The sequence below is a fragment of the Conger conger genome, chromosome 3, assembly GCF_963514075.1.
Source record: "Conger conger chromosome 3, fConCon1.1, whole genome shotgun sequence".
In the NCBI taxonomy this organism is placed as follows: domain Eukaryota; kingdom Metazoa; phylum Chordata; class Actinopteri; order Anguilliformes; family Congridae; genus Conger; species Conger conger.
The window spans coordinates 63,082,869-63,371,226 of record NC_083762.1 but is presented as its reverse complement, the minus strand read 5'-3'; the positions used below and the strand labels follow the sequence as shown (position 1 = coordinate 63,371,226).

Below are 288,358 nucleotides of genomic sequence, written 5' to 3'. Positions count from 1 at the left end.
AGGTCCAGACTGGTCAAAGCTGTGTGAGGAAGGTGATAGTAATGTGAATAACCACACATCACAACAGATATGGTATGCAGAAGAGCATCTCTGAACACACAGCGCATCAAAACTCTAAGTGGATAGGCTAGAGCAGCAGAAGACTTAATAAGTCTAATAAATATCTAATAAAGTGCTCACTGAGTCTATTTGATGTGTGAATGTGCCTAGATCTAAACAAAGCGAGAACCTACAATAAGGGAAACATTCCTGTGTGATGTGGTGGGGCTTCTGAACACATGTTTTTACTGCTGCAAGAGAACTGTAGCTTACAGAAGCAGGGCCAATGTTTCCAGAAGCTGCCACTGCACTGACGTACATAATTTTTCCTTCTGCAGGTTTTAACAGCACCATCTCCATGTTCACCGCGCCAAACCCGACAGCTGTTTCCGACGGCTCTGGCAACCCCGCTGTCACTCGTTCTGACTGCAGACCATCCCCACCTGGCCTGCCAGGTGAGCCGCTGGGTGTGAGCCCCCCAGGGGGCCCCGTCCCCTTCCTGTTCCTGATGATAGTGGCGGAAATGACAGCAAAAACTGCAGCAAACTGAAAAACAGTGTAGAGAGGCTCCTCCTCCCACTTACTGGAAGTAACACACCCAGTGTCGCACAGTGGGTGTGTGGATGTGTGTGTGTATGTGTGTGCCTGCACGTGTCTGCGTGCATGTGAGTGTCTGTGTGTGTTATTGTCCTTTGACAATAATTATTCACCAGTGGATTGCATTAGGTGCTTCCTGACCCTAAAATTGATGTTGTTGGGGGTTTGGAGGTAACACAGACCAGCGTGAATGACGCACACCCCAAACTCTAGAAAGGACAGGGGTCTGTTCAAGTGCTCTCAGGGGGCTAGGCTCTGGTGAGACCAGGGAGGAGCGAGAGAGAGAGAGTCTGGGGCCCCACCTTCCACCGACCCTTCCCTCACACCGAAAAACAAAAACAACATTTTTGAGGGGGGTTACGCAACAGTGGTGTGGTTTGCCGTGTGAGGCATCCTGAGGGGGGAGAGAGAGAGAGAGAGAGAGAGAGAGAGAGAGAGAGAGAGAGAGAGAGAGAGAGAGAGAGAGAGAGAGAGAGATGTAGGAAGCAAAGAGAAACAGATAAAGAGATAAAGTGAGAATGAGAGACAGATAGAAAGAGAAACAGATAAAGAGAGACAGGCCTTTCCTGAGGCGAAACAGTTACAGTCATATGAAATGTGAAAAAGTCAAATCATGTTTGCATGTTTAGATCAACCCAGCATTAAAAACAGATTCTTCATATTCACTTTTCATTTAATGAGATATGATTGCTGTGAATCAGAATTTCATAATTATTTTATTCAATGTTCAAATACTTTACTTTACTACACCACACCTTCTGGTCCTCCTGGTTGGCTCATTTGCACCAGGCAAGATCAATTGAGTACAGAAAACTATTTGGATTCAAAACAATTACGTATTTGGCCCAGGTCTGCAGACATATTTATCTCTTTAATCAGGGACAGAGGTTCTCAGCCCTGATCCCAGACAGCTGGAGGGTGTACCAGCTTTCGATTATGCTAGTTTTTGTTTCAGACCCAAGAAACTAGGCGGGGTGAGCTAGCAGTTCGCTCGACTTTTTTGCACTTACCAAAAAGTTCAACTAGCAGGCCAGGTCCAAGAAGAACCGAAATGAAGGACCACTGGTCAGCAGTGTGGTCCTGATAAAAGACAGGGTTCTCCACAACAATGGGAAGTGGGAAGACTGTAAGGCAGGTGCAGTGCGTCCGAAGGTGAAGTGTAGGGCTGTGAGATAGGGGGGTGGGGTTGGGGCCTCCCAAGGCTTTGCTCATATGAGCACCAAACATCCATCACTTTGGAATTAGTCTTCACATTGCTTTTATGCAAAGGGTGGGGGGCGGGGGGGGGGGGGGCAACCTTTGTCCCATCACCAAATTCATCACCCCAGTTGGAGAGGTGGGTTCAAACAGGGAACTCTGCCCCCTTCCCCAACCCCAACCACCCCAGGGGAGCTGGGGAAGACCATTTGCCCCCCGCGCTCCCTAAGTGCCCGCTCTTGAGGGTGGTGAGTGCCGATGAGGCGTGTCAACCGCAGACTGCCCCCCCCCCCCCCCCCCCAAAACCCAACCCTCCCCCACACATGGCCCAGGGGGAGCCCGGCCCCGCTGCCATGGCGATGACGGATCCCAGAAGAGGAACCGGCGACGGCGCCCATGTGTGACGGGCCACACGCACATCCCGCGGGGGGTGGGGGGGGGGGGTCTTCTTTCCCTTTGCCCCTAATGCCTTCCACCCCCTCCCCCCCTCCAGAAATGGCACACCTGCTGATGTAATGCAATAGCCCTAGCCGTGCTCACAGCCGCTACCACCCTGACCCCCCCCCCCCTCAAATTCCCGGAAACATCCCATTTCCTCCGGTACTTTTAGGGATCTCACTCTGTGAAAGCCTTACCCCCCCCAGGGGAACGGGTTACATTTCTTAAATAAAGAACCCATCTAAATTTACACTCCCCTGTGGTCTGGATGGATGTGTTTCTTTGTCCACTGCGCAGTGCTACTTGGCCCATCCTTCATGTTGATAGGCCGGTTCTTCCCTTACAGTGTCCAGGCCCCACCCCATCCAACTGATTGTTTTGTCAAGTGGCTGACAACCCATCCCGGTCTTGACAAACAGTCAGTTATTTCTTCTTAATTGTGCTGTGCACAAAAAAAACTGAAAGGCTGAATGGTGACCTTATGCACTTATGCGCAGAGTTTAAAATTTAGATCTGGTTTTAAAACTGCTGCTGTTAACCAAGGACCACTGCAGTCCAGTGTTCAGAAGTGGTGTATCTTTAATACGAGATCAACGCCCTATCGACCACTGTCCCATCATCCATTGCTGTCAGTCCACAGTGGCATAATGTCAGTGTCACAGCTGTGTTTGTGAGGGCTCGCATTACACCTCCACTGCTCTGTGCCCAAAATAGACAGGCAGGATGTGGGGTGTGTGTGTGTCTGTGTGAGGGGTAAGGGGTGGGGGGGTCTGGAGCATGTCTTCTGGGTCTTCAAACTCATTCCGAACCTTTTATTTATTTAATTGGATCAATTATCAGGCCTAATTAGCCCAAATGAGCTGTGTGCAGGAGGTACCGGTGTGATTGATGGAGATGTTCCGGGGGAAGGGCCTGGAGGAGACGCCTTTACCCCTCCGCAGTGGCGCGGGAGACGGATACGGAGGTTCGCTCATGGGGCAGGAGGCCTGTCGAAGGGCATCCAGGCCATCTGGTGCTCTGAGCTGGGATCCTTTTCCTCTCTGCGGTCACTCGCTCTTAGGGTTATCTTGCGCCGATCTGCTTAAGCTCAGCAGACGAGAGCCGACCCTTCCATCTGGGGTATTCCTGGAACATGGCAAAAACCATATACCCCCCACCCCTACCCCCGCCCTAAGTCCCGTCCCCCACCTCCGTAGGCAAAATGCATGAAGGGTTGATGAACCAGAAAGAACATCAGTGGGATGTGGAACCGTGCTGTGGTAGGTCCCTTTTCAACGTTCACACACTCTCCCGGGTCTGTTATATTGAAGGGGCTCAGCCCTGCCCAGTGTAGGACCACGCCCCAGCTATTTTATGGACTACGAAGCAAACACGCCAGTCGGCGCTTTCCGATTCTCGGCTTCCGCAGAAAATTGAAATATTTGTACGAGCTCGTTTTTTCTCCCTCCCTCCCCCACCCCAGAACCACCAGAGTTTCCATTTTCTTCACTTATCAGACTTAATTACCATTTTAATTAGTGCGCGAGAGAGAACGTGTAATCCACCAACATATGGCTGAGGACCGAAAATAACAATCCCATTAGCCTATCATTTATTCTTCTGTCGTTGGGTCTGTCGAAGAGCTCTTCTAATTATCTGCGAGAGGCGGCAAACAATGGTGTCGCGTTGTTCAGCGCAACCTCCATTTCAAACAATCCTCTTTCGAAAAGAGGAGTTTGCTGAGGAAACGGAAAACGTAGGGGATTCCAGTAGCATTAAAAAAAACTACAAAAAGCCGTTCTCGTTTCAGTCTCACAAATTGCTTTCGGCTCTCAGTTTCTGTAAAGGACGCTCTCACCCAATCTAGCATCTGAGACAAAAAGACCAACTGCTCCCAATCGCTTTACAGAAGAGGAAAACACAGTTTGTTGTTTTAAATAACATTTTTTATTGCATGTGGCTATCCATAATCAATACAGACTAAAGCAATATTTAACTACACTCATTTAAATTATTGTTTTTGTAGCATCACAATTAACAGTATATGAAGTATGTACAATGGAAGACACAGCAAGATCAATCAGACCTCTTAATATTTAACCTTTTGATATCAAGAAACCAGATACATACTCAAGATGAAAACACATGAAATTACTGTTAGGTTCCAATAGCAAAAACAGAAGAAAAAAATGTACAAACAGCAAAATTTAATTTCGTTTTAAGGTTTTTAACAAACATATTAACACAATATTTATACATTTGGTTTCATTCTGTAAACTAAGTCGTTTTTTAATGTAAATATTGCATATGCCATTTGTGAATTGTACCTATGTAGCAAGATTAAATCTAATGTCAGGTATGACTTTTTTTCATCTTTTTTTAAATATTATAGCATTGTTATAAAATATTTTCTTAGTGGCATTCCATCAGAAAGAGTATAGACGGTAAAAGCCTATGCTAAAATTTCAAACGTTCAGATTCGGCACAGACCATTATTAGTGCTATCTGTTTGGGGGCTCCATTCGAACACATATGTACAACAAACAACATTATTCATTTCAAAATCAAAATTGTTATAGTTATAGGTATTCTCTGAGTTTGTACACTATTTACAGCATTAGGCAATGTTGTGGAGAAGGACAGGCCTGTGAGTCAGCCATACTTGTTTCATTTTTTCATTTTCATTTTTTATCACCATTTATTTTATTCTTGTCGTACATCTGCAGAGATCACAGAATCCTCTACATTCAAATGTGTCTTGTGTTACAATCGAGGTGGTTGTAAGTGCAAGACTTTGCGTTGGTTAGGAGTTTTGTCCCCCACCGCCACCCGACCTCCTGGCCAGAAAAGCCCGGTGATGAAGCAGCAGTGTGGGTTTCAAAAGTCTGTCGCGAAGCTCTCCCTACCCAACCGTGCGCCCCTTGAGCCAATCATATACAGCCCAGAAGCTTGTCGGCGAGGCGACGGCCAATGGGAAGGGAGACTTCCTGTGACACCAGCAGCGACTGCGGGAGAGATGGGGATGGGGCACGAAGGGGTCAAAGTTTAAAGTGTATAAAGGTGCGGGGGGTGGGGGAGGGGTGTGACCGGCGGTGCTCTTACATTACAGTGACATCACACTGTTCTCAACACCTGAGTGCTCACAGCTTGGCGTTGCCTGTCCAATCCTGCCTCCCGTTCTCAGTTTGGCTTTCCCATTCACTTGCCATTTCTTCACTATTTACTCCGTATAAGTACTTTGTAATATGATAAAAAAAAAAAATTATCTTGCGAACATTTAATTAATAATATATTAAAATAAATTAAATATTTAAGAAAAAAATAATAATACAAGAATTCTTTGAGTCTTTGATTTCAGAAGTTGAGCTCGAGCATTCAATACATAATGCCAGCAGCATCTGTTCATGCCTCTTTTGAAAACATTCAGGTTTCATGGATAATGCTATGTCCTTGATTTTCTGTGTGTATAGTAGGTCCAAACTCCTAAATTCTTCAGTAGAAATACTCTATGACAAAGTCAGTAAGGCTTTTGACTGGTAGTATGAAACATTCAGTATTTGAAAATAAATTAATTATTTTATACTCTTTTAGCATGCAAGCAAAAAAAAAAATCTGGCTTTTTTTCTGAGGTAGGGCTTTCAGAAATTTCTAGAATATATTGTTGGATCAATGACAATTTCACCTCTGTGCTGAACGTGTTGCATAAACACACACATACACACACTGGTATATGCCGTATATAAATAAATAAGTGTGTGATGCGTATCCGTGTGTCTGCGTCCGTTTGAAGTGCGTTTGATGTGTTGTGGATCTCCAGGTTTGGTTCACAGGTTCTTGGAGCGAGGTTCACTGGCATCTCACGATCCGGAGATCAAACAAAAACCAGTGAGAATCTAAGGTAACCTCCGTGAAGAAGAAAACAAATCATATATACATACATTTGTCTACCGTAAAAGTTTCTGTGACTCTACTAATCTAAAGAGCAGCAACGTGATGGTTCCTGATAAGAGGAGTCCAGGATCGGGGGGGGGGGCGGGGGGGTACAGTCATGGCAACCCTCCGAGGCTTGGAGGGAGGGGTTTTGGGGGTCGGGGTTCAGGAGGTCGTTTACAGCAGCACATGATCCATCCACTCGCCTGGCCACGCCTTTCTCAGCGTCTGCCCGTTCGCTCGCAGGAGAGAGAGAGAGGGAGCGGCACCCTGGTTAATCTGGAGAAACAAACAGAGAGAGAGAGAGAGAGAGAACCCAATTAGTCTGCTGTTGAGTTTTCACTGTAACAGAATATAAGGCACAGAATATCATTACATTTGTTTAGAGGTTAGGCAGGAGGGACTGGAGGTGTGTGTGTGTGTGTGTGTGTGTGTGTTTGGTTTGTGCATGTGTTTACCACTGTGATTTATGTGCTTGGAATGGGACCACTGAAGGAAGGAGAAGGTTAAAGGGTGCTTTCCCCTGCTATTACCAAGTAAGGAATGCAGGCTCATTTGCTATGGGCAACTGAAGTGGCAGGTGCCTTCTCCGGGAGGAAAAAAAACAGACTGGCATTTAGCACCGAGCAGAAAGGGTCTCCAATATCTCCAGAGAAAACAGACACACACACTCACAAAACACACACGAATCAGACACACCGTTTATTCCCCTTGAAAACGATTCTTCCATGTTTTCGGTGCAAAAGGACTGAAAACCTTCACTTGTGTCTGGAACTGAACAATAAAAGTAGCCTCGAGAGATAAACAGCAGAGCACACACAGCTCCAGAATCTGGGGTGCGTTTGTGTTTTTTTCCTCTTTATTCCCCTGTGGAGATGGTACGTCTGACCTTTACTCTTTTGTACTTGTTTGTGAGGCTGGATTTGCATAAGAGGGGGGGGACTGGGTTTGGGGAGCGGAAGTCTGGGCAGAGGGGCCCGCCTCCCCTCGTCCCCCCCCACCCCGGGTCTGACGCTGTCGGTGATCTTTTTATTCCCCCCCCCTCCTAAACTGAACAAGAGGCGTTTTCACAGAGCTCAAAGCTGAGCCCAGACGCCACACTTTACAGAAGCCTCCATTCAGGGCCCGGGGCCTTGCACAATGTCGACATTGTCGCTCTTTCTCGCCTGGGCTCGTACGCCAACGCAGTCGTTTCGGAGAAAGCGTCTCGGCGTGGCGTGGGACGATTTGTCCGCCGGAGGAGCGCACCTGCCGAATCCTGGGGGGGGGGGGGTCGGCAATGATGTCGCCGGGTTTCGTTCACCGGGCCAATCTCGCATTAGCACGTTAGCATTAGCACGTGACGCAATTAGCATTAGCAACGATGATATTGAGCTTGGAGAGAGAGGGAGGGAGGGATTGCCGTTAGCCTTGACGTCTACATGGACAGTGCTACCCCTGCTCTGACACTGACTGCCATAGAGAGGGTAATCCCTTTCCAATCCTATTTGCTTTAAGTTTTTAATTCCCCCAATATATGGTGGGAGAGCACTAGCAAGGCTTGTGCCTGGGAAGCCCTGCCATCTGGGCTTCCGGCAGATCAGGGGTCCGGAGGCAAGACCACCTGGTCGAACACCACAGGCTCCAGTACAATACTGTAAATGTGTCCACAGTCCAAAAAAAGTTAAACGCAATTCCTGTCACCAGTTTCCCGATCAGGGTGGTAAAGCCACGTTCTGTCAAATGATTTCTCACGGAGTCAGGACTGACTGATCGGAAAATGACATCCGTGGCAAGGGCAGTCTCACGGCATTAAAAGAAAGCACTGCTTCTTTACTTAATATCACGAAAAATGAATGAGTGCTCCCAGCGGATATAGATTCTGCATGGAAGCTTGGCCTGCAACCTGCTCTTCCCAACCTCTGGAAAACTGCAGGGGGCTGGGAGATGAAGCGCGCTGTCTGCGGTGGCGGGCACTTGGAAAACCGGAATACAGAGGAGGAGAGGGAGAAGAGGCAGGAGGCAACATGGTCGCCCTGGAACTTCCTCGCACATCTTATCTCCCCTTCTGCCATCCTTCCTCTTTCACGCTCCCTCACTCCCTCCTTCTCTACCTCTCCTCCCTCTCACTCTCTCACTGCTTCTCTCTCCCCCTCACTGCCTCTCTCACTCCTCTTTCTCTCCCTCTCTCTCACCCTCACTGCTTCTCTCTCTCCTCTTTCTCTCCCTCTCTCTCCCTCTCTCACTCTCTCCCTCACTGCCTCTCTCACTCCTCTTTCTCTCCCTCTCTCTCTCCCTCACTGCTTCTCTCACCTCTTTCTCTCCCTCTCTTTCCCTCTCTCTCCCTATCTCTCACTCTCTCCCTCACTGCTTCACTACCTCCCCTCTCTCTGCCTCTCACTCCGTCTCTCCCCTTCTCCCTCTCCACCTGACGAGGCATCATTCTCTCCTGTCACTCTTCCATTACTGCGAGTGACTGATCTGTTTGCTCATGCTCTCCACCCGTCCACCAGCCACGGAGATGTGGCAACCCCCCCCCCCCCCCCCCCACGCACCGCTGCCCAAAACAAGCTCACCAATCAAGCACCTGCAGGGAACCCCCCCCTAAACCACTCGCTCGCCCCCCCCCTACCACTCCACCTCCCGTCCCAATGCGATCGTTTGACCTACACAGCGGCTCACCACCTCAATTAACCCCTGTACTGACATTAAGGAGGGGTGCCCCAGTTTTGGGGGCACATGCCAGTCGGGCGCCCCCTCCATCTCTCGCTCCTCGGTCCGGGGCGATCCGTTGCGAGGGCTGGCGGGTAACCGTGGTAACAGGGTTGAGCTTCAGCACCCTCCGTGCAATTGGCGACGGCGGCACCGTTTGGGCAGGTCCGCACACCTTTGCCAACGGCATGCGGACATTTGCGCTCATGTGGTGGAGGTTCATGCCAACACAAATTTCACATTTCGCAGGGTTTTAAGGGAGAGCAGGAAGCCCTCAGCTCTGCATGCGTTTAGGGGAGAGGAGAAAGGACGGGGGGTGCAATGAGGTCACAGAACCGGTCCCAGCCGGTCTGAGGTGTCACGAGTACAGGACGCTGGGAAACTCTGAAATATTTAAATAAACCCAGTGAGGCTGCCTAGTGTAGTGTAGGAGTTTGGGTGTGGGTCACGCAGGCAGATGGGGCTGTTTGCAGCCACGCAGATAAGTCGTGTTTTTCTCAAAATGCTGATGAAGATGGACACCTGATAAACCACAGAGGAAGTCGGGAGAGCAGAAGGACACACACGCACACACACACACACACACACTTTTCCAGGAACACAATGCATAAAATCAATGCAGCAGTGTGTTTGCATATTCTGAAGCCGTATTCTGAGACTGCTACTGTTGAAGTTTAACCCCTCGTCCCCCACCACTCCCCCCCCTCTCCACCAGTACCCCCATCCCTGCACGTACACACTTCTCTTCATTATGTATCCCTTTCTCACAGGCTATATTTAGCCCTGGCACTGGGGCCACGATACTGCCAGGAACGCACATGCTTGCGCACACACACACGGGCAACGCACACACCCACACGCACACACAGCATCAGAGAGGCCTGCTGAAGCACTTAGCAGCCACTGTAAACATGTGCTAGTCTTACACTCTCCATTTCCAACGAGAGCTCTGCGTCAGTCGCTCTCTCTCTCCCTCCCTCTCTCGCTCAGTTCAATTTCAATTCAATAGTGTTCTACTGGCAGGACAACCGGAGGAGTGCTGCCAAAGCATATACAAACTATGTGAAGTATGACATAAATAGGGCGCAGTTAACTAGTTTACAACTATGCTAAGTGACATAAAGACATGTCTAACTACAACAACAACAATAACAATAATAATAAAACACTCTCGCTTTCTTGCTCTCTTGTTCACTGTCAATCCTTCACTCTTCACCTTCTCTCACCCAGCCTCTCTCTCTCTGTCTCTCCCTCTCTCTCTCAGTTACAGTACCACTTCACTGTCCCCATGGCCCACACTGGACAGCACCAGCGGCAGCCATTCACCAGCACTGGGACTACAAGAGCCTCATTGACCTGTTTCTTCTTCTCTGTTTTTTTCCTCTGCATCTCACTTCCTCCTCCCCCCTCTGGGCCAGCAGTAGCCAGGCATCAATGAAGGATTGTTGTCGACCTTGAAGGGCTCAGAAACAGCTCCCAACGCTCAGGCATGTGGGTGTTTGTTTTTTTTTTGGGTGGAGGTGGGGGGTGGGGGTTTACACGTTCAATGTTCATTGCTCACTAGAGTGGAGAAACCCCGAAAAACATGACCCCTCTGTGCAATTCCCCAGGTCCGTGTGCTTGTGTTGCGAACAAATATTTAAAAATGAAAAAAACTCAAAGCACTAAATGGAATACCAAAGCAGCCATTAACCTTAAACGCCCATACTCTAAGCTTTCGATCAAACGAGGACCTGCCTGCCTAGCAGCACACAAGACAGTCTTTACGTGCCTAATTACCCATCCTAAGACTCCGAACGTAAACACTAGCCCCATGTGAAAAGCCAAGACAACGTAATTACAGGCAGGAGGTTACCACTGTAAGCCTGTGTGGTGGAGTTGGCCCCGTACCCGTCAGCAGGAGACTAGCGGGGAAGAACGGGGGATCTTCCCAACTCTTTGAGCCGAGGTGCGGCTAACCGCTGGCCGTGCCGCCTTTTCCCGTTCCCGCAACAAACCCGATGCTGGGATGCAGGGCAGCCTGTAGCGTAGTGGTTAAGGTACATGACTGGGACCCTCAAGGTCGGTGGTTCGATCCCCGGTGTAGCCACAATAAGATCCGCACAGCCGTTGGGCCCTTAACCCTGCATTGCTTCAGGGAGGATTGTCTCCTGCTTCGTCTAATCAACTGTACGTCGCTCTGGATATGAGCGTCTGCCAAATGGAATGAATGTAATGTAATGTCATGTAGCTTTGTCAGGAAAGGGCAAGAACATTGCTCATGCCGAATGGTAGCATGCGACCCAGCGCGGGCCGATGCTAATGACCCCTATTAATGTACACACATCCCATATCATCCACTCCACTGAGGCCTACAAAACAATCTTAAAAATAAACGTACACTCACCAAAATAACAATGAGGAACTATAAAAGTATCGGTAGTAATTTGGGCAGTAAACCATTATTCAATACACTCTTCAACCCCCCCCCCCCCAAAATAATCCAATGCATTCCTCTGCTAGAAAACAGATGTAGTCATTGAACCTCCTGTCACACGGGGCAATCATTTGCCACAAGCCCCTACAGAAATCCAAAGGCATCTTTTTAATGGTGAGTATTCATATTTTCAGTTGGAATTGCAAGTTCATCACACATTCGCGGCGCATACCACTCGACTCCCCCCACCACCCCCTGCACAGATTAAATCTCATTTCTCAAGACGGGCCTGCAAGTGGCCGTTTTAATCCGACATCGCAGCAACGTAGCGCCGCTCTCCTTCCTCTACTGCGAGGAAACCGCCATGGGACCCCCCCTTCCTCCCGTCCGCACGGAAGGGCCCAGGAGAGGAGAGAGGAGTGGGATGGGCGTTCTGCAGGCGGTCCCGGCGTCCTAGCGCACTTTCACAGAGGCACAGACTCGAAAGTTATGCGCCCTTACATAACCGCCCCGTTTTTGCGAGCACAGTTCAGCCCTTAAGATCCACCTCGGGCAGAGGGTTAAGGAGCCTCCAAAGAAATGCGGAGGAGGACAAAAAGTTTCAAAACAAAATACAACCGCACAAGGCTATTTCTTCAGGGACACACCCGTAAAAGAACACTTCATAATATTACTACTATGCCTGCTCACTTCACAAAATCACCGCTATGCCTGTTTGCCAGCTTGTAACTTTTTTTTTTACATGCACGGTTTACAACGGCTATTCATAAGCCTGGGCCTGCCCCACTGCGGCACACGACTGTGATAAGAGATCACCTTTGGGGCTGCATGCTGGCTGCTTGGAAGCTGGCGCTCTGTCATGCACTTAGGAGTGGGAACACCAGCTACGCCTAAAGCTCTCCTGGGAAGCGGGAAAGGGTTGGAAGATGAGGCAGACGGAGCAGAGACCTCTGTGGGTACAGAGGGGGGTCCGGGTGCCGACTGAGCTCAGGTTTGGGGACGGGGGTTTGGGGAAGGGGGTTTGGGACGGCGTGGGGGGGAACCAATGGCCACCCTCAAGCACTTCCCTCCTGACTCCAAACAAAACAAGCTGCTCATACAATGCCTAATCCCCCACCCCGCAGAAGGTAATCCTCCTTAACTCTCGGCTAAATGTGGGCAACGTTCTCTGTGTTTTTATCTGCGCCTGGAACATCCCGGCCTACTTCGATACCCCAAGTGTGTGGGGGACCGACGTGGAAACTTTGGCGGGGGGGGGGGGGGGTCAGGGGCTACCTCTCTCGGCCCTTTCAGGGAGCGTGGCCGTGCCGGGGTTAATGATGACGGGGGCAGGAGACGTGTACACAAGGGCTGCTTTTCAAAGGGGCCCAATATAACCCCCACTGCCAGAGGACAATGCACGCTCTGAAACTTCCTGGCTTCTGTACCTTATAATTAAGGTATTATTTCAAAAGAGCTGGGGGTCCCGGGGGGTGGGGCTAGAGACACGGCATGACTGAAAAACCGAATCCAGCCGCTGCTGAGAAATTGTATGTGTGTGTGCTTGAGTGTATGTGTGTGCGCCGATGTGTGTGTACATGGGTGGGTGTGCGTGTGTGTTGTGGATGTCTCAAATATAAGCTGAGGCCATGTGGTACTATAGTAAGGCTCTTTCCCTCTCTCCCTCTCTCTCCTTCTCTCTCTAGCTCTCCCCCACTCTCTCCTCCTTTCCCTCTCCCTCCTTCCCTCTTTTTCTCTCTCTCTCCCTGGCTGGGGAACAGACACTGGCCCCTTTCTACTGTGGAGCAGATGGTCAGCAGCCATTACTGCATTGTCAGTGCCACTGATGGGCCTGATAACAAGTGAGCATTGCTTGGAATGGCAGGTGCACAACCCCGGCAAAACCATCTGCCACTGCACAGCGGCCCGAGACACCAAAATACGCCAAGAAACTGTGTTTACTACTCCTCCTGCCCTCGTCCGGCCTCTGTCACCTGACACATGAAGGAGAGGACAGGAGAGCCGTCTTTAAAGAGACAGTGAGAGAGATCTCTCCTTTGCATTTGGATTCTCTGGCACATTAGTAATCTTTTGAGCCCTTCATATGCCTCAGGATGGGGTAAAAGGTCACCCATTTGATTTACATCACTGTGTTTGGGGGGGTGGGGGGGTGGGTGGGCGGGCTTGGCAGGAGAGGGCGTCTCTGAGTCTTTATTAGCGTTTCCCTGAGAAAAGGGGGCTGCCTCGAACCCAAAATCTCTAACATACGCAAAATGCAACCAGTCAATGCTGTTCGCCATCGGCGTGATTTCTGCCACATATCCTTTTTTTTTTTTTTTTGGCTATTTGTATTGGAGAGCAAATCCCAGAGAACCTAAAGACAGGCCAGAGCCCGGGACACACCAAGTACTTCAAATTCTGAAAGCTACAGCACTTATTAATGAGCTGATCCTAAATGCCAGGGAGAGAAGGCTGCCGGGCCTCTGAAGTCGCTGAAATGGGGGAACCTGCCAGTGCCACGGTTACACTGCAGTAAACTCTTGGCCACACATAACCCGTTTCCTTTTCAGCCATTTTGTCACATTTCCCAAAGCAGGCACAGGGACTCCTTCCCACTATAGCTGTACCAGGGGAGCGCCGTAAACACCGCGGTGTTGTTTTTCCAACCCCGCAGACCTTTTGTTGTGAGGAATGCTGTAAACAACCAATCAGGGTTCGCTGTCGGGGACCTTTCCCAGAACGCACCTGGTTACCTTGTTTTTTTCTTTCTTTCTTTTTTTTTTAAAAAGCTTGAGTGCCCCTCCCAACTGCGCCTGGGGACGTGGTCTTTCAGAAACAGCAGGCCAGAGAGGGAGGGAGCGTCAAAAACTGAGCAGCCGTGTTTCCGAGAGGCACAGACCCGACCTGGCACGTCCCCCTAGCACCCTCTGATGAGTTGAAGTGGGCTGCAATCAAATCCAAGGGCTGTCTGTTATTATCCCGGCTTGCCTGAATGTGGAGTCGTTTGTGAAGTGCTGTTTATCATAGCTCTGTGAGAAACTTCCTTGGGCCGAGTCAGGCAGACTCATGATAGCAATCGCACTTTTTTAGTTTTTTGGATTGCTCATCATCGCAACCGTGCAACTGCAGCGTCCCGCCATTCGAAGTTCTCCACGTTCTTGTGCGAGGTGTCACCGAGATGCCACCAAGGGATATGTCACATCCACATGAACATCTCCGCTCATAGCGCATTCTGAGGACGCGCATGGGCATAGCACAGCACGGACAGTACATGCTATTTAAGTTTAAAATAACGTGTTTTTGTGGGTTTTATTATTTTAAGTTTGTTAGAACTTGTTTTCAATAATTGGCAGTCTTGGGGGTCCACGTTGTGCACTGGTGGTGTATTGCTTTGCCAAAAAAATGAAAGATTACAGTTGTTGAATATCACAGTATGTGTGTGTGTGTGTGTGTGTGTGTGTGTGTGTGTGTGTACGTGTGTGTTACTGCTTTACAGGAAACGTAAGCCCAATGAAAAGTCAGCAGCAGCAGGTTACAAAAACAAGGGAGCGTTCACCTCTCCCAGCAACCTTTGCACACGGTCTGCATTCCAATCGTGAAACGGAGTACCTGACGACTGATAAACAACCGACTCACTTGTTTTTCTCAAGGAGAGACTACGATTGCGGCGAACAGCAAAGGCAGCCTCGCGGCGTCTTGACACACGGGCGCACATGTACGATCAGGGGATCTGACGAGTTACAACACAGCAGACTCACTGACCCAGCAGAGCGAGTGTTATCGTGGCTTTACGTCACCCTCTTTTGCTGCCCGCATCAGTAGCTATGATACACGGCAGCCTGCGGCCGTCATGTGTGTGGAATAACATAATAACTTATAATACATAATAGCGAAATTAAATACCACAATCACTCGTATGTTGTGTAACCAAACAACGTTCCCAAGTGATCTGTTGGGCTATATATGCGTTAACCCGGTGTATATCAGTATTATTGGTGATATTTTTATTTTATTTTCTTCCAAGACATCTATGAGGAACTAGCCAAAGGGACCCTATGAAATCAGCTCCACATAGAAGGGTTGCTTATTGAGATTTAAAATGCCAATATATTACGTACAAGGATATTTGCTTATTCCCGCGAAAAATATTCATGAAAATGCTTCCATTCAATTGACAGTTGATTTAGTGCTCGTTACAAGCGCTTAATACATGGAGTGACCCGCCTCCTCCGACGCAATGTATTAATGTTAGTGTATACAGTCTGGGCTAATACAGAGCTGAGTGAGGATGATTATATTAAGCGCTTAATATGCGCCAAAATGTAGCGCAAGCGCTGTCAAATTATGATTTGACTGAAAATAAACTACATAGGCTATTCTAAGACAAGCATTAGCAGATTGTGGTTCACGGTAATGACCATGTAACCCGTATAGTAGGCCTATCTGCTCCAATAAAGGTGGCAAAATTAAAATGCAAAAGTTCCAAAGTAAATGCGTTCGTCAAATCATCTGTGTGCGTGTCTGTGTTCGAGAGAGAGAGAGAGAGAGAGAGAGAGAGAGAGAGAGAGAGAGAGAGAGAGAGAGAGAGAGAGAGAGAGAGAGCGTGCGTGCGTAATTAGAGAGTCTAGATAATTTCATCCCCTGTCAGCATTGAGTCGCACTTTCCAAATTGTTCCTGTCCACAGTGTGTATGGTATGGCAAGTTCTTGGACATACCTAATTTTATGCGTGATGTTAGTTATTTACAATCCACCGGGACCAGTTAATGTAAACTATTATATATTTAAAGCATTCACACTGCATAATGGAGCCGAAACGTTTAATATCAGTAACTCCAATCAATAACCAACAAGCCGTGGGTTATAGCATCAACTGATCTTGTCCAAAACAACTGCGTCACTAAACCTGCTCCGGTTGCAAGCATCACTCTCCAACGGCACACGAACCTTCTAGTAGCCTATTCTAGAACCAGCTTTGCACCACCCCGTCTGTCCTTCACTAGATTTTCTATATATTGATATATTTTTGTTGCATTCCAGTTGGCTTTTCAATACGATTAAAACATTTGTATTTCCAAAGTAACGCTTCAAAAGGCGCCTTGAACGATGCATTAACTTACATTGCAGTACTCTCTTCGCATCAGTTTGTCTAATGCAGACAGTCTGATATTCTAAGCTGATGGTAACATTTGCAATGTATGGGATCAGGTAAACCTGCCAAACCATCAACCCGCAAAAAATAAACATGCGTGTCTGACGCGCTTTCATTTTGATCTACTGTTTACGATTTGCCGCCGCCCACAGAAATACTGTACCTGAAAACACATAGGCTAAGCTAAACCGCGAATCGTATTCCAAACACTTACAGCCGTTTACAAGACAGTGTTGACACCCTAAAAATGAAAAGTCAATAGTCACGATCATAATGGCTGCAGCATTACATAACGTTATCCAGATTTTGTTGGTTTTTCACTGTCAAAGTATGCTGACTCAAAATACGAGGCTGTATGAACATAAGCTGAAATGTCAAACGCATTACATTTTTTATACCAGAGGGCCACTGCATGATATATTTCTTTCTGCTTCAGTTGACAGTTAGAGCACTATTGCTATATCTGTAGGTACCACAAACGAATGTCACCCCAAATAACTCTCAACTTGAAACCTGACAACAAACCGAAAAAAGAAAAACCGAAAAGCCCACCAGTAATGCGGGAACTACTGCACCAGTTTCTTTTTAAGTGGGATGCAACTTGTACTCGCAGGTGCACAACTCCAGAGGAAAACACATTTTGCAAATAGATCAAGACATTTTAAATGTATTTTTACCTGGGACAAGCCCAAACTATTTCACTGCAAGCAGGTCGTAAATACATATACTGTGCCTCCAGTATTTAAGAGTAACACACACTCAGCAGGTGGTGGACAGCAAAACCTAAACACTTGCCTGGTGCTGCGGCAGATGCATTTCCATGACATTTCTAGAACTTTAGAGGTACAGCACTTTAGATAAATAGCTTCCAGCAGACGAATGAATGAACATGCACACACACACTCACCTTTAACTGTGGTGGCTGTCTCACTGAATCCCAGGCTGACGTAAGGGGTGGTATGAATACCGTTGATGCCCCCTTTGCAGTAGCTGGCAGCTTTCAGCCTGGCTATATTCTCGCAGGTCCCCAGATTTCCGTCCATCAGGTTTAAGGCAATGTAGTTGAGTCCGTTTTGAAATCCTGCCGAGGTCTTGCGACACATGGGGCTCCCGTACTCCTCGTCCGATCCCTCGCTGTTTCGGACCGACACGTTCTCCACCGAGGCTGAGCTGTGCCTCTTGGGATCGTGGGCGAAGGAGGGATAGACGGGCGTGACGGTGGTGGTGGAGGAGAAGGTTTCGGAGCTGTGGCGTCTGCGTCCCTGGGGGTCGGCCCGGATCACTTTGGCCCCCCGGTCCGGATCCACGGTGGAGCAGGACACTAGGAACGCCTCCAACACCGGAGCCCCCTGGTCACTGAGGGTCAGACCCTTCACCCCGCTGGTGGGGCTGGTGGTTTGGGCGCCATCGGCGGTCTGCGAAATCGGCTGGAGGGGGGTTCCGGCGTTGCCAAACGCCATCTCCGTGTAGTCGTCTTTCGCAGAGCCGGGGAGGCAGACTGAACCGATCTTCGCCTTGAGGTACTCCTCCTCCGGTTGGCAGGGGCGTGAAGACAGTTTCGACTCAGAGGGACCTGCGGGGGCGTCCCCCGGTTTTGGTGACTGTGCATTGCTCAGATCAATGTTCATGTAATCGGAGAGGGGGGACCTCCTCTGACCGATGGAGCCTAGAGAGGACAGCGGGCTCTCGGCGGACAAGGAAGGCGGAGAGCAGCGGGGGACTTCTCTGAAATCTATCTTAATGTACTCCCCGGGGCTTTTTGGCTCAGTGGGTAAAGGGTGCTCGTTCATACTTGGCAAAGTCATCAACGTGTCCAAGATCAACCTGGAGGGTCTGCTGGCTCTCCCCCGCTGCATCAACATCTCGCTCCTGCCGCTCTGTCTGGCGGACGCAGGTGCCACGTGCATGGCGGTCACCGTAGATCCGGCAGAAATCGCGCAGTAGTTTGACTCCTCCACCGCCTTCTGACCCTGCGGGTTCATCATCACATACTGGTCGGTGTCTCCATTTTGTGCTTTGCAGCCGCGGGGCAGCAGGGTGATAATGTTGGCGGTTCTCGGGTGCTCGCCCGCAAGAGAGCTGAGGAGGTAGTCCGTGGGCGTCAGCGAAACGCAGGGGTCGACGGGCGACATGTTCATGTACTCCCCATTGGTCAGCTTCCCGTCAGAGCTCTCCATCGACAGCTTGGAGCCGCACCACATCCTCATGTAACCGCTGTCGTCCAGAGAGCCACAGCCGCTGGGAGAGTCAGTCCGCAACCCGTTCACAACAGTCTGGGGATGAGACCTGGGGTTTATGATCTGTTTGGGGGCAGACACGCACATGGGGCTCATGGGCATGTAGCTCTCGTTTTTCCCGCCTTGTGACGCCACCCCGGGCGTCATTGGCATGTAGCCATTGTGACCGAGGTTGCTCGTCAAGCTCTTGAGAGATCCAATTTCAATGTCACCGTAGTCTTCTGGGTAGGTGACTTTTGGTGAGGTGGTGTGCAAACTGCGTCCCGAGTGGCCGTTGCCGTGCGTAGCCCTCATCAACGTGTACTCATCCAGCGATGTGGACGACACCTGTGCTGGCGCCCTCTGCTGGGACGGGGTGGTGAGGGAGTACGTCCTCTTCCTGTAGGCTTTGTCCAAGTCCAGTAACTCTTCTGTGGGCGTCCGCCTGTAGATGTGCCCGAAAATGCTACTGGACGGCCGCTCCATCGCCATGTAGCCGTACACATCACTGCCCTCGCGGGAGGGGGGTGTGTCAGCTATAGATTCGGGCGTGTTGCTCCGGTTAGCCGACTGGTGCCTGACGTCCCCTGGGCTGGAGCCGTAATCGTCACATGACATGAATCCAGCATCGCTGGGGGACCCTGAAACAGAGGCGCTGCCGCTGGACGGCCGCTGGATGGTCTCGGAGGCAGAGCCGTTGCCACTGCTGGAGGACAGGCTGACGGGACTGGCAGCAGAAGGCGGGGAGTGGGACACAGGCATGCACATAGATTTGCTGTGCTGGAGTGAGGAGGATTCAAACATCCGGCAGGGCCGGGCGTTGACTGTGTTGGACCGGCTCAGGTGTGTCCGGTTAGTGCTAGGACTGATGGGACTGCTGTTCACTGACATGGGTCTGATCATGGTGCCGTCCCCTTCACTGGCGGTCCGTATCCGACAGGAAGTGAACTTGCTGACAGGCGACGTCGCTGCCATGCTGTCAGTCCTCGACCGCCTGAGAAGCCCGGTCTGACTCGGAGGCAGGTTGTTCAAGTGCCGCCTGGTGGGCACTGAAATAGGGTTTGTGCCGGAAGACTGGCTTTTGCTACGCGGTCTGAACTCCGAAAGCTCCTTCATCGCTTTCATAGCCTCCAAAATGGTTTCGTGAATGTTCTGCGCCACCACGGAGTCGTCAGCCTGCATCCACAGTTCGCCGGGTCCTGTGGAGGCAGACCTGCCCACCTCGATGAAGAAAAAACTGTCAGAGTGGCCGCATCTCCGTATATTCATGAGCTGCAAGCTGACAGACGCAACCTCCGAGTTCAGTTTTACAAAGCTAATTGTCCGGCTGGATAGGCACAGCCTGTACACCCCCGTTAAATTCTTACTCTGACCCAGTCCTTTGGATTTTAAATTTACTTGCCATACCTCCTTATAAGCGGCATTCACCGGCGTAATCATACCGTAGTTCGCCTCCTCGAATCCCACCAAAGAAGATGCAGAATTAGACGCCGAAGCGTCATACACTTTCCCCTCATTCATTAAATCTGTTAAGACTCTGTACCAGTTGTCTTGTTCCTGCTCGTTGTCAGCCGCCACTGCAAAGTATTCGTCCTTGGTGTAAAGAGCGATCAGGTGTTTGTGTTTAGCGTCCGCTCGCTTGTTGATGTTCAGGCAGGAGTCCAGAGGTATAACCCTCTTAGCAGCCGACTTGTTTTTCCATTTCTTTTCGTTCTCGTAGTACTCCAGTCTGGCAGGGAAGCCCTCGCTCTGCTCCTTCAGCACGAAAAACCGCTTGTGTCCGTGCTTCTGCTTCTTCAGGTACCCGCATTTCTTAATATTGTTATTATTAATATTCACATTAGAAAATAAGTGTCCTGCTGTCGTCGGCGGACTCGCCATTCTGATATCCTTAACTCTCACTTTCTTTAACTTGTTGTATGTTCCGTGCTAAAAGCGCAAATAAAAAACCTCGTCTGTATCTCCGCGCGCTATTTCAGTGCCGGCGCCGAGCTCTCCATTCGGTATCTGTAACAGTTTAACAGTAAATAACACATATCACTGAGTGACTGAACTGAACAGAAAAACAACATGTGACGTTCTACACATCCAACGTTAGTTACAAAAAAAGAAAGAAAAAAATACACACACTCATACGGAGGCGGTGCAACCTTGAAGGGGCGTACCTACGAAGCCGCCTATTTGATCGTCTCATTCGACTCATTGGTCGAACTGACAGATTGATAGAAACGCAAGCCCGTCAAACGAAAATAAACCCTCCCATTATAAAGTCTTCGCTCCGCCTCTCCTAGGGCAGTTTAAGGTACAGTAAACGTAGGTCAGTTATCAATTAATTTGCGTTGTGCTCTCTTCCTCAAAACAGTTTCCCTAGTAAATTTTTTATGTAAAATAAAGTATTGCTTTTCGTGTAATAATAAATATATATTTTTTGAATCTGGAAATGGGGGAGGCATTAATATCACCGAACATAATGGTAAAGTACGAGCTGCTGAAAGCCAATGCGGGCATTTCTCTAGAAAACTGTAAAGTGTGTGTATTCAGAAAAATCATAGCCAAGATATTGTCGTTTTCAAAGGTAGGCGAAATAACGTTGTATTTTGGAATGACGATGCACATTTCATCTGAAAAGTAGTAGCCTACAACTGCGAAATGTGTGCGTTATCATGAGTCATAAAACATGAACATCCTTCCAAATCAAGTGCGCCAGCGATATTGCGAGTTCGTGGTGATATGTCCCACGCACCGGGGAGTTGTTTTCGTAAAACTTGTTTTCGAGATCACGTTGATAGCACGTTGGTGTTTATTCCGTAGGTAAAATGAAAACACTATAGTGAAATATGTAGCCGATAGCCTACCAATCTAGATAAATGCAGCCAATATGTTTACGCCGAGTGGAATGGGGCGCCGTAAAATAATGATAATTACAGTAGTAAACACCAAAATAATATGTTGATTCGCTTGTCAGAAACAGGGGCAAAAAGTTAAGAGAATGTGTTAGCTACAGGAAATAAATCGCCTATGTTTTTTTTGGGACGATAATTGTATTTGTGTTGAAATAAAGGAAACTTGTAACTGTAACAAAGTTTGTACACGTAATGTAATCAACATCACCAATGGCAGCAGTGGGTGCTGCATTTTTCAACAGTGAGGCTTCAGTTGTAAACAAGTATTACTGTGGCCACTGCGGTACACTGTCCCAGAAAAAATAAACGCTGCAGCATTACAGAATTTGAATTATCCATGAGTATGTTTATACCTATAACTCATGTATGTTTAATCATTAACAGTCACAACTGATATGTTAGTGTGTTTGGATCTGGTGGGATTACTGAGATGTAACATTGTAAACAACCGAGAAGTTATGCAGCTTCTTACGTATTACATAACGCGCCTGGTGGTCCATTTTAAGCTCTTGAGTTTAGCTACACACCACGGCATATACTGCCTCTAGCGTTTCCGACAGCTGCATTTGCATTTTTGCTGTTATTTTCATTCAGAAGATGCTTTCGGCAACGGACTGACTCATAGCAATACGTTCTATTAAATTTATTAAATTTTGATTAAATCTATTAGGTGTACAAGTATTTATTTTAGAATTGTTTTGGTAGAGTGGAAATACTAATGCTATTTTTGTTTTGACTTATTCATGGATAACCCAACAATTATCACGGATAAGACAAAATTATATGCAACCTTTCTCCAGGCATCTGATCAGTCATTTGATACCACAATGCGTAAAAGAAAGCGGTCTGTTCTGGTCTTGAGGGGTTGTTTTGTTACTGCGTATTAGATGCGTATGTGGTACAGAAGCCAAGAATTCCGCCACCCTCCGGTTGCCTTTTAATCTGTTATGCACGCACAGGCAACTCATCCCGCGGAGAGGTACCTCCTTTCCCGGGAAAACACTGCTCATATGCGTGATGACGTAAGACCGCACCAAACCGCCCTCTGCAGGATCACGCTCCGTTCCGGTGCTCGTTACGCAGTTGTTTTGGAATAGCAAGTGCCTGCCGCTTTTTAGAACCCGCGTCATTTATGCCTTGGAAGCCTAGAGATAGATGATGCTCAGCAGTACGTTTCAGATGTACCCGATATCTTTAACCCTTTATAGCAAATAGCAAATACGTGGCTTTTTTCATCAGTGAATAAAACTGAATGTGTATCTGCAATTACATATAGATGGGATGGGATGGGATGGACAGTTAAGGGAAAATCAAATAAAAAGGATACATAGCTGCTAAACTACAGCTGTATAAGATCATTGTACAATAACATTGTCCAGAAACCCAGGGCTGTTTCGTAAGCAATCGTGTAATATCCAGCAATGTATTAGCTCAATCGCTTACTCAGCACTTGGTGTCCTCAACTGCAAGGTCAATTATATAGTGCAGAACAGGGGTCAATTACACCAGCAAAGCACTGATTGGACAGATTTGGTTACAGGATTGGATCATTTTATGGGCTGACATTTCCTAATGGACTCCATGTTTCTCATGAATAACATAATTAAACCAAACCGATGTAGTTGTTGTCTCAGCCCTGCCTCTGTGGTATACAGAGGGAAATTTAACAGGCAGTGCGCCTTCATGTGTGTAATGTATGTCAAGATGTGTCAAATTTAGTTGTATTTCCAAACACCTTTATTCAATCAACATGTGTGCTTATCCTCACAGTTAAACATGTGTTATTTATGAACACAGTTTGGCAAGTCCAGCAATCTCCAAGCAGTTCTGCAAAGATACTTTCCATTTTCTGAGTTAAACTTAACAAAAAAATAAATCCTAGGCCAAAGTGGCCTTTGATCAGAACTCATACAAAGCCTTGACCCACCAAATAGAGCTGACTGCTTTTCAAGTTGTAGTTACTGTCCACCATTGCTGCTAGGCGTGTGAGCAGTTTCTCACAGGAATCAGAGGTTTTATTAGTGGTGAGACATGTGGTGCAGTCTGTAGAATGACTGACTCGTAAACCATATACTATGATTCCCTCTGCACAGTTGTGGAATTGATCCCTTCGAATGGCACCTTCTGAGCTCTTGTTACTTTTACATCTATTACCCTTTCTACCTGTCTGAATAAAATAAAAAAATATGAAAGAAGGGCAAGCTGTCTGCTATTTTTTTTATGTATGAAATGGTTCACACAATTTACTGAGCAAAAAACATTTGTTGAAACAATTTGTTGTTTTAAAATGATTTTAACAGGGGTGTACAATTCTCTGATTTATGGCACAGTACATTTAAGTACAACATTTACTACCCAGTTATATTTGCAACTTAGTGTTGTACTTAAAAGATAAAGTCATTTCAGGCAAGGGCGTAATTTTACATGGCACGTATTGACAGTTGGCATTTGAAAGTGAAAAAATTGTTGGATCAGCATTGTTGGTGCTTTCCTGGATTATACTGTCGTGCATTTATGTAAAACAAACACACAATGAAAAAAACTGGAAGAACCACATGACCACATATTTTGTTCTTCTGTAAATGCTGCTTTGCTCAAAAATGATTGAGCATAGCAGCTCTCTCTCTCTCTCTCTCTCTCTCTCTCTCTCTCTCTCTCTCTCTCTCTCTCTCTCGTTATTATTGTATTAGCTCCATTTCTTGAAGTAATGTAAAATGTAATGATACAGTCAACAGCCCCTGTACCTACACACCAGGCAGCACCTTTTGCAAAAATTGCAGGCAGGCACTCATTATGGAGATTGGGCAGGTGTGTGTGTGTATGTGAATGGGGGGGGGGGGGTCCTAGCGTTTAACTCATAAACTGCCCTTGTGTAAAATGTAAATCAGAAGTCCATAAAAAGGCAGTAGGGTGCTTAATTCCTCTCGCCGTGAAATGTAAACTGTAAAGCATGCATCATCAGGCTAATATTGCCCTCCATCTGCCTCCTGGCGTCATTGCATATGCCTAATTAGACCATGCATATGCATCAGCCTTTTGATTTACATGCGATGGAACACAAATTTACAAGTTCGTTAAATGTGCATTAAACCCCCTTATTTACGAGGCTTTACAAAAAGAAACTGCAATTAATTCCAGATGCATCGGTTAAAATTCCTTAGTATCAAAGTGTGTTTTTTTTGTGTATGTGACTTAAAAAAAAAAAATAATAATTTGTTGTGTTTCTGTTTGGTGGGTGTTAGTTACATTCATGTGCTGTGAGTTTCTATGGAGGTGTTTTATTGAACAACAATGATGGTGTGTGTTGTGTGTGTGTATATACTTTTGTGTCTGTGTCTCTGTGTGTTTGGTTGAGGTGTGGGCTGATGGAGGCATCAAACAGATTGACTGCTGTTGATGTTGCCTTCAGCCATAAAATCTATAAGCACGGTCTCAAAAGTGTGCACTGCCTTTTTCTTGCAGGTCACTGTGACGTCCCCACAGATCATCAGTCAGACACCCGTACCCACCCACCCCACGTCAGTTAAACTTCCCTGCGTAGCAGAAAGGAACCCTGATTGTTTTCATAATCTTTCATAAAGAAGATTAAGTTATTCAATCTGATGAGCTAAGCTTTGGGGAGGGGGGTCAGCTTTACCCCTCTCACCAAAAAACACAGGCCCCAAGCCCCCTCCTAAATGAACAGCTGTCTATTGTGATACTAATACCGCCGCAATCAGATTTAAAAACCTCAGTTACGGTGTCAGACCCGCATCGGGCCCGTAGCTTGTTGTTGTTTTTCAAAGTTGTTTGTGATCTCCCCTGCTGTGTCCTTTTGTGCGCGTGTTTTGTTCAAGTGTCACGATAAGTGCTAAGCTGGTGACAACATGTGTTCTTGGCATTAAAAGCCGGTAATCCTGGCACAATGGCACATGTGGCTGTCTGCTTTGTTTCAATATGGCCACTCAGTCAAAGCGGCCACCTCGCTCACCCCCGTCACCAGCGTCTCCAGGGCAGTCCTTGGTCGGAATAGCGAGCGTTTATTAGCGAAACAGATGCCGTAGACCGGTGTGACTTTGTCCTGGCGTAACCCCGTTTCTTCTTATTAATATGTATTGTATATTGTTTATTTGGTTGGCAGATGCTCTTAATGACAGAGATTCCATGCATCCATTGGTCTCATTATCTGTTTGTACAGCTGGATATTCATTACGGAACTGCAGGTTAAGCACCTCCTTCAAGAGTCCAGTCTCAAAACAAATGTAATGGTTGTGCTATAATGTTGAATTGAACTTGCACACTCCTATGTTTGCCATATATACAGCGTTATTGCCACATTGATCCATGTTACTGCATATCGATTGTGCCTTAATTATTCAGATCTGTTTGATGTTCTCACACCTTAATGGAATAATGTCCTCCATTTTGTATCTGAATGGGTCTAATTTGTCTGCTATGCCAGAAAATATCAGTGTAGTTGTTCTTTTGTCTGTGAAAGTTTACTCTGTTCTGAAGGTTGATGCAGTAAGCCTTTGTGTCTAAAAGTCAACTTCAGTCAGTTACTCTGGCCCAGAAACATCAGTATGGTGAGCTTTTGTATGTATGAAAGTAAGGTCTGTCAGTTACTGTGTAAAGGGAGTGGTGAGTTTTTCTGTGTCAGTATAAGTCATCTCTGTCAGTTACTCTCATCTGAAACGGTGGTGTCATGGGCACAGTTTAATCTCAGGTAGGTTATTAGTAAGCCTGGCAGATAAATCAATGCTTAAAGCATTCCCTTTGATTGAGTGAGTCAGAGACTGGTGGAGTGGGGTGGAGGGGGGGCCGGCTCGATTTGTCATCTCTGCGCTGATCCAATAGGGAGCTGTGTGAAGAAGTACCAGTGAGTAAGTGGAACAAGTCTGACGTCTGACACATCCGTTCAGCCTGGCACAGTAACCCTTCTCTTGCTGTCTGCCCACTCAGATATGCCCTTTCACGTACTTGTTGCAGACCTCTGTACCATGTGAAGTAGTATCAGACCAGGGGCTTGGTGGGTGACTCACCCCGTTAAGACACTATTTAGTGTATTGATGGACCCGACCTGTGCCAGGCTCGACAGTGGCTGGTCGGTCTGCCTGGATGACAGTATAACGGGCACCCGCAGGCTATGTGGAACACACCTGTAGTGAGCAAGCTTCAAAACTAGCTAGAATGATCTAGAACTGGTGTGTGGGGTTGCCCTTATATGCAGTTGAAATTGTACTTCCTTCTAGGGTCTTTCAGCGAACTTATCCCTGGTTATGGGTATGCACTTTGTTGTACATCGCTCTGGATAAGAGCATCTGCCAAATGCCAATAATGTAATGTAATGTAATGTAATTGGACAGGTGAGGACAGAGGTTGTGAGGGACTGGATGCCATCCGAAAATGGCCGCAGGCACAGGAGATGTGCATGGCAGGCTACGGAGGCCATATTTGTCCAGAGGAAAATGAGATTAAACGGAGATGGACAGGCCACTAATGGGGTGTCACCACAAGGTGATGTTTGTTGCGAGACAGGCATTAATATGACCCTTCAGCGGTATCGTAAACGGCGTTTCTGCATAACAACATGCGAGGGAGCATGGGCCTGCTGGGGGAATTCACTGCTATGCATCTTGGGAATGAGCAAAGGTGTGAAAATTGTCTATAAAGATACAAACGCTTGTCACAGAGGTGGTACCCTATAGCTACATAAATTTGTACCCCCTGGCCAGCACTGCTTAATTAATTTGTACCTTTTTTGCTTGTTAAAGGTGCTTATTAATACCCAAATATTACTTTATATTACTTTAAGCAACATTTGGGAAATGTATCCTTTAAAGAAGAAAAAAATTTACCTTCACTGTACGTTTATTTCTGAATGTGTGTGTGTGTTGTGGGCACTGGAAACCACAGTGGAATAGTCTTCAGTCTGATCAGCAGGGATTATCACAGCAGCGGGTTATTAATAATCTTCCTGGCGTGTTGTTGTGTTTGCCTTTTCTTTAAGAGTGATTACCTGGAATCATTATTAACTGTAGGGAGTTGTTTTTGCTATAGGTCATGGTATTGCAAATTAAATTTGAGCATGACCTTGGTCATGCGGTGGTTTTCATTTTTGAATTAATGGATTAACACTGAATACATTTGGTCCTGTTTGTAATGTGTCTTTACGCCTATAATTCTCATGTTGACTTTTCAGTGATAAATAATTGGATTTTATTTTTTAAATAGCAAATTGTATTGAATGGTAATGCCTCCAAATTTAAGACCCATTGCTTTTTATTTTCATTGAAAAGCACACATTTTTATATCCACATGGATTACATTGATCTTACCTATCTTACCCTGTCTCTGGGATAAGATTTAACCAGCTGTGTTTTATTTAGCCTACATATAAACATGTATGTTTGTTCATTACTGTAAAGCCATGCAGTCATATGCCAGTATTCAATGTGTATTTAAAGTAATTGTCCTTCTGGTTTGAGCTGATACTTTTGACTTGAGTCATTTTACATTGGCATGTTTACATTTCAAAACCAAAAGTTCATATAAAGGAATATTTGGAATGACAAGGAAGGTGTTAAAGAGTTTTTTGCAGTTAAAACTAAGTGTTGTTATTGTTTGAAACAGACAGGTGTGAACATGGAGTGAAGGAGGGTGGATTGATGTATCCCGCAGTGTTAGGTACGGACTGGGAACACTATGTCCCAGATAGGCCCTTGCTCACCTCCACTGACAGCTGAGCTGAGAGATGTATATTTAGATTCTTCACAATATTCCCTAGCCATATGCCACTTGCCATAAATCAGAGGGCAGCAGACAGTGGAAAACATCGTAAAACGGGGTCTCATTGTCATCCCGGGGTTCTGGGCATGGCTGAGATTATATAGTCATTGTCTGAGTCACTCCCGTTTCTGCAAGTCAAGCAAAATGGAAAAAAGTGCACAACACAACGAATCCCCCAGCATGCAATGCTCAGGCAAAGAGATTGGCTGCTTGAATGTCCGTGCAACCCTCTTTTGCACACAAAGTGGCGTTTTTTTTATTTTTTTTATGACATGTCAGAGGTCAGGGGACCACGACACAATTGAAGGGGTGGGGGGAGGGGGGGTCCTGTGCCCCTCTGCCTGTATGTGCCCCACATGAACGCATGTACACACTGACCTGCTGCTTTTCCACACTCTTTACTACTCCCCCCCCCCCCCCCCCATCTTTTTTGTAGTGAAAACCAGACCCGACCGGCTAGAAATGAGACAGACAGGTGAGTGAGTGGCTATTCAAAGACCATAAATAAGACCCTTCAGACTGCTAAAAATGGCTTGGCCGCTTGCATAATGCACTCCAAATGATGACAGACAGAACAGAGATATGTTATAGTTTACATTAGTTCTGTTTATCCCACAAAATTGCACTTTCTTTAGGATAGTATGGCAGCCATCTTACTGCTGAGACACCCCACAGTGGTTGAGGAAACAGGAGGCACCGTGTCAATGTTAGACTCACAGAGTATTGCTGTTTTGACAGTAAGAATTAGATATGATGACCCAGCATTCCCTCTCATTTTATTTTTGTTTAGCTTTTGTTCTGCATGCTGCATAATGAATATTGATGAGTTCACTGACCACATTATACAAACCAAGACCAAGGCACTTTGCTTTGATCATAATTTAGAGAGTATAATCAGACCATTCATGATGGCTGTTATGTACACGTTACATAACTGGTAATGTGAGTTGTCACATAAAATAACTAAAAACAAAAAGAAAACAAACAATAAAAACAGAAAAAACGGTTAAAAATAAAGCCGAGATAGACAGGTAGGTTTTCAAGAGTCCGTTTATATATACCCACATTCCAGCGGTCAAAGCTATGGGTTGGAGCATGCAGCTTACAGTTAGGCTGTGTCCAAAACTGTCTCCTAACTACTGTGTGCTCAAAATATGCACTGACTGCTAAACATACATACCGACTGTTCAGTGCTTATATTTAATACGCAATGAGCAGTATGCAAAAAATGTCCTCCATATAATTTTGCACTGCAGAAGTGTCGTAAGATGTCCCACCCTTGTAGTAAATAGGTCCTACCTCTTCCACCCTGATTTATGCAACCCAGATATGTCTCTTCCTCTTCCTCTCTGTGGAACCTTCTGGCAAATACGGTTCTCTTCCTGAAAAGTGTGCTCCCAAATACATTCAGCGAAACCCTGGAAATATGTATATCATCCCAGGATTTTAAATACACTACATTTAGAGAAATGTTTGCTTGCTTTACAACTTTCTCATCCAGTTTGATGAGAAGGATGATACATTTAGTGTAATTGTAGTATATTTAAAATGCATGGATGACATACACATTCACCGAATGTATTTGGGAGCAAACACTTTTTTAGGATGTCCCACCAAGAGGCTTTGCCATCATTCAAGAAGTCCAAGTCCAAGCAATCCAAGAGATCAGAGAGGAACAGGCAGGGGCTTTTTATTACAAGGGTGGTCGTCTTATGACACTTCTGCAGCACCGAGGACACAGGCAAGGCTGCTGGCACAGTACTCTTCACTTTCTCATCCAGGGTCCTCAATTTATATACTCAATAGTAGGCAAGTAAGCTGTGTCGGACACGGCCAATGTGCACACAACTCATTGAGAGGAGCTCAGGTGAGGACACTGGGCAGAGTCAGCTCTTCTGTGTGCCTAGTGGACAGGGGTACTGAATACACATTTTTCAGAAATGGGCATGTAAGGCAACCGAGGGCAGCCTCCATTTTTCATGACCTAGAAATTCGATTAAATAGGCTAAACTACCACCATAGTTTAGAATTTAAGGAGGAGAGATATTAAGTCAAATGGGTCCATACTGGTTTGTCCAAATTCTATTTACCGGCACAGAAAATGGCCCCAGTTCACCTTGTTTTAAATGGACGGTTTGGAAGCATTATTTCTGTATTGGAGGTGACAGTGTGATGTTGTGGATAAACTGGGTTTGAAATCAGAGGGAGAAGACTTTGCTGTTGCCCACTCAGGTAAAATACTTTATCATACAGCAAACCTTATAAGCATAGAGTTTCAGATCAGTTAGTCATTGTCAACAAGGATATGTGCTTGGAAAATAAATTCTTATTATATTATTATTATATATTAAAATAATAGTGTGCCAAAATAAATGTTACACGTGTATGATAAATGGCAATTACCAAAACTGTTGCATTGTACTGGGTGCAGCCATAAGAAATATCAAGTTAGAATGTGAGCCTGCCAGTTTTTGCTTTCCATTTTTTTCCCAAATGGAAATTACAATGAGAGCATTCATCGTCACTGCAGATATTGATTAAAACCCCTATATCTTCAGAAGCGTGTTGTGTGCGCAGGGAGTTTCAAGCATGTTTTGCCAAAGAGCAGGAAAATTTAATCAAGTTCAATTTCCATAACCATAAATTAAATATTTCACTTGACAATCACCATGACTGACAAGGCAATATGCTCTCCTTGCAATGAACCCAATATTTGTTCCCCCTCTAGGTTGATTGTTTCTGTTGTTGGAGTCCAATTTCCCTGCATGAGTACCCATGTACCTTCGCTGCAGTAATGACTTATATTGCGCGCTGAATGTTTTACCTTTTTTCCCTGGTAATTTTAAATTATGGCTGTCTTTGGGAATCTCTCCCCAGAGAAACTGCCGCATATTCCCCATGAGATCCTTTTGTCTTCCTAGTCAAGCATGGAAATAAGCTGTATTTCATGAATTCCATCTGAAGGGCTCTTGTTTTGTTTTATTTAATTTATTTGCCTGAAGTCTAATCAGAGCTAGACAGCAGGATGTGAAGCCCTGTTAAGTTATATTTGTAAGTTAGCAGTGTTGTGGACGCGGTAGATAAACTGCATACAGAATTGCAATCATGCGTCTCCCCCCCCCCCCCCCCTTATCTTGGCTACAGAGATGAACGTTACCAACATACAATTGTCCTCTTTCTCAGGTGCCCCTTGAAGCCTCACTGTTTAAGTCCTAGGGAGCATTGCAGGATTGTTCTTTGAATATTGACTCAGTTTTTGTTATTTCAGTTGCCATTTTCAAACTGGCATTTTAATATTTACACTTTATTACATTTAGGAATGTGACATCCATCTAATGTTTTTTCTGTAACACAAAAAAAAAAAAAAAAAAAGCCTTTTCAGATTAGGTGTGGATGGATACCCATTTTAAGGCTCTCACATCCAAACCATGGTCTAAGAGGAGGTGTTGAATCTGCTACCTGCCACCCGCATTCCCTGCATTTACGACCGCCGGCTTTGTTTGTTTGTTTGGTTAATTTGTTTAATTTACAGAGCTGTCCAGACCAGGAACCAATCCGCTGCTTTATTAAGGAATCAGATGCCTTCCTAATCCCAGGAGCTCTGTAAATTTGCAGTGCGTTAGGCACTAATAACCGAGAGCACTAAAATCCCACTCAAGTTCTCCTCCCAAACACCTCCCTCTGGTCTTCATGACCCCCCTCTGCTAATAGTACCTTAAGAGAGGCCAACAACTGTTCACAGCCAGTGAAGCTCCCAGATAACCGTTCTTTCACGCAGTAGCTTTTACATTTAGGGATGTTCTGAATGTGTCGGTAAATGTCCATAGCAAGCTATCGTTATTTTATCCATATGCAGGTGGTTTAAGCTCCCTCTACATGAAGAGCCTAATGTCTACTATTGTGTGTATGTGTGTGTGTGTGTGTTTGTTTGTTTGTGCTAGCATATGTAGCTGCGACACAGGAGAATTGAGAGAAAGCCACCAATATCTAATTTAGCTCTGTCAGTGTTTCCATGTTCCTCTCCAGAGCATGCTGTTACTGATTTAAATATGTGGTGTGATTAAAATGTATCTTTCAAGCCAATTATTTCATTGCATTGTTATCACAACTTGTTCTGGCAGAGCTGGTCACTGACTTTGCACTAATGTGCAAATCAGCATATCATTTGTGAACAAAGCACAAACATCTGAATTTTGGGACTGAAGTGTTTTGCAAGTGGCTGAACAATTGCACATTAAAAACAAACCTGTGTATGTACTATATTCTGTTTCATGTGTTTTGTTCATAATTTGAGAATCTGTATATATCAAGATAATGAGTCTGTTCAATCGAATTGAATCTTCTCCGCACCTAACAGCTGTTAAGCTATATCATAAAAACACTGAAAGAAAAGCTTATTATGCAGGGAATTAATACCTTTAAAACTGCTACATATTGAGACATGTTTTAGTGAATCAATATACTCTCAAGACATGAAGTTGAGAGGTCGCAATGTTATGATCTTACAACCCACTTAATAAGAACATGCATTCTCTGAAATAAAGCCCTTATTACATTACATTACATTATTGGCATTTGGCAGACGCTCTTATCCAGAGCGATGTACAGTTGATTAGACTAAGCAGGAGACAATCCTCCCCTGGAGCAATGCAGGGTTAAGGGCCTTGATCAAGGGCCCAATGTGTGGATCTTATTGTGGCTATATCGGGATTAGAACCACCGACCTTGTGTGTCCCAGTCATTTACCTTAACCACTACGCTACAGGCCACCCCTTATTAAAGTGTACCCTGATCTGCCTGTTAAAAATCTGTCTATCTGTCCAATGTTGTCTTCCATAAAGGAATAGACCCTGGAAACACACGTCATGTGCAGTCCCTTCAAATTTAAATCTAACGGAGAACGGAAAATCACAATTCAAGAGGGGAGGATCGAGGTCTAATTCCTAGTTTTAGGCCTAAACCCAAAGAACGTTTTGGTAAGGAGAATGAGACACGGTTCTCTTTCTTTTTTATTATTTTTTTTTAAGTGGTCAGATGATGCATTCAAATCAAAGTTACTACTTAAAAGTGGCGGGTGGCAGACAAGGGGGGGGCGTATGTGTGCGCAAGACGTACGCGGTCGTGGTGACATACCGGGCCATCAACATGCCATAAAATCCAGCAGTCATTACCACCCCCTGGGCGAAGCCGGCATCTCGTATTTCACGCATTGACTCGGCTTTGACAGCTGCCCGCGTGGCTTCTCATAAAAATTAATAGTTTGCGTCTTTTAGCGGTATTGACATAATTACTGCGGCTCGCGGATGCGTGGCTGTGCTCCGAGAGCAGCTTGCGTGGTTATAGTGTCATTCATGAGTGCTCCTGCCATTTTGCGGATATCTCTTTGAGTGTGTATTCCAGGCCAGGTGTAGACAGAATGCAGTACATAGGACATGAGCTTCTGGATGTCTTTGAAATGTACTGTTTTTGGAGTAAAAACCTAACCCAAGCAGAAGGGATTGTCTCATGTAATTTGACTGTACACTCAAAACAATGTAAATCTAGTGTCTAGTGTGAGTGCCAATTGAAATTGTTTTCCAAAAAAAGTAGTTATTAGTTATTTCTAAATTCAATATCAAGCTTTACTGGTTTGATTGAAAAATAGCTTGAAATTGCTATGGAAATTCATGTGCAAAGGCTTAGACGGTAATGTATATAAAATCATCAGAGCTTTTTTTAGTAGCGACTGAACACTGTGTGATATTTGTGTGAAAAGGCTTGGAAGCCGTCTGGAACATCACGGACCATTTGTACAGCGAGTACTGCACGTTCCATCTTTAAATTGATGGGGCTGTGCTGGGAAATGTGCCGTGAATCAACATTGGGTGCAGTGAGGAAGGCAGCCCAGGATGCAGTGGAATAAGCGTGGCCCTGTAGCGTAGTGGTTAAGGTATGCGACTGGGACACGCAAGGTCGGTGGTTCGATCCCTGGTGTAGCCACAATAAGATCCGCACAGCCGTTGGGCCTTTAACCCTGCATTGCTCCAGGGGAGGATTGTCTAAGTCTAAAATCGACTGTCGGTCGCTCTGGATAAGAGTGTCTGCCAAATGCCTGTCATGTAAGAACATTTGCATGAAGGCACAAGCAGGTCGGGTGACAGGTAGCCCATACTACGTACTTCTGGAATGCATCCCATGGAATACAGGGGTGCCAACTTCTGGTCTTACTTTATTTTACCAGGAAATTGTCCCATTGAGATTTATAACTCTTTTACAAGGGAGTCCTGGCTAAAATGGCCATAATTATTGATTATTTATTTATTGAATTGACTCAAACATATCTTATCTGACATGTGTATGACTACTGGCTACAGCTGCAGACAGAAACCAGTATGCTGACCTGCCCTCCAGGACCAGAGTTGTGCACCCCTGATTTAAGTGCTGTTCTCATGATCTTGTGTGGCACTTGTGCATATACTATACAGTATATGCATTATTTGGATGCTATTGATGGTCTTATTAAACTGCTAGTAACCCTTATATAACCCTCAGCCATACACTTTACATTGACAACCCGGAGAAGCAAAATGGGTTGGGACTGCAAAGGGATGTGTAGCCAGTCAATTCGTTTGTTAATTAGGCACCTGCACTGGTGGATCCAAAGGAGGTGAGGGTTCATGACAAGGATTCACAAGGGTTTCCTCCATGATCCCCCTCCAACCCCCAAAAAACATCCCAGATACTGTATTGAGGGGGCAGATTAGTACAGGCAGATCAAAAAGCTAATTTTGTCAAATTGTTACAGAACACCTTACTGGTGAATCCTGTTTTTTTCTGGAGGTGTGATCATGAGCACATGGTCTCATAGGAACCAGCCTCTTATCCGCAATGCATTGCCACAGGATGCCTTCCTGTCTCCAAAAAAAAATACTATTTAGAAAATTTAGAAAACCTCTTCAGGTAACGCCAGAGGGGGTGGAAGGCAGGAAATCCGCATGCCATTTCTGGAATCCGAGGTGAAACTATGGTCTCAGAGTAGATGCCGATTTCTAGCTACGTGACATTTGACCCATATCCTACTGACATTTTCCATTCACAAAGCAGTACAGGCGGAGAGAGTGCCTGAACTCACATACGCCGGAAAAACACAATGAGCCTGTGCACTGTTTGTCATCCATCGCAACAGAAGTCCCTTTATCTGGGCTTCTCTTCGCAGCTTGGCACGTGCCGCAAACAAGCGTGACCTCCTCCCCCTACGGAAATGCCACGATTGAATTATCAGGGCAAAAATTCATACTGCGTTTGACCTTTTGTTGTTGCGGGGGGGGGATTGTACCGGCTCGTGATAATTGCTTCAGATCTGGGTCAGGGGAACAGCAGGTGTATTGATCCGGGTGAGCGTGGAACTCCCATGGCACAATGGGGTCACCCCAGGAGAGAGCTCCCACCGTGGGGGCCGGGTGCAACGGGAGGGGGCTTTGCCTGGACCCCAACATTCCAGTCATGTATTCTACTTCAGCCCAATTACATGGCAGTAAAAAAAAGGCCATTTGGTAGAAGCAAAATGCAATGTAACAGATTTCGAACACAGAGAATGGAATGGAATGTTCTTGGATCTAAATTGAAACAAGACGTTCTAGTTCTGTAAGAGAGGAGATAATGATCCAAGTAACGTGGAAATCTAGCCATTGTCAAATGGTGTGAACAAAATCGAGCAGATGCTGTGGCATCTTCCAATCCCCTGTTTTTGTGTAACTAGTTGAGTTGTATGTCCGCTGGGAACCTCTGTCATTTCCCTGCATACGGTGTGATGCTTGTTCCAATAATTTTACTGCACATGAAATATAAAATGACATTCTATATATTCTCCATGTGTTTTTGTTTGATGCGTTTTATGTGTTTCTATGTCCATATCAACGTTACATTTCATATACATGCTTTTTCATTTGACATTAGTTTTCTAACCATTTTTATTCCTTGCTTCGTCATTTCACTTCTCTCTCAAATTGGAATGTCCAATCATGATTATAGAAATGACAGATTTTTCAGCCCACACAGAGGTGGCATTCTACACTCAGTGAGGACTTTATGTAGCCTGTGCTGCTGAAGCCTATCCACTTAAGAGGTTTGATGCATTGTGTGTTCAGAGATGCTCTTCTGCATACCACTGTTGTAATGTGTGGTTATTTGCCTTACTGTCACCTTCCTGTCAGCTCTGACCAGTCTGGCCCTTCTTCACTCACCAGTCTGGCCCTTCTCCACTGACCTCTCGCACTAATAAGGCGTTTTTGCCCACATAACTGCTGCTCACTGGATGTTTTTTGTCTTTCGCTCCATTCTCTGCAAACTCTAGACACTGTTGTGCATGAAAATCCCAGGAGTTCAGCCGTTCGGCAAAGATATTCATACCACCCTGTCTGTCACCAACAATCATTCCATGGTCAAAGTCACTTAGATTACATTTCTTCCCCATTCTGATATTTGGTCTGAAAAACAGTTGAACCTCTTAACCATGTCTGCATACTTTTATGCATGTAGTTGCTGCCACATCATTGGGTGATTAAATATTTGCATTAACAAGCTGGTGTACAGGTCTACCTAATAAAGTGCTCAGTGAGTGCATTTAGGTTTGAATAATTGAAAGGCACTGTGTTCAGTCTCTCTAGGAATATTAATGTGCAAACAGAACAGCTGTTCAAGACACGACAACAATACTATTTTTATTCATATTTATCCTGATTGGTGGGAGAGAGGGTACAGGAGAGCTTAGCTTGTTATTGTTTTATTTTTTAGTTTATTTACCGTCATGTTTTCCTCAAGGTTTCCAGCTGCATTTTCAATTTGCATTACAAGTTATTTTATGCATTCCTTTTCACAGGCTGGTTGTTTGGTTTGGTATGGAGATCTTGTGCACCCCCCCCACCCCCCTCCCAATTCCCCTATGTGTGTTTTTTCTTTTGGCTGCTACGTGCTTCTTGCACATGCTGCACTTTTAAATATAGGCAAATAATGCAAACAGCCTGTCAGCTTTGCTTGAGACAGGAGACGCTAACTAATGGCGCAAATGCCATCGGAGCCAACCTTTGATCTCCGTCAAAGGCTGTGTGACATGTGTCAGGGCCGGACAAGGTCCAATCAATATGTAATAAGAAAATAAGGGAATAATTTGCATGTTCAGCTAAGGGAACCCCCCCCTTCCCCCCTCATCCACCTTTGAGTCCCCCGGTATGTGTGGAGAAAATTGAGTTTTTTTAAATGGGCTGGTAAGTCCATTGATTGCTAATGTCATGCCTGTTTTGTGTGTCACTGGGTCTCGGGTGTAGAAGCGATAACAAAACACAGGACCTGTAGTTTGATGAGCTGCTTCCACGCCTTTAAAACAACACCCGATAAAAATGTAATTGAGTCAGAAGTAAAATCAATCAGATCTGATTACACTCGATTTGATAATACATTGTTTTATGTTTTGTAGAAATGTGCTCTGAATCTCAAAGCTCTTTCATATCAGCGAAGCAAATGTGAGAACCTTAAGAAACACGTATTACATGCGACTCATACCTTTGAACATTGCTGCTCAGAACTGTTAATTATTCCTTAGTATGAATCGTACCATATCTCATTTCATATCAAACCAAAATCAAACGTGAGATCTTATTTTCATATATAAGTGAATTAAACAAATCACGTGTCTGAGATAGAGTCTATTTAGAAAAACACTTGCCATACTGACAGAACCAAATTTCTGTTTGTGAACAATGTATCGCAGACTAGCTACCTGTTCACTGGTGCAGCGATAAGCATCTCATTAGCTCCTAAAGCCCCTGAAAACCAAGAGGATTTTCTCTGAATTGATCAAAGTTAGCGAATCATTTGCGCAATTAAGAAACCGACCCGTCAGAGGAAGAATACGGAAAGCGTGACCAGTGCGGCTGCTCATGCATCTCACCTGGCTTGACCTTGTCAAGGTTTGTGGCGTGCCGTCCAGAAGGGGTCATTTCCGTAAGCGAGAGCCTGTGCCAGCGCCTCTGTGGAGTTTGCATGAAGGGATCACTGCGCCACCCAAAGCTTTCCTGCTTTCTATTACTGCCCGGGAAGTGGAGAATTATTATAAGTGGACATTTAGTGGACAGAATACAAATGCGGTGACATCTGCGGTTAATTATGTAGTTTTGGGTGAGTTGACTGCATTGGTTTAGAGAACTTGTTCATTCAAAAAAGGCAACTTTACAGGAGTCCAAATTAGCATGCATATTGTTAAGTGGTGCATACACCTTGCTTATCCATTACTTGTTGTTTAGGGGTTTTTTACGTACATTTTCTACTTCTCTACTGTACTGTCAGAGTTTCCTTAATAAATCATTCATAATATTTGGTCAGAACCCAAAATAATGAAACCATAATGCTCATGAGTTAATGGAAAATAATTCCCATTCTTGATAATTCCATTTTTTGTGGATTCAAGGTTCATGAACAAAGCTGACAATATGCAGTGGCCTGGATTAACATTTGTCCTTGACCCTTTTTTCAAAAAACTCATTTTTGGCAAGTTCAGCAATCATCAAAATGAACTCGCCATTTTTGGGAGTCAAGTTGAAGGGCCAGCATTGATTGAATCCAGGTCAGTGCAATATTTACCCCTCTATGGTTGACCCCTGCCTGTATCCCAGCCACAGCCAAGAGTGTCTGTACCAATACATTATAGCTAAGAGATAGCAATTTAAAGGACATGGCACTGTCCTGCCAGGCGAAGCCAAAAACTAGTCAGGCTGGAGGTAAAGCAATCAGCTTAAAATGATGATGCTTACCATCGCCTAACAGTGCAGGGAGTTACCTGTCTGATGTAGTTTGTCTCCATTTTTTGACTGGTTTGTGTTTTCTGAGGATGAGCCTATACGAAGGCTCCCGAATGTTCATGCAGTGCAAGCCAAGCACTTGTATACACTGATCTTCATCCACAGTAATTTCACTTTTCTCTTAGCAATGCTAACACAGCAACACCACACAGATTTACCAGGGTGATTGTGCAGGCTTGCTGCTGAGGGTGAACGCTGTATGCATGTACTGGGGTATCTGTATATCATCATGCTCCCCACACACTCCCATGTCACTGTGGTGTACTGTCACTGCCGTTCTCTCCATAATCGTTCATCATTAAAGTCATCCTATTGTCAGTGTAATGGTGCAATGAAGAAGCCAAGAGGGGAGAGGAAGAGAGAATTGAGGAGTAGGGGGAGATAGAGAGAGAGAAAGAGATAGAATTGGATAGGGAGGTACCATGAATCAAGAATCAAGATGACGGAGCTATTATGAATGATATAGGTTTTTGAGGTGGAGTGTTCGGTCAGAAAGCTGTGCGTTTTCTTCAAATATTTCCGACAAAGTAAAGAGGGGGCGAGGAAAGAGGGAAATTTAACAGGCTCCGTTTCATGTAGGACAAGCAGAGGGGCTGCCACTACGTCTGGTCTCCCGTGAAACAACGCTCCTCGTTTAATTTATCGGCCAATTTCTCAAATAGGGCATTAGCTAATTAAAATGGAGAGGGATGGTCTGCACTTTGCCAGAGGGTTGATTTATTTATTTATTTATTTGTTTATAGCAGTTCTGTAAACGCAGAACGGCAAGAATTATTATTTCGCATTTTGAACCAGAGTTAAATAGACCAACTGCGGGCTGGAAGAATATTTTCTGTGATTATACTGTAGCATAGAATTGTTCAACACATTTATCTGCTCAACAGTGGAGTGTTTACTTTGTTGATCAAGTGAATTATTACAGTCTTTGATTCGGAATCTACGAGCGGTCTCTGGAGATGCTTTGCACATTATTCTGCCGAGGTGTGGAACTCATAAAATGTGTTTATAAATAGCTTCCAGAAAATGGCTGAGTATATCATACAATCATTTGCTATATTATAGACTTTCCCTATAACCGTAAATATCTACTGCAAATATGTAGATTCAATGTCCTTTTTATTACCAAACATTTATTGAGTCTAGAAATTATATATCAGATATGAAATGACGGTGGCTCTTCATGAGAAATATTACAAGTTATTTATTTATTTGTATTTTTATTTTTTTATTTTTTTATGAGCCACGCACATTTCTGTTTTGTGCCCTACAATCTTGTGGTCCTTTTAATCTCGGGCTTCTTGATGTGCGCTGAGCTGCGTATTTTATTGGTGTAGATGACGAAAACACTGATCTTACTCCTATAATTATAATGCACTTTGTGAGGTGATGTACTGCTGTGGCTGTGGTAATGAATTGGAACGTCTACGCTTCTTAACGAAGAGAAAAATGTGTCTGATGCCAGGAGGTAGGACCAGACGATTGGCTTAATTGAAGAATCAGTCAAAACACTGCTAAGGCAGCTAGGCGGCCATTAATATTGCATGGCACCTCCCATTCCAGTGAATCATTTTGAAGAATTAACATATTCGCCGGCTTGTATTATTAGTATTATTAATTTTAGCTCTCCAGGTGGTTCGAACTTGTTTCTGCCAATTAAAACAGGCTTTTGTGTGATCTGCCTTGGCAGCCATTTCAAGTGTATGGCTTCCCCATTAAGGCAGACCAATTAGTCATTAATACATTATGTATACCAGCACCAAGTGAGATGGACGGGTCTCTGACCTCCTCCACACTTTCTAAAATATTAATGTCCGACATATGCTGTTTCTCTCTTTCCCAATATACGTATTATCCTTACTGGGGCCGGGCAATGCATGAGCGACCATGCATAAGCCGAAGTGCAGGTCAGTTATTCAGTAACAGAACCCGCAAAGTACATCATTGATGTTTCAAAGCCTCAGCCCAAAATAAAATAAATTGTATATTTAAAAGGGGCTTTAAAACAGAACGCATTAACTGCTCCACAAAGCTAGATCCGAACACAATGCACAACGTCTTAAAAATAAATAAATCATATTATCATACCTTTAGGTGCATTTCAAGTTGAAAAAAAAACAGGGTCGTGTCAGAGAGGTGTAATGTTTTGGTGGGGTTATCCTCCAGAAATGTGGTATTTTCATTGTTTGCTCTGATCTGGCTTGCACTGCGGCTCCCACTCTAGGCATGGCTCAGTGTGTTCAGAGATAGCGCTGAACGCTATTGGCGCGCTCCCTTAGAGACCCGACAGAGGCATATCCTTTTCGCTCTCGGTGCTGTATCTCGGAGAACCATCGGTGAAAAAGGAGGGAAGTGGGAAATCACACCCCTGGCTCTGCTCAGGGGGGACGGGGTAGCAGAGGGTAGGTTCGAGGGGGTCAAAGTCGAGCGGAACCGGGGGGACCCCACGCTTTCCTTGCCTGTGTCCTGTGGCGATGTAGATGTGTGCCGGGCCCCTGGAGAAGGTCTCAGAGGTTTCTATGAATTGGGTATTGTTGTAACTGTGTGTGGAAAAACGCCCCCACACTCCCTGGTCCCCCACAGCAGCTGGCTTTTCACTGGCCCTGGGAGCTGATTCTGAAAGGCTGTTGCAGTCAGGGCCCACCTAAGAGTATACAGTATTAAATAAATATATGGGGGCAGCCTGTAGCCTAGTGGCTAAGGTACATGACTGGGACCGGGAGGTTGGTGGTTCAAGCCCTGGTGTAGCCATGATCTTGATCAAGGCATTGTCCCCCCTCTAATCAACTGTAAGCTGCTTTGTAAAAGCATCAGCTAAATAACTGTAATGTAATATATGTATGAGCAAAATCTTTTGGATATTACAATAATTTTGGATATTGCATTGCGCTGCTGTATAATACATTCATCATATCTTTTATAAAAAAGGTCCAAAAGGTGCAGCAGAGAATCAGAGTGGCTGACTTCTGACATAAAATGGTAAATGGTTGGCATTTATATAGTGCCTTTATCCAAAGCACTGTACAATTAATGCTTCTCATTCATCCATTCATACACACTCACACACCAACAGCAATTTGCTGCCATGCAAGGCACCAACCAGCTCTTCAGGAGCATTTATGGTTAGGTGTCTTTCTCAGGGACACTTCAACTCACCCAGGGTGAGATCGAGCCGGCAACCCTCCGACTGCCATACGACTGCTCTTAACACCCGAACCAATGTCGCGAGTGATTCCAGACAATGCATCAGTTGGCTCCAGGCTCTGACATTTTACAGGAAAATACAATGTGCCACTTTCAAGGAATTGATATGTCATCCTTTAACAGCTGTGTGAAATGAATCGGCTGCCTCATTTGGTGCTTTACTTATTGCTTGATTTCATTGCAAGACTGCTCAGTTAGCCCTCACTCCTGTTCCCACAGGCTATATTTTACAATATATTGAGGCAATGGGCTATGATGTATATCATTCCTTCTTTGCAATATATCTATGGAGGGAGTTATTTTTAAATACGTTATAATATCACTGAGACAGGAATTGGTTAGGCTGTGGGAGTGAAGGGTTGTGTGCAGTATACCAAGATTCCTGGGGAAGTGGGGGTTCTAGGGAAATTTGGGAATGAGGTGAGGTGAGGGTTCTATGGGAATTTGGCAATGAGAGGAGCATAGCATGGACAGCAGTCTGGAAGTGGCTAGAGGGCTGAGAGTAAAAGACAACCTCTCTTTCTCTCTCTCTCTCTCTCTCACCATGCCACGTCAAAGTTTATGCATCAATTTTACACTGATCTCCTCTCCAGCCTCTGTGTCCAACCACAACCACACCAGAGAAGCGGGAAGTGGGGAGCTCTGAGCGTGGAATGGCTCTATAACCATGGCGATAACCGTGCCAGAGAGAGCGGCCGACTCACAATGCTGGTCTGACATTCCCACCCCGCCCTCCTGACCCCAGGCGACCTTCGTCTGCACATATTCATCGCAAAACCTCTGCTCTTGTATTTTAAGAGAGGGTGCAGAGAGTTGAGTGTCAGAGAACTTTGTCCTGACCTGAACACGGGCATTGGCTTCCAGAGGAATATTTTAAAAGAGCCAACAGTGGAAAAGTCAGCAAGCATCAATACCCCAGCTGTCAGTACCAGTGTAGCTCAAGACTGTTGTTTTTTATGTAATCTTCAAAGCATCAGTCACTCAGTTGCCCAGCAATATGTAGCAATATTTTTGCTTTATTTGATGTTATTTTATGTTGTATCTTTGTAGAAGAAGATGTCAGAATCATTAAATGACAGTATTGAATTGGTATCTGTCTAATTAAAATCTGTCCGTGCATTCATGTTTTTTTTATATAAGCAATCAATATAAATATTCCATGGAATGCAAAATCCAAATGAGCAGATACACCAAATGTTCTTTTTGAAAGATAATTGTAAGTGTTGATTTAATTTAATTTTAAACAGCCCAAGGGCAAAACATGTTCTTTCCAAGCTTACCTGTCACAGCAGCACTGCATTTTAAAGGAATTTTTCATCATAAATTTGATTTGTACACCACAGAATCCTTTCATCTTTTACCCTCTATGACTTTCAAATTTAACCAGTCCATGGGGGAGGAATCACTGGCAGACAGGTGCACGTGAAAACTCCCATGGCATGCTTTCACTGTGTGTGCGTGTGTATATGATTGATTCAGAACACGGTAAAACCTCGAGTGAGACTGCCCTTCACACAAACGACCCGGTATCATGACTTCCTTGTCAGTGCGGTGACAATGACTAGGTGTCAACACAATGGCGGAGTGTCGACACAATGACCAGGTGTCAAGTTGTCAACTGCTGTCTTTTTTTTTTTTCAACGGCTTGCCCTAGAATCGTCCCGCCTCCCGCCCGCCCCTGAGAGCACGAGAGACCTCAAGACTGCCAAGTTGAGAGGACAGCGGTGTGGTGTCTCCAGCTGTGTGCGTGCGCTTGGAGCGGAGTCGGGGGGATGGAGACGTGACAGTTAGACGTGTTTCCCTCGCCCGCACGGGTCCTGTGTCAGAAACGTCAGAACGAGCCGCGGTGGCGCGCTAAAGTAACAGCCCTTGATGCAGTCCGATGCAGTTGCACTCTGAGGACCGGGGTTCAATTCCCGGTCCTGCCAGAACTGAGTTTGGCCAGCTCCTGTGGCGCGGCATAATTGGCTAGCCGTTCCGAGGGAGGGGTTAGCCTTGGAATTACAGTCACGGGTTCGAAGAAGGCGTGTCGTTCTCAGGGTCGCTAGACCCCTATGGGACAGGGTCTTAGGTGGTATATCCCCAGCTAATGCGAATAATTGGATTAGATAAGGTACAATTGGCTACCAAATTGGGGGTAAAAGGGAAAAATCAGAAACAAAACAAAACAATGTCAGAACGCCAATGTTTTCCTGTGAACGGCATGCTCAGGGTGGCGAGAGAAAAGGAAATGGAAGCAAAGGCGGGGCGTGTTCGCTCTCTTCGCGGGGCTCTCTCTCTCGCTCACCCGCGCGCTCCACCCGTCGATGCACTGGCCCTCTCTGCATTTATGAATGCCGCCTAACCGTAGTCCTTTTGATTAGAGTGTTGGGAACCCTCGAAAAGGGAGAACATCAGTCCCGGTCCCTCATCAATCTCTGCCAGCGCTCTGGATTAGGCCATAAAGCAAGGAATGAGAGTGTGAGAGGTCTACTCCCGCACCGTATCCCACCACATTAATATTCAGCGCCTCCGCATACGCGCTCTCGGCTCCGGCCGCGGCCTGCTGGGATGGCCGCCGCGTGACTCGGAGGTCAGACGGTCACAGGAAATGGAGGCCTTTAAAGGCACGCCTGTCATGTCTTTGACTTGCAAAGGAAATTATTTCTTTGGAGATTAAGGCTCTTTTGATATGTTTTATATATATATAAACTGTTTCGAGTTTGCTGTTATCTTATCATCCAAGGGTTACGACTATATACAGCATTACACAGTAGGCACAGTGTAGGACTGAATGACAAATTCAGTTACATTCAATCAGAATGACTGGAGATGTTTCCAGAAACACAAATATGTAAAGAATATCCCTTAAATATTTTCATGAAAATGCCTTTATTTTGTACAGCTCTTTGTTCAGAGACACTGTCATAAAGACACTGCCTGAACAAGAAGCACTTATGAGGGAAAAAAATGCATTTTGGAGGTGCTAAGGGGTGAAAGCCTTTTAATTCAGTCCTGTTGCATTTCAGCAGACATCTTGCATTAAGTGGGTTCTGAGGATATTGCACAATCCGATCTATTTCTAAAACATCAAACAATAACAAATATATTTAATCTGGGGGAAACGGGGGGGGGGGGGGGGGGGGGGGCAGAAGGCCACAGCAAATTAGATTATTTTTAAATTATTAATCTGTACGATGCTTTGACAGAATATAGTATCCCCTGTCAATCACATTATCCTAACCATAGATCCAGGCCTACATCTCATTTAAATTAATCTGTGCCAACCCACTTATTTCATATTTCACATAATCAGTCAATTCATCTGTGTCATCGATATAGTCATCATTTCACTTCATGTATGACAAAAGGAATCATATTAAAATGCTGAAATGGTTCATGTGACAGATTGTGTGGCGCCTCTCTGAATTCAGCTGAGAAAAAACAAAATGGCGTTTTTTTCAATGGCTTTAAAGGTGTAACTGATAGACAAGGTCCTACAGCACAGCAAAGAAGATGGATAGTTCCTCTGAAAAGGAGTCAATCTTGGCTCAGTTATAGATAATGTGATCTCGCTTTCTAATGAGCTCGTATTTTAGCACGTTTCCGGTTGTGCTGGAGAAGACCCATTTATCTCTTTTGGTCCTGTCAGCGAGCTCGTTCTTGGAAGCAGATTGATAGAGTCGGCCTTGTCGAATCCTACACATTGAGCATGGTGCTTGTGTGGTCATGTAGTCGTAGGTTTTCTGTCGATGCAATGGTTTTCCTGGTTAAAAAATGTGACTCGCAAGACAGACACCGGGGAGCCGTCTGCTATTTTGGAAGTAGGGTTACCGAACTTAATGAACGCGTTCAGAGGCAAAACACGAGCTCAGAGGGTCTCTGGAGGGGAGAAGGGGGGCGGCACATTAATGACAGACACAGGTGCCATTTACGGACCCTTCTCTCTGGGGAGGTCACACCCTCCAGTGCCCCTCCCATTCCAGCCGCTCTGCATGCATGATGATTCTCCATGGGGGGGTAGGGAATCTGTGGCTTCTGCTCTGTGCATGTGCATGCACGAGCTGGGCTGATCCTACAAACATGGAAGGAATATATCGCATTTGACCATCTGTCTGGGTGAGCGTGATCTGCAACCCGACCATTCAGCTGTTGGGCTGAATGCCTGGTTCTCATCATTATGTTATGTTATGTTATGTTATGACATACACTTAGTGAGCACATTATTCGGTAATTATTTGACTTATTTTTTAGACTTATTTAGCTCTTTGTGTAGCCTGTGCTGCTGTAGCCTATCCACTTATAGGTTTGCCACGTTGTGTGTTCAGAGATGCTCTTCTGCCTACCACTGTTGTAATGTGTGGTTATTTGCATTACTGTCACCTTCCTTTCAGCTTCAACCAGTCTCCATCAACCTCTCTCAGTAACAAGGCATTTTTGCCAGCAGAACTGCTGCTCACTGGATTTGTTTTGTCTTTTGCACTCTTCTCTGCAAACTCTAGAGACTGTTGTGAATGCAAATCCCAGGAGATCAAACCACCCTGTCTGGTACCAACAATCATTCCACAGTCAAAGTTACTTAGATCACATTTCTTCCCCATTCTGGCCTTTGCTCTGAAAAATAGCTGAACCTATTGACCATATCTGCATTTTGTTATGCATTTAGTTACTGCCACATGATTGGCTGATTAAAAATGTACATTAACAAGCAGATATACAGGTCTACCTAATAAAGTGCTCACTGAGTGTGTATTATGTTATTTTGGGGAGATCAAATGATCAGAGTTCTATCAGAAAAATAATAATAATAATAATAATAATAATAATAATAATAATAATAATTAATAATAATAATAATAATAATTATTATTATTATTATTATAATTGTTGTTGTTGTTGTTGTTGCTGTTGTTGTTGTTATTCTTATTATTGTCAAATATTTATACAAAATATCTTTATTTTTATTTAGATAGAGATAAGACAAAATAATTGTAATTTAGTAAATCCAAGGTTGTCATTTCAAGCCTATGCCCTTTGTGGGTAGAAAACCCTTCATTCCAGACAGCTGTTTGATGAAACACTTTTTAAAATTTATTTATTTATTTAAATGTAACCTTTATTTAACTTGGAAATGCCAGTGAGATATCGAATCTCTTTTATACGAGAGACCTGGCCAAGATGGTAGCATAATGAATAAGCACAAATTTATACATGAGACATTTTAACAGACATCAATAATAGTCTTCCTCAGCAAGTCAGTCCTTGCTCTTGCTAGCTTGGTCAAATTTGACAAATGAAAAGAATACTAAAAATGTGCTTCAAATAAAATTTCACTTAAAAAAAAAAAAAATATATATATATATATATATTTGGGAATTCAATTGGTTAGAAGGTGTAACACAACATTGGGTGATAATCTATACTTTATGGTTGCTTCAGGAAATGGACTGCCCCGATTTAGAACGGGAACAGAAAAGACAGAAACATTACGAACAAGGGTTAAGTGAGGATTGAGAGTGCAGATAGTCAATGTAAAAACTATAACCTAAAGGTTTTAAGGTACAAATATATTCTGGTAATGGGAATCAGCCCCTTGTCTTGTTTTGTGGGGAAGGGAGACTGTGGCTGTCGTCTACACGCATTTCCATTCGAGTATTTCTTCCAATTTTCCATCAAATAAGATTCTGAAGCAATATGACTTCAAATAAGGGCCTTGAAATGCCGCGAAAATGCATTTGTATGGATCTGAAAGGGGCCGTATACGTTCCAATAAACAGATTTACGCAAAACATTACAGAATTAAAACCGAGATTAATCATCATCAGGCTATGACATCTTTATCCCCGGGGATGATTTCTGTGCCGAGAAACAGCCGTAAAAACGGAGGGAAACGTATTCAATATGCATCAGCGCCCCTGCACATAAAATAAATCACATTTCATTGGGCCGCCGCGGCGCTGAAGGGGTTAACCGTGGCATGTGACTCTACGGCTGCTCACCGGAGCGACAGATCCACGGTTACGCACCGTCCTCACCTCTGGCTGTTGCTTTCAATCATCCCATTCAAATCGTTTTGAATATGCCGTTATTTACTCAAACGGGATTGTGTTTTGAATTTGACCCCCCTGCCCACACCCCCCGCCGGCAGAAACGCTTTCCCACATGTGGCGTCTGATTGATGAACGCGTATGAATAATTGCGCCCCACTTTCACATAGTGCGGGTCCGCACGCGTGTTCTGCGGAGGGTGCATACATACATGCGTAATGGCGTGGACTTGAACTTGACTTATGGAAATGAGTCCAGCGAGCGAATCGGTGGAGCCGGCGAGCCGCCTGCAAATAAATGTAAATCTTATTTTACAATATGTTTGTTTTGTGGCCTTATGATTTACTGCGGCAGACTGCCCCTGGAGCCACAGGACGGGCCCAAATGTGCCGTGAAAACGGTCACAATCGCTTGTGATCTCCGCTGCCTGGAGGAAATAGTGCAGCAACGACCAGATGCCTCCATAGAATAGTCTAGAACAGCCTCTATCCCAATCCCCTCCCCCAGACGAGACAACAAATGAGATAACAAGGGAGGCTTGACTGTCAGGACATCATAAAGTCTGATGCGGTTTACCGGTTAGCCAGAAGAGAGTTAAAATGCAAATACAAATGTTCCGCATCAATGAATCAATGGAAACATCACAATTAGTCAAAGGGCAGGATAATCTCCTAAACATCTCCTAAGTAACATGAACAGTATAAAAGCCTTAAAATACAGCACATGTGCTGCTCTAAGCCAATATGGCCAAATGTATTTTTTTGAAGTAAAGGTAAAATGTTGAGAAAATACAAGTCATGCATACACTGTATCTCAGAGTAGATGACAGAAGTAACAATTGTCAAATAATAATTTTGATGCTGAAACTATAGCACTGATACCACATCACAAGTAGTGTTTGTATTTAAGTGTTCCAGTATACCTGTACACTCCCTCAGACAAATGTTTAAAAAGTGCCTTTCAAGAGAAACATCTGAAACCAGCATGATGAATCCAGCCAAACTATCTTACAATAGATTTTTTAAATGCAGTCAATGGTGTGTAAACATTAAATGCACAATGCAGGTTTCCATTAGGATAGTTGCACACGTGTGATCCACCATTTTAATGTCAGTCAGTCACATTACATTTCTACACAGTGCTCTTTTTCAGAGTAACGAACACACATTACTCCTTTAACATGCAGCCATTTATACAGCAGGATATTTTCTTGAAGGAGCTCAGGTTAAGTACCTTTCTCAAGGGTACAACAGCATTCCCCCAGTGAGGAATTGAACCCACAACCTTTGAGTTACACGTTCCCTACTGCATCCATTATACCACACCGCCACTCCTAAACAATTCCCTGAACATTATACGACTTTTTCTTCCAATTCTAAAACATTTTCCATTACTTCCATTCAATCGCATAGCTAACATGGAAAACCTATCATCGACTCACCTATACTTGGCCGTCTCCTACAGAAAAAACTTAGAAATATGATTCTTTTTTTCTTTAAACACCTGCAGGGGAACATTTCAGCATTTGTATTACACTATATTTCTCTTACAATGAGGGAACCCCAATGTCAAAGATCAACAGATCTTAACAGAATAAACCTATTTTTCTCAGCTTGAATGTAAAAATGTCCTGGAGGGTGGGATGGGGGTGTATGAAATACACTTGTCTTTGTGTACCTGCCTTTAATCTTACTTTGTTCCTTTGTTATAGTTGTAGATTCTCTTTCCAGCATTGAGCTTTGGAAGACCTTTCGGCACATTCCCTGCCCCGAGAAGTCTTTGGCAGTTCAGAAAGCCCCCCGCTTCCATTTGGAGTGTGGTTCCATAGTCATAGTGTCATAGGACCCTATTGATTCCCTCAAACTCGATGAAGACAAAAACATCAGCACACTGGAGACAGTGCAGAGGATTAAGAGGCCACTTCTCTCCATAATCATCTTGTTTTCTTGGGGGTTTTTTTTAGGCCTGCAGGATTCCTGCTTTGATCTCAGGCTCCCTGTTATTGGTTGATCCCATGGGAGAATCTACACTGCTTCATCTTCTGAAATAATCTGTCTTTTTAATGTCTCTCCTGACCTCACTTTAGGAGAGAGAGAGAGTAGGGTGCTTGACTGTTCAAAAACTCTCGGGCAAAGCAACGCAAGAGTCTCAACCGTGTCGAGAATCTGTCCAAACTCATGAATAAATTAGTCACGGTAGAATAATCGAGCTAAAGTTTCTTTAGCTCGATTATTCTAACTAACTTGACATTCATATTTCATAAGGAGGTGCTAGCAGAAGCATAAACGTATCTTAATGTTGTTAATGTTGTTATATCTTAACAATGCGATGGTACAGCAAACATGAGTACAACGATGAGATTTTCCTGATATTTCCGCAACAGAAGTAGAGAAATGCAAATCGCTATTTTATCTTATTTATTATATAATTGTTTTAATAAATGTATAAATCTCAGTTCTCCCACGTGGATAGGGGTTCAATCCCCTGCAATGGCACCATCTGTTACTCTCTCTGCCTTCTACCTGTCTGAATGAAGCAAAAATTAATGAATGGAGAGTGGCTTATATAATTTGTAATATGAATTATATAATTCTCTGGGGGAAATAAAGGAGTAAAGGCAATGATTTTGATGGAACAGCCAAGGCCGCAGAGTGAACATGGGAGAAGGTCTTTCTGTGCAGAGAAACAAGCCATGCCCTTGATAAGTCCATGTTCACATTTGCAATTGAGATGGTGACTATTAAAGCCCAAAAGATTTGCTGTTCTTTAACAGTGGGAAGTTCTTTTTCATCCCAAACACAGTACAGTAGATCTCTTTCCCCCTCTCTCTTTCCCCATGCTCCTCCACCCAGCCCATTTGTGTGTGTGGTCACATCTTCCTGCGGATGGTAGGAGTTCTGACACTGCTGGTATGAAAACATTTTCTCACCCGGTCTTGTGATGTTGGAGGAATCCGGGCCTCGCTGACGCACGACGAGTGGGTACAGATATGTGGCAATTCAACCCACCCGCTACAAGGCTCTCCCTCTCTCCCTCTCTCTCTCTCTCACTCTCTCTCTGCTTAGGGCTTTCCTGTTCCCTGTGCTGTTGTGTAACTGTTAGTGTAGGGTCTCGCCTTTATCTATGTGCTGGAAACAGCAGCTGGGTGTGAGAATGCTCTCTCTCTCTCATCCCCAATGAGAGGTATTATGTTCCCCTTTGACTCTTCATCCAATCGTCAGAGACGATTCCTCCTAGAATGTGAGAAATATTCGGAAATCAGAAGAACATATTTGAACAAATTTTCTCAATTTTAAAAACATTTCCTTCCCTGACAAAAATGAAAAAGTTGAAAATCATTCTAGGAGAAGGGTCAACAGCAGAATATGTTTCAGCCCATCACAACCTGAGGGACAGTGAGAAATCACTCAGATAAAAGGTACAATGTGTTACCTGTTCAACCTGTAAATACCATTATATTTAATTTAACAAAATCCTCTGAATAATACATTTCCTGTTTTTATGGGTAGTTGTGTGTGGTTTTTTATATGTAATGCTTTGGCAATATTTACTATTTCATGCCAATAAAGCATATTGAATTGAATTGAATTGAATTGAATTGAATTGAATAGGCTCAAGGAGCATATCAGAAGCAATGGGACTATTTTACAATCCGGAAGGGGTGATAAAGGTCAGTACCTTACTTCTGCTTAGTTATTAATGGAAAAATGGCTGGGTTCAGAACACCAAACCGTAATTCAGAAGCAGAAAAAAAGCTTTCAGTGTTCTTCGCTGCTCCATCTCCAAGGGGAAACAACCTCTGTTTGTCATTTTATTCATTCCTTGCGGACAGACACCAGCAAAAGTTGTGGATAAGGGCTATTAGAAGGAAAGTGGATGTTTCTAGTGAAGAAAGGCAGCACTGTCCTGCAATAGTGCAGGCAAGCAGCCATGCATCTATCAACATCAAAGGTCTACCAGTAAGCTGTGTACAATACCTGTATATACAATATGTATAAACTCTTAACAGGCAAATAATTGATTTTAAAGGAAATGTATTTAATCATAATGAAACTGAAATGTTGGATTCATCTGTTTGTTTGGGCAAAAGAAAACAGGCAGGTAACCAGGACAGGAAACAGAGGCTAGAACTCAGGTAGGCTAAAAAGGCACACTGCAGACTCACGAAAAACAACAAGGAACAGGTGAGACAATTGTCAGGAAGGAAATACATATATGGTGTGGAAGGCGGAGACACGGAATGAGGAGAAAGGGAAAAGAAGGACCAGAGCATGAACACAGGAAACACATAAAAAATGGGGAAACAATGAAAAAGTGCACGGAACGTGACAGTTGGTTGGTTGACCAGCTCATGCCCAGCAACAACACTTTATGACAAACTTAATGTTCAAGCAGGTGAAGCTGGCATAGCTGGATTTTGCCTCTTGAGAGTGATCTGAAGGACTAGGACAGCACATGATCCCTGCTTTTCAATGTGTTGAAATACTGTACAGGAGTCCCCAGCAACGGAAGAAAGTTATCACCCCTTCTCGATTAGGTCCAGGCTATCTTCTGAAATAATCCTATATGGTCAGGGTAGATCCTTCAGGATATTATCCAATCAATGACAAGACAGTCATCATGTGACCCTTATTGTATATTAACAGACCTAACTGTTCCACTGTGTGAGTACAGTCAAATCACTAACCTGTGGACACTTTGTTTCTGATTTGCCTGTGCATTGCACCCAAGAAAATGGTAGTCTAGTCTTATAAATGTAAATATCTACTGATACATTTATCTGATATTCATTATAGAGATATTTCAGGAGCTTAAATGTGTTTTCTTTTCGTGCCTCTTAGCAGAGGCATCTTAAATCCAACAATTCTTTAGAGGGTATCTAGCAGATGGAACATAAATACTAGAAATCAGTGTTAATCAGTGTTATTGCTTATTATTAGGAAGGAGGAGTATTTTCACTGTGAAGCTCAGGCTTTCTGTTTAGGTCAGTGAGAGACAGTTTCTTTGTTTCTATGCTCAGGGTCATAATTACGTGCCCTGCGAGAAACCATAAAAAGATGGCAAGCTGCCATGACAGACAAGTCATGAACTCTGTTTACAAGCACCACGTGTTTATTTCAAAATCATTAGCACTGCACTCCGGACACCAATAAAACAAAGCAACAGCTTGCCCCTCTCTTATCAAGAGTCATTAGTCCGAATCTATAAATTTCTGGGAAACAATTAATGGAGCTTTAAATTCTAATGTGACATATTGTGGCCCGAACTCACGGGTGTTGTAACCTTCCTTGCTAACCTTCCCCTAGCTAATGTTAAATCAATGGCAAAGACATATCGCCCCAACCAAGAAACTGGATCTTCACTGGGCAAAGTGACATCAGGCAATATATAGTACTTTTGGGAAGGCAGGTGTGGTGTCAGGGTTTTACATGCCTTTGGCAAAAACAGTAAATCTGTGAACTCAGTGAATCCTGGTATGGATTTATCCAAGAGTTTCGTGGGGTTTGGAAGAGTTGCACAGGTCCATATGAGGTCAAATGATTTCTTCATTTCTTATGCTCTCAAAACACTTTTTTCCTACTTATGTTAGATTGTTTTGTTCTTTTCAGGAATGTTCCATAAAATTTTGCTCTCATCGTGTGATGGCAGCATTTCGTTTCAGTTTTAGGTAGATGTACTGAGCCAAACCTTTTGTGGCCCATACAATTTAACCCCACTTAAATCTGGCATACCCCTGATGAATAGTATTTACGTATTTACCGACGTGACTAATGTAGCTACCATGCAACATATCCCAGGGCAACACATGTTTCATCTATGAGGCTGTGGTCCAGCTCACATCGCTCTTCTGTCACATGACCCTGACAGAAGCGCAAGGTTCTGGCCCCCCTTCAAGGTTCTGCAATGTTTAGGCAGTGAGGGAAAGGCCTTATCTGATCGAGCGTTGTACAGGGACAAAGACAACTTTTTTCTTCTAAAAAAAGGTAAGACAAAACTAGGGAAAACGGTTACTCAACACCGAGACCACAAAATGCGACAAATCCTGCAATAAAATTGCTCTATAGCATAAACTGGGTCAGTGTATGAAATAAATCGGACCACCTACAGCGTACAGAAAGAAACAGTCACCAGAAGGCAGGTTTTAAAATTGAGATTTACACAGCGGTGCTTTATTCTCCTCCTGTTTGTGCCCCCAGCTCAATGATTGTGCAGAACAGCCTCACCCTACTGACCTGAAAAGACAAAAGCCACCCCAGTTCTACACAGATAAATGCTCACTTACTAACACAAACACACGCTCTAATTTACACACAGCACATTTTTATATGCACACACATGCACATACACACCCAGACTCACATACACAAACACACACATACAAGTACAGTATGCACATTGACGCACCCTTCTCAGTTCCACAATAGCCCAGCTAGAATATTTTGCTTTTGCTTGCTTTTGCAAACACCGGAGAGGGGAGCTCTTGACTGGATTTGTCATCGGGAGAAGCCACAATCTGGCTGTGAATTAGGATGAGTTTCCTCCAGATCTGTCAGAAGAGCATTCAGTCATCTCCAGCCTTCTGCCTGAGATCAGTGCAAACTGTGTCCGGCAAAAGAAAGGAGCCCACTTCCTGGCTAGTACAGTAAGGCCGATGAAATTAGTAATTTCCTAGATGTCAGTTCCTGAATTGGATGTATTCCTAAATGAGAAACGTTTTGTACAGGCATTAGGAAGTGTGAAATTTTGAATGCGCTGCACTGGACGCTAATTCAAGATGCTGAAGAGCGGGTAAAGGCGAGCTGGTGCTGGTGCTACTGCAGCACATACATGTCCTGTGCGGCACGCTTACAGACAGGGCTTCTCCGTTTAACTCTCTCCTGAGGCCCTGAAGGACACACACACCAGCAGGGAATTCTGTCAAGCCAGCATCTGTAGCGTAAGCAACTTTCTGCTGTCAGCTTCCCCTCTCCCTCCCCTCCCCCCTCGCCTTCACCCGAAAGCATCCCGAGCACGCCGGACAGTGGCGTGGCAGGGGCGTGGTGTCCCCATGAGGGAGAGAGAGAAAGAGAGAGAGAGAGAGAGAGAGAGAGAGAGAGAGACGTGGTGTGCATCCATCACTCTGAGCCAGGAGGAGGGAGAAAACACGACGCGCTCATTCATCCTTCTGAAAGGTTGCGTCCCCTTACCCATCCGGGGGATGAGGGGGACAGCCATGCTGACACAGGCGTGGCTCCTGTCTTTCACCAAACAGAAGGGGGGGGAGGCTGAGGGATGAACACAGATATCTCTGAAATGGCTGCTGTCGCCACTTAAATTATTCAGCATCCGCAGAGCCTGCATGTGCATTAAGCCCGCACTAGCCCAAGCAAGACTCTGACCTGCAGTCAAAGGTCTGTGAAGGCGGACCTCCTTCCGGTTCTCTCAGCTCAAGTCATGCTGGCCTTCACATATTATATGATTTGCCAGCTGTGTAATTAAAGGGGCAGTTCCGCTGAGATGTGACACATTTTTGAGATTGGATGGCTTTTTGGATACAGTTTGTTGTGATAAAATGTACATTCAATACACTCAGCAACTAGGTGTATATATAATGCCACAGTTATGAGTAAACATCAACCAAGATCAAAAATGCTACTGTGGGAACTCCACGTAAGCTGAAGTTTCCCCCAAAGGCACAGTTTCCTCAGTAGAAGAAATAGTTCTCAATTAAAATGTGCATCTTTGAGCTCCGTTGATATTTGTTAGTATCTGTGGCATCTTGGCAAAACTATCTGGATAGTTTTATTTCATCTTTGGACGATATGCTCCTTTCAGGAGCTCCGGCCTAGTCAGAAAAGCAGTCGCTAGGATCGCCCGTCACCAAGCTCCTTATCCTGCAACTCATGTAGTCGTGTACTGTCTACTGATGGCCAGGAACAAATACGGTTTTGACCACAATATTCATTCAACAAGAACGATAAAATTCTAACAGAATGGCTATACCATTGTGTCAAGTAAGGGAAAATAGTTCCGTTGATGCACTGATACGTTAATCTTCTGAAAGAAACACATCTGGGAAGAGGAAATTAAGTTCTATTTCTGTGCTCCTTCTCATGAACTCTTGGGTGCAGTGGGTCATTTTATGAGGAACAAAGGGTCATAGATTCAGGCTATGGTGGCGTCTTGATCCTAAGCATGTTAACTGCGGTCATTGTGAATGATCACCGAACGTTCGCTACGGTTCCCTGTCTGCGACTCGTTCCTTATTGAATTTGTCACTGAATTCCCAGCGTAATTCAGATTGAGGGCTTCATTCATTCGGCCTTCAAATTAGAAATAACAGCAGCTCTTCGCTCATAAATCGTATTCGAGCAGTCGTAAACCCACCAGTGGGGTGAGTGGCCTTGTTTACTTTGACTTCGACAGAAATGGTTCACATTTTTCATAGGATTTAGTCGCGACAATGCTTAGGCCCCCAAGTTAATATTTTCAATTCCGTAACTGTTTGTCATGGGGTCGAAGTTCAAGTTGGGTTAGGAAATAGCATATTGTCATTTCTCTCTCACGGCGACAGTGATGGAGGTCAAGATAAATAAAATAGGGCTGAAGCCTTAGCAGCAATGAGTTCCAAATATATTCTATTCATAAAATAACATTCAACATTTTTAAAGCCCAGGTCTCCTGCGCTACTAGCTGAACTGTGCCTCAAAACCAATTAATTCCCACTACAGCACTGATAGCAATCACACTGACTCTTTCTCCTTGATGAAATGCATTTGGGGCTCTTTTGCCTTGCACCCCTGTGATTCCATGAATAATTCTGACAGGGTGTTCACCCCAAGCAGAAAGATTGAGTGACAAATCTTCTGAAAATACAGATGTATTTTTTTGGGGTTTTTTTTTTTTGCTGATTCTTCCATAAAACTGAAGAAGTAAAAGTTATATTGGTTTGATAGTTAGATACTGTGCAACATCCTTCAGAAGAAGAAGCACAAAAAAGATTTGTCGAAAGTGTTACATCAGTTCAACAATTAAACTTCTTGGTTTTTTTGGTTTTTTTAAAGGAAAAATGTTTTGTAGTTCAGCATCTGTGTGACCACCACCTGTCACACCCCTCTGGAAACATTGAGATACCGCCAGAATTGCAAATAAAGCAACTAAAGTAACTGTAAACTCACCACCCGCAATACAGGGGAGACACAGTTGATATTGTGCGTATTATGTGTGTATTATAGACTTGCCTTATGGCAAATGGCCTTCAAAGCTGTCACACAGGATACACTGTGATTGCCACTGTGCTGCTTGTTAAACATTTAATTGGTGGTGTGTGTGTGTGTGTGTGTGTGCGAGAGTGTGTGTGTGTGTGTGTGTGTGTGTGTGTGTGCATGCTTGCAAGTGTGTGTGTGGGGAGGAGGGGTTGATTGCTGGGAGCACCAGGGAGAAATAATTCAAGACAGAATAAACATCAATAAAAGGGGATCTCCTCTGTAAATCCTAATTAAGCCAGGGGCAAGGATGATTTATTAATTTAGTTTTTTTTTTTTTTTTTTTTTTGCCAGCATAGCATTCAGGTTTTCTTTATCTTATTTTTCTTTTCTTTTAATTTGATTTATTTAATCATTTATTATTTTATTTCATTTCATTCCTCTAGCTGGAAGAAAGGCTGGCTGCCCCAGCTTGAGTCCCCCCCCGACTCCCTCCCGTTTCCAAAAGCTAATTAAAAACCTGACACATACCACAACGGCGGTAAGGGAACCCCATGGTCATATGCGCTGTTAATGGGCAGATTTACATTTCTGACATTTGGGATCCCCTGTAATGTGGGTTTCTTTCTGAATATTTAAGGGCCACGGTTCCCATAGTCTCCCTTCATTGTCACGCTATGGTAACATCAACACAGAGAAGAAAGGCTTGAATGAAAGAGCAGATATCCGCGTGGAACGGGAATGCGGAGAAGAATTATGAAATATTCAGGGTACATCTCCAAATTCCCACACATAGCTCCTGAGCCACTTCAGGATGAACAAAAGGGGAATGAACAAAGATGATTTCATGTCTTTGTCCCAAGATGTCCTGCTGACAGTAGAAAATCTTCTTGTAGGTATATACGTAAGTGTGGGTTATGCTTGTTGATGACATAGGTGCGTAAACCCAGGAACACAAATTGATATGATATCTTTTTTTAAGTGCATACACTTTTGCCCTCGGTGTGTAAACAGAGTGAGTCCATGATTAGTGGAGAAAACGTGACAGCAGGGTTTGTAGTATATCTTGTAGTAAATTGGCTCCTCTTCAGGTAGGTGAAAGGCTTGTGAGGGTTGTTTGGGGGGAGGGGGGGTGAATGTGGAAGATATAGCATATTGCATATTGCTTTGACGACTACAATATGTCTTTGACTAAAAATATTTTAAATTTATTTTCAACACTGTTCAGAAATGTAAATAAAACACCTGCATAGACATATCTAATTGTACAGTAATTATGCTAACAAGGGCAACCTTTAGCTGTTTCTTTGTTCAATCTTTGTTCAGCTCTGGCTGATAATAAGGAATAAGGCCATTTTACATCATTGACTTGAGGAGGACAGTTAGATTTTAGCCTTATTTTAAATTTTTGTGAATGCTGACTTGGATGGAATATAAGCGTTCCAATTCCACACTGAGTTTGGGATTTCTGTTTCACGACATTCAAGTTGAAGGACCAACAGATTTGCCTTTTGCTCCTGTTATTTTTGTGAACTCAAGGCCCAATCCATAAAACAGGTTTTACAGCCATGGGGCTGGGGTGGCTAGTGTTTACCTCTTTGTCTGGGTCAAAGGGCAATGTCGCCCTGTCAAGATATAGCCATCAGTCCTCTGATCTGCCGCTCCAACCCCAAAAACCCTACAACCCCCCCACCCCCCACCCCCTTCGCCTCCTATTTTTCAACATCAGATACATCACTTCCAGGAATTGGCTGCCTCGGTACTGATCAAAGACACCGTCCCTTCTATCTCTGCTCATGTCAACAGCCGCAGTCTGGCCTTTTCTCACAGGGCACCCCAGTCCTCGTCCCTGGGCCCCCGCACCCTGTCCCTGGTTCCCCGCACCCTGTCCCTGGCCCCCTGCTCCCCGTCCTTCCTCCCCATCCCTGGACCCCCACACCCCCAGCCCTGATCCTCACCCTGGGTGGTTTTCAGTGGAAGACACCGGCTCAGACATACGTCTGAATTTGCCTTATCGTATCTACCCTTTTTGGGCTGTGGTCCAGATGTATTACAACAAGAGCTGTCTTGTTTTTGGGGTTTTTTGTAAAGATTCACCCCATTACAGTAGCTATGGCTAATTGCCCTGCAATATAGCCACTCACTCAGTGCTTTTCATGCAGGCAGCAGACCACACGGTCACACGTGAATCACACACTTTGTAGGCCTAAATTGTTTCTCTCAGTGTATTACTGTATGTGCATAAGCAGCATGGTGGCGCAGTGGGTAGCACTGTTGCCTCACAACAAGAAGGGTTCGAAACCCTGTGTCTGCGTGGGTTTAACTCTGGCACAGTTACATTGATGTGGAAACTGAAAATGTTGATTAATGTGCACTGTCCCTGATGAATAAAAAAGTAATAATTTGGGGGGGGGCGGCCTGTAGCATAGTGGTTAAGGTAAATGACTGGGACACGCAAGGTTCGTGGTTCTAATCCCGGTGTAGCCACAATAAGATCCGCACAGCCGTTGGGCCCTTGAGCAAGGCCCTTAACCCTGCATTGCTCCAGGGGATTGTCCCCTGCTTAGTCTAATCAACTGTACGTCGCTCTGGATAAGAGTGTCTGCCAAATGCCAATAATTTAATGTAATGTAATAATAATGTGATGTGATTTGCAGCACACAATGTGGAGCCGTCTGCAGTATGTAGTGTGATGCCTAGGGTGATCCAGTTTGTAGTGTGATGTCTGGTATGATGTACTTTGCAGTGAAGTTGAAACAGTGATCAATGAATTGTGGAGACGTGACATGGAGGCATGTCCAGGTCTCACTGCTGACCTTTGTCCCTGGCACTCGATGACCCTTCAGGGGTCTAGTTTGACAAGCTAACACCCTGTTTGCTTAACTATCGCTTCAACATTCTAAAGTGATTTTATTGCAGCTAGAACTTCAGATTGAGTTGTGTCATATATAGCCCAAATACCATGTTTACTGCTTTCATTTGGCTTGGCTCTGCCTCAGTTTCTCACAAAAATACCTCATTATCAATTGAGTATAGTACATATTGTGTATTCTGAATGAAGCTGTCCCTGTTGCCTTAACTGTGACCCACTGTTATTGTTTGCCATCCAGTGTATGTGTTTAAAAAGTACCAAAGTGCCTTCTTGTAGTTGCAGTTCAATTGTGGTTGTGTCCCTGGGGGGTATATTTCCATTGTGAACTCACCTCACCTTAAGCTCAGTATGTTCATGCAGTAGTTGTTTAATTTGAACACAGTGATATACTTCTCTCTTTATTTCACTCTCTCCCTTTCTCACTCACTCTCTGTCCCTCTCTGAAGTATTCAAGGTCTCAAGTGTTCAAACATGTCTTATTAGCATGACTGTTTTAGAAAAATATAATATAATCCCCTTAATTAAGAAATAACCCCCCCCCCCCCCCCCCCCCCGCCAACTCCCTGTCTCTCCCACTCTCAGTAAAGTCAAACAGTTTGAGTCTATTTACCCTGATTTGTCTTTACCACAGCCTGCTCAGAATTAGTACTAAGACAGGCTCAACGTCTGTGACTGTCCTCCCAAAAGAGGAGCAGCATATCCAAGTCTCAGACATGGAGGGATTAAGTCAAATGCGCCTTTGTGATTAAATAATCAATCATAATGAAACAATATTGGGCTGCAGAGTTGCTCTTCCACTTAATTTCAGTGTAGGTGTACCCCACAGTCTGCCATCATCCAGGTACAAATTGCAGTTGGCTATATCAGGAGAGGGCAAAGAGGCTCCAGTCTGTTTCAGATTTGTTGTCATCTTTTGCTCTGTATTACTATATACAGTAATTAGTCCAATCTTTGGAGAATAGCAGAAGCTAAATGAAAATTCTGGTGCTAATCTTTAATGTTGAAGAACATTTCCGTCATGTTTCTTGATAAGCTTGTGAGTGCTAGATGCGGGCCTCTTGTGCGACCCATCTGGTCATTTAGGCGCATACGACCTTACGTCTGCGCAAGCTGCGTGCTACGTCCGCTACTCCGACACCGCGTCTGTGCGGCTCAGCTTGCGGACAGTGGGGCGCGGAGAACGGGAGGCTGGCAGCACGGACTCCCCAAACTGACGGCGGACGTCTGAGCGATGAGGTGGTCATAGGAATACAAATCTAAAATCAGCCCTGCCAAATTGAGCGAGCAAGAAGAAAAAACGGGGGTGTACAAAAAAGACAGCTCCTGTGATGGAAGGTAAAACAGTGATTTGGAACGGTCAAAATTAGATATTGATGAACCTGTACTCGCTGTGAGAGAAGGGAGGGGCTTATATGCCTGGGAGAGAGGAACTTACAGCAATTCTACGTCTAACTTCTCAACCTTAAGGAAACGGCACCCTTTTGGATAATGGCTTCCGCAATGCGGGGGGTTGTGAGGGAGGGAGGGGGAGATCGACACTGCCTATCGGGACCACAGACAGCGTGGCAGCCGGGGGAGGGGGAGGCACTCGGCGTTGGCATGCTACCCGGAGGACGCCCACGTACACCTCCGCCCGCTGTGCCTTCCCTCACTCCATTCATCTCCTCCGCGTGGTGCGTGAGCGTTCTGTTCCGCCACTCACGACATTTCACTTGTGCGGGGGCCGGGCTTATGGACGCCAACGAGAAGGCGTCCTCTCCGCTCGTCGTCTGTTTCCGCTTGCGTTTAAAGGAACAGCGTGTGTATGTGTGCGGTTCTGTTTCAGGGGGGGACTGTCCAAATCAGTTCTTTGTTTCGGATGCCAGCACAAAGCAAAAATGATATCGTAGTATTTTTTTAAGCCTCTCCAGAATTGGACGCTACATACGTAAATATAAAAATGCATGTTCATGACTGCACAAGACAAATGGTACCTCTTGACCGGTAAACTCGATAAAACAATGTATAACATTATCCATGGTTTCCCAAGCAACTGGGAATCTGTACAGGCGCATAAGTAAATATTGCCTTACAGTATATATCGTCATTAATGTGAACAGCCAGGATATCTATTTTATCTTTGTTTTTGTGTAAAAACATGTATGTTGCTTGATTGATTTGAGTGAGACACAGGGGAGCCATCGTTGTGAATTTGTATAATGCCACTTTACTGTGGTGTGATAAAATAGCAACCCCTGACCTATGGTTATCCCAGAGTTAGGCTGAGGTGCAGGGCCAAGGGACTGGGGAAGGGGGTGGGAGGTCATGAAGTAGTATAGCCAGGATCTTCAGCAGTTTTTGTAGGTTCTAACCTGAGCAATCCCCCCGTTACATTGTCAAGGTGAGGGTTCAGGACGAGGGGGAATGCGTAATGGCCCACGGCGGTCCTGTGGTTTGGCCATTATCACATTGTGATAATAGGGAACAGGAGAATCATAAAGCGGCTCGAGTAAATGAGCGTAATAGGAAATAGGTCCTTGAAGGCAGCTCAGAGAGGCGCGCTCTTATGAAAGGCCCACCCGCCGTGGATTAAACCATGAACATATTTATGGCTCTCGGCTCACTGGCAGCAATTAACAGCCCATCACAGCCTGATATCCCCCCCACCCACCCCCCGCTTTGCAGGCTCTCTCTTCTGTCTGTAACATGGACATACTCTCCAAGACTCTGTCTGCATCCAAATAATACCCAATATTACATCTTGCGTAAGGTTACATAAGTGCCGTGCCGGCTGCCCTTGTTCAGGGGGAGGCTGTCAGCCATCGGGTCCGAGCACCTTCGCCACAGCCATGTTGGCTGAATGCTTGAAAGAGTACTGAAGCTGCAACAGCCATGTATTTTCCACTCTCTAGCCTTTATTCGAAACCCCCAACCCTTCCATACAGACACACAGCCCCCCCCCCCCCCCCCCCCACTCCCGAACACCTGTTCACACTGCTCTCGTGACTCTCGGTCTCAATTTTAGTTTGAAATTTGACAAGCTTTATCGGCCCGGCGTTACGTGCCTTTGCCGAAGAGAAGGTGACAAATAACAACAACGAAAAGTACCCTCTCTTCTCCCTTAAGCCCTTCCTGGGAACACGTAAACCACACGGCCTCGACGGTTGTCACGCGGATGATCCAGGCCTCTGTCGTGTTTGTGTGTTCCCTCTCCTGTGGGTCTTAGCGAGTACAGTGTGTATCGGCCGGCTGTTTGTTTTGTCTGGCCTCCAGAAGACCCCCACTCGTGTCCTATCCCTGTTCTGTGCTGGTGTGTGGGTGAATGGGACAGGGCCTCTTTCCGCATATACACCCATGAATCCCCATGAAGGCAATGTTGTTCCACACATGGCGGGTTGGGGCGGGGGAGAGTTTGGGGAGGTAATATTTGCCAAGATTTTTGCCTGCAATCCTCAGGACTGGTGATATTACCCACAATGCACAACATGCATCTGGAAGGTAGTGCCCATCCAGACACTCACCTCTGTACTCATCTCCTAATGTTGAACATGCTGTTTCCCTACAATTGCAGCCAGTGTGTTTGTGTTGTAAGCTGCTCTGAATAAGAGAGTCTGCCAAATGGCAGTAACCCAGGTAAAAACATTTCTGGAATCCTGAGGAATGTTGGCAGATTTGTTTAACATTGTTAACATTCCTGATAACATTTACATGAATAGCCATCCACAATTAAAATGAATTTTTAACATCAATAACATTTATAACATGAATAGTGAAACCAGAGCAACTGTTGCTGGAGATATATCCATAGAAGCAGAAACAATGGATGACAGTGAAACGCCATTCAGTTGTGCTAGGCAGCATAGCTTTTTGCCATGTCTGTTGCACAAGTAAACTCTTTTGGACATGGCCTCAGATAAAATGAGGTGCTGTATGTTGTGGTCTTCTGTTGTAAAATGTTTCAGCGACAAAAGCGGAACATGTCAAATACGCTTTTGTAGCTGGGTAAATATTACTTGTCACACCTCATTACTCACCATACATTGAGTGAAGTTTTTTACATATAAAGAAGGAAAAATGGGGAAAAGGATTCATAATTGTTGTTTAAGCTCGGGTTAAGTAGCACCCTTAAGGTAGTTCCCAATTGACATCCATTTAAACATTTTCACCCAATAAGTATACTCCTTTGTAGAAAAATTACTTATAACCTATAGGGCAACCATTTGCAATGAATGGAATATTTTCTAACTGTTGCTACCATTCATTTATATGAGTGTTATAGCTAGCACATGATGTATCCCTAATTTTCAGAGGACATCTGGGAAACTTCTGGGAGACTTTAACTGCCCTAATGTTCTAGAAATATTAAAAATATTCTCAGAACCAAAAAATTTTAGCTGGGAATGTAATGTAAAACTTAAAACATTCAAATTCCATGCAAATTTCTGAATACTAATTAATATTCAGTTCTGTGGGTATCCTTGGTGCTGGAAACTTAGCAACCATCTTCTGTTATCAAGAGAGGGCAGAATAAAAATGTGAATAAAAAAATGTACTGTCTGGTTTGTCCATAAAAGCTGTGGTAGTTGCTCATCCTCCTGTGGAAATTTTTTTACCTATGTGCATGTGACAGTATGTGTCATCAACAGTGCAGGAGGTCCGACCTCTGATTTCCAGCTTGGGTTCACATGCGGTTAAACCTTTCAGAATAATGTATGTGCACTGATTCAGGGACATGCATATTTGGACTGTGTGTACTTTGGAAGAGCTTGGCTTGAGGAGATTCTGCATTAAGCCTCAAAACAAACAAACAAACAAAAAACAATGAGTCTGCAGTCAGTTCACAGGTTGACCTTGCTCCACACATTCACAGGTAGCTTTTTACAGCTTCCCTTTTTTGTTATTTGCTTGTTTTCTTCTATTTGTTTTCATGCCACATGACCTAGACAACAGAAAAAGGAGGGAAAGAAAAAAGAGAGAAAGGGGAACGTGTAATAGGGACACGGTAAAAAAAAAAGGACAGCGTGTGTATTAGCAATGAGCATGTGAAAGAGAGACAGGCTCCTTTCTGCTTGTTTGGCAGCCTCTGAGCAAAGTTCAAGCCACGCTGAGGTCAGGCTCAGGTCTGCACTGCACATTGGACCTGATTGGCTGAGCCAGAGACAAACATGTAACGTTTATACAGTCATCTGGCTTGTTTGTGGTGGGGACTTAAACATTGTTTTGACTGGTTTTTGTGTCTCCCACTGGCTTACAGAAGCCACACGAAGAACTGGGACCTTTCATAAATGAAGATTAAAAAAAAACTTTATTTACTTCAGTATTCATTATCCAGACTCTTTTATAGGTAATGTAGGCTTTTAATGCAAAGTAAAGCTCTTTGCCTTATCCACGCAACCTAGCCTTATTTTTGCTTTTAAAAAGACTGCTAGGTTGATGGCTCTTTTTGAAATGAACAATGCTTTTCCATCCTGTTGGGAATACTCTTTGGCTCTGTATTCTTAAAATGCTTGTGATTCTAATGATGAAACCTGTGGCTACAAAGAGCACTGCTTTTTTATTCAACTTCAAAGAACATTTTGCCATTGTTGTGATGGAAGTGCTAAATGATTATGTAACCAACAAAGTCTATCTCTCTTCAGCTGTTAGAGCCTTGGTAAGTGGATACCCCTTGCCCACTACACCCCCTGCCCCCACCCCCACTTCTACCTCTACCTCTGTCCTGGCCATGAGGTCCTCGCTGATCTCAGACCTGCCTGAATGGACAGGTGTGTCAGGGTCACACAGGATCCACGAAACCCGATCCTCCTTCCTGTTCGCCCCTCCCTGCCGTGGGTAAATAAACAGGACAGTAATAGAACCCCCTGGGTGTTATTTTTTCACACAGCTCACGTTGAGAAAGTTCATTTATGTCTCTCCTTCAGGCCTTTCCAGCTCACCTGGATTTTGTGTTGGACTAATAGCACTGAGTCACAATGCTGATGACCCTAAAATATGGTATTGAGCTCTTCTTTTTTTATTATTAAACGGCAGGTGCAGGATTTACCTGAATGCAGAGGCATTGTTTGTGTTGTTCTGTTGTGTGTGCATTGTGACCAGCTGGGCCAGTGGTTCTTTTTGTCCTAAAATGACAGTGCCTTACAGAAATTAGATCTGAAAGTACAAAAAAAATACAAAAAAAAAACCCAGCTGCGGCTTCAATTGTGGAGCGTAGAAAGGATGAGAACATGTGCGCTGGTTGAAAATACACAGGCCCTGGTGTTTTTAGCATCCACACCACCCTGCTTTTCTACCATCACCCATACACACACACAAGCCCACCCTCCCCACACACACACATATACAGCACCCCATGCCCCTGCTCCAGCCCCTGTTTTCCTGCTCTGTTTACTCTCAGAGAGATGTGTCGGTGTCGGGGTCAGCCATTGTCAGGGCGTCAGGCGGCGAAGATGGAGATCGCGCTGACAGGCCGCAGAAAGGGCCGGCGTTCCGACCGGCTTTCCGACCGGCGTTCCGGCCCAGCTCTCCACTCAGGGCTCTGTGCACAATGCGGCAGCGGAATGCCGTGTGCGTGGTTGAGCAATCGCTTACACGCAGAAACGCTCGTACGCGCTCGCCGAGGGGATAATCTCCAGGGCTCGGGAAATAATCACCTGACACAGAGGTTCACCGCAAAGACCTGGACTCTCTCTTTCTTTTTCTCTTTTATTTTTCTTTGCGGCTGGAGGTTGTTGCTGTTTTTTTCCAGTATTTTGGTCTCTGACCAGTGCCTACGTCCGTTCTGGGAGTTGTTTTGCGGATGGTGTGGGTGGGGTCATGGTGACGTGGAATTTGGTCGTGAGCAGAGGTGAGTGAGAGTGAGAGGTGATGGGTGGTGTGTTGTGTTTGCAGTGTGAGGTGGGGTTTTGGCATTTATGGTGGGGACGGTTGTTGGAGTGGAGCAGAGAAGTCTCCAACCCTAATAGTTCTGCAATTTGTACCTATTAACATAGTCGACATTGGGAATAAAAATCACTGAATAAGTTGCAGCTGAATCAATAAAGTTAGTCAGACCTGGGACACGCCAATAGATGAATTAGCTGTGGTCAGGGAGAGAACCAGAAATAGGTGATCTCCAAGCAAACAATCAAGCCAAATCCACTTTTACATCCACAGCAAAAAAGCGGCTTTACTGAAGACCGAAAGAGTAGATGCAATGGGGGGGGGGGTCTTGGGGTCAAACCAAAGACCAATGTACCCCCAAAATTCCCCCCAGGACTGTCTTACCTCTCCCTAATTGTATCTTGTTGGTGTCGAGTCTTTGTTTTTGATGATGTGGCCTGCTGCAGAAGTTGCAGGATCCAGGACAGGAAGTCCCATGATCCCAAGCCATTCCCAAGCCCAGATAAGTGAGGAAGCTGTAGCAGTGGGTTGAGGCCAACGGAAGAGTTAACAGTTGGGATAAGTGACCGCCAAGCACAACCACAGGTGGGAAACACCCGTAAGTGCAGGGCTGCATCCCTCGAGTGTTTGAAGGCCACCAGAGGACAGAGGGACTGCCAGCGAATGGCAGCTGAATGACAATTGCTCTATTTTTTGCAGGGAGCTGAGGGTCAGCGGACCTGACTCTGCAGCCAGACTTCCGACCTGTCAAGGGTCCGCAAGTTTGATCCAGGCATTAGCCAGACTAGCGTGCCTGTAAGCAGTATTTGCGAGGAGCAGTTGGTCAACAGTTTCGCTTAATCTGACCTGAGCTGAGCAGAGAGCAGCAGGGTGCTCTCCTCCTGGCTGTGATCCCTCTGAGCCGGTCAGAGAAGGTTCAGGAGGCCCCAACCTTTCCGGCTCATCCCGGGATATTCCGGGAGCTGGTGAGAATGTCGTCTGGTATGTGGGGTACCCAGAGGAGGATGTGTTTTCACACGCAAGCGCACTCACAAACAAATCCTCACGCACATAGATCTGTATGCAGGCACGCATTCGGAGACAGAGACTCTCCCACCGGCACAACCACACACACACACACACGCACGCACACACACACACATGCACGCACACACACACACACACACACACACACGTACACACGCACACACGCACGCACGCACGCACACACACACCACACACACACACACACACACATTTGAAGAACAGACAGTCAGCCAAAGCCTGAAATGAAATGAAGAGCACAGAGAAGAACTTGAGGGTTTCAGTACAGATTAATATCTGAAAACACAGAAAACAATTTTGGTTTGTTTCAGCCCTTACACCAATCACTGTCAACTTTTGGTAAAAAAATGTGCACAAAACTGTTTATGTTTAATAATTTCCCCCACTGACCTTCTCCCCCCATCCAATGGTGACTCATAAATGCGCCGAAGAAAAAATGTTTTGTCTGTCTATTCACATAGCAACCGATAAAAACAATGGAACCTGATCATTCATTAGAAACCTCACCTGCTTGTTTTGTTTTATGAAGTACTGAAAGGGAAGGTAAAGAAATATATTGTTTTCCTGCACCACCCATTTGCAACCACCATCTATCCAAGTCTATCCTTTGGAATGGAAAGCGTTCTCCTTGAGGACGGATTCTTTCAACGTCTTTTCTTTCTCTCTGAAAGCATAATATAAAAAGGTATATGAATAATATGAATAAGCAGCATAGTCCTTTGTGTAATTTATTTATTAATTTATTAATAATTATTTATTTATTAATTATTTATATGTTTATCTATTTATATAAATGGTTATGTATTCATTTCTGTTGAACAGGGGAAGCAGTGCATTGTGGGTTAATCTGACGAGAGGACGGAACGTTGTTCCTGTTCCTAGGCGGCAGTGAGGTTTGCCATCGAATAGCTGCTGTCTGCTCTGACCAAGGGGCAGTAAGCCAAGGTTACTGCGTGCTGCGAGTATCTTGCCTTTTCACCTGGAACCAGCCAATCCCACGCCTGGGACACGTGCAGCATGCATGAGACAGAAACAACATACCATGGGGTGATGACGGTAACAAGCCAGCCTTGACCAAATTACATCTCAATATTTTCACCTTTCACAAAACCTGACGTTTTCAAGTAAGCAGAAATTGTTCCATTTATCACACTATATTCCTGGGATGTCAAGTCCCTGTCCCGAAGGGCTGCAGTGACAGCAGGTTTTATTGGTTTCCTTCCAATAAGCGGCTCATTTAGACCCTGGACGCAAGGTGTTTGAAACTCTTTAGCCAATCAGCGACTTAAATTAAGCACTTAAGTGCTGAAACACACCTGCGGACACTGCAGCCCTCCAGACCTGCTGTATGAGAACTTGGGCACTATGAGTACGCGCACTTGGAGTGTGGAGAAACTGAAATTTCAGATTTCTAGAACCTGGATGGCAATAGTGAATCTAATGCGGTGCAACTCATTAACCTCCTTGTGTACTATACTGGAGAATGAATTAAGATTCCATTTTAGAAGGACACACTGAGCATATGGGCATATGGACTTTTATCATTCCATACAGAATATCATTTTGACATGTTTTGACATGAATACTGTTTTGCAGTATTCAGGAATGTATATAAATTATCAAATGAGTGAATAAGCAAGCTGAGCACATTACAGTGCAGACTTAAGTGATACCAGATTCCAGCGTGAATTCCCCTTACCTTTCATAATTTTTGTATTTCTTTCTGAAATGCACTATATACAGTCCGTATATGTAAACCAACAGTTGAGAGTAATGATTTATGTTTGCCACAAACATATGACTAATCCACAGAAGTGGGTGAGGTGCGACTGGCTACGCTTGCCAGGAACCCGCGTGCATTTGCCTCCAAACGCCTGTCCTCCTTCCGCCACCGCGCCACAGCCTGTGTGTGTTTTCGCCCACGTTTCCACCATTTATTGGCTGGTCTTTCTGGCCCACACCGGAAAGAAACCAAATAGTAGTTTTCACAACTTACCGGCTGTTAGCCTCGTGACAGCTTTTACCCAACTCCAAAGCTGTTCGGGCTAAGATGATGCTGCTGCCGGCTTTTAGCGCTCGTCTCTGAAAAGTAGCAACGGCAGCTCTTGTTACTATGTCAGTTTAGCTGCTAACACACTGCCTGTCCTTATCACCCAATGTTCTCCTCAACCCTTCAATCTTGTATTCTCTGACAGTAGGTGTGTAATCCAGCTACAATGGTTAATTATATTAGTTTAGCTGATCTTATTGATAGCGGCTGAGTCATTACAGAACATGCGGCTAAATGAATGCTTATCACAACATCCTAATAATAATTAATGTCCTAAATGTAACCTGTATCATGTTCTATCATGTTGACCAACAGCAAGCCTCTCTTCTGAAACCCAAGCTTGAGAACTGTATAATTATAAAACATCAGTGTCGGCGTTTGTTTCAGATATGACAATGGAAAATCAAGCTGGGCATTTTCAGTCACACTCAGCGGGCATGTTAGGACAGGCCAGGTTGGGTATACTCGGATGTGCAGAGGATTAAGTACCACTCAGATGAATGGAGGTTGCTTTAGGTGAGTTTGGGTGAGGTGACTTTAGGTGACTTCAGGAGATTTGGAGTTTGACAACAGGGCACAGAGAGAAAATGGTGCCCAAAATCCCTGACACAGGACACATGACCACCACTCACTGTATCCCAGAACTCCAACCTCATCACTGCTCTATGTGTGAGCTGTTATAATGTAGTGTTTCATCCTGCTCCTCAACACAGGCACCTCAACCTGGGCTGGATGGAGAGTTCAAGCAGAGAGACAGAAAAGTAAAGAAAGGAAGCCTTCTAACAATCGCATTATTGTTGTTGTTAATGTTTTTTCTTTACCTTAGTATATGACATGATATGAGTCTTGGCCAAGTTCCTGGAAAAGGACCTAATCTTTGGGGAAAATAACCAAATATTGGAATTATTTGGGAATCTGAGAATCACCTGTGCTCCTCTGAAAGCACAATGAACACTCTCCGGAGTCCCTATGAGCCCTGAGACAATGTGTGCCCTTGACTGACCTTCAGAGGACGGGAGTCTGAGGTCAATGCTCTTCTCTTTCAACAGGTACAGTACGAACCTGACCGGCTACTGGAGGCATGTTTAAGCCAAATAGGCACAAACATGCAGACATATACGGGCACACATCGTGCTTTCCTATGTTTGTTTTTTCTAATGTTTCTGTTTTTCTATGTAGTGGGGCGAACTGGGTTTCTAGGCCATGCCAGGTAATGTACTTCAGTGAGTGTATTTTTTTGCGCAATTGATTGAGTCGGTCCAGTCCTTCTTGTTCTCACACATCTGTTCAATTTCCACTGACAAACCTGAGGAAATAGGAGACATTTTATGGGAGTCTGTCCACCACCTGCTCCAACTGCAAAACTCAACCTCCCACCCAGCCTGCAGCTCTGGTTCTCTGTACCCCCTCTACAGAGCACCAGAGAGGGGAGCAGAGCGGGGATGAGGGGTGGGTGGATAGACGGATGATGTAAACAAACGGGAAAGAGAGATTATTCCTAACTTGCTCTTCCTCTAGCGGGGGGTTAAATCGCCTCTCTCTCCCTTAAGTGGTTCCCATATTTCAGGCTTCTAAATGAAATCTTGGAGGGTGGTGCAGGGGTGGGGTGGCGGGGGGGTGGTTGTTACCGTGGGGACGGTCTCTCCGCAGCCTTGCCGTGTGGCGTCGCTGCCAGGCTGAGTGATCGGCGGGCCCACAATCAATCTCGCCGCCACGCCAGCGCGAACGCACCCATGCCCCCCGGGGGACAGTCCGGCAGGATTGATGGCATCCGTGAGGTCCAGGTGATGGGGGGGGGGGGGGGGGGGGGCGACATGTTCCAGTCCCCTCCCCCTATAGATCATCCAACCGTCAATTAAACGTAGGCACTCACCGAGACATCCCTCATCCGCGGAGCGCCATGATCCTGCTCGTCTACCACAGGAAAACAAGCGGGTTATTAAACAGCCCTCCTCCTGCCTCCCTTTCTCTCTCTCTGTCTCTTTCTTTCTCTCTCTTTCTCCCTCTCAATCTCTTTCTCCCTCTCTCTTTCTCTCAGACTGGTGGTTCGATCTGAGCAGATACAGCAACATAATTCAACATGGCTTTTAAAGATGAGATGTAGAGTGGAGTAATCGTTTCTTCTGCATCTGCCCCTCGTTGCTCTTCTTGGGAACTGGAGGGGGGTGGCATGTCATGTGTGTCTAGCATGCCGGTTGACACCGTCTGGAAGGGGACGCCACGGAGGACGGGGAGATCAGGGACACGAGGCGGATCAATAAGACCGCCGTCGGAGGGGAAGCCTTTTCCAGCCACGGAAAGCGGCTTTTTTCTGTTTTTTCTTTTTTTTTATTATTTTCCTGATCAGCAGAAAGATCTTAAACACCGACTCGCCTGGAGGAACTCCTTCCTTGGTGACCTTGAACCCTGAACATCGCTTGTTTATCCAATCTGCAAAGCTCCCTGTCGCTGCCTTCCACATGTGACCCACCCCCCACCCCAAACACCCACCCCTCCAAGGGCGGCGCAGCTGATTGGCTGCTCGGGCTTGTGTTTGTGCACTCGTTTAGCCCTCCTACCCTTGAAAGGCAGCCTTCGCTCGCACGCCGCGGCCAGGCTGCGTCTTAGGTAAAGACGCGGCTCTTTGAAGCTCGCTGCTTGTTCAACGGGCCTCCCGCAGCTCCCCCGTCCTCGCGAGATGGCCACCGTCCACTGACGGCTCATCCTCGGTTTCCTGTTTCCATTCGCTTTCGAACACTAAGCTGGCGAAACACTCCCACGTTTCTCTGGATGTGTGACAGCTTCATCAGAAATGATGATGACAAGTAGAAAGAAATATACTGAGTCCTCAGTAGGCCTCACACAGGCTGTACCCCTTCTTAAATCCTCTCCTCACTCCACTGGAAGATTGCTTCTAAGACCCTATCACAGAGAAGCACCCTCCAAGAGTACCTCTTACACTTCACTCGCAAACAACACCATATATGGCCAAATATCAAAACCTTTCACCCAGAAACACCTCCATAAGTCAACCTGTTACACCTTCCCACCCAGAAACACCCCCTTAGGGGCCTTCTGCAGTGAATTTGTAGTGTATTTTTTACTCTTCATTTCACAGAACAGTAGCTGGTGTCCAGCTTGTCTTGGTCCTTTGTCTCCTTTTATTGAATAAATGAGGTTTACAGAGTTCACTGTCTGCTTCCCCCTCCCTCCTGGGATCCTGTGGGTTTGGTAAACTAGCTGATAAAAGTGCATTACATTGAGCCCATGCACACACACACACACACACACACACACACACACTCACACATACACAAACATACACACACAAGCACATACATGCACACACAAGTACACGCTGTGTGCCCACACACATACACACACACAGATACACATACGTGCACGCAAGCATACACACATGCAAGTACACACGCATTCAAATGCACATCCCACACATGCACACACACACACACACAACACAGAGGCATCTACCACACACATACATCACACATAAACATTGTTCAATACTCCCCATAATAAATTGTTTTTACAATGATTCAACCAGGTAGGTCATGTTTTTAGGTCAGGTTAAAACATGAATGTGACACGAATAAAGAGACGTCATCCAATGGCGTCACAGCCAGACACAGGATATTTTTCCTTTTCATGATTCATTCCTAGCCAGGCACTGGTGCTGAATTTTGAATGTGGATATTACATAGCCCGGTATGATGTGATACCATCCCCTCCATCTCACCGCAATGCAACTCTGTTCCCAACAGGAAATACACCACAGAACTGCCTGTTCTTTTACAGAGTTTACCAACACAAAAGTGCAATGTTCTGTATTCAGAGTCAGACAGGAACAGGGTCAGTTTACTGGAATAAAATATGGATTCCTGATTCCGTGTGTGTGTGTGTGCTTGCGTATGTGTGGTAGTGTGTTTGTATTTGTCGTGTGTGTGTTTGAGAGAAAGAGTGAGGTTATTAAGGTAAATTGTACTTTGTACTCTCAGAATGGATTCCGGTGAAAAACAGTTGTAATGTATCAGTGATTAAGGTAATAATATGCACTGGTATGATGACTCATACCTGAAGGGTGTTTTGTGTTTATTCTTTGTATCTCAGTTCAAGTTTGAAGTTGGAAAGGCATGTAGACAAAAACCCATCCTCCAAAATATTACTTTCCCTCCAGAAAGGGGATGGCTTGGGGGGGCATATTTCCCAAAATTTCCACACACACACACACAGACGCTTATTTTTGGGAATGAGAAATCTCGGTTCAAAGGCCCCGTTTGCTCACTCTGAAGGAGTGACAGGAAACCAGGCATGCAGTTCCCGCAAGAAGCAGCCGGGAATGATGGTGTCTGGTCTGGGTCATCGATCCTTGCGCGGGTGTGTTCTGAGGGTGAACAAGTTCACTGGAAAACAGCCCAAAAGCCCCAGCACCAGAGTCTCAAACCTCCCTCTGTGCCAAAATTACCTTTGCAAATGGGTGGGTGTTTGTTGCCCTTTGAAACATCGCCCCCTTGTGGCTCAGCCGGGAAGCTCAAGGGTCGGTTCAAACAGCCTGTCCTTTTGGAGTACCTGCTCAATCTCTCTGAGTGGTTCTGTGCGTGGTATCATATTTAACAGGCAGCCAATTCCTTCTCCTCACATAAGGGCCTGTGTTATAATGAACGCGGTGTTTGTGTTTTTGAGAGAGGAGTGCTGTTTTAATTTGTCTTCTTTCCGACAGCTGCATTCTCAGTTTTCTAGAGCTTCCCAGTCTGTTCCCTCCACAGTCTGCAGCTTCTTCCCCACAGATGATAGAAATAAAGCAGCTATGACAATCCAAAGCACTCATTTAAGGCTGAGAAAGCCAGTTATGCAAATTTTTTTGGTTGTATTTGTTGTTGTTATATGAAAGCAGTCGGGCTGCTTTTGTGTAGAAGGTGGGAAATGCTAGAAACGCAGGTCGTATTCGTGGCCCAGAGCACAGTGGTTTCGTGTAACAGAATCCCGATTGTTGTCAGGTAAGCAGCAGCGCTTAAACAAACATGTTCTACTCACCTGAAACCTCAGAAGTTTTTTGGGGTTTTTTTTTGCTGTGGCCACAATGACATAATAAAATACTTTCTGGAGCCTGGGAAATTTGAGGGAAGCATAAACACATGTACGGGCACGCTTGCACATACACACAGACACACACGCGCGCACACAAAAACACATTCACACACACAAACAAACAAACATATCTGTGCCTGCACACACATGCACATGCTTACGTGACATGCATACACACACACACACACACACATACATGCACACACACACACACTCCCTGCTGCAGTGTGGGTTCTGCAATCTGTACATGTGACAGTCTCTGAGATCCTGCTGTAGTGTTTGTATGTACTGTATATGATATGAAGTCTCAGATGGTGTTCACAGGCTGAGGAAAAGGCTTCTGTTTGCCTACGCAGGCTCTGGGTTGCTAGTTTGGATGCTTGCTCTCCAATGGGTCTTCAATCTGGTGGTATCAGAGTGGAGGTTGGGGTGGGAGGGGGGGCTTAAAGGCTTTTCTTGGGCCAGAGGGCATCCCCCTCTGTGAGTGATGCCCAGAGCAAGGACAGATGACGCGGGTCTGACTGACAGAAGGTTCCGGAAAGGGGAGGGATGAGCCTGCTGCTCTCTCAGTCTGTTTGTAGAGATGTCAGTCCTTTTTTTTTTTTCTCCCCATTTTCTCCCCCAATTTGGTTGCCAGTTGTACCCTATCTATTCTAATTATCCATATTAACTACTTACACGGATAATTAGATACACCGTCAACGTCCTCATCTGGTGAGATCTAGTGATCCATAGAACGACGCACCTTCTCCAAGCCGCATTGTTCCATCCCGTGACCGTGATTCAGAGTCAGGGCACAGCTATATATACACCGATTCTAATAACCCTGCTGAGTCCCTTCCCCCGGCCCTCAGAGCGGCGGGCCAATTATGCCACTTCCACGTGAGCGGGCCAAACTCGGCTTTGGCAGGACCGGGATTCAAACCCCGGTCTTTGTTGTGCAACTGCATCGGACTGAAGCCTGTCAGTCATTTTGGAGTAATACTGTAAAATGTGCGTGTGTGTGCACTCAGATACTATATATGTGTGCTTGTTTTTTTCTCCCAAGCAACTGACTGGTTGGGTGCGTCCCAATATTCAAAAATAATATACTTTCCTTCAATTGTCCCCTCTACCTATACAGAGGGGAGGAGATGAGAGGAGGAAAGGAGGATGTATTTTTCAAGTATTGGGACGCACCCCTTGTTTTTTCCTCATCTGGTGGGTGCTGATCCATCTGGTGCCTCAGGGGGGCGCAGTTTCCACCTGAAATACAAATGCTTTAAACAAGCATGCCCTTTCCCATAAACACTGAGCTGAGTCACACAAAAGATGTCCAGAGCTTAGTCATCGGCCCTCCACCTGGCACTGAGAGAGGCCGTCAGGGAAGGACAGGGCCCATACCAGAGCTGTGGATCAAGGCCCTTCGCCCCACAAAAACAGCATGATCTCTGACTCACTCATAAGCCACGTCGTGCCCGGACACAGCTTCCAGGGGGCTCCGGATAGGCATTCAGTGAGAGGGAGGCTCAGGCCGATCATATTTTGGAAAAAGAGGAGAGGAGGATGAGGACAGAAGAAGGTAGGGGGAGCGAGGGCAGAGAGAGGTTAAAAAGTTGCCCACTGTGCTTCCTGCTAAAACGTTGTGCTGTGTAAAGGCTGAATAATACATACTAAATACTATGTATGTATACTATCATTCAGTGTACGTTAGTATGCTAGCAAAAAGTTAGATGGACATATAACGCTGTCTTAAAAAAGTGTGACTTGTGAGTGAGATGATGGCAGCGAGTTGAGTGACTTTATATGAAGAAAATAAAAAGAAATAATTTATAGCCATTGATTTGAAATACTTTCTTCTAAGCATAGTGAAAGGTAATGCAGGTCTTGAATGCTACAATATTTCACCAAATGTAGGAAGACATCCAGGTATTTTTTGCATACTATATGGTTTCAGACATACTGAAATTGTTCACATACTGTTTTAACATACTAAATAGTATGATTTCAAGAGAAGAACCAAAGAGGAGAAGGACGGGAAAAGAAGACATCACATTTTGATTCCATTTTTATTCTGCATATTTTCCATTCTTCTTCTTTTTTTGATGAATTATCATATGGAAATGGATCAAACTTAAACAGGAATGCCTTGATTTGTCACTACAGCAGGGTATGCTCCCCTGGCTAGTTTCTTTAAAGATGAGAATTTGTAGGTGTAGCCTGCCACCTAGTGGCTACTTTCTACATAGAGGGGCTTTCATTTTGACACACTTGTTACTAAATAGCACTGAACACTCCAGAGATACACACAAACTAAGCAGGTGACATTTTATACAAATTAATTTATTGTATGAATTGCACAGTATGGATTCTGCAGGAGAAGAAATGTGACAACAAGACCCATTTTTGTTAATGTGAGTCCAAAGGCTGCACCACAAATACAAATTTCTAAAATTTCACCAAATAACTGCATTTATCTCTTGGTATTTGGAGTACTTGTTCTTACATATATTGACAGAGACATACAGACACATACAGACAGACAGACATGGCTGATGATGGAAACTGCCCTCAATACTGAATGATGACAATCACAGCAAGACACAGCAAAACCTGAATGAAGTTGGTGATACAACTATTGGGTATTAACGGAAATATAATCTGTCTGCTGCTTCTTGGAAATCCTTGTTACAATTATCTGAAGTATAATATATTTTGCAAGAAACAGCTCATGGAATTTCTTTGGATTTAATAGATGCCATTTTCTCCACTTTATTTGGCAATAAAGTTTGGGCATGCAAAGGGTTCCTTTTCAAAAGTCAACTTACTGTATTCTGCTACTAAATTAGTGTGGAATGTCTACACTACTGAGCACTGGGCCACTGGCCTGGACAACAAATGTCAAATTCATGAATTCACGAAAATTGACAACTTATAATTTTGCATGAGACATACTGTAGGCAAAACGTATATATCTCTGTCTGATATTAGACATATGAATAATCTATCTAACTAAAAACGCTGTAGATATCCACAAAAGCAAAATATGAAAGCAGTATATAAATAATTGTATAAATTAATAATAAACTAGCAAGACTTTGATTACTGGAAATTAGTTTGCATAATTGAGGAATCAAGTGAAACATCATATATTTCTGTTTATTTTATCACATCTATATTCTTGCCAACAAAATATTGAAGACAAAAACTACCGGTATATTAGTCCTTATGAATTAAGGGATGCAGGGATTGAAAGTTGAGGTTGTTTTGTAAGAGAAGAACTGTAGCAGAATCCTTGTCCGATGTGAACAAGACCATTTCACACGGATCAGGGCGAGTTTAATCCAAATCGCTGGCTTTTGGTGTGTGGCTGTTTGTCACCATGGTGATAGTTTAAAGACCTTGTCTCTTCCCTCCATAGCCAGTAACTGTCTCACTAACAGGGCAATCCTCATTACTGGGGAACTCTATGGTTTTATATTGGAAGGGTCTACATTTTCCACAGGATGCCATGACGAGGGTGGTGGTGTGCTTACAGTAGCAGGGGTATGGACACAGAGGGAGAGTTCCCCAAGGCATACATTGCTTTCAATTACAAAACAACATTGGCCCCAAACCTTAATGTGAAATTACATAAATTGTTACTACTTCATCCCGCCAATCACATGATCGCACTCTGCATTGAGAAAAAAAGGATATCCAGGACTCTCTCTCCAGGTGTGCAACATGCAGTGCTTTTTACACAATAAATATGTGCCTGTGTACATGTAGTGTTGCTACTGAGAATGTTACTACTGAGAATGTTTACCATTTTACTGTAGATTGACAGACTGCGATTAACTTTGGCTTTTCACGTGCACTGACATATCTTCCTACATACAGTATCTTCTCCCTCATAAGTTAAAAAGAAAAAATGTTGCACACAAATGAATGTAATTGCCTGACATGACATCTTACGTGGCTGGGTATTGCGCACTTTGGAAGCAACATATTTACAATGAAGCTGAGGCTATTTGCGGTACCACCAGAGAGTGATGTGGTACTGTAACCTATGTATATCCCACAAACAAATTTCAGTGACTATCACCTGTAACTCTGTCGTTTTCAAATACAAAACAAACAAAACTATTTATATCTTTACACTGATGCAGATTTAAGTGGTATCTGTAAAACGTTAAGTAATTGATTGAATGAATGACATGTATCAAAAAGGTAGATATGGCAGACATCACCGTATTCACAAACACACAGCTTTAAAATGGACACCTGCTTACAGAGGGATATAGTCAGTGCAGTAAGAAACAAAGTGCCATTCAGCAAAGAAACGTCGCGGTAATGTTTGTAAAGGGAGCAAAGTGCTGAAAGTTCAGGCTCCTGGCTCGTAATCCTGTAGTTCGACACTGCATTCGCTCGGCTTGTAACACGAACACAGTGTCTATTATTTGGAATAAAGTGGGTTGTTGCTTTTTTTGGAATGAAGCTGTCTTTATCCTCACCAAATAGCACCATCATTTGTCACAAAAAAAAACCTGAAACTGTAAAATAATAATAAAGACAGGCCAAAGCGATTTCTACATTATGTTCTCTTCATGCACACCTGGCATCTGCTGATGTGAGTTCGAAGATTGCCAGCTTTCAAGGTGGTTGGGATGGGTTTTCTGCAAAAAACATCAGAATTTTCTTGTTAGGTCACAACTGTTACAATACCCTGTTCAAGACAATTAGTTATCAATACTGCCCCCTACAAGAAGGAGGGAGGGCTGTACTGAAACAGCAAATTACATTCACAGATTTATATTCACTAATTTATATTAACTATCATTTTCACTAATTTTATTTTTATTTTATCGACCATATGCTGGGAGTAATACATTTGTCAACACAGGCAAGGGGGCGGGGTGTTGAAACAACTCATTGTAAGGTGGCAGAAAGAGAAGGAAATAAACATTTCTAACAAACAGTTGAATAATTTCTGATATACTTACCCTTTTCCTTCAACTTAGTTTCTATCACATGATGAATTATTAGACAATGTGATATTCAGTTGTGCCTTCTGCCATATGAATAAGCTTTGGCAATACAAAGGTATGTTTTTCATGATAATTAAATGACCAGATATAGGGGCAGAGAGAGAGAGAGTAAAAGGGGGAGCTTAACAGACAGGAGGAGAGAAGGCCCGAGCTCACATGAACATCTCCTCGTCCTCGATGGTGGCCAGCCAGAAGCTGTAGGAGTTGGCGTAGTAGTTGCAGGTGCCGCGCCCATGGCACTCGATGAAGGGGGCGGACCGGAACTCCTCCAGGCAGGAGCCGGGGGACGCCAGGGCCTGACCGGAACCTTCTGCGCCAGCGCTGGTGTGCTGCAGAGCGGGAGAGAGGGAGGGAGTGAGAAAACGGGGGGTGATGGAGGGGGAGAGAGAGAGAAAAGGGGGAGAAAGGGAGTGAGGGGGGGAGGAGTGAGAAATGGGGTGATGGAGGGAGGGAGTGGGAGAAAAGGGGGATGGGAAATGGAGGGAGAAGGAAGAGAGGTGATAGTGGAGTGGAGTAGATTGGGTAAAGGGATTAGGAGAGGGGGAGAGGGAAAAACAGAAGGAGAGATGTATGTGTGTGAAAGAAAAAAACAGAAAGATGGCTATGTTTCAGTATGTTTCAGTATGCTGAACATAAAACTACAATAACTATTACCACAATGCCTAAAATCAAGTCCTCCTCTAATTTAGTCAATCTCAACAGACAATAACCATGTGACATTGTAGTTTTTGATTCTGTGGTGACTGCTGGAGCCAGATTCTCACCATGACAAAGGAGTATCCAATCCACAGGGAGTCCCATCCATTCGGACACGCAGGGATCATTATGGTCTGGCTGTGGACTGCCATCACCATGGCAGGGGCCTCACACACAGAACACCTACATCACACGCACACACACAGGAACACACACACACACAGACATGCACACCCACACATACGTACACACAAAACATAGGTCGTGAGACATGGGAGGCTGTACAGCCTAGTGGCCAAGGTACATGACTGGAACCCAGAAGGTTGGCGGTTCAAGCCCCAGTGTAGCCGTGATAAGATTTGCACCGCTGTTGGGCCTTAACCCCATATTGCTCCAGGTAGGATTGTTCCCCAGCTTTGTCTAATCAATTGTAAGTCACTTTTGCGAAAAGCGTCAGCTAACAGCCGTCCTATGCAGGTGCTGAATCGGCCACATCATAAACGCCATTTTGCCTTCAGAGTGCCAGCCCCCGTCCCTCTGAGACCCGCCCCTCACCTGCTGATAAAGGGCTTGATGCTCTGACCAGTTACAGGCGCCATGCTCATGGGCATGGGCTCGGGAGAGGTCAGCCAATAGGAGTAGTCGTTCCTGGAGGCGAAGTTACAGACATTGTTGATGTTGCAGAAGAGGAAGGGCATGGGGCTGAACTTCTTCAAGCAGCTCCCCGCAGTCCCTGTAGGGGGCAGAGCGGAGCAGCGATTAAGACGCAGGACACACGTCTTTCTCATGGAATCTACATTTTCTGTTGAGCTCCAACATCTGCTCGGTTACCGAAGGCAGCAAACTTAACAAGCTTGTCAGTTATTTGGAAAGCAGTCCCGAAGCCTTTTCTCATTTGCCTCTAACACACTGGCACTCTCTACACATACACAATGTACACGATAATGCCAATTTATAATGTAATTATCACGTAATAAAAATATTATTTATCTATCTGTAATCAATCTCCAGAATTGGCTTCATCTACTGATGTGGGTTGTTCAGCCGAAAAAAAAAGGAAAAAAGTTGAGGTGATGGCAACATTTCAGCTGCCTTTGACAACATTTCAGATTCCACCTGTCCTGACTCTAGGGGTTGCTGTCACTTTTCTGCAGTCCTACACAAACGATCACTCACCAAGGTCCTGTCCGTGTGACCTCTCGTTGCCCTGGACATAAAGGAGGGAGTAGCCATCGTAGATAAGTCTGGTGCCCAGAGGGCAGATAGGAACCTCCACCGACTGGCTGTGCCGTGTCACCAGGAAGCCGTGGTCCATGGAGGAGGGACCGGGTGGCCCCACCTGACCGGGCACTCCGTCAGGCCCGGGGGGGCCAGGGTACCCTCTGGGTCCTGTTGGGAGAGAAGGAGCATGATCAAACTTGTTTACCGAGAAGGTGAATCAGTGGGGTGTGTCAAAAGGACATGTGAGCTGGGGACGGTGAATGGGTTAGACCTGGGTCAAATACTTTTGGATTCAAATCCTTTTCTATGCTTTACTGAGCTTGTCTGGTGTATTGGGACCTATGAAATACCACAGAAAAGTTTTTGAATCCAAAACAATGACATATTTGACACAGGTCTGGTCCCAGAACGTGGTTCCTTCTCAATTCAATTCAATTCAATTCAAAGAGCTTTATGGGCATGAACGTAATGAAACAATGCTGCCAAAACGTAAAGCTGACATACATGAATAAATAAAAAAATTAAAATAATGAGATGTATGGATAGGTTATTTACAGTTACCCACCTGTAGGTCCGACAGGACCGGGCTCCCCCTTGCTGCCAGAGCGACCATGGTACCCAGGCTGCCCGTCCTCTCCCTTGGGACCTTGCCGTCCGGTCACGCCTGCGGAGGGGGAGGGAGGATGGTTGACAGAGGTCTCAAGAGAAAGATGAGCCACTAGATTTGGCTATGTTTAATAATGTGTCCCCTTTCCATCCTAAAATATCTCAGTAGCTATAACAGCATTATAAAATACCACACTATTAACATAAGATACTATAACATAAGATATAATCTGTTGTCCTACAGGGCAATATGTTGTAGGCATTTATCTGTAGCTGTACACATAGAACTTGAAAAATAATAATAAAACAGGTTAAAACTAATTATGAAAAAGTCACAGCACAACACAACGTCTAAGACTAAAAAGAACCAGATTAAAAACCAGTGGAGAAGCGCTGGAACTGGAAAGGTCACCTTGCAACCCTTTAGCTCCAGGAAACCCTGGTGACCCTCTGTGGCCCTCCTGTCCAGCAGGCCCAGGAAGGCCGATTTCTCCTTTGATGAAGGTGTGGGGGCCCTGGGGCCCTGGAGGCCCAACATTTCCTACAGAGAGATAGATGGAGGTCACAGCTCAGAAAATGGGCAAGATATTAGAATGTGGATTACATAGATAATTCCATGATGAAACAATATACAGTTGTTTACTTTGTGCGGTAACATTGAGTCGGCCTGTTATATTACAGCATGTTGTCTCCAAACAGATGTTATGAATACCAGCAATGTTAAGGCCACGTTAAGGTTCACGGTTACCATCCAAAACTGCCAAAAAATCTCGGAAAACCCTAAAAACTGAGGAAATCGCGGAAATGGTCAAACAATGGGGAAAGTCACAAAACTGCCAAAAATGGCACGGTTTGCAGAATCTGTGACAAACACCGAGCCTTAATCATTGTCACAGACCGCGTTCATTAGTAAGAACCTTTCCTTCTCTCCTACCTTTCACTCCAGGGAAGCCTCTATCTCCCAACTCTCCTTTCGGTCCAGCAGATCCAGCATCTCCTTTCATCCCTGAGGGAAAAGACGACTGAGTTTCACTTCCTCGTTCACTCTATCCTTCCACCAACCCCCTTCCTCTCTGTCTCACATCAAACAGACAATTTTTCCTAATAGGGGTGATCAGACTTATTGTAGTATGAGGTAAGCCAGTACAAAACAGGAGGGCATGTTTTGAACAGACACACACACCACACATACACACATTCACATGCCCTCACACAGGAGAATTGTGGGCCGGATCACTCATGCTAATGCTTACTGTGGTGCACATTAGTACAATGATGGGACAGACCTCACTAACAGGCTGAAAATTTCAGCCTGTGATCCAGTGGAGCCATTTGACAGGAAACACACTCACTCTTGCTGTAGTGTAAATCACAGCAGTGGTTTATGTACTCCAACAAATGTGTGTGACAGTATACACATTTATTTGAGTACCTTTATGGGACATACATGATCAGTTTTTTAATGTCACAATGTGCACCCACCTTCGAATCCATGGAAGCCCTGTTGCCCAATTTCTCCCTTTGGTCCATTAAATCCTGGCAGCCCAGTTTGTCCCTGTAACACACACACACACACAGACACACACATATATATTCACAATTGAGTTACCTCTTCATGCCATGGTAATGTCACTTGCTGTAACAATGTTGACATAGCACACCAAATGCCTATTTGCAGTTATTAACATAATTACTTACGTAGTGCTTATGAATGTGCTATGTAGTGCTTATGAATGTGTAATATAGATCTTATGTAGGAGCCTTCAAATAAAGTTTTTTTTAATTAAATCATTTTTAGTTCCATTTCTTTTCCACAATTTTTATCTCCAGTATCGAGGAGCTTTCTACAGTGTTTTTTAAGCACCTTGGTCTGAGTTACATATATATTCATTGTCATATATTATTTATTATTATTTATTAATATAAGTCCTTATCATGATCTTAAGGATTGAGTATGTTCCTTTTCTCCAAAGTAGTAGTGAAATGACAATGCAGAAGGGCATAAGTCCCGCTTTCTGAGGACTAATGGTGTGAATCGCGAATGCTAAGTCCAACTCACAGGAGCACCGGGTGGTCCTCTGTCGCCCTTGGATCCGTCTTGTCCTGGAGGCCCGTGGTAGCCCTGATCTCCTTTGTCCCCCTTTGACCCAGCCCGTCCCGGAACTCCGGCGGGCCCCGGGGACCCAGGTGTGCCTGTCAGGGAAGAAGGACAGGAGTATGATTTCTGTTTCTACAGAAAAATCAAGAGTTTACAAATATAGGGTGCTATCTGCAGGTATTAGAACTGTTCACATTTTGAACATAAAGACCTGGGTTCCGTTATTGTCTTCCCAAACAATCTTAATTTGTTACAAAACTTGTGCACAAGCATCACTGTATGCACCTAATGGCCACCTTGCCTCCCTCACACAGGCCGCACACATGTTTAGACTCACCTCTCTCTCCAGGATCCCCTGCTACTCCTCTGTCTCCTTTGGGCCCCTCCATGGATGTCCCAGGGGGGCCCTGCTCCCCTTGTCGGCCCAGCTGCCCTTGGGTCCCTGGGAAACCCTTATCCCCCTTCGAACCCGGGATACCGGGGCTGCCTGGAATTCCCGGAACCCCGGCATTGCCTTTGTCACCTATGGGGAAGGAGGCGGGGTTACAGCACTGGGAGGGAGGGAAACAGACTGAGGGATGAGCCATGATTAGGGGCGGTAAAGTCCTGCATTACATTTCTGTAACCCAGTTACAGACATGGCTCAATGACCTCATTGTTTTGGATTTAAATTATTTTCTGTGCTCGACTAAGTTTGCCTAATGCAATTGAGCCAACCAAGAGGATGAACAGACAGGGCTTGTACTTTTTCAGATTCTCTTATATCCATTATCACAGCCTGATTCAATGTCTTATATCCATTATCACAGCCTGATTCCATGTCTTATAGCCAATATCACAGCCTGATTCCATGTCTTATATGCATTATCACAGCCTGTTTCCATGTCTTATATCCATTATCATAGCCTGACTCCATGTCTTATATCCATTATCACAGCCTGTTTCCACGTCTTATATCCATTATCATAGCCTGACTCCATGTCTTATAGCCAATGTCACAGCCTGACTCCATGTCTTATAGTCAATATCACAGCCTGACTCCATGTCTTATAGTCAATATCACAGCCTGACTCCATGTCTTATAGTCAATATCACTATGGTTTAAGCCGAGTGTTGAATGATGAATGTGAGGAATAGGACAGTCCTGTGTGACTCACCTTTACTGCCAAACGGACCAGGGGTTCCAGGATAGCCTCTGCCAGGCGTTCCTAAAAGAGGGAGAAGGAAGGTAAAGCAGCATGGCAGAAACTCAGAATGGGGGGGGGGGGAGTATTTCATTCCTGCAACTTGAACCAAGTACATGACTGTACCATGACTTCAGACACATGGATCTGTTATTACATTACTTGACTTTACCTTACATTAACTGACATTGCCATCCATTAACTGGTGTTACGTTACATTCTTAGGTATTACTGATAGCTATCTTCCTTTCTAAACCACAGGAGGCAGAGGTATGGCACTTTTTCCAAAAACTCACCTGGCTCGCCCCTCTCTCCTGAGGACCCTGGGATACCGTCTACGCCAGGCTCTCCTTTTTCCCCGTGAGGACCCGGGGCGCCCTGCAGACCTGGTTCCCCTGAAAATGAGACACAAAGCGTTAATTGACGCAACTGTGTAAGGCACCGTTCTGTGGACCGTGCCTTCACTCTGCAGACTACTGTATAACCCAAAATAGTACAGACTCATCACATGCACCCTCCATGCAAATGCTATCCAAACTGTGGGCTAGGAGAAGGGCTTGGGCAGGTAAACACATTTTAGCCATTGCTGAGTAGCTGAACCTGGTGAAACTCAACTTCCAATTGCTGTAATTGTGAGCGGGCAGCCATTCAACCATGCAGTCTGTTCCTGTAGAATGGCTGAAGCTAAGCAGGTGTAGGGTGCAATCTTCCCTCTGCTCAAATAAACCCCAATGCCCTGTTGGAGACGCCGTCTTTGGGATGCGACATTAAACCGAGGCTCTGACTCAGGGTGGTCATTAAAGATCGTATGACAGTCTTCACAAAGAGTAGGGGGTTCCCCGGTGTCCTGGCTAAATTCCCAACCTGGCTCTTTCAGCCTGCCACTCATCCCCTGACTTCATTGGCTAATAAACTGTTCTCTGCCTCTCCAGCTAAGCTGATGTGTGTTGCACATTCTGGCACAAAATGGCTGCCATTGCACCACCCAGGTGGGTGGTAGTTGAGGCGAGTTTCCCTCTCAACACTCTAAAGCTCTTTGAGTGTGAGAAAAGCGCTATATAAATGCAACTATCTATCTATCTAAAATTGTAACATGTATCCTGCTGGTCTAGTCTCTTTTGGGAAGAGAGTGACAGACAAACAGTTACACACTGAACCTTTTGCTGAGGTTACTGCGAGTGGTCCTCACCTGGTCGTCCCTGCAGACCCGGTTCACCTGCTGACCCAGGTAATCCGGGGACTCCTTTCTCACCTGGCCAGCCAGGGCTACCTGCAGTAAGGACACACCCCTTTGCTTAGCATTCACTGTGAAAATTCACATTGTACTAATTCTGCCTAGCGACAGGCATTTGGGTGTGGAATACGATTTGATGGTGGGACACATGCCTTGTTGACCATTCAGCCCAAGGTCTCCCTTCTGTCCTGGTTTTCCTGGCATTCCCAGTGTTCCCATCCCACCCTTATGCCCCTTTTCTCCCGGGAATCCTTGGGATCCTGTTTCACCAGGTTGCCCCTGGGGGCCGAGACATACAGAGCAACTTAAGTCAATTAGATATGCTTTACAAAGCACAGGCACACACATACACCAGACCTACATCAAATACGTAATTGTTTTGGACTCAAATCTTTTTATGTCTGGTGTATTGGAATTTTTGAAATACTCTCAGAAAACGCAAACCCTGCCTTCTGGTCCTCTTGGTTGGCTCAATTGCACCAGGTAAGGTCAATCGAGCACAGAAAAGTATTTTAATCTAAAATATTATGTATTATGTATTTTCAAATCATGATAAGGTCTGGTGCGCGCACACACATATACACACACACACGCAGTCACTTGTGCCCATACATAGACACCCATGCACACACACTATTACCTTTTCACCTGGGGCTCCGGGGACACCGATTCCTGGCAGACCTACATCCCCCTTCTCTCCTTTGGTCCCGGTCGAACCTGGGAATCCTGGATGCCCCGGGGTCCCATTCGTTCCTTTATTGCCTTTGGGTCCGGCAGAACCTGAGGAACGCCATACAAACACAAATAAACACATGCCCTTCTGTGTTGTTCCACTGTGAAGGAAGATCACACACAGGAACCAGGAATGACCATGCTATGACTCTTACCTGGCAGCCCCATCTCTCCAATATGGCCCTTCAGTCCAGGGGTACCCACAGCTCCTGGCACACCCGGTTCTCCTTGGTCACCTTTCTCACCTGCACAAGAGCAGTCAGGGCACTGTTGATTCCAATCACAAATACTATGACATAAATTGTGCATTGACTACATTTTAATAATTCAAATAAAAACCCATCTTTGTGACAAAAACCAAAAAAAGTAAAATGTAGTAACATTACCATGAATTAAAAACATTTGAGTTGTGCAGCCAGAACAAAGGCAGCCAGCTGTGACTGGTTGTTGCACAGCAGCCAGATAAGACAGTTAATTTACTTCTGTTTTGAAACACTACAGGAACGTGCTTGTATGTTCTAATCTTTTCTGTAATAACCGACTGTGTAATAATAACAAGAACTATAATGTTGTGAAAAAATGTTTCACTTCAGTTGTCAGTTGTTACCTAAAACTACTTCGGTTTTCGTAGACTAAAACTAACAATGTGGAAATGATTAAAGTGGTACTAAAAGCAAAATTTAATTTTACCCGAAGACAATGTCCCAAGAAAAATTTGGTCTCAAAATGAATATTAGTCAGGGGGCTTTGGTTGGAAGAAGATTCAACACATTCATAGTGTTTTGTTTGAGTGATACAGCTGGAACACAAATGATTTACCTTGGTGTCCAGGTGTTCCTGGATCTCCATTTTTCCCTGGCATTCCTGGTACTCCGGGCTGGCCTGGGTATCCTTTTTGACCTGTCACTCCGTTGTTACCTACAAGGAAGTTTGTGAGACATTCGGTCAGACTTCACACTTTTCTGCATGTACGTGGTTTCACATTCTGTAGAGATGCTCCCTTCTTTGATCATTATTATATTAAGAGTTCAGGACTAACTTCCTGGACTAAATCCAAGATGCTTTCAGAGCCAGAAGAAGAGAAGCAGAGTTCATTGGCAGGGAAGCTTCAGAATATGCCATCTTGAACACCTGCCTGATTGAAGTCCAGGCTCAGTTTTTAACTAGTTATGCCCAGGACCAACCTTACCCCTAACCAAATAACTACCCTGATGTAAAATGCAGCGATGACCAGCTTGAAACGACCAGCTACCAGCTGTTTCCAAACATAGATTGAGCTGGTCAAAATAGTATTTATTTCCAACTTTTTTTATACAGGAATTGGATGACCGAGCATGCATGCACTTTTGCAGCATTAATGCAGCATCTTAATGCACCCCAAGTTGCTTAACCTGCATGTCTTTGTATTGTGGGATGAAACCGGAGTACCTGGAGGAAACCCACACAGACACAGGGAGAACATGCAATCTCCACTCCGAAAGACCATGGCCGAGATTTGACCCCAGGAAGTTTGTGCTGTGAGGCAATAGTGCTATCTACTGCACCACCTTGTCGCCAGTATGCAGCTGGTCTGAACTGGTCAACCAGCTACCCGCTGTTGATTTGAGCTGTTCTTTTGCAGCTATCTCTCAATCATTCTCCAGTCCCCCCCATACCTCTGTCCCCGTGGTCCCCCTTCTCTCCCTTCATGTGCTCCATGTCCACTTCGCTCATGTTCCCTGCAGGCCCCTGTAGACCGCGCTCTCCTCTGTCTCCCTTCTGTCCAATGTCACCAACACCACCCCTCGGCCCGATGAAACCGGGGTCACCTGGCAAAGAGAGACCATACCTGGACTCACACCACAGAAGCACACTGATACCACATTGATACCCCAGGGTGACATCATGAAGTGAGAGTGATGCCATAGGACAATCAGAAAGACTGACAACAAAAGGGTCAGACTGATACTGTAGCAAGAGCCTAATTTGAGCAAGACAGGGGCTGTATCTCTAATGGTCCAATAGTTCACGATATAAGGGTAAGCCATTTGCTAGAAAATGGCTGCCATAGTTTGTCCACTGTATAGGGAACTAGTGGATAATTTGTCTGATATCACAAATCTCAAAAACAGGCAACAGGGGGTCAAACTGACGCCATAGTATCAGACTACAGACTAAACAGACTAAAAATAAATGGCTAGACTAACACACCAGCAACAAACCGACACTGTAGAGCCGGGCTGATTTCACTCACCTGGAAGAGTTTTAAACCTCAGCGTGACATTTTAGCAGAAATAAATGCTCAATCAATGTGGACCCAGGCTTCTGGGGGAATGGACTGACTCACCTCTTGGTCCAGGGGAACCAGGCTGTCCAGGGGAACCAGGATTTCCGGGAGATCCTGGGGTTCCAATCACCCCCATCTCTCCCTTAAGACCTGGGAGTGAGGTCAGTCATATTTACACAAATATTTCTAAACTAAACAGTATTTCAATGCAGGTAAGGGAGTGTAAGTTAAGGTATAAGCTGCTTATAGTCCCTTCTGTGTTGCTCTTTGCTATGGAAAGCTATGGAAACAGCAGATAAGGTCACTGCAGTCAAGGGGTTTTACCATTTTTCCTTTGTTTTATGAACACAGTTATAGGGGTGTGTTGTTTTTTTTGTTTGTGTGTGTGTGTGCACATGCACTCACCTTTCTGGCCTATGAAACCATCTCTTCCTTGAGGGCCTGTTCGCCCAGGCAAGCCCTTAGATCCTGGGAGCCCCTGATATCCTGGGTTACCCTTCTCTCCCTGAGGCCCGGGCATGTCCAAACCCGAGGGACCGGGGTACCCTTTATCTCCCTTCACTCCACCGCGCCCTGTCGAAACATACCTCCATGAAGCGGTCAGAATCTCACCCAAGCCCACAGCATGTAACTCAGAGCTGCTTATGTGAAACCAAACAGACAGAAGGGGGTACAAGAATAGTGTAAAAAAAACTTTAATGGCAAAATTAAAGGAGAGGAGAGATAGACGTCTCAATAATGGTGCCAGTACGTGTAGGGTATGCTCACCGAGGGGGCCAGGCAAGCCTGGAGGACCGATAGGTCCAGGTAACCCCGGCTCACCCAGTCCTGGGGGACCAGCAGGCCCCTGCAACCCCTGTCTTCCAGGAGGTCCGGTGTCACCTGAGAGCACAAGGGAAATAAATCGAAAATGTGCCGTCGCCTAGCTGGCAGGGCACCATGTTTCTGCTGGCTAGGAGATGCCAGGGCAACAGGAGTAATGTACCTTTGATTCCCTGAGCTCCGGGAAGTCCTGTAAGTCCTTCTCTTCCCGGGATCCCAGGAAGCCCTAAGCCCCCCTTCTCTCCTTGGAAACCGACAGTCCCCGGGGGCCCCATGGAGCCTTTGGGCCCTGGCAAGCCTCGTCCTGGTTCACCCTGGACCACATTCAACACATGAATCATGAATCACTGAGCACTCGTGAATCACTGACACACATGAATCATGAATCACTGAGCACTAGTCACTGAGTCATGCTCAAAGGCTAACTTCACACAAACAAATCACAGTGTCATGGTTGTCCCAGGCTTCCATAGTCTAGATGCAATTTCAAAGCAGACTAGATCTCATTTTTAGAGATCTACTTGCTTCTCTCAAGTTATTCCATTTGGGAAAACAATTAGGGGTTGGATATGAAAATGTATCCAAGTAGCTGCATCTGTTTTATTTACAATCGTATGGCATGATACACCTAGAAATAGAAAAGAGGACATATAAATGGAAGCATTTGTTGGTGTATTTGTCATTAATTTCCAGACAAGTTACCCACACTTCCAAATACATACCTTCTGTCCAGATTTTCCTGGGCGTCCATCAAACCCATTCTGCCCAGGACGCCCTGGCTCTCCAGGCAGTCCTGGACCGCCTTGTTTGCCCATGTACCCTGAAGTTTGAGAATAAGTAAAACACAGTGTACCTTCATTATCCTGGATCCTTTGATAATCGCAAAAGTGTTCATTTAAAAAGGGATACAAGTACTTAGCAGTGTATGGTTAATCGAGGGAATATAGTATTCACATAAGCTTTTAAATATGTCATATGTTTATCTAGCTATCTTTACATATAGACCTAATATCATAGACCTAATATCAATAGTAGCACCAATACTGCTGTATTGAAAAATATGTTGTTTATCTAGCTAGGACTGAGGTCTGATCACAATGGACTTGTGCCTTCATCTTCAATAGATTTCTTTGTGCAGTTGCATATGGCACATTCTATGTGTGGGTGGTGTGTGTTCAATGTGTGTGTGGTGGGTGGTGTGTGTTTTGTGCACCTTTGGGTCCAGGTATGCCGGGGAGTCCGATTCCTGGGGGGCCTGTGTCACCTTTCTGTCCGGGGTTGCCTTGTGCCCCGGGATCACCCTGGGGACCGTGGTCGCCTGGAGAAGGATGACCAGCATAACTGAGCTTTGCCCTTTAATACTGACTCACTGCTCAAAGAGCAAATTACTATATTCCCTTCTGTAAAATCCATCTATTAATCCATCTGTAAAATCTATGCCACCTTGACCAACTTGTAAATTCAGATGGTCAAGCTGCTCATAAGCTGATCTAGCTGGATATGAGCTGGTCAACCAGCTAGTGATGCAAGCTTGTCTGGGCTATTAGTTGGTCAACCAGCTACCAGCTGTTTCAAATCCATATCAAGTTGGAAGCTGGTCTGAACTGGTCAACCAGCTAAATCATGTCGAGCTGGGAGCTGGTCTGAATCAGTCGACGGGCTACCAGCTGTTTCAAAACCTAGCTTGAGCAGTTTTAAGCAGGGTTGGTTTGCCATGCTCGCATGCTATATGATATACACTTGTGGTCATCCAGCCAATGTTTTTTCCAGAAATTTTGGCTGTGCAAATCAAAACCTCACCAAATTCACCAATATGTTGCAACTGCAACTCCTTAACCCTTGTGTTCTTAAGGGACAAAATTACCCGCCACTATGTTTAACAGCAGAGAAAACCCCCATAATGATCTTTTTTCAACTTGAAATTTGATGACAAAATTTGTGATGAGTGACGCAAAATTGTTGGTTGTTTCTTCATGCAAAATTGATTTGTGGTTTAACATTCAATTAAGCGGCTTTACTTTACGGGTTTAGTGAAGGCTGGTCATTTGTTACCTGTAGGACAAGGGGAGTATACAGAATGTTAAGACTACACAAGGGTTAAAATGAAAGTTGTGTAAATAGGAATCACTAAGAAATCCTCACCTGCGGGGCCCGTTCTCCCCGTCTCTCCCCGAGGTCCAGGAGCTCCCTGTGGACCAGGTGTGCTCACGCCTTTCCCTGGCTCACCTTTGGGTCCTGAGAACCAGAGGGAGAGGTGTCACTCTGTGCACAGTTTCCCAAAGTTACCCAGAGCTGTGCATCTCGAGAGACAAGAGCTTACTCAACAAAATGTTCTCACCATGATACTGGAATGTTTTGTCAATATTATAACAATGTAACTACAAGGGAACAACATCGTGAGAATGTTTTGTGTTAGCTGGGTAGGTGCATTCTTGGAGTTGCTCTGTGACCCACTGCAAAGGTGGATTGCAAATGTAGACATTGGGCAAACATTCCTTGATTTTGTTAGCGTAAAGGTATCAATTACAGATCTGATCATCTCCCTGACCAGGAGGTACTCCCCTCCAAAAAAGTGTTTGCTCTCAGTCATCATTATTTTCACCCTAATGCTGAGCAGTGCCTTCCGTATGCTAGCAGAGTACACTTCATGCACAGATGAAGCAGAGAGACTGCAAGGGCCTGAGGAGTCAGAATGTCTTTACATGCGCAACGATATTCTGATTTGGACCTGAATATTCATATTTTCTATCTCCACGATCAGTCATGTTAACACCTTATTCCAATAACATAACTGGAATAAACTTGCATGCCAGTTTCTCATAAAACAACATCTAGGATATTTCAAACAGGCACACACTTTATTCTGGTAGCATAATATGGCTGCATGGTTATTTTTTATTTTTTTACAGAATCATGGTTTATTACTCACTCACTAGCTTGTTGCCGTGGCCAGCTTACATTCTAGGAGTAATCCGACACCTGTTTTAACGAGGGGACTGGATCCTGGATGGATATTGGAAATTGGGCTTTCAACATACCTACTGTCCCAGGAGCTCCAGGACGTCCTGGTGACCCTTGACTGCCCTTCTCCCCAGACTCTCCCTGGCGCCCGTAACCAGGGATACCTGGAGGACCCCGTTCTCCTGGGGGGCCGCTGAAACCCGGTTCCCCATCCAGACCCCGTTCTCCTTTGCTACCCACAGTTGCCTGAAAGACACAGATAATACATGGTGAATTAATTGAACAAACTTTGAATTCTCTCAGCCACAGGTAGCCGTTCTAGGAGGGAAGCCTTAAAATATGGGACAACAAGATTTAGACAACCCCATGTTTCACTATCTAAGTGACAGACAGCTACAGTGCAAAAAAACTGTTACTACAGCCATCTTGTTTCCCACACTGAATTACGTGAAAGGGCCCACGTTCAGTATGAATGGCATATCATTTAAGATTCTTCTGTCCTGGTAGGGGTGGTGACAATAGTGGCAAATGCCATTCATTGACAGCTGCTGGCTTCTCTGAATGGAGCACACTCGCGATCGTTTTTTATTCTTATCAAGAAATGTTCATTTGCAGTCGCAATAGCGACTCTTCCTTTATAGCTCTAGTGGGGTTTTATACTGTAGACGACACTTACAGACTGTTGTTGCTATAGTAGCTTGCTCTGGTTCTGGGCATATCAAAGAAGTTTCCACCCTGACTGCGATTTCTTGGTTCCAACAGATACTCACTGGCTCTCCTTTGGGTCCAGGCTGGCCCTGTAGCCCGTCTCTGCCAGGGAGCCCGTCCAGACCCGGCAGCCCGTTTTGGCCGTGGGTGCCAGGCAAACCTTTCTCCCCCTTCAATCCCGGAGCCACATAAATGTCCCCTGGCTCGCCGTGGGCCCCGGGGGACCCCATCAGGCCTGGGTTGCCGGGCTTACCCTGGGGGAGGACAAAGAGGCAGGCTCCATGAGCGGGGACACTCCAACACTCATCTCCGCCAAACCTTTTCACCCTTAAGACACCTGTAAAATGAGTTCTCAGACTGAGGCTGTTCAGAGGAAACCAGTTTTACGTATGATTCTATGTTTTCGTCAGTAGCAAGTTTCATGGAGAATTTTCAGGCATCTCAAATAAAATTTTACCATCATCGAAAAATATTGAAAAGTATTTCAAAGTCATTCAAAGACATAATTGGATCTGAAAGCCTGGTTCTGAACATGGTTCTAGTCGTATCTGCTCACCGGGTCCCCAGCAGCACCGGCAAGTCCAGGCGAGCCTTTCTCTCCCTTTCGACCGGCAGGTCCGGGGAAACCTGACATGAAGAGACACATGAGACCGCAGGAGAACCAGCCATTAAAGTCATTCTCCATAAAATAACTCACCCAGCATGAGAAAAAAAATAGAAATTAAGATTGCCTTTCCCCCAAGATTGCCTTTCCCCCAAATCCATCCCCCCTCCTTGATTTGTTTTGATTGAATATAGTTTGATAAGTATGATATGTTATTGTATGAATGTGGTTCTGAACCCGAATCACAAACAGGAGAAGCTGACTGGCTAACCACAACGCTAGTAAAGCCATTATCTGGAGGAAACAAGCCTCTTCTCACATCAGTTAAAGTCTAACCCTCTCTTTAGCACCCCCAGTGGACATTTGTTTTAGAAACTGTAGCCAAGGGTACCGTTGAGAAAGTAATACTTTTCCTGAATAAGACCAAATAAGACCTAAGAGGTATATATATCCCACGAGACTGGGTAGACTATTTAATTTGGAGTCATACAAAGGCAGCTTGCCTTTCTGCACTGTGGGTTGTATCAATATGGACATAGATATGGAGGGAGAGCTTTCCCAATGCTCAGCCAACCTGGCGACACACAGATAAAATAGCTGCCATCTGCAGCACAATCATCAGTCCTTCATGTCATATGGACTGTGCAAGGATTGCTGACCAGAGTGGTCACTAAAGCAGCCCAGCACGACAACATAAAGCTGATGTTTACTGCACAGAGCTAAAAAGTGCTCTGGCTGTGTTCCCCCCACCCGAGACCAAACAGGGTTGTTCCACCTCCACCTCCCTCCTCACCTTGTTTCCCAGAGGGCCCCTGGGGGCCCGGCTCTCCTGGGGGGCCAGAGGCCTCACAGTGCACGCAGGTGTCCCCTTTCTCACCTGTTATAAATAGCACACCAGTAAAGAGTGAGACACGGAGATGACACGAGAGATGATTCACAAAACAAGCACCATCTCATTAATTTTGCGTCCTATGATGCAAGGGAGCTCTGTTCGTCGACTGGGCTGTCACATACCCTTTTGTCCCTGTTCCCCACTGAGCCCAGGGGGCCCGGGGTATCCAGGGAACCCTCGCTCCATGGTGCAATCTCCGTCTCCTGCCGGCAAGACAGGCAGACACAGGTCAGTGTAGCAGAGGCAGGCATATATATATATATATATATATATATTTATTTATTTTTACCTATATTTAACCAGAAAAGACTTAAAAATATCTTTTTCATGAGGGTCCTGGGCAATACAGGCAGAAGCTCATGTAACATGGTTACAGACAGATAACATAAAACAAATTACAAAGCAAATTACAGAGGACAAAGTAAATATATGTACAAAAAAAAATACATAAAGAAAACCAGGACCAAAGCAATCAGAGTCGTAAAAATGTACCACAGGGTCTACTAAACATGGGTGATTCACTTGAGGGGCCGTGGCAGGTGTGTTATAGCAGTGGAGTCACTGTGGAACCCAGGAGTGACTCCCACACTGTGGGTCAGTAAGGGTTCAGTTGGACTGTGAAATTCACAAGAAAATACAATGCACTGCCCATTAGGGCCTTTCCACTGAGATTGACACCTTTCGTGTTAAATGCTACCAGCTTCGTGCACTGAAATGCTATTTCTGCTGCAAACAGAGATGCTTTATGTGAGTTAGTCTGAGTTGGCATTCAAATTTTGAGATCAGTCATCTGGCAGTCGGAGGGTTGCTGGTTCCATCCCACCCTGGGTGTGTCGAAGTGTCCCTGAGCAAAACATCTAACTCCCGATTGCTCCCAACAAGCTGGTTGATGCCTTGCATGGCAGCCAATCGTCATTGGTGTGTGAGTGTGTGTGAATGGGTGAATGAGAAGCATCAATTGTAGAGTGCTTTGGCTAAATGCGCTATATAAATGCCAACATTAACTATTCACCAAGACTGAAGTAAACTCTTACAGAAGAAGACCATGGGCACTAATGGATGAACGCTAAGGGTGGGGCAGGGACGCTGCTTAAGTCCATGTAGGCAGAATGCACCTGCAGGTCCAGGGGATCCGGGTGGTCCAGGGAGTCCGTCTTTGCCGTCTTGGCCAGGAAGAGACAGACCAGGAGGCCCCCTCTCTCCCTTCTGTCCGGACTCTCCTGGGAAGCCTCTTTCTCCTTCGGGACCCTCCACATTCCTGCCTGGAAAACCACCAGAAACAGGGTTACAGGTGAATGATGTGTCACTGTGATACCATGGTTACAGATGAATGATGTATCATTGTGATCCCATGGTTACAGGTGAATGATGTGTCATTCTGCTACCATGGTTACAGGTGAATAATGTGTCATTCTGATACCACGGCTACAATTAAGTGTCATTCCAATACAATGGTTATGGACCAAAGGGTGGGTCAATAAATGGGCTATCTTGTGCTCTGCCTGGTTTTAGCCATCAGGGCTTGTAGCCAGTGACTGGTTTGAAAGCTGCCGCACATTAATAGAGCAGCTACATTTACAAATACAATAAGGCCATCGACTGTTATTTTGAGTAAGGATTGATGATTTTCCTACAAAGACAAGCTGAACAGAAATGCTAACTACAAAGAAAGGACTAGAAAATTCTGAGAATGGAAGCATTGCATTCTGCCACTTGCAAGCATGAAGTTACACACATATTATCTTGAAAGGCCCTGAATAAAATAGATGATCACACTAGCATGTGCACCTTTAGCCTGTGCTAATGGATTAACGACTGAGATGACTCAGGTGCTGCAGTGTTATGAACACAACAAAGATTCATGAGAAGCTTGAATTGGCCATTCAAATCTCAGTCGCTAAGAGGTGGGTATCTGAGAATAAAGCAGGCTGTAGATGTCAGCTCTACTAACACTCACCTGGAAGACCTGGGTCTCCTTGACTACCGTGATAACCTAAGAAACAAAGATATGTTCTTACAAGTTGTGTACATGACTAACAAAATTCACTGAACCAAGGGTGACACTTGACAGAAATGGTCCGCCACTATTCCTTGTTTAGGTATTGTTTTTATGTGGAAAATGGAACATTGTTGTAAAAGCAAAGCAAACTTTTGGGATCAGAAAATCTGCATTGCTACTGATATGCACACAGCAATTAAATTAATTAATGACTAATGAACAATTAATTGACATTTACCAAATAAAATATTCATTCATTCATTCATTCATTCATTATCCTAACCCGCTTATCCTGAACAGGGTCGCAGGGGGGCTGGAGCCTATCCCAGCATACATCGGGCGAAAGGCAGGAATACACCCTGGACAGGTCACCAGTCCATCACAGGGCACACACACCATTCACTCACACATTCATACCTATGGGCAATTTAGACTCTCCAATCAGCCTAACCTGCATGTCTTTGGACTGTGGGAGGAAACCGGAGTACCCAGAGGAAACTCACGCAGACACGGGGAGAACATGCAAACTCCACACAGAGAGGCCCCGGCCAACGGGGATTCGAACCCAGGAAATCCTTGCTGTGAGGCGGCTGACTAAAATATGTTAAAGGGATTGAAGCTGACCTATTGAAGGGTTCATTAGAAATTAGTAAAAAAAAAAACACAATGGCAGGGATACTCCATGCCCGAAGCCTGACTGTCGCTGACAGTGACATCGTGGATGGTAGGGACGGAGAGTCAGTGCGTACCTCGTTCTCCTTTTATGCCGGGACTACCAGGAGATCCAGGAGGTCCGGGGGGGCCACCAGCCTATTAAAGTTAGCCTCAGTGTTATAGGTCGTTCAAAATGGTGATGAGTATCAGATGTGTCTTCACTAAATAAAAGATAATGCATAGACTATTGCATAGAAATAACAGCAGAAACCAGGTCTGTGTAGTCAAGCTCATTCACCCACTCACTCATGTTTTTGAGCTACAGAAGCATGTATGTTTTGCAACCAGATTGCAGTGTGCTGACTCCTTTGTAAGGCTTACAGTAGATATTCAAGAACCCAACAGTGGGTCACATAATTTTCAGGTCACCAATCGAACGCCAAGTGCAGGCCACTGTGATTACACATAGCCCTCTTATTGGACAAGTGTCACAGTCTAGTACCACGTCCATCACAGTTGAAAAATAACTAATGACACCAGCTTTCTGATTTAGAGTGGAGTGAGGAAAGGCAATGCCATTCAACCACTGTATCGCCCAAAGTCATTATGATACATGGATATGAACCTCATTCATTAATTGTTTCCATATAGAGAAAAATATCAGTGGGTACGTACTATTCAGACCAGTTTTTATTGGTCATTTTTGTAAAGGGGTTTAGTGACATCTGCTGGATAGGATAAGAACTGCAATGGGATTTACTGTACATGCGAGTTCATTTAAAAAAATGATGCAGAGAGTTTAAAAAGAGAAAATAATGGATGCATTGGAGATTCAGAAGCTTACTTACATTTCCAGGAGGCCCCCTGTCACCTTTTTCACCCTAAAGATAAGAGAACAATTTAAGCTCTGTTTTCACCCACAGAGAAGCAGACCCTATATTCTGGCTGTTCCAAGAAGCTAATTGCTGGAATGTTGAAGTTTGCTAAGTTTGAGCAATGACTTGGTCATGTACAGCATTCTAGCTTTGGCCATGAGAGAGAAAAGATGGTTTGAGCAGGTAAGCAAAGGAAAGGGTTTGAAGTAAGTTACCGGTCGTCCAGTGTATCCAAGTGTGCCATCATAACCTCTCTCCCCCTGAAACACAGATGTTAGTCAGGGCGTGAAATGCTACACAGTCTTAAAAATTTGTATGAAGACAGTATTATAACAAGTTATTAAATGAAAATGTACAGGTCCCTTCATTTTGGTCCCCCAGTTCATTTCGAAAACTTGACCAAGTGGAGTTTGAAAAAAGAACTTACTTTGCTGCCATATTCGCCATCCTTGCCTGATTTGCCCTGAAAACAGAGGAAAACACAATTCAGTCCCTGTCATCGAAGCATTACAACCTACAGCTACTTAGAAAGTACCCAATATTTCATATACAAAAGCTCATTCATTCTCAATTAACTCTTCATAAGATTATAACAAGGAATATATCTGTGGCGGCTGGGCTGGTCGCCTTAACAGTCACTCGGTTTAAATTTTTTTGCCTTTTTTATTTTAGTTTATTGTGTTAGTCTGTTATTTTTGCCTGGAACCCATAAGAGGGATGGGTAAAGACTTTTTATTATTTATTTTGTGTTGGTGTGAGCACTCTCTCTCTCTCCATGTGGCAAACAATGTCGAGAAACCCAAAAGTGTTGCTTCTCCCTCCCAGGGGAGCGGCATGGCGTGTGACAATGCCATGTTCTACATTGTGTAAACTGAATGAAGAGAGAGCTGAACACTCACCCTGGGACCGGGAGGACCCGGTTCACCTTTGATCCCATGGTGATGTGGCAGACAGTAGCCCTGTGAAAGAATATGCAGGACACCGGTCAGATGTAATCATACTGTTTAAAGTTCTATATAATTTTCTCTGTAGGTTTTTCACATGAGGAAAACTTTACTTTTTCTCCTCTGTCTCCACGTGCACCCTTTTCTCCCTGCAGAAAAGGAGGGAGTTCTCTGTCAGGAAGTTGACATGCAGTATGGAAATACAATGCAATACAATGTCCTCCTAAGACACGCCAATTCATTTGTATCCCCTGTAAGGGATATGAGTCAGATTAAGATCAGATGATCTTAATCTCAAGAACCATGAATTTAACTGTGCTGGTACCTACACTAGAAGGCACATTCATTGCAAATGTAAGAAATTACATTCTTCAAAATATTTTCAATGCGCAATGTCTTTGTCATCCAAGATACCTAACTTTGTTTCTGTTGGGCCTCAGGAGGATATAATACAGAATCGTTTTATCTTTTAAAACAACGACATACCCGCGGTCCTTGTTCGATATGAGAAAGAGGGGGGGACTCGGATTCATGAGAAGGGCGTCCTGGGGGACCCGGGGGGCCCCTTATGCCTGGACTTCCCTGTAAAGACAAAGAACATAAACATACACGACAAGCAAACACTCAGCAGAGGCTGTGCATCAGAAAGCCAGTGCAGTCATCAGAACTGGAGCAATAATCATCTATCAGGTTTGAAGGCTTTACCTTTTCTCCTTTTTCACCCAGGAAAGTCAGCCTGTCACCCTGAAATGAAAAGAAAACATTGACAGTAATGCCTAAATATCAAGAAAAACTGTTTTATTGAACTCTGTGGAGCATTCTGAGGCATTCAGCCTGCTGAACCTAAAACTAAATATACGTACATATTACAGCAATTATAATAACAATAGGAAGATTATTATTCGTATTATCATTAATAAACTGAGTATTATGTTGCTGGAAATAGATCCTGTATTTAGCCTACCTTCGGTCCAGGTGGCCCAGGAGGACCTGGATAACCCTGGGGTAAAATAAAACAGATAATTAAAGCACAGGAAATATGATCATATCCACTCAAATGCTTGCATCTGAACTAACAGCCTAAATGCAGACACTATGGAATGTAGGCTGCGTACTTTCTGAATGACGCCGATCGTAATTGAATGATATCATGTCATTAAATGTTATCATATTAATTATTTCCAGCTGCGCCCTTTTGTGTGGATCTTTAGCGCAGGACAGAGGGGCCTAGTCCTGACTGATCATCACTCACTCTGGCTCCCTGAGTGCCAACGGGTCCAATTGGCCCTGGGACCCCCGCAGGTCCTGCAGGCCCCTACAGGGAGAAAGATGGAGGCACTCTGATTACCTGGCCATTTAGCTTAAATTAAGCACGTAAAAACCTGTAATTCAGTACTATGAATATCTAATATTTGACACACACACACAGCAGTGGTATTTTATATTAATAAGTGCATATGCGATGGGACACACTGTTACATAGCATTAAACATGCTTGTACATACTGTACCGCCTTTTAGTGAATATGTGCCAGTGTTCTGAGCTGCTGGACCCACCTGTGAACCTGAGTACCCAGGAAATCCTTTTTCACCTTTCTCTGGGATAAAACCATCAAGGACACCACCTGCCTCACCCTGAGGGAGGGGGAGAGAGAGAGAGAGAGAGAGAGAGAGAGAGAGAGAGAGGGAGGGAGGGGGAGAGGGAGATTAAGAGACAAAGAGAGAGAGAGGGAGCGAGAGGGAGAGACTGCATTAAAAGAGCAGCGACAAGTAATTATGGGGAAATTTATATGACTTGCATATCCTATCACAGGGCTGTGATATCTCATATCATCTTTAGAAGATCAAAATGAAATATGATGGATTGACTAATAATCTCATTACCTTCATTCCTGGCACACCATGGGCACCCTGGGGAGGGCAGGAGAACAGAAGGTTAAATACTCTCCTCTCCAGACTGCAGTAAATCAGGTGACTGAACACACAGGGGTGGGTATGCAGGTACTTACAGGTGGGCCTGGCAGACCTGATACGCCCGGGAGTCCGTCTAAGCCTCGCTCTCCCTGCGATACAGGAGGAAGCATGAGTTAGCATCTCGTCTCGATGATACGAGTTCAAATCCTAAATGAGGTGGAACCTTTCTCCTGATCCCCTGATAAACACACGTTATCACCTCAAAAAACAAGGTTATTTGGCCTGATTCCATAGAGGAACCCTTTATGGAATCCTGTATCATAGGTGTGTAGTGTAGTAGTTCCCAGACAAATAACTATTTAACTAGATAGGATTATTCTATGGAATCACAGGATTTTTTCCCATTTTTTTCAGAGCGTATAATCTAGACAAGAATCGCGGGCAAAATACACATGTTAAGATGTAACTTAACTTTGTGACTAAGCTTCTGAGGCAGCGGGAATGGACACATAAGTGTAGGAAAATCACTCAGGATGAATATTGCTTGTATTTTTGTATTTTTTTAGATGTATTGTAAGATTCTACCTTTGTCCCATTGCATCCTGGGATTCCTGCTCCACCGGGAGGGCCATCCTGTCCTGGGATTCCCTGGAGATGGAAAAAAAAAAATAGAGTCCATTATTAAAATAATGGGTGTGAGAGGACCTGTAGTGGAAGGCAGTAAAAGCTTAATGTAGCTGATGTTCATACAGTAAACTAGCTTATTTTTGTAAAGTAGTTGAGCACAAATGAAGAAATACTTACCTCTAGTCTAACTGTGCTTCATGTGGTTTTCATTAAGTGTAATACAGATGATGCAAATGCATTCCAACACATATTAAATGTTTGTGTAGTACAAACTCTTACCATTATTTACAGTATGACAATCCTTTTTCATGACACGCATACGTAGCTATTTCTGACATAATGTAGCCTTAAGAATGCAACAAAATGTGTCTAATTACCAGTTTGTTCCAATATATACAATTATGGCTGGATTAGAAATTTGCATATGAAGGGGAATCTGAGTCCTTGCCTTATCACTGTTTTGTTTATCAAATGGACATTGTGCTGAAAAGATCATGTAAGGAGGATTATTTTACCGGAAGACCTGGATTTCCTGGGAATCCTGGTAACCCAGGAGGGCCCTGAAAAACAGAGATATCAGAGTCACATCATCATTTTCATTACCTTCATCTTCATCACTATCCACATCATCGTCACTTCTGTCATCGTTATCTTTATCATCATCCTCTTCACTATGATGATCATCTTCATCATCATAAGTATCACCATCACGATCATCATCATCATTATCCTTATCATTGCCACCACCACCATCTTCACACTCATTATGACTTTCCATCACGAAACAATCTATACCATCAGACCAGAACGTCTTCTGGTGGGCTGACACACAATGTAAAGGTGGGTGTGTTTGAAGTACTCACTCGTATTCCTTTCATTCCAGGAGCTCCATATTCACCATGATCGCCCTGCAAAGACAGTCACCACACTCAGACACCGCACTGAACAGGGACCCAGATCATCATCATTGTTAGAGAACTGGGCTAAGAACTCCAAGACTACAGTTCCCATGAGCACTGTTCCCAGGTTGAGCACTGCTGTTGTGCCACTTCAGCAAATGTCCTGCTGTGTAAATTAATTGAATTGTTTGTGTGCTGCTTCAAGGTCAGGGTGTGAGCACTCCATTGACCAGCAGAGGCCGCTGTTGAGAGATACAATAGTCATCCCAGTCATATGGTTTAGCCATAAATTGTAGCCCTAAGTGCACTCCTGTATCTAGTTGTGTCTCAAAACAACTCTACAGCTCTGAACAATGAAACACTAACAGAGAAAAAAAGAAAGTGACGATCTCAAGACAAGATCTCATAGCTCTCTCCATTGTTTCACTGTTTACACTATATTCTCCCGGATGAAACATTGACCTTTGAAGAGGTGGGAAAATTCTGACCTTTCAAATATTATGTCCATTATGTCCTTTCCTCCCCTAACCTAACCCACCAGAGCTGGAAGTGACTGACTTATTGTTTAGACAATCAATCAACAGATCACTACTCTCCCTGGTGGGCAATCTGATTTCAGACAAATTAGAACAGCCATATACAAGATACAACAAAAAAGAAGTAGTCTGTGATAAAATGGCACTTAGTAATTTAGATGCCATTTGTAATTGTACAGTAGTTAAAATGTCCAGGCACAGGGAGAGGCTATAGGGGAATGGAAAGTGCCGTGGACAGGGCAAACATTGGGTGGCAGTTTGCGACCCCAACGCCCTTTACATGTGAATAATGTTGCATGTCTTCCTCCACTTCCTCTCTGTAGTGAAGACTTCCTGTGTGCGAGCGCAGACCTGTTTTTCTGACTGCGGTGATGTTGTCTGAGGGTCTGCGGGGTCTGAGGGGTACCCCGCGGACAATGCCAGACCTGGGCCTTTTCACAGTACTGAATCTGCCCTCCTTAAAGTGTAAAATGACCTGCTGTTGACAGCTGACTCCGGAGATTGCTCTATCTTAGTTTTGTTGGACCTTAGTGCTCCTTTTAACATGGTCAACCATGATATCCTAATTGACTGGATTAAGCATATGCTTGGCATTCAAGGCACTGCCATTTGCCTCTTATCTAAAGAATAGAACCTTCTCAGTCAAATTCAAGAGCTTCTCATCAACCTTAGCTCCTATTCCATGTGGAGTCCCCCAGGGTTCAATTTTAGGGCTTATTCTTTTCTGCCTATACATGCACCCCCTCGGTTCTATTGTGGAGAAATACAATATTTAGTTCCACTGTTATGCATATGATATTTAGCTATGCCGCCCGGAAAAAATAACGCGTTCACTTAAACCCATTCCGCACTACTGTTTCTGGTCTCTGGTGGCTGTCGATAGCGGATTGGTCAGGCTCTTGGGTGGCCCAACACAGGAGGTCAGGGGCCTCACTCACCTTGGGCCCCATCGGCCCCACTGGGCCCTCGTGTCCTTGCATGCCAGGAAACCCCATGTTGCCCTGCAGTCCAGGAAATCCCCTCTCACCCTTGGAGACACAGAAGAAGGGGACCGTTACATTGTATCGTGGCTCAAGCTGACAGATTGCCATGGGCCACTGAACATGTAGGTGTGGCCACACGCAGTGTGTACACACAGGCTTCATGGGAAATCACTTGCTCACCTGCTTAAGATTCTCACAAAACGATTTTTTTAACTTTACATTTACAATTTAAACCACAGCAGTGCAATCTTCAGTTCTATGTCAGCTGTACGTATAGCAGAACAGTGATTTTAGGAAGGAAGTGCTAAATTAATTAATTAATTAATTCCCATAATATTAATCCTGTTATCAGTTGGTCAACAAACTGAACTGGGCAAATGGACTTTCCTGTTCAGTACTCAGTGCAGCTAGCAAACACTAGGTGGTAGTGTTGCTCACACTATATGGCCTGACCCAGTGAACTACTTTCTCCCACAGTTCTCTCTCCACATTTTTCTTAGGAGTTCCACTTCCAAGAATGCATGTCTGTGAGTGTGTGTGTGTGTTCATGTGTGTGGGTGTATGTGAAACTGATGCCGTGACATTCATGTGGTTGCACTCCCATTAATAGGCATTTCCTGCATTAGACTAAATCTATTTCTAACTAGAAGACACGGTTGGGATAATAGTTACAGTTAACAGCATATTTCTTTCTGCATTCCCATCTATCAGTTGTTCATTCCACACATTTCTTTTGGTCGTAAACATGACTTATAAAAAGAACAGTCCCACTTTCTTCCCATGGCCTCCTTTTTCAGAGAATAGGCATGAAAATGACATTTTCACATTTCTTCCCAAGTGCATTAGAATTTTAATGAATTTTCAGTAATGACCAGTCATCACTGTCAACCAACTATTTGAAAACCCTTACAAATAACCAAAGGTTTGTTGTCCAGGGACTGTGAGAATGTGCCAGGTTTTTAAACCGTAGGCCTCTGTAGGCTTGTGCTTGGGGTTAGGCTTTCTGAGATGACCTCCTGGTCGCACTGTTTGGCTTTCTTAGGGGCAAGTCTCCTGAGTTTGCCTTGGGATATTTTATTTGGCAGTGCGGTAGCTGGAAGCTGTACCTAGAGGGCTTCTGTTCACCATGTTCCCCCATACTGCCATCAAAGCTCTCACATTGGTACACTGCAGACTAAAAAGGAATGATTCCCATGCCAGGAAAATCTAGACTGGATCGGATCATGGGAACCGGGCCTCCTGCCAGCGGGAACAGAACGGTTTGCCGTGAGGGACGAGAGGGGGAAGTGACATCATCAGAGCAAGGGAAGAATTCCATCTTAGGGAAAAAAAGAGGTGATTCAGTGGAAAGAGCATGTGCAGGGCATTACCAGCTTCAACAGCTCGGGACAGGTCAGTGAGTCAGCGAAAAGCACGAGCCACACAGATAAGGGCCGGTTTTATTAACGCCGGCAGGCAAGTGCTGATTTGGTGATGCTGTGTGGAGCGACAGAGCTGGACTGCTGCAGAGGGTAATCATGATCGCCAATCTGCTCTTCCTAGGCCAGTGTCATGAAGCTCATCTTATTTTGCCCTGGGTTGGTCTGCAAGGCAACAGAACTGATAACACAGAGGCACAGCCAATCTGGGGTGATCAGATTACAAACCCGGGTGTCATAACAAAGGGATAAAAGAAAGTAATGCAGCTACCTCTAACTAAAGCTTTAACTCACAGCACATGGAGACAGAGCTTCCAGTTAAACCGCAGCTCTAATTCATAGCACATCTGAATATGACATAATACACCTCATCTACACCTGAAAGGTACCCTCATTCTACAGGGAAATTCAACACCGCTGTGACATTCTGTTCCAAGAGCACTACTTTATGATATCAATTTATTTGTTTATTTGATTGCTTTATTTCAGTAGCCCTGATGCTACACTTGTTCACCGATCTGACTGTTTACATGAGGCTGCCTGGGAGAATGCGTGGGCTGTCATTGGCTAAAAGTGAGGAATCACTTGTACCAGTGCCTGTTTTTATATTTACACAAGTCTCGTGGTTTCATTTTAGACACACAGTAGAGTACATACACTGCCACCTCTGATGTTTTACTGCCGCTCTCTCTCTCTTTCTCTCTCTCTCTCTCTCTCCCTGATTAAGTTGTTCTCATTATTTCCTACTGATGTGTTGCTGTGACTTTTGCTGTCATCAAAAGGCACCGGCCCCCCCCAGCCCCCAACTGCCCCACCAGCCTCACACACAGGAGCAGACGCAGTCTAGCTGTTCTGTGGCTCCGCTGACAGGCTGCCATGTCCCTACGCAGCAGGGGATTAAGGCGGACGTATCACAGGTTAGGCCTTAACAGCGAGATTCAGCACCACTCACCTTTTCACCTTTCACACCGCTGCAGTCACACTTTCCACATCCTGACCCCGAGCAGCCCTGCAGAGAGAACACACACACCTGCTCAGTGTACAGGTACAAGAAACAAACCTCTTCTGTCACATATGTGACAACCTTAAAGGTACAATAGGTCAAGAGAGGGAAAGCATCAACAAACACCTTCAAACCACAACACCGTTTATCCCTCCCTCTTCTCTGTAAACCCACTGACGTTGAAACGCCATTGGCTGTGGCAATTAGAACCAATTTTCAACCAATGAGCTTGAATTATTGTACTGTTTTGGTACAGAGTGTCGGGCCGTCAACTGTATATTTTGAAACCCGAATTTAAGGACTATAAACACAGGCAGAGGAAGATGATAGGAAGGGATTTTACAATGGTTTTGTAACAATGTTTTAACACAAAAATCTTACCTTTTGTACCTTCAAAGGAAACCGTCCACCAATGTAGTGTCACACTAACTGCCACCAGATGGTAGCAAACTAAAAAAAAGTTACATTTTCACCTTGCACTGGAGAATGCACTCCACCGCTATCAAATTAAGTCACCACAGTAGTGGTCATGTCATTCCTTAACTCGCTAGAAGTAGATACAAATAGTAACAAACAGAAGATGGTCTAGTTTTTAGAGTGACTGACTGGAGAGGAAATCTCCAAAGATTCTGCTTTGACACGCATGAAGAGTTGTGCTCCATGCTGTGAGAGTACATGTCACCGTATCGTTTATGTATGGTTTAGCATTCTAGTTCCTGAGATTGCTATCCCTCAGTGTAACCGCAACACGCTGATCTGACAGGAGATCAAAGCGTTAGGTACCTCTTCATATTTTTGCTGTTTACAACTTCAAAAACCCAAACATGACATCAAACAAACATGATCTGAGGACAAAAACTGTCTGACAAAATAGGCACTAAATCTAGATTCCATATGAAACTGGCCTCAGCCCAGTGTAGTGCTTTTTAATGACATGAGAACAAGCTTAGAAGATGCCATCGTGGGAATGTGAGGCTGGTGTTCCTATGGGAGATCTCAGGGAAACAGAACAGAAAATGTTCTTTGGTCCGGCTCAATGGGCTCCACAGAACTGAAACACTGAACACACCCAAAAATAAAAAAGAACAAAGCTGGTCAGAGGGAGAGAGAGAGAGAGAGAGAGAGAGAGAGAGAGAGAGAGAGAGAGAGAGAGAGAGAGAGAGAGAGAGAGAGAGAGAGAGAGAGAGAGAGAGAGAGAGAGAGAGAGGGGGGCAGTGATGTGTGAACCTGGCTTCATGAAACAAGAAATTAGCTACTGTATAATATCAGCAACTCGCTGATTTAAACCATGTTCATTATAATAACCCAAAGACTAGCCCTAACCCATTTGAGGTATAATGTGTTCCATTACATTCCCAAAAACCACAATGCCAAGTGCTGGAGTTTTACTGCAGAGTGTCCTATGGCTCAGTTGGTTGTGGGTTCAAAACTCAGGGGAGACACTGAAACAATGTATGCATTCATAATCCTGTATGTCACTTTGGATCGAAGTGTCTTATAAGAATCCGGTTTATGCTTCGAAATCCCCTGGCATTGTCCGGATTCAAAAGTCAGTCAGAGCCAAAGTCACTCATCCAGCTTGCATCTGCATGGTCCATCTGTGACAGACGTCAGGAGACACCATCAGGCACGCTTTGGCTGACCCCACAGGACCCATGGCCTCTAGTCTGAGGGAAAGCTCCACCCCGCCCCCCCAAGCTCCACCCGGCCCCGCCCAAAACCTTGTGATTCTCGTCAAAGACTAAAAAAAAACAGACTGCAGTAAACACTTACCGTCCAAGTGGCTACCAAATTGAATCAATGTCCCTGACCACCAGGGTACAGACGGGGAGAAGAAAGGGTCTAGTGTAAATAGTGTAACCCTTGCACACTGTGCCCCTCCTGCACTGTTACTACAGTAACAGAAGTCCGCCCGCCCACCCCATCCACCCATAACACAGGCGAGTGATTTTTCTGTTGAAGTGCTATTGTCTGAACATGAACCAATACTGAATCATCAAAGCCAGAACAGATGGAAAGTATGAAATATGAAATTTTTATGGCCTGCTATCAACAGTGTACTTACCTACCTCTCATGTTGCATTATTGTGGTTGACTGTATATTTTTAGTCTACCAACAGGGGGCGCAAACCAGGCCCTTCCTGCTCACCAATGCTCTAAACTAAAAAGCAGCACCCAGAGTATTGTGAGTGTACAGCAGACATGACTCTGTGTGCACACATGACCCCCAAATGTGATTCCAGGTGTGTGAATATGTGCATGTGTGTGTGTGTGTGCCTTAGCATGTGTGCATGCTCGACACACACGTTTGACGCACTATAATTTGTTTCTGATCCCAGGCGCGATTACTCTCCTTCTGAACCAGACCGTATTTGTTCAGGGGAGTCTGGTTCATCTCCGCGGTGTTTGTTAGCACCGATGACGGCAGCCCACGACCCGTGGAACAACCGCGACCGGCGTTTCATCCTCCCACCCGCGAACACTTTCCAGAAACCACCGTCATCCACGTGCCTGCACAGTGACCTCATTCCCCCGAGTCACATGCGGATGATGCGTTCGTTAGGCGGCGGTTTACTTTGTTTGAGTGCTGTTTAAAAGTGTGACATTTGTTTTGGCAAGGTGTCCTGTGCCATGGATAACAAGTACATCTGCTTTGCCTACCAGAGAAGTGCGGGGTTAAAATGAATCAATTCCAAATCAAGTGCCTGTACCGTTCTCAAGAGTCAACAAAGAGCTAACTGCACCAAAGGTACATATATGGGATTGAGCTTTGCACAAGTTTGAGACCAAACACCCAACACATTATTAGCACATTGAGTGCTAATAATAATCATGAATAATGACCTCAAAGCACTCTGATTCTCATCAACACTTTTGCATTACTACAATTTGAAGCGATACTATCACTGAAAAATGAATAGAACTGTAGAGTTCCTCGAACCCATATGGAGCTCTAATATACATAGATATCATATATGTCAGTCTTGTTTTTATATTGGGACATACATGTCTATATATTAGATTCCTGTATGGCAACACTGGGGTCAAGTGGGACAAAGTGATCCTTTCACGAGAGGATACATTACTGTTGTTTCCCACTAAACTAAACCAACACTGTTTCCTAGTCAGGGTGTTTGTATGTGGCTCATTTAAGCCTTCTCAGATAATTGCTTGGGAGAGGAAGTCTAGTCGATCCTTCTCCTTCCTTCCCGACAGGATTCTCCTGAAGGAAGCATCCACATCTTTTGTTTACGTGCATTTTTATGTTTCTCTGAATGGACAAATGTTTTCTCCTTCCCCTCCTTATGCTGTTCACCTTTCCTTTTGGAATGTGTGTGTGTGTGTGTGTGTGTGTGTGTGCTTGTGTGTCCATTTAGGTGTGAAGGCTATGCATGCACTCTACTGCACACTCATTGGGTGTTTGCCTATGCCTGGCGGGGGGGCATGCAGGCAGAGGTCAGGATGCAGAAATTCTAGCTGGGTGGGGCTGGCATCTCTCTCTCTTTCTCTCTCTCTCCCTCTCTCTCTCTTCTCTCTCTCAAGCCTGCTTCCTGGACTCTACACCAGACCCCCAACTATTTGTGTATGTGTGGAAGCAAGATGTACTGTGATAAAGACCTGTGTGACTTTGACTGATATTTTTGTTTGTTTCCTTTTCAAAGACAAAGAGCCACATCCAGGCCCAGGATGTTAACCCCGTTCAAAAAAGGGGGCTGTTTATCAGCTATAAGAATGAGCTTATATGAGATCATGGATGACCAATAACCTAAAATAAGTATATTAGAGGATTGCAGATGAGCTCAATAAAATAAAAATTCTTATAATAAGAAAACCATACAAAAGATATTTCTCAGTACAAGTAACTGGTCCAGTCCCCTGTAAGTCAAGGTTGAGAACACATGTTGATGGAACCCAACCCCCTATTTCAGAAGACCTGCATGGGTGTTTACATGTTCCAACAGCAGTGATAAAAGCTCCATGAAGAAACAGGCCGAATCCTGCTTACAGGAGCACTCCACAATCCAAACGTACATCAATCCATACAAACTCATACAAGCCAAATCTCCAAATCTGGCAAGGAGATATTCCAATCCTGAACCTTCATATATACAGGTCCGGACACTCATTCTCGTATAATGTGATTATTGATTTGCAAAATATGCCTAGATACACACTGACAGCACACTCTCACTCTCAAGAGAAACATATTCAAGCTAAAACAAATTTAATCTACCTTCAGGTATAAATCATGGACATAAGATGTGTAACTTAAACATATCCCCGGCACAACCCTAAAAGTAAACCTTTCAGTAAATTAAAACATAACTCCAACTGTTTACATCACCGTATATACTGTCGGCACCTATGAGGCCCAAAAATATTTCCCTATAATACTCGGTCCATATTCCTTCTCAGAAAAGAAGAGTTCAGACAGAGGTCCTGGCTGAGGAGTGGGTGGAGGTACATCTGTGGTGGATCCGTTCTGCATTGCAAAATCTGACGGCATCTGACAGGTCTAGAAGCTCTCGCTCCACTTGACTTCCAGCTGATGTTGGCTCATCCGTACAGACACGCTATATGTTGTAAATATCCTGACTATTTGAAGATGTAATGCTAGATTTAGTTCACTGCAGTACAATGTCTGAAAGAGGTCAAATTTTGTGCATCTATCCATATTTTTTTGTAAGCTTTGTAATATCTTGGTCATTTAATTTCATTTAAATATCAGTTCAGTATATTCCATTTCAATGAAGGTAGTCTCATGCTTTAGAACTGTGTCACATAGTCGGTCAATGAGTTAATCAGTCATGTCTGTAACTTTGAAGGAGCACCTGAGTCCAATCACACATTCAGTCTGAGTGAAGTGGTTGATGTGTTCTGCTGAGTAATCCTTATCCTAGAAGCCTTAATGATATATACAGTACATTGTACAGTCTAGTTAACAAAGAGCATGTGTATTTATACCAATTCACAGGAGCACCAATAGTAATGTGAAGTTGAAATATATTTAGTATTTTCTTAGTTTTTTGGCCCCAGCCCTCCAGTAGCCAGACTGAATACTTCTGCATGGCCCATACCATGTCAAATACATACATGTTTTGGATTCAATTACTTTTCTATTCAAATACTTTTCTTTACTGAGATTGTCTGATGTATTGGAACCAATGAAATACTCTCAAAAAGCGCAAACCCCGCCTTCGGATCCTCTTGGTTGGTCCGAAACAATGACGAATTTCACACAGGTCTGGCATGGTTCCTGCAGTGTGGTTGCTGCACAAGTCATGACCACACCGCAAGAACTCGGAATGCCAGAACCCACAACCGAGTCAAAAATGTAGCCACATCTGTTTGTTGTGAGCGGGCAGACTTTCTCCGGCCGCGACGCGTTGCCGGTTTCTTGCTCTCTGTGGCTCTCTGCCCCCCTGACTTACTGGGAAGAGCTGCAGCTGGTTTAGAGTGCCACTGGTGGGCTGCCTCCCTGTGATGGCACGTGTTTTGGCGGTAATGAACCACAGAGTTTAGGAGAGGAATGACCGCCCGCATTGGCCCGTTCCATGCAGTGTCACGTTCTGAAGGTGACCCTGTCTGGTCACAGTCGCTGCTTCGGTGCATCACGGTTGCAGCGGATGTTTCCACCCCCCGCCCCTCACAATAGCAGGATTAAGCAGAGGTCACACTGGGTTTGCGGTGTGTTTGCAAATTTAAAAAGGGGGTGTTGGCGAAAGTTAAAAATGTCCTTCATCACAGTCACAACATCTCAAATAAGCAACATTTAAATTTCACCACTCCACCTGCCCCTCGGACACTTTTTTGTGGTAGCTGGTGCGCAACTACTTCAGCAGGGGAAACATGTAATTACAACCTGCTGGGGAAATCACTGCTGCTACAGAACATAATAAAGCGTACAAGGGGAAACCATGCCTGAGGGGACGTCACAGTGAACACCTAAATTAACTCAAACCAGAGCTTTGGATACACATGAGCAATATTAACAGTGTGGTTAGGGAAATAATAAAGGAGGTCATTTTCTTTAAAATCAGAAATCTGTGCTGAAAAACAGATCCCCTTCAGACAGAAGGAGGTGGAAGGGCTTGGGACTCTAACATGTGGGAGACAGACAGCAGCAAGCAGCAATAGGAGAGGACAACAGACCCTACATGAAGGCTATTGGGCTGTACCTCAGCCAGGGGCCATATAAAAAATTAATGCATAAATGCTACCGTACTGTTTAAGCACCAAATTAAACCACAACCGTGTGCTCCTGGGCACTGAAAAGGGAGGCTTATGGTTCTCACATTGTCAACCCACGTTTGACATCTGACTGGGGAAATTAAATTAGTAAGACCTCTCCTTTCTCAGAGGATAAAATAAATCAAAATGGCGCAAGTGGCATCAATTTAACATTCAATTCGTAACACGTTCCAAACCAGCTGAGAGCCCTCCCAAAAATAACTAAGCATCCCTCTGCGAGGATTAAAGTGGCATTTCACCTTCTGGGGGTTTTTGGTACTACTTCTGTTTTAATGCATGCATTTGACTGGCCTTTGATTTTGCCTTGGAAGGATATTTACAACATTTACAAGTTTCTTGATCTATGGGCTTTACAATAGCTGTTATTGGATGCACTCAGAACTGAAAATACACTGATATAACCTTTTTTTACAACAATTGCTTTAAAGTTGCAAAAGTGGGCTCACAGCAACCAATAAATATTTGCTATGAAGTGTGGGGGGGGTCTGGGGTGGTGTGAGATCAGAGAAATGTGCCTGAAGGGGGTGTTACTTTCATCATTTTCATGAAGTTTATTACTTGTCTGTCAACGGCTGAGAAATTCCCACAATTGAACAGCAGATGATCCGCAGTTACTATGTAGAAGTAAAACCCAGAATGTTTTAACAGAGTCTGTTGTAGTGTGAACTCCTTCTTTGTGGGTCACCATGTTAGCCGAGTACTGGCATTTTAAACAGTGTGTTAGCCACACAGCTAGCAATCACATCCTGAAGAGACGATGACCCACATGGCAACATACAGTACAGTACATAGGCCGCCTCCCGCCACCACTGATCCTCATCTACTAATAACATTACAGTACATACTGCCCCTCACCCACATAAACCCTGCTGAAAAAACAGCTCAAGCTAGGTTTTGAAACAGCTGGTAGCTGGTTGACCAGTTAGACCAGCTCCATACTGAGCAAGGTTTGATTAGCCCAAGCTATGTTTTGACACAGCTGGTTGCTGGTATTCCAAGCTGGTCATAGTTGGAGTTTACACCAGGGGTATTACAATCTCTTTCTTTCTCACTCTCTCTCACTCACTCGCTCTCTCTCTCCCTCTCTCTTCCCCCTCTCTCTCTCTCTCTCTTTCTCCAGAAAGAGACTGAGGGGTTATCTGGATTTGTTTTTTGTTGTTGGTTGTTAAGCTATGATTTCTGTTTTTGAAATATTCCCCCTCTGTTTTTCTATCTCTTTCTCTCTTCTTTGAAGTGAGAGATGCATTGTTCCATTTTATTTTTTTATTTTTTGCTTTTTTTGTGATACGCATTGCAGATAACTAAACCCAGTGCTGGTGGCTGATCCTATCACCAATCCCTGGAGCCAGAGCCAAAATTCAGTGTAGCTCCTCCCTCCGAAGACCAACACTGAGCAGCCAGTTATGTTCCAGATCTTTCCTGTCCAAGGATTCAAAACAGGAGGGAAAATAAGTGACAAAAGCAGGCATCACTGTTTATCTGTCTGACAGGCATACTAACCTGCTCTAGGTACAGTATCAAGCTCTAACCTGGAGCTTGATTATGTGAGCCGTTGGCTGGATAAAGTGACCAGCACACTATACTGGGCTTTCCCCATGGTTGCCATATTCTGGATGTTTCTCATGATACATTCCCAAGTCTCTACAGTCTTTTAAATTCTTCCTGGATTTGGAAAGCATTCCAGGATGGTGAGGATTATATTATAGATGGCTGTGAATTTTTCAGCATTGCAGCTTCAAATGATTAAAGACAACATTCCTGATCCACCAAATACCCACACACATATCTCACACACACAAACACATGCACACACAGTTCACACACACGCCCACCCACACACACACAATCACACACAGCATGCATGCACCCACACACACACAACGTGAACACAAGAATCTTGTGGCTATGAATAATTACAGATAAGTCTCGTGACAAGGCCTGGAGAGCCAGGCATCACCAATCACCTGCCTGTACCAGAGTGACAGGCATCACCAATCAATCAGAGGAATTTGAGAGGCTTACTGTACTGAATAAATAGTATTGCATTTAGTGGATTTTCTCCACTAAACCAAGCTCATGCCTGAGCTGCGTTGTGAATAATTCTGAGGCACGCGTGACCTGTAAAACTGCAGGTCCATTCAAGCACAGTTAATAGAAACATCGCCTGCTTCAGACATGCTTTATCTAAATCTGAGGCTAATTTAATTACACTTCCAGTTTAAACATAAACACATAAATCAAACAAGGATTCAGTTGCTCTCTGGTTCACTTTTTGCAGGAGATTCTTCCATTTAAGGCATGTAATCTTTAGTCTTTTCATTGCGTGTGCGTAGATAATCTTCCAGCTTCTTCATAATAAGAGCCCACTGCTAGCTTTTGTTGATTGTTAACATTGTTCTGCTATGTCTAGACCAATGACTGATGCTATTTTAAAGATGTCCCTCTTCAGAGTGAAAGGCTACTTTCAAGGTTCTGACTAGATGGCTTCAGTATGCCTATGGGGGGCGCACTTGTCTGCCAGCACGACTCTTTCCTTAACGTTTACTTAACTTGTGCCAAGAATTCCCAAATCCAACAAATTCTGCGAATCATGTGGTCGGCGGGCTGACTCAGTTCAAACCCTAAGCATTTGAGGTTAAAATATCAAAGGTGAACAAGAAAATCATGTTTTGTAGAACCATAGCCCTTGGGGACTGTTGGAGAGGGGACTGAAAATTCCTTCCAATTAAGTGGTTAAAGAGCAGCGCTATGTTCAGTACGGTAGCGGAGAGGATGTGAAAAACAGCTCCGCCGTACAGAGCCCAGGGGGTTTCCAGCTACGCAGTTCTGGCTTCCGAAACGCAAAACGGTCCTGATGAAAACCAGGCCGCCGATGGGACGGTGGCTTTTAAAATAGAACGAGGGAACGAGGGAATTTTCAAGACCCCTGCGCTTTCTCCTGAACAAATAGGGAATGGAGTGAAGGAGAACAGGGCTCTGCTATCTCCACTGGAATGCTTACTCTCCGCAGGGAGAGTTTAAGAGAGCTCTCTCCGCAATGGCTGAACTTAACCTCATAAGAGGCGGCAATTCATTTATGTCCACTGTTGGGGACATGAGTCTCTGGTCTTTATCTCAAGAACCATGTGCTACTATGCTGAAACCTGTACTTCAAGTTACATTCAATAAGAATAAAACAAATCAACTTTTTTTAAAGATATTTTTTCAGCCTTATTGGACAGTATAGTATAGAGAGACAGGACGAATGGGAGCGAGACAGGGAAAGACATGCGACAAACGTTAGACGGTCGGATTCGAACCGCTGACGTCACGGCTCGCAATGAGCATGCGGTCAGTGGTCTACAGGCTGTGCCACCGAGACACCCCCAAACAAATCAACTTTTGAATATATTTTCACTTCAACGTGTTTTTGATAACTAAAAAGAAGCAATTGCAATGGTACCAGTTGTACCTGGGCGTCTTGCATTGGCATCATGGTAACCTGGGCAGCAACTTTGCTGAAGTCACTGAATGTCATATAAAAGAATGAAGAAGAATGAAATGTGGAAGATGAAAAAAAATGTAAACCTCTTTTTCTGCCATGTCTCACAAGGATTCTACATTAGAAATCCACTATAAGGCTGGTTTAGATGAAGCAGATTTCAGAAATCTTAACCAGATGTCTTGCGTCCTACCCTGTTGTCATTCTTAAGAAAGGTCTTAGAAGATTTTCATGCATGTGCAAATATGCCTAGTTTGTTGTTCACAGGTTATACTAAGAGGCAATATAAACATTACAAGGTGAATGGCAAAATATTTGTACAGTTTGTTAATTTCAGTTTCAATATAAAACAAAAGTAAACAAAAAAGGCAGTTCTTTCTCCTTCTGCCTCCTCTGAGAGACAGTCAGCTTTTCCTTTGCTTTCATGGTCATGGCGGTAAGGAAGGGACAGGGCTAACTTCACCGCCATTCTGGCTCAAGAGGCTCAGATTTTACAGTTTCCATAGGCAGCAGATACTCTGCTTTGCGTTCTTAGCATTGAAAAGTCTCAGTGAGGACATAGTGAAAATGGAAGCAGGGTATTTGGTGAGTACAGAATACAGCGCTGGAGTTGGCATGTGGTTGTCTCAGGTGTGTGAGGATGATCAGTATCAACATGGAAATCATCATCTGAACCTCTTCTGGACTTCCCCACCTCTCACCCATACACACACACACACACATTCACACCATCAAAGGGACAGCCTTTACTTTGCTCGATATTTAAAGGTTGCAGTGTTCCTTCAGGAGTTGCGCACTTTACTTTTGATTTGTCAGCGCAGCTCCACTCCAGTCAGGAACCTCGCCCCGTGCAAGCTAAAAATAGGCGGAGATAGTTTTTTATCGACAGGAAGTTTCCTCCTTTATCTCCTTAGCGGGACAGGAAGGCACTTCAGGTCACCGTGTCGGGCAGTGACGTAAACCGTCTCTCTAAATTTTGCTTTGTACATTCCTGATGCGGCCTTTGGCCAGCCTTTTGTTTGTCTTGGGAGAAAAAGAATGTCTCTACTTTCAAATTAGCGGTGTGATCCTGCCGTGTTTGGGCAAGATTCTGTAAATGTCAGAATTGACTCATTTGGTCAAGTGCTAACCTAGCCAGAAAATATCCAAGTGGCTAGACCCTAACCATTTGAGCCATGAAATTAGCCAAGCAATGTTATGCGCTGCAGTGTACAGCATGCATTTGGTATGGTTTCAAACATTATTTGAAACTTATATCAAATAATGTTATTAGACTTATTAATCTGAATAGTGTTGGGTAGTTATTAGAGGTTAGGCCATTTTTATTTTTAAAGGAGACTGGACATCCTCTTTATGTACTTTTAACTTTAATTCCCAGTGGAGCATCAGTGGGGATTACATCCTGGGAAGGGGTTCACAGTACACTGAACCCTCCACCCACACAGGGGATTCATAGGGGTTGAAAGCCAGCCACTGTACGGGCCCTATGAACTGTGCCTTACCGCCGCCCTTAGGTCTGTCCTTTCTAATGCATGTTACTCTGCCAGTTGCATTGTTTGCCATGACTTGTCAGAGCATTTAAAGGAATTGTGACTGAATCTGAGACTAGGGTAACGGCTTATCTTTTCCAAATGTTCATACAGTATTCTTCCCCTAAAAAAAAATCTTCATTTTGTTCTACTGGGTGGAGGGGTAGATCCTTAAATGAGTACCTTTTCCGGAGTGGTCGCAGGCCTATAATTAACTTAACCTTTCAGATACTGTATTTAGGGAGAGTTGATATACCTTAACCTGCGCCATTGTTAGGCTCATGCTAGAGCGGGCACAAAAAATAAATGCCTGCCAGTTACAAGCCCATAAAAAAAACCAAATCAAAACAGTGTCTGGGGGAACATTGCACCAGCCAATGATTTTGATACTGCACTTGTCAGCATGGCAGCCTATGTCAGCAGTGTAATGGGAAAAACTGGGTTCTGTTCTCCAGTGTGAAGACATGGAATGTGGAATTCAGTCAGTAAGTGTTGTGTGGTGGAGGGGTTGACACAGGCCTTAAAATTGATAAAATAAACAAAACAACATTTTTCTTTGGGAATTAATGTTAGTCTAAGCTCCAAATATGGGCAACCATCTGGACTGTAATGAGGAAGGCAGAGAGTCAGGGGAAAGGGAAATAAAAACACGAAATTGTTCGGGTTTTTTGGGGGTGGGAATGCAGCCGCCCACCTGCCCATGTCTGCAGTAGGCCAGGGAGGGGGGGGAGGGGTTTCTAAAACTGCATGAAATGTGTCATTTTCAATCCACACCCACAGCGGCCACCATAACAGGGGCAACGTTTATCCCCATCCCACGCTCCCAGAGAGAGAGAGAGAGAGAGAGAAAGAGAGAGAGAAAGAGGGAGTCCCAAAGGCCCAGCCACTCTCCTATCTGATTACAGACTGTCAGACAGTGATGGACTCTGAGATAAAGCAGGAAAAAGTTAATCATGCCTGTGGAACAAACAGCTCAATTATGAATTTTGTCCAGTTTCAACTTACTTCAACAACTTCAATTTACCTCCAGAACATTAAAGCTGAGAGGGATCTTTAAGCTTCGAACTTCTCTTTTGTCTGGAGAAAAACGTCTACCACAATGCCTCATCTCCCCCACCCCCCACATGAGTGCTCAGAAGAAAATTATACTCGCAATTATACACATACTGATTAGCTTTGGGCATCGGTGCTCGATTTTTATCAATGGGACGGAACGCGGACTTCTTTCCCATGCATGTCTGCGTTGGTTTATCTGCTAATACCCCCACCACACGCCCCTGCAATACAGACATGCTGTTGAGAGGACCTGTACTTCCATGCCAGAGATGTGAGAGAAGATACAGGCCACTATTTGGTCCTGACGTATGTGGACCAGTACTCCTGTACAGACTAAACAAGGCCCAGCGGATCGTATATTCATCTCACAATAACCCTACATGAGCGGCGCATGGAATTGTGCTGTGTAAAAATGTTTCACAATTGCTTCTTCTTGTTTATCCTAGCTCCTAATTCCTGGTAGTACGCATACAGCAATCGCTCTGAACAGTGGCAGAACAGTGCATGTCACCGTGCAATAAGATAATCCAACAGCCTCTTCTCCTAAAGTAAGATATCCATGTCAGCTGGAATCAGCTTGGACGGTTGAACAGACATCATGTAGGAAGCATTTCATATTTCTAACAAAATTTTGTCTATCTTCCTTTGGAATCTTGCCTTATTTGTTTGTTATTTGTGTTTATCTAGGTGTGTAACCGCAGGTTGACACCAAGTTTTTCGGAAATACAGTAGCATCAAGATAAACGCATAAAAATAAACACAGAGTGCAGTCCATGCTGCTGACCCTTTTGGTACATACCATACCACACCGTACTAACTCTATTCCTACTCATCAAACTGTTTTCTTAACACGTTTTGATAAACTAACCTCCCCATACTCTGACGACATGACATGACATTTTCACAAGCTATCGTATGAGCAGTTTTTGGGTGGTAAGGTCTGATTTACAATTGCTTGTCCATTTATGTTTTTTGTATTGAAACAAGCCAGCTGGGAAACCTCAAGTAATTCAATTTGATTTGAAATGGGTCTTTAATACTCAAATGATCCGCAATCTGTAAAAACAGCCTGAGGATTTCTGCCTAAAAGAAGAAAAATAACTTAATGATTCAGATATATGAGATTGGGAAAAATATCACAATTCCACACATACACAAAGCCTTTCATGCCCATTAACTATTTTAAAGTCATTCTGACAGTGCGTTAACAAGTGGGCAGTCTTCTGAACAGTAGCCTTCTCCATTCCTTCTCTGGGGATCCTACCAGATCTCAAACCAACTGGCTCTTAGTCTGAACCTGTGAGCTCATCCTCTCCACAGTGGACCGGCCCACCCCACCCCTCTCCACCACACCCACCCTGCTCTTTGACCGATTCCCGTTCCCATGCCACACCCGTTCCACTTTCCCCCCAATCCCCCCCGCATCCGAGTGGAGGTGTGCGAGTAAGCATGGGTAGTCTTGCTGTCAATGGGTCGCGTTTTAACGATCCGGATCAGCCGGGCATTATTTACTACACGTTCCTCAGCACTAGCACAGCTGCGAAAACACAACTCCCAGCATGCCACTGCCTGAACAGATCTGTCAGCTCAGGAATCGGGCACATAAAATCCTATAACAAAAATAACAATGGGGGTGCTCCCCCTAGTGGGGTAATCAACAAGTATTTTTGCAAATGGGGAGCTGGTCATTTGAATATTTGGCTGGTATTCAAGGGACTGCCTCTTGCTCAGTGGTACAGTGCAGCAGCAGTGCCCCACTGGGTGTGTGTATCTCACACAATATTGCCACCCCAGGGTGCCAGCATGTATGGCTCAACACTGCTCAGACATACAAAAAGGACATAGTTTGATTCAGTTGTATATTTGAAACTGGAAAAAAGTACAAATGTTGTTTATGTTAGTGCATGATTTAAGTATAATAATGAAAGGATAACTGGTTATATATATTTTTTTTTAAATATCATAAATAAGTTCTGAGTCATCTTCAGACCAAGAGTGCAGCTGGCAACCATTGCTATGTTTTGTTTGAGTTATGCTCAACCATAGATCTCTATGAAATAAAACATAGCAAGATTTAAAAAGATCAGGAACATTTTTGTATAAATCTTCCACAGGGTACAGGTTGTGCCCAGCTGTTTATTTTGTAATATAATCTGGCACAAGATGTCTCCCGTAAAGTTTCACAACACGTGATCTTTCACTGGATTACAGAAGTTAGCCATTACAGTGTCAACCCAGCAGAATGCTCTTTTTCACATTGAGAATTTTAAAGTCTGTTCATTAAAAATCCAATGGACAATATAAATAATTATTCAGCCCGCCTCACAGCAAGGAGGTCCTGGGTTCGAATCCCCGTCGGCCGGGGCCTCTCTGTGCGGAGTTTGCATGTTCTCCCCGTGTCTGCGTGGGTTTCCTCCAGGTACTCCGGTTTCCTCCCACAGTCCAAAGACATGCAGGTTAGGCTGATTGGAGAGTCTAAATTGCCCATAGGTATGAGTGTGTGAGTGAATGGTGTGTGTGCCCTGTGATGGACTGGTGACCTGTCCAGGGTGTATTCCTGCCTTTCGCCAAATGTATGCTGGGAGTGGCTCCAGCCCCCCTGCGACCCAGTTCAGGATAAGCGGGTTAAGATAATGGATGGATGGATGGATGGAACATTCAGCCAAGAAAAATAACAAAAGAAGGGGTTTAAAAATTTACTAGAAGGAAAACGTTTTTGTAAAATGAAAGACTGCAGCACAAAGGAATTGGCACCTTGTATCTTCACAGTTATGCCAGTATAAGATGCACTGAGTGAAAATATAAATTTCACATAGAGAAAGTATAAAGTAGCACTTCATGAAATAATTTGATCAGGGTATCCACAGGCGGTAAAACCCAAAAGTCTGCAGAACTCCCCAGAGGAAACACATTAGAAATGTAGTCAAATTTCACATGGTTTTATACTTTTAAATGAAAGGCCATTGTTAGTGGATGGTTTTTCTTTTCACCCTTTAGAGTAAAAGGGCCTCACAGGAAGTCTAGTGTTCTATCATCCCCATGGCAACATATGACAACATTTCAAGCTGTTTTAGTAAAAGGTTCCAAAATGGAACTGAGCTAAACATCCGCTGTCTAGTACATAGAAAGTCAGTGTAATAACAAAAACCCCACCCACCCCTGACACACACCCTGCTGTGTGGGGGAAAAGAGCATCCTTTCTGATAAGTGAGTGAAAGGATCATCCAGGCTGCCCTGTGATCAGTGCTAATGTTGAACTGTGTTTACAACTGAGGGTGTGAGCTGTGAGCAGCTGATTTATGAGGCCGCAGTTGGGAGCATACACCGGAGTAGGCCGATTAAGACCGATTAATCGGTAACGCATATCACCCTGGCACCAGCGTCCATTGAGACACAAGGGAAACTGGAGTTAGGAGGTGTTAAAGGTACAATAGGTAACTAATGGTCAAAGAGTGGAATTTCAGCAACAAATACGCTCAAGCCACAACACTGTTTATACCATCCCTTCTCTATGAATGCACTGACATTGAAACGCCATTGGCTGTGGCGTTTAGAACCAATTTTCAACCAATGAGCTGGAATTATTGCACAGCAATACAATGTTTTGGTACAGTGCTGGCCCGTCAACTGCATATTTTGAAACCCAAATTTAAGGACTATAAACACAGGCAGAGGGTGAGTCAACATGTCAGTGAGGCTTTTTCAATGATAGGAAGAGATACACAGTCGTCTTGTAATGATGTTTTAACACAAAAATCTTACCTATTGTACCTTTAACGGCGGCTAATATTCTATCCCACAGAAATCTTTAACCTGCCTAAAGGAGCATAACTACCCTCTCATGAACGCAGCCCCACTATCCACACACACAACACTCACTCCTCAGGTGAATTAAGCTTGTAGTGTCATACTGTGTGTGGGCAGACAAGGGCACTATGAATCACGTTTATGCTGGATTAACTCCCTCTTCCCTTTCCCCCTCTGGGTCAAGCTGGTGAACCCTACCCAGTTGAGTTGCTGATGCTGTCCCTGACCATAGACCTGTCATCAAGTGGTCCTGAGGAACCCCCGACCCAACCATCCAGGGCACTGTATCAATTGAAGACAGAATCTGATACAGCTTGTTGGTGGAGGTCATGGTTTGGGGGCAAGGGAAAGGGTGGAACGTGACACCCCCACCCCTTCCCCACAGTTAACAGGGTGCAAAGGGCACGTTGGGGGGGAATGATGCCAATTCAGATGTCTAAATGTCTAGAGACAGCATTCCACAGAACCTTCCCAGGATGGCGTGGTCCAATTCCAACAGTTTTGACGGAGTAGGACTGGAGCTGGGAGGCACATCCTGCGCTTTCTGCTTTCGGTAAACAGTCAGGATGTTGTAAGGTCCCGTCTCCCACCAGCGATCCCGGCTTGAGCGAGGGAATCTAATTTAGTCCAAAAACTAGGTCAAACTGAACTTCGGAGGAGTATGGCAACCAAGAAGAGGAAGTGAGTGACGTGGGGTGCAAAGCTGATCTTAGAGAAGCACTGTAAGGCACATGAAAATTCTGGTTGGCTCATCCTGTTAACAAAGATACTGTTCAAGTGCAAGAATAGGCCTCATGATCTGGTATCAATGCTACTGCTGACTGACTACATTTTTAATCACAAGAAGGAAAATAAATTCAAGTCAAGGAAATTGTTAAAGAGCATTTGGAAAAGCACACGAGAGATACATGCTTTGAGTAATTAATAATGAGAATAATAAACACATTAATAGTCTCATGACTACCGATATTACTTGAGGTTACCCAGCTGGCATTTTTCAATTAAAAAAAGAACATTAATGCGCAATCAATTTTAAATATGATGACAGAAATCTTTACGACCCTTCATTTTTCAGTCTGGATTTGTTTGAAATTTGAACCAGGAATTTTTGGGCTCTAGAATGTGACCCCAGACATAGAGGCTGAAAGAGGGGCTGGATGGATGAATACCGTAACGGGTGGCAACCCTATCTACCCTACCACCGGGGGGCCCTGGGGCAGAAATTATCTGTGATATGAGATCAAACCGGACAGCGGAGGAATCCTGACAGGCCAGTGATACTATCGCTGAGGACATCACAGACAGGGCTTTAGGTCTGCAGCGGTCAGGAACTATGAGGAGGCACACAAAGTGCACAAAGTTACCCCAGAGAAAAGTCAAGGAGAGGCCAATGGTGACATATATATTTTTTTCATCGAGTGAACAAACCTTGAGAATACTGTAACAGGTAATACAGGTAACTCAGTTCAAACCACAATGGGTAGACATCCTTGGATACAGCAAGAATGGGAGCTTTGTAGGTTAAAATAATTACACCCTCCCATTTGCAATTCCATTAATTATGGATACTACCTACCAATCCCATGACGAAAGTGGAATTTTAAGAGTGGTTAATGAGAGAAACCAAAACAAATCACACACGTTTATTTGACTGGTAAGAAAAAGCCAATGTTTCTGCATAGCAGATGTCCATCTCAGGTTTCAGAAGTTTAGTGCCTGATAGCAAGGCATTTGCAGCTGTGCTGGTGAGGTCATCCGCCTCGCTTGACTTTACCTGCCAGGGTCATGTTTGTTTTCTCTTTCATTGCCACGTGAGTGAGGCCTTTCAGAGATACAGTTGTTTTCTGGCTACTGTGTTACATGCCTGACAGATGTTCCGAATGATTTGAAAACACAGCCACTAATTACATCAGGGTAAAGTGGAAGTCCTCTGCAGTGATATCACAGTCTTTACCTTTTGTCTCTTTGGCAACAAATTTGCCAATCAACTGCTGGAATACTACACACACTGTTATCTGAGAATTCAGTCCCCTGATGCATTTGATTGCTTCAGGTTTACCTCATCCCCATACTTAAGTCAGATTACTGGCCGAATCTGAGTTTGTCATCGTTGGCCACCTGCCCTATACTGCATCCATACAGATTAATAACAGCATGTTTTTTACATTTACAAATTTCCTGCTGAATGTTGTTGCAGAACTACAATGTATGCAAAAAATATTTATGTTATAGGTTATGTAGGTAATTTCACTGGACTGTATTAGGAGGTGAATAAAACCTAAACTCGGGCACTGAAAATTTGGTAGGGAGGAGAAAGTCCTGACGATGGTTGAGGAGGTCAAAACCTTACTCGTGATGCAAAATAGAGTGAAGTTGTTGTGTTCATGCAATAACAACTTCAAGTTATTCCAGTCTCTGTCGGTTGTTTCGCTGGGCTTTCATAGTGGATTTGCACGGTTCATGTTTGCCTTTGTCTTCAGTTACTATTTTTGGAGGGAAAAGAACTCAGTGTGATCCAGTCAGGTGTCAAACAGCGCTAACATCTGTTGCTGAAATTTAAGTTCCCTCCGAGACTCCTCAGACTGATAAATCATAGAGCACGAGAGTTCCTATTTTCATATGTGCCCTGAGGTCTATATCTAAGAAAAACTTCACAACAAGCATGCCTCATGTACCAATTATGACATGAGAAATGTGCCACAATCTAACATCTAAATCTTCCACGAAACACAAATGATCCAGTAAAGTAAGCAAGAAATAGGCCAACAACACTCAGCACATTCATATATGAACACACATGAAGCAGAAGGGTTTCTGTGAGACTGAATCAGAAGCACAGGTACCATACAGGCTTTCAGCTTCAACTCCTCTGGAGCAGCAATCGCAGAATGGTGGCCGATATTCAGAGGGAAGCAGAGAGAACACCTTAGTTCCTGGTGTACAGAGGTTTAGATGCCTGCTCGATCTGACACCACTATGCTCAAGAACTGATGGCACAAATGTTAAGAGCTTAATCATCATTTCTGCCCCACGAATGAACTTGGCACCACCGGTACTCCCTTCCAGGATCATTGCTAAAACCATCAAAGGGCTGCTACCCTCAATCCATGATCCATGACACCAAGCACCATGGAGGGAGGTCATGAAAACAGTGCTTCTTAACAGGTGCTTGAACCCACAACCTCCAGGTGCTGACTGGGACAGGGACTCTGACCACAAAACCATAAAAAAATAGTTACATTTACTTACATAGTATACTTAAAATACTTCTATTTAAGAAGAATGACATTTTAATTGCAATACAATGGCACTCCTCTGTTCTCCTGAAGGCCGCTGTATCGGTTGCCACACCCTGTGAGAACGCAATTCCCCTCATTTGTGTACAATGTTAAATATCTGGCCATCCAGCTTTGTGGCATGCTTCTAACTGCGGAGGGATGGTGGAGGATTGCTGGAGGACTGTGGGTGCGGGATGGGGGTGGGGGCAGGTAGCTTAGTAGGAGAATGTCAGTTGTCATCCAGCAAAGAAAAAGGTTTCCTGGCATAACAGACAAATTACCCGGCCAAAGACATTCTGCTGAAGCCTTGAGCCATAGAATCTAATCTGTCTCATCAGGGAACATAATTGTCTGTGTTTGTGACTGTTATGATTTCTCCCCAGGGGGCAGCAGTGCAGGCCTCCCATTGATCATCATAGCCACTCTCAAAGAAGTGGAACTCGTAATCACAATTCAAGAAAGGATCTGGGATTCAGGAAGTGAAAGGAGAATTTGGTATCTTTATTCGGGGATGAAAGTCCCAAACATTCCAGGGGTTGTTCTACAGGGGGAGGGAATTATGTATCCCTGCTTTGTTTTAAGGACATGCAGCATATGGATAATAAACGGCCTGTTATACTAGTGGGGTTGTAGACAGATACACAACACAGATTCCCATAGGACAGAACCCCTACACCTCACTTTTAATTGTGGTGGCCAGTGGCAGGGGTTGCAGAGGAAGCTCCAGCAGGTGCACAGGTTTACTAACACCACGCCGATTCCAGAACAGTAGGAAAAGACCCGACTTGATTGCTACGCCAATCCAAGATTGATGGCAATCTCAGAAACATTTCACAGCTGACCATGGGTCATATTGAAATCTGCTGAAGATATTTCTTGCTTTCTGCTGGCGCCTGTCTGCACATTCAATGACAATAGCTGATCAACTCCAGGATATCCCCCAATAATACCTTTAACATGACTCTCACAGAGTACTGCTAAATAACCATTGTTGTAACCACTGTTACTTCTCTTACCAAGCACATTCCACACATGTGATACATTTTCTTATAGTTATATCATATTTATGTAATATTTTTTTGTGAGACAAACTTCTTGAGAAGTGGACAATGAAGTCTAATCTAATTGAATGTCAACTAAGACACAGCAACACTCACTGAATGCTTCCCCTCCTAGCTCACAAGAAAGAGATTAACGGTTGTTACTGTAATTAATTAGTTGATTTAAGATAAGTGGTATAGCAATAGATTTAGTTTGGTTAAAGTAGCCTAATCGATTTCCAACCTTTAAAAGGACTTCCCAAATGTATAAATATAGTTTACCTTTAAAAAGGTTAAACTTATTTTTACCTATATCTAATATTTTAACTTATTCTGTGCCATGAGTTGGTCACTGAATTACCATCCCAGCAGTCAAACATTGTCAACCCCCGAGGAAAGCTTGGGAACAATAACTTTGTATAAATTTGTATGTGCACATCTCTTAGGTTTAAATATAGGTCAAAGCAACAAATTCTGCCGCAACAGCCGGGGACATTTTATTTTACTAAATGAAATCCTGTAGTCTACACGTGTTGCATGTAACTACATTCCTCAATCAATTCTCAGTTTTTCATAAATATGTGCCTTCCACAAAATAACTTCGTGTGAATATAACAAAAACGCAAAACAAATATGTTATCAAAAGAAGAGCAAATACTGAAAGAGGTACTCACATCAGCCCTTGTCCACTCCACACTAGAGTAGATGATGGCTAGAAACAAGGCGCAGCTCTTCAACAGCATCGTGCTGGAGCTCGGTGAAAACTATTTAGGAGTGCGCGTATGTCCAGCAAGGACACTGTTGACCGCTTCTTCTCTTCTGAACTATCAATATATTTGTTTGCTCAGAGCTTGTAACCTGCGTTTGACTGCATCTTTGCTTTCTCTGCAGCGTTGTGTGATTCTGCCCAAAGTAACTTCTTCTTGTGGTTTCCACCACACCCCCTGTTAGCACGCATTATCCATGACCACCCTCATTCTGTATACGGACACAAACCCTATCTAACAAAAAGGCACTTGCAATTCTTGTGTGTTGCTGGACAACTTCTTCCTCGCCTTTGAGCTTGTTTTGTCGTAAATGTTGTGATTTTTCAGTGGAGACTTCAATTCGGGTTGGAGAACTACCTTGAATCTGATCAAACAGCGCGTAAAAGATCAGTCGAAACGGTAGCAATTCACCTGAAATCAAGATAGCAGAGAGCGTGCATGTGATGTAAGTGTTTCTTGTTTTAGTTCATTGATCTAAGCTTAAAACATATGCATCATACGCGAACCACAAAACTTTAAAAACTTTTTATTAGGCACCTTACTGGAACATAATAGGTTACGCATAAGGAATAAGTAAGATGCTTAAGTTGAATCAATTCAGACATCATGCAGCTTTTCATGAACAGCACTGTGGATTTAAAATGTATATTTTGTCATTATGTTTAATTTCACTGAATCTTAGGGGTTTACTTCGCTATTGGCTTGTTGTACATAAGAGTGTTTTTAACAGTACGTATGAAATGTCTTATATAGGTAAGTATGTATTAGCAACGAGACCGCGCTGGATGAACAAGCAGATACGGGAATGAAATCTGAAGTACGAATGGACGGGGCCATGCAGGTTCGACGCAGGATAGAACTTCAACGTTTAAGGTAAATTAGTTAGCAGACTTTTGTGTGATTGTGCGAATCTGTACAATTCATTCTTTCAGAGCAAGTATTAAAAACTACTGTTCTTTTTAAGGTTTTCGCTTAACACGCTGACAACTCTGTGTCTAATAATCTTCGTTCTTCTGACGTCCGAAGTACAAGCCGTAAGTTACTTTATCCATTTTTAACTAGATTTTTACCTGATTGTTTTCAGCATCATGTTTCGTTTTACTGAGATCATGACATGTTGCCAAATTACCGGCGCTCACATATATTAAGGAGTCAGTATAAGATGTGAAAGTTATTTTAGTGCATACATATAACAATTGTTTTATATGTAAACCTCTGTCTGGCTGCAAAGTTTACTTTGAAAAGTGGGCGTGGCATGTGTAACGCAGTAGTGCCAGAGTGTATGGTAGCGTGGCTCAGTAGCAATTGGACTAACTGGGCACCAAATAAAATTCCTAGGGATTTTATTTATTTAATTATTTATTTATTTATTTGTTTGTTTATTTGTTTGATTACAGATATTTCCCTTTAATTTGTTCAATTGGTTTAATAGGATAGACAAGTACCATTTTTTTGTAGGCTATATTGGATTCAAATACATATTACATATACATATTACAGTCTGGTATTGTTGTACAGTATATGATTTGTTATACTGTATGTAGAAATGTTTGGGGTTGTAAAACACTTTTTAAGTGTGGCCTTTTTTTGGCTTTGTTTAAGTTTACTGGTATCAGATGGCGTGTAGAAAAGCTGTTGAAGAATAGTAAGAATAGCGGTAGTGGGTTTTGTCTTTTTCATTAACTCATAACAGAGTTCAGTCTTCCTTCTTTGGGATCAGCTTGAGTGTTCAGTGGCAAAGGAAGGGAATATGAAAAGCATTCCTCAGCATTGGATGCACTGAGGTGGTACAGAGTTGATATTTTGTGTGTCATGTTTTTTCAGACAGAGCATGATGGGGCTAACTCAATTCCCCAGGCCATCATTAAAGTCGTTAAAGGAAGTGCACAATGATTTTAAAGTAAAAAGTTAATTTGGGCAAGATTGGCTCAAGATCGGTTCTTCTTCTCTGTACCGAGTGTACGCCACGTTCTTCGTTTGGAATCTGGATGATAGTTGGAAAGTAGTCAAAGACTGATATTCTTCGGCGTTATCTTGCTTTCCATGGAAATCTCAGATTCAGTTTCTTATTCCGGACGGTTTTAGAGTTCCACAGATCACAGCCAGATAGTGTAGGGATTCCACAGACAACAGTTGGTACACTTCTTCAGAAATATGTTTTTGTAAATGCTGAACACGTTGTGCCCAGAGTGTTGAGGTCCACTGAAAAGAGATAACTAACACCTACAGTAAAGACAAAGGTTATTATTCTGTATATCGGGCCAGATTTTATCAAGATGTAAACTTATCTATTGAAAATAAAGAACAGATCCAAAGCCAATAATTTCCAGTAGTGATGGATTTCTAACACTAGCCTTCTACTTTATGATTGGTTCTTTGATTATTACTGGTGATTAGGCAAATCACTAAAAAGTTCAAATGACGCCCACTAGAGTTCAGAGCAAAGGTACAGCAATGTTTTTTCTCAGTGCTGTGAACTATGCCCACCTTCTATAATAGTGATGGAACATTCACTCGCAGTTATCTTCCTCTTTCCTACAGTAACAGGAAACTATGTTTTCTATTCTGTGGATGGAAATAGGAAACTCATTATGGGCAACCTGAATGAACTCTAGAATCAAAGCAATAGGAGGGGAAATGTCTAGAAAAAAATTGACAAATCCAACAAAAACTCAAACAGATTAACTTAAATACAATTAAAATTCATTACAATGAGGCACTTTTAATTTTTTACATTTTTATTTACAATTTGCATATCACTTTAATGCATTCTTATGCTTACATTTCTTTTTAGAAATAAACATTAAAAAGTGTTATTACAAATATTGCAGGATGATTTGCCTGGAGTGAGAATGTGAGAGTTTTTGAAACTGCCACATTTAAATACTGTAGTTCTTTCAGACTTGATCGGTTCTAAAAACAGTATATGAATATGCTGTGTGCAAGTGAGCAGAAACCCAGTTTGTGAGGGGGAAAAGGGTTCTTTGTTTGGTTTTTTATCAGATTTTTTCAAGGCCCTGATGAAAAGCTTGTGACATTACTGAAGTCCTCTGTGTATTGTGCTTACGCAGACCTCTAAACCACCAGGTCCAAAAGACCACTACAAGTAGAAACAAAAATGTTCAATGCAACTTTAATGCCACTTTGTCTATTACACTGAGTGTTTGGTTTAACCCTTTCGGTCCCAAGAGTCACTCCCAAGAGGCACTCATCCATAACTACTGAAACATCTCAAGAGTAACATATGGCACTCTCGACCGTATTCCTTTTCAACCTTATCAAAACAACTGCTATACTGTTTTGAGCCCCTATTAAAACCATCCTAAATTTTCACAACTGTCTTAATTTTCTCAACCAAAGCCAAAACCCTTTGGGATTTGTGCAGAGCCACTTCATACTGGTCTCGGGACTGGAAAGGTTAAGCAATATGTTTTATGCTTCTAGTACCTTAAACCTTGGAGTCCCAAGTCAATTTTGAGATCACTGAAATTATCAAAAGGGTTCTGTAAGAATGTCAACCTGTACTGTTAGATTTACAGTACTGTGCAGAAGTCTTAGGCACCCTAGACTTTGTTATATATATGTTTATTTTTGTGTGTGTGTTAGTATAAAAGAACACATTTGAGATTTCCAAATATTTATTTTCCAAAATAGTAAATTTTACAGTGACATTTTTGTATAGAATTTTTTTTTAAAGTAACATATTACTGTAAGCAATTGACTACTTTTTACATAAAAACTTGATCAAGGCTGTCTGAGATCAGAAGCAAGAAGCCAACAAAAGTCTGCAGAAGAACTGTGACAAGTTCTCCAACATGCTTGGAACAACCTCCCTGCTGTTGTCTTATAGAACTGCAGGATATACAGGTGCCTAAAACTTCTGCACAGTACTGTACATAACATTCTCTTATTGTTACTGAAATTGACATATTTTTGGATGTCTGGATCCTGCTAAGACATTAGATGAAAATTTGTGGATGGACCCCATTCTTTGTCTGGTATCCAATTCCAACTATGGCAGAAGCCACTGTGACTGAAAGCCCTGGAGTCAGGACTCAGCTGGGTCATCCAGGGAGAAATTTTAGTAAGTGCAATTACCTTTGTGTTATTAGGCCATCATGCCTTTGGTGATTGGGTGTCTGCAGTCTACCTGTCCCAGCTGCACTTTGAATGTACTCCTCAGAAGTAGAAGTAGAAGTTCAGATGAAGCACAGATTGAATCAGGCAAAGAGGGGGGCAGTAGTAAGTAGTAACATTCAAGGATGATCCTCTGGATACAACTATCCAATCCAAATTCAGATAATTTTTTAAAAGGTTGTCGAGAAGCAAGACCTTCCTCAGAACAACCTGGTCTCTTAACTCATCCTAAATTGATGCCTAGGCAGAAACCCTTGCCATCACTATATGTCACAGAAGTAGTTCTTTGGCACCATTGTATCTTCCATAGACTTCAATAGAAACAAAGGGTTTAATGTCTTTTTAGTTTTTGTAATTGTGGTTATGTTAAGATCTTGCATGATAGACTGTTCCCATTTACTCTTTATATCGATATACCCTTGGCTTCTAGATGAGGATTTCTATTGTAGTCTATTGTAGGGCATCCAAAAGTGACACCAAATCATTCCTTCTGCATTGTATAGTGACACCAAGGGCTTCTGCCAAAGTGTCAATATGACAAATGAGAATGAAACCACGTTTTCCTTGGAAGGACCTGAGCAGGCCCTTATCCTGTCAAAGTTAGGCTATTTCAAACAGCAACTGAATCCTTCTCCAAAGCCATGACTCCAGCCACATTATCTTTCAGAATTTATTTCTGCACCATCATTTCAAAGAACAGGGTCTTCTAACCTGTTTCGTTGACATTAATTAATTATTTATTATGTTCAACTTTCACACTGATATAAGGATGTAATTGAATCAGACACCCTTGGGGTGTTCATGCATAGTGCTAGATACTCTAGACAAAAAAGGCTAAATGCCCTGGGTGACCTGAATGGATGTTCTTCACCATAAAAGGTTTGTATGTCCTTCAGAAGTCCCTGGAGTTCTAAATGCAAGAATTCCAAATTTTCCATTATTCCTATGTTTTCTTGTTTGATTCCATGATTCAATGGAGTCATCGTTCATCCGTATAATTTCCTAACAGTGCCTGCTTTCAGCACGCACAGTTGAATTTAGCCACCGTTATAATGCACAGACACGGCAAGTAATACTCTGCAGGACTTCGTCCTGTGCCTGCCGTTGCATTGGAACACAGCGCTTGAGAATGGCGTGCGATGCGGTGGCGTGCGCTAATGTTGTTTCAGCACGTTAATGGGCTGTGCAAACCACTCGAGTTTCGCTCTTGGTGTTTGCCGTCACTCATAGTTTTGTAATTGATTCCACATACTAGCTGAAGACATGGATTCCATAGACAATGGAAGAGGTCCACTACTTACTCAGGACTTTGAGGAATGGGGTATGGACCGGGGGAATAGTGTACGTTAGAGGAACTGGATAGGGAAAATAGGGTATGGATAGAGGGAATGGAGTATGGATAAGGGGCAGGTGGGGGTAGAGTGAATGGGGTATGGCTTGAGGGAGTTTTATGTCGACAGGACACAAATGCCTTCTGGGGTCCTGTTTTGGGAATATGTTACAAAAAGCGTTTTGTCACAAAAAGGCATACATAAACAAATGTGGCCTTCAATCTATTGGGGTATGTGGGCGTTGCAGAGTGTTTACAGAAGTATAGCTTTAACCAAACAAAGCGCAACTGTACAGAGCTCTGATATATGCTTTTACCATTCTTTCCCCTGAAGGCATTAGGCATTCATTATGCTTAAATCAAAGGGAATTAAAAAAGGAAGAGAAATGCAAGTCAGAGATCATGAAAGAGAGAACACTCATGAGAAAGGGCCCTTGATGTTTATCTACTGAAAAAGCATACCAGAAAAGCTTTATTTAAAAAAAACCTCCAATAAAAAAAAGTGTGTTTATGGGCGGAAATGGCCTGCTGAGATTCTGTGGGCCATGAGTATGAAGGGTGTAACAGTGGTTCACCATGATTTTAGGAGGGCAAAGGTGTGTGCCTGGCAACAGTCCTGCACGTGAGAGCACCCCTTAACTCCCCCCCCACCCCACCCCCTCCATGCACCCTCCCCACCTTGAGAGTTGGTGGCTGAGTAAAGATGTCTGCCGGTGATAAGGTCCCCTCCCCCGGCAGCAGGAAACAGCCGCTTCATCCTTGCCAAACCTCTGGCAAGAAAGGCACAACAATTGGGGGAAGGCCCTATTGTGCTCACTGATTTCGGAGATGGGAAATGGAATAGAGATCAGATGAAGAATCCATGTGTGGAGGCTTTCTGAATTAGTGAGGCATTTTCTCACATGGGAAGTCAGTTCTGTTACCATGCAGAAATGGGCCATCCCATTTGGGGTAGATTATTTTTGCCCAAAGGGGCGAAGTTCCGAGGTCCATACGAATAATTAGGTGATAAATGTGATTTCAAAGGTTGAGAAAGTTCAAAATGTGGACCATGCAGTACTATGTAAGTACCATGCACTAGTACCATGTTTTAACTTAGAACTTAAGGGCCATGTCATACAAGGAAAGATCTCCAGTAGCATCTAGTTTTTAGTTAGAACTTCATGGACACCTCTAGTACCCTACTGTGCTAAGTAACATTTCTGGGGCTATGCTATAGCAAATAAGTTTGCCCGTACGTACGTATGTAGTGCTAATTTAAGGTTTCCAAGGCCGTGCAAATGTCCCCCATGCTCCAAGTGAGAGGCCTAATGTGGAAAACAGCAGCCTGCACACCCCAAACTCACACATTCACACGTCTCCACTTGAAGCAGGAAGCCAGCCCAATGGAAACAACGCCTGCCCCGTTTAGTTTAGCATTGTTGTCCTGTGGTACTTTCCATAAAATGAAGTCTTCTGGAAAGGCCTGGTTTTTTAGTTTCGCCTTATTATTTCCTCAGTGACAGTTCAGAAAGTTCAGTGACCAAAAAAAAAAAAGAATAGGAACGTCAGGAACATGAATTTCAATTTGAACTGATTGTGGTTTTATGCATTCAGGGCTACTCTGGACTGTACCTGGTCAATCCTCACTGCCATACTGTAGGACTGAAATAAATTGGTAGCTATGTGTATTTAATTGCTTGCTTTTAGCAGTCAATAATTTATCATAAATAATATCAGACCATCCAAAAATCTGAAAACATAATATAGAAAAACACTGATAAGGCTTCATTTTTTCGGAAGTAATATATGAATCCTTGCAGAACAAGGGATCTATCTCTCATCCCCAATCCTCTTGAATGGTGAGACAATCTACCCGGTCTCAAGACGTAGAAGTAAGGAAACTTTCTGTAGTGTGACCCCACTCCCACCTCCATGCCCCCCCCCCCCTTCTCCATGAGGGTGGGTGCAGTAAATCGGGTCAAGGTCCACAGGGAATGTTGTCGCTTGTGAGAAACAGCCGGAGGAGTTTGTGCAAATCGCAGTAATCTGCAAAAATGTCATTATAAGTCGAGCGCAAAAAAAGCCCCTTGGGGGTGCTGGGAATAGCCAGGCTCCGGGTCATTTCCCTAGGATCATGCTACTTCAGCGGACCTTAGAGCAGGAGCCTGTCTGTCAACCCTGTGTCGTGGAGGGGGGGATGAGAAACAGGTGAAACTTAAAGAGTGTGTCATGGACTGGTATCATAAGGAAGATTAATATCAGTATATACAAAGATTTATATCTCTATTTTTCCCCACCCATCTCTCTCTCTCTTTCTTTTCAGCCAGAGGATTTAAACATCTGTCTGTCAGACAAACATCCCCGTGAAACAATGCTGAATACTTTAATCAGTGCTCTTTGTGCGAAAATAGGCCAGGAGGTGGAGACTAGCCAAATTTGGTGTAGAGTCATTTCATGACTCCCACCCAACCCCCCCCACCCCACCACTTCCTTCTCCCCTTATGGCTACAGTTTTATTTTCAGCCCTTGGCCACGTTAATGTGTAAAAATGTTGAAATTGTTTTTTCTGTGTTAGAAAAGGCCAGAGATCACAACGGAAAGAATGGAGGATCAGTGGCCTTATTCTTTGACCTGTCAAAAACATGGTAGAAGCATTTATAATGTAGCATTTGTCAATTTTTTTGGTAAGTTAGACATGCATACTCAGGTGAAACCCCTTTTCCATTTCCTGACTTAAATAATAACTGCAGCAACGATGTCAGGGTATATTTCCAATGCTTGTACATAACATTACATTACATTAATGGCATTTGGCAGATGCTCTTATCCAGAGCGACGTACAACAAAGTCCAAAGTGCATACCTATAACCAAGGAATTGTAGGATGATTTCTGGAGGCCCCCTACTGAACAGCCGTTCTGTTCCTGCATTAGCTAGTTTAGTTTCCAATCTGGGGCGGCCTGTAGCGTAGTGGTTAAGGTAAATGACCGGGAGACGCAAGGTCGGTGGTTCTAATCCCAATGTAGCCACAATAAGATCCGCACAGCCGTTGGGCCCTTGAGCAAGGCCCTTAACCCTGCATTGCTCCAGGGGAGGATTGTCTCCTGCTTAGTCTAATCAACTGTACGTCGCTCTGGATAAGAGCGTCTGTCAAAATGCCAATAATGTAATGTAATGTAATGTAATCTCCCCACAGGGTTCTCAGAAGCTGGCTTCTATTGAAAACTTCCCACGCACGTTTGTTGGGATTGGCAACAGGACGGGGATGGTCCAATCAGATTCGCAGCACCTCAGTGTGGCAGATAGATGTAATTTACATGGGCTGGCCTTTGATTTTGTTTATGCCCTTGGTCATGGGCCTGTCTGAGTGGACCATGGTACAGAGTTAGTCTGAGCTTGGTACTGCCTGGCTCTCCTGAGCTCTCTTCTGCTCTGGGTCCAAATAATGAATCTCCCACTGTCCTCTGTTGAATCTCATTTAGAGTCTCTGCTTCACAATGTTGATGATGATAATGGTTGGCTGTATTCTGAGGCCTCAGAACCACAGGGGAGCTAGAAGCTAAAAATGAAACTTTATGGTTGAAGCTTGGAGGTGGTGCAGTTCTTTAGAGTTGGGAGTGTGGTGTGTGGAGCTTCGTTATTTCAGAGATAATGGCTGTTTTCATGCCTCATTGTCATCCAAAGTGATGACAACATTGCACCTAGATGAGATGTTATCAGCCCCCATACCACAGCCTGGAAGAAAAGGCATTTGAGGTCTCACTGAAGACTGCCACCTCTTACTCCTCAAAATCAGAGGGGCAGCTTGCTATGGATAATTGTCAACCCAGCTGCATTCTGGAAACAAGAAAAGGAAGGCTTAGGTCAGTGTGACTCTGTTCATATACAAGCACAATATGCCTTTCCCCCATTGCCTTTGCCTATTGTATTCCTGTATGCGTTACAGTGGAGTTTGTTTCCCTCTTTCCTTCTCCCAGCTGCATAGCAAGTTTAGCCACTGAGCTCTTTGTTCACCAAGGCAATTTCCCTTTTAATAATATTTTAGCGGATATGTTTTTTTTTCTCAATAGAAAGTCACAAGTATATTAATTTGCAATGGGAGTGAACTGAATGAACTTTGTTTTTAGAAGGAAAGGAATGTATATAACGATTTAGTTTTTTTTTCCTGCACAAAATATAATGTAGTCAGTTATGAACTTACCCCAGTTTAAAAAGTGTCTGGAATGATTGAGTAATGGCCTGGTTATGGTGTCTCCGCATTTTTTCTCTCTCTACCCACTCTACCACTCTGTTTCCCTCTTCCTTTTATAGTCTGAATTCGGTGGCAAGCAGTGTGGCCAGCTTTTATGTTGAAGGAGAGCTGCCTCTTGGCAGGCAGGAATGGAGAGAGAGCACAGTGCTTACATGTAGCTTTGGGTTTATTGAGAACAGGAGACTGCATTTTGATTGCACTTAGGACCGGGTGTGTGAGCCAGCGGTGTACACTCGCAGTGTTAGCTCACAGAGTTAGCTTGCCGACATTCGTCTCATCCTCGCGGTATCCAAACTAACTCCAGTGAGAATCTTTCTTATTCGTAGCCATGGGTTTAAAGAGCCACCTTGGCCTCTGTTCGATCTACTTTCTCTGTACCTGCAGGTGCTCAGAGTCCTTTGATCTTTCAAAATATTTTCCATGTGGAAGTGGATTACTGACCATTAGAATAGCCGGGAGATGACCTACATGTCCAACAGAGGAAAACTGTACATTTAGCAGAAATACCTATCTCATTTTTACATTATTATGCATTCTTAACAGAAAGCCATATCCAGAGTGACTTGCTAAGGGATTGACATATTATCAATAGACAGCTGGATGTACAGTATGACATGTTTTGTAATGTTATTGTTGATGACGAGGGTGCATGTTTTTCCCTCCACATTTCTGGCGGCGGGGCTCATAAGATTGACGCATCCCTCAGTCATGCAGCCCCCACCCCCCCTAACGGCATGGACCAAAAACCTGTGCCACACGGTTTTCCAAGCACGTTTTATTTTGAGGTTGACTTATTCCTCTGCGTGTTGATGTGAAACCGTTCCCACGGCCCCCTCTGCGGGGAATATGCAGGGCCGGTCCAACAGTTTATGCTTACAGCACGAGCACCGTGTAGCACTTCATATTGAGCGGCAGCACATCCATCAAACCTCACAGAAATGGTTCATAAGAACTTCCACCACAAGTTTGGTCTAGTTTTTGTCTGGTTTTTTTTGCCATTGGTTTTAGATTCGATGTTCAGTCACCTACACTGCGAATACTGTAAATGTGTCAACACGATAAGATTGAGGTTAAGCAGTCTGGTTCCTCGGCTCTTAATGATGTAGTTGGGAGTGGGACAAATTTAGAGTGGGAGAATTCAAGGAATTTCTTTTCTCCTCCTGTTTACATCTTCATCGGCCAGGAAGATAACTCCGCCCGCCTGGGCTCTCCACAGTCTTCCCTGTGCTCAGAAGACCGTTTCCTGGAATAGAAGCTTAAACCTCTTTAGGGGTAAAGTGCACAGGGCAAAATCCCTATCTCATCCCAGGACACTGCGGTCTGTTTTTTGACATCTGGCCTTGTGCAAGGGGCTTGTGTGTGCAGTTTGAGCATCCGCCATACCAGCAGTGTGCTGGAGGATCATGGGACTGTGTTCTGAGTCATCCAGTCATAAAGCACATGCCCAATCCTACGTTTGACTGACTGTGACTTTTTACTTTCAGCAGGCTTCACCAAAGATATGCACCTAGAAATGAGCACTTCTGTCCTTCAATTTCGTAGCTGAACACTTTAATGAAGTGTCATTAAGGTGCATAAGAAACAATATACACTCAGTGAGCAATTTATTAAGGTGACCTGCACACCAGCTTGTTAATACTAATATTTAATCAGCCAATCATGTGACAGAAACTAAATGCATAAAAGCATGCAGACATGGTCAAGAGGTTCATCTGTTGTTCAGACCAAATGTCAGAATGGGGAATAAATGTGATCTAAGAGACATTGACCATTGAATGATTGTTTGTTCCAGTCAGGTTGGTTTGAGTAGCTCAGAAACTGCTGATCTCCTGTGATTTTCACACGCATAAGTCTCTAGAGTTGCTGAGAATGTTGTGAAAAACAAAAACCATCCAGTGAGCGACAGTTCTGCAGGCAAAAATGTGTTATTAATGAGAAAGGTTAGAGGAGAAGGGCCAAACTGGTCAAAGCTGACAGGAAGGTGACAGTAACACAAATAACTACTCATTACAATTGGTATGCAGAAGGGCACCAAACACGTCAAACCTCTAAGCGAATAGGCTACAGCAGCAGAAGACCAATAAGTCTAAAAAATAAGTCTAATAAATCCCTAATAAAGTGCTCACTGAGAGTACATTCCAATACTAATATTAATAACAACACTGCAAAGTTCTAGTGTAAATAGAAAAATGGTATGGTATGTCAAATGGCTCAAACACATACTCTTGTAAGCAGCAGGCTATGCAGCGTGGATTTATATTAATCCTTGGATAGGAGCTGCTAAATTACTGTGAAGCAATGCAATATGGTATGACCATAACATAACTTGTGGCCGATTTGCAAAGCAGCAGATCAAGTTCTTAAATGTATCCCCCATCCACAGCACTGAATTATTTGCCTTTTATTTTGACTATGTGTGTATACACGTCTAGTATACAAGGGAGACCAAGAAGCAGCGATACAATGTAATGCAACTACGAGCAAGTAGCATCCAGATACACTGCTTAAATAAGAGGGTCATTTGTGTGTTTTCATCAAGATAACATTACAACTCATCTCAGTCATCGCCTCCAAACAGTTCCAGCTGTCTGGTGTTGGGGAGTCGTTGTAGGCAGGTCCAAAGAGAACCAGGTGTCCGGTTCAGGGAAGGTGCTATCGGTGGGTTGATTGGGTTGCCGATCCGGCCGAGGCCCTGGAGCGTAAATCTGTGCACTCTCTGTGCCCCTGTCATGTGATGCGCTCCATCACCTCACCCTCTAGCACATGTGGGTCTGGTCTGTCTTGGAAGCACTGTGAAAATTCCTTTACTTGCATGCTTGGAATAGCTATAGAGAAGAGGAAGATGGGTGAGAGTGATGTGTCCTGCAAAACAAATACGCCTGTGATGAGCAGGGATTATCGACCGGATTCGATCCAGAGACCTCCAGCCAGGCTCAAAGGCATCCTGGGGACCCCTATCATAAGCTAAAAAGGGTTTTATTAAAAAAAAGTTTTATGGCGCGGGTGGGGTGAATGATTGCACTTACAGACTGGGAGAGGAGAGTGTGATTGAAAAAAACCCAGGCTGTAGAGGAATGGTTTAACTGCACAATAAGCATGTATAGCCTCAATCTTAGATATAAACATGGGGTGCATCCACAAACTGTGCAAGCATTTGTGATTTCTCTTTTTAATTATTCTATCATTTATGCTAAATCATCCTTTTCACTTATGCATGACAATATCTTTATTGCTAAATGTTGAGCTGAATGCCTGTTCTAATGCCCTTATCTTCTTAGTATAGCTGCTTTTACACAGATGCTGTAGCTACAGCACTGCTCTGTTCTGGTTCTGGATAAGTGTGCCTGCTAAATGAACACAATTAGCTGCATTCATCTAAGCATGCGTTGCATTGATGCACAGTACATGCGTGGCTTGTCCAAGCTCACAGTATAGTCTAAGGCGGTGGTCTCCAACCCTGGTCCTGGAGAGCTACTGGGTCTTCTGGTTTTTGTTTTCACCTTAAAATCAGCTCCCCGCTGAGTCCCAGGTAACAAGGTGAGGTGAATTAACTGTGTAATCAACTGCTGTAATTAAGTGCTGAGTAACAGCGAAAGCCAGCAGACCCAGTAGCTCTCCAGGACCAGGGTTGGAGACCACTGGTCTAAGGAATGTGTGCCATAGCCTCACAATCATGCACGCCGTGCACATTGCTTTGTCTATTAAGCAACGTGCACAGTCCTGCTCACCCACACGTATAGAGTGATACCCTGCCCTGATACTCCTGCACACGCACACTTTTCACAGTCCTCCCTCATTCCACCTCGTCATAAACTCCTTCATTAGACAGGTGGTCCTCTGCCCTCCTACACCCCCTATCTCCCCATGGGATTCTATAGCTCATTTGAAATCATCTTGGTGTGACTCCTCCTGGGCTGGGGCCCCGTTTGCATTCATCCCAAAAGTTTTGCAGTTTGGCCCCAAAACTGATCATGTCTATGGCATAGGGTCCCAAACCATAACCTTTACCCTCATCTTAGGTTTTACCCAAATGTTTACCCTAATCTTACCCTACCCTTATCACAATCTTTTAGTCAGTACGTTTTTTGGGGTCCAGAAGCATCCGTGGTAAAGTAACTGAGGTCTTAGTGACTGGCAACAAGTGACAGTGTGCAAAGTATCTGAAGAAGTAGTTGCATGAGAAACTCTTCAGTTTAATGTTTCAGTTTTGATATTTATCATAAGAAGGCCTTATCTCAAACAGGGTTGAAGCATGAAGACACTTTATACTAGCATGGGTCAGGCATTGATATCAGATCACAAAGCATGTCCCTACACTGACATCCAGCCCAGCTGGACTGTCCACTCACTGCGAAGTAGAAATAACCAGAAAATACCAGCAATGCAAAGCTTCATGGCTTCATGACTCAGTTCTTTATTTAAAAAATGTAATTGTTTGTACCAAGAGGGAAAAGTAGTATTCTACATATTGGGTATGGCTGCTTGCGGGCAGTAGGCTACGCTCCATGCCTGATCAAAGAGGAAAATGTCGGATGAAAGAGTTTTAATGCATGCCAGGGACTATAACCAATATGTGTGCAAATGGCAGTATTCAGTATTGCATGCTGAAATTTAAAGAAAAGCAGAGCAAATTAAAAATGGTTTGATTGCTCACAAGCTTCCAGGCCACAACAAGTGCACAACAAGATCGTTTGAAGAGTCATTTCATGCATTGAAATGCAAGAGCATTTTTAGTTTTTCATTAACTTAAAGATATGCATATACTGTAACTGAGTTAGTGAGGCACTGAGAGAGGTATGCCATAAGAAGTCATGGAACTTGCATGGTATTAATTCTCCCTGAAGAATTTAGGGGAAGAAAATTATGCCATAAAGCTAATCCGTAACCCTAGAGCACAGGTGTTAAACTCCAGTCCTGGAGGGCCGTAGTGTCTGCTGGTTTTTGGGGTGTTCTGGGTTCATTCAAGTTATTGATTGGTTAAAGTATCCACACGCCTTGTTCTCAAGGCCTTAATTGGCCTTAATTGACAGCTGATTGAAAGGAAACCACAAAAACCCGCAGACACTGCGGCCCCCTGGGGATTCAGTTCGACACCCCTGCCCTAGAGGCAGACCTGGGTCAAATAGTACATAATTGTTCTGTACTTTTCTATGTTTTACTGAGTTTTTCTGGTGTATTGGAAGCTATGAAATACTTACAAAAAAGTGTGAATCCCACCTTCTGGTTCTCTTGATTGGTTCAATTGCACCAGGCAAGGTCAGTCGATCACAGAAAAGTATTTGAATCCAAAACAAGTACATATTTGACAGGTCTGATAACATATAACTTTGGCAGATGTACAGCTGCATGGTTTTAGCTCTACATTATAGTTTGTTATCGTTCATTATAGCCCCACTCCAAAAGACGACCATCTTGTGAAGGAAGGTGCATGAAGTCTGGGCTCAGACAGCATTATGAAATCCCCTGGTATGGTAGGGGTCAAAGGTCACAGCCTGAAGAGAAAGGAAACAACTATTGACAAATTTCAGCGCAGTCTAGGGAGAAGACACCATAACTGGGATTTTACCAGCTATCCGTGGGTGGTACTGGGGATTTAGTTAAACTTTGTGCCTGATCTTTGGAAATTCAAACAATGAGTTTCAAGCAAATACCTGTGTTTTGTTTATTAATGTAATTTTCCCTTGAAAAGCTTTCATGTGGAGCAACTGGCATGTCGCTTCAGGAACAATCGAGACATCAAACAATATTCTGAACACTCTGAACCAAGGAGCCTGTGTGAAAGTAATGCTGAGGGTTAACTATGCTGTGTAAGAGTACATACAAATCTATAATGTTCAAGTCTCTGAAGTTTGGTTAGCTGTAAATAGATGACAGATACCCTTTCTACTCTGAAAGATATTTTTGAGACTGAAAATGATTGCTTGTCACGTTGTTCAGTTGATGCAGTCAGAGGGCAGACTCTCCAGATGTTAATAATCATGTTTGACTGCTCTGCTAAAGTGCAAATCGCTTTGTAATTTGAATTATATAAGCTATATATGATAAAGAAAACATATAACAAAGATAACAAGGTTTATTTGAATGTTTCCTGTCCATGAATTTCTAAAAACAAAAATGTGCAAGTGAGAAGATAAAGGTAGAGTTATGATGTGAGGGATTGTAAATGTCAGGAGTGAATTGTGAGGGGGGTCCCGGTTCATAAGTACACAGCTGTGCAGGGGAGTGACAGTCAGTCAAGATGTGAGGTGAGGGGGGTTTTTCTTTCTTACATGTCATGATGTTTGGCTTTTATGTTCCCATCTGGTATTTTCTTTTTTGTTTGTGTTATTGTTTTTTTCACTGTAGATTTTCCCTTTCCCTTCACTCCAGTTGTATTTTCGGGCCGTATTTCTGCATGGTCCTCCCCCGTCAGGTCGGGAGAGTACAGACAGGCGTGGGGTGCGCTCGGAAGCTGCTGCAGTCAGCTGCCGCTTCCTTTCTCTCCCCGGTGTGCGGTTGCGGCCCGGCTGCACTGCCATCGCCTGGTGCGGGCTGGTGTAGCCAGCAACAATAGGCAGCCAGTCCACGAGAGCGCTTTCCCTTGTGTGATTAGGCAGGGACAACCCTGGGGTAATCAAATAGTGTCAGGACATATAAGCCCCACTAATCTCAGACTATGTTGGTATCAGAACAGATAGATAGTAGTATGAGTTCCCAGAGGTGTTCACCAGTCGTTTTATGTTCTAGGTCTTTTAGCAAACACTCTTATCCAGAGCAACTTACACAGTGTATATTATTTTCATTCAGTTAATTTATACAGCTGGATATTTGCTGAAGTAATTCCATTTAAGTAACTTTGATTAAGGAAATCAAACCTGTAATTATACAGTAAAGTAACCATTATGCAACACTGCAATTGCCGCCTAGTTAGTGTTGGGGTACTCTGTTTGTTCTAGATAACATTTGGTTAAGCTTCTCCCTGGTTTGTGAATGAAAAATGAAAAATCATGGAGATAATTCTGGCACATTTACATTGATATGGAAACTGAAAATATTGATTAATATGAATTAAAAAAATAATAATAATAATTAAGCATTGCCAGACTGGGGCCAGTCACTACACTAAAATTATTTGCTTTAATGGAATACACCAGTTAGCTACTTTGTTTGTCCTGCGTAAAATACTTCCAGGACTTGTCTCTAACAGCGTGATGCCATATATTAGAATCAAAGGGAAGGGCTGGCATTCACATGATGCTTTTTAAGTCAACATTTTCTGCATCAAGGCAGTTGTCCATCTAAAAATATAAAGAATGTGAACAGCAACCAAGATTGAATTGGAGCCATGTTTAGCGCAAGTGTTTTATTTAGAAAATTAGATTGTTATTTCCCAGAAAGTAGCATTTAGCATGCTGTCATGGCTGGGTAATAGGTTATGGGGTCTATGACAAGATGTTGTCATCCGTCCCCAGCCCAGGTCCGACAGATGAGGCAAACATGAGGCGAGGCTGAGCTGTTTCGCGCACGTCTTGGGCTATGGCCAATAAGCGTGCAAATTGGCGGAGATGTCGAGAGCTTTGCACGAAAGAAAAACATAAATAGAAAAATAAAAATAGTTCACACGCTAGATTTCCAGGTCAAGGTGCACAACAAGATAATTTTGATAATGTAATCATGCATCATAACATGCATGTTTGTGTGACCCATAACAGCCATATCGCCGAGACTTGAAGTTGCGTTGGGGTGGAATTGGAAGGGAATTGGAAGTATGCAAGGCCTCCAGGCAGTACAGCTTGGTGTTAAGAGTGCTGAATTTTGAATCAATTTCTGAGATTTTCCCCTTTTTTCTGGACCATCGGGGCACTGCTTTCCCTAGTGTGATGATGAATGAAGAAGTTAACGGCAATGGAGGTGATGAACGGCTTTTAAATTCTGCCCTTCATGGATTTCATCCCCACCGTGGCCAATGCTTTACACCTTGACTTATGCGTAGCACCCTGAACCAATTTCATTTTGACAATTACATTGAGGGATGAATAAAACGGACAAATTGAAAAGGCCTGGCTGTGAATTTAGTGGGGAATCCCCTTACGGGTGGATATGAGGGGGTGCACAGACACTGGTGTGCTCAGTGAGGTTGGAGGGTTAGGTTTGGGTTAGTTTTAGTATCAGTAGGGAGGCCGACAGTTGCCAAGTTAACACAGGGAGGCTATAGTCAGCTGATTTTCTTAATCAGTGGGGACATAAATTCTACCCTGCAGTTCTGCATTGCCAATACAGAGACACCACCACCAGCACACCCCACTGATGCCCCCTCTCTGCTCACAGATATGAGACGAACACACACGCATACTGCACACATGCACGCACACACACACACACACACACACACACACACACACACACAAATACAAACACAGACACACACATCCATAGATACACTTATAATTTGAGACCCACACAGTCACACAACTCATACACAAAAACACACACAGATTCATAGACATGCATACAGATTCATGAACATGCACACACACACAAACACAGACACACATGCACACAGACCCAGTAGTACACACACAAATTGAGACACACACACAGGCTCATAGACACACTCACTACTCTTCTCTAATTACAGCTTAGACAGAGAAAGACAGTATTGTACTGTATAGCAGGTGTGCTCCATTAGATTATTACTGTACTTTGCTTATTGGTTTAGCAGGCTGCCCCTCGTTGACTCAGACAGAAGCAAGCTGCTTAAAATCAGCACGAAAATCATAACATCGAACCAATGCAGATTTTCATGTGTACTTTGGAAGCCATCCAGATCAAACCGAACAGAACACACAACCATCTGAAGCCCACTTACAGAGGCATCCATGTCTTGTGCCGTGAAATGATCCTGTCAGACCAGCATATCAGTTTGCTTATTATAGAGGGGGGTGCATATGTTATTGCAGTGTGCTCTCACGTGCTTTGACAGCATATTCTGGAGGCTAGGCGAGACCCTGTGTGTAGCATATGGCTCCTTGATTCTAGAAGAATTCCACAGAGCTCAAGGGTTCTTCGCTATGGGTTTCTTTGTACGTTAATAACAGGGAAACATGATTTCTCCTTTTGTAGTCTGACAGAGTTTGCACTGACTTGCTCGAGACAATTAGGCTTGTGAGAAGAAGGACGTCAAAGCTCGTCGGATGTTTGCCTTGGTTTAGGTTTAACGGATTTCCTGGAGTGGATCCCCCCCTCTGGACCAGACACGCTGTACCACAGTGTCTGGTTTGTAAATCACGCAAAGCCAAAAAGGAACACTTTAGCACAGTGTTTGGGGGGTGGGGGACAGAAGGGGTCTCCGTGTTTTGGTTCACCCATGGCCTCATGGGATATATGTTCAGCCCTAAACTGTTGTTTTGAAAAATGAGTATTAATTACAAGCAAAAGCAGCCAATAAAATGCAGTCTATCTGCTGGGCGCTTCCTTGTTGCAGCTACACTATTGTTTTGGATGTTGCTGCATCTAGGTGATCTTTGTGGTCGAAGTGTCTAGAATATTCTGGGAGTGGCAAGCTTGACCCTCCTTTTCAGACACTGCCCCGGGCTACACAGACGACCCACCTACTTTTCATGGCAAAATCATTAAGCATGTGCACCACAGACCCCACATGTATCTGGTTCTGACTTCTAGCCTCACACACTCACAGAACAGATGTTGAGGTATCCTATATTGGGGTGACCCTGCACTAGCTACTGCAGACACAATTTCATAGTATAGTGTAATGGATACGGAACTGGGCATATAACAGGTTTGACCCATGGTAAAGGTTTTTCACCTGAAGTACATATCCAGTTGTATAATTGAGAAAATGAAAATGAAATACTATATGTAAGTCTCTGTGGCAGTGGCATAGCCAGTAATTCAGTCAAAATTCTGAAACACAATGAGAACCTTCAAGTAATTGACAATTGCAAATTCCCCTATTGTAACCATTGTAAAGCCTTCTTCTAGATCTAAAATATTCACCGTCATACCCCAAAACTGTCTGTCCAATCAAAAACACACATGGTAATATTCTTGAAAACCTTCGAAAGTGAACCATCCATTTAATTATATGTACTGTATATTTAGTGAGAAGGGCTGTAGTGTATATGTGGTGATTTAGGGATTCTAAGCCGGTTTAAGCCTTGTTTTTGATACTTCTAGCGGGTCATAGCTGGTCTGTTGCTGGTCATAGCTGATTTGTTGCTGGTCATAGCCTGCCTGTTGCTGTTCAAAGCTGGTTCAAGCCGGTTAATCTCGTAGAGTAAGCTGGTTGCCTAACTAGTTGACAAGCTGACTTGCATGGTTGGCTGATGAACCAGCTTTAACCAGCTAAAACCAGCTAGAAGCATCAAAAACACAGTTTAAACCAGTTTGATCATTTTAAAGCCAGATTAATTAGGAGGTATCCAAAACCCAGCATTTTTGACAGCCAAATTCACCTAAATTAATTTCACACTGTCTAATCTTGCCCTAAACTGTTTAACTGACCATTTTATCCAGTTATTCACAATGCAGGAAACCCCCATGGAGTTTTGGGTTAGTTTCCTGCAATTTGTGAGCCAACAGCTTCAAAACTGTGTTAAAATGTTTTTCTTAAAATAGTGTAAGCAATGAACTATCACTCAAATTTAAAGCCAAAAAAGAAATGTAATTTTAGTAACCATATTATTTCATTGTTTCACGCCATGTTATTATGTGTAGTTTGTCTTTGGACATTACATATGTTTATGTTTTTGTGGAATGTCCACTGGTGGTTCCAAGCATAAAACAATTACCTGGCAAAGACAAATAAGACGCTGCTGATGGTGGCAAGGTTTTATTTTTGTCTGTTGTGATGGAACATTAATGTACCATAAAAAACACAAGCCCACAAAGAGCACAGCTCAAAACAACCCCCCCCCCCCCCCCCATCCTCTTGCCAAAGGAACACAGATGGGTAAGTGAATCCACATCTCAGAAGTTAGATACTTCAGAATATCTGATGAGATCAATTTGAAGAGTAGTACCAGCACTTATCATGGCTTGTCATATCAGAAAAAGGCATACATAGCAGTATACTTGAATAAAAGAAATAGTTGATGCGTAAGCTTTGGTTCAGTAACTGGTGGTGGAGTCTTGAACTTGAAGTCTTTCGTTTACTCACCATTTAGAAAAGAGTCGTGTTTTTGTCCGTCCTTTCGGGGGGAAAAAATAGAACACACAGGTCAGGATTTGAGGGTAAGTTATTTATTAAACTTTGCCCATGTCAGAATGAGAAGAGACCTCCTAAAATAGCAGCCCCCCCCCCCCCCCCCCCCCCAAGTCCCCTGTTGGTTTCACTTAATGAGGAACCATTTACCATAGGGTCGTTTGGTTAATATAGCAACCATGGGAAAATAGAAGCAGTGGGCATGTGGGTGTTGGTGTATGTGTGTGCGCGCTCGTGCATGTGGCGGGCGTGCATGTGGCGGGCGTGCACATGCGCGTGCGTGCGCGTGTGAATTAAATTGTGTTTAAATTGTAGGGACGGCTTCATTCCGAGAAGTTGTTAACATTCTAATTAGGAATGTAATTCCTGAACTAAATTTGTGTAAACACATTTGACAGAAGTTAATTACTGCTGCTCAACCAAACATTCAGTGCCTGATCAATGCTCTGTCTGTGTGTCTCAGAGAGCATGGCGTGCCAGTCTCATGTCAGGGCAGTAACAGTTCTGCTTTCTGTTCTGCCGTTTATCTGCTCTGTGTGCATGAACTGGCCGATCTGTAATCAGTTTTACGCACGGATATGCATGAGCTTCCAGTTGTTAGCATTAACGAGGCGTGTACATGACCAATAGATAGATAGATAGATCATTACATTTATATAGCGCTTTTCTAGACACTCAAAGTGCTTTACAGTGATGATTTTGAGGAGCTTGCAGCTGTCTACTTATCTTCAGATTTGAGCTTATTACCCAGCTGTAAAATCAAGCTATGCGATCTTAGCTATGCGATCTTAACTAGTTTGAAAATTGAGCTGGTAAAGCTGGTCATAAGCTTGTCTAGCAGGGTATGAGCTGTAAACCTTGTGGACCTAATTGAAAAGGGTGACTACAGTAAAACCCTGCCTGTGACTATGATGCCCAAGGTCTTTTGACAGGTTTTCACACCTTGAATTGAATTTATGAGGATTATCGTTCTCCATTAATCGTGAAACAGCATCCGATGGCTACGCAGACAGGCTGACTGGAGGTGTCTGACCTGAAAGCGTGCATTCCCGTGGAAGTCAGGCACAGATTTTGATTAGTTTGTTTTTATTGGTCTTCGGGATTTCTGTTTGTCTTTTCTCTCTCTTGTACAACACAGATGCCTCCATTTTTCTATCTGTTCCTCTCCTTCGCTAGGCCTCCCCCAGAAAGAGATACCTGCACAAGTATGGAGCCTCATGTCAGAGCGCTGTATGTAAACGTGTTAATAATGCCCTGGGAGATTCGGCGTGTCTTACGGGATGTTAATGGATAACGCAGAAAGGAGGCTCGGGCTCATGTGACACTTTCCAGGCTCCTCCGTGCATTTCATTTTGCCCGTTATGCGTTTAATAAGTCAGCCGGACAGGCAGTGAAAGGTCGTGAACAGAAGGCTACATTGTTCAAGGGCATTTCTCACGGACACGAAGGAGGGCGGCCTGAACACACGCGTGATTTATTGAACGAAATAATGGTGTTTTCTTTTTTATTTAATGAGCATTGCTGTGTGTAAATGTTGATGGTGTCATTTTAAAATGCGATTACATTTTCGTGTTTTCGAAAGTCATTTAGAGTTTCGGGATGTATGGTTTTTGACATAGGCGTGACAAGGACAGCTACTGATGATCTCATCAGATTTGCATTTTTTTCTTAATACGTCTGGTCGGTCATTGTTGTATTATGATGAATGGGACGACATGAGTAAAAGTCACAGCTGTGGGGTGACAGGCCTTTCTGGGAGTGCAATGGGAAGAACATTTTGATGTTACTGACCTCTGCAGAACATCAAAATAATCGAGAAGAAGCACTAGGAAAGCAGGGTACCTGCCATTTTTCCCCTTCTATTGTATTTACACACTCACATGTCTTTGAAATACAAAGTAATATAAAACATGTTTTGTCATTTGTTAGGAGCTGGGTAGTGTACATTTGATTCAAATTAAAAGGGGAGTGAAATGAATGAACTGGCGGTTAGGATTAAAACAACCACAGATGTTTATCACATTGCAACCCCACAGACTTCTTACAGCAAGAAAGAGAATGTGGTGACATGGTCTGTGTCGACAGACTAGCACAACACTGCAAGCCACTGTGCCCTGGATGCGTGTCTAACAGCTGAGAGTCGTAACTTCAGAACCGCAACCTTTGCTGGTGGCTTTTTGAAATGACATTACATTATTACATTACATTATTTGCATTTGGCAGACGCCCTTATCCAGAGTGACGTACAACAAAGCGCAAAGTGCATACCCATAACCAGGGACAAGTGCGCTGAAAGACCCCAGAGGAAGGTACAGTTTCAATTGCTAAGAGTACAACAAAGATAAGGACATGGGCCTTTTTGATTAATCTGACAATGGATCATATCTAAAACCATTTTTATACAGCACAAGGCAATAGAATGATTTACTGTACACTTCACCAGGCAGGGGAAATATCTTCAGTCGACATGTTCTGTGAGGTTTCTGAGCACTGCTGCTCAGTACAGCGCTTGGAGACTGGGTGAGGTGTCCTTTTAAACGCGTGACCTCCTGTCTTTTCTCGTCCTTCAGGGAGGAAAGAAGCATGACCAGCCGTGCGGGGGAAGGGACTGCAGCGGAGGCTGCAAATGCTTCCCTGAGAAAGGAGCTCGGGTAAGTGAGAGTACCCCCCTCTTTTTCCCCCCGTCCCCCGTTTCTTATCAGGGGAAACCCTAAACCCTGTTCAGGAACTGCAGCAGCACAATGCCGGGATGACGACAGGAGACAAAGTCGATGTGATGAATGTACAGTGTGAGCAGTGATAACACAACGCACGGCAAAACTTGGTGTTAAATGGACTCTGGTTGAGTACATTTCGCTCTGACAGGGTGTGTTTCATACCAAGAGGACTAATATAAATGCTTGCCATGGTGGAGTTAAGATTCACAGCAAGAATTTCATGTGCATACATATCAGTCGTGCATAAACTTTGTGTCTACATTTTTTGTCATTTTCGTTTTTTTAACACTCTTTGATTATTCTCATCTGGGTCTAAGTACGGTACTGTACTGTCAGAGTTTCATAACTCAACAACCAATGAAGTTGGTTAAAACCCCAAAAATATGGTTTTTGATAAATGGAAAATGGAAGCAGTTTTTTTCCTGTTTCTGAGAATTCAATCATTTCGGTTTCTGTATGACCCTGCCACACCTCGCTCTTGAACCTTTCCCTCCTGCCTGATGCATCACTCTTCTTTTTAGTGTCAAAAGCACAATTGTAGAGGTCAGGGAGGCCCCCTGAGCTGGAAGTATAAAAACAGAGCGCTAAGACCCAGACTAAACACTCGCTCCTTAATGAAATAGCTGCTAGGAACAGTGGGGAGACAGGGAGAGTGGTGAAAAGCACTGAAGTGAGATGTTTCCTTGGAGAGCGGCAACCCTCAGTGTGACGCCCGACAGTTCTGTCACTCTCAAGCCGGCCGTTTGAGCACCGAGTCGGTCGTCCGGGGGTACAGCACGTTCCCTCGAACGAAACCCGGACACCGGACTTCCTGCGGGACGCGCTGGCTGACGTACTAGCCTGCTCGCGAAGCCGACCTCTCGCGTCTCGCTCTTCAACTTTAGCCCGTAAAAGGGGGTGAAGGAGAGTGAGCGCATTCCTTCTCGTTGTTCGGGAAGCGGCTTTCCCCCCGGTTTTCAGGATGAGGTCAGGCCCGTCAGCTGCGTCCTTTTTTCTCCGGCCGCGCAGGAAAACCCCCGATTGTTCTCGCGGAACGGCGCTTGGAGTCGGCGCCAAAGCCGTTAAGGAGAGACGCTTTTTCCACCTTTCCTCCCCGGTTATTTGTTTTAACAATCAAAGGAGAGGAAACGTCCCCTCTTGGACAAACCTGCTCCGGGACTCTGCAGCCCCTGACAGCAGGCTGCCCCCTCTCAGCGTGTTTTCGTGACGGGGTGGGGCGGCACGGCGAGGAATGTCAGGATCAAGTGGAGGAGTTGCTAACGTTTAGCACATACCGTGTCCGTGTTCATCCACAGCTCTGACCCGCGCATGCCGAGCTCCCCCCACTGCAAAAACCGAACAATAACTCAATCTCAATAAGTATGCTTGTACTTATATCGAGACTTAAGCTGTTATTTCCTTTACTTTTTAGCAAAATAACAGAATGATGTAAGACAGTTTGACCCATTTCATGATTTGCCAATGGGATAATAACATTTCACTTGTCAAGCAAATAGTAAAACATGGTAATATATTCTGCTTGAGAGAAAAAAATATTATCACAAGACAAAAAACACTTGTTAAGACATTTCTTGCAGTGCCTTCTTGATTACCTCCCCCCCCCCCCCCCCCCTTGCGGTCAGGCAGTGGTAGTGTGGGTTTTACTGCCAGAGAATTGGTACCAAATGCAGCCTACACTTAGCTTGTTATAGAAGAATAACAGGAAAGGGAAGAAACAACAACTATGAGTGAATTTTGAATTAATGACAGAGGATGTTCTTTATTTATTTTTTGGATGCTTTTCCGTACTATTTTAAAAAGTAATTGTTTAAAACTCACTGAGCTTTTAATTACTCTCATTTTGTACTTTAGACAAATTTAAGTACAGTTAGACCATACTACTGAAGCAAAGTACTGAAACAGGAACTGACTGGCCAGTAACACAATGAATGAGTTTCATGCCAAAATAAATGTGCTTTTTAGCACAGCTCAGTATAAAGTATAATGAATAAAGCACTTAACAATTACCCTTAACATATATCCATTATATTAATACATACATACACACTGTGAGCACTTTATTATGTATTTATTTGACTGAATCTTCTGCTGCTGTAGCATATCCACTTAAGAGGTTTGACATGTGTTCAGAGATGCTCTTCTGTATACCACTGTTGTAATGTGTGGTTATTTGTGTTACTGTTACCTTCGACCAGTCTGGGCCTTCTCCACTGACCTCTTTCATTAACAAAGTTTTTTTGCCCTCAGAATTGCTGCTCGCTGGATGTTTTTTGTTTTTCGCACCATTCTCTAGAGACTGTTGAAAATCCCAGATAAGCAGTTTCTGAGATATTCAAACCACCCTGTCTGGCATCAACAATCATTCATGGTCTTCGCCATTCTGACATTTGGTCTGAAAAACAGCTGAACCTCTTGACCATGCTTCTATGCATTTAGTTGCTGCCACACGATTAGCTGATGAACTATTTGCATGAATACGCTGGTGTTCGCGTCTACCTAATAAAGTGCTCAGTGAGTGTATATGCATATAACCATATATACAGTATATAGTTTCATAAAATGTAATGTTTATACTTCTAGTGATATGTTCTTTGTAAATTGTAAAAATTCTTTACATTTCTACAGCATGAGGAGAGGGAAAATGTCCCAGGACTTAATATTTGTCTGTGGCTCCCCAGTGATTTGTCAGTATGCTGGGAACAATTTTTAGGACATAATGGACAGGCCAAATGATGTGATGGCAGGATATGTTTATGGTTTCTGCAAATGGGGATAAAGCATTTTTGGAATTTTGTCAGTGTTTGCCGAATATTTTTCAAGCTCTGAATGCACACATGCTTTCTTGGGGGTCTTATAGTCCTGAAGTGTTTTTTTTTCTCACTGGATCCAATGCAGCTGTGTAAATCGATGGGAATCATTACATCTTTTGGCAACAAGCCACTTGAACAGCGCTGTGCTCCATCTAAAGTCACACACCTCTTGTTTATACCACACTTGGAGAAGGCACGTGAATGGGCAATACATTTATGAGGGTACAGGTTCTGCCGTCATGGAGGTTAGCTTGTCTTGACTGTTTAAATTAAGTCCCTCACATGCAGACACTCTAATGAACATTTAAGTGCCACAGCCTGTGCCTATAACTGAGTTGGCCACATAGAGAACAACCGTTTGAAGAACATTTGAACTACCTTGGACTGCTTAAGAAGACCAATTCCAAGAGTCAGCCATTACGTAGTTCGTAACATATATGTGATAAAGGCCTATACAAAGAGATAAGGATTTTGGATCAGAGGGATCGAAAACATGCTCCAAGAGGACAATTTAGCATAAACAGTGCCTGCCTTTGTTCTCAACTTTAGTAGCTTTTGAAGAAGCAAAGCATTTTCAGCTGCCAAATTTGAACAGTCTGCAAAATCATTGTCCGCCAGCCCCACTGATCCTCATGTCACTTCAGCGGACCTGTCAATACAGGGAACCACCTGGGAAGCAGACATGACAGACTGGAAGGGGCATGTGATGCAAGAAGAAGAGTGTAGACTAAAGTCATTCCGTCTTTCTGATTGCCAGGATGGTGATTTCAGCAGGATTCAAACAGATAGTGTTTATACAGACGTTGATGAGGGTATTCATAAACATTCTGAGGGACTTACGGCTTTTCCCCTCTCTCTCTTTCTCTCTCTCAGTAGAAAAAAACTGCCTTGAATCCTGCAAACTTCCATCCATGAATAGAGAGAGACCTTTGCGTCTGGTAGCCATTGTATCATGGAGAGATCTGAGAGATTACTCAGCAGGATTCACAAGGGAAAGATATGTACGTAAAAAATATCCGGTTATCTGCTTTGTCACAACAGTGACTGAAACAGAGGTATAGAAGTTGTGGTGTGTGTGTGTGTGTGTGTGTGCATTTATTCTTGAGCTCCCTATATCCTGTGGAGACCAGGGGAAATTTTCAACCCGCTATTTGGTCCATTTTGACCCAAATACGTGTTCTATTGAGATTGGATATTCCCACCGTGCTCTTTCATGTACTGCAAATTAGGGATCACACGTTTGATTTAAAATGTGCGCTAGAACGCTGAGTACAGAGACAGTGCTGTTACAGTTCCAAATAATTTATTCTACATTACATTTCATTTATTTAGCAGATGCTGTAAGTGCATTCTGAAGTTGATTAGAGCAACTACAGAATGGGTTGGGTAAAGTACAATTCCCAAATTATCAGTTGTCTACAGCCATGAAAATGAAGTCTCATATGCATATTAAATAGGCAAAGTCAGTAAGTATGGCATGATTCCATGCACACAAAACAATACGGGGTTCCACTCTTATGTAAAAACAGTCCTATTTGGTTGAGACATTTTCAATACATTTACGACAATAACATTTTGAAAATAAAAGGGGGAGGCGGCACGGATGGTGCAGTGGTTAGCACTGCCGCCTCACAGCAAGGAGGTCCTGGGTTCGAATCCCTGTCGGCCGGGGCCTCTCTGTGCGGAGTTTGCATGTTCTCCCCGTGTCTGCGTGGGTTTCCTCCGGGTACTCCGGTTTCCTCCCACAGTCCAAAGACATGCAGGTTAGGCTGATTGGAGAGTCTAAATTGCCCGTAGGTATGAGTGTGTGAATGAATGGTGTGTGTGTGTGCCCTGTGATGGACTGGCGACCTGTCCAGGGTGTATTCCTGCCTTTCGCCCAATGTATGCTGGGATAGGCTCCAGCCCCCCTGCGACCCTGTTCAGGATAAGCGGGTTAAAGATAATGGATGGATGGATGGGAAATAAAAGGGGTTTTTCATTGTTTATTTGTACAACTAAAAGGCACCAAATGTCTTTGCAACAGTCAGAATGTGATTGAGGGAATTTCCAGGGAACACAGGCTTCACAGTGCAGACAGACAGACAGACAGACAGGCAGACATCCGTTATTGTCTCTGACAAATGAGCTATTCAAATTTTATTTACAACCCATATTTACGAGGCCAGATGCAAGACTGGACATCAGGGATAAGGCATGCCGGACCTATGCTGTGGGTCTCTGTCAATAGGTCCCACACAAAGAGGAGAACCGCAGCCTCTCCCTGTCTTTTGCTCCAGGGGGTGTGTGTTTTCACACACATTCTGTAGTGCTGGTATTACCCATGGAGGATATAGAACAGGGGTTCCCAAACTGGGGCCCCCTCATGTATGGTGGTCATAATGTCTCTATAACAAGCTGATGATTGTTCAGAATTAGACACTTTGGATGATTTACTGTGCCCCGCAAGGCCACAGTATGCCTGAAATACTGTAGATAAGCATGCTAGAAATAATACATATGCCTTATGCATTTAAGGACTTTCTAATGAGTCACAACCGGTCTCACACAACTGGTGCTTTCATTTTCTGTAATGTGCCCTATTGAAAGTCACTATTTTAGAAAGAGTTTTATCTCGCGAATTTGTTGATAAGTGGTTGTGGGTTCAAAACTGTGATATGGGGTTACATAATTTTTAATAACCTTTTTTTTGGCAAGGATGTTCTCACGGTTACCATTCCCAGGTGTTTCCAGTCTGGGTGACAAGAGTGCACCTGTATAAGCTAAGCCGGGAAGTGGGTAGGATTTTATACACGACAGAGAGGCACCTTCTCACAACAGAACAGTGCAAAATGAGTCATAGATCGTGCATTCTCTACTTTTGGTTCTCAAAGCACTTTCTGAAAGGCCAGGCCAAGTCTCTCGGTGTCTGGCCCCTGTTTGATAGTCTGTTTTGATTGTTGCAAATCAACCGACAGCCTGCGGTTGGTTTGCAATGGTCTGGGAATGCAAGTCCCAGCTGGAAGCAAGTGGGTGTCACAAGGAGAGGAATAAAGACTCATGTTGGAGGATGTGCGTGACCTTTTCAGGATGACCAACTGGACCGGCAAGATAGGAACACTTTTGGCAGGAAGCCCTGTTCACTGTGGTGTAGCTAAATCAAGATGGCAACCTGCTGAACTTCATCCAGTATTGGCCTGAAATTTTTCTGATTGATCACTGCCCAAAATAAGCATGGCATGGCAAATGATTTGTAGATATGTTTGCTGTAAGTTTTATTTTTATCTTTTGATTTCAACTTTCAGGCACTTCCTTTGAAGATTGTTTTTAAAGCAAAATTGGCCAATACACACTGCACAGTTTTAACATGGCGTGACAGCCCACCTTTTCTGTGGTATCCATGAAGAATTCCAACAAATTTCTTAAATGTCATGAAATTTTGAGTGCTTTCATAGACTTATTCCAGAACACTGACTCTATCACTGACTGACTTTATCATTTATGGACCTCAGTCCACTTTGAGATGGACAGAAAGTATTCAGTCCAGTGCAAATTAGAATCGTTTTTATTTACTTAGCAATAGGCCCTCAAAGTTAAAGAGAAACATTGATTGATTCAAGGTTTTTTGTTGTTTATTTGAAGAGAATAATCGGCCAGGCTTCTTATGACATGCATCATGTCCACCAAACATTCTCCAACACATCTTCCATTTTTAAGTGCTCTGGTGATCTGACCAAGCTGTAGGGAGTGTCAATAGAACTGCAATTCTGAGCGTGTTGTAATTGTGGTCACTTCTGGGCTCACCACGTGAACTCACCATCACCTCCTTTGCCCCCTTTCCAGTGGGGGCCAAACCTGGTGCTTAAACTGAGTTCCAGGGTTCTTGAGCTCTTTCCACTGTGCTGGGCTAGGCTTTTCCAGGAACTCAACTCATGCCCTCTCTAACGGTCAGGGCTACAGCTGTAGGCCCTATTGGCTTGAGTTCCTGGGCTTAAGTTCTCTTTTGTCCAAAAAGGGGGCTATTGTTACCCAAGATGTTCTGGCTCAGGAGAGTATTACTTGCACTCTGGTCGACCTGTAGTGCATAAAGTACATTGACATTCCACGCGCTGTGGTAGGATTTCCCTCTGACGTCCAGCCCAGTTCCACATTGTATCGCGGCTGACATGAGTCTAAATTTCCCCACACAAATAAAGGAATGATGACCCACAGGGGTATTCATTAGGATATGAGTAATATCAGAACAATAATCATAAAAATAATAGCAGCAACCTGGGTTGCCCCCCCGGTCTCTCATAGATAGAGGTAGGCTGCTCCAGGTGGATGTGGCTGTGTTGCTCTGTGTGTGCTGTAACCATTTCAGCGAGGATGTTAGCAGCTCATTGCGCACTAGTGACCCCCGCTGGTCAATCAGGTGCCTGCATTTCACCTGCTGAGCTGCATGTGAAGTGGCTTCCTCTAACTCCTGTGACTGTCTGATTTCCACTTGCAAACTCTAGTGCAGGGGTCGGCAACCCTGGTCCTGGAGAGCCGCAGGATGTGCTGGCTTTCGTCTCCACTTTAAAATAAGCAACCGATTCAGACCCAAGAAACCAGGTGAGGTGAGTTAACTGTGTAATCAACGGCTTTCACTGATCAATTAATGCCAAGTAACAACGAAAGCCAGCACACCCTGCGGATCTCCAGGACCAGGGTTGCCGACCCCTGCTCTAGTGTGAGAACAAGTGACAGTTGACATCATGTCTTTCAGAAGAGAGCTCATACTTGTCTGCACTGAATCAAGAGGTTCAGGAGTACTCATTAATTTGGTTATGCATTCCAAATGGTGGGGGGGGGGACATAAAGAGGTTCAAATAAAAATAACTACATTAATAAAAACGTTAAATATAGAGATTTCCTGAGTCTTCGGTCAGATGTGTTACCTTCATCAGTACCTGGAGGGGGTTTCCAGGTTGAGTACGGGCTTGTTTCAGTCAGGATGACTCGTCACGTTTTCTCAGTGGCTTCACGGCTCATCATCCTCCCCAGAGAACCCGGAGTTAGATGATATGTTTAAAGTCCAGGCCTATAGCCTAAACATATTTGTTGTAGTATAAATACACAAAGTGTGTCCGAGGGAAAAATCCCCCTCCCCCCTTCTGTGAAGATGGTGCTGACAAATGGTTCCGGACTGTTCTGTGTCTCTGCAGAGAAGGCAAAGGGGATCGTGAGTAATATTTTCATATTTCCGTGTGCACGAGACTACAGTGCTCGTGTGGGTCCGTTACCGGGGTGTGTGGGAGGAGTGGGGGGGGGGGGGCATTCCTGTGCCTTCTCAGGCAGGAATTATGTATGCCCTGATTTTCTCTTCCTCAAAATAGTCTGGTTTGACTGGGTGCCTGTAGCACTGTCCCACGCAAAGAACACAGCTCAAGCCCAAGCTTATTGTGGGAATGGGGTGGACACTTAGACATTCAGGCAGTCTGTGTATAAAAAGCGCTGTCATTTCTACATGGTGAAAACCTAGCTTTGTGGAGCACAGAGCCAAACCATGATAATACAGTGTATGTCTTTGTCCCAAATTGAGGGCACTGTATAGTATGTATAATGCCTACATGGTCTTCCCAAAGTTCACAGTCACTGCCACCCGGGGCAAAAATGCACTCAAGGAGTCAAAATATTCCTCACACAATCTGAGCTCAGCTCTCCCTCTCTCCCTCTTTCTTTCTCACCCCCTTATTCCTCACCTTTCTGTGTCATATCTATCACAGAATACTCAAGAAATGTCAATCACAAGCTCTAAGAGTGGGTTTGGCTGTTTTCATTTAAACTGTAAACGGAAACAGACTGTAGAGTATCACCTCAGTGGCTGGAGTAGCTGTACTGCATGTATATACTGTATATAGTGCCATTGGTTGGCAGTGTTGTGTAATAATTAGGTCATTAGTAAGGCTGTAGGTTTGATTCTTATGTTCAGCACTGCTGTTGTCCTTTTGAGCAAGGTACAGTACTTCATCTGAATTGACATGGATCCAGTTGTATGAATGAGTTGTGTGTCTATATAATGCATATGTTGCTCTGGATAAGACACATATCATATCATGTCATGTTCTGCTGTGTTTGTAACCATTGTGCTCTAAGCCTATTCCTGCATGTACTACATTTTTACAACACAGTTTTCACCATGCATTAATTATTCTGGCTTGATGTTAATTCCTTAATGTATAAGTAGGACTTCAGAGGGTAATTTATGCATGATAATGCGTATGGATTTATGGATATTTATTATCATTGTAAATTTTCTGAGGAGGTGCACAATCATACCTCAAATGTCGAGTCATGTCAAAGGAAACCATCGTAGCTTCTCTCAGAGGAGAGATTAATTCTCTGCGATCATCAGTCTCTCCATAGAGCTGTTTAAAAGCTCTGCTGGGATGTTTATTCGCTTGTCTGCGGATATCACAGATTCCATGGAGGGAAGAAGGGTGAGCTCTGTTTGGGACCTCCATGGGGAATGCTGGGATATGGTCCGGGGGCAGTATTTCAAGGGATTGTTGACTTTTGGAGAGCTCGTCCAAGAAAAATACAGAGTGCCACGTGACTTAGCTCAACGAGCACTCGTATCTGCCCAGAGAAGATCCAAGTCAGAGAGTGGCACGGCGTGTCCGCGGAGCTTAGTGTGGCAGTGCTTGCAGCCATGGTTACGGAAGTTAACATTTGCAGGATTGGTCTCCAGGTAGGGCCCTGGGGTACTCCTGGGAGAGGTGCTTAACCAGTGCATATCCAGTTGTGTAAATTCACAATGTGGACTATGTACATTGCCCCAGATAAGGTAATCTGCTAAACAAATAAAAATATAGCAAAACATAACAATCATAAAAATAATTTATTACTGCATGCAGAGATATCTCTGCAATGGGAAAGCTAATAGATCTCTCAACAGTCTGGTATATTATGTGAAAATAGGAACTATTTTTAATGATATTGTAAAATACTTTTTTTTTGTTAATTACCCCCAGGTGTGTCAAAAGTGAGAGGGGGTTATTCGACACTGGATTAACAAAACAAAAAAAATGCAAAATAACTATATTTTATCATAAGACCTATTCAGCCCATCCTGCAGACTAGAGTATCTAGCAGCACTGTGAGTGAGTTAACTCCATTGTTACCCTATTTTTCTGACCGAGACATCAGTGTCAGTGTGGTTCCGTGAGTGGTGTCTCGTAATGATGACATCACAACGCACTCTCATGTGTCCTCACTCCACCTCCACCTCCAGCTTCCTGTTTGGATTCCAGTCACAACATCCCTTTCTTACTTCCTGTGTAAGCAATGACAGCCAACTTATTAATGGCCATTACCAGTCCTGAACATGCTCTGAGTAAATAAACTTTGCAATAAATACCAGATGTGAGTGTCTAAGTGTGTGTGTGTATGTGTGTGTGTGGGAAAAGGATTAACTGTATTTGTTGCGCGTGAGAGAATGCAGGGCAGTTTCAGAGCATCAATAGTTTATACGTGGCCTATTTCCCAAGGACTGGATGGATAAACAGCCAGTATTGTGACTATTTCTAGGACGGAGGTTAGGTCAGCTAAAGGCTGCCTCAGAGCAGGGATGGTGTCTCGAGGATTTGAATTTGCATCAGTGTGTTTGAAAATATCTTTCTGATTGTTGTATTCATTTATCACATAGTTATATATCACCATTATGATAATCATTTTCCAAAATGACACACTTATATTCAACTCCTGCATACTGCACCATAGTGTCACAGCAGACAGCGAAAAAAAACATCTGTCAGTGTCAGGAATAATCAATGCCGTTCAATCGTGGTTGTTCAATCGTGGTTGCGCTTGTGCTTCTGGGATACCTGACCCAGTAGAACCGAAACCTGTGCATGTCCTGCCGTTGAAGAACATTCTTGCTTCCGGCAGAGTCACTGTCCCCTCCCGGTTGGCCCTCTCTGTGAGTTGTCCTGTGCCTTAAAGGAGAAGGGAGGTAGGTGCACAGAGTCCCCCCAGCCCCCGGCAGTCCATAACCTCTCCACAGGCTATTCTAATAACATCCGAACAGAGATGAAACTTTCCCATCCCTGTGACTGATGCGGGGGGGCCTGGACTCTTATTTGTATTCAGTTTTGTCATCGGGGGGGGGGGGGGGCAGGTGAAAAGGTCACCTGACAGGCTCTTTTCCCATAGTGCTGTGTGCGGGTCATTCCAAATCCTCCCTGCAGAGCTGCCTTTTTCGGATTCAATTCATGCCCCCTCGCTCCCCGTTCCTTCGAGCTTTCGGCATGCCCCTTAGCGGGGGAGCCGGACGTTGAGAAACAGCGTGCATTGATTGGAAAGGGGGGCTGTCGAATCCTGCTGGGGGTTGGGGTATTGAGAACATTGGCGAGGCACCGCATTGTCTTTGGACTCTTGTGCAGTGTTTCTCACCTATCGTGTATGGTGTGTGTTTGCAACAAGTGGACTTAAATCAGGCATTGGTTTTGAGGCTCATTTCCTGGTCTTGTTGCTCATTATTTGTTTCAGCCACCCCTTTCAATGTAAATCAATGATAACAATACGGTAAAAATCCAATAATGTTTTCCCACAAGAAAATCTAGTCAGTGTTTTTTCTTCATCTAATGTCTCCCCTGTGTCCCTAAGTTATTCTGTTACTAGGACAATACAGTAATACTTTGCGGATGAATCAGGGACAGTTTACTTCACTGCTGAGTCACTCATTCGTTTAGAGGAGCCGCTCTCCCTCGATGGACTGTCCATATACCATAAGGCTTCCCGTTTCCCTAATGCACTCCTCTAGCTCCAAATTGTACAACAATTGCCCCCGAAAGCTTCACTTCCACGGTTTCAACCCAATGGACAGGCAGTGGGTGATGTCATAGGCACCTGGTCCATATTTTGTCTACACCAGGGTTTGTTTCTGAGCGTGTGAAGATTTGGCCTGTGCAGGCAGCTGTGTACAGCCCCTGCAAACTTCTTACGGCATGTGTGCCTCTGAAATCTGTCCGCTGTTTATCAGCTCTGGCTCATGGGCACCTGTGTAACCTATAAGTATGTGTTACCAGAAGACCTGCACGTGTTTCCACACAAGCTTCGTACAAAGCTTGGCCCCTCACAGAAATAAAGTGACAGTAGAGGTACATTTTTGTTCTTCAAGGATCAAATTTCCAAGAAGTACCCTGAAAGTACAGTAATGTTCTCTTCGAGTACAAATGAGTTTTTCAACAAAAAAGGTACAAATTAGTCATGTATTTCTGGCTAAGGGTACAATTTTATGCTTGTACTGTATAGGGTGCCACCCCAGTGACAAGCATTTGTACCTTTTTAGGAACTTTCAGGACTTTTATTTCTGATAGTGCAGTTGTCAGGCGTCTTTTTGGCAAGCCGAGCTCTTTAACGATGCTGGATTCACATTTAAATTTTAAAGGGAGCTTGCCAGGCACTGAGAGAGGGCAGCTGTGGATCCAACTCCCCGGGCGGTGATTTAATCACCCTGAGCGATTTCTCAAAATGAATCCATTTTTAAAAACACCTCTGTTTGAAAGGCATTCGGCCCTTCTTGATTATCTCTCAGAGAAGACAGAGTAGGAGGAAGGATTCTCATCCATCTTTTCAGATGGATTTTTTGGATCATTCATGGAGGCATGGGCAGAAGATCTGGTGTCTGGGTGATCGCACGGAGGAGTTCTCCTTCCTGACCCGATGACGCACGCAAACCGTCAGCATACGCCACTCCCGCATCCTTCACTGTTGCGTACAGTCGGTTAGAGCAGAAACACCATCTTCACAGAGATCTGAGGGGTGTCTCCCTGCCAACAGCCAGCCGGCCTGCCCTCCTGCCCTGCGCCTTGTCTGGCGGATAACCATAGGCCAAATGCATTTCGAACAGAGGCGTTTTTTTAAATGTATGGCTTTTTGGGGGGAGTTGACAGCACAAGAGCAGGAGTCCCTGTAATGATTTCCCATCGCAGCAATAGAGGCATCTTTCTCACTGTCACATGTGCACACACACACATACACACAGACTGATACAGGCATACACATATATTCACACATGCACACACAAACACAGCCACACACACACATACACACAGACTGATACAGGCACACACACATATTCACATATACACACACACACACACACACACAGCCACACACATACACACACACTGATACAGGCACACACATATTGACACATGCACACACACACACACACACATTCATATACACAGACACAGGCATGTGTCTCCATGTTCCTCAGGCACTTTTACATAATAGTGATGTGGGATATGTTGCTTCCCTTCTATGGATTGCTCTCTACCAGCAAAAACACAGGCTGTGGAGATGTCATCATTTAAAATGGCTACCACCTTCTTGTTGGTTTCAATCAAAGGGTGGTCTTTGTTTACCCAACCCCACATCATCTGTTTTCATTATTCCACAAGCATTTTAATAACTGAAGGCAAACAAACAAAAGTTGCTTTGGGGTGAACCAATTTAAGAGAAGCTTCTGCTCTGATAGTCTAATGATTTCAATAAAGCAACAGCACCCATTCAAGAAATATCTTATTACGAAAATGACTTTTGAGTAAAGGTTAACTTATTCATGTAGGACTTATCTATCATATTAAATACTGAAGTGAAGGCTTTCTCCAAGGCTTTCAGTGGACCTTCTTTCTAAGTGAAATAACTATGTGGAATCTTGTTAGCAGTGGTGGAGATTGAGCGCTTAGATGGAGTTATTTCTTCAGAAGCAGCGGCACAGAAAATGTGACCCCTTTATCTCTAATCAGGCTTCTCCCGGTTCTCCCCTGGTCAGAGGTGGGGCGTGGTTACTGCTGAAAACGAGCTTTTCCTCTCTCTCAGAGGATCAGTCCCATTAACAGAGTTAGATGCGTTCCCCACAGCTGGTATGTATCTCGAGTTGATGTACGGCTCTCAGGTCTGTAGACCGGACATCAGAACACGCTTAGTGTGTGCTCTGCCAAGATGCTGTGAAGAGTCCCAGCTGCAGGGAATGGGATCGAGACTGTGAACACCCAACGCAGTGTTCAGTCACTTCACCTCAACGCAGTGAGCACAGGAACCACTTAATGAGTGAAGGCCATATGTTCAAATGAAGAGGTCCAGGAGTCAGAAAGTAAAAGTCCTGCCATGTGTTTCCTCGACCCATAAACTCAACTTCACCAATTAGGCTGTAGAATTGTCTAATTAGCAAATTCAGGTGTTTGGAACAAGTTTTGGACATTTGGACTGAGAACCTTGATTTTACACCTGTTCAAACTCAAATTTCCTGTTTTTAGCATGTTAATACAACTGCATGTACAATTGCATAACAAGTGCTATACAAGTAACAGTAACAAGGTCACAGCTAAATACAAGTAAGAAGTAGTGCAGAGTTTAATCTGACTGCTGATGTATTGTTATTTATTTTTCTATGGGTCTTGCGACACACCTCCAGGAGCCATCAGTGAGTAACGCCTTTCTTCCTTCCCTGTGCCTTTTATAGCTATAGATAGGGCAGTCCCAAAGTTTATTTGAAAATCAGGCAGAACCTACTGCCATTGGTTATTCCTGCTTTGGGAATAAAGGAGCGAGTATTTATTTAATGACTCAATTTTAGCATGACCTCATTGTTATAGTGAAAATAATTGACCATGAAGTGTTAAAGGCACGGCTTCCACACTGGGCACGAGCACAGTGAACAAGCGATGAGCAGCGAGGGGTGAAAGGTCGGACTCATTAATCACTGTCTTTGCTGTGAAAAGTTTAAGGGTAAGGGTCTCAGACTCCCCTTCTGGGAGTTGACTAGCCAGCCCCAGCTCCTCAGAACAGATGAGTGTAGGAGGGGTGCCATTCTTACCTCCTCTCTGGGGCTGGGAGAGGAAGGCACTTTTTAGGGAGGCAGGAGAGATGAGTGCCTGGTGAATTATCATCTTAATTTTGGGCAGGTCCTCAGCATCTGGGGGGATAAAGTCAGTTCTCGAAGAATCTATGTCCTTACAGTCCTCTTAGGCCTCTGTCCACCCCCACCCACCTTAGTCTATCATGCCATACTTGCATTGCCAGGGGTGAAAGGGAGTGTATCTTGCCGCATAGTGTTATGGAGAAACCCCAATGACTAATGAAAGCCAGGTCTTGAGGTCAGTGGCTACTGCTTGGAAGGGATTCATGAAACAGAAGGAGAGGGCTGATGATATATTTGACCGGGGTCTGAACAGTAATGCGCATGTGATTTTGGTTTCTCTGAAACAGAGCGCTGATGCAGAACACCGGCTGTTTATGTCTTCCCATAATCCACTGCTGCTGTCAGCCCAAAAACACTGAACAACATTAAGCATTTTTTGTTTTTTCTTACCCTCTCTCTCTCTACAGAGGCATTTTCTGCCAAATTTTTCGAGTGCATGAGTCCCATTAGCTGATGTTATGGATGTCATCTCATAAAACAGGTCTGTTAGTCCTGAGAAAAATCTCAAGTATTGTGAGGAATATCTGGAAGCAATAACGATAGCACTCCCTATGGGAACAACTGTGCACTGTCCTCACACGCACATACACACATACATACTCTCTTACACACACCAGCATGCTCACATGCATACACACATGCACACACATACACACACACACACACACACACACACACACACACATACAATGAATTAGAAAATTAAGTGAGCGTAACAATATAAAACAGAATCATCACGTTAAAGTTGACTGTGCCTAAGGCCTTCAGCACAGCGATGAATCCCAGCTGTGCAGCAAGTTTTCAGGTCCCACATACCATGGATAACTGGCAGAGTCCTTGGTCACAGTAATGCTCAGAAATAAACAGATGTTAAACAGCACAGTTCTCCCTTTAAAAAAAGCATTGTGCGTGTTTTTCGAGATCATGAACCCGGGTCCCCCGAGTGTGGCTCTGTGTGACGTCAGAAGTAGGGTCACCCTCGGAGCACGTCACCAGAAAGACTCTTTGTACCGGTGACGGACCGAACCCTTCACCCCCTGTTAAAATTCCAGGAGCGTGAAACAGCAGGGACGTGAGGAGGCTGTGCTGTTAAACTGCACGTCCGGTACAGTACAGCACTATGACCCGGCACTTTCAGAGGGAGAGAGAGCGAGAGACAGAAAGAGTGAAGGAAGACGATGAAATGAAATGCAGAGAAAAATGATGAGATGGCTTGAGACAAGACGTAATTCAGCGAAGATCGAGAGACGTGAGATGGAGACATAGAGAGAAAATTGGGAATGTGGGGAATATTAATTAATTAATTAACTGAATATATGTATCACTAATGCCCTCATCAGCAAAGCCACATGTTTGCTTTTGGCTGACCACTGTGTTTTGGGTGTAGACCACAGGGGGGTGCAAAAGCGCAGTGCCTTCATGGCTAATAGTGGAGTCTTTTTAGAGGCTGTTACTTTGTTTATTTTCTTAATATTTTCTATCCCACAGTTTGACCCATTTTCCGCTTACCCCCCAGTAGCTTTAAAACAAAAAAAAATTCCTGTGGAAAAATTTGAACAGGGAAGTTGTGTGGGACAGACAGCTGTATAGAATAAAGATTAATTGATTGATTGATTGACTGACTGACTGACTGATTGATTGATTTGCTTGCTGAAACCCATGGCCATGAAGGAGCAGGTTCATTTGATGATGGGGGGCATGGTGTTCACAGGGGTCTGGACGCCACCCTGAAGTTCCAGTGTCCCCTGTATGTGCTGGAAAAGAGGGGCGGAGATTTATACACGAAGCAGAACACCCCCACCTCTCCGCTGTGTGACAAATCGGGCCGGCTGGGATCACGACAAACACCAACAGAAGTAAAGCTGGCCAGCGCTCGAGTGTTCTAGGAAAATGCGTGTGGCAGAGTCTCCGATCACGTGTTCCCTCTGCTGGTGCAGCTATCTGCTATCTACACACACACACTCACACATACACACACAAACATACACACATACACACACACAGATAATGAAATACTGTGTGTGTTCTGGCAGAAAAACCTTTGTTTTGTAAGGATGTGACGTTTTGTAAGGACTTTTCCTCTCATGTAAAAGAAAACAACATATTGTTCAATTAATTGAATTTTCCCAATCACTGAATCATTTCATCCCCCCCTCCATTGTCATCATTACCATGATGACCTTCATCATCACTTATTGTATTAGCATTGCCCTAATACTGTACTGCTGACCATGCCTACATTCCGATCAACTGCTCGATATGGAGTCGTTCACATCTAGAGCATCTACAGTAACAGTGCAGAACAGGCCATGCAGAGTGCACATCTCCCTAGGGCATTTCCTCTCATAAAATCCCTGTGAAAAAAGAGGCTGTCGTATAACCTGCAGACTATATCAAACAGAGTCCGACCTTTCCCCAGCACCCCTCCTGAAACTCAAACACTTTGTTGCAGTTTCCTAAGGGGACTGAAGTTCTGCTTGGTGTTCATGAACAACCGTTTTAAAAAGTAGCTCTTATTGTGCTTTTTTTCACTGTGTCTTTGAATGGTCGTTACGGCTTCTTTGTCAATTTCTCAGCCTCGAGGTTGGCTTTGATTGCGATCGAGGAACAGGACAGGGCACTGTTGCATGTACATCAGCCATGGTCGCTTTTTGCTCTTTGAAATCGTCCCCCACCCCCCTGCACACACACACACACACACACACATATGCAACACATACACACACACACACACACATACACACACACACACACACGCACACACCCACACACACGTGTGCCTGCACTGGAACCCAAACACGAGGCCCTGTATTTAGGCGTCTGCAGGCCTCACTTCACGCAGTCAGATAAGAGCGCTGCGGTGTGCATGGGGGTACCAGACCACATCCTGGCAGGACCCCAGAGTTCCAGCTCCGCCTGTCTCGATCAGTCAGACCCCACCTGCACCCCTCTGCGGGGTCAGTAAACAAACAATACCGTAGGCTGACAGTGGGCACTCAAGTGCTCAGTGCTATCGATACTTTATCAAGAATGAAGAGAATTCGCACATATATCATCGCTGCCTGAGCAGGGTTGCTTCTTCCTGCAGCCGTTATCAGGAGGATTACTTCCCACTCAGTGTAGTTCCCATAGAAACCTTCAGATTTCCCATTGCCGAACAGGCCTGTGGCACATAGCTACGTTACATACAAGCTGCATACTTCATTGTGGGCCACAGGTTATCATGAAAATGCCATAACACATTAAGACCATGGAGAATTGGGAGTACTGTGCAAAAACAAACCACGGTTGACCTTTGACCTGCCCTCTAATTACTCTCATTTAACATAGAACACAGAACAGGACATACTGTGTCATATAATGTAAAGCATCGAATGGCGCACTGGACGATGTCATTGTCTATATATAGGCTACATTATGGAAGAATTATGTGTGCTAAACTGGAAAAATAAAGGAAGAGATTGTTTTGGGGGGTTTTATTGCTGAAAAAGCACACCCCCAGCTTTCTCCTGTCAGGGCCTGTTTCCCACCGAATCTCCCACGATTGTCCGCTGGCTTGAATATGTAATGTTTGCTTAGGCTTTCCACTGTTTGTAAATTGTTATTCTAACATGAAACCCATATTGCGAGTCAGGGTAAAGTGTTGCGTTTTGATGAGCGCTGGCTGTTTTTCTTCTCAGACAAGAGCTGTTCTCATAAGGGCCCTGGCCCGAGGAGAACAACTGTCCCCCAAACCCTCCCCAAAACAAGCCACTCTTTCCCAAATGCTTCTTCTAACAAGAGTTTTTCAAATGCATCATTAGTCCCCACATACCCATACTGGCAAACATATACTGTATGTGTGAACTAACAGACACACAGACACAGACACAAACACACACAAACACGCACGTGCGCTCGACGCACACTCAGTAGTAGTGGTTTACTTGAAGTATCATGTATATTTCTGCAGCCCAGCAACTTGCTGGTTTCCTGTTTATTCATCTGTAGCCCTGTCCTCTCACAGAACACTTGATCCTGGCTCCAATGGCAAGATGTTGTACAGCACCTGATTACCCTAACAAATCAGAGTGAAGTACACTGTTTGCTGAGGCAAAGAGGAATCGCACTGAGGAGAGGAATTTGTTGACTCTGTCATTTGAGCACTATAGTGCAGAAAGGGGAAACACAGATCAGTAAAAATCAGTTCTTGCCAAAATAAAACCGTAACATTGGGCTATGGCTCAGAATGCCGATAGTGAATTGAGCACACCCTGTGTATTGACAAACTCTTTGGCAGGGTCTTGTTGAGGGGGGTAGTGTTAAGATTCTGATACAGTCATCTGTAAAAGTGCACGGTACATGCCCACCTCCCCCCCGTTCCCCAGCCCCCTGTGAATTGCACCTATGGACACAGAGGGATTTTGTGCTGATGCTGCATTTCTGGCATCACCTGACACATAAAGACACGCTTACAGCAGGCATCATTCGATTACACGCGCGTGCTCTTCCATTAGCAGAACCAGACCGCTGACTATGTGTCTGGCTGACTGTATATCGTGCGAAGATTTCAGTGCTCAGTGAAAGTCATTAAATAAAACATGGTGCCATTGGGTAAATAGACTGCATTTATATAGAGCTTTTTTCCGAAGCGCTTTACAATTAATTTACTATTTACAAACACCAACAGCGTAAGGCTGCCATGCAAGGTACAAATCAGCTCGCCGGCAGCAATTGGGAGTTAGGTGCTCAGGGACACTTTGACACACCCAGGGTGGTGGATCAAAACCGGCAACCTTCTGACCGCCAGTTAACCGCTCTTACCTCCTGAGCTAGTGTCGCCCCCATTGCATCCTGCCTGCAGTATGTGGAGCGAAGGGAAGAGTCCTCTGCAAAAATATCCCCCTTTGCCCCTCGGAGATGCCCCTTTATCGCCCTCTCATGGCCTATATGTGTGTATGTATCGAGTGAGAGTGCTAAACAAGGCTGGTGTTTAATCCACATATCTGAGGGGGACAGAATCTCCCAGCAGCATCTTTATCCAGCGCTGGCAAGCATGGCATTAAGGGGTCCGCCCTTTCTGTGCGGAGATGAGGGGAGGAGTACAGATCAGAACAATATTCATATGTGAGGAGGGAGAAATTTGATAAAGTATTCCTGTCGTCGTCGGACAATTTAAGCACCTCAGCCACTGAAAAGTCATGGGCCTTTTTCAAAAGTGAAATGTGTGGTGGAGTGTGTGTGGTTTTCGTTGAATGAAACAGGACGCCAGGTCATCCATGCAGGTTATAGGAGTGTATTAAAGTTTTGTTTCCAACTACTTAAGGTGAACCTCTCATTTGCAGTACCCAACAAAGCTAGGTGGAGACAGAACACATTATTTTAGGAAGAGCAGGTGGCTCAGCGCTTTTTACTCGAGAGAGAACCAATGCTGCCACCTGGTGGCTATGGATAGGTATAGTTATGATTCAGAAGCTGCTGACTTGACCCTCTTTTAGGCAAGTCAAGGGAAAAAACTTTAACATTGTACTTGTATGCGACTTCTTCTTACATAACACTGAGCAAAATATATCACATTAACTTATTAACTCTGCAACATTAACTTTAGTATGTGAAATATGATGTTGTGATCAGTGTTTCTGATAAGATTTTAGTATTGCACTTCAAAAGCAGTAATACTCTGAATTAACACTTTCAAAGAATATCATTGCAGTTATTCCGGTGATTTAGTTATTCCAGTGAGAATTGCGTCCACGAATGCGTCACTTCTATTGTGTTGCTGCAATTCCACAGGAAAAGGGAACCCTCTGCTTGTGTTGAAGCTTGTGATTGCAGTTAATTGTATGTTTACTGTGCCAGGTGAGTCTCCTTTCCACATGCTGCTCACCATCACTCAGACAACAATATACAATCTATAATGAGATCTAATATGAATATGCTAAAGTGCTTCTGATTTATAAGTAGGTAAATCAACCATGAATATTGCCTTCTGAAATTGATTTGGAGCCTGATTTGGAGCCTGATTTGGAGCCTGTCTGTGGGTGACTGTGTGTATCCTGCCCTGCTAACAGGGCCAGCCAGGGCCCCTAGGACCACAGGGGGGCCAAGGGCCCCCAGGACGACCGGGAGACTATGGTGTGATTGGGCCCAAAGGAGAGAAGGGGGACCGAGGGCGTGGCGGCGTTACTGGGCCCAAAGGATCCGTGGTGAGTGTCTCCCTCTGCTGGCACTGCTGAGTACATCCGTTAGCAATGAGCAGAACAACTGATAATGTGTCTGACGTTTCCTCTGTCCGCAGGGAATGACCGGAGTTCCTGGGTTCTCTGGGATGGACGGGATTCCTGTGAGTAGGATTTGGAAGTCCATCCAGGATTAGCTGTTCATTCAGTTAAAGATTGTCTCTTAGGGCAGTGACACCTGTTAGGCTAGGGATAAGGCGGATTCCACTCATTTGGATCTAGCGTGCATATGAAGTCATAGGAGGGTGTAGTTCCAATAATTTTTTGTATATTTTCGTTGGTGGTAAAATTTGGTTAGTGATGCAGGAATGAGTTCCGCAGAACCAGCGGCATGTGCCTTTGCCGGTGTCCATGTCCTGTTTTCCTCTAGAGTCCGCCAGCAGCTTGTGATGGTTCTGTGGCACGGTGATGTCATTGCAGGGTCACCCTGGACAGGCAGGGTCTCGGGGGAAACCAGGCGCTGATGGGTGCAATGGAACACGAGGAGACAACGGAGCACAGGGGACACTCGGCATCCATGGTCCCCCAGGTTATCCTGTATGTGAATAAGTGAAATACACACACACACACTTATGTGGACATGCACACATAGAAAATCAAACACACCCATACACACATACTGCATGTGGATATGCTCACATATACAAACAAATACACATCAACACACAAGCGCTGGCTGACAGTTATTTAGCACTTTCTTGTGTTTCAGTCCAGCAAGCATTCAATGAATCAATTAACAGACCTTAAATTGTTGTAACTGTAGCCTTAATCAATGTTAATCACTCATGAGGTATGTGCTTTGCTGAGGGCGTTCGTCTCTCTGCCCATCTCATCATTTTTCTCTGTGTGTTTCATTTTCATTCTCTCTCTCTCTCTCTCTCACATGTATGATTTTCTCCTCCTTTACCCCTTCACAGGGTGGTCCTGGCAGAAAGGGTGAGAAAGGCGACAATCTGGAGATTAGCGTGTTCATGGAGAGATTTCGGGTGAGATGGCGGAGCGCTGAGGGCACATGGGAAATGTAGTCTCATAAACAGATGAGTGAAGGGTTCTTTTGTTTCTTGTGTCTTCCAGGGAGATCCGGGTGATCGCGGCTATCCTGGATATGCAGTGAGCTCTTCTCTCTAATTAAATATTTGTTTTTGCAGTATGCATGCAACATCACATTTGTACCCTGCTGTACTTCACCTTTTCAAGGATATGAGAATAAATTATTTGCTGTCTCACTTCCCTTCTCTCTCTCTCTCTCTCTCTCACCCTCTCTCCCTCACTCATCGCCAGGGCCCTGCTGGTGTCCCCGGTCCAGCGGGTCCCCAGGGCCGTGTTGGACCTCAGGTAAGTGGAACTCACATACCCACAATGCTTCAGGGATCAAAGCAATTCCCTTGAGTGGGAATGACACATACATTTACATTTAGCAGAACAACTTGCACAGTTTATTTTTTTGTTTTGTTTATTGAATGGTTGTTTTTTAAATACCTATTCCCTCTCAGAGAGAAGGCTTGTTCACTTGTCTTATTTCACCTACAGGGCCCACCTGGATTTCCAGGCCCTCCTGGGCCAAAGGTAGGACTTCACAGTGCACTATGTACAAACTAATGCAGGATTTAGAGGCATACAATGCAGGAATTGTAGCCTTGCTTTGGTCCTGCGGTTACAATCAAAGACACCTCCTCATCCCCACCCACTCACCTTTATTTTCACGGGTTTATTCCATTTCTTAATGTAAATCACAATGATGCCTGTTGGCCACATGGTGTAGGGCAACTATTTACTTTTTGGCCCAAAACTCCATAGCCATATGGTCTGGAATTAAAATTATTTGTATCCTCAGATTCCTTGGCGCATGCCGAACAGAAATGTGCCGTTTTCTTTTTTTGTAACGCATTTTTGCTTCTTCTCCTTCTACAAAGTTGATCCAACCTTCACCAAATTTGACACAGAACATGCCTAGAGTTACCCGGAAGAAATATATCACTTTTTTTGTTGCTGCCAAGCATTTGTCCATCACATATCAATCTGGTATTTTCTTACTAAAACAACTGTAACCCATAAATGCACTGTCCCTTCATCACAAAACTTGGCATACATGTGCACTAGTTGCCTCTAAGACACTATGCTAACTTTGGTGTCCTTTTGCCATAAGTTGCACTGCAAGATAATAAATAAGAATGCATCTAACTCCTCCATTGGTTGACCAGTCAAGTTGAGTCTTTACATCTTAAAAACTTAAAATCTTCAATGATTTTAAACATGAATCTGAATTTTGCCCTCAGGGAACAATGACCAAAACGCTTAAGGGGCAGAAAGGTGAACTGGTGAGTGCAGTTTCCTCTTCCATACCTGGCCCCTCTAATGGCCCTGTTACTCGACCTCTAAAAATGCCATGGTTTGGCAAGAAGGACACATCTCAACCAATTTCACTCTGCGGCCTACAGGGTGATGCTGGGGAGCCGGGCCCCCCCGGGAACTCTACCTACCCCCACACCTCTTCACCTCCAGGACTACCGGTGAGGCCGCCTCCATCAGCTTTGTCATATATTGCTTACAGGAGGGCAAAGTCAATCAGCTCTATAATTGCTATTAGCATGAACAGTATGTCAGCAGCCATACCATCATGCAACCTGCTCCTGTCAAATGGCTGAAGGTAAGCTAGGGTGGGCATGGTTAGTACTTGGAACGTTAAACCAAGGTCCTGACTCGCGGTGGTTATTAAAGATCCCATGACACTCTTCACAATATGTAGAGGGTTCCCCTATGTCGTGACTAAATTCCTAACCTGCCTCTCTCAGCCTGCCACCTAATCATGCCCGGATTTATTTGGCTAAAAAATATTCTATCCCTCTCCACCTGATGTGTGCTGAGTATTCTTGCGCAAAATGGCTGTTGCATCACCCAGGTGGGTACTACACATTGGTGGTGGTTGAGGTAGTTTTTTATTGAGGAGGTGGTTTTATTTTATGTCTGCTAAATGCCTATAATGTAATGTACTGCAATGTAATGAGGCGAGTTTCCCCCTCATCACTGTGAAGTGTGTTGAGTCATCGTCTGGTGCAAAAAGTGCAATATAAATTCAAGGAATTAAATGTTATAAGACACATTGAAAAATATTACATTGGATACCAAAGGTGATGCAAAGGTTCTTAATTGGTTATCTCTCTCCCTGTTCAAGATGCTTGATGTATTATACAGTAGTACTGGACTGCATTGAGTTGAACCGTCAAAGAAATCTTGACGATAATGTTCATGAAGTTGATTTAACCTCTTTCTATCCTCATTGCTTTAATAAAAGCTACTCTTTCTCTTTTATCTCATGACAGGGTTTTAAAGGGGAAAAGGGTCTCAGTGGTGAAAGGGGAGATTTGGTGAGTGTCCTCTGCCTGATACAACAGCACCCACACAAATGTTACCCCCGCAAATGATTATTTCTGCTGAGGGCATTTATCAGCTCTCCCTCTCTGCAAAATAAGGCTGTCTTATCAAATGTTTTAGTCTCATAATGAGACTTAAAATCTGTTTTTCTCTTAAGTAGCATATTAGCATGTTTTAAGTTACTGCTTGTTTGCCTGTTGAAATGTCCTACCCCATCAGCAAATCTTCAAATTAGTCAAATTGTCTCACCTCATTGGCAATGTTTTTGTCTCATTTAACAAAAAAGTAAAATTTTTAGTATAACTATAAGGCTAAAATAATTATTATGATTATTATTTCATTTTTTTGGGTTTTTGGTTTCTACATATCTAGGGTTCCTCTTGCTAGAACCCAGGGATCTGGCTGTTTTTGAGTGTGTGGGAGCATGGGTTGTGTAATTGTGTGGAGGGAATTGGTCCTGGGTGCTGTTCCTCTTTTGACTGTTGTAATATTACAGGCTGACAACTGGGTGGTCGGAGAAGTCGGTGTGATGGGCTACCCAGGGCAAAGGGTATGCACCTTTTTAGAACAAACATTTTAAATCCTTTAAAACATTTTCTGATTTTTAACTTTTTACACATACGTAATAGGTTTATATATGTGTGTGTTTATATAAAATGTTTTTAATGTTATTTATATTTATACCTTATTTCAGGGAAGCCCTGGTTTGGATGGGCGCCCGGGCGGGAAGGTATGTTGGTTTAAAAAAAAAAGAAAAAAATCTAAACTGTTGTTCTTCATCTCTCACATTGGTTTGTTTGAATAGAACATAGGTATTATCACTATTCTGTTATAGCAGTCTTTCATTGTTTAGCTTTGGGTTGTGTTTGGCTTTGTTTTTGAACATTGATACAGATGAAATATATGCATGTCTTTTTCAGGGAGATGATGGGGAACCGGGGCAAAGTGGAAGAGACGGAGCCAAGGTTTACTTAGTTTATTTACCATTCACATTTCACCTGTTAAAACCCCTGTCAAATACCCATTAAAATCATATGGCATATGATAACATAATTTTAAAAAATTGCTTGCTTTGCTTGCCTTGTATAATTTCCCATGTTTTTTTGTTTTTTTTATTGCCTATTATTATGTGGGCCAAGCATTTATTTACTAAGCTGTTAAGTAAGATTTCCTTACAGACAACTCAATGCATGTCCAAATGTATTTTCACAATATATTGTAGCTGTATGATTCAAGTGATACGTTTCTCATCCATGTAAGCCAGGGTTGTCAAACTGAATTCCCAGGGGGCCGCAGTGTCTGCGGGTTTTTGTGGTTTCCTTTCAATCAGCTGCCAATTAAGACCAATTAAGGCCTTGAGAACAAGGCGTGTTGATACTTTAACTAATCAATGACTTGAATGAACCAGAACACCCCAAAAACCAGCAGACACTACTGCCCTCCAGGACTGGAGTTTGACACCTATGATGTAAGCTGTATGTATATGTTGTCAATTCTCTACCGATTCATTCAAATTTCTGCAGTTTATTTCACAATAATACACAGTCCGTCTTATTGTAATTGGTAGTTTATTATAAATGGATTCACTGTTTGATGCATATTGATGTGTTCATTGTTTTTTATTTGGGATTGACACGTGTTATTTCAGGGTGCAAGAGGAGAGCCAGGAGTATTCACTTTTCCATTTGGTCCAATTACAGGTACGTTGAATGAATATAGAATGAACCATTCATTCAGACAATAAAATCAATTAATAATTAACATAACAATTAATAAGTAGGCATGACATCATCTAAACAGGCTGGTCCTCATTGTGCACCTTTGTCATACAACAAATGCTGATTAATACATAAGTAGTAGCTTTAATGATAATTATGAAATTGTGAATCTGCAGCAGGGCCCCGTGGTCCTATCGGAGAGCCCGGCCCCCAAGGGGAGAGGGGGGAACCTGGGCAGAAGGGACTCTCTGGAATCCCAGGAACTCCTGCCACTCCTTCCTTTGACCTTGGTAAGTTCAATTCACTTGAATTCAATATAGTTCAGCCTCCGGGTAGCTCAGGCTTCAAAGACGCAAAAGCATGAGCTCTGCTACTGTTTGGGCTCAAACCTACCAAAGTTGTTAAGACATGCAGTTGACGTTAGCTACCTAATGCAACTCACAACTACTTGCTCACTAGTTAGCTAGGTAGTCTTCACTATTTATACCTTGCTGGTTTGTAAGTGTATCCACCAAGGTAGCTAACATTAGCTTCCTGTGGTAATTCACAACTGTTGCTCGCCACTTTCGTAGCCTTCACAAGAACATAACATAACGGCTAGAACATGAATGTGCATACTTACGCAAATGTCGTAGTTCACAAAATCATGTGATTTCATTGTATACAATAAGGAATTGTGACTCCGGAACTGGAAATAGGGTGACACAAACATTTGTCATTGCTCTATATCGGCCACTCCTAACTGTGGACTGCTTTATTAATAGTATTGTTTAATGGAATTATCGTTACAGTTATACAGTCTAGTCTTTCATGGTATAAATGGGTCTCGGGTTGCCAGTTAAGACTACCGTTTTTCTGTTCTCTGATCCATAGCATTGAAAGTGGGCCCATTTGGCCCAAAGGGGTTCAAAGGGACCAAGGGTCCTGATGGTGACTCAGGGATACCTGCCACTGTGCCTGGTCACCCTGGTTACGACGGATATCCTGGAGCTCCTGGAAGCCCTGGGGAGAAAGGCTCATGTAAGTTTTAAATGTGTTCAGAGACATGAGCATCTGCTACAGAATGTGAAGTCATTCCTGGAGAAGGGAATGTGTGGGAAGTGTGTGTTTAGTTCCCTTAGCTGGGACCCTGATTTTTAGCTTGGTGGCATCAGTTTGAAACCAGCCATAGTCCTTCTTAAAAACTTGTGGAAGGTTGCAGAATATCCTATTTTTTTCAGGCAATACTCAACACTTAATCAATGTAAGCCTTTCATTACAATCTGAATTTGTTCTTGATGTTATAGTGATCAAAATCATATTCTTGCAGACCCTGCCTCCCCAGACAGGGTTGTTGTCCTACTAGGGTATTCTGGACATTCCCGTACATTAATATAATGCTTCCATGTGTTATTCAGCGGGTATACATTTGGCTGAGGGCTTTTGTAGTTATCATACATACCTCCTGTGTTTGATTTTATTTTTATCAGGGGGAAATGAGTTCAGAGGTGAGGATGGTGAAAGCGGGCAGCCAGGTTCTGCCGGGCAGCAGGGCCAGAAAGGTAAAACTGTGTTTACTGCAGCCTTCAATCTTTCAATATCATCATCATTCAGCATTATCATCATTCACCATCATCACCATTCAACATTATAACCCAGCAACTGTCGATGCATATTTCCATATGGCTTTTGATATTTACACATGTGTATGTGCCTGTGTGCGTGTGTGAACACTGCTTATGCTGTCCCTTTCAGGTGATGAAGGCCTGTGCCAGTGCAACAATGTGCACTCTCCACCTGGCCCTCCTGGGCCTCAAGGTAGCCTGGGAGACCAAGGCATGTCAGGCGAGTGGGGCCAGCAGGGTGACCCAGGCAGTCCTGGCCCACACGGGATCTCTGGACCACCTGTAAGAGAAGTCCTCAGATTTTAGGACAGCTTTCCCTTCCTAGGTGTTTGGGCCTATAGAGTCTGATAAACCTCCCGGCTTTGTGACTACCTCATGCTGCATTTGGGGTTGCATTTTGGGTTTGCATTTTGGTTGATGATTTCATTTCACCTTCTTTCAGCTACAGGAACCTCATTGGTCTTCTCTGTTATCTTTATATCCATTGGCACAATCAGTCTGCCTCTTTCACCATCAGCACAATGATGGTTCCTGTAGTTCCATCAGGAGGATGGAACAGTATGATGGCTTGCAAAAGCTCATTGATCAGCCCTCTTACCTAGCCCCATCAGAACTTTGAGAATTTTATTCGTCAATCTAAAATGATGGTTTTCCTACAGCTCTTTCATAACTTTGAGGTGTTCCTACCGGTCCATCAGAACATTGAGGTGTTGTTTTTGGTTCATCTAAATTTGAGGTGTTCCGATAGCTCTATCAGAACTTTGAAGCATTCCCTTGCACCCATCAGAACATTGAGGTGTGATTATATCTCTGTCAGATGTGTTCCTATTGGCCCAACAGCACCTTGCTTTTCTGAATGATAGTGAACCTTTCTGACTGAACCTTTCTCTCACTCCTCTTCATCTTCCTTTATCCATAGGGTCTTCCGGGCCAGGCGGGTCTACCAGGTCAGAGGGGGAGGAAAGGCGAACCGATGGTAGCCACGCAGAAAGGTTCCTGTCCTTTGATCCATTGTCTTCAGCCTCTTTTAGAGAGCTGTTTTATTTTGTGACTGAGTATTTAATGGGCAGGTGTACTTCTTGGCGTTATTATGAGGTGTTTCAGGCCTCTGCATCAAGAGAGCTGCAGAGACCACTTTGAGAAGCATATCTAGTGGGTCATTAATGCTATGGTATCCACAGAAATACAGGAACTTCACTATGTCCTCTCTCTTTTTAAGTGCTTTACTTTACCCTGCTGTAAAAGCTTGAAAGTTGAGCTAGCCAACCTGGTCATAACAATGAACAATTCCTTTATAAACCTGTTGCTCTCTGTGCAAAAGCAAACAGTAGCTTCTTACAGCTATAAGATAATTTTATTTGTCTGCTCTGCAGGATCACCTGGAGATCCAGGGGACCCTGGTGCAGCAGGAGACCAGGGGGAAAGTGGTCTACCAGGGCCACTAGGATATCCTGGAGCCCCTGGACAACGTGGTCAACCGGTGAGTGCGAATGGACCCAAAACACTGCATAATATAAGGCAATGGTTATCAAATATGCTGAGCCCACAACCCAGTTAATGTGGAAACATAGTTGCTGTGGTCCACAGCATATAACAGTACAGCCCAACACATGATGGAATCATGGAAACATTTCTAAAAAGCTCAGGCACGCTGTGACTAGTGTAGTGCATGAATAGAGTACGCTTTGTTTCTTGTTGTGTGGTAGGTTGGTGGGTAGGTAGATAGGTATCAATAGCTAAGCAGATAGAGAAACAGACAGACCAATTAATAAATCAATAGATTTATATTCTTCCAAAGAGTTCATTATTTCCATAGCTTTTCAGCTTTCAAACTGTGCACTGTATGTTCCATGGTGCCTGTTTCAGGGAGATGGACCGTTGGGACCTCCAGGAGAAAGGGGTCGTCCTGGCCGCCCCGGTGCACCTGGGAGTGCTGGACTGATGGGCGAACCGGGCCAGGTCCTGGGAGGAAAGGGGCTTCCAGGACTCCCGGGTGAAGCTGGCTTCGACGGTTTTGCTGGAAGCCCTGGATCCCCAGGTGTTCCAGGTACACCCCCCACTTCCTCTTATTATTCTCCTTTTTTGTTTATTTGATCAGGTGATCACTTTCTGTGGTTTGGCAGAACATCATCATGTGACTGTAACTTTCAGGAGTTTTGTCTGTCCACTGCTTAATACCCTTCTACTAATAAAGAAGTTAATTCATATGAAGATATGATGCAGACTTTTAGGTTTTTAGGTCTTTTCTGTGTTCCCCTACTGAAATCATGTTTGAGCCTCAGATTCAGTGCTGTGCTTATTTCTGTGAATAAAGCGCTTTGAATGCACATATGTCTCTGTTTGCACTAACACTTGTCTGGTAACCTGCTTGGATCTCCCTTTGGATCCTCTCTCTATCCCTCTTTCTCTTTCCCTCCCTCCCTCTTCTTCCCTCCCTCTCTCCCTCCTCTCCCCTTCTCTCTTTTGTGTGGCATTAAAAGGAGGCTGTGTTCTGGAAGGAGACGGGAGACAAGAGGATGGAACAGGTATCCAGAATAAAGTGCAACAACTTACTGCAGCATGTCAACTTGCAGTGTCCTCCCACTCTGCCATTGTTCTTCCCTTTCCTTTAATTAAATTAGATTAAATGAAATTATTCTGAATGTGCATGTACTGTTTTCTTGTTTTTTGGGGGGGTTAGAATCTTTTTATTTTCATGGTTTTGTTGTTATGGGTAGTTAACAGCACATTCACTCACCCCTGCACCTCTGCATCCAACTCTGCAACTACGCAGAGCCACCCAGGTCAGCCAACCAACACCAACAGCCATTGGCTGACAAACACTAGGCATCATGATTGTCCTGTTGATCATTATAACTTGCTTATTTTTTTCTTTCAGGAGAGTGTGATCCAGTGCCGGGGCCTGCCGGTAAACCTGGCTTACCTGGCCCTGTTGGTTTGGACGGTCCACAAGGTAACACACTTAAAAATGAATTTAGTGGAAGTGGAAGATACAAAGAATTTGAAAATGTGCAATGATGTACTGTGAACGTCTGTCTTAGTCAGCAAATACTATATAGGATATCAGTAGAGACCCAAACCACTTGTGGTGCATTTTTACACATTTTAAATATTCCCAAACATTTATTCTGTTAGCCTGAAAAAGAAGGACCCTGTCACAAAATTGACTGTGGGACTGTGTCTTTTCCTTTTCTCATGTTTTAGGTGAGCCTGGACGCAAAGGTTCGCTTGGATGGTTCGGGGAGGAGGGGCTGAAAGGGGAACAGGGTGATCCAGGCAGAGGTGGATTACCGGGGCAACCAGGTAGCCCAACTAAAGCTAAAGGCTTCTTTGATTAACAAAAAGCATCTGATATACTTTGTCTGAATTAGCTATTTGTGGGGGCACTCTGAGGTGCAGGGAGTAGAGGAGTAGGCAGCATGTTCTGACTGACTTTCTGGCCAATGGACTGGAATCAAGGGTTCTGACTGCCTTTGTGCCCTTCCCCAGGGTATGTGGGGCTTCGTGGAGATGGGGGTCTGCCCGGCTACAAGGGGAAGCAGGGGTCTCCTGGTATCCCAGGAAGGTGGGGCCAGGATGGAGAACTGGGACAGAAAGGTGCTCACGGGGAGGTTGTGGGGGCCTCCACTGGGCCCCCCGGACAGCCAGGACCTCCTGGCCTACGAGGGACTAAAGGCATCAATGGAGATCCTGGTCAGCCTGGATATGAAGGTAAGAATTTTAGCTCTAGCTTTCAGAAGAAAGGGTTTGTTGACATGGATGAGTGGAGATTGTGCCAGGTTTGCCGTCCCTTTCCAGTGTCAGATCCCCTTCTGACAATGTTTATTTTATCTCCTTCCTTCTTTCCCATAGGGGTGCTAGGCATGCCAGGAATACTTGGGTCCAAAGGAGAACTGGGTCCTCAAGGCCTGCAAGGGCAGGAAGGGAGGCCGGGACTTCCGGGAAAGTATGGCTTCCCAGGTTTGCCAGGACAGGCAGGCCCCCCAGGCCCTCCAGGAGTCATTGGAAAACCAGGTGAGAAATGGTCACCAAAATATAGATGGATAATGGACATCAGTATCTAACAATAGATACTAGATGCTAGTGGTTGTGAATGGCCAACAGTAATACCTGTAAAGGATAATGGATAATACTTTTCTAGCATAACATAAAGATGAGAGCAGGCCATTCAGCCCAATGATGCTTGTAATTTTCCGACCATTAAGGGTACCTAGTGCTCACCAATACTACAAACTAGATAGTATCTAATACCGTATCAAGCCTGGTCTTGAAAAACCCCAGAATTTCTGCCTATGACCTGGCAAGCTGTTCCACACAGTGACTACTCTCTGTTTGACGAAATACTCCCTAGTGTCTGTGCGAAATTAACCCTTTTCTAATTTCCATTTTATGGCCCCTTGTTCTACACTGTCTCTCATAACTTTTATCTTTCATACCAGATACCAATTTAGTTGCCCTTCTTTAAAGCTTTCCCAGAGCTACTATATCTTTCTTGTAGTATGGTCCCCAGACCTACACTCAATACTTTTGGCTACAGTATATATCCCAATATACTGTTGGCTTGGTTCAACAATTACTCCCAAGTCTTTTCCAAATTGAGCAGATTCCAATTTTGACCAAAAAAGTGGTCCTGCATTATGTTTGTATTTCCTACATGTAGAACTTTACATTTAGCTCTATTTAGCAAATTTCTTGTTCAAATCTTCTTGGTTTACTTTTGTAGATTCCAAACTAAAACTTTCAGTATTATGAGATAATAGATCATAGAACTGGCCCAGTTCCAACTGAATAATTCTTCACTTGAATTTAATTTCAACACTGAAATTAAATTCTTCAATTCAGTGTACATGTCTGCTGAAATAAAAGCAATAATATTAGTAAATTATGTAATAACCTAATGTAATAATAATAATAGATTATGTGTTTGATACAAATAATTTTGGATGTTTCCTGTTACCATGGCAATGCCTCCCTTTGCAGGCCCCGCTGGTTACAGAGGAGAGGACGGTGACCCCGGCCCTCCTGGCCCTTATGGAATGAAGGGGTCTCCTGGTGGACCAGGTAGCTTTGGTGCAAAGGGGAACGAGGGGCAGCAAGGCACCCCAGGGTTACCTGGACAGCCTGGCAACCCTGGTCTTCTTGGAGTGAAAGGTACTTACTTTCTATCTTATGTCTTATGTCTCTAATGTCTGTCTGCTGGCATTATAGAGCTTGTAACAGTTCCTAGCCAAAGGTGAGCATACAGGTGTTTGTTTTTTTGGGGGGAGGGGGGCACATCACCCCTTCAGATAGGGCCATGATTGCAGTGACCAAACTCAACGAAGCTTTCTAGAGATTTAGGGGCACCAGTGTGATATAATGTGTAGGGAATTGGGTTGGTAACTTCAATGTTACAGGTCTGACTCCCAGGTAGGATATTGTCCCTGCACCTGTGGCACTGAATTGCACTGAATTGCTTCAGTATAATTTATCAAGCTGTATAAATACTATGTAAAATGCAAGAGGTTGAGCAAGTCACTCTGGATAATAGTGTGTGCTAGATGCCTGTTATGTAATGTATGTGTCACCCCCTGTTTATCCAGGTTCCAGAGGCTCAATAGGGATGTCAGGGTTCGAAGGCATGCCAGGCAACAAGGGCACAGTGGGATTCGCAGGACAGAAAGGAGAACAGGGGTTTCCTGGGACCTTGGGATACAAAGGTACCATCGGACACAAGGGAGTAAAGGGTAAGTGCATTATGGTGTCATGAGAAATGTTGTTATTTTCTCTCTTTTTGTACCTGCAGTCTAATCTTCCTGTCAATACCATACACTAGGTCTTGCTTTAAGTCCAAGCATTGCAGAATTTGTGATTTCACTGAAAATTTACTTTTTTAAACTTCTGTGTGTGGTCGTTTTAGAAGGGGTGGTTTTCATTGTGAAAGAACATGGTATTACTAAAATACATTTAAATCTTTTACATTTTAGTTTAGCTTTTAATCCAAAGCAACTTAAGTGCATAGGTTCTTTCACAGGTTAAAGCATCAAATCCATAACTAGTAAAATACACATGAAGGGCTGTTCTAAACAAAAAGACAACAGTCATCGTAAGTGCAATTTTTTCATTTTTTTATTTTGGGTTAGACAATAGGGATATTGGAAGGGGGCGAGGAAATCAGGAGGGAGGACTAGTTTGAAAAGGTGGAGAGGAGTGGGGTGACATGAGCCGACCTGGGCTGACTGGTGGTCAGGCGGGCTGCAGCATTCTGGACCAGCTGGAGGGGCTTGATGACACAAGCTGGTCCAGAATGCTGAGTCATAAATATGTTTAATTTCACTGTAATTTTCCATGTTACATGTTCACTTTGGTTTAAGGGTGAAAGGTAACTTCTTTCAGGTTTGACATGTCTGGTCTGCTCTCTGTGGTCTCTCAGGTGAAAGAGGGTTGAAGGGACCCCCAGGTACAAAGCCAGAAATTCCCCGATACATGATCATCGAGATGAAGGGGATCAAGGGAGACCACGGGAAAGCAGGAGGTCACGGCTTCACAGGTCCCAGGGGTAAGACCACGAAGCCTACCATGGGTCCAGTACCTTTCTGTACATGGGGTTCCACTTGGTTTTGGAAGGCCCCAGGGTGTTGCACTCTAACTGCACATTCACGTCAGTGTTTGCAAAGCAGCTGAAAGGATCACTCGAGGCAGATTTTTCAGGGCCAGTTTCACAGACACAGATTAAGCATTTCCTGGGACTAAATACTTTTTTTTATTGAGAATCCATTGAAAATTGAATTTAGTCAAGGACTATGGTTAATCTGTGTCTGTAGATAGATCATCTGCAACATCAACCAAGAAGAAGAAGGCCTCATTCTTTCCAGACTTAGTAGCCGACAGGGTTGAGGCAGTCGAAGTGATCGATCTCTTGGTGCTGCAGGGTCTAAGGGATTCCCAGGCCTGCCAGGAGTGACAGGCACTGACGGTATGCCAGGAGATCCAAATGATGTGAAGGGTACCAAGGGATACTTTGGGGCAGAAGGGCTTCCAGGACTCAAGGGAATGCCTGGTACCCCTGGAGAACTGGGAATCCAGGGCTTCCCGGGAATGACAGGACACAGGGTGAGTAGGCACACCTCAACCATTTCTATCGATCTTGTTGGGATGTCAGAGGCAGAGTCATATACACAGCCAATCACTGATGCATTTTTTCTCTTCGGGGGTGGCCTGGTTACCACAGGGACAGAAAGGAACTCCTGGAGCCTATGGTCGCTCGGGGGAGGACGGTGTGCAGGGACGCAAAGGTACGGAAAGAAGAGAGGAAGTGAGGAAAATAACATTATTGGTGTGGTCCACTTTGTCAGTGTATTTGCTGTTTCTAATGAAGAAAATCAATTAATTAGAAATGACTCAACAACAAAATAGACTTTTCATTGGAACTTCACAACAACCACTATTCAAAGACATTGCAAGCATCAATGGGCTGCAAGCTGTATAAGGTATGAAACTTTTGCTAAGTCTTATGCTAGTGTCAATCTTGACTGCTGAATTACAGAGTGTCTTTGACCAGAGGGAATACAGAGAATGAGTAGGGGGCAGTCATTTATGGGAAGGACCATGCTTCTTTGTTACAAGGTGCAGATGTACCTGAAACAGTGTCATTTACACTGCTAAGTCAGGGCTAACCTTTCCAGGTGAAGACGGCCCCATCATCAGCTTACCTGGACCCACAGGTGAAAGAGGGGACCCCGGCTTTCCTGGACATCATGGTGAGTTTCATGCCTGCTGGAATGTGCCAGCTGTTGTCAGAATTTACCTGAACCAGCAGTTGAAATGCTTGAAATACTCTTTTTTAGTTATAACAAAAAATCCACACTGGTGTTAAGCAAGTCTTTTGATAAAATCGTCTATCAGATTAATTGTTTGATTTATAGAGAACAATAATAACATTACTATTATTTACAGTAGTAGAAGTCAAAGTAGCGATATTTGTAGTACCGTTAATGATGTTAATAAAAGTCATTATAGTCAAAGGTGTTATGAGGACAGCAAACCCGATGTTCACTATCCACCCGCAGGGATTAAGGGCTTCGGTGGGCTGCAAGGAGAAAAGGGCAGTGCAGGCTTCAATGGCATCAATGGTGTCAAAGGAGAAAAGGGCTGGCCTGGTGTTGATGGCCCGGCAGGTAAGAAACCCTAATGCCTTTGCTTTTTTATAGTTCTGTCTATAGACGATGACTAGTTACAAGGTTTATTGATTGGGGATGTCCTTTGGGATTTAATGTTTTAACTGAGTAAGATGGCTCAGATTTGCTATTTGGGTTACTGCACTATGTGTAACCAGTTTTATTGTTTTCCCCCTTCACAGAGTAGGACCAGCCATTGTGGCTTTGACAGACTTTGAGGTTGAACTTGTGGCTGAGGTAGTTTGACATATCTGTATGTTTGCTTACTATGGCCGGCATGCTATCATCCTGTTCACAGGGTCTAATGGGAAAACAGGTTCCCCAGGACACCACGGTCAGAAGGGGTGGCCTGGGACCCCAGGAGACCCAGGGTTTGGGGGCCATCCTGGCCTCCCAGGGGAGAGAGGTAAGAACACAAGCCAACCCAACTGTGTGTGGGGGTACCATCCTAGGGAAAAAGTCACACACCATCTTTTCTATACTCAATAGACACTGTCCCACCAAGTCTTGAATTCCCTGTGAGTGAGATTTCAAATATTGTCTCTGAGTGATGTTCAAACTGTGTCTGTGAATCAATTCTGAAACCGCTTCTGTTTGGGAGCTTTCAAAGTTTTGGATCAGCAGATGAACGGGGGAAAAGGGTAAACCATTACATTGTAATTCTGAAAGTTCTTGTTATAAAGAAGTTCATGTCAGGATTGTCTGCACAGGTTTTCCTGGTCTGAAAGGCATATTTGGTCTGGATGGTCTGAAGGGGCAGAAAGGCATTCCTGGAGTCCCAGGTATGATTCCAGTTTGTTAATAATAATAATTATTATTATTATAATTATAATAATAATTGTCATATTTATGGTTGTACCTGTGGTAGTGTGCTTCATAACACATTCATTCTGCTGATGTGACCAGAGCCACAACCAAACATTCTGTTAAAAGACTCCCCTTCATTTGTCCTGGCAGGTTTGGATGACTGGGGACTGTCAGGAGACCCTGGGTCCAAAGGAGTGAAAGGAGAACCAGGGATCCCCAACACAGAGACAGGATTACCAGGGTTGTTTGGCTCCAAGGGATCACAGGGAGACCCAGGTAGGTTGCCTTGTGCTAGTGGAGTTCTGTAGTTCTTTCCTAATCCCTTTCAGTACTGTGGTTAGGGAGCTGGAGTTCTCTTTGACAAATCCAGTGACACACCAGCAGTTTGCCCAAAACAATAGTGATTATGATAATAGATTGGATTTTATGAATGTGCTTTACAGTGGACAGTTAAGTCAAACACTACCAATGTGTGGAGCACTGCCATTTTGTTCCAGAATGCTCACCACACACAAGACACCTGTATACACCTGTCAATAAATTTGAGCAGTGCGAGACACCCTGGTATCAAATAATTGGATACTTAATCTATTAACAAAATAAATCAAACTTACTGCAGTAGTGAGAGTGTTGAGTCGTGGACAAAAACCATGTCCATCAAGCTTAACAGCTGGATATGTAAATTTGTGATTGATGTTAAGTCTTTATTCAACAATGTATGTATTGCCCTTATGTCCTAATGTCTTTTCACATCAATGATTGAATTATTGGTTGGGACTCCCTATTGGGTGTTCCCTATTGTATGTCTCTATAAATTAAGCTCTCCATTTTCTGGTAAAGTTACTCTGATGAAGGCCTAGTGCCGAAACATCAGCACGCCTTCCAATAAAGTGGTGACTCTGTAAAGTAGCAGTGTTGCGCTTTTTCCTTACTTTTTCAAGAGTCGTGGACAATCAAAATGGGTGGAGCTATAGTCAGTGATCCATATTAACAAATCATAAGACTTTACTTTCCACAGGTTGAGTCAGTGAGCCATTGATAGTGAATAATATGGCCACCCATTTTGAGGTTCTTCCATCACCACTTAAGATGTTTTTGCATGGAGAGTGGGAATAATGGAGGTTCTTGAGAGGTTCATATTGGTATGTAGGATATTCTTTACTTTATAACTGTGGATACCCTCCCACCCAGGTGCTGAAGGCTATCCCGGAGCCCCCGGATTTCAGGGGCCCCCAGGGCCACACGGGATATCTGACATACCAGGCACACAGGGTGACCCCGGCTTCCCAGGGGCAAAAGGGCTGAAAGGTGGAGTAGGCGTTATGTGCACATATGTATGTGGCATCTCTCTGTACACTGTACAATAGATTTGACAAAGAGTTATTTACAGTAAATGTCACTCTGGTGAATACAGTGTGCTACATTATGACGCCTCGACAATAATAGGAAATATGAAGAAAAGACAGCATAAGCTGGGTTCTCAGATATCAGAAGGCTGCAGACAGGTCAGCCCACAACGGCTGACTGCGACATAGGACTTGTTCAGTCAGAGCAGTGTTTTGGCTTGCATTGATTTTTGGCCGATGGCTGAGCCCAGTGTCTGATTCATGTTGGTGCTGCAGGTTTCCCGGGGGGTCAAGGGTCACCAGGTGCATCCTCTCCCAGTGGAGTCAAGGGGGATAGAGGTCTGCCAGGACTCTTTGGGCAGAGGGGCTCAATAGGCATCCAAGGAGATAAGGGACCGCAAGGAACCCCAGGACGGAACGGAGTGTCTGGGAAGAAAGGTATGGTCAACCCCAAAAGATGGACCTTTAGTGTTTGAGTATGTTCCTCAAAACAAGTCCTAATATGTCCTAATATGTCAACCAGGCCCTGTTTTACATGGATTTTATTTTGGATTTCATTTTCAAAACAGCAGTTATTTATTTGAAATAATCTTTAATATTCTAAATTACCCATGAATAACATAGCATTTTTATACAGCTTGAGGAATTACCTTATGGGAAGGTTCCTGTGCGATGTAAATCGTCACTTAACTGGTAATATGAATAGATTCTGTTGTTTTACATTTGTAGGTTCAAAGGGAGAGCAGGGGCTGATGGGAACTCCTGGCAGGCCTGGTTTCAAAGGAGACAGAGGACCTGTCGGTCCAAAAGGCAACACTGGATTCCCAGGTAGCACCCTAATAGTCTCTTTGATAACTGACCAGCTGTCTGTCTATCAATCTGCCTTTCTGTTGAAGTCTGACTGAAATCTGCTTCTGTAATAGACTGAAATAAAAGGTGGACATTTTAAGCCACCTGGATGTAGCCAAACTCAACAAATAGAGCTTTCTGATATATGTCTGCTGAACTGTGAGAAAGGCGACAATAGAGGCTGCAGCAATGAGCTTGATTGGGTGTTCCAAAGAGGGGAGGAAAAGGCATCTAAAGACTAAAAATAAGCGTGTATATGTACTTATTGGAGTGTCCCGTCTGTTTCGTGATGGGACCTGGCAGGGTTCCCTGGGCTGATTGGTGATCAGGGCCCAGTACCCACCCCACCCAAACAGCTTGGAGAGAGGGGCCCTCCCGGTGCTCATGGAATCCGAGGACCCGATGGACGCCGTGGGGAGATTGGCCCCCTGGGGCCGCCTGGGGACCCAGGTAGAGGAGTCCCTGACACATCATTCCTCATTATTTCTGCCTATCTGAAGACATGGTTTTACATTACATTACATTACATTACATTATTGGCATTTTGGCAGACGCTCTTATCCAGAGCGACGTACAGTTGATTAGACTAAGCAGGAGACAACCCTCCCCTGGAGCAATGCAGGGTTAAGGGCCTTGCTCAAGGGCCCAACGGCGGTGCAGATCTTATTGTGGCTACACCGGGATTAGAACCACTGACCTTGTGTGTCCCAGTCATTTACCTTAACCACTATGCTACAGGCCGCCCTAGGCCGGTTAGTGATCGAGGCCCTGCTGTTAATAATGATGATATTTTGTTTATCTCCACCCCCCTCCCCAAGGCTTCACGGGTCCCCAGGGTCAGAAGGGCATGCCAGGAATTAGCGGCACAACTGGGACTCCAGGTTACCGTGGAGATGGCGGGCAGGTTGGATACCCAGGTCTCCAGGGCCTTCAAGGTAAGGGGGCACTTGAGTGACCATGTAAAATAAGAAAAAATCAGGTCGTTCTGCTGATCTAACAATTTCCATATCCTTTTCTTGGTTTTTTTAAGAGTTTCAACACTCTCATTACATTACATTAATGGCATTTGGCAGACGCTCTTATCCAGAGCGAAGTACAACAAAGTGCATACCCATAACCAGGGATAAAAGACCCTAGAGGGAAGTACAATTTCAACTGCTACCTGTAGAACAAAGAGAAGGACCAGGGCCTATTTGAATTTTTCTTTTTTTCTTCTTTTGCTTTCTTTCTTTTTTTTAAACAAACAAATAAACAAATAAACAAACAAACAACAAAGCAAAAGTGACCAAACTTAACTAGCCAAACACTGCTTACCCAGCCAACTAAAAATACCGAGACACAAAAAAGTAAATCACAGAAAGACAACAATTAAGGTTCACAGGGAGGTAGGGAGGGACTGGGAGAGGTGCTGCTTGAAGAGGTGCGTCTTCAGTTTGCGCTTGAAGGTGGGGAGAGATTCTACAGTTCTGACCTCAACGGGGAGTTCATTCCACCACCGTGGAGCCAGAACAGACAGTAGCTGTGAGCGTGAGGTGGAAGTTCGGAGAGGGGGAGGTGCCAAGCGGCCTTTGGAGGCTGAACGAAGAGATCTGGCAGGGGTGTAGGATCTGATGATTTTTTGTAGGTAAGCTGGGGAAGACCCCTTAACTGCTTGGAAGGCTAGCACCAAAGTTTTGAATTTGATGCGAGCCATGACAGGCAGCCAGTGGAGGGAAGTAAGCAGGGGGGTGACGTGAGTATTTGGGAAGGTTGAAGACCAGACGAGCTGCTGCATTCTGGATAAGTTGGAGGGGTCTGATGGCGGATGCTGGGAGTCCAGCCAAGAGGGAATTGCAGTAGTCCAGGCGGGACAGAACGATCGCTTGGACCAGGAGCTGGGTCGAGTAGGGGGTGAGAAAGGGGCGGATTCTCCGTATGTTGTATAGGAAGAACCTGCATGACCGGGTCACTGCCGCAATGTTCTCGGAGAGGGACAGTCTGCTGTCCATTACCACGCCGAGGTTCCTTGCACTGGGTGATGGTGTAAGTGTGGTATCCCCGAGGGAAATGGAGAGATCCAGATGGGGAGAGGTATTACCAGGGATGAATATTATTTCAGTCTTACCTGGGTTGAGCTTTAGATGGTGGTTGTCCATCCAGCTCTGGATGTCACTCAGGCAAGCAGAGATACGGGCTGAAACCTGTGTATCAGATGGTGGGAACGAAATGAAGAGTTGGGTATCGTCCGCATAGCAGTGGTAGGATAGCCCATGAGCAGTGATCACAGGGCCTAGGGAATGAGTGTAAAGAGAAAAAAGAAGCGGGCCTAGGACTGAGCCCTGGGGAACTCCTGTGGCAAGGGGCTGAGGTGTCGATACCGTACCAGCCCAGGCAACCTGGAAGGAGCGACCAGAGAGGTAGGACTCAATCCAGTCCAGGGCTGTGCCACAGATGCCCGTTGCTGACAGGGCGGACAGGAGGATGGAGTGATCCACAGTGTCGAAGGCAGCAGAGAGATCTAGAAGAATGAGGACAGAGGAGAGGGAGGCTGCTCATGCGGCATTGAGTGATTCACTGATGGAGAGGAGCGCGGTCTCTGTCGAGTGGCCCGATCTGAAGCCAGACTGATGGGGGTCTAGCAGGTTGTTGTTAGAAAAGAAAGAAGAAAGTTGAGTTGAAGCGGCTCGTTCTATGTTTTTAGAAAGAAAAGGAAGAAGAGATACCGGGCAGTAGTTCTGGATGATGGAGGGACCCAGAGTAGGCTTTTTTAGCAGCGGAGTGATGTGGGCCCTTTTGGAGGATGCTGGAAAACAGCCAGAAGACAGGGAGGAGTTGACAAGGGAGGTGACAAATGGGAGAATGTCAGGTGTGATAGTCTGGAGAAGAGAAGAGGGGATAGGGTCAAGGGCACAGGTTGTAGGGCGGTGGGAGAGTTGAGAAACATCAGAGTCTGTAAGGGGGGAGAAAGTGGAAAAGGAAGGGATGGGCCTAGGGGGGGGAAGGGCACAGAGAGGGGGGCAGTGGTTGTAAAGGAATTGTGGATGTCTGTGACCTTCTCATCAAAAAAATCAGCAAAGTCATCAGCAGCGAAGGAGGACTGAGGTGGAGGAGGCGGTGCATTGAGGAGAGAGGAGAAAATAGAGAACAGTTTCAGGGGGTTAGAAGTGTTCTGACTCTCCCTCCCTCTCTCCCTCCCTCCATCCCCCACTCTCTCTCCCTCTCTCCCTCCCTCCATCCCGCACTCTCTCTCCCTCTCTCAGGGAGTCCGGGCCGCCCTGGGGTCCCTGGGATCGCTGGAATGCCGGGGCGCAGCGTGAGCGTGGGGTACCTGCTGGTGAAGCACAGCCAGTCGGACCAAACACCCATGTGTCCCGTGGGCATGGCCAAGCTGTGGGAGGGCTACAGTCTGCTGTACTTTGAGGGGCAGGAGAAGGCTCACAATCAGGACCTGGGTGAGGTTTCAGGATGAACACAGCATAATAATAATCATAATAATAATAAATGTAAAGAGTTCAGATAAGCCTTTTAAATAGTACAGTGGCTGTAAAAAAATAGGCTGGTGTGATGCAACACAGCACTTATATAGGTAGGCTAATATTGAAATATAACCAATGGTAATAATCATGTGTCACTGTCATTATAGTGTACAGTAGAGTATTTCACTTGATAATGTATACACTATTTTAAGTAGATATGTTGTGTCAACCTGTTACTATAAATGCCACACATCTAAACTATATTGCTAGCAGCACATTCTTTTGGAAATACATCTCGGCGAACAACATATCGGTTGTAGTTTCTTATGTCCCTTGTTCCCATGTTTCTGTGTCCGCAGGCTTAGCTGGTTCTTGTCTCCCTCGTTTCAATACTATGCCCTTCCTCTACTGCAACCCCGGCGACATTTGCTACTATGCCAGCCGCAACGACAAATCCTATTGGCTGTCCACCACTGCCCCCATTCCCATGATGCCAGTGGAGGAGATGGAGATCAAACCCTACATCAGCCGTTGCTCTGTGTGCGAGGCGCCGTCCGTGGCCATTGCAGTGCACAGCCAGGACGCTACAATCCCACAATGCCCTGCAGGCTGGCGTAGCTTGTGGATTGGCTACTCCTTCCTCATGGTGAGGCAACATCTTATCTCTCATTTCAGGGAAGTAAAAAAAAAATAAAACAGAACAGGGGCTCTGGAATCACTTTTTAGAGATTATCTTAATACGTCAGTAAAATATTACCAAATACACATATTACAAAAACGTACAATATCAGTACAGATGCATCTGTTTGGGCCATTCATACTCCCCATATCTGGACAGGGAAATACATTCTCTCAACACAAAAGTGTGCGTATCAAGGTCATTAGAACCGACTACAGAACAGGTCGGATAGGATACAATTCACAAAGAATCAGTTGTACAGCCATGAATGAATGTTAAGCCTAGTACACATGGTGAATGGGCCTTAGTAAGGACTTAGGACACTAACTATAGTACCAAAAATATATAAATGAGAATACAATATGAATACATATACAACTGCAACAGTCCTAAATTAAAAAGTACAAAGTACAACAAAAGGCTGTTCTCCCTCTTGCTCTCCCCAACACCACAGTTCTCTCTAGCATTTCTCCCAGGATGCCCTTGAAAAAGAGACACATGTTCTCAATATGCCTCTGGTTTAAAAAAACAAACAAGAAACCAATTACGTTACAATGTTCCCACCTTTCCACAGCACACGGCTGCTGGAGACGAGGGAGGCGGGCAGTCTCTGGTGTCGCCGGGCTCCTGCCTGGAGGACTTCCGCACCACGCCCTTCATCGAGTGCAATGGGGCCAAGGGCACCTGCCACTACTTTGCCAACAAGGAGAGCTTCTGGCTCACCTCCGTCGAGAGCTCCTTCCACGGTTCGCCTTCCGCCGAGACGCTCAAAGCCGGCCAGCAGCTGTCTCGAATCAGCCGCTGCCAAGTGTGCATGAAGAACCTGTGACCTCCCCGAAATTTGTACCTGCAGTCCCCCCACCCCAAGTACCCCCAGTCCCGGTCCCAGCTGAGGCTTAAAGACTGTCATTGCTGAGGTGTAGAAGAGTTATATCACAGATTTTCCTGAAACCACAAGGGGAACAAAAAGAAAAGCTTTCCCATTATCACTTTATGTTCAAAATGGTGCTTATTTAATATAAATAATATATAAGTTATATAACTTATTACCTCAGCTATGTGTTTTAAACTCGAACAACTCCTGAGATTATGCAGATCAACCAAAGATGCAAACAGTTTATGCACTGCTTATGTGTTTTATATGTTTTTATAGAAATATATAAAATCAGCTTTTGACAATATTCCGGTTCCACTAATGCTGTACCTCTATGGACTGTAAACAATGACTTGTTGGAGGTCTCGTAATGAGATTGTATGCACTTAACACAATGCACCGCTGTTACTTTCAGTATTAATACTTTTTCCCTGCACAGTTTTTTGTATTTCTTTTTAAATGATCCTTCACACTGAGTGGAAAAAGACAGTATACAATAATGATACAAATATTTTTTTATACCAGCAGTGAACTCTACACACGAGAATACAATGTCAGTAGTTGGGGAATAGGATTATCAGCCCTTGAGCAGGTGCCTTAACCCTACATAACTCCAGGGGGATTGGTCCCTGCTTAGTCTAATCAACTGTAAGTCGCTTTGGATAAAAGCGTCATAGAAATAACTAATATAATGTAATGATTATCTAGCCCTTTTATTTACAGCTACAGAAAATGCACTGAAAATTTTCCTGCTGATAATCTGTACCATAGAATTCAGTACCAATATTCTGAAATGGCAATGCAACCAAAATAAGTATTAATCGTATCTTATCAGGTGAAACGATGCATAACACATTTAAACTTGCTTATGTCAAATACAGTATAAGAGCAATGCAATGCTTCTCTAATATATTTGTAATATCCAATCTGTAAATGTGCTTATAAATCAGTGTTTGATATCTTCCTACCATTCATTTGATGTAATTTTCTGAATACAAGCCTGTGAATCCCATTGCATTTGATTACTGGGTTTGATTTAGCTAAATAAATGCTATTGGTTTGTTTTGTAATATGTTGCACATCTTTTTCCCGCTCTTATTTTTGAACAGGTTAAAATGTCATAGAAGAAAGGTACCATATTACATTAATAATTAAATATACAGTGCAGTCCTTATGATTTGGACAGTGGTACAATTGCTGTCTTTTGGCTCTGTCCTCATGCACAATGGATTTGAAATGACACAATGAATAATGAGGTTAAAGCAGTGTTATTCAATTATTAAAGCATTCTAGCCCATTCTGACAGATTCTGGGACCCGTTTGGAAATTACCCATTAGAACACATGTACTAAATTTCAAGATAATGGGACCATCAAAAGTCCATCTAATGAGAGCTGCATTGCGATTGGCTGAGAGTGGCCATGTTCTTTGAAGTTTCATATAGTAACTGTCTGGACTTGAGGCCAAAACACAGCATACAAAATGTGAAGTTCCATGCCAAAGCCATGTGTCGATTTCCATCAGGATCTGACTTTGCTTTCATAAGTTATTAGCATTTATGTGATAAGGTAGACTGACATCAATTTTCACTGCCTGTTTATTCAGTCATACTGTAACATATCAAAATCCTCAATGTTAGAAGAAGCAAGGTCTCGGGCAGATTTTCAATTAGCACAAAATCTACTTTGGCCTTTTTGATCCAAGAGGCCTTTTTGGTCATCTGGAGCCAGGAAATCTTAAATAGTAATTAGTGCATTTGTAATAGTTATCAAATCAAGATAAGAACAAAGCTGAGCTGTGTTTCAGGGAAATCTATGATCCATAGGTTTCAGCCATCAGTCAGAAGACATCATAACAACAGAAGGAACAACACATTTCTAGCTCCTTTCTAAATCCACAAGTAGTTGGTGAATGGAAAAACAGTGTTATGCATTGGACCATAGCATGACCACAGTGCCATTCACAGGGTAAATTTATGATGAATATTAATATTCATATTCACGAGTACATAAAAAAGTAGCTTTTGGATCCAGGAGCCCCCTGTAAAACTGGTAAGTCATGCATTGGAGATCTAAGAATATTCCAGTTAAAAACGAGACTACTATTGCAAATGAAAAAAAATGTCTTTTTATCAGTAACATGTTGGAGTCTTATTCTTCTTAACCACAACTTGAGTTTTTATTTTTCAATATAACTTGTAGCTGAAATCATAATGGAAGACAAACAGAAAAGTAAAACACAGCATGAAGCCGACCACTAATAAGATGACCCTTTCACCAAAAATCACATTTTAAATCTTTATTCTTTAACGTACAGTTAGAGGGGAAAATATAATTGAAAATGTACATCTTAAATAGTTTCACATCTTTACAACATAGATTTTGATACAAAAAAACAAGCAAAAACAAAACACAATTATCACAATACAACATGTAGTTCACCTTACTAATAAAATGAACCTCCAAACCCGGACCAACTTACAACTGGGTGTAATCACCCAGACAATATCATTGAACTGCTCACCCAACAGTGGAATAAAAAACATTTTAAAAGGCTTTAGTGATAATTTAAGACCTACAAATTATGTGTTCTTCTCAAAAAGCCATAATTCAGCATAGTGCAAATCTGGGCTGTTGCAGGCATGGCTACATCTCATTTCCAGCAGCTGTCACTTTGGATCACACACGTGCGAGAAAACACCAGCAACAACTAATCTCTGAGAAACACACACAAAGAGGTTATGAACCCTGTGGACCCTCAACAACAAAAACAGCCTTCCCATAAGTGTCAAACAGTGTTCAAAACGTGACTCAAGTGCAACAGCCAGGCTTGGCCCCCTTCACCTCCCGGCACTCCTCCAGGTCGACGGTGGGAGAGTCGGACTGCGCTTCCTTCCGGCGTATGGACGGGAGGACCATGCTGAAGAGCGTCTCGAACAGGAGGTCCACGTTGTACCCGGTCTTGGCGCTGGTCTCGAAGCACATCCTCTCAGCCGGCAGGCAGGTCTCCTCCGCCAGGAGCTTGTACTGCAGGATGCGGCTGTAGAGGGCTACGGCGTCCTCCCTGGACACCTGCTTGTGGCCCTTAGGAGGGGCCGCGGGGGAGGAGCTGGCCCGGGGGCCCTGCTCCTTCTCCTCCGTGCCGTTCTCCTCGGGCTCCACCGCGAAAGCTCTGGTGTCGGTGAGGTCGGCCTTGTTGCCCACGATGGCGAAAATGCAGTCGCTGTTGGCCGTGTCGGTCAGAGACACAAAGCGGTTCTCCAGCTCCACCAGACTCTGCCACTTGGTGACATCATAGGTGAGGATCACTGCCGCCGCCCCTCTGCAGTACATGGACCCCAGTCCATGGAACTGCTCCCGACCTGACCAAACATGCACACACAAACGTGAACACAGACACACAAATAATGTAACACTACAAAGTAGCATATGATGCGTTTCACTTGCTGCAATAATCCAAGAAAACTCCATTTATATCATATTATGTATATATTAGTATTCTGGCAAGATGTAAGCAGCGTTTTTCTTTTTTTTTAACTGACAGTAATCCCCACCTTTTTGGGTTTTTAATAAGGCAGGCAGGTAAACTGAAACAGACGAAAAGTGATACGGAAGTGATCATGACAGTGTTCTGAACATGTACTGAGCACATTCACATGGCCCACCTCACTACAGAAGCCACTACTGTTTGACTAGTGCATTTGTTGTGACCGAGGTCTTTGTTCTTCAGGTTTTATACTTTACTTACAATTATACCACGGTCTTGGTGAATACTCAATTCTGATTGGATGCTAGGTTTAATTGTTCAACGTTTGGCAGGTAGCACCGGAAAAGCCTGATCACCATTCTAAATTCATACACTGCCTGCAATTTGCCGCAACTCAAGGAGAGGACCAAAGCCATCAGTGTGATATGAGTTAAAAGGGTATTTTTTATTGACCATAACATTGCCATGCCAATAAAGCGACTTGCATCTAAAAATTGTGAAATGGTTTTGTAAGGTAAAGTAAAGTTACAATGACATTAATAGCCATAAGTGCTCTAATGTTTTGCAAGTTCGATAACTAACGACAATACTATGTATTGTTCTGAAATGATTGCTTGTAACCAGACAACTCTTAATTATCTATAATCTTTAGTGGCTAGCTATCACCAGCACAAAACAGCTAACCACCTTGTTGTGGATTATTCTGTACATAACCCTTTAAATTCTTTGATTGAATTCTTGAATTCTATGATTCTTTAATATTCATAAACAGAATTTCTACCGTTTCCACTACTGAGCTTGTTTCATGCCAAGAAGAATCAATGACCCAAGTAATTATATTGGGTCAATGAAGCATAAATGATGACATAGCAGTAGAAAGCCAGAAGCCTTACAATTGAAGAGGGTTTTACAATTACATTTAAATTAAAATAAGGCCAAGATCACAACCTTAGAATCTTGTTGTGGAGGCACTTTCATTTAGGAAATCACCACAGGAAATGGCATGCCCTTAAATAGCCATGGTTACTGCAATCAGACATTAAGCACAGGCCTGTTTTGGCCCAATTAACTGAGTGGGTGATTTCATCAGGAACTTGCTTTTGGGTAAGTCAGGAGGATTTACCTCATTGAGGAAGACATGGGCTAAAGAGGTTTCTGCAAATTAGGGCCAGTCCATGACTCCAGCTTATCCACATTACTACAGCCCATAGACTGGTTATGCTTTAATTTTAAAGGTCTTTTTCAGATCGATCATAAGTTACTTTAACTTTTTTTGTATGTATTTAAAATGCTTGATGCAGTTCAAGTATTTTGAATTGAACCGAAGTAAACGCCCTCAAACAGGAACTTAGAATGCATCTCTCACGGTAAGACATCACACCCGAGACTAAAAGCTCAGAGGGCTTTAACCCTTGAAGTATATGTGCAGAGCATTGAGCCCAAACTAAGAATGGACTTCTGAAACTGCAGGTAGGGTGTATGTATAAAGGGGCTGAAAAGGGTAGACGTTTCCTGATAAGATGCAAGACAAACATTCCGACAGGAAAAATACACATATCTGCAGCAGCCAAGATTAGCGAGTACAAAAGGGCCTTCAGTATGCAGGGCGGGCTGAGGGAAGCTTTCATGTGATCAAGCACTTGGAGCACTAACGTGACGGTCAGCTGAAATGGCAACATGCCAGGATGCAACTAAAAGAACTACAGCACAGAGAGTGAGAATTCAGAAGAAATGTGAGCATTTCATAATACTATTCAACTTTCAGCTGAGGCCTACATACCTCATATTGAGCAGGTGTTTCCCCCCCCAACAGGGTACATTTTGGACATAATTTGAAGTGTATGTGGGGAGCCACTTAATTTATATCCAGTGGTCCAATCTAAATCAGGCACGCTTTTTATATCACCATTACTTCACACTTCCAAATTTACGCACGTCTAATCTGCTTATGCAGCACTGGTAGCTGGTGGAAATAGCATGCTCGTTCCAGACAGTGACTCCAACCACAACCACATGACCAAAGTCAACAGTGGTAGGAAATAGCTGGCCTCTCAGTGTGTTGTTGGACTTAAGCCAGCCAGGGTTTGTTGGGATACTGGCACATTAGTGCTAGTGTCTTGTAGAGTGCAAATGAGTCAAGTTCACAGTTCATCAGAAGCCTGCAAAGGTTCTGCTGCAGAGGTACTTGGATAAGTGCAGGAGCGCAGTGGACTTGAGAAGCACAATTTGTGATTCCAAATTAAGGGAAAGGGGGGAAAGTGGGGAGCATGTCAGTAAAAAACAAGGAGGGACCGTCAAATGTTATGAAACATTACAAAATGCAGCTTCCTTGTTCACAAAAACCCCCCCCCAAAAAAAACAGACTTACTTTGCAGATTCACTCTGGTGCAACTGAACGTTCATTTGTTCAGGTTCATCATGTTGAAGTGGAATTTTTACTAGCGCAAACTTTAGTGCTGGTTTTAACACAAACATTCCAGGTATGCTCTGGTCATTCCTTCTTGACTTATATCCTTGTAAGAAATCAAATGTGGCCAAAGTGTGTCAAGTGGAAGCAGGGGCATTTTATTATGAGATTACGGAACTATAACTCAGGGTGTGACGGCTTGCACATGCTTTTCATGAATAAACACTGCCACAAAGACATTGTGTTATTGTGGAAAATACAGAAGTGAAGTGATAAGACTTCTTACTTGCCCCGGAAGAAGGAAAAGAACAGAACAGCCGTGAGGCAACATAGCATGCGCGGTCAACACCTTGTGCGGTCAAGTGAGAGGGAGGCATGGATGTTATGCAATTTTGGATAAGACGGGGCTTGTTCTAAAGTTGGTGACAAATAATTACATTTCACCTAAATCTGTTGTGGGAGGCCAGCCTTTCTAACAAAGGAAGAGAAAGACGGATTTCACGGCCACTGACCATCCAAATGATGCAACACGAGGAGAGTGAATTCAAGTCAGGTGTGGAGGTCATCAAACCCTTATCACTAACACAAGAAAACATTTTAGCATTTCTGCAAAAGATGAGCACAGTTTATAATTAATTTTATAACAGATATACTGTTCATTTATGAACAAAAATGTAGTGACGGTTGATTGATTGAATTATTTAAAAGAACAATAAAATTGAGCACTGCCTGTGGGATTAAGTTTACAGAGTTCTGAAATGTACCAACACTTGAACTGGACTCTTGGCATTTTTGCTCAACATTTGGCTCCATTAAACCCTCAGAACAGTGAGTATATAACTGGAATTCTCATGACCGGCTCAAGATAAGCAGCTCATCATATTGCGAAACAATCTGAGTCTGGCAGATACTGTAACTTACAAAGCACGATTTGTGCAAACCACTGACATATTTAAAGATGATTACACGGTTCCCCAAAGCAAAGTGACATAGCATGAGAACAAAATGACATCAACCCACTTTGAAAAATTTTACGGCATATTTGATTAATCAAGAACTTGACCAGTAGGCTCAAAGCTTATTGGTCAAAACATTTTGAGTTTGAGGACAAAAGCACAACACAACCTGAATAAAAAGTGACCAACTCAGTCCCTATTGTTCTATAAGACAAAAGCACAAATGTGTCTCCTATACCCGTAGGTTATTCTGGATAAGAGGGTCTGATAAATCACCACAATGAAGACTAATAGCTGAAAATGGTTCACATTGCTTTCTGCCAAAATATACCACAGTATGCGGAATTATGCTTGCCATCCTCTAACCCAAACTATACCAGGCTGCCAGATCCTCCATCTCCAACATGTTAGTGTGGCCATCAGTGCCGAGTGTGCCAGTTTTATAAGCCAGGATAATGAGATTGGAATGCCAGCCTGCCTTTTGTAATGGAAAGCAATGGGCTTCTGTGTTAAACCCATTCCCATTATGCATCAGGCTCACTGTGGATTAGCATGTCTACCATGATGCATAAGTGGGTCAGTCACCTTGGACTGTGAATCAGACCCTGGTTAATGGTTACTGAATCTTCTGGGCATTGGAGGTCAGATGAGAAGATTAATCCTGGTGGATGTCAGCAGAAGGGGTAAGTCAGGATATGTGATCAACAACTTTTTTTCTTTCATTATTTTGTGTGTTTGTGTGTGAGTGTGTTAAGCCTTGCTATGCCTAATTAAAATCTGTGACATTGCAGTCCAAAAGTCTTCTGGATCATTCTGTGAAAAATCAACCTCTGGTTGATTTAAATATATAAACAGAAGATTCACACAAAGTTTGAGCAAAATTGGAGAGGTCACACCCCGCACCTCTGGTTGATTTTTCACAGAATGGCCCTTCTACAACTACTGTAGTTTCATAAAATATATAAAACGAAGATCAGTATCAATTAAGCACTTCATTTAGATGGGTTTTTTTTGTTGTTGCTGTAGTTGCTTCTGAGTCACTGTAAAGTGCCTGTGAAATGTTGAAATGACCATAAATTATCACAGAGGGATGCATCTACTACACATCCACCAAATATCTATTCAAAGTAATATAAATAACTGTAATAACCCACATTACAATTCAGACAAATTCGGTATGTCAGGACTGTATGGGTATGGCCAGGACCGCCTCACCACCCGACCTGCCTCCTCAACACCTCCCAAAATGTGCCAGCTGCAATTAAAATTGTATTTGAGAAGGTGGGAGACGGGGAGAGGGATACGGTCCTGAAACGTAGCAAGATGCAAAGTCCAAACACATACCCACCCTTGAGATTGTTGTTGCGAGGTGGTGCTGTTATCCACTGAACCACCATACCACCACATAGCTCAAGCTCTCTATAGAACTCTACATACAAATCTCAGAGATATGCAATGAGACTAAAACATTTATTGGCCATTAGATGAGGGAATTCTTGATGCCATTAGGCATGGAACATGGCCCAATAGCTCAGAGTCTGGCAATAAATTGAACTTGACACATTCAATCGCCACATAGCAAAAGATGGAAATGGTTACACTGATATAAGTTGATACTGCAATGAATTTGATTTCTCTAATTTTGCTGATGCTTATTACACACCATGACAATGCCATTCAGTGTAGCTTGAAAATATTCAGAGATTTACCTTTAAAAACACTTTAACCAAAATAACCAGTAATTTACAGAAGCTGATATAGGCATTAGTCTATTTTATGAGGTATTTACATGGAGAAATTGCATAAAAATTATTGAGCATACACAGATTATTTATTTTTTTCATTTTTTTATTTTTATAATTCACCAATAAAACAACATTTTGAAAAACCCTTCTCTAAATTACCACCAATCAAGCCATTCATCAATTTGAAACAAAAAAATATTCCACTTATTCCACTGAGGAAAAAGTGTTATTACGCAAATGTGTGCTTTCTTTATTATTCATGGTTCAATTTGAATAATGTTCCTAAACAATAAATAAAACAAATAGCATTTGTGTCCACATTCAAAATATAAAATGACATTTTGGTTGGAAATGCATTTTCCCTATTAACCTGTGGTCCCTCCTTTAAAAATGTTTTTAAAGATAGTTATCACCAGGGGGCTGGAACGACTTTAGCCCGCCAGGCTGGGGGTGCGAGATCAAATAGTATCAAAATTTGAGTTGACATGGCAAGAAGTATTATTAACACAAATTGTCCATTTTGTCCATTTTTTCATATAGTCTGACTGTTGTTTTTTTGTAGCAGTACTAGCAGCTTGTTGCAACACTTTCTTACAACCAGCAAATACTAACGCACCACCAGCGAACTAAATGAATGCAAACACACACACACACACACACACACACACACATACATTTTAGCCTACCTGCGGTGTCCCAGATGGAAATGTTGTACGGTCCCCACTGTTTCAAGAAGAATGCCCCTCCGACCGTGCTAATAGTGTCTTTAAATGTTCTTTCCATGTACCTGTGTAGCAAAGAGGTCTTTCCAACGTTCATATCCCCGAGGATGACCAACTTAACGTCCGGCTTTTTCGTCTTAGCATAGTCGGGCATGGTGGCCCTTCGAACACGCCGCTTAATTGTCGTCGACGGAGAAGCGGCTACAACATCAATATCAAACTTTCCTTTCACTTAAAATAACTTTCCGGTGGTTAAAATCCCATCAATGAAAGCATCGGAAGACCAAGAAACATGATTGACCTTCTCTTTTTCCACAGTTCGTACAAACATGGAAAGGGCAGGTGAAACGTCAACTAAAACAAAATGCTAACGTTTGAAAGCAACTTAATCGGGTTACCTGACCAAAAAACCCGAGAACGCTCCTTACTCATTGAAGTCCACTCTGATTCAGCTTGATAGAAGTAAACTCTGGAGTTGATGACGAAACAGGAAGTTGGTTAAAGGAAAAATACGCTGTGAACTGACAGATTTTACTTGTGATGAATTATGCTTTTTAGTGTGCTTTGGCAGTTTATTTGGATAATTCGGAACAGAAATGCTGTGCATATTTTCCCAAATATCATTTCATTAAGAGTTATGGGTCTACCACCAGAGCAACATGACTCTTTATACATATATAGTGGACGAAGCCGTAACACAAGGGATTTGATAGTTGTCGTATTCGCAAGCAGTCTGTACTATTGTGCATTATTCAGTTTTTGACTGTGAAAGGTAGCTGATATAGCCTATATCCGATTGCCACGTGACATAAATCACAAACCATTAGCTGCATACGATTAAAAGTCAAAAGTATTTGCACAATTGTTTTGGCTGTGTATTGGTTGTGTATACCATTACATTGTATTTTTACAATTTACAATTGATCCACATACAGCCATGGTGATGGACCCATCAAAACCTGGCTGCCAGAATGCAGCCATAGCTCAATCTTGATGAGACATGTCTCAGGTGTGATATATATTTGGCCCATGTCTAGCCCGGAATCTAAATGCTGTGATAAACCTTACATGTGGTCGTTATGGGTGGGCCAAAAGTGGCCCACAATACACTTGCCATTGCTATAACTCCTAAGTGCTAGGGCTCAATCATATTTCCTTTCTATCTGGGAAAATGACCATAATCTGAAATCTGAAAATTCCATTTTAAACCAGCCTATGCTAGTCTTTTTGCTAGTTTTAAGCAGTGTTTTCAACACTCTAATCTGCTGAACCATCTTAGAATCCCAGCTGGAATTTTCAGCAGGGCTGGCCAGTCAAGAACATTTAGTAATATGTGTTTGGTCTTTGTTCTGATTCTGCTGCAAGGTGAAGCACCATCCAAATGATTTTGAGGCCTTTGGTTGCATTGGAGCAAATTAAATGTTCCTATATTGGTAACTTCAGAATCAATGAAGAAAGGTGAGGCAGTTCCAGTGGCAGCCATACATGTGCAAGCCATAACACCATGTTTCACCGATTGGGAAAGGACGTTTGGATCATGAGCGGTTCCTTTTTTACTTGTCTCATCTGTCCATGAGACTACAACTCTAAATTATTTGTTGTTTGATTTTTAGCAAAGCTGGCTGTTCTGGCAATATTACAAATTAAACATGGCAGCCTATATGAAAGAAAAATAATGTTGCGGTATGTTTTGTTTATTCTCATGTAACAAAAGGCTGGTATGGTCAGGCAGGCGTATGCTTTTTGCGAAACAGTTTTCCAAAACGCCTTGTATAGTTTGTGTGTAGTCATATGCCACTAGGGGGCATTACTGACTAATCTGTCCATTCCGTACATTCGCAGTCATGACAGAACTAAATCGTTTCTGATCATTTTTAAGTGTGGTCATTTCAGTCGAGGAAGTTCGGCTACAATGAAAACAGTCCAAATACGTGACTGGCACATGTCTTATGTTTATCCGTTCGAGGAGTATCAGATAAAATGGAAAATAACCTTTGAACCACAATGACGGTTGTGATTGGTTGAATGCACTGAGAAAAAGTCGTATAGGATTTATTATAGCCGCGTCTCGTCCTGCTTCCTGTTGTGGATTTGAGGCTCCGAGTTTCGGCTTCCTGGAAAAATACCCTTATGATCCAAATAACGCGTTTGTGTACTCTCGTAGCAGACGTTACACGCAGTCCATCTTTAGGTAAGAACTGCGTAAAGTCCATTGCAACACCGTAAACTCGCTTCCTCCCGTCGACACACGAAACCAAGGCAAGACGAGTGCCCTACATAATGCAATGGGGACCGGGTACCGTGATCACTTCTGTTGTGACAGTCACGATTTCGATTGCCATAACACTCTTCATTTTGAACGAGGAAGGTAAAGTTGCAACAGATGTGTATCTAGTTAGATAATGAATTGGAGGTCTGCAGTTTTGAGTTAACAGTGCTATAGCATTGCTAGCAACGGTTCTTGCACTACACAGCTAGCATAAATATTGCCATTTGTATTGATAGCATGTTGAAGCGTTGGCGACAAGAGCATTCATTTAGTTAATAATACCTGCTCAGCCATATCCAACCCTAACTATCCGCATAGCCTTGGAAATCATTTAGCAAATTCCGAAAAGGCACATGCGCACACATCCTTCACCTAAAGTTTTCGTGGACTGTGTATTGGGGTCTCAGAATTTTTTAATCATGGTCATATTGAGCACCGGAACCAACGACATGTCCATCACAGGTAACGCTCAGCAATGAAATTGTCATAAAACGACTAGGTAGCCAGCTATATTGCCAATGACAAGATGCATTCAAGAGAGACTCATTCCTTTCCAGCTGCGCCCCCCTTGAACTATGACAGAAAATAATTGAATGGTCCTTTAAGACCCAGCAGACATCCATATTGAGCTCGACTCTAATCCCAATGATGTAGTACACCGAGCGCAAGTGACGTATTTGCGGCCTCCGTGCACAGGAGTTGTAAGCTGCTTTGCTGAGTCGGGTGGTAATCTTTCTTGTAACAAAAGATGGACTGAAGCGTCCTTAGCTGGATGCATGTCGGTGACTTAGTGCATTGCTTCGTAGCATGTATCCCGACCAGACTAAGTTTGATCTTGCTGCGGGCACATTCGATTTCCGAGGCCTGATTTGGCCGGAGCACCACGAGTAGTGCGCCGGTATGCAAATGCAGGGGCTGTGACTGTGTTTGCCGTAACTTTGCCGTTTCTGCATTGGCGCGCGTGTCTGGGTCGTGTTATTCTTGTTCGCTTGCATTCAGTCCCATTTTGACTATTATGTTAGCAAATACGCGGGGATTCTTGTGGTCAGATTTGGAGACCAGAGCGTTGCTGGATATTTGGGGCGAGCAGGATGTGCAGACGGCGCTGGACGGAAACTTTCGGAACAGTCATGTCTACCGCGACGTAGCTTGCAGATTGGGAGAAATGGGCTTCGAAAGGACACCAGAGCAGTGCAGGATACGCGTGAAGAGTTTGAAAAGGCAATACTACCAGGCGAAAGAAGGCACGAAGAAAAACGGACAGTACCACAAAATTTGCAAGTTTTACGACGAGATGGAGAGGATCCTGAGCAACAGACCTCACATTGATCCTCAGGACATGATGGATAGTACTGCCATTGGGGACGAAACCATGGACGGCACCGAAGAGGAAGGTGATGTAGGTATCGACCATCCGCAGGAGGCTTACGTGGAGAGCACAGGCGAATGCTCCTACGCCGAACACCCTGTCAAGTTAGAGTACCCACCCCTCCCTATTCCAGTAACAGTGGGAAACAGTAAGTTATAAACTATTGTACTATATGTAAATGTAAACATACGCATGTGTATTTGTGTGTCTGTCTGTATGTAATGTTAATAATACTATTACTTGTCATATTTGTATTGCATTTGTGGTTGTCACTATGAACACAGAACAAAACATTAATGTATGAGCAAAACATTCACCAATAATGACTAGCAAGACATTTGCTAGTTTTAAAATTGAATCTGTAACTTTGTACTGCTGTGCGTTTGTGAGTCTGTGTGTCTGTACACATTTTGACCAGTATCTGTGGATGCCTGTGCCTTCATAAACCACTGAGGCTTGCAAGTCAAGTATCAAGAGATGCAAAAGGTCAAATATCCAGCATGCAAGGGGAACACGGTCATAATTTGAGTGCCCTGCTCATTTTTTTCAACCTTTTAGCAGTTCTATGAGCAGTGTGTGACCCCTGCCGCTCTCGGTGCCACGTCTGCCCCTCGCAGGTACGACACCCAGGCAGAACAACATCCAGAGCGGCCTGTCGGGCACCAGGCCCAAGCGCTCCAAGAAGCGCTACACCAACCTGTCCCTGGACAAGCTGATGGAGAAGTTCCTGGAGCAGAGCATGGAGGCGGAGGAGAACTTCTACAAGTACGAGGAGCAGCGGCTGCGGGTGGAGGACAGGAGACGCGAGGCGGAGCACTCCCGTGAGCTCCAGATGCTCCAGGTGTTGGGCCAGATGTTCGCCAGGATCAGCAGCCCCGCCGCCACGCCCGCGCCCCCCCACTCGCACCCCTCCCAGATGGCCCCCCCCACCGCCGCCACGCACCCCCCGCACGTTCACCACCACCACCGCCCAGCCGAGCACCCCAACCGCGGCATGGCGTCCGCCCCGGCCCATCCGCTAGGTAGCGCTCCTCTCGTACGGGGGGGTAGCGGTTCCAGTCGCTGTGGAGATTTAAAATGTGAAAACCCGTTTTGTTCCGCTCTCCCGTTCCACGTCACTAAATATGCGCCAGACGTAATACTGTACACAGTTCAATGGAATTTGTTCACACGCCTATTTGTTCACATGCTAAAACAGAGCAGCGTTAAAATGAGGAATTATTTGATTAGCAAAGGAATCTCAACTTCGGGGTGGGCAGGGAGTATAATATAATTTATTTATGTATTTGAATATCTGGAGGTGGGATAAGGAACTCCAAAGTGTGTGTGTGTGTGTGTGTGTGTGTGTGTGTGTGTGTGTGTGTGAGAGAGTGTGTGTGTGAGTGAGTGCCGGTGCCGGTGGGTGTGACAGTGACATAACCCTGGGGACACCGGTCACCCGAGCCGGCTCGATGCTACAGCCGGGACCTTTCTTTGGCGTATGCCTTGATCCACGCGCTGTGCTTCTCTTGCAGTTATCGAGCGCTCATTCTCCCTGGGCAACGCGATGCAGAGGAGCGCGGAGAACCTCCTCCCGCTGGTGAGGAACATCGTCCCTCCTCTGACCCAGAAAAAGCACAAGGGGCAGGACGGCCGGGTCGGGATCATCGGCGGTTGTCGAGAGTGAGTTGGCCATTCGCAAACCCCGCCCCACCCCACATATCCACGCTGTAATGTGGGGTTCCCACCCACCCTGACAAGTGACTACAGTCCTCCGGAAAAAAAAATAGATTTGAAAGTTCTTGTAAATATAAAAATCAGGTATTTGGATTTTCTTTTTTCTCGTTTTGGCAGATATCTTTAATGATTCATGTTCAGGATTTACATAAATTTCAATATGACCGTGGAAGTTGATCATGTGTCAGAATCAACTTTTCCCCCCAAAACAATCAGGGAACTGGAATACCTGTCTTTGGAGATTAGGAGGGGCCTATTGGTTAAGGTACATGACTGGGCCCCGCAAGGTCAGTCGTGGCTACACCAGGGATTGAACAATAAGATCCACACAGCTGTTGGGCCCTTGAGCAAGGCCCATAATCCCACACTGCACCATTGTCTGCTGCTTAGTCTAATCAACTGTAAATTGCTTTGGATGAAAGCGTCAGCTAAACATGTAATAAAAAGACATTTTCAGGAAAATTTGAGGCTATATTAGTAGTTGATGGTCTGCAGAAACTACATGAGTTAAAAAAAACATTTATTGAATTCACAGGTACACAGGAGCACCTTATTTTGCGGCAATCTCAGCTCTAAAAGTGGTAAGTGTACCAAGTTTCCAGCCCATGGTCAACTTCCCTTCTGCTGGTGTGGTCATGCAGTAATGTTCCACATCTCTTCTGTGTCCAGGGGGCAGATTTGTCTCATGTGTTTTGTACCAAAGACGCTGCCACCGTGATCAAGTCCTACAGTCCCGAGCTGATCGTGCACCCAGTGCTGTAAGCCTCTGTGTACTTATGATCTTTTCAGACAGTTATGCACATCGGGGGCCAGATTCACTAAGGAAACGGTTGCAGCACAAAACATTCGCTGTATTGAGTTCTGTTGCAGTCGCATATACCAACATTAACAGCCGATTTACCAAGACTGGTTCTATTTATGCAATCAGAAATGTAATCGTCATTATCAATTTTGTGGTAGGAGACTCCCATTAAAAAGTTGTGGGGGTGGAAAGAGTAAACACAGAGGAACTTGTGATGGGAGATGGCTATGGAGCACCTGAAAGTTAAACTATATTCACAATTCATTATATACCCTACTGAATGAGTATGCAGAACAGTAGCTTGTTTAAATAGTACAAACATGCAGTTCTGAATTTAAACAAACTGCTAGCTGATGACTCCAATTTCTTTTCCTTTCTTTTGTCCTTTCAATAAAACAAATTCAATTTCATATTGAAAATAGAAACGGAGAAGCATTTAGTAGAAGTGTGTTTTAGTAGAGTGTTAAACATATTTTAACTCCCACCTCCTTTCCTGAGTGCTGTGCATCAGAGGACGCTAGTTCATCTCCAGCCCAAGCAGCCCACAAGGGGAAGCTGATTTGACTGTGGAGGATGGGTTTACAGGCTGACACCTTCCCCAAATTACCCTGTTCCAGAGTTTAAAAACATCTCACAATAAATTAGATGGAATACCTAATTGGCCTGATTTACATAATACCAACCCTGTTTTAGAGGGTTCACTCCAAGTATACATATGCATGTACATATTTAAGTATGCGCATTAAAATTAAATTTGCAGAGTGACGTAATCCCAGAGCAGTGTATCATTTATTTGACCCATAGGGACCTTGTAGCAACTGCTTTTGTAATCCTTTAGTAAGTCTGGCCCTGCGTCTTGTATTGTCCTCCTTTACAATTGTATATTTCCATGCATCACCATAACGCATATTAGAAATGCTTTAAGGTGTTTTCACACTTGGTACGCCTCTGAAGTGACTCAGACCGACAAGGGCATGTGCATGTTTGAACATGCCGAACAAACTCAAGCTCAACTTCCTGAGTGGTCGAACATTACTACCCAAATTTATGATTGTAAAAGAAGACTGGTCACTTATTGTGACTTTTTTTTGCAAAATTGTCTACAGGGAAAGTTTTTCAAAGAAGTTATTTTACCCTGTCATGGTGTGAATAAAGCACAATTTATTTTTTTGTTTTGTACTCCTTTTGTTTTTTTTCCTGGTAAAACAAAATCCTGTCCAAAATAATCCAGTGGGGGAATTAATTTAGCTGATCACGTCTCTGATTTCAGGGCCTGAACATTTTCAATTGCAAATGTGTTTTCTCTTATTTTATTCTTTTTCAGTCTGTTTACTAGAATGCAAAGAGTTTAAGTGGTGTGTGTGTGTGCTCTCCACAGAGATGGCTCCAATGCAGTGGACGAGGTAGAGAAATGGCTGCCAAGACTGCACAGCATTGTGGTTGGACCAGGTTTAGGGCGAGACGATAAGCTTCTTAAAAACGCCAAGGCAAGTGGAACAACGACCACCAGCACACACAGACCACCAAGCCTCTCTGCACTCTCCTGCTCTTTAGAGGCGGGGGGGAAGGATTTGGGGACTGTCGCGTTTCTGCTCCCTACTTAAAGGTACAATAGGTAATTTTGGACTTCTAACGGTCAAGAGAGGAATTGCAGCAACAAACACGCTCAAACCACAACACTGTTTAACCCACCCCTTCTCTGTGAACGCGCTGATGTTGAAACGCCATTGACTGTGACAATTAGAACCTTTTCAACCAATGAGCTTGAATTATTGTACAGCTATACCATGTTTTGGTACAGAGTGCCAGCCCATCAACTGCATATTTTAAAACTCAAATTTAAGGACTATAAACACAGGCAGAGGGTGTGTCAGATAGGAAGGGATTTACAAGATCTTGTAACAATGTTTTAACCCCAAAATCTTAGCTATTGTACCTTTAATAGATAAAACCATATATTTCCCCCCCCCTTGTAGGTTGTCTGAGGAAAGGAAGTAAGTTAGGTTTTTTGTAGATAACGGTTTTGTCTTGCGTTTTGTCATTTAGAACAAACCTTTTTGCTTTCGAAAATGGCTGTTTTAATTGAGCGTCTCACACAGTGGTATATTTCAGCAGGATTAATTGGAGCCTTTTTTTCCACGTTCCAGGAGATAATCGAGAAATCCAAAGCCAGAGATATTCCCATAATTATCGATGCGGTAAGTAAAGTTGCCTTCGTCATTGCCATTATTTTACCATGTCTTTGCTGTTTGCAAATGTTCTTTTGCAGAGGTAATTGTATATCCTAATCATGCGCTTGATGTGTTGTAGGACGGTCTTTGGCTTGTTGCCCAGCAACCGTCTGTCATCCAGGGTTACCAGAAGGGCATCCTCACGCCCAATTTCATGGAGTTCAGTCGCCTGTACGAAGCAGTGGTGAGTGTCTGATTTCAGACCAGGACAACTGCAGATAACCTCGGATAACCTGGAAGAAGACCGTAAAGTCTTCTCATGAATCTAAAATATATGAATTGCTTTTATATTTTTTCAGAGCATCTTAAAAATGTGTGCTCCTCGTTGCTGCTCTTGCGCAGCACTCTATGAAGTACTGTTATGAGGTACTTGTAAAATATATGCAAAAACTCTGTAATGTATTTTGCGATTGGCATTATTCCCACAGAAACTGTGGTTTCAGATACAGAATTGAAATGTTGGTCTGGTGAATTCGGTGTCCGTCTTGGTTCTAGATACAGAACTGAAATGTAGGTCTGGTGAACTCTGTAGCCCTTTTGGTTACAGATACAGAACTGAAATGTTTGTCTGGTGAACTGTTGGCCCTTTTCATTGTCAGCATCACGAACCCCTGGACAGCAGAGACAATCAGAGAAGTGTCATGCAGCTGAGTGCAGCCATGGGGAACCTGACCGTGGTGTTGAAGGGGGAAGAGGATATCATCACCGACGGCAACCGAGGTCAGTGCTTTCCAGCGTTGGCAGATATATGATAATTATCGTATCTGTATGATAGTTTGGCCATTTGTACAACATAAGATCAATAATAATCAAAAACCCCTAAATGTATGATTATTTTGACATGTCATAGTTTCAGTTTGTTTATAATAGTGAAACGGTACAGAGCTCATTCGGATCAAGCCTGATTATTCATCTTACATTTTCTATGTCAACAATGTATTTGGTAAAACTGACCTTGGATCTGCCATGAATGATCCAATCACATTCCGTAAAATTCATATGCCTAAAAAGGGAGTGAAGATTAAGAAAATCCTTTTGTTTTATGTCCGGTTGTAAAATAAATTAAAGATTTTAAGGAGGGAGCAGTTGCACTGCATGTCCGCATTTCAATGTACGATAGTTTGCCCAGAAATACGATAATTCTGTCTTTCTCTTTGTATGATTATTTTGCTTTTGGCGTCTGCCAACGCTGGTGCTCTCCCTTCAAATAGGCTCTGCCAAAAGGACACACACACACACACACACACACACATACTGTCTAAAGGGGTCATTGGCATCAGCTGCCCACAGATCGTGCCAACGGGCTGTTATTATACGTCAGCTACAAAGGAAATGAATCGGCAGTAATCTTAGCATGAAGATAACCACATTTCCTTACTTGCACCATAATGTAATTGGCAGCTTATTGCAGATTCTTGAAAAGAGCTCTTTTTTGGTACCCGCTGTATTGAAATGGTAAAGTTGTTGCATGGACAGCTGGATATCATTGGGGTGTGCTTACAAAATATAGCAATGTGCTCTGAAATGAACCGAAAATAAACAATTGTAATTTATAATCGAGTGGCATTCATGAACACACGTTTGATGTGATTCATGCTGACAAACTAATTGGCAAATCTACGAACAGCTGTGGCCCCTTGTGAGTTTAACTGAACTGACCTCTTGGCTCTTCTGCGTTTGCGTGTGTGCGCGTGCTTGCATGTCTGTATGTGTATGTGCTTGTGTGTATGTGTGTGTGTTTTCTCAGTGATTGTGTGCAGTCAGGAAGGCAGCGGCCGCAGGTGTGGGGGGCAAGGTGATCTCCTGTCGGGGTCTTTGGGAGTGCTGGCACACTGGGCCTTCTCTGTCCCTGCAGAGACTATGAAAAGGTAGACACACCCGCTGTAAACGCCACCCCAAACACACTGTGCTCTAACTGGATGGATTTCATAAGTACACACAGTATGCAGATTTCAGGATCCACTGTAGAAGCTGCACTGATCGCTCTGCTGTGAATGATAAGAGATATAGGGGAACATAACCCTAACATCCATTTGTAATGGTAAGTATCTGTCCACCAATATGGTACAGAAAGGCAGAAATTACATGCTAATAATGTAGCCTCAAAAATGAGTGTTTCAGCCAATTCACACACACAACTTGGAAAATATTTTTTGAAATAAAATAAATAAATAAAAAAACACATTTTTCCTTTTATGAATATTTTGAAGATACTTGTCTGGAGTAGCTGCTTTGGGGGGGATTTAATTGCATGACACTGGAGGGGTAATGTTACCTTCCATAGCTTTATGGAAAGGAGTACTGTTATGTATGGAGTAATGTTACCTTCTGTAGAGTTACGGGGTGGTGTAATGTTTTGGATGGGGTAATGCTAACTTCCTCTGTTATGGAGTGGAGAATTATCAGGGATTATCAACTCTGGCCCTCGAAGCCAGTGCTGGTTCTTTCTCCTGGGTAATTGGTGCTAGAGTTGCTGACCCCTGCTGGAGTGTTACGAGGTGAGGTTATGGATAGAGCAATGGTAATGGTACCTTCTGTAGCATGCTCTAGTACAGGGATACTCAATCTTACCCAGAAAGGGCCAGAGTGGGTGCAGGCTTGTGTTCCAACCAGGCAGTTACACACACACACCTGATTCTACTAATCAAGGTCCTTAGCAAAGACTAATTGTTGATTAGCAGAATCAGGTTGGTTGTGATTGTTCCACTGCTTGGTTGGAACAAAAGCCTTAACCCACACCGGCCCTATTGGGGTAAGATTGAGTCCGCAGTCCCTCCTAGTACACAGTCTTTCCTGCTCCAGAGACCATAACAGCACTGACCGCTGCTCCACCTCACTGCCCCTCCCCAGCACAACCCCTCCGCTGGTGGCTGCGTACGGGGCATGCGCCCTGACCAGGCAGTGTAACCGGCAGGCCTTCCACAAGCATGGCCGGGCCACCACCACCTCCGACATGATCCAGGAGATCGGCAGCGCCTTCAAGACCCTGTTCGAGAGCTGAGCCGGGGAAGGCGGGGGGGGGGGGTCGTTCCAGTCCCCTCCCTCCCGCCCGCCACCGCAGACCCATAAGCTCTCCGACGTCACTCCTTATAGCCGAAGAGCGGAGATAGCCGCACTTGAAGTCATTACACACTTTCGAAGACCCTTTAGCAGTAGAATTCCTGAACCTCGCGAACGAAACTGGGTAAGGAAAAATACGTCTATGTAGCTGGAGAACTGCAAAGGTTTCTGAACCGAAGCCAACCTTTGAATTAAATAATTAACACATTAAGCATCCGAAGATTAATTAAGGGCTTCCTTGCATTTTTTTTTGGTGCATATTACTTCACATTAACCCCAAAGGAAGCACTGTCTACTGTAACACCTAACCTGTTGGAAAACATCTTTATTATTCGTTGTACACTGGAGTGACTGTTTGTGTTTCAAGTGCCTAATTTCTTCGTGACCAGCATTACTCAACATTGGAAGTGCACTCAGGTGCATTCCCTCAGCTCCTGATTTGATTGGATAGTGGGGACTGTCGTCAAATTACCTCGGTGTTCAGCATCTTTCAGCCCTCTTCACGCTCAGCACCACTTGGAGAGCATCACTAAAGTGAAGACAGTGGAAGTTCCCACAGCCCCTGAAGCTCATGGCCAGATCTCGTCTTCCATACCAGACACAAGCAAGCAAGTGCTGGCTGACTGGAAGGCATACAGCACAAAGCCTGTGGCATTATGGGTAATATATTTTTGTCCATACAATCTAGCCATGACAATCACTGTTAAACCTTTGCAGTTGTCCAATACAGTGAGAACATGTAAATGATGTAATGTAGCACTGTGTGACACAATTTGTTCCTTTTTCGTTAACCCTTAATCTGTCGGTATTAAAAGAGTTTCGAAAATTGTCTTGTAAATGTTGTTTTTTTTAACCTTTGTCAATTCAGTTTCACTGTTTAGAATGTGTCCAAATTCAGGGAATGTAGTTATTGTCCGTAGTCTAATAAAATATCCTGTGACCACATAAGTTTACAGCAGACCTTTGTCAAATACATCATTGATTTGATTGAAATACTTTTCCACAATGTATTGAGCTTGTCTGGTGTACTGGAACCTATGGACTACTCTCAAAGAGGGTAAACCCCATCTTCTGGTTCTCTTGGTTGGCTCAATTTCACTAGTCAAGACCAGTTGAGCACAGGAAAGTATTTGAATCCAAAACGATTACTTATGTGACCTAGGTCTGGATAACTAGCTTGCAACTGAAAACCATTGGTCTTTTAAGGATGGACTACATCAAGTGGCTGTCAGGACCTTACTCATGTCATTAGTCTAATTCCCACATTGGAAAGTAATGAAAAGATTCATTACACAAATGTAGACTGACATTTGCTTCACTTTAAATCTTTGGTAAAGATAACTGAATTACTGAAGAGTAAGTGCAATTGACTGAATGCTTTTCACAAATTGGAACTCAAGTTATTCAAATAGTCAAATACAAAATGGCAAACTTAAAAATGAAGCATTTAGGAGTTAATTTTATTACTGTGCCCAGTTTGCCCCAACTGCATTGAGGTTTCTGCAATTGGGATCGTCTTGTCTGAAGCGGATGGCGACCCTGTGGCCGGGCAAACGTCTGTGTCCAGCAATGAGGTAGCGACACTCTCGCCTGAAAAGAGACTGCATTCGGACACGGTGCTTTCTGTGTGATCATTAGCACGGTTGTCCTTGGCGACGGCGTCCCCGCAGAGCACTCAGTCAGCATGCAGCTGCAGTTCACTCTGCGACGGAAAGGTAGAGCGCAGCGTCACACACACCACTGCCTCCCCTTCAGCGGTGCTGCGAACGTGCCAGCAGCACTGACAGCTGCCAACCGCCAACGTTCGGTTCAACCACCACTGACACGCATTCAAAATCCTGTCGGCAGTTTGCAGTAGCTGTACTTCGCCAATTACTTTTTCAAATACAGTATCTCAGAATGAAAGGCAAACCTTTTAATTGCATATTGATTACTTGTGTCCCACCAGGCGTTGGCGAGCAATGATGTGAAACAAATTCATTAATTTTCAGCAACAGAGATCACTGAAATCAACTCTTGCTTTGGGCAAAAAAAAAGGATGACACTGGCCTGCAGATAAAGTATATACATTTAATTTGTAGGCCAATTTCAATTTATATTATGATTATGTTGGCCTTTCATTTCTTGTGCCTGAATTACATTCAGCTCCTTCAGAAAAGCAGCTTCTCCATGGAGTTCTCAGTTGGCTTGGCACGTTTTTCCCACATTGCTTAGCAAGAAGGTTTTGGTGCTGCTTGAAGTGACTGAGGTCACGTGACCACAGCCTTCCCGTCAGAACCATCTGTGATTAGTCTCCAGCACCCTCCTTCTCCGGCACCTTCTGCCTGGTTATCTCCCAAGTGGTGCTGGTTCCCCTGTCCTGCAATGATGGACAACAGCCTTTAGGGGGAGCCCAAAACTAATTACAATATCTCTTCTAAACATAGTATTGTCAACACTAGGTTTTATAATGACATAATTTTAAATACTCCTTGCGTAAAGACAGAATGTGGTAAGTGTGCTTTACATTACCGGTAATGTGTGTGTTTGAGATATCTTTGTCCATTGTATTTATATCCTTTTTTGTTGTAACTGGTCTCTCTTGAAGAGGAGATCTTGATCTCAACGAGACCAACTGTTTAAAAACTAACAATAATAATAATGGGTCATGGACTCTGGAAGTTCTGGATCCTCTGGTGAAGGGGACTTAAGCACATGCACTGTAGCTGTAACCAGAAGGGTGTGTGTTGGGGCTGACCTTGAGGTGGACGCCGAGCGGGGCAAGGTCCCTCCGGAGGGCATCGCAGGCCTTCAGCAGGGGCTCACGGTCCGGGTGGGGCTGGGGGCGGCGGGCCGGTCCCCCCCCAGCGGCGGGGTCGTCTGGAGAGAGCGCGAACGCCCGCACCTCAGTGCGGAACCTCACCAGCCGCTCCACCACGTTCTCCAGGGTCCCGGAGGAGTCCCCCATCGCGCCCACCTGCAGAGAGGCCAGACTGAAGGTGAAGCCATCCCAGAACGGAAGGCATACGAGCGCTCCTGAGAGAGTGAGCTCTAATGGGGGAATTCAAGTCCCAAACCTGTCTGTCCAGCAATTCAACACCGAGGTTATCCAGGAACCCCCGGATGTAGGAAAGAATCGCCCCGAAGACAGCCGGGCTCCTGGAAGATGAGTCGTCCTGCACAGAACACGTGCAGAAAAGACCGGTTTACTCGATGAAACACTCTAAATAACAGCATATTTCTGCATTTTCTGATGTTGAAATCTTTCTCAAGAATTTTGAATCAATTTAATAAGCAATAAATAATACATTCAAAAAAATGAGAGCAACTGTTTTAGACCATAGATTTGCAGAAAATGGTCTAGAGAGAATAAGTGGTGACCAGTCAGCAATGCGTGGAGCTCAAGCAGGGGTGTCCAGTCTTCTGTGAAAAGGGACAATGTCAGTGCAGATTTTTGTATCAGCTGAGCACTACAACACCCGATTCAACTAATGAACCAATTCATTATCTTTGTCTTCAATCTAGACCTTGACAAGTAAAACGAAGCGTCTTAGGCTATAACAAAAATATGCACCCACATTGGCCCTTTTTGGATCAGACTGAACAACCCCCTGCCAAAGAGTCGCAGCAAAATGGCGTCTCTGGATACTCTTTGTAAAAAAAGATCCTGAAGCATAAATGTGAACAGCGTGCTCCACAGCCTCTCCCCTGTTGCCCTTGTCCTTGCACTGAGTAGACGGCTGCCGTCCCCCAGCTTACGGTCTTAACGGGTTACCTTGGAAACAGCCTGAAGCTGACGGTTGCCATGGGAAACGAGGCTCATGATCGCGTCGATGGCCCTCGGAGTGTGAAAGTCATCTGCCAGCGCGGTCTGAACGCTGGCCTGAGCGGCGGCTAACCTTGGGGAACACAAAGAGCACAGCGTTTCAGGGGCGGGGGCGGGGGCGGGGGCGGGGGCGGGGGCGGGGGGGGGGGGGGGCTTTTCACAGCACAGCAGGCTCTGTAGCGGAAGCTGCGTCTACTCTCCAGTTCAGAAGCACGAAGAGGTGTTGTAGTCTGCATTGAGAGGGTCGCAAATTCAACAGCGCAAACTGCAGAAGACCCGATTCCCCAACACAAAAGGGTTCTGTGCACAGCCTTGCCTGCAGTGCGTTGTGGGTCTTCGACTGGTCAGGTGGATGAACCGACAACATTCAGTTCCACAGATCAGGCCGATACAGGCACCGTACCTTTCCTCAAAGACATCACTTGAGGACGCCCAGACAAGCCTTCAACAGGCATTCCTCAGGGTACCACTTGACGTTAAACTAACAAACCGTTGTCTGCAGTGTGAGTGTCTGGAGCCAACTTTAGACCTGTGGGTTTGGGGATCATAGGCAGGGCCCACAGGACAGCAGAGTTAAGTGCTCAGCACTGGGTTGGTGGGGTCCTAATCTACAGTGTGACACTGCTAGTAACACATCAACACAAAGCAGTCTGCAACACTTTTAAAAAGCTTCCATGAATTGGCATGAAATAATGTAGCCATTAACTAACTACTACAGATTAACTTCTCTGTACAGCTCGGTTAATGTACATTACATGTACAAAAACATCATTAATCCATGTTAACAACTACATTAGTTACTGCCAATTCATATTGGAATGAAAAAGACAGTTAATGTATTTGTCGACAGTTAACTGATAAATTCATCCTATGGTTTGCCAATGTATAAATATCATGTAACAAATATGTTAGTTGTTAACAAATGCATTAACTAATGAAAAGTTAATTTCATGCTTAATTAAGGCATTTGTCCATTAATTCATTTTAGCTACATTAGTTGTAATGCTAATTCATGACCCTTATTGTAAAGTTTGGCCAAGCAGTCCACAACTTCATCCACAACCCTTCTTGCATGTCCTTCCAGATTTCCACACTCCTTCCTGTTCAGACACTTCCCTGTTCACCCTTCCTATATACAAGTCACTGCTATTAAACCTAATTTGACCATGGTTTTCAAAGAAAACTTCACTCTGTAACTCTCAGAGGTTAGCAGACAAATTAACTGATAGAAATCAGTCAAGATGCTAAAGCTTTGCACTGACCAGGTGTACCTTAGCCACGCAACTTAGAAAGCACCACCAATCTGATTAGCTGTTTGGACAGCCAAGCGTAGCGGTAACAACCCACGGTCAATTTTGCAATCATGTCATCTAGCAAGAACTGCATGCTATAATTCATTGAGTGGCACAGATGAATGCAGATGTCCTTTCGCAATTCCTCAGGCACAGTCAGACCCCCACCTTTCCCACAACATGGCCTCCTCCACTCCCTGGCACATCAGCTGACCCTTCATGTAGGCCTCGGCATCATGGGAGAAGGCAGAGATGGAGGCCAGAGTGCTCCGTGCTTCATCCATACTGGTTTCACTGTAGTCGATCACTGGAAGAAGCCGACATGAAACTGCTTAGACCCAAAAGGCAGAGACACCTCTTTTTTTTATTGGACACTGAAAGAAAAAGTCTACCTGATCTGTACTTGGCCAACAGGCAGAACATTCGGAATTCATTGGCAGTGTACAACTGCAGGAAATCCTATTGGTTGAGAAAATTGAGACAAATTATAATGAATAAGTTGACACATTTATTAGATTTGTGGTACACATCTTGGGTTAATGACCTTCATTCAACTTGCAGGTCTGTTTTAGACCTGTGGTGTTGGCTGAAATGTGCCACTTTCCCCCTAGAGGGCACTAGAGTTGTAGTACTTGTAATAGAGAAAGTACAGAAGTAACTTGATAAAATATCGCTCAGCACAAAAGTGACTGGACCTAGGAAGTAGTTTGAATCAATGGAGAAAATTACCATAATGAGAAAACAATTACACAACCTTGTTTTTTAAAATGTATCCCCAGATTTACGATATTGTTTTAAAAAAAAAACATGAAAAAACAATACAACAGAGAGGTACTCAGTTGGTGGCCAGGGCTTGATGACATCGACACAAAGTTTTCCTTGATGGGAGATCATAGTTAATAGTTTTGAACGACTGCTGACTGAAAATGAAATAATTATCAAAACATGAACAATGGAGATCGGAAAATAATTACCTTTATGGAAATATAGTTTTTCAAGGATTTTGACATTTTCTCAGCACTTCCTTTTAAGTGTAGATGCCCTGCAAAAAAACCCCACAAACAGACTTAAATACTTAAACCTCACTTTAAGTCATATACACTGTAGGTGTAAATATAGACAGCTATGCAAGCTATAGAACAAGAGATATTCCCATGAATGCCAGTAACAAAAAGGTTGGGCATAAAAGGGCATCAATGCAAACTATCTATAGAACTATTACACAAGAATAGTTTTGCCCCATGGAATTTACTGACTATTTTTAACCGCCTTGGTAAGTGTAATCCCTTGTGAATTTACGAGTCAGGACGAGTCAGTTCACAAACTGAATATTACTTTGGAGAATGCACAGGCCATTTTAGGTTTTCCATGGTTTAGAACCATTTGCTGCATAACACTGGTTTTAAGCAGTTGCTCTGAAAATAGCATACAAAATATGACACACATTTTATTAAGAAATACAATTCAGATAACACAGTGAGTAATGTTTTGGCAGTCATGTCTATGTATTTACACAGGCCTGCCTGCTTGAACATCAACTTGAGGGTGTGTTTCTCCAGAAGATAACTCCTCATAACCCTAATCCGGACCTGCCATGTTGATGGCTTTGGCTTTTTCAGATACACTGGCTAAATTGCCACTGACTTTACTCAATTGTGTGACAGACAAGCCAGGTACTATTTGGGATGCGATTTTGCCATTTTACCCCAATATCAAAACACCTTAATTTTGCATGTGAATATGAAAGCATACTATTTTTGGGTTTCTTTTGTGACTTTTGTCGAGAGAGAGAAGCCAGTTGGGAATTGCACTGGGCATTGCTGAGGGCCTTGGTTTTAACTTTTCACCACCTCTAGCTTCTTCAGCAGGTGAATTATGGGCCTAATAATCACTGTAGGTTTGGATTCTGAAATCAGACTGACCCTGGTTCCATCTGCATAGCTGAGCCCATTAAGGCCACCTGCAATGCAGCACAGTTCACACTTAGCTCCATACTCACAGCAGATTGTACCTATGAGAATGCATTTCCACACCATCTCTGTGGTAAATAAATCACATATCAAAGGTACATTTTTAACACATAGTAAACCCATTGGCCTTGGTTAACTTTTCACTCAAAATAGTAGTCTCTAATTAGGAAGCCCACTTACAGGGTCACAAATGAGCCATTGGGAAATAACCTAGGTTACAATCCAAGGTAAGTTCAGGATTTCAAAAAAACGTAATTCACGCAAGACTAATAAGCGAGTAAATTCAGAAGTGAATATGCTACTTCACACAAACATTTTTTTACAAGGCAATGTATAACACATGAATGTAGAAAAGGCAACCTCCTACTTTCAAGACTCTCAATAAGATATTTGGTTTTCATATTTTTAGCAGCTACACTTGCACTCATCAGCCACAAAATGAAAGAATATGTAACAACATGCAAAATGGATACATGTAATGGATTACATGCAGAAAGGTCACTGCATATTTAGTTAAATTCAGATGTAGTCATCCAGTATGGGTGTAATTTATTGGTTCAAAGGACAATGAATCAAACCCATCAATACAACGTGCAAAAATTGATCCATATTGTTATGGATCATAACAAATTTTTTCTTTGAATGTCCCTCATCTTACAGTGGTTAGCTCTCTCGTAACACTACGGACATCACTGTTTACCTTTCCAACTTGTCCTCATCATATCTACCGGTTCTTAAGATATCGGATTTGGATCATTTTGGATAATATTGTAACAAAATGTGGTATATTGCCAAATATCGAACCGTTGAGTCAACAATCAAAATCGTACCCTACCGTGGTGAAGCCTGAGGTTTACACCGCTACCACCTGGAACTGTCATCCAATGACCAGTGACCGAAACATCTGCCTGTTGCCTTTATGTATTATGTACTCATGCTCATGTTTCCATATCTCTGGGGTTTTCCCACAATTGTACTACAGGAATAATATTTTTAAGACTACTTTTTCCCTTTTGTTCCAAAATGACATTTTAACCCCTTATGGGCGGATGCGACCTGCACGTTACATCTCCCTTAACAGACAAATGCGACCTGCACATTATATCATTATATCTCCTTTAAATGACGGATGTGACTCCAGCAATGTATTTGATCATATGACCGTTTTTCAAGACACATGACCATTGAAATGCACTGTGATACCTAGGCCTTTCTATGGGGCGCCATAGTCCATAATGGGTTAAAGAGAAGCACACACAGGACATCAGACATGAGTCAGACAGACATCAAAGGTATGGAAATGAACCTGGCACTTGAAAGCAGGAGAAGGTTAAAGTGGATAAATATCAGGCACAGAAACCTTCGGCACAAATGTAACTGACTGACAACAAGAAAGCTGTAATCAGAGCCCAAACTTTTCTCTCTCCAAATGTTCCCCAAAAAATTCACTATAGTCTTCTCTTAGCTTGTGTCATCTGAAGAGACATGTTTCCCTTAAAACAGTGGTCACCATCCCTGTTCCTGGAGATACTGTCCTGTTGGTTTTCACTCCAAGCTCAGCAAAGCACACCTCATTCAACAGCTAAAGATCCTGTTGAGCTGCTAATTAGTGAAATCAGGTGTGCCAAATTTGGGTTGCAACGAAAACCTACAGGATGGTAGATCTCCAGGAACAGAGTTGGTGACCAGAGCAAAGGCTACAGAGTGACTGAGACCCTCTAGGCCAGGGCTGCCCAACCCGGTTGCAGGAGGTCTACCGTCCTGCAGATTTTCCAAAACCCCCACACTATTGAAGCACACCTCATTCAACATCTAGAGATCTTGTTGAGCTGTAGCATCAGGTGTGCCTGATCACCAGGAACAGGGTTAGCTAGCCCTGCTCTTGGCCCTGACCTAGGCGTATAACACTTCAGTACACTACAAGACATCAGATACCGATTCAGGTCAGAGTGCAATCCGGGCTCTCCCAAACCAGGCCATCCAGATCAGCTTATTACCAAACACTGGTGATAGTGATTTTATCATGCCATACAAAATCACAACCCAGCACTAGCATTGCTTATATAGCTAGATCACTTCGGGTTTGACTGGTACTGTACCTGAATGCAGGAAGTAGTTCCCCCATTGCCCACATTGGTGGTAGGCCTCACATTGGGCAACCTCATTCTCATGGTGGGGGAAGGCCAGGTCGATGCCACCAGAGTGGATGTCCAGCTGACTTCCAAACACAGAACTGCAGGGTGCCAAACGAAAAAAGAAAAAACGTTTATGGCCGATGATTACAGATGGCTACAGATGACCAAGGGGGATGCTATTCAAATCAGCAAAAAAGTAAACTAACATCTACTGTCTATACAAAATATATCTATAGATCATCTCTACCTAAAAAAATAGTTCGTTTCTTTCTTTTTTTGCTACACGTAATAGAATTTGTCCTAAATGCACACAGCAATGCTTTTTGCTTTGTTTCAGGTATGACAAACAAAGGTGTCATACCTGAAACAGATCTTTTTTGTATAAGCAGCACACATCAATCTGAGTATAAACAACAAAAAAACTTGGATAAGAAAGTCGATATTTTATTCATCTCGTTTTTATTTTTTCATTTCACTAACCTGGCGATGGTGGAACACTCGATGTGCCAGCCAGGTCGGCCTTGTCCCCAGGGAGACTCCCAGTGTGGTTCCCCAGGTTTTGCACCCTTCCACAGGGCAAAATCCCTCAAGTCCTTCTTCTCAATGTCCCCTGCAGGCCAGCACACTTAAGAGTCAGTCACCGACGGAGCACCCCAAAAATTTGTTTCATCTCAGCGTAACCGACCCTGATTTAAATTTTCTCAATTCTGTGACCTGTGTATAGGTTACAAATTATGCCATCACACCTTGGTGTTTGTACTTTCTGAAAACAGACACACCTGAAAAGTAAAATATGTAATGTTAAATGTGTGTCAAAGAGTGAGTATAAGTGACACATAGAAATTCCATACCTGCCTTGCCAACTGCGTCATCACTGACCCTGAACTTGCCGTATCGGTCCCCGATTGACTTGACATCAAAATACACATCTCCTGTATTGAAACACACAATTCAAATAAAGCACACTGCAAAGAACACCAATTATAAGTGGCTTACATACAGATCTTAACTTGCTATCTTTTAATACACAAACAGCACATTAATATAAAAAAATATTTTCAATGGGGCAATCCAACAGCAATCAAAATCAGGAGAGCGCCCTCATATGTAAACAAAATCACAACTACATTTATGAGGTCACTGTCTGAAGAACATGTAAATCAAAAGAAAAGAAAATACAAAAAAAAATGGGTATTGTCCTTGTGCAGATAATATTTTTGATTATTATGGCTTAAAGCTTATGAAAACCCCAAATTCAAAATCTCAGAAAATTAGAATATTGTGGAAAGGTATATTATTGTAGGCTCAAAGTGTCACACTCTAATCAGCTAATTAATCCAAAACACCTGCAAAGGGTTCCTGAGCCTTTAAATTGTCTCTCAGTCTGGTTCAGTAGAATTCACAATCATGGGGAAGACTGCTGACCTGACTGTTGTGCAGAAAACCATCATCGACACCCTCTACAAGGAGGGAAAGCCTCAAAAGGTAATTGCAAGAGAAGTTGGATGTTCTCAAAGTGCTATATCAAAGCACATTAATAGAAAGTTAAGTGGAAGGAAAAAGTGTGGAAGAAAAAGGTGCACAAGCAGCAGGGATGACCGCATCCTGGAGAGGATTGTCAGGAAAAGGCCATTCAAAAGTGTGGGAGAGCTTCACAAGGCGTGGACTGGGGCTGGAGTTGATGCATTAAGAGCCACCACACACAGACGGATCCTGGACATGGGCTTCAGATGTTGTATTCCTCTTGTGAAGCCGCTCCTGACTAACAACCAACGCCAGAAGCGTCTTACCTGGGCTAAAGAAAAAAAGAACTGGTCTGTTGTTCAGTGGTCCAAAGTCCTCTTCTCTGATGAGAGCAAATTTTGCATCTCATTTGGAAACCAAGGTCCCAGAGTCTGGAGGAAGAATGGAGAGGCACACAATCCAAGATGCTTAAAGTCCAGTGTGAAGTTTCCACAGTCAGTGTTGATTTGGGGAGCCATGTCATCTGCTGGTGTTGGTCCACTGTGCTTTATTAAGTCCAGGGTCAACGCAACCGTCTACCAGGAAATTTTAGAGGACTTCATGGTTCCTTCAGCAGACAAGCTTTATGGAGACGCTGACTTTATTTTCCAGCAGGACTTAGCACCTGCCCACACTGCCAAAAGTACCAAAACCTGGTTCAATGACCATGGGATTACTGTGCTTGATTGGCCAGCAAACTCATCTGACTCACCTGACCTGAACCCCATAGAAAATCTATGGGGCATTGCCAAGAGAAAGATGAGAGACATGAGACCGAACAATGCAGAAGAGCCTCAGCAGTGCCACAGGCTGATTGCATCCATGCCACGCCGCATTGAGGCAGTAATTCATGCAAAAGGGGCCCAAACCAAGTACTGAGTACATATGCATGATTATACTTTTCAGAGGGCCGACATTTCTGTATTTAAAATCCTTTTTTGATTGATTTCATGTAATATTCTAATTTTCTGAGATTTTGAATTTGAGGTTTTCATAAGCTGTAAGCCATAATCATCAAAATTATAACAAATAAAGGCTTGAAATATCTTGCTTTGCATGTAATTTGTCTATGTAATATATTAGTTTCACCTTTAAAGTTGAGTTATTGAAATAAATGAACTTTTGCACGATATTCTAATTCTTCGAGTTTCACTTGTAATTACAAGGAGTGTTAGGTAGTTATGCCATTATAAAGTGGGAGTATATGTAACACTCCAAGTTACTGATTACTGATATTTAGCACATACTCCTGTCCAGGGTGACTTACACAATTTTCACACTGTATCTATTTATACAGCTGGAAATATAGATAAAGCACTTCAGGTGAAATACTTTGGTCAAGGGCACAACAGCAGTAAAATACTTGGGTCATGCTCCATTATACTACACCACCAAGAAATTTAGATTTTTTATTTTATTTTATATATATTTTTTAAACCTAGGAATACTGCTCATTTTGACTTATTCTTAATTCAACAGACACACCTCGGTTTGTGGCGTACGCATGTCCATTTCTGATGATGCCCTGTATGAAGGTAATAATCTGAGGAACGTTCTCTGTAACTCGCATATAAACCGATGGAGGATTCACCTGGACCAGGCACAGAGGGGACATAAATCAAACCCTGGAACTGCTTACAATATGCATATGCCAATGCATATTATATATCAATGTTACATCACCCCGAGAGGATGGGTACATTTTTTAATGTTTAAAAAGAAAGAAAACAGCCCATTGTGGTCATGATGATTACCAGCAACGTAAAACCATGTTTTGATTTCAATTCAGCTTGTCATAGTGGTAATTATGCATTGAACTTCACAAAAGTGTGAATAAAGCATTTCAATAAGTAATATCCTGTAACTGTTTATTTTAGAAGACGCATACTGCTCACCTTCAAGGCTAGCATGTCATTCTTAAACTCTTCTTCATACATTTGAGCCAAGACTGTTGGGGAAATGTTTTCCTGAAAAATCCAATATATTTTCAACAAGCAAATAACAGTCATTCTATAATAAGCCAGTTGATAGATATGGAAAGTACTTGCATCATATTGGCAATGAGATATGCTTACCTGTAAGCTTCTCTTAATAATTTTGTCATCAATATCAGTGATCACCATCACATGGATTACATTTATCCCAAAAAATCTGGATAAAATTCTTTGAATGATGTCAAATCTCACATAGGAGCTGGAGAAGAGGAATGACAAAAAAATGTCTGCACTCAAAATGTTTACATTTATTTTATATCTACAGTACTGTTGTGAGGTAAAAGATAAACAACCAAAGTATACATACCAAAACAACTGCACAAATGCAAGATTTATAATGCGTCAAGAATTATTTATGGAGATTTGCCCAGCCTAAATGAAAACAACCATTCAATTTCAGCCATTGCTATGTAGCTACAAATAATATCACTGTATATAACTTTAAGTTTAGGTCGCTCGCGTGCAAGGTGTAGAACCCAGCACAGAAAACTACCTTTTAAATCTGGTTCAAACCATCCTTCTTGCAGTCACTTTGAAGGAGTGATGCATTGTTTATTTATTGCATCTGTTTATTGATTTGATTTGCATGTTATTTACCCAGGCTTTGGTTCCTGAATTATTGTATCCGTGTCCACTTTTGAAGCACTCTTGCTCCAATAAGTAACCTCAGATTTACACACTCATGAATCCCAGTTATTACCCTTGTATGTATTTACAGAATATTTATGTTTTTAGATGTAGGTTTAGATGTAGGACAATTTTAATTCGCCCAATTCTTATATCATGCATAAATACATATCCGCATCGACTACTGGTAGAATAATTAGCATGACCCTATAACCTGTTCACAAGCCGATCATCAATCAACATCCGTAGGTTGACAGGTCTGCCAACTGCCAACAAGTAGGCTAGCTATCTAAAAGAATAAAAACTGCAACTACTTACCAAGCGTGCCCAAGGTGTGCATGATCATAAACTGTGGGTCCACAGCTATACCTTCAAAACGACAGAAGAGAGAAGATAGGTTACAATCCTTCCACTGTTCAGATTATTGTTATTCATAAAACTACTCAGCGATGTGTAAATTAAGTACCATGTAGCCGTTCCTTCCTTTGCCAGCACCAGAGGCTCTTTTTGTCTGGTCAGACTGTTGTAGGTTTTTAACCCAGTGTCGTACCCTTTTGGTCTTTCACATTTATGATCATCCCGGGTGCAAAAAGAATTTGCGAATTGTGTGTTTATGGCTATACGGTTTCTAACAGAGAAGCAATGTCCTACTCCACATTGATTTCGCTGCAGCAATCTTGCGTCGTTTAGCCTCATTACGCGGCAAGTCACGTTTAGTAACCTGAATATTTTCATGTTGTTAATTCTCATTATGGCTTTTCTGTAGAACAGTAGCTAGCTATGTTGCGACACATTTTCTCTCGTTACTCATCCACAGGTCGGTGGCTGCATAGTGCTGTCAGATCACATTCACAAAAGCAGTCAGATTTCTTGTCTTACTGTGCACACGAGTGTGATTTCAGACCTTGGAAAAGTTTCACTTTCAAGTACTGAAGCGAGGCAGCTATATACTACGTTGTATAATCATAACACATGCTCGTCGTTTGATGTCATTGTGGCCCTGTGTAACACGGAAGTCCCGTCATCTGAAGTAGAGCTGCCACTTTACACCTGCAAACCAAAGAGAACAGATCACTGAACTGTTCTTATACAGATCTATGGGACGGAACCTCATTTGAAATAATCTAGACCAGTAACAAAATGGCTGTTCATATGCAAACCTAAGAAAAAAAGATGCCGCAAATGGACTGAACTGAAGGTAGTAGGAGGAGCAGAGGCACAGGACTACTTAGTCCCAAGTATGGCGGCAACCGCAAAACACGCGAGCACACAGGAGAGGGTGGGAGGGGCCGGCAGTGAAACCCCGGAAGTGCGCATACTGACTGCAAAAACGAACTTATAGTACTTAGAACTTGCTGCAAATATGTAAAACTTTTTTTATTTTGCTTATGTTATTTATCCTATTTATTTCTGTTTTATATTATTATTTTATGTTCATTTCTTTTTCTTCCCCTTTTTTCTCTGAAGATGGTGATCGCAAATGTGATCAGTTATGTATGAATAGAATTGTTCTTGTGCCATATTGTACCAATATGCAGTGCTTGCTGCTGCCTGTTGAACTCAATGTAGAAAACCAAACTGCTTTGACACTCAAAGAAAACACTATCGGTCATAAAGATCATACATTTCATGATGTGTAACAGTTTGTGGCACGATGATTGCTATTGGGGAAAATAGAAGCTAAGTAGCTCATAAGCTAGTTAGCAATAACTACATAGTTTCAGTTTAGCTTTACACATAGCGATCTTAGAAATGTTAGTAATTACTACTACTACTAATTTTACTACTTGCTCTCTACTCTATCACACAACTACCTGGAATACACAATGAAAAATGCCGCAAAGGTAATATTTCATTACATTAACTAGTTCAACTGATCGGTTTGGGCCAATGGGATCTTGCTACAAGGCAGTTTGGGAAGTGCTGTTGCTAGGCACTCCATATACTTTATATGGGGAACAGATATACAAAATATGTATTAACTGCTTTTCATATGAAACACAACTATCATTACTTTCAAAATAGCTTCAAAATAACATCAGGGAAGTTTTACTTTGCCTTCATTCACTTTTATTTTGATATTCCTCATTCATGTTCATGGAGAGGTCCAATGTTTTGCACTCACAGCACAGACATGTGCAGTACAGGCTTCCTTCTGGGGCTTCACGGTTGGACAAGGGCATGCTTTCCTGTCTTGTTATTATATTAATGTACACTTCCTGGCAAAATTTGGGGACAGTGACACAAAACCATGACACACATTCAGTTGGATCTGAGGAGATATGATGTTTCTGTACACTTCAGAATGCATCCATACAGCCATCAGCAGACACATCAGCAGTGAAGGGTGAGCCAGCTCCATGTCAGCCATATGCCCAAACCATCTACCATGTTTCACAGATGAGGGGGGATGCTTTGGATCATGAAAAGTTACTTTCCTCTCCACACTTTCCTCTATCACTTTGCTACAGGTTAATACTCATCTCATTTGTCCATAAGACTTCATTCCATGACTCTACAGCTTATCATGTTTAGCAAACTCTAATCTGGCCATCCTGTTCCTGAGGTTTATCGATATCTTGCAACTTGTGATAAACCCTCTGAGGTTATGCTGGTGTGGTCTTCATAGAAGTCCTGGAGTGTGTTCTTGATCTGTTGAATGGTTTTCTTCACAATTGAAGGTATTCTTTGGTCGTCCAAGGTCTTCCATAGTCTTCCTACCAGGTTGTTTGCTATTGCTGAGCTTACCACTATATTATTGCTTCTTAACAATATGTAAAATTGTTGATTTTGAACACATTTGGAGAGATTTTGGATCATTACTCTATGAAGATGCTTTCAATCCTTCACATTCTTGGGTTTGCGCTTACCAACTGCCCTCTTAAGTTCAGCCCACTGGTTTTCAAATGGATTGTGGTCTGTTGACTTAGTTGACCATAGCAAAACATAAACATTTTTTTTGTCACAGAACCATTTCTGTGTGGATTTTGAGATATGATTTTGGTCTTGCTGTAAAGTCCGCCGACTGGCAGAGGTAACCAGATTCCCCAAAAACATTTCTAAGTCTTTAACTGTCTTGCTTTGAGTATCGGGGAAGTGTTCTTAAGTGCATGTCGAATTTCGTACAAAGTAACCAAATACTTCATAATTGTTTCCGCTGTGTAGTAGCCGTACCGTCAAATAACATGAAAATGCTTCCTGGGTATTGGTTGCTATGAGAAACGATAGACGCGCTAATATTTCCCGCCTCCTCCCCTCCGGTGATTGGCTCAGCAAGGTGATGGCGAACTCTTATTGGCTAACATTTTTTAGTTTCTTTGTTCGAGAATAGTTAAGTGGTTATCCTTTCCTTCGGTTCTGTAAAAATTGAAACGATAGTGTAACTTAATGGGAATCTAATTATTGTAGCATTTTAATACTGCAATATTTCAGATTAAAATGACATCGTTGAAAGAGGCTGATAAAGTTACTTGGCTAGCTAGCTAACTAATATACCGTATGCAGCAAGCCAAGTAGACTAACATTACCGTTTTTCTCCATATCCATGTCTTGGCCATGCTAGCCCAGTTAGCTTCGCAAGTTCGCGAAAAACCTTGACAGCGAGCTAGTTCATGGCATTTCTCTGAACCCAGTTAAGCTCCGTGGATAGCTAGCTAACTGGCAAGCGTATTATTAATCTAGTGATTGCTGTGACATAGCAAATCCATAGCGCAAGCTATTAGTGACATAAAATACTAAGTTAACGCTACCCCAACAGAAATGTATCGCCTACCGTTAATCACACATACTGACTGAGTTACCGTTAGCCATATCGTAACTTACTTAGTCAGTGTGAACCAAAAATAACTTGTTTGCACAGAATACGAAGTTAGGCAACATTAAGGTTGGTAATTCACTTACTCTGGCTCTGACCAGGATCAAACTTACAATGTTTTTACTGAACGAGCGCAGTTAGCAAGCAAGATAAATTGTGACTTGTTCGCATGCGCACATCATGCTAGGATAAATGTTTCCCAAGTGTTTGAACTGGTAACTCATTTTCCACGTTGGATCAAGTACGGGGACCAGAAAACCAGATATTGCCATATCCAAGCAGACATTGAGAGGTCGCAAACTCGGATGAATCGGCACACTTAGCTGCGAGGGTTAGACAGCTGAATACTTTAGCTGGCTTTTTGGCGTCTGAACGTTTTGTTACGGTTTAAGAGAGGACCCGTTGGCCACAAACTAGCTAGCTAGTATTAGCAGCCACCGTGTTGTGTTTGCCTGACATTCACTCTCCAACTAGCTGGCTTGCTATACCTTAAAGTGCAGCTTGCAGTATATCCTTTTTTTGGACAGCGACTGAATTGAGGGTGATTTGAAAAGGGGAAAATGTTAAGCCCTGGCACTACCGGGGACTCACTCCACGTTACTAATTATGTGGAAGACTATTTGGACTTGGTTGAATCGTTGCCTTTCGACCTACAGAGAAATGTGTCTCTTATGAGGGAAATCGACGCTAAATATCAAGGTAAGTTGCATTTTTTACGGGATCAAATTATTGCAGCCCCTGTTAGGCTAACGTTAGTTTAAAAAACCTCCCGATTTGTGCAGTAAAACCGCGGGGCGGAACAAAAGATTTCTGCTCTTTAACTGTGTTTATAACGTTGGTCTACAACGTAAGCGACAATGGTATTGAAGAGACCAACCTCAATTTTAACTTCGATTTTTGTTAAATGCTAACAGTATTGACCATCCGTGTTGTTGGTTGCATTTTCTAAGACCCAAATGAAAAAAACTACAGATAAAACCAATCGCAATTTGGACTGTAGCTAGCCAGCCAGTTAGTTAACGTTAACTGCAATATTCATGATGGCTGTTGACGTGAGTGAGAAGCAGTAGCAGCGTTTGTGTGTCGCCAACAAGCTAGGTTCTTCACCTCAGTTTTGTTTGTAATAACGTTAATACAAAATAATTGTTACCTATTCTATGGTCAGATGTTCTCAGTCGCTAACTTGCTAGTTTGTGAGTTTTTATAGCTATATAAACCGAAGCCGCTCCTCTTAAGCTCCACTGACGAAAGTTTAGGGGAAATGGACTGGCCAAACAATCTTATTTTAGCTAGCTAAGTGCGAGATATTTGTTATGCATTTGATCATTTGTATCATGTAACGTTACAGCTATGTATACTATAGCTAGATTAGGTTCTGGTTATCTATCGTAACATAACACCGGTTCGATCGATCGAAGTCCTGGATACAATTGTATGGGGGGGAAATGGTTATTTGGCGTAGTAGATGGCAAACGTTAACATTTTTCATTCGGTCCATATTTATAGTGATGTTACGGACAAAACTATTTTTGTTCCCTGAGCTTCAGTGTATTGCGTTGGCTGGATGTCTCATCAGACTAGAGCAGATTATTGAAGTTTGTAGCTAATGTTAGCTTATGGTGGTTTTGGTCAACGAGCATAGCTTTGTAGCTAGCTAGCACTGTGCGCAGGCGGGATTTGGTTTCGAGGCGAAACTAGTTGGAATGCAGTGTTACAATCGATAATACCTTGCGTGTGTACTTGTAGGGCGTGTGGTAGCCTTTACATCTTTATGTTTAGCATTGGCACTACTGCTAAGAGCACTACAGTTCTACTCCTGGCGGCTGCGTTTGTCGCACGTCTTGCCTGGTTTCGCTGTCCTGCTGTTTGGTTTTAATACGCCGGATAAATCTGCATATTATTACACTTAACTCCACCTTCATCGGACAGCGATTGAACGAAAATATGACACAGGCCCATTTCGTTAGATATGCATCCAACGATTGGTTCAAAGCTTTAGTAAATTGCCTCCCACACACTGCAACGGGGACTCGGTGTATGAAGGTAATGTGTTTTGATTGGTAGGTAAAGTGGAATTTTTTTTAAGCTATTGTTGTTCAAATGTTGATAGGTAGGATATGTATGCCAATCAAGAGCTCTACCCTACCCTTTTCCCGGGAGAAAAGCCGATGTCCTTCTTGTTTAGGGTGGGATAGCCAGCCATTTTTGTGTTAAGCTGTGTATGACGGTATCCGAAGTGTCAGAAACTGCATGGTCAATATGTCTACGTCTCTCTTAAATTAGACGCAAGGCTTATTCAGTTACATTGTTGGTAGGGGTTGTGTGTGCTTGCTTGCAAGCCTGCTTGCTTCTTACGGTTAAAGTTATGTGCTTTGTTCCTACCAACAGGGTCAGTTGGTTGACGGAGTTGCATGTCCAACCACATATTTAAATGGTGGATATAAAGACACATTATGTCTAGCTTGGCTAACGTTCTGACTGGATTTTACCTGGTTGCACAAACGCTCAATACTTGCGAGGGCGGCACTGCAAGTACAAATGCATTCGAATTTGGTTTCGGTCAGAATATCTTACTATAGTCATCAATCAACGACATTACACGTTTGGTGTTTACACGATCACTCCGATGTTCCCCGTTCTTATGTAAGACGCAGCGGATGCGTCTCTTCCCACAGTGAATTTGCCCCACAATATTTCTAGTAAAAGCAAGCCATCGTCGTTCCCCTTTCATTCAGAATCACCCTGCATGGAAGGGTTGAGAGGCACTTCACGGCCATTCAGAAGTGCAGTTTGATTACCTCTGCGTTAGTACCTTGGTGGTAGCGTTTTAAAAACAAGGCAGTCTTGACACGTAAGTGGTCAAGGGCATGTAAAATAATTTTGTGGAAACCGTTGCTTCATAATTGTCTTGGTTTTGTCTTAACGGTATGGTACATTTTCAGACCAACTGAAAAAAATGAACAGTGGCTAACTGGCCATAATGTTTCGCTGAAAATAAGATTATTGATTAGAACCTGCATATCTTTCTTAAAAATAAGCATAGGTAAGAGAAAATGATCTGCAGATACCTTAAAGTAAGACAACCACACGTCTTCTAACGAACGGTTAGGTACAAATACACTAAAACAAAGGAATTGTATTGAGATGTATGGATAACATTTTTTATGTATATTACCATTTGTCTATTGCTTGTGAGTTGTGACATAACTTCTCACATTGTGTGTCTTCCTGGGTCTGGTTGCTTTGCAGAGGTCCTGAAGGAGCTGGATGAGATCTATGAAAAGCACAAGAAGGAGGCTGACCCAGTCCAGAGGAAGCGGCTGACACACTGCCTCCAGAGGGCGCTGATCCGGAGTCAGGAGCTCGGGGACGAGAAGATCCAAATCGTCAGTCAGATGGTGGAGCTTGTGGAAAATCGCAGCCGGCAGGTGGAGGGTCACGTGGAGCTCTTTGAATCGTGCCAGGAGCCGGCAGAGAGCACCGTCACACCAGGGAAGATGGGTCAGGACAAGAGGAGGGAAGAGGCAGCCAGCTCGGTCGACAAGCCGGGGAGCAAGCGCTCCCGGCGGCAGAAGAACAACGAGAACCGGGAGAACTCCAACAGCAACTTGGACCACAGTGACGAGATCAGCGTGGGCACTCCCAAGGAAAAGAAGGCCAAAACTTCCAAGAAGAAGAAGCGGTCCAAGGCCAAAGCGGAGAGGGAGCCGTCGCCCGCGGACCTGCCCATCGACCCCAACGAGCCCACCTACTGTCTGTGCGACCAGGTGTCCTACGGCGAGATGATAGGCTGCGACAATGACGAGTGCCCGATCGAGTGGTTCCACTTCTCCTGTGTGGCACTCAACCACAAGCCGAAAGGGAAGTGGTACTGCCCCAAATGCAGAGGGGAGAGCGAGAAAACGATGGACAAAGCCCTGGAGAAGTCCAAAAAGGAGAGGGCTTACAACAGGTAGTCGTATACCTGGTCACCTGGACAGGCACAGGGGCAATGGCGTCTCGGTTTTTTGTTCTGTCCTTCCGAGTGTAAAAGGGCTGTTGTGACTGAAGATGGAGGCTGGTTAGCAGTGACGATGGAACCGAAGTTTGACTTGCCTTTAAAGAGCACAGGCTGTTTAGAAAAACGTGGGGAGTGATGGTCTGTCGATCAGAAAACGAGCAGGTCTGCAGGCAGCATGTCCCAAGTGCACGAGGAATCGGAAAACCTGGGATCGGAGGGTGGAAAGGCTTAAAGCAAGACTGCCATCAGCTAGAATGTTCATCTGAGCTGAGTGGGTAAATTATCTTAAGTGATTCTTGTGTTCCTGCAAAAAAAGTCTATTCAGTAAGTGAATAGCATGGTGTTAAAACCATAATGCAAGGCAGCGGTAAGTCTATGGTTTTTCTGCCGTATAGTATTTCACTGTATTGAGTGACCCTACACTCACAGTGTATTTTCAAGCTGGTCACAATGTGCCACAAGGCAAATGGAACTCCTCTTAAAAGTAACACAAGACGTGGAATGCCTGGGAGCAGTTTCCAACAAGACCAGAATGCATCAAAGAGCAGTTGGCATTTTATTTTTTATTTTTTTTAGGAAAGTTATTTTCATTTTTTTATGTTGAATGAAAAGGTGACCAGTGATTTATAAAAACCCAGTTGCTTTTTGCACAAAAAGCCTTGACCCAGTTTTATGTTAGTCTTCCACTTGCTCCTGCTATTTCTGGCATAGGTCCTGTGCTGTTTGTCCGTTGAGCTTCTCTGCCCACAGTTCTTCTGTCTTTAAACGGCACTGCACACTTCCCATTGTTTAGCAAAAAAAATACAAAGCAATAACTTGACTGATACGTTTTTCTTTTCTCAGTTTGTGCATTTGGCGTCACAGACTGTACATTGTTCTCATCCTTGCTGTCATCAGTAACTGTTACCTGCTTAGACTATTGCTGCATTCCTGTTTCAGTCTCACTGGCATCACATTTTGATTTTGACGTCTGAAATTTACATTGGCAACATGGATATCCTGATGCAGTTCCTTAAGTAAGGCTTGCAATGTGGAATGTTTAAGATGGCAAGTTATTTATTGCTTTGTTTTGAGTGAATGTAAAGGCAGACCCAATACAAACAGATGTGAGTGGGCCAAGTGTTTTAATAAAACCAACATTTAAGTGGTCCTGGGTTTGGCAACTAAAATACCTGAAGACATGATGCAGCAATAGTTTTGTGTTGAAGTCATTTGTAAATATTTGGGTAAGTGTGACTCTCCTTGCCCATTATATTTCTTTAAATGTGAATACCATTTCTTTTGACCCATGTACATCAGAAGATCCAAAAACATTTTGAATGTAGATATTGGTACATGTTAAAATGTACTGTTGTATTTGAAGGCCAATAGGCAGCTTTGTGTAATGAACGCTTTAGTATCTCACCATGAATAAAAACTGTACAGAAAAACAATTTTTTTATGCTTTGCCATTCATCCAGATAACTCCACTGGAATCTCACATGACTTGTCACTCAGCTTTGCTGCTACTGTGAAAACATCACTGTTAATATTACACTAGCATTAATGACATTGCACACAATTTACTGTGAAGGAAAAAGTGTTCTAATTCCTCAGTGGCAACAGGAATCCTTTTGAAAGGTTCTTGATTGGGCATTGCGATCATGTTCCTCAGGCAAGGTGCTTGACCTAAATTCCTTCAATAAATATGTGGTTGATTATAAGCAAAATATTCACACCCATTAAATATCACCCCTTTTCTTAACGCTAGTTTGAAAATGACATGCCATTTTGACTACAGGAGTCATCCTGGTCTCTTCTGAAAGGTAACCCTTTGGTTTGTTTTCTAAGAGTCCAAGATAATTGCTCTAAATCACTCTAACCCTGGTCCTCAGGACCCACTTGCCATAACGTTTTGCTGTAACCAGGAACTTGCACGTGATTTAACTAATCATGGGCATTTTTTTGGTGGTTTCATTGGTTCAGTCATTAAATCAGGTGTTCCTGGTTACAACAATAACCTTCTAGCAAGTGCCCCCCGAGGACTGTAGTAGAGCTCAGTGTAAGATTTTTTTGTATTTGAGTGGATCGTGATAGTTGTGGCTGTGCTCGGTGGGCTTAGCCACAATCTGGACTAATCCCCTTTGAGTTTGATGACAATATCAAAGTCTACGTGGGTTTCCCAAAAGGTAATTTGGAGACTCCAAGAGGAAACATGATAACTAAATTATTATGGGTGATACGAGGTGTAAAATACTATATAGTTTCCTGAAAGCCCCCCATTCACTTCCTACCGTCACCCTCCCCCTACCTCTTAACCTTCCTTGCCTTGCTCTCTCTCCTGACAGTAGCAGGTCCAGAAGAAAAATTGCTATAATTACAGTAATATCTTGTATAATTATTTTGATTGAGGTCCATTGATTGAAGTTTCTGTCAATACCCAACCCCCATCAGCAAGTCAAGCATCCCACAATTTCACAGGCTATTTATTATTCAAAAGCAGTTCTGCAGATTATTTATAAGCATACTGAATAATAAAATATTTTGAGAATGTAATTCGATGCTCACAGATGTAATGGGTCACTGAAAATGCCCTGTGTGGAGTCAAAGGCTTTTTCACTGTCCTCCTCAGAAATATTAACTCGGAAGACTGCTTTCCTCCAATGCCTCAAAGGGCAGGGTCTTCTAAAAATCTACTTTTTTGAAACACAAAGTCTCTAGAATATTTTTTTTTGCCAGTGCATAACGGTCTTGGTGTGCTTTGTGCTTTGTTTACACAAATGTATTTTATGCAACCCTAACAAACCGTACACTGTTGGAAACAATTTCATTAGCTAAACTGCTATCCCATCCCGTCACTGTAATACCATCCTCCTAGCCGGTTGTATGCTGAGCAGAAGTTACACTGTAGTTGCATGCAGAAGGACATTAACTATACAGTGTGACTTCTTTACCGGTACTGGTCAAAGAACCTGGGAAAAGTAGCTGGGCTGATCGTGTTCCAGAGAGCCTATACAAAACGTAGAAAATAACAAATGGCAAGTATGCAACGGTGAAACAAACAAAAATGATCATTCCAATGGAATGTTTCATTACATTACATGTAACTTTTGTTGATGCTTTTATCCAAAGCAATTTACAGTTTATTAGACTAAGCAGGAGACAATCCTCCCCTGGAGCAATGCAGGGTTAAGGCTGCCCTGTGTGTTTCTCTGTTAGCATGTTTTTGGAATTCTTATTTTGGATTTGATTCACTGGACACTTGCCATGAAAAGGATTTTGCCCGATTCATGTCATCTGGATTTTCAAAATGCAGAGAAGGTGAGGTTCCCCCACACTTGTTTTTTCACCCCATGTTATGAAATGATCAACCGCCGTTGTCGCTAAAGCAAAAGTATCGTAAAGTAGTTTATACAGATTTAACGCAAACAGTATCCTGTGGCCATATTGATTGAAAATGTTTTACTGTGGGGGAAAAAAGGAAATAAACCCACTCCAGCTGGAATACGAATAGTTAAAGGGTTACAGTTACCCTGATGAATAACTTAAACTGAGTGTGTAAGCTGCCGTAGGCAACTTAATAATTGAGCCTCAACTGCTTCAAGCCAAACTGCTGAGTGCGTCTCCTAGGGAAATGTCTAAAATACGGCTCTTGGTATCCCATTAACGTGTATGAGATGCTAAATTAACATTTGTTTTGCATCTGCCAAGCAATAGCAAGGCGCTAATGATAGACTCATCATGGATCATGAGGCTTTTAAGAGAGGACGGTGCCAAATGCTACTGGCAGCTGGAAGATATATTGAAGGGGCATTACTGTAATACTGCAGCCTTCAGAGAGACAGTCCCAAGGATGGAGACTGTTGTGATTTTCAACAGAGGGAAGATTCGAATGATTTTTCCCAATAGCAAGGCACGAGTGCATAATCTTTTAAAACGTATGTCCTTTGTTTTTAGTGAGAGAGAACTGGATACTGGTCTGAGTGAAGGAGGGCTTAATTAACATTTCACATTTGCATGGTTGTGTTCGATGTCAGCAAAAGTCAGGCATTTATGAAAGCAATTTCCTTATCAGAACATCTGCCCATTCCCAGTAATTGGAATGCACCCTACCCACCAGCAAACCTCATCTTGTTTAAATTTACTGGTGGAAACATTTTGTTATCTGATGAGTAAAATAAGCTGTAGGCCTACATCCACTTATACTTTAACTACAGTTGGTCCAAATGGGCAGGATCAAAGAGCCAGCTCTGAGTATTTACATTAAATGTTAACATTTTTCACCAGGTTTTTCTGCCATATGTAAACTTGCTTTATATGGACAGAATCCAAATGAAGCACCAGGAAAAAAAGGAAAAAGAAAACATTTTAAAGGCCATACAATGAGATCTTTCAGACCCCCAGACAAACCACTCCTTTCAGGCCTGCTAGCATCCCTGGAAAAACTGGTGAACCTACAGGCCACACAATATTATCTAAAATCCTATGTGCACATTTTACACAGTATCGGATTCCAAGTCAAGCAGCAGCAAAAAAAAGAATTATAACAACAAATCACTTCTACATTCATTTCAGTGAGAGAGGCCGGTCCCCCAAAAAACGATATGGCACAACTTTGTTAGTTAAGGTAGTTTTGTCCCTTTATTTACAAAGGTTGGAAAACATGATGTGAACATCTTGTACAAAATCTGTACATAGCTTCAGCGGTTAACTATATACACGTGAGAACAGAATGAACAGCACATTGGTGACTCGGGGGGGCTCAGAATGCGCCAAGTCACCTTCTCACACAGGTTTGGTTCGAGCAAGTAAGGTTGACCAGTAACAGGAGACGATTCACCAGATAAGCAAACACACAAGGCAGGATTACACCACACAGGAGGTAAGAACAATGCACAGCAAGCCCTCTCTACCCCCTGGATGGCTGCCCTGCCCAGCAAGCACACACTTACACACACAAATTAAACTCAAATCAAACAAGGTCTCTGGACTTTATCATATTCATTTAACAAAAAAACGTAAGCTGGGGCCACTACTGACTTCTGCACAGTCCAATAGCCTCAAATGTAGACCAAGTTAACACAGTGGACAGCAGGGAACTTCTCTGAAAATGGCAGACATGTGTCAACAAAAAACAAAAGACCACCATGCTGGAGTGTTATGGTCAAGGAGGTAAAGTGCATAAAATCTTTAAAAAATGAACGGGGAGGGGGACTATTGGAGGTTAAGTGCTCTCAAAGGTGTAAAACCACAATCAACTGTCCCTCCAGCTCTGCTCGACGATGGCAGACACCCTCTTCTCGTACTCCCTCTTGTTCTCCTGGTACAGCTGTGCCGCCTGGCTGTTAGCCGGACTGTTTGGGTTTGGTTCATCCAACAGAGACTGCGGGTACATTGGAGCAGGAGACGGAAAGCAAAATGAAGCACACAACGTCATAAAAAATTTCACATGACCAGAGGATGACTGTGCCTTCATAGAGGCATTCACACGTGTGAACATGGTCATCTGAATTCTACTGCAGAGACCATGCAGACAAACTGCAAATATTATAAATGAGATAAAGAAGCATGATGCACTTCCCTCCAGAAATATTTTTGTATTTTTATCAACATGTGAAAATCTCCAGCGTTCAGGCTACAGTTTTCTTTGGGGTGACCAGTACACACCTAGGAAGAGAATTGCCAGAATGTAGGCAATTTCTCCAAGGCAACAACTTTTAAATTTGCTATTCTACCTGTATAGAGGTGAGGATAGATGATACGTCGTAGGTTGGACTCCAGCGGTTCTGAAGAATATCCAGACATATACTACCATCTGCATATACTGGAGACAAATTGAAACAAATCTTTAATGTCTTTTCAGGTACATTTACTACATAATCAAATAATAATAATTATAAACAACCTCCTCCCCGGCCCCTTTAGAGTTTGATCATGTTGATCATAGTGCATGCAAGTCGGTTATAGACAGTGATGTCATCATCTGAAGGCAAAAGTATAATTAGTCCTCATGACATAGACTGGGCTGTCTGGCCCAACCAGGATTTGGATTCCAGCCCTTCATTAAACAGCTGGAACAATTCTTGTTACATAGACCCCAGATTTATAATGTTACAGTAATGGTAGAGTTCTTTCCCCAAGTTCTCTACAGCAAGAACCTTTGAGTCTGTTTGTCTGTGTCAGGACAATGGCTGAAGAAGTTTGATTGCTAGGGAGTAAAATAAGACAACAGATTATATGAATATGAAAAAATATTTTTTGTGGGACTTTTAAAACACATTTTTACATTTTAAAACACATGTATACAGTTTAAGCGAAGGAACAAAATATAGCTCCATACCATTTGGATGAAACATCTTGGACACAAACCGAACTGTTGGAGGCTTATTGGGGTATTCTTCTGTGAACTCTACCGTCAGCTTGAATGTGCCTATGCAATTGGATCAGAAAATGTGCACACGTTCGTGCACACACACATACGAAAACGTCACAGCTCTGTCATTATTCTTTCCCCTAACATTGCCAAAAACACATCCCTATAAATTCTGCCATGAAGCAGTCACCCCTAAGGATTTAAAAAGACATGTAGAAGTAGAAACGGTCAATTGTCAATAGAGAAATACTTGCCATCTTCAAATGGTGTCCCCTCTGGCCTGCAAGGGGAAAAAAACTGTCAAAAACATGCACCAGGGAGAACAGAAGGCGGATAAGAAACCATCCAACACTTGAACTGATACGTTTAGTGTTTTCTAGCATATGTCTACAACTTAACCAGTAAGCTGTGTGTCTTTAAAAAATATATAGATATTATATAATTGTCCTAATATATTTGGACATGAGACGCGATAATACCAGATGCCTTTACATGTTCCTAGTTTCATAACTGGATAGGGTTCATATTTGCGCACTTTTTTGTACGATCTATCTGTCACCACTAAGACATGGCTATATCTATTCGGCGAAGTCTCTTTTCCCCTTACCCAAATATGACCGCATTCCACACCATGATGTTGTTCTCTGATGGAGCGCCGCTGACGCCCGCCGGGGGGTCTTCCTGCAGCCTGTTGGTCCGTGCAAAACAACTCGAGTTCCACGTGTCACCCCGCTAAGCAAGCAACTTTTCTCTATACGAACCCTCTACATGCGGATAAGCATTACCCCACAATTTAGCTAGCTGTTGCTTTAGTTATTTTTAATACAAATGATAGATAACGAATATGATTGGACACACAGCAAGCTAGCTAACGTTAACAGTATTACTATAGAGATACTAACTGGAACCCAATATCACTGGTATTACATTTGAAAATTGAAACTATTTAATAAAACTTAGGGTGTCTGAATTAGCTTGTCTGCAGCTAGCCAAGTCGACATCATCAGTTCAAGCTTGTTTTGGAATTCAGCAGCGGTGTGTCACCATATTCGAATACCGTCAGTTGTTTTTTTGGAGATCACCATTGCAATAAGTAGAACCACCTTATATTTAAACTACATAACTAAACAAACAGCACCCAACGAAATTAATCTTACCGTTTAAAATCTCTCATAAGCCTCCTTCGTGCTGGAGTGGACATCCCAGAAAAAAATACACCTTTCTTTAACTTCGCAAAGATTTTTACAATCCGACTGTCGGTTTTGTTCCCTGTTCCCTTACCAAATTATTTTGCAACATAAAACTACCACTGTGAAGTGGCCAGTAATTTCCCCAACCCCAAGAGCCGGTTGGCTTTCAGATATATTTTCGACATATAATTGACGGCAACACCAAGACGACAGGACTGGTATAACGGGTTCCATGTTAAAACACTCTCGATCAGAAAACACGAGAAATATCTCACCCTTTCACCACCATTTCACTTTAAAAATGAATACTATACACACACTGCGAGGCTTGCACCGTGCGTTACGTTCATATTGCTTAAATCATATGTACATTATTACGAGCCCCCCTTCCATGAAGCGAGATGGATTCGTTGAGGGCGTGGCCATTGATATGTCTGGGGACTACAGTGGGGTCATCGTGACAGGCAAACTACCTGAACACGTGAACCAGAAATGTGGTGTGGAGTGAGCGGCAGTTTTATGGTGTGCCGCGTTAACCACGGTATACCGTTATACGGAAGATGTAAAATCGACTGTTTAAAAATGGCTAGACATTTGCTGGAGAACGAATTAGGCCTACCAATGAGGTAAGAATCGCAGCTAGTTTGCAAGACACCGTTTGGCATAGCTAGCACGCAGATTCGTGGTTTCTAATATTATAATATTAAAAAACATCATATAAAGTGTGCCTGTTGGTAGGTTAAAAATCACATGTGAATTGAAAGTAGTTTACCTGGCGGGTCATTTGTATTTTGTGCAATTACATCAGGCATTATGTTCCGGTCATGCGCATTTCTGGCTTCAGGTGGAGCATGAATATATCCCGTCTGTGGCGTGTCACTGTCGTCGCTGCCTGGATGCCTTTCACAGAAATCTGCAGAATACTCGTTTTTCTAACAGAGTACGCCCCCCGCCTGCCACGACACTCGCTTGTTCTCCTTCTTCCGCACATAGACACACTCCTTTCATTCCTAGTACACACACAGTAACGGTCTGAATTGCACGATCATTAGGTTTAAAAGAAACCTCCCATTGCAAAGTTCATTGCTTGCTTACATCAAATCTTATGAAAGCATAAATGGCCTGGAAAGTCCTGTAACACAAGTGCAGCCATTAGGATTGTGGACTACTGCGTATGCGTAATCAGCCTTTGTGGGGAAAGTTGAAGAGTTCATGCTCTCCCCTGTCTCTGCACATGGCATGTGTTGCGTTGTGCTATTCTGGCACTGAGCACCCATAGAGCAGAGTGCTGGAGAGAGTGCGCCAGGGACATGAATGTACAAATAAAATGCTGTGATCACTTTATTGTCTTCATAATACACAAACGATACCAAAAGGGAATGTAATGACAACCATTCAATTAACCAATCCTCTTAACAGCAAAAAGAAAATACTGTTTCACAACCGTAGCATCTTCATTTTCACATTTAGAAAAACAAACAAAAAAACCCCATTCACCATCATGATCTCACAACCACAAAGCTGGTGCCATGTTAGTCAATTTGGCACAAAAACATACTATTACTATTCTCCCAAGACATACAGGTCATTGCTTACAAAAAAAGAAAAAGGCTTGAACCAATTACTCCTGAACCAGGAGGGCCTATCTGAATGCATTGAAATCTATTTCATGACATTTGAAAACAAAAATAGCATTTTAGTGCATTGAACAAATTTAAATCTGTTCAACTAATCTTTCAACCACAAAACAAACTTGTTTCAGATTATACAATAACTACCATTACTGTTACAGGAAGAAATAAAATAAAAAAAGCAAAAAGCTTAAACTCTTCCCTTTACGAGCAAGCCTGGCTTGCCATGGTTTGTCTCCATGTGCGCAGTGTCATACAAATAGGTACAAAGACATCACTGCAACGAGGCTATGCTATTCCTCGGTCAGGCCACGTTGGCTATGACGGACGGATGGATGGAGGGAAGGACGCAGCCTTAAGACCCGTGGAACAGCTGCATGGTGCTGAAGACGGCGTGGTCGTAGCGCTCCTCCACCTTCACTGACGAGCAGTGCTCCATCTGGCTGCTGGCCTCATCTATGGCCTCTGCCGTATCGCCGAACCCGTGGTAGTGTCCGTAGTGCAGGGATTCATCAGAGCCCACCGCCCAGGAGGGCCTCTGGGACACACAGCTGCTGGGGCTGGCCTCCAGGTGTAGGGTGCCGCACATGCCCATGCTCCGACCTCCACCACCACCACCACCACCACCTCCCGTCTGCGAGCCCGGGCTGGGGATCCCGTTCTGGGCAGGGCCGGGTACCGTCGCTCCCCACTGGACCGGGAAGCCGTTGGTCAGGGCAGCCGGGCTTCCGTTGATCTGCGGCGTGAGACTATCGCCGTTGGCGAAAAACCCGCTCGCTGGCGAGATCTTCTCTGGCGCATGGCCGTTGGTCAAACCTGTGGCTATTGGGTCTCCTGTCATTTAAAAGGAGACATTGATGGAATTCATTTGTACAGGAACAACAACGGGAGGTTGCAGAGTGCTAAAGATCAGTAGTTAGAGATGCTGACTGGCCTTTGCATGTCAGGCACTATTATTGTAAACATGGCAAAAAGGTTCACAGTGAAGCATAACCACTTGCCCCAAATAGGCAGAATAAACTGCTGGTACTCATTTTGTTTTGCACAACTACTTTGAATTACTATGCTCCTTTGTAAGTGAATTACAGAAATACTGCATAGTGCCCATGAAAAGGTACACATCCCCGCTTTAGATACGACAGAAAGTTTGGAAGTGAACAACGTAGAACTACATTGCCCAGTTCAAATATTTTAAGGACTGTCTGCATGTTACCAATTCCATGTGAAATTCTCAACCTTTGCGATCAGTTCCAGCAGCATCTACATTAATACTGCCCAACCATGTCCTCCAGACAAGCTCTGTGAGCTTAGCCCTCTCTCAAGGCAATGGGCGGACTGTTCCAGCACATGCTGCATAATGTGTGCATGTTTGTAAATTTTTCTATAGATACATTTAAAACAGACTTTTTTTCTTTATTCAGTGACCGAAAATAAGGCATCTACCCACTCAAATAGACATGAACAACAACTACAAACACTCGTGTCATCAAATGTAGCATCTGCTACACACGGGCAGATCTAAAATATTAATCGAGTATGAACTAATAAAATGGAAAGGTTCATACTGACAAAATGGTGTCCTGACACAAAATCAAGAAACTGCTTGTGACAATGATCCAGTAATCCGTTAAGCCGTATGCAATCAATCGAACAAACACTAGATGGCAGCATACAACAGTTCATAGCGGATGCCCATCCATAGGTATATCTTTACTGTGGCACCAATATAACTTCTCTAAACGGGGTAAATAAAATGGGGCCATGGAGGCAAGCAAAACCTGTTGGGGTCACCGCATGACAACGAAAACTACACGAATGACGACAAACAGCCATGATTGGGAGGAGCACGTGTCCCAACCCCACCGCGAAACGTGACACGCTTTGTACAGGAAGGGGCCCCACACTCGAAGGGGAAAAGCTAGGCGTTTATCTGTGTTTTTTTTTTGAGTACCTAAACTGCTGAAGGCAAGTAGACAAAAGTGCAGTGGTCTGCAAGACTGTGACGACACTGATGCACATGAACCGTTTTATCTTGGCTGCATTATTGGTGGAGGCTTTTAGCATCAGCATGAATCACTGCATAGATCAGTTTGCTCCATGGCTGAAGCTCTTGATCCTAAAATACCTTTTGGGCGATACCTTTCAAACGAATTAAATCGGAAAGGAGGCAGAACATACACTTTGCAGTTAAGAAAAAAGCACTTGACAACCAGTCACGAAGAAAAAACACACTGTGCATGTAGTTTTCTGTAAAGTATAATGCATTTTAAGAAAGCAAGCTCATATGCACCCCAATGGATAGAAGCTAAAATAACCATTCACTTAGAGCCACAAATCAGCTTGGTTCTGAAATGATTCACAATTTAATGAGTTTACACAAAGCGTTCGGCGAAAGCAGTCACGCTTGAATGTACATGAGAAACAATGCAGGTCAATCATTAACATTGGAAACCATGTTTATTGAACTGTCCAACGGACACACTGCTGACATATCACCACACGTCCTGCAGACTGCTTTAATAAGGATTACTTTCATGCAGAAAAAGTAGGGAGAATATATTAGCTACTGACTTACATACAATAACGAAGAAACAGTTTAAACTTGAGCAAATCTTTGTTACCAAAAGGAAAACATTACATATCTACGACATGTCCATGTTTTTCAAGTCAACATGTTCTGCATTTTGTCGAAAGTCACCGTTTTTATTACTTAAATCTCTACTGAACTGTGTCATACAAGGTATGGAAAACTTGAAAATACAAAAACAGTAATGAACTTATCACCGATCGCTACAATCATTGAGAACAGAAGCTTCAAGAATACATAGAGAAACAGAAACCCAACCTATGACAGGCCACCAAAGAGGCTTATTCTGCAGCCAACTGCTCACTAGGACAGAGAAATTGAACCAGGTTATATAGCACCTGCTTGCAGTTTCCTACGAGCGCACAATTAAGACAGGCTAAACAGCTAAGGTTTATATACTGCTTACATTCTTGTTAAGATATGCTTTGGCATGGTGACAGAATTTGTAGAATTTGGGAGAGGTGGGAGATTAATCTCAATTGCGGCTGGGTAGGAGCGGGTGGGATGCTGGGTAGGAACAGCGATTCACCTAGCACAGCCAAAATTGAAATCAAGGAGCTGTACCCCCCTTTCTGATCCATGGGAGGAGAATGTTGATTCCGGAATCTACATCCTGGATCATGCAAAAGGGCCATGTGATAGACTTCCACAATCAATTACTGGGTCCATCTTGTGGTCTCCAATGACTAAAACCCACAGGGTTTAAAAGGCTCTGGAGCTTAATGACATCGTACACTCTGTAATGCGCAATGTCATTCAGCAAAGACGGCCCTTCACCAGGCCTTGCACTTGGAGCCCCTTTCCCCCCCATTCCCCGGTCCCCAGTAGGGAACTTTGCTCCCCTCCAGCTGTTCCCAAACATGCGGGATAACAGAATATCAGCATTCTGTTATTCCCCGGGAAGGGAAGTGACGGGAACATGGACGCATGGAACACAATGGACAAAATAATTGTGCAAAACAAAATTCAATTTACAATTCAAGAGGATAAACACTCTGTAAAACTTTTGAGGAGATTGAAATGAAAGCCATGATGCGTAACAGAGTGCAAAGTAATTTCTAACAAAAATTTGTGGGCATTACTATAAAAGTGGCAAAAGGGCAACCAAGTATACGGTTTATAGGTATATTTAAGCATATGTATCTAAGCATACATATGTATGCCGTTATTTAAATTATACATGTAATATAGGCTTCATGCAAAAAAACAAAAAACAAAGATGTATTCAGAGCGAGAGGTCTTGTCTGAGAAGGGGGCTAAAAGACATTCAGACATTCGGACTTTACAAGTCTGCTCTGGGAATTGCAGGAGGGCAAGGCCACTACAAATAGGCGTAGGAATTTGTGCAGCGGCACGGAATCTGCATGGACGCCACGGTGAAAATCTCCAGCTCTTTGGGCGCAGGAGAGCCGTTCTCCGCGGACATTTGCTCCTGCGGGCTGTCAGTGGCGCTGGGGCTAAACGGAAAGGGTCCAATCCCACCTGAACCGGATGGCACCGGCGCTGGCTCCATGTGCATGCTCTCCAGCTCTCCCTCTGTGCCGCCAAAAACACTCAAGGGCGAGTCCAAGCCTGTGTAACGAGAACCAGAGCAGAGGTGAGCGGGGACTGCCCCAGACTCCAGGGGGGTTCCAACCCCCCCCGAAAGCCTGAAGGGCCTCGTTTCCAGGGGAACAAGCGGTATCGTTTTGTATTCAGGCAGATGGCCAGCATGCTCCTTTGCATTGTTTATTGCCCTGCAGCATTCAGAGCTCCATTAGGCAGATTTGAAGCTGCCCAATAAAATAGCGTGATGCAATACAGCCAAACGACATCAAAGGGCTGAAATGTAGCCAGGCACCGTCTTCCAATCGTTCAAACAGGACCTTAAAATACTCTGCAATTCTGTGTACTGCAATACATTTATCAGTGTCTCAGTACTCCAACGGGTCACACAGGGAGCTTTCCAAAGCTGAAACGGCACAGACCCAGTACCATGTTTCTGCAGCTGTGACATTTATACTGCTCCAGGCAATGCTGCACAGGCAAAGAATTCATATGACATCTTTTGGTCAGACAGCACCAATTTAAAGAGAACATTAAATTGAAATTTGTGAACTGAACACATTAGTCCCTTCGATCACAAACATGTGTGAACTATATGGTTTTGCAGAGCAGGTGTATTTTAAACTAAAATATACACAACCGTTTGGGAACCCCAGCTTTTTGTCAAATTATGGCCAAAACAGTTTTAACCACCAAAGTACAATGAACCCGTACATCTTACGCACACACTAAAATCTCAAAAAGGAGGTACCTACCATCAGTCCTGGCCTTCTTGATGTGGTTGGACTCCATGCAATCGAGGGACCTCTTTCTACTGGGCGCCCCATTGAAGAGGCTCTGTGTGCGGCCCCCGTTCACAGCCCCATGGGGGCAGAAGCCATTGAGCTGGTTGAGCTGGTTCTGGGCGTTAGAGAGGAGCTGGGCACACTCCTGGAAGCCCTGGGCGTGGGCCAGGTCTGCAGCGGTCAGCCCACTAGCGTTTCTCAGGCTGCACGATAAAGAGGAGCCAATTACCGCCCGCCCGCCAGGCCGCCGCTGCTCATACAAATCACACTGATTCCTGTCTGCCTCTAGTGCCCTGACCACTAACATCTCCCTGAAGGTGACATGACAACTCATCCATTTCATTTTCTTGTTTAAGAAATCATGGAACAAACAGGGAGAGGGGAATCTGCTTGGTTTCGGTACATTTCAAATGTTCACACACACTGCAACAGGAGACTGAGGCACAGAATATGCACAGAAAGGGAGAAGGGAGGGAAAACTCAAGTGCCCGGATCACTGAGGTACCATATCTACTTCCAACATGACCAAAGGTCCTTTGCTAGTAGGAACAAATCAAAATGCCCCACTATCCATTCACAGAACTCAGGCTATAGTCACTTTACTTCTTCAACAGTGGCTAATGTGTAGTTCCTCTGTCAGAATGGAGATAAAGGGACAGGGAAAAGAAGAAAATGGGAAGACACCCATATTAAGTGTCCTCCAGGAAAGCAAAAGGATTGGGCAAAGGAAAAAGATGCCCCATCTCCCTTAAGAGCATAATATCTGGAAGGGGGGGGGGGGGGGGGGGGGGGACAGGTCGGGGGCCAAAACACTCAAGGCGAAGAACAAGTCCTTATATGCCAAAGATGTCATGGGTAACAAGAGCTTCAAGAAAAGCCAGGGATGAAAGTTCAAAGGTTTAAATGATCAGTCAACAAACCATCAATGTAGAAAACTTTTGTTAGGGATAAAATCAAAGGCATTCACAAAGATTGGGCAGACTCTGACTTTGGAAACCTGATCTTAAAAGCCCTAGAAAACAAGTTCTGTTGTAGCATGCCAGACACACTTCCCTTTCTCAATCTTTCAGTAACTGTGAACTGGAGGCTTCCTTACTATATACTTTTTTTATTCTAGAGACATTTCTAAGTAAATAAAGGCCTTGTCTAAAGGCTCTGGTCAAAGGAAGTTCAACAGAGTGCAGTTCTTCAGTGTGTGAAGAGAAGGCGCAGTAGAATAGACCACGATGGTTCACTTTAATGGCTGAAGACTGGAATCTTGATACAAGTAAGGAAATAGGCCCAAGAACAGGTCTCATCTTCAGAGGTTGACAATGAAAGGTGAAGCAGGGCATATTGTTCCGCCAGCATACAAATGTAGCGAAGGAATAGTCTTCATAGTGCAGGAGAAAATTGATGGTAAAATTATAGATGGGAGCAGGAGCCAAGTGGCTTTTGAGAAATCCAAGGGGTTAACAACTTCAGGCAACAGGAACTTCTAGGCAGGTCCTCAAGGGATGGAACAATGGATGCAAGAAGGTGGACAGATGATTCTGCAGTCCACAAAGAGAAAGAAAGGCTAACAGTAGAGCATTAGAGAACAAATGTCCTTAACTATCCATATTCCACAACTAGCACCCAACACATCAGACATCAGTGAACCAGGCATGTTCGTTAATCTACTTTGTCCATTTCCTGTTGCAGTGTGCGTGAGGCAGGTGCCGATAGGACTTTGTGAATGAACAAACTGCTCTAGCACACGGTAGCAATTTTTCCACTTACCAATGTACCACTGTTCTGCCATCCCACCGTCCACTTTTGGCAATGAGACAAGTGTGCAAATGTCACTCTGGGTTGCACATCTGATTTCACCCCCACACTACACACAGCCACACAGAGTAAGCCAGCTCCACTGTTTTCCACAACTTTGAATGACAAATTTAAGAAGTTACCTCTCCTTCCCTCTAATATAGTGTCTGCCATTGCTGAAAACAAATTGTGCAAGGGAAGGAGAAATGGCATACTTGCATAAATGTGTTACATTCAAAGTGGTGCAGCTAAGTGTAAATGGTTTTGTAACTGGTCTGAATCAGGGCCCGAGATGCTTGCCTTATGATTAAATGGATGTAAGCAAATTGTCAACAAGTGTGTTGGGGGATAAAGTGATTTTGCTAGTGATAAACGAATGTTGCATAAGGATGTGCCAGTCCTTTTGTAGCATTTTTTCCAGTTACATTCCCCAGATAGACTTGTCTGAAGAATACTTCTAAAGGCAAAATATATTAAGCTGTCACCAGAGTTGTTGTAAGGACTGAATTTGTGTTGGTAGTAATTCCACATGGTTCAAGGTTTGCATGGTTTTCATGGACCAGTCCAACACAAAGCTTAGAACAGCCACGTATTGGGTACGTGTCTTAAATTTCTCTGGCTAAAAGGCAGTCCACTGCTTTTCAGCCTCTTGTGGAGTTGAGATGTGCTATGAGACCAAAGACAGGAAACAAAACAAAAACTTTCATAGACCTCATATGCACCAAACTCTCTTAGTTTAAGCTTTTACAGTAGCTTTTAGAACTGGATCCACCTTACCAACACCAGCTCTTTCATGAGAACATGGCATATTACTACCATGCATGCAAGCATTCAAATGCATGTTCAGACAGGAGAAAAAGCAACCCATTTCAAACTAAATCAATCTAGGGACAGGTTTTCGTTGAACAATTCAATGAGTGTTCTTGTCCACAAGCTACCCAAATAGAACCATCTTTGCTCCACTGTGGGTGAACAAATTGCACTCTTTCACTGGCCGCCCCTTTGACAAGGAGGTAAAGCCAAGATGATGACAAGTGTGACATTTTTAACGAGGCACAGAGTAAACTGCTATGTGCACAAGCGCTGAACATCAAAACACTTGTACATGCAGCAACAGACCCCTGGCTCCTTGCCATTTCAAACGGCGTCAGCAAATTCTGTTCTGTGCAGGAGGAACTACTGGCTCGGAGGTAGAAAATCCCCTCTCATGTGCAACAGCACTGTTCAAAACTTGGCCAGTTTGAAAAATACAAGTAACCCTCGATAGCTGTAGAAAGTTGAGTGATCAACAATTAAAAGTAAAGGGCTGGTTTCAGAGGCACAGATTAACCTTAGTCCTGGATTAAATCTCCATTCAAAACTGAATTTAGTGTAGGACTAGGCTTAATCTGTGTCTGCGAAACAATCACAAATTAAGCCACTTTTTAAGGATTGGAGGCAGAACTCTTGAAGGCTACATTGTGGTTTACGAACATGACTAGGCAACCTGAAGAAAGGTCAAGAGGTCGAAGCTGCAGGAACTGTGTGGAACAGCGGTTTTTGTGGGGGGGTGACCAAAGGATAATTCAACTATCCTTCACATTTGTACTAAATCATGTTTTATGTTTGTGTGCAGTGTCAGACGCAGCAACCCAATGAGTGACATTCAGGAACACATGGCAGATGTTACCAGGCAGTTTCTTCATTCACAAATGCCTTACAGCATGCTTTTAGACACTGAGGTCTAACCTAAAACCTAAACCTATCACTTCCATAAAAACAGTCTGTGCACAAAGAAAGTCAGTTCAAGTCACAAAGAAAACAAAAAGCATTTGAAATGTTTAAGACAAGTGGTCAAATCTGATGAAAATAAAGAGAATCATACATGACTAACTTGCATACACCCTTCCCCACCCCCACCATTCCCAACTTTTAAAAAGATTAAATGCTTCCAATTATATGACCAAAAAAAAAAAAAAAAAAAAAAAGATCCTTTTTAAAAAATGATCAGACAAAATAGCGGGTCTGTCTTAAACTACTCCCTTTTTACAGTCTTGGACAAGATCTCTGACCATTTAATGGGTGAGATGTACACCAAAAAAACAGCAGATACATGGGAAATAAAACAGCCCAGAGTAACATAGTAAAGCAGTTATGACCACTTTATTTTACTAAAGTGCAATGGTGCTTTCATTTTGCAGGCTAACTAGGACCCCCCGCCCCACCCCCACCACTTTACCAGATTACACCTGAACTCTCACCCAAATCCAGTGTGCACTATAAAAGGTCAAGCTGGAACAAGGACTCAGCATGTTCATGGGCAGTTCTGCAAGAGCACATTTAAAACTACTGTTATATCTGGGTCAATTTTTATTTTGGTTAAATAAATACCAAAAATGAAATGCCATGCATGGGACAGATGGCAACAACTATTTAATATAGGCGATCAACCTCAATTTATATGCCTGAAATCACATGAAAGCATCTTGCTTTTTGGCCTCTTTAGTACAAGAGAAAAGCCTTCCTTACAGTAACCTGCAGTTGCTTTGCATAATTTTGCACTGCATTAAAAACTGAACTTTTTAAATGAGTGGAGACCGCCATCTCCATATTTCTAAATCTAAATTGATACAATTTAGTTTCAATTGAAGTTTATGGTTGTTCTGATTATCTTTGTTTCAATAATGGCATTTATTTTAGAATGAAACATTATGGGCCATATATTTAGGCCTAGAGCAGATAAAATTAGGTGACCCTCAATACAAAAGATTTTTTTAATTCCAGATATTATTTTTCAAATTCCAGATTATATTCCTATTTTTTCCTGCCATTAATCCAAAAATAGGAAAACTATGAAAAGACTAAATAATGCGCATCTAAGTCCAAGCCAACAGATGACTTTAATCCAAAACAAACTTTACAATCAAGTTCTTTGGGTGATCATAATTTTAATGCCCATACAATAGGAATATAAATCTTACTGCACCTCAGCCACTCAAACAAATTGTAGGAGATTCTTCTTTATTTTTCATAAGTAAAGAACGGTCATTCACTGACCAGTGCTGCAATGCAGAAAGGCCGCAGTGACCTTTACGTGGATTTATAATGGTACCTTGTTCTACCTTGAGCGTTTTATTTCCCATTATACACTTCCCGAAAACATATCTTGCATGATCTGACAGCAGACTCCTCTGAACATAATCCAGGCCTAAAGGTTACCAAAATCCAATTAAAACACAGCATCCATCTTTGAATGGACACTGGGTTTGCTGCATACTAGTTGGTTTGGCAACTACTAATACACAAGCCAGTTCTCCCTCTTACCAAAAAATAAATAAATACATATTTAAAATTGACATTTAAATCCGCAATTTACTAGTGCAATTTTAAAAGTAGCAAAAACTACAAACATGATCTTGCTTGAGCTTTCCTGGTACCTCAAGCAAGGTAAAGGTAATATGCCTTCAGAAATATTGTTTTAGATTAAATATAATGGGCCAGTTTCACAGACACAGATAACCCTAGTTCCTAGACTAAATTAAATTTTGAATGGAGATTCTCCATACAGAAGGCAGTTTAGTCCAGGATAAAAAACACAATCTGTGTCTATGGAAAAAGGCTCAACATCTAACTATTATCTAAAAAAGGGAGAGCAGGCATTAGTATTAGATGTTTGAAACAAGTACACTTAAGAAAAGCACACATGCTAAACAGACCTTACACTATACCATTGTGATGTGTTGCACCTCATCTTTAAAATGCATAATTTCTCCAATAATGGCAACATATTCCAAATCAATGTGTCCATTTTCCAATTGGCAATGTCCCCCCCCCCCCCCCACGCCAATGCCCTAATTCTAAGTCAAGAAGCCAACGCTCTGGTTTTCCCAATTTCTTGACCCAAAGTTACATGCACAAGACGCGCAACAATTCAGGATAACCTGAAACGGACATGAAAGCAAGCATTTTGCACAAAGGCACAACACATCAAATTGGAAAGCACATCATTTGATTTGACCAAATGTGTGGTGGAGTGTCCAAATCACCATCAATAATTGGATACACAGTTCTAATTTTAGGGAAAAGAAAATTAAGTAAAAAGGGAATTCAATTCCATGAGGAAAGCCAAAGACCATCTGGTAGAGGTGATGCCGTAATATAGGTAAACAGTTACCTAGGTAAGAGTCTGGATTTAATCAATGTTGGTCCTTAACTTTAACTTGCAATGAAATGCAAGTGATTGCATAAGTTGATTAAGTTGATTTTGGTGATTGCTGAGCCAAAGAAAAGAAACATTTTAATCGCATGTCAAAGTCAAGGATGAACGCCTGTTGCAATTGTGAAATAAATGTGAAAATCTGCCAATCCAAAACTGAAGTTCAACAGAGTGTACTTCTCAGTCAGTACATTTTATGTCTAAATGTAGACTGAGTTGAGATTTACGTAACATTTAAAACTACAGCAATATGCACCCATGGAATCTTTTGTGGCAAGTATTTACAATTTCCACTATATTTAAAAGCCAATTAAAATGTATTTAAAGTGGAAAGAATTCTGACTGTACACATCTGTTAGTACCAGATTGTCATTGGCCCTTCACCCAGCACAACATTTTTTCAGCATTGTTCAAACAGATTTACCCTTAAATCACCACAATGGTTAACAGCGCACAAGAGGCCCTTAGTACTTTTTCCACCATCTAGTGGTAAAATGAAGGTTCCGTTGTTACACTGGGGGAGCTGCTCCCTCAGTGAGGCACATCCTAGTTTCCAGGGGTGCTACCAAAATAAATGCATGTCATTTTCATAATGGAATTACAATTAAGGCAAGAGACGTGCCCCAAATATTCCTTTAATGAATTCATTGCACCTCTGGAAAAAATTAAGAGACCACCTCTTTGTATAAAATCAAACTTTTGATATTCTTTCATGAAAAACTGACATTTGAATTCCATTCATTTAAATTAATTTAACATTAATTTCAAGAACATTACAACCGGTCAAAAATACAAAATTGTTATGAAACGACTAAAACTAGATAAACAAGTTTAAACCCATAAAATATAAATAGCAATGTAGGCTATTTGTTAAAACAGACCATATTTGTTGAATAACCACAATTCTTCTTCACAAATATGGGGCAGTCTCCGTCCCCCCAGAGCTGCAGCCTGAACTGCAGCAAACCACTTCACCATTACAAAAATGACATTACTTCTACCGGCCCATTTCAATAATTTCCAAATCACTGTTTGGATTGGCAGCTGCAGAGAACTAGAAACGGAATTTAATATTGAATATACTATTCAACACACTAAGCCTCAACAGGGGTGCAATTTAACCACACCTATTTGTGCAAGAGAGCAGAGCCAAACAAAAACAAGGCAAACAGTGGTTAAATTAACAACAGGTTACTCAATGAAATTAGGTCCCTGTCAGGGATCATGATAACTTTCCACTTGATCATGTTGCTGGTAAGTTAGGAATGCTTTTTAAAAACGATTCTGTCCAAGCTGCATTTCCCCTCCCAAAGCAATGGGCTTGCAGGGAAAAGGCAATCCATCATTTCCTGACATAGCAGGTCTTGCCCCCTGAACCAAGAGTGTGTTCATTTCTGCCTTAAAATATCCTCACATTTCAGTCTGCTCCAGAGAGCAGGAAGCAGAGCTGGGACCAGGCACCACAGAGGAGACCATGTCACTGAAACTGACCCATGTTCTGCAAGGGAAGACAACCATGGTCCTGGACGGTTCTTGATTGTTCCATTTTCTTTCTTCCCCTCATTCCGCATTCATTAAGCATTTGATTAATCCAAATTATGTAGTTATAGATTTGGATGGAGCAAAACCCAAAAACCAGAAACATCTCGGGACTAGAATGTGCCTACCCCTGATGTATTGTCTACCCCAACCCCCCCCCCCACCACCCCCCAAAAGAAAATGAAACCCACACACACACCAGAACAGATGAACTCCTCTTCAGTGTGAACAGAAGTTGATTTGGGGTCCTCTTCTTTGGTGTTCTGAACGTGGTGACCTTTGGTTGTGACCTCGACTTGCAGATACAAATTTCGTGAGTAATTTCAGTTTAAAATAAAAACAAAATACGGCTCACTGAGTGTAAATTTACACAGCTTTAAGAAACGAAATACTATATGAAGGATATTAATTTTGTTTCAAATCTTCCAAGAAAAATACCCCCTGCTACAGTCTCAAAATAACTATCCTTCAAAAGGCACCCCACCCCAATAACTGACAGAACATATATTTTACATCATTTTATATCATTCTACATGTTTCTAGGACATTGCTCACACCCCTATATTTAAAAGCACAATTATATTTCAATCAAAAAGAATGCAAGTCATTCCTACACCTGTAAAACAGTTATCTATGCAGGGGGGATTTTACTTAAATCAGTCACTTCATCGGTGAAGTCCTAAGGTGCATTTTTTAACATCGCCCAGAGATTGGGCTGAATGACTCCCTCACACCATCAAACCAAACAAAGATAAACAAAGTACGCTTTCAGGAAGAATTCCTTTGCAGTGCCCAAGAAATGCTATGCATGAAATATTCCCCTTAAAAAGCCTCATGCAGTCAACCTTATAATGGTTTTACCATTTTAATACACCTACCAGGGAGCGTATACCAAAAGAGTTCAGGTGTACTTTCCTGATCCATTAACATTTGTGACATGGCAGGATGATCTGGAGAAGCCAAGGTCAACAGTTTACAGTGCAACCAAAGGAACGAACACACCTGCATATTAAACCATGTGCGACCGAATACTATTAGGCCTGAATGGAGTCAGTCACATAAAACTGCTTAAAATATCAAAGTGTTTTGTAAACCACAAGATCAAGAAAATTATTCAAACCATTTCAACAAGTAATTGGTAAATAATGGGCAACCAATCACCAAGCAAAATCTATACAAAAAATACAAATATTCATAAATGTGAAGCTGTATGGCTCACCACATCACCTGCTACATTTTAGGAAATCACTTAATTCCCTAATGCGAATTTGCCATGGTGATGAATGTGTGTTCATTTCTTTAAAAAACCTAAAATGGATTAGCTGGATGAAGTTGGACTGACGAGCTCCATTCAATCCAAATGGCACAGACCGACATGCTATCTGGTTGAAATGCATTCAGTGGAAAGCATTTGTGATTGCGATTTATGAAAGGATTCTTTCTGGCAAGGAGGCAACTGTTCCGGGCTTATGGAATAAAAGGTGGCATTCTAAATAAAAAAAGGTGTTTCCACTCCAGGAAAATTCTGACATTATGCCATGGAAGGGCCAAACAGTGCGACCCATTCAGTCTATACCTTCTCCTGACCTCAGCTATAACATGGAAGACAATAAACATGCTGTAAGCAGCCGGTTACGTGACCAAGAGTCCAAATACTTATAGCCAAATTACAAGTTTGAGTACATAATTTAAACAAAGTATAAAAGATTGCTCTACATTTCAAAGCGCTTTAGCTGCAATAAGCAGCCACTGAATGCCTTTCTCCTGCTGTCATTATGCAGCTCAGTCATTACACAAGGGAAAATCTCCACACTGTTGCAGGTTTTGCTCTCTCAGCAGTTTTTACAATTACATCGCAAAACAGGCAGTGAACATGGCCTTCAATTGGCATGGCATTCATTCACTGGGAATTTAAATTAAATGGCCTCCAAACCCTTTTAAAAAGCTTACAAGGCAAATGACCCCTTGTGTCCCCTTAATTTGTTATGTAATTTAATAGGTTTTGTAGATTTATTATTTCTGACAACATTCCTTTCCAACAGAAATGCAGTGATAATGTAGATCTTTTCAAAACATAGGGCTTGGTTTTAGCATGAATCCTAGCAAAAAATAACGGGGCCAGAAACCTTTGATTTTATTAATACCTCAAATGAAAATGCAAGTGGCATTATATTTGTTCAAAGATTTACAGCATATGCACTCAGAACTTCTCCATTATAGACCCTTCCAGGGCATGTCAAAATGTACCAACTAGCACAAAATGTGGGGAGGACCTAAAAAATGGTTATGGTGACACCTTGGTCCAACCAGAGCATCAACATCCAGGGTTAAACCACAAGGACTGTACAAAGGTTCTGTCAAAACGGATTTGTCATACCTGCACACTGCGGATTCCCACAACTTCCTTATCAATTATTTTCCCAGAAAGACCTGGATATACTACCCATTATCAAAGGACGTTATTCACTATTTGAGCTGAAGGAAAAGTTTCAAAACAGCCGGGAAGACTACATATGAAGTGAGGTATTTTAATTAGCAAATGTAATAATTTGATTAAAGCTAGTTTAAAATTGTTTCACAAAAATAGGTATAATACCTTTGGATATTTGGCCTTTCCTTTATAGAATCCTTGTGGGTAAAACCCAAGGACAGTGCAGTTGGATGGCCTTGAACAGAAGTCTCAATCGTCCAGGTGCAGGGCATTCACCATGGAATACGTTCCCCAGAGGGGCCCAAGCCCAAATCAGCCATTTCAGGGCGAGAGGCCATCTGATAAACGAGGGCCTGGTTAACCATCCGTAGTAAAAACAGCCTGGGCAGATCACACCAAAATTTAGTTTTTTTTGTTTCCCTTTAAATGTTCCCCGAATAAATGACTTGTCTGCTTACATTGCACCAGCTGCTTCTCAGCACGGTGTAGGAGATCAGCATAATTTCCTACTGGACAACTTTAAACCACAACACCTGACTGGCCTCACAGAGAGACCGTTGATCACCCCAATTATGTCAAACAAATGACTGCTTTGGTGGCTCCTCAGCAACATGAACCAGGTGTTGACGGCTGAAATGATCCAGTTTGAAATAATGCTGAGCAGTCCAAGTAGTGCTGACGACCAGCCAGAGTGTTGCAGAGACAAGTTCTATATCATTTACTGTGAATTTTAACACCTGATGCCCAGCTTGCATTTTTCACCCAGATTACTTTTACAACAGACAAACCAGTAAATTGTTTAACAGGTGGCCATTCAGCCAGGGGTTAAGGGTCCCAGGTCTAGTGAAATTTCACTTGAACACACCCCTCCAGAATTTCCACACATTTTCCCCCCTTTCATTAAACACCTTCCATATCCTCCAAGTCTGTGCTGCGCTTCGTTAGAAAGCCGTGGTCAAATGTGTTACCACTTTTCAAGAGCACTTGAAAAGCGGTGCTCCCACACACCCCACACCCCACTCGCACCTGCACCACTCTCTCTCTCACTCTGCGTCCCTGCATTCAGTCTTATTTTTGAGGCGCTTGGTTCTTTAATGTTCACTTCTTTGGAGGTCGGCGCAAGTCTGACCCAAATCCAATACTCAAGGGCTAAAAAATCCATCAGTGTGAATGAGTGGGGGTTGGGAGAAAGGGAGAGTGGCTGTAGGGGAAATGGGTGACACAGGACATTATCCGCACACATCACAGAACAAAGCACTCTTTTAGGCAAGGACTCACTTAAACACTTAAGCAAGTCCTTGAACAAGAAGACCCGCTATTACCTATATGTGTGAGAACGACACACACAACTTTGCATCAGGCTTGCAGTTTTAAAAACATTAACCACAACTGCATTTACCAAATAAATTCTGGTTAGAAAACAATTTGTTTTTGTCTTCTCATTTTCTTTTTATAAGGAAGCATTTAATTTTTTTAAATTCCTGAAATGCTTTGCTTTTAAGTTCTGTATACACATTTTAAACTCCTGACGTGTATCTCTCTCCCTCTCTGGCTAAAACATGACCTTCAGAAACAGTAGACCCATGCTTACATCTGACATCGTGACTGAATACTTTCTGATTAGACCTGAGCTAGGGAGATACTCCTATGGTTAGTTTACAAATAAAGTTACGAGAAAAGAAATTAAAATAATAAATACAGAAACTGTTTTAAATAAAATCAGGGTATAAGCAAAGCATGCAGGTCTAAAAAAAACAAAAAACAAAGACTAATTAGAACTGTATTCCTAGCATTAAAACCAATCACCGCAAGAAAATACCTCAACAGATTGCCAGTGTGTAGATACGAAGCGATACTGAGAACACTCAATGCCACAACTGTACGGTTTTCGTTGAAGCACGTGTGGCAGAGTCAGCAGTGTCTATTTGGAATGCTCCCGCTTTCAGGGGTTACTTGAAAAAATCAAGTCATTTCCAATTAAATAGCTGAAAAACATTGAGACGTGTATTTTTTTCTTTTTTAACAGTTTAATAATGATTTTTTTTCTGCAGCAATTTATTACGATGTCACTTTCATAAGGGAAAAGGTGACAAGATTAAAAAACAAAACAGATCTTAAGCAAAATAGTAATAACACTGCAGGTAACATTCAAAACAAAAGCAGCATTCTTATTATAAAATGTAGACAGTTGAGAGCCATAACTAAATGTCAGAAGCCCTGTACTTTCAGTTCAAGCACTGCTCTACTTATCTGAGGCTATCTGCTCTGAAACCTTTCCTAGATCTGCAAGACCTAACAGCCAGAGAACAGAGCTCATGAACAAAAAAAAAAAAAAAAAATCCTATCTTTTATTTATTTTTTTAAACTGAACAAGAAACGATCCTGATTTTATTTTTATTTTTTTAATGGAAAGGTTTAATCTTAAATTCAAATCTTAGTCGCTGAATTGATTTCTGAAAAATGTGTATAGTTGGTTTTCCTCAGCAATGTTTTTCTTTAACTTTTAATGACACATCTAATTGTTTATTTTAAATGAGCAAAAATACGATAAAATAAACATTTGACCAGATACTTATTTTATGTTTGTTTTAAAATTCCTTGCCAATTAACAATGGCAAGACAGAAATGCAATGCTGGCTGCTGGCAGAATGGTGGACTATAGCAGTGATGAAAGAACTGTCAGTAACGCTACATGGAGGAGGTCAGAAGTTTCAACAAGGTTCAATAAAGAGAGAAGAACAGGCTGTAGTTTGAGAGAGCTGCAGTCACCTGAACATATGATCTAACAAAGGTTATGCTGAAAGCCAAAGGTTAAGGATAGAGTCATCTTGGAAGTCTTCTCCCATGCGCTAGAGACCCAAGAACTTCCAGAACTGTGTTCCGCAGATCAAGCAGAACTCTGGATCCAACAGAAGAACGTGGAGCGGGGGGGGACCTCCTAATTCAGGGTGAGGCATGACATTTGCAAGATGGGAAGCAAATGTAATAGATCAGGAAGAACAGAACAACTGAAGTGTGGGTCAGAGAATCCAGAATAAATTGTAATTTCAAACACAGATCCTTACTGACACATCGACCCCTCTTTGAATGGACCACTGTGCATTACATTAAACAGGGTTGGGTCTAGTTTAAGGATCAAATCGCAGTACTCAACTATCCAAACACATTTAAATTAGAAACTGGCAATTCTAACAGAACACATCCATACATAACCCTTCATTGTTGAGCTGAACAAGGTTGACTTTGGAGGTCTGAAAAGGCCAGTGGTTGAAGTAAGGCAGAGATCTGCAGACTTGAGCCCCCCCATCCATCCAGTGTTTTCAGGATAGAAAGCCGTGTTTTGAGGTTTACTTCCCACAGATGCATAAGACGACAGAGTCCAAGTAGAGGGAATCTTTTCAGAGAATCCAAGTGGCCATCATGAGGTGAGGGGAGGAAGATTCCAGGAGGGAGAAAAAGATAACCGCCCAGCAGCTGCATTTCATTCCTTGTCAGTTAATGTTCAAACCCAGGAATTTCAAGCCAAACATCAAGGTTCAAGTTCAGACATTGTGCAATGTAAAATGCAGGCTGAGGCTTATGTCGAAAATAATTATTTTTATTTTAATTCACACGATAATTTAACCCCCCCATTTTTTTTTCTTTAAGAAATAGAACGCCATTAACTCACATGACTTCTTTCACACTAACACAAGTTTAAAAAAATGTTTTCCCATTCTAGGTTTATGCAGCCTTCCTGATAACACATTACAGGCCTATTTTAAAAGCACCATTAGTAGTGTGACCAAAAGATGAATTTTATTTTATTTTATTTGCACACACTGTCAGAGACTGATGAGTGGCAACAAATGGCTTGCAAATTGGAAGAGGGGCGGGGAGAAGCATAGTTTAAACATTACGTCCTTTTTAATGCATCAAACAGCGGAAAGTCCTACCTGGGGGATTCCACCTCATCCACCACTGATATATCCACAACAGTGGATAAACTGTAAACAAATGGGCAGGGCCATGAGGCACGCCATTAACTGCAACCCCTGCCAAGGGAATTGATCATTCATTTACAGGATTATTTTAAGCATTGCGCATTAGTGCCAGGACGGTTTACCATCACCCGCTCTGTGACAGCTGATAACTCCCCAGGCACTGCAAGACCCTCATTTCAAAAAGAAGGTCAGTGTTTGTATTGGTAAAAGTCATCTTTCCAAACTAGTCTCCTCTAATGAGGCCCTGGGAGTGCCTTGGATTCACCAGGGCACCTGCTGCAAATAGCAGGCCAGTATTTGAGCTAGTCTGCCAGTTGCGCTGATGAAGCAAGCCTCCTAACAACCTCAGTGGAAAAGAATAGAGGGGAATCAGTTTGCCTTTGGCATTTGTACATTTATCTGATGATTAAATGGAGGCTTCAGCATCAGTCTCTGAAAAGTATTGAATGCAGGAGCAAGAGAATCTCATTTAAAAATTTAATCTCAGCCAGTAAGAGCCAATTACCCTTGGAAATGGAAAGGAAACCATTTTGGAAACTTGGTGCAAGCTTATTCAGCGATGTCCATGCCAATACGGATTTGTGTTCAAATTAATCCTCTCAGTTCACCCATTATCCATTTGAATCTAGGTCTATAAATGGGTACCATTTTTGTTCAGTTTTATTTAAAATTTATACATTTTCAAAAACATTTTAGATTACACTTATTTATTGAGAACTACATTTTCTGGATGTTTAAATATAAATAAAATAAAAATAAGTTTGATTTGACAGCTTGGGCTTTGAGACATGCCGTTTGTTCATTTTATAAAATCTGAAGTAACCTGTAAACTTGCATCTGGTGTCTGGTACTTCAGAGATCAGAATTCTTGGAGCATTTTGTGAGAGAAGGGAAAGAACTCTGAAAAGGCAGGAATGTCTATAAGTCTCAATATATATATATATATATATATATATGAGTGAAGCCCTGCCTCTTCTGCAGGTCTACATCCAATCAATATTCAGCATGTTGTAGTTTCATGTTTTGCATCCTTTAAAGGAAAATAAAGTACTTGCTAATACCTTCCCCTAGGGAAAGGACTGCTGCCAGCGATATAATTTGACTAGCATAGCATGCCAAAATAAAGGAGTTCTTAACCATATGAATTTCTAAATACCTTTATTCTGGAGGCAGTCGTGTCACGGCTTGTTTTCAGAGCAGTCAAATTCTGATAGAAGTTTCTTATTGGTTCACATTCTTTCCTCGGGATAACTACGGAACTGTCTTTAGCTCCAAAGACTGGCTTGCTCAGACAACCAACTACTTTCTTCACCCAGTGCTTAATGACTTGTAATGACATAATGATTCTCTACTTTTTATCTATTTAAGGTGTATTTAATGATTTAAAAAAAAAAACAAGCATTTGGGACTTCTCTTCCAGCTCACATCCACTGAGTTGTGGCACTATAATGCTTAATATTAATAAGCATTGATATATTAACATGAGGAACACAACAGCTTTTCCCTTAAGTCAAGCCTAAATTTAGAAAATGGCCTTGCTTCCCCCTCCCCAGCTAGGCTCGGGGATACAGAACCTTTGAAGTACCAGACAAAAGTGCACATGCAGCACAGTCAATATGTCCCTGGACAGTGGCACATTTGTTGTTTTCACACTAAACTCCAAACAAACCATTTAAATAAAACTATCCCCATGTGCTTAAAGTGCAGACTGTTTTAATTTGAGGGTTTTTACATCCATATTGGGCAAACAGTGTAGAAGTAGTCCCCCAAATGTTAGGGGACCAAAAGTAATTGGACAATTGGCTCGACATCTCGGACAAATGTGTTGAGTTTCATCCTTAGTTCATGCAGAAGATAGCTAGCAAGAAGTTGAGAGTTGATTCTAAGAGTGCCATCTGCATTTGGATTGTCGTTTCTTGTCTCTCGACATGAGGACCAAAGAAGTGCCAATGCCAGTAAGGGAGGACATCATTAGGCTGACAGACCAGAATAAAATCAGAGAACGCACTGGTGAACTCAGCAATGGCAAATGACCTGGTCGACCCTGAAAGACCAGTGTAGTGGATGACAGAAGAATCCTATGAATGGTGAAGAAAAATCCCTATGCAACTGTTCAACAGATCAAGCACACTAGGTGTAGATGTGACAAAGACTATCAAGAAAAGACAACGCAAGTGTAACCTCAGAGGGTTCAACCACAAGATGCAAACCCCTGAATAGCCTAAATAATAGAATGGCCAGGTTATAGTTTGCAAAAATGTACATTAAGAAACCTATAGAGTTCCGGAGCAGTGTTATGGACAGATGAGATAAAGATCAACCTGTACCAGAATGATAGAAAGAGGAATGCTCAGAGAAAAAAAAAAGGGAAGAGCTCATGATCCAAAGCAAACCACCTCATTTATCAAACATGGTAGAGGTAGTGTTAAGACTTGGCCATATATGACTGCCACTGGAACTGGCTCTCTTATGTTCATTGATGATGTCACTGCTGACGGCAGTAGGATGAATGTTGAAGTATACAGAAATTGTCTGCTCAGATCCAAGCAATTGCATCAAAACTGGCCACTCTTCATCATGCAGCAGGACAATGGTCCAACATATACAGCCAAACCAACCACAATTTTTCAGGCCAAAAAGTGGAATATTCTTGACAGGCAAAGTCAATCACTTGACCTCAATCCAATTGAGCATGCTTTTCACTTGACGATGACCATGACTGAAAGCAAATAGCCCCTGAAACAAGCAGGAGCTGCATTATAGGCCTGACAGAGCATCAACAGGGAAGATATCCAGCATCTGGTGATGTCTGTGGGTCGTAGACTTCAGGCAGTCACAGACTGCAAAGGATTTGCTACAAAATATTGAATATGATCAGCCAATATGGATGTAAAAAAGTCTGCACTTTAACCACATAGTGACTGTTTTATTTAAACTGTTTGGAGTAGGCGAAAATAAAAAACGTGGCGCTGTCAAAATACTTACGGACAGCACTGTATGTAGGAAATATTCTATGGAATGGCTGTTGGTTGGATCCTGCAAAACATGCTTAAAAATCAGGAGACGTCTTCCTCATAACGTAGAAATGTTTACAAGCCGACAGGTTTGGATTTGACAATTAATTTTCTTAACTGGACTTATTAATAGGAGGGAAATTGAATTTATTTATTTTTCATGTTAGCCATTAAAGTTCCTTTAAATTTGAGCAGCGAGAAATATCCTTCTATAATAGCAAGAAAAATCCTCCCTCTCTCAGCTTTAAATAGTTTTTTAGCCTATGTATTAGCCTACTTTAGTATTCTGGAGTTAGTCATTTAAAATCTGATGGATTTAATAAAAAATTAAAATAAATAAAAATTAAGTCATGAGCATCATTTCCTTCACTAACTTTTCTACATCTATGTGCATGGCCTCTTAGTCTAGGAACTTAGTGGCTTCCAGAAAGCAATAATGTAGCCATATTACAGCTGTCAAAGGAAACAACAAGTGACAAAATACTTTAAAAAACATGCTTTAACATCAACTTTATGAGCAGAATCATGACTGAGAAAACCTTTAAATACATGAGTAATAAAGACAATTATCAAATTCGCAAGTACGGTACTGTCTAATGACCAAATGCACATTTCATCATTTCAAAAGCAGACACAAGAACAGTTTGATGTCAGCAGGTGGTTATTCTCAGTAGCAAAAAGGTTCCACGGTGGGTTTCAATGCCATGTATTTTTGATAAGTCCTGTTCCCCACCAACCATCAGTCCTATCGGGTTGGCACCTGCATGTCATCAGCCAGGGTTTATTTAATTGTAATGATGTGTGTTAGCGTCTGTTAGGGTTTATTCTATTGGGGAAACTTACTCGTTGCTGTGTGGGAATCTCTCGGAAATATACCAGTACTCAGTACTAATAAAGATGGGCCATCCATAAAATCAGTTATATGGGTCCAAATATGTTTTTCAAATGAAGAGTGCAAACCCTTCACTGACATGTTGAGACAACAGCCAGTTTAAGAACAAGATCAACTGCACCCATCAGTAATATCCAGAAAGTTTTGGTGGTTCTAAAAACAAACCCAGTAATGGGCATAGCTTGCCATTTGTAAAGGTTAAAACTTCAAAGTCCTCTCAATAATGTGATTAATTCTTAAATTGACATCACCATCCACAAATCCAAGCAGATTTCTTAACTGAAAAGTATACATCTACCATCTGATCCATTTACTGTGATCAGTTCTGTAAAAAATATCATTTTTAAATTAAAGAAAATGATTTAACTCTGAAGTAATTTCTGTCCAATGGAAAGTTGCATCAGTCTACACCTACACCAGTACACTTGGCTGGCATTTCCAAGGTAAACTTCCAAGGAAAAAGCAACCACACCACCAAATAAGGGGGAAACAATGCAGATGCTCAGATGCATAATTCATGTTGTTGCTGCGCTTGAAGTCAGGCGCTCTCTAGGGATCATTATGCTAGTCACAGCTGTCAGATGATTTTTCTATGACAGGCGCCCTCATTTATGATTTGTGATAGCATGCCACAGTGCCTCATGTGGCATAAACCAGAAGTGCAGAGCATTGCTCAGTCTAACAAACAGGGAAAAGGGGCCAAGTTATCTCAGACTACAAACCTGTATGTAGCAACCCTGTTGCTATCCGAGTCTCAAAGAAAATGACTGACTGAAGGGGAAGGGATGCAGTTTTGGTGGAAGAAACACACAGCACTGCAGAATCATATACAACAACAATCACTCTCCGACGGCAACTAGCATTTAGTTTCACATTTGAAAATTGGTACATAAAGGGCCTTTCAAGTTCACAGGAGAGTTCCCATGTTATTCTAAAGCAAGGAAACACACATGGCTTTGAAACCCAACATAGTTCCTCTGCCTCGAATCAGAGGCATTACCGATTCCAGTTTACCAATCCACAAGCCATTCAAACAGCTCTCGGGTCAGTGCGAGTATGATCAGCCCGAGTGAGGGAACACTGGCACAGCCCCACAGATGACACAGGAAGTGGATATTTACACCCAGTGCTCGCCTTCAATCAACAGCTTCCTGGAGACGCGGCCAGGCATTCCAGTTTCTGAATTTTTTTTATTAATTTTTTTGGCACGACTTGTTGGAATAATTGAGGTAAACACTTCCGCAAAATTGTCCAAATGAGTACGTAGCCCAGCCCACAGTTTCACCCAACCGAGCAGTTTAACAGTAAATGGTTACATGTTGAGATTTCACAAATATGCAGCTAGCTGTACTTGCTACACAGGTTCAGGTGTTTAGTCACGCTGAGGCTAAAGGAAGCAATCTTCAGTCGTTCCCTGCTCTGGTTCATGTTCATTCAACAGCAAATGGAGGCTTAATATATGAATATACAAATTAAAATGAATACAACTGTAATATGTATAATATCACCTTGAGGTCTCTCCATTGCAGCTGGGAAGCAGATGGGCTGCAACTGATGGTGTTGGAAGTTTTAAAGGATGTACATGGTCGTTTTTAAACTTTTTAAGAGCACTTTAACGTTCATCTGGATTTGCATAATTCAATATTGTAACATGGCTGCAACTCTTCCAAAAATGTCACTTATTCAAAATATTTTATCATTTCTTGATAAAACCAGTCAACTTCATGGATTGAATACATGGACTATAATTTGACCTATACTACAGATCACTACACTAACAAGTATAAATGCCCAAGAAAAAATGGCACCCATCTGCAAGCGCACTAACAGGAAGGACACTAAACGGCTGAAACTGTGTGGAGGGCTGTATTTGGAAGCGTTTTCTTATACAGCTCATATCAGAAAACTGAACGTTTTTCCAATTCTGCCAAAGGGCAGGTGGGCATGCCATTACTCTTTCAGCTGCTGTTCATCTGTGGGACGGCACCAGTCTATCCTTCCACAAGGCCGCCTTTATCCCCAACTGGCACGTGCAAACGTGTGGACACAGAATTTAATTTTTCTTCCCAAATCTGAAACCCATTTACTCTCATGGAGGATGTGTATATGGGGTAGGGGCATCAGCACTACAGTGCAGTAACAAGACCTCTTCCCAAACCGGCAAATTAAGTCTCAGCCTCTGCACCAAGATTCCTTTTTGAAATCATTTAAAAACTTGTTCCCCCCCCCCCACACTTAATCTCAGGTATGCAAAAAGCATTTTGCTTTGTGCAGGGCTGCATGTCTTCACAGGCACCTGCCCTAACGCCATTAGCAGACGCGGCTTGTTACTACACTGCAGCGACATGAGCCGCCATCTCCCGCTTCTGTTACGTTTGCTTTCAGTTCTGTGCCCAGGAGGAGGAAACTTCAGACAGTCGACAAAAAGGTATGACTGTACCTCCAGGTGCTCCGAACCAGCAGCTAGCTGCTTGAAGCGAAGGGCACAAGACCACAGATCTTTCAGCAATGAAGCCGTTTTAATTTTTATAAGCAAATGACAGCAGTCTACGGAAATTGTTCTTCCACACCCCTATAGAAGGGTCATAAATGTGTTATGAGAAAAGATTGTTCAACCTTCCTGTTCAAATTTCCCTAAACTGCTGCCACATCTGAATACACAAATCATGGAAACCTCTACAACTGCCCCGGCCTCGCAACAGTCAACTAGCAGCTGGTTCATTTCACCAGGAGGCTTTGCGAGCCCTACAATGGGAGGAGCTGCCGTGCACCACCAGCCACCGACTCATCTGAAGAAATCAGAAGAATTCCCACAGCAAAAAGCCTGGGATTTGTTCAAATGGGCAAGCCACTAATTAGCACGACAGCTCCGTCCACGTGCGGCTTTGCAAAGCACCACACTGCAATCGAGCATGGTTCCTGGGTGGCGTTAGCGGTGCTACCCACAGGAGGACAGCCATACCAATGTCCGCTGCCTGCCGTGCCCCTGCACTGCCCACACTGAAGAGACCCGGAGGCTCTCTGCAGAGCGAAAACACTGTCCCCCAGAGAGTAAAAGGGACCGGATTTGTATTTTCGCCCAATTAACTGCCAGGGCATTAGTCAAGCAACTGAAATTCAGCTGCTTCCTCCTGGAAGACCCCAGAGGTGAGGACAATCCTGGCGTCTTTGGGAGGGGAATAGAAATGAAGAAATGTGCATTTCTCCCATCCCAGCTATCAAAACATAATAAAAGCAACAAAAAAGATCAACTTTTTCCACATATTCATGCAAGATACCATTTATTAAATATAATAAAAAATCATTAACATATTTAACACATACTTACACAAAATGAACATTAGAAGGCTGGGTTAATTCTCCTTCCAAAACAGTTATATTTTAGGGGGAACTCCACCAAAAACCTGCCACATGGTATGTTCATTCTTTTAACCAATAAAATGCTCAACAGCCATGCTTCAAAAATCTAATCTACTAGCTGGGAACAAAGATGCATCCAATTTCTAAGTGATCAGGTGAGGGCAGCAAACCAATTAAAACTATAGCATCCAACCATTAACCAAAGTTTCAACATTGGGGCAAAATAAATTATCACCACCTTCTGATGAAGCAACAGAAATTTGTACTTCTTTGTGGCAATTTACAGAGCCATTTAAAGAATGCTGGCTACCAAATTCCCAGATCATACCGCTTCATGATTTCTCCTAAAGGAAGGATACTGTACCCCCCCTTCCCCATATATTTATGTTAACATAAGTCCCCATCACATCCCTCTTTTCAGTAGAAAAGGCACCATTGCTGTTGCAAGATGCATTTGGGATTCCAGGCTGTTTCGAAAATGAAAGATCAAAGGAAGATTCGCTGAGAGCATCTGCACCTCGGTCGGAATTGGAAGCATCTTGGTTCCTGGCCTGAAAAGCTGAACATGGCCACCAAGCGTTTGACAGGTGAAGAGGAACACATCAGAAATGGGTTTTTGGCAGAGTCCCCCCCCTGGTAGCAGTTACTCAGGGCAGTGTGAACAGAACTTACTCAGCTTTGGCTCCCTGTAACAGCAGCGCTCTAACGCAGTCCATGCTGCCTGCCCGGGCTGCCTTGTGAATGGGCGTCTCACCTACATAGTCCTGCAATGAGAAGACATCGAATACACCCGTAAACAACAACAAAAATAAAACCAGCCATTTCCGCAATCCACCACGGTCTCAGCCAGACGTGACATGCAGACATCCCAGCTGCGGTTCTGAGCAGATCCCATGCCCCCAGGGCACACAGGGTCAAAAACAGCACTGGAAGGGAATCATTCCACCCTAAGCCCCCCCCACGCCTATGTCTGTCCAATGAGGGCTGGAATGTAGGTCATGCTGCATGATTAGAGCGCATGCAATCCCTGTTCACTGTCTCTGAGAGCAGGCTCAGCCACGGCAGGGGGCCAATACACACCCCACCCCCCCTGCTGAGTCACCAATGCCTGGCCTCCATTCCCCTTCTGGTGAAGACCGGTCAAAACATTCAGAGGAAAAAAAGGGTACATTATCCCCCTCCTCGCCACCATCGATGCCACCTCAAAAATAATAATACTTAGATAATACAATTAGACTTAAAAGTTACTGAAGGCTTAAATTCAATCAACCTCATAAATGTAAAAAGTGCAAAAAACTGTAAAAGCGGGAGAAAAAGCCCGGAAGATGGGTATTATATAGAAGGCTGAGAAGAGGGAAAAGTTGAGGCAAAAGGGTCGAAAAAAATTGCCTGATTTGACAAAGAAACATTTCTGTACAATCTGTTCCCACCAACAACCAAAATGATAGAACACATTTCCTAATAAGGACTGAAATATTATAAATGCTGACAATGATTAAAGAACACAAGATTTTGCCTGCCTTTGCTTTCTCCCAGCATATACAGTGAGCACCATAATGTTTGGGACAGACGTTTGGCTCCATACTCCATTTTAGATTGGAGAGATATATATATAGACACACAATTTTTTTTTTTTTTTTTTTAAGACATTGAATTAAATTCTCAGCTTTGATAAAAAGGTATTTTTATACACTCTGTTTGGAAGTCTATGACCAATAATGACCAATAAACATCACCAGTTGTGGAGTACAGTTTCTGGTGGTGCTCTGCCAGGCCTATACTGCAGCCATCTTTAGCTCATGCTTGTTTCAGTTATTTTCAGCATATTAAATGCATCAATTGGATTCAGATCAGGTGAATGACTTTGCCAGGAATTTTTTTTTTCTTTTTGGCTTTGGGAAAAACTTGAATCATCTTGCTGTATGATGAAGCAATGAATTTGGCTTTTGCTTGAACTTGAGCAGATGAGATGCTTCTTCTACACACTTTAGAATTCATTCTGCTGCTGCCATCAGCGGTTAATTCATTAATGAAGACCAGTGAGCCAGTAAACACGCCCATGACCATGATTCACAGACAAGGGTGTGCTTTGAATCTTGAGTTCCTTTTGGCCTCCACACATTGCTCTTGTCCTCACTCTGATACAAATGAATACTGGTCTCATCTGTCCAGAAGACCTTTTTCCAGAATTCTGCAGACTCTTTTCGGCATTTCTGAGCAAATTAATATGGCCATCCTGTTTTTGCATCAAACTAGTGGTTTGCATCTTGTAGAGTAATCTCTGTAGTTCTGTTTGTGACGTAGTATTCTCAGACAGTAATCACCGACACACACACGTGCCTCCTGAAGAGCGTTTCTGAACTGTCTGGGAGGCGTTTGGGGTTCTCCCCCACCCCCCGCCATTCTGGTGAGAATTCAACTGTAGAGGTCTTCCTTGGCCTACCAGGCCCTTTGGAATTAGAGCTCACCACTGCTCTCTTCTTAATGATTTGGTAGGCCCACAGTTTGGCCTATATCTCCAACCTTTTTATAATCAAACAGACTCCAAAAGCCTTGAACCAAGTCTCGTCATCTGCACTGAGAAAGCAATTGAACACACCCGACTAATCAAAAACACCTATGACGCCCTTTTGGTGCCTCCAAAAACACTAAAATTAAAGCTGAAAGTCTGCACATTAGCCACAAAGTGATGGTTGTACTTCAACTGTTTGCTGGAATACAGAGCAAAAACAAAAGAATGTGTTACTGTCCAAAATACATATGAACAGAACTTCAAGTGTAAAAAGAGCTGTCATTTCTATGTGGTGAATTTTTTCTTTTGATACCTTTAATAGCTGGGAATATGCACTTAAATCACTGTTTTTGGATGAAAAATATGCCTTTGCCCCAAACTGTACCTTTGCAGCCTCTCCCTCCTCCAATTATCAGAGAGCTGCATTGTTCTGCAAAATAAATATACTAACTGTAGTTTTGTTTGCTTTCCTTTTTTCCGCTTGCAAATTGTGCCTTGGCACACAGCAAATATTGCTTTATGCAGGGAAATCCCTGAATCTTGTGTGAGCATTTGAAAGCTGCTTCCACAGACAATATTAAATGCAGAGACGGGGATAAGCGTTCCCCGTCTGAACCTTGGGAGAGTGCAGCATTTGTCTGACGCACGACCCTGAGATTCTGGGCTCAGACGGGCTTCTCCAGCATTAATCCAGCGCACTTCTGCAGCTGAGCGGCTAGCGGTAAAGTGCTTGGTCGCTAATGCAGCCGGCTTCCCCTGCTCTGGCATGGCAGTGCGGAGCACGGCTTTCAAAGCCAGGATGATCCTCTTTAACTGGATGAGTGCATCTACTGTGCCACAGCCATTTCACCAGCAGGACTGATGGGGCCCTACAAGGGGGTTAGGGCAAGAAATGTCTGCAACCAGGAAAGTAAAAGGAACAGATTTTGGAAGGACCCCATGTGGTGAAGGCGGCGCCGCATGTCACCCACCTGCCTGTTGATGTCGGCCCCGGCTTGCAGCAGCCAGAGCAGGCACTCGGGGTGGCCTCCGAAGGCAGCGATGTGCGTGGGCGTCTGGGCGAACTTGGACGTCACGGCATTCACGCCACAGCCCACCTGCACCAGGCGTACCATGCACTCCAGCTGCGAGGGGGGGATTACGTCATCAAAAAGCGACAGGTCACACAAGTATTTCACAAACCCTAACCGTGAAATCCATTCTGTGCAATTTAAAAACATTTTTTTGAAAAACCTTGTTGCCAACACTCCAGGCAAGAGGAAGATAAATCACTGCACAATAGGCTTTGAAGCAAAGGATGGCAACCAGATACTAAAATGTAAGATTAAAGATTTATATCAGCATTTTCCTGTAATAAATGAACCCACCCTGCACTGTAAAAACAGTTCCTCATAAAAACAAAAGAAAGAAAATGAGGCTACGCCAGCTGAAGCCAGCCCACGCATCCAGCTCTAAACACTATCGAGTTACAGCCACTCCTCCACTCGCTCACGTTCAAATCTAAACCACAAATAAGGGGAGGGTGGAACAAAGACCGGCCATGTCGCGCCAAACCCATGTTTTCCTGGCAGAAGTGCACGCCCCCACACATCTGCGCATGCCCTGCGTCCCTCCCTCCCGCTCTTTCTGCTCATGGGAAGAGTCTGGGGTCTGGTACAGCAACAGGAGTACATTAAAACTCAATTTCCCTGGAACATCAACAATCTCTCAAATACTGCAAGAAATAGTCAAGATTTAAGCAAGCACACCAAATCATTCAGTACACCTTTGCAGTTCACAGCCAGCCATTTCAGACAGGAAGGACCAAGTCCTCACTACTCATGAGCCAACTACCATCACAGCAGAAGATAAGGGACACAGAATTTTGAATTTTGAATGATGCATGCCAATTGTACAGACTACCATACAGACGGTTTGGTATAACACAGATGTACTTTAAAAAGGTATAAGTATTTTTAGAACTACAATGTTTAAGAACAAGGGCAACAAGGGTCAATTTAAACCAGCTGAAAATGCAATCTCAGACTCCACACACCATTTTTGGGCAATGCTAGTAAACAGCAACATTTTTCAGACAGCCAGTTTAGAGCCAGAGAGCCAGAGCATTAGGTCATCACCTATTTATATGCATGATCATTTTGAATATCACCAAGCAAATGATCAGGGACCGTTCCCTTTACACTCTAGGTTCAACTGCCAAATTCCCATTGGCCTTTGTCTGCTGCCAAAGCACAAGACTATATAAATAGAAAAGTTATCACCCAAAAGCAACAGGCTGGACAACATGCCAGTTGCTTGTGAGGCAAAGGTGGCGTCTAGCCCACAAGCCTCTCTGAAGCACACACATACCACAACGCACGCTGGGGCCAGGAGCGTGCACAGGAGGGCAGACCAGTCTCACGCTCCCCATCTTAAAGATAAAGAAACAGAGGCCCCAGGATGGAAAAGCAACAATGACACACCCACAGCCAAACCAGCAGCTGCGGCCTACAGCTGTTCAGTCTTCCCACTTCTAGTTTTCCGTTACCACAGCAACGCTTTCCACATCTTGGACGACTTTCTCCAGGCAGAATACCATGGAAAACCAGCCCAGCCCAGCCCAGCCCCTGACCCTATACTCTCTCTCTCCCTGCCACCTCTCCAGTCTGTGGACTTGCCAGCAGCCAGATGCCTGGAGGAATACGCACACTCAGCGGTTAGGAGAGACTGCCCTTTCTCCCTGCTAATGAAACGGGCTACTGTGCTCTGTGATCCAAGTATGCACACTGCACCTCTGTTATTGTCAGTTACTGCTAAACTGTGGGCTGCCTGGACACCCGCTAACAACACCTTAACATGTACATTTAAAATATAAAAACAATGGGCTGCATTATCAAGAGAATACCCACCATCCTCATAGGATGGGAAGCTGAAACTGAACCCCTCGACTTCCACTTCCACCAACTTACTGCTTTGCGTGAATATTTCACAGATAGGCCGACATTGTAGTTGCTCACTTGCAAACAATATAGGCCTAACACTCATCTATAGTCATAATTACCAACTGTTACTGGGTGGAGTGAATTAGTTAATATGCAGTAACTGTAAACGCTACAGAAAGTAACAGCAACCAGTAAAACCAGTTTTTAATTACAAAGCAGGTTTACAGTACAACTCTGGATTTGACACTTGTTAGACTGACACTTAATACTTCCACAGTCATACTGGTGTGTCAATGCTGTCATCTTGAGAAGGTGCAAAGGGCTATTAACGAAATATTTACGAATGGTAGAGGACACATCTAACTGCGTGAAAGAAAGCATTCTCGTCCACAGACAGGTGGTACTGGTTCTGGGCTGACAGACTAACCGCCAGGCCCTTAATTACTCAATAGAATAATTGTATAACCATGAGCAGGTGGCCCCGATTCCGAATACCGTGGCTTGAAGTGCCTTCAAACTCCAGGTTCAGGTTCAAATCCAAATTCCAAGAGCTCACCTGAATTTTTCCAACTGAGATTTTGGCGGGGTGATTCTCATTGGTTCTCACCCAGCCAATAGGCAAAAGACCACGCCAACGGCCACAAGCACTCAGTAGTAATTACTGTAGCCAGACAACTGGCTAATCTTCCTGAATAATATATATTTTAAAAAATGCTTCCAATAATGACCAAGTTTGGTATCGGTTACAAAAATAACGATACCCCCTCCCACATCACATCCACCCAAGATATTGTGTGTTTTAGCTATACGTACCACCGTATAAAACAGTAGCCTATAAAACGCATGTTTTCGCGCTTGTAACTTAAATTCTTTAAAGCGTAAGGTGACTAGCTAGACACATTATTTATAACCTAGCGAGTAAGGATTACAAAAAAGCAAACTAATGAAATGGCAACCCATTCACAGTCGCTTGCTACATTTTGCGTCACTAATCAAACAGATTAATGTCTGCGCTTTCCCAGCTAGCTACATACACGAGTAACCGCGGCTAACTGGCTGCTAGGTAGAGTAACAGAACGCATTAGCCAGCTATCCAATCAGACAATAAGGCAATGAAGTTCGGTTTCTATCCAACTTGCTTGTTGAACAATACCCAACTAAACAGTCAAATACAGTCCAGTACACGTTACAAATTTGTACCATCAAAATGAATGTTTTTCAATTAATTACATTTTTGAAAGCTCGAACACAAAATATACAATTGCAGTACGTAAAGAATAACACTGTTTACTTGTCAACTTTCTTTTTTACTTTGTATAATTCAAATCCGTTATGATGGCGGCTGTATACTGCCATTTGATTCGGCATTCGATTAGCTACACCGCCAACTAGCCATCGTCATTGCTTAGCTTCATATCTAGGCTACAATGTCCCACGAAGACTGCCGACGATGGCTAACTTACCTTTCCGAAATGGGCTGCCCAATGAATTGGTGTCCATCCGTAGAAGGAATCTTCTGCGGCGAGGTCTGCCTGGTTTGTGATGCACTGGAGGAGGGAACACAAGGCGCCGATGTCTCCATCCCTGCACGCCCGGTGAAGTGGGAAGCGAATATTAAGAACCTCTTCACTGGAAAACCCAGATTCGATGCTAATGGACATTATTTCGCCAATCTAAAGTCAGCCCTTCGTTTTAGAATCAAAAATATGTTTTACTTTCCTAAAGAAAACACTGTTCCTTTTTGTGCGCTCCCTGCGAATGCTTCACCCAAGAGGCACGCCGTACCGCAAGCAGACAAAAGCACACAAAGGAGCAAACCTCACACCGGACGCACACACTCTCAGAGGTGAAACTTAAAAATAACACGAAATTCCGGAATGGACTTCACTGTGGCTCGGCAAGGACCGGCTGTTCGGCTATTCAGTTGACAACCCGTCTAGAGGATTGTATGAAATCCCGTCGTGGAGTTTCAAGAGCATTGCTAGCTACCAAGGCTACCAATAACATTGTATTGCGTTTCGGTGAACTAAATAGCCTAATTGACGTCATACGCGGCTTTAAGGAACAAGCACATGATTATGAACTAAATTATTTGCTATCATCTGGATTATTCATGTTCAATAAACAATAACTAGTACAGTTGTTGCTGTCGTTTAACTATAAAACATGTAATCCCTGACTTGCTAATACATTTCCTATTACAATAACCACACTGACATACATTATTATTGCCTATTATCTTTCACTGCACTTCTGGGGCTGAATGCTTTTCAAATGATTTTCCACTATCGACGATCCCCCTATGGAATTAAAATGAAATAATTTCCCCCAGTCGCTTCTGGTAAGGCAATGTGCATTACAGTGGGCTACTTATTAACTTATTAACAGATTAGGCTGCACATTAAACCAGAATGCATATTCCCATTCCAGTTTAAAACTGTAATCATGAATCCCAAATAAATAGGGCCTAGGGCTGTCTGGATTGTAAACAAGTGGTTAAGAGCTTGTTTTTAGACAACCATTGAAAAGTGAAACCAAAAACCTTTGATAAGAATTTTCCAGAACTTCTGCTTCTTTAAGCCCAGCTCTTAGTAATAACTAACTAACAGTGAAAGGAACAGTATCACTCCTTCACAAGCATTACCGGAAGTCAAGCGATATCGTAAGAGACAATACACCACAGTAATGCTTTCTTTAGCATTAATCAAATAACAGCAGTTTTTATCAGTCTTATCAATATTTAAATGAGAGTCAGTGCACAAATGTTATAAAATGACATTAATAGCAGGTCAGTGCTTATAAACATGATTACTCCTCAATGCCAAAAGCTAATCATTGACACCCTTCTCATATATGACTATTCAAACCCTCTCCCATGCCTACAGTTTTCAGGGCCCATGCATTCTCACTTCCTCAAATGAAATTTGCGTTGAGTGATAGGGTGGTGTTTTGGACCCATGCTTTGGTATTGATGTCACACCATTGAGTGAGGCACTTAAAATAATCTGTTATGGCGGAGAAGAATATTACAATGACAAATAGAGGAATGAATCTCCTCTAGACATAAGTGGACTACAAGTGCAGAGGTGGCATACAGGAACACCTATCACATTATCTGTATTAAGAGAGGTATTGTCAAGCAGTAATAACTACAAATATTCACATAATTGCTGTGGTCATGTATCTGTGGCCTAATTGTGTAATAGTGCAATCATTCTATTGTTTTAATAATCAGAATTGAATGTCAGTTATGTTAATTGTCCCGTCTTGTTTTCCTATACTTGCTGTTTGGTATATAAAAAAACTATTATTCTTCTTATATTTATATAAATATTTATATATATTATATAATGCCTGTCTAGATACTATAAAGGAAGAGTGTCAAGGAATCCCACACTCTTTAATCATATAAGGCAATTTTGCAGTGAACATTTCTGTGGTGAAAGGTTTAAACAGCATTTGCAGTTGATGATGTGAAAACCTTTCAACTAAATGTAGCCAACTTTTCTAGCCGAGTCTTCAGAAAGGGACCCACACATGCAAAAAATATAAGTCCACATGTAACTAAACCTACCAGCTGACAGAATAACATATATTGTTTGTTTGTCTTCTCAAAGAATTTGAATAAATAATCTTGGATTGATAGAGCCTCTCTTTCAAGCCATGTGCCAAACTATCATTCAATTAATTGCAGCAATCATCCCAGTTAAGCATTCAATTACAACTTAATTAAATGCATGAGAAGACTCACAACACAATTGCTTGTACTCAACCAACACTTTAATTTTAATGTATAGCATTGTACTTTTTCCTCATGAACATAATACTCAGAAACTGAAATTCAGCTTGACCATTGGCTAGCCCAAATGAAATTAAACAAACCCAAATGGGCACGTACACAAGATTACCTCCAAGGTCTCTTTCATGATTTACACACTGAAGAAATAAAAAATTAGTTTCAGAGAGCTTGTGCTTCCTCACGAGTTGGTATCTTTCCACAGGACAACAAGGTCTGGCTGAATATTTGAAGCGCAATGGGCCCCTTGTCTCCCTCTTGTGGTAAAAGTGTTTTCCTCCGCTTCAAACTTGTATGTCTTCTGCTCAGCTTGTTTTTACTCCTCAGTTATATTAATACACTCTCTATTTTAATTATTCATGTAGTGCATTTTAAAAAGACATTGTCAAAATGTGCTTCCCAATATTTTTCACAATATAAAACCTAAAACCTGAGAAATCAGGCCAAAGGGGATGCTGGTCAGTAAACTCTCTGATGGCATATAGGAAGAAACTTTGGGAGGAACCAATAGGCAGACAAATTTTGGACATCCTCCTCTGGCTGGCTCAGAGGTAACCATGCGAAAAATGTGCTTGCGTTCAGTTGTGCATCCACATTAAACGTCATAGACTAAACCCCTTTAAAATCGGTATATCACTGAACAGTCTGACAGAGTTCAAAACATATGCATGTACTGAATACATTTTAACATAGGTTCTCCGCCAGCAAATGTTCAAAAAGGGATAATGTAAGACTGCAAAGTACGTCCACCTTGCACATAGCCTCTCCTTGTGGAGATACTTGCCTTTCGAAGCATTTTGTTTTAATTTAGATGATTCAGTCGCCCCCTGGTGGTGGACTACCACCAGGGGACTACGGCCTGCAACGACTGAAATGTGTGTAGAGCAGAGGTAGATCTGAATGGGCGTCCATCTCTCGACTAATTGAAAGGAGACATTCAGTTAAATATCTTGAAAAACTCATAAATGACAAAACCATATTTTATATCAAGAATATATGTTAACTGAGATTTCATATATGAATGAGCTAATATTAATTTATACCTTACTAAGTTAGTTGCCGAATTGAACCAGGCTGACTGAAGGAAAGAAAACTGAGGGGTATATCACAAAACAGGACACTGAGATAGTTAGATATGTTCACCTAGTAAAACCTGGAGCCCTTCCAAATCTGGAACATGGAGTGAAATAAAAACAGCTGTTCTGGGTTTTACTCTGTGAACTTACCCAGCGAACTCACTAATTTTTTGTCATGATGTACCCCCCTGGTCTGCATGCACACTGGACCTCCAGATATGGAATTGCCTACCATTTATGTACAGATTACTGAAGGACAGCATTAATCACGTGAAATGCTCCATTGAGGTTTAGCATAAAAAAAGGACAGAATGGTAACACAGGAGATCTGAACTCTAAATTCAGCTGAACAGATTGTCGAGAAAGTGAGGTAGACCAGTGATTCTCAGACGTGACCCTGTGTATGCCAACCACAATTTTTCTGAATAATGCTTTTCATGTTTTCAGGGACAACTTATCTTCCTAAGACACATTTTGTGAGAAATAGCTATACATGCTATGAAGAATAAAAGACACAATTTCACATTCTACTGTGTTTCAAATGATTAAATAAAGAGAGGCAAATTTAAATGAACAAAATAAAGACTGAAGTTAATCTACAAGCTCATAATTGATGAAGTGTATACACAAAACCTAAGCATTTGATAGATAGGTGAAGAATTCAAAGACATTGAAAATAATAAGAAGCTAGACCTGCATTGTGTTAATAAGTTGAAGGGAACACAATATTAAAGTACTACATGTGTTCAGCAACCTTAATTGAGCAAGCGAGTGGCTGGAACGAAAACCAGCATACACCCTAGGACAGAACCTTTGGGAAATCTGGCACACCCTACTGTAATAAGCACTCAACAAGATCTCTAGCTCAATCTCATTACCACTGAGGGCCATGCAGTTTATCATTTCAACCAATGAATGCATTAATTTGAATGACTCATTCAGCTATGTGCATTTAGCTGCATTAAAGCACAGAATATAAGCAAAAGTTTTTATTTAAACAACAAAAATAACACATTTCACTTCATATACATTGTGTGTGTGTACCTACAGCCCTCAGCAAATTACTGAACTATTGATTTCCAGGAAAAGGGTCATTTACCACCGCTCTTTAGAATGTATATTTTGATGACAGTAATTTATTAGAATGTCCACAAGGTGGCAACATAATCATGCATCAACAGTGGTAGCTTTGTGATGTTGAAATACATTCTCCTAGTTCAGTTAAAAACACTTCCCATTTCACAGTATAATTAGGTTACTGCTGCCAATAGCCTAATGCAGGGTCTCAAACTCCAGCCCTGCGGCATCTTTCAATCAGTAGCCAAAAGTGTGCAGACACTTCAATGTTTTAAAGGCATGCTATGCAGGATTTCTTTCCTTGCTTCATGCTTGTGGCGACACACAAAAATGTCTATGGCTGTCCAGGTTGAAGAAGGAACAGACCATTTTTTGGTGACCTTTTCTTGACCCTGTCATGGGGGTGTGTGGTCCCCAGAAAGGAGCAGCTGTCAAGGGAGCGCACTGTTCCTCCTGCATAACATCCCAGAGTCCCCCTTGGGAATCAGTGAGCATTTAATGACCTGGTGTATTCCACTTGCCAATTGCCTCTGCTATCCTCATCAGTGCTCGCCAGTCGCCATCAGATGCACCTACCCTAGATGCAGATGACAACATCAAGGATGCAATTTATGAGGCCATAGACAATGTCTTGCAAAAATACCTCCTGCTGGTAAAATTATTCTCATGGACTCTAATACCAGAGTGGGTACTGGCCACCTACTCTGACAGGGAGACATTGGGTAGGTAAGGGTTGGTAAATCTCTCTCTCTCTCTCTCTCTCTCTCTCTCCAGTTCCAGCTAAAAACTCGACACCATTTCACAAAACAACAACCCCGCCAAAGACTAAACAAAACTCTTCTTGTATCCCCTGATACCTTCGCGACTTACTGCGGGAAACTTGCCGAATACCTTCCTGGCCTCCCAGACAACCCCCCCTGAGCATGTTTGTTTCATAATATTTTCAAGGTGAAAATCCTGTATAGTATGCCTTTAAGGTGTTTTCAAGGTTTTCTGATCTAGTGACCCCCCCCACCCACCAAGGCAGAAAGGCATCCAAGGCATCCAACCCAAGTTAAAAAGGGTTATATTTAAAAATGGTTTCATATTTTTAAATATTTTCCCAAACTATATACAGTCATTGTCTATCAATTCTGCCCAGGGACTCGCTATAGAACCTTATGCAGAAACACATCAAAAACCAGCATACCCATGTCAGTGGCCATCCTGCATTTCAGTTTGAGATCGCTAACTTATTGACAGTATGAAGGAATTAATTGTTTCTTGAAAGTATGAGTAGAATTTGAATAAGACCAGCATTGCACCACTTTTCTTCCCCCAACAGTTCAAACATTTACAAAGTGCTCAACTGAAAAATATATATCAGCTGTGATCTTAGCTCAGACAGCAGAACAGGGTTAAGGATAGCAGTGCCCCTCACAAGGATATGAAACTGTTGTTTCTCACTTTTCAACCAGCGAATTGAGCTTATAAAAAACAGTGGAGCCCATTTCTGCAGCTGGATGTCGAATAAAGCTATTCCAGCAGCACTGTCGATTAAATGTCGAGATGGTCACAAGCAAAATTAACGCATTTTGATTACAGTTGGCTAAAGGCCATCGTCATTCTTTTATCCAGCCTGATCAATGTGAATATTTGATTGCGTGTCGGTATATATTTTTCAGTTGTTGCCCAAAAATGGTCACTTCAAATCTTGCAGCAAAAGGGAATGCCACTGGTTAAACAACTTCATAATAATATTTAATGCTGCTGAAATATGAACTGTGCACATGCCCCTGACCTGGGCTGAGGTCTGTGTCTAAGCACAAACCAGTTCCTTTTCCAAGAACAAGAGAAGCAGCGTTTGTAAGGTTAGAACTGCAGAGTTTGAACATAATTTGTTATTTTTATAATTCGATATTTGAAAAATGTGTGCCCATCTATAGCTATTTACAGGGGTATTAAAGGAGGAAGAAGTCCCACTATCCTTCTGTGCACATAATAAAAGTGTGATAAACCTAAGATACATTTTTGGTAAAGAAATGTCTTTGGCAAACAATGGTTTGAACCTGCGGCCACAGAGAGCCCATTGTTACAATGCCCGCAAACAATTATAATAAGGACTGTTTTCTCTGGATACCAGAAATAAATTCTGCAATTCATAAAGTAATCCTTCATCATGTTTCATATTAGCAGATTGGGAAGCATGTGAGGGCCAAATGCCTCTGACCGGACTGGACTGCGGATGATTTGGGCAAATCATGTTCAGCCTCCCTCAGAACATGGTCATAGGAAATAAGATACACAGTACAAACCTTCAGTTAGACAGAAAGCGTCATTCCAGCTAATGACCAGCAGGGGTGTCCCTTGCTTTGAAATTGAAATAATAAGCGACTACCAGTTTGTTTACAAATAAATTTAGCCAGCATGAAACCGTTCTCTGTTTAGAATTATTATTACAGTAACACCAATACCAAATTTATTATTGCCACACTTTTCAAACATGTAATGAATGTTGTTTCTTAAAGGATTTATTTATTTGAATACATTATTGTGATTATGTTCAATGGCTTGTACATTGTAAGATCAATATAATATAATATAATATAATATAATATAATATAATATAATATAATATGTTGTTCTGTGATCTTTGCATAGACAATCATGGATTGATGGTGCTGACTTTTGTTGGTATGTTTCGGAGGTGCCACGGGCAACACTAAAAATAAGCTATTAAACAAACAGCTTGACAGTGGAAAAACATGTTTGTTTGCAGTTGTGGGACAACATGCACTTGGAGGGATT

General features: G+C 43.4%; 9 protein-coding genes across 15 annotated transcripts; 3 read left to right on the top strand and 6 right to left on the bottom strand.

Moving 5' to 3' along the window:
* Positions 1-4,174: 4,174 nt before the first annotated feature.
* irs2b (insulin receptor substrate 2b) lies at positions 4,175-20,716 on the bottom strand. Its single transcript, XM_061234383.1, has 2 exons — positions 17,325-20,716; positions 4,175-6,459 (listed from the first exon to the last, which is right to left on the bottom strand). Exons 1-2 carry the CDS (start codon positions 20,512-20,514, stop codon positions 6,455-6,457), a joined length of 3,195 nt encoding a protein of 1,064 aa, XP_061090367.1. The 5' UTR covers positions 20,515-20,716; the 3' UTR covers positions 4,175-6,454.
* Positions 20,717-77,758: 57,042 nt separating this feature from the next.
* col4a1 (collagen, type IV, alpha 1) lies at positions 77,759-129,695 on the bottom strand. Its single transcript, XM_061233504.1, has 52 exons — positions 129,459-129,695; positions 108,291-108,347; positions 105,876-105,965; positions 104,366-104,410; positions 104,018-104,062; positions 103,461-103,523; positions 102,971-103,024; positions 102,846-102,872; positions 102,519-102,596; positions 102,215-102,277; positions 101,927-101,962; positions 101,668-101,706; positions 101,449-101,544; positions 101,076-101,111; positions 100,918-100,977; positions 100,446-100,481; positions 100,234-100,278; positions 99,992-100,024; positions 99,239-99,299; positions 98,448-98,483; positions 97,606-97,752; positions 96,613-96,693; positions 96,392-96,475; positions 95,551-95,621; positions 95,057-95,248; positions 94,364-94,532; positions 93,468-93,560; positions 92,539-92,643; positions 92,048-92,145; positions 91,489-91,639; positions 91,272-91,385; positions 90,909-91,076; positions 90,564-90,653; positions 89,893-90,045; positions 89,057-89,155; positions 88,393-88,482; positions 88,146-88,285; positions 87,654-87,784; positions 87,461-87,537; positions 86,568-86,666; positions 86,245-86,295; positions 85,425-85,610; positions 85,049-85,182; positions 84,472-84,544; positions 83,924-83,995; positions 83,402-83,530; positions 82,949-83,047; positions 82,339-82,551; positions 81,718-81,895; positions 81,231-81,345; positions 80,623-80,795; positions 77,759-80,094 (listed from the first exon to the last, which is right to left on the bottom strand). Exons 1-52 carry the CDS (start codon positions 129,525-129,527, stop codon positions 80,013-80,015), a joined length of 4,926 nt encoding a protein of 1,641 aa, XP_061089488.1. The 5' UTR covers positions 129,528-129,695; the 3' UTR covers positions 77,759-80,012.
* Positions 129,696-129,697: 2 nt separating this feature from the next.
* On the top strand, positions 129,698-198,064 carry col4a2 (collagen, type IV, alpha 2). 2 transcript variants are annotated; one of them, XM_061233502.1, is made up of 48 exons: positions 129,698-129,996; positions 130,305-130,424; positions 130,516-130,585; positions 153,025-153,105; positions 173,967-174,101; positions 174,194-174,238; positions 174,555-174,671; positions 175,052-175,120; positions 175,209-175,244; positions 175,416-175,469; positions 175,665-175,700; positions 176,411-176,452; positions 176,573-176,644; positions 177,455-177,499; positions 178,003-178,056; positions 178,201-178,236; positions 178,427-178,471; positions 179,155-179,206; positions 179,401-179,514; positions 180,098-180,244; positions 180,694-180,765; positions 180,959-181,110; positions 181,748-181,820; positions 182,202-182,308; positions 182,695-182,875; positions 183,309-183,353; positions 183,707-183,781; positions 184,033-184,131; positions 184,318-184,539; positions 184,681-184,842; positions 185,809-185,979; positions 186,411-186,554; positions 187,241-187,366; positions 187,739-187,920; positions 188,039-188,102; positions 188,493-188,567; positions 188,877-188,984; positions 189,283-189,390; positions 189,695-189,766; positions 189,942-190,067; positions 190,983-191,099; positions 191,414-191,575; positions 191,867-191,965; positions 192,290-192,436; positions 192,805-192,921; positions 195,226-195,417; positions 195,801-196,087; positions 196,695-198,064. In XM_061233502.1, exons 2-48 carry the CDS (start codon positions 130,357-130,359, stop codon positions 196,947-196,949), a joined length of 5,058 nt encoding a protein of 1,685 aa, XP_061089486.1. In that variant the 5' UTR covers positions 129,698-129,996; positions 130,305-130,356; the 3' UTR covers positions 196,950-198,064. The 2 variants fall into 2 exon arrangements, with proteins under 2 accessions (XP_061089486.1, XP_061089487.1); XM_061233503.1 differs by lacking the exon at positions 183,309-183,353.
* A 1,463-nt stretch (positions 198,065-199,527) lies between these two features.
* On the bottom strand, positions 199,528-206,767 carry rab20 (RAB20, member RAS oncogene family). Its single transcript, XM_061236184.1, has 2 exons — positions 206,275-206,767; positions 199,528-200,355 (listed from the first exon to the last, which is right to left on the bottom strand). The coding sequence occupies exons 1-2, from the start codon at positions 206,462-206,464 to the stop codon at positions 199,805-199,807; spliced, it is 741 nt and encodes a 246-aa protein (XP_061092168.1). The 5' UTR covers positions 206,465-206,767; the 3' UTR covers positions 199,528-199,804.
* Positions 206,768-208,333: 1,566 nt separating this feature from the next.
* naxd (NAD(P)HX dehydratase) lies at positions 208,334-218,583 on the top strand. Of its 4 annotated transcripts, none has more exons than XM_061236458.1 (12): positions 208,334-208,501; positions 209,629-210,096; positions 210,566-210,970; positions 211,463-211,610; positions 212,200-212,245; positions 212,334-212,422; positions 213,845-213,953; positions 214,614-214,664; positions 214,777-214,881; positions 215,297-215,417; positions 216,445-216,565; positions 217,548-218,583. In XM_061236458.1, exons 1-12 carry the CDS (start codon positions 208,441-208,443, stop codon positions 217,696-217,698), a joined length of 1,875 nt encoding a protein of 624 aa, XP_061092442.1. In that variant the 5' UTR covers positions 208,334-208,440; the 3' UTR covers positions 217,699-218,583. The 4 variants fall into 4 exon arrangements, with proteins under 4 accessions (XP_061092442.1, XP_061092444.1, XP_061092440.1 ...); XM_061236456.1 differs by having other exon boundaries at positions 208,364-208,678; XM_061236460.1 differs by lacking the exons at positions 209,629-210,096; positions 210,566-210,970 and having other exon boundaries at positions 208,341-208,501.
* Positions 218,584-219,198: 615 nt separating this feature from the next.
* On the bottom strand, positions 219,199-235,074 carry cars2 (cysteinyl-tRNA synthetase 2, mitochondrial). 3 transcript variants are annotated; one of them, XM_061234878.1, is made up of 16 exons: positions 234,984-235,074; positions 231,550-232,133; positions 231,402-231,452; positions 230,538-230,655; positions 230,358-230,429; positions 229,948-230,053; positions 227,811-227,891; positions 227,440-227,569; positions 226,924-227,057; positions 223,829-223,896; positions 223,247-223,313; positions 223,023-223,161; positions 221,512-221,635; positions 220,814-220,912; positions 220,495-220,713; positions 219,199-220,116 (listed from the first exon to the last, which is right to left on the bottom strand). In XM_061234878.1, the coding sequence occupies exons 2-16, from the start codon at positions 231,831-231,833 to the stop codon at positions 220,045-220,047; spliced, it is 1,764 nt and encodes a 587-aa protein (XP_061090862.1). In that variant the 5' UTR covers positions 231,834-232,133; positions 234,984-235,074; the 3' UTR covers positions 219,199-220,044. The 3 variants fall into 3 exon arrangements, with proteins under 3 accessions (XP_061090862.1, XP_061090863.1, XP_061090861.1); XM_061234879.1 differs by lacking the exon at positions 234,984-235,074 and adding an exon at positions 232,244-232,388; XM_061234877.1 differs by lacking the exon at positions 234,984-235,074 and having other exon boundaries at positions 231,550-232,361.
* ing1 (inhibitor of growth family, member 1) lies at positions 234,420-240,330 on the top strand. The gene is made up of 2 exons (XM_061234880.1): positions 234,420-235,596; positions 238,147-240,330. The coding sequence occupies exons 1-2, from the start codon at positions 235,458-235,460 to the stop codon at positions 238,851-238,853; spliced, it is 846 nt and encodes a 281-aa protein (XP_061090864.1). The 5' UTR covers positions 234,420-235,457; the 3' UTR covers positions 238,854-240,330.
* A 3,160-nt stretch (positions 240,331-243,490) lies between these two features.
* ube2al (ubiquitin conjugating enzyme E2 A, like) lies at positions 243,491-246,825 on the bottom strand. Its single transcript, XM_061236955.1, has 6 exons — positions 246,407-246,825; positions 245,857-245,937; positions 245,504-245,529; positions 245,217-245,306; positions 244,612-244,700; positions 243,491-244,259 (listed from the first exon to the last, which is right to left on the bottom strand). Exons 1-6 carry the CDS (start codon positions 246,448-246,450, stop codon positions 244,131-244,133), a joined length of 459 nt encoding a protein of 152 aa, XP_061092939.1. The 5' UTR covers positions 246,451-246,825; the 3' UTR covers positions 243,491-244,130.
* A 942-nt stretch (positions 246,826-247,767) lies between these two features.
* On the bottom strand, positions 247,768-281,475 carry ankrd10b (ankyrin repeat domain 10b). Its single transcript, XM_061236952.1, has 6 exons — positions 281,086-281,475; positions 277,673-277,825; positions 274,862-274,953; positions 252,958-253,190; positions 252,140-252,229; positions 247,768-248,904 (listed from the first exon to the last, which is right to left on the bottom strand). Exons 1-6 carry the CDS (start codon positions 281,281-281,283, stop codon positions 248,426-248,428), a joined length of 1,245 nt encoding a protein of 414 aa, XP_061092936.1. The 5' UTR covers positions 281,284-281,475; the 3' UTR covers positions 247,768-248,425.
* Positions 281,476-288,358: the final 6,883 nt, after the last annotated feature.

Bases quoted from the DNA above. Each gene is read 5' to 3' on its own strand.
- rab20 (XM_061236184.1), bottom strand. From the start codon at position 206,464: ATGCCCGACTATGCTAAGACGAAAAAGCCGGACGTTAAGTTGGTCATC. The intron at 200,356-206,274 runs GTAGGCTAAAAT...ATGTTTGGTCAG, and splicing joins TTCCATCTGGGACACCGCAG to GTCGGGAGCAGTTCCATGGA.
- cars2 (XM_061234878.1), bottom strand. From the start codon at position 231,833: ATGAGAATTAACAACATGAAAATATTCAGGTTACTAAACGTGACTTGC. The intron at 220,714-220,813 runs GTTTGGGACTTG...GCCTCTCTGCAG, and splicing joins TTGAATTGCTGGACAGACAG to GTGGGCGCGATGGGGGACTC. The intron at 220,117-220,494 runs GTCAGCCCCAAC...CCATCATTGCAG, and splicing joins CGCTCGGCGTCCACCTCAAG to GACAGGGGAACCAGCACCAC.
- col4a1 (XM_061233504.1), bottom strand. From the start codon at position 129,527: ATGCTGTTGAAGAGCTGCGCCTTGTTTCTAGCCATCATCTACTCTAGT. The intron at 91,640-92,047 runs GTATGTATTTGG...AATGTGGTCCAG, and splicing joins CAGGAAAATCTGGACAGAAG to GGTGAACCAGGACGAGGCTT. The intron at 84,545-85,048 runs GTGAGTTGGACT...TGTGTGTTACAG, and splicing joins GAGGACCACCCGGTGCTCCT to GGACAAACTGGGCTGCCAGG.
- naxd (XM_061236456.1), top strand. From the start codon at position 208,591: ATGCAATGGGGACCGGGTACCGTGATCACTTCTGTTGTGACAGTCACG. The intron at 210,097-210,565 runs GTAAGTTATAAA...TGCCCCTCGCAG, and splicing joins TCCAGTAACAGTGGGAAACA to GTACGACACCCAGGCAGAAC. The intron at 214,665-214,776 runs GTAAGTAAAGTT...GATGTGTTGTAG, and splicing joins TTCCCATAATTATCGATGCG to GACGGTCTTTGGCTTGTTGC.
- ing1 (XM_061234880.1), top strand. From the start codon at position 235,458: ATGTTAAGCCCTGGCACTACCGGGGACTCACTCCACGTTACTAATTAT. The intron at 235,597-238,146 runs GTAAGTTGCATT...GTTGCTTTGCAG, and splicing joins AATCGACGCTAAATATCAAG to AGGTCCTGAAGGAGCTGGAT.
- ankrd10b (XM_061236952.1), bottom strand. From the start codon at position 281,283: ATGTCCATTAGCATCGAATCTGGGTTTTCCAGTGAAGAGGTTCTTAAT. The intron at 253,191-274,861 runs GTAAGTTCTGTT...TTTATCGTGCAG, and splicing joins TTACAGGGAGCCAAAGCTGA to CCTGAGAAACGCTAGTGGGC. The intron at 252,230-252,957 runs GTAGGTACCTCC...CTCGTTACACAG, and splicing joins CAAGAAGGCCAGGACTGATG to GCTTGGACTCGCCCTTGAGT.
- col4a2 (XM_061233502.1), top strand. From the start codon at position 130,357: ATGAAATCTGAAGTACGAATGGACGGGGCCATGCAGGTTCGACGCAGG. The intron at 179,515-180,097 runs GTAAGTTCAATT...TCTGATCCATAG, and splicing joins CACTCCTTCCTTTGACCTTG to CATTGAAAGTGGGCCCATTT. The intron at 189,767-189,941 runs GTATGATTCCAG...TTGTCCTGGCAG, and splicing joins AGGCATTCCTGGAGTCCCAG to GTTTGGATGACTGGGGACTG.
- ube2al (XM_061236955.1), bottom strand. From the start codon at position 246,450: ATGTCCACTCCAGCACGAAGGAGGCTTATGAGAGATTTTAAACG. The intron at 245,530-245,856 runs GTAAGGGGAAAA...TTCCCCTTGCAG, and splicing joins TGGAATGCGGTCATATTTGG to GCCAGAGGGGACACCATTTG. The intron at 245,307-245,503 runs GCAAGTATTTCT...CCAATTGCATAG, and splicing joins GGGGACACCATTTGAAGATG to GCACATTCAAGCTGACGGTA.
- irs2b (XM_061234383.1), bottom strand. From the start codon at position 20,514: ATGGCGAGTCCGCCGACGACAGCAGGACACTTATTTTCTAATGTGAAT.